The following is a 243205-nucleotide window of genomic DNA, read 5'->3' as shown; positions in this document are numbered from 1 at the left end:
CAAACAACCACCCGACTGCCGAATATAACGTTATTAACGAACCAATCAGGATCCGACAGCGCATTAACTAGCACAATGTAAACACCATTTTTCATTTCCTTTTTCGATTTTTCGCGTAAAAACGCTGTAAAGGAAATATTGGCACAAGGGCAAAAAACGTAGCAATACCTAATTCACTACGTGGCTACAAATATTGCATGGGATACCTTTATTTAAATCTTAGAAGATATAGTTTCATATTATTATTATTTTCATTCAGTATGTAACTATGTACCTACTCGTAAGTAGAGTCAATGTTTGAAAAAATTGGTTGGTACTAACAAAAAATTTAGGCAGTTTAAGTAAGTATTTTAAGAAACTATTTTTCCCCCTTTCCTCGGAGACCTAGAATTAAGTTCAATGCCTTACCTAAGAAATAAAACCTAACATGTATAAAATGTACTTAACTAAATTCATAATCTACTTACTAAAGTATATTTTTTCGCACTGCGTTTCTTTTTAAATTGCATTTAGTGTTGAAGCGGTGGCGTAGAGAACCAATTTGTTAAAATATAATTTTAATACTTAATTATCACATTTTTTCATTTTAAAATGATGTATACCTGAGTAAGTATTAGGTACTTTTTACGGTACGATCAATATTTAAAACGCTAAACCCTCATTATAAAATTTTGCATACGGTGAAAACGGCCCGGGGTCAGTCACCTGCACCCTCGTGAATTGCCCCAGCTTTGTTTTAGTTTTAATAATTGACTACCTTGACAACTACTGCTGACCCTTAGGGGCCGGTGTAACAAATTGGTTTTGATTCTGACTCTGACGTGAAGTCGTGATTTTAGGGTTAGGAATTGAAATATACTGATGGGCTGGTAGCACACGCTATGGGTAATCATAACATATTTTTAAATTATTAAAACTATTCCCAAATTGTAAATAAAAAAAATATTTAGGTAAGTAATTTACTTACCCACTTCTTTAGTGTACCTAATCAAGTAATCATCAATATTATTGAATGCGTCTTCAACTCAACTGTGTTTAACTTCTTGAAAGTCTCAATTATTTTATTTATTTTTGTTACAGTTGAGGTAAGTATATAATAAGTTAAAGTTTGGAATGTAAAAGAAAAGTTGTACCTACTAAATAATTCATCTGCACACTCACATACGTATAGTATTCTAGGGGTTGCTAGCCCCAGTACAGCAGCGGCAGCGCTTTTAATAAGTTGACGCATCCACGAAAAACATGTGTGAGAATGACTGTACTTCAGAACGAGCAATCCCACAGCGGCAAGAGTTTTTAAGCATTATTTGAAAAAAAAAAAACAGAGAAAAAACTTTTGTCCAGTAGAGGATGATTGGGGGTGCTAATGATTGTGGCCCTTTGGATATTAAAAACAATTTAAATTTGGAACAAAGAACCCATTTGATTTAAGCCATATAAGTCCTTCTAGACTATAATATTTTTATTTATAAACTGCACCTCATTTCCTCGCATTACTTGTTAACACGGACAGCGGCTAAAACTATATCAATAGATTTATCGGTGAAAATGCCCTTTCAAATAGCTTGGCTGAAAGCGTTCAGTCAGTGCCGCGAGCTCGCTTTGACAGCTGCGACGCCATATTGGAAAAACTATTTTCCCGCGGTTTCTAATGGTGTTTTTCCAATACCATTATCGAAGTGTGTGTTTGGTTCAGTGTTATTGTTGTTTCGTTGATTATAGTTTCTTTCAGTTTTAGGCTTTAATTAGTAAATGTGATTGGTTTTTGTGTTGTCACAGTCAAACTCTACATGCATGCACATGGGACTTAATATTATTAGTACCTTGCACATATGCGACTTTCACACGAATATCAGCAATTTGTAAAACTGAAAATAAACATTGTATGATGTGTCTAAGTAGTTAATAAGCAGAAAATTTATCCATAATGCCAGTGTACTTATGGCAAATGTAGTAAACATTGAAGTTTTGTTCGTCCATCAACAGACCCGCATAATGAGAAATCGAAATCACTCACCTAGCCATTATAACTACAAATGACAACGTTTAAAAACACATAAAACTTTTACAGACTGATAAAGCAAACGAGCTACAAACTTTTCACTTACATGTCAATTTCTGAACGATATTCCCGCCATTTTAACTTAACACGACAAGGAGGTTGTGATGCCGAAAATGCGCAAAAAGTTCCGCGACCATGGCGTTAAAGAACCTGCAGTTGTTTCGGCCGGCGAACCCTGGTAGCATGCTCTACCACCGCCCCGCGACGCCCATGAGAGCTCCGCCCACGGCGCTGTCGAGGACCATCTCCAGGTCTGCTGAGACCCTGGTGGGGTCGGCTAAGGCTGGTGAGTACCTGACGGATATACACTCACGAGCACTCACAAAGTTCCAGTAAGATATGGAATGTCAATGGCAGGTGGAACTTTTTCATTGCAAATGAGTGTACCTACTGCATTTTTGGTATTTTAAATCCAAGTCCCTACTACGACTACTCAGGTTCCATATTATTAACATTCTGAAAATATGTTATCCCATCAATCCAATAATGACGCTACTTCATATCCCTGAAATTTCATATTCCTAAATAACCGAATCAAAGACCATGAGTGGAGATAGTGCAAATATTTGCATACTTACCTATGTCAGTGAAAGTAACTTACATACATAGTTACATACCATCTTGTTATTCTATGATAGTTACATAGGTCGAAGGCGTTTGAAGCGCAACCCCTTGCAGTGCATGAAATATTCATACATGCTACTTACACGTGGTCAAAGTCAATCGTTATATCATAATCATCATTTCTGTGTCATATTTGAGCAGCATTATGAGCTTCAAAGTGAAAGTTGACTCGCCAGTTTTCATTAATTATTTACACAGACAGTAGGTATTATACTTAGTATAGTTCCATACTGATGAACTCACCTTTTCTTCATCATCAACGCCAAATAATATCCAACCACTGATGCATGCACCTATTTATGTTATGTTTATGACTTAACTAGCTGTGCCCGCGAGCTTCGCTTCGCCTTAAAAAGATTTTCCCGTGGGATTTCCGGGATAAAAAGTAGCCTATGTTCTTTTTCAGGGTCTAGACCATATGTATACCAAATTTCATTCAAATCCGTTAAGTAGTTTTTGCGTGAAACAGTAACAGACAGACAGACAGACAGACAGACACAGTTACTTTCGCATTTATAATATTAGTTAGGATTAGGATTATGACGCAAGGACGCCATAACAACTATCAGCCGCTAATCATTATCTGTTGTATATTCCCCAACATTGAGTATTAATGGTCACCCGAGTCCGCGTTGTTCTATGTGTCTTAAGGTCCACCATAAAAAACTTCTCCTTATCCAACTCTTGATAATCAAACCTAACCACGAACCCTGGAATGAAGTCCACCTATGAACACGTACTTTTGTTTGTGCAAGAAAGAATTCAATAACAACAACAACTATTTTCTCCCCACACAGCTAAAGACATAAAGCGCAAGGCGCGTAGTACGGAGCACCCTGGTCCTTTGGTGAAGGGGTCGAGCAGCATCGGGCTGCCGGCGCTGGTGGCCGCCGACCGCGCCGCGCACACCGCGCGGGACGACGAGAGCCTGCGCAGCCGCTCTAGGAATGGCAGGTGAGGGGATGAAGCGCCTTTTGTTTATCGCGTGTCGGTGAGAGACACTTGAGCAGAACTAGGGACTAGGGGGTTCCGGCGTTGTTACCGCGGCGAAAGGCTTAGTCCAGGCGTATACTATAGGAAACAGGTGATAGATCACCTCGGGATGAAGCGCCTTTTGTTAGTAGTGTGTCCGTGAGAAACACTAGAGTAGAACGGGGGGCTGTTACCGTAGGGAAAGGCTTGATCCGAGCGCATACTATAGGAAACAGATGGTAGGTCACTCAGAGAAGCTCTTTTCGTGTACCCCAATAGCGGAATTTGACACGTTTATAAGGCATTTGACAGCATCATGTCAGCGTATAGCATGTTTCTCAGTTACTACGGCCTCAGACCTATCCTTAGGCTATCAAATCTTAGCTATAAAGCGGTCGGCCCGCAGCACGGAGCACCCTGGTCCGCTGGTGAAGGGCTCCAGCAGCACCGCGCTGCTGGCGCTGGTGGCCGCCGACCGCGCCGCGCACACCGCGCGGGACGACGAGAGCCTGCGCAGCCGCGAGAGGAACGGCAGGTGAGGGGTGACGGTGACGGCACAAGACTCACAAGCGCTTTTTGGGGATGACGGCATAAGATTAACTTCACTCATAAGCGCTTCTTCTTAGCGTGTCGGTGAGAAATACTAGGGCTAAACCAGGGTTTTTTACCATGGTGAAAGGATGGGTCCGGGCGTGTAGTATAGGAAATAGGTGATAGGTCACTCGGGGAAGCTCCTTTCGTCTACCCCAAGACTCACAAGGGCTTTTTCTTAGCTTGTCGGTAATAAATACTAAGAGTTTGTTACGGTGGAAAAAGGTATGCTGTAGGAAACAGGTGAGGGAACTGACTTTTAAATCTTAATTTATTATTAAATCTAGATGACTGGCAGTTGCTTTCATACGGGTAGAGGGACTATATGGGTAGTTCGAACAGTGAAACCTAGAAAGTATGACGTATGACGCGGAGCTAGTGCAATTAAATTGGCAATATCAAGCAAACAACTGTGTGTGGAAGTTAAATTTCAGTAAAATCAATTACAGTTTCTAAGAATCACGAGCGTTTGATGAGTAAACCTAGTCTAGTCTAGCAAGTCTACCACAAGCCAACCTCAACTTGTTACGCCGAACCCCTAGACATAAACAACCCCTGCTGTTTTCCTAGTAGGCTGTGTTGCGTGTTGGAACACTTGAGCGGAGCTTATCAACTTATCAAGGGGTAAATGAAGGTAGACTGGGACTATTCTACTGATTCGAAATCTGATGGATTTTATTTAAGAAACACTGAATGTAAAGATTTCCTCTAAAACACTAAGATATTAAGTAGGTAAGTACTTACTTACCACAAAAAAGCCCTTCATCAAAACTTAAATACAGTCATGCTAAACCCTGCCTGTCTATAGGCTGATAATTGCCTTATCATCATCAGCCAATAATCATCCACTGCTGGACATAGGCCTCTCCCAAGGAGCGCCACAACACTCGGTCCTCGGCCTTCCTCATCCAACCACTACCCGTCACCCGCCTAAGGTCGTCAGTCCAGCGGGCAGGAGGGCGTCCCACGCTTATTGCCTTATAAATGTGTCAAATTGTGTTCTAAAACCTCGATAAACCTTTATGTAGAATTGCCCGAAGGTGTTTCACAAAATGAGTCATATTGCCATGGAATAGAGATTACGCGTTGAATTATTCATAACTCATGTTGCGGTATTAATCAGAAGTTTTGTTATTGCGACCCTTTTGCGACTTCTAGCCTTGAACTTGAGTACTGACCATTTACAGTCGATATTAAGCAGTGCTTAGGTACTTAGTTATGTCTATAGCTGGTACGGCCATCTATCAATAAGTAGGTACCTACATTTGCTTACACCTATATACCTAAATAGACAAGTAGCAACGATACGAATGAAGTTTAGGGCAAAATGGGGAGCTAACCTATATGATCTTTAGTTTTATAAGTGCAGCACGATGAAAAGAGCGCTGCGGCTATAGAAATTCAGTGGTGGCGGGAACTCCAGTTAGGTAGATATTTTTACTTCATATGGGAGAACTAAAAATGCCAGTCCAGTAACTACTCACCTAAATTATAGAGGCAAAATCGATAACTGTCCTCCTGTCCTCAGAGGAAAGAGGGTTAGTTATTTTAAGTATACATTAGTGACTTGGGTGATTCCTGAAACACTTGATTTAGGATTTAGAAGAAAACGTCGTTGCACGGTAGGGTATATTGTAGGTTAATAGGCAGTATAATTACTGTTTAATAGTTTTAATCCAATAAGTTTAAAATAAGGGAGGTTATAGTCCTTGACATTTGGCCGCCATGTTTAGTAACGGCCGAGTGACGTCCGCTGTCACTCTGCGCGGGAAAGCAATTTAAATAACGAACGAGCCGACCGGAAATTCGATTAAACAAATTAAGATATTAAAGGTTACATAAAAATTTAAAAAAAGAAACAGAAGACGAAACTATGTATTAACCTAACATAACCACCTGACAATAGGTATACCTTATCAGATAATTTGATCGATGACTGTCAAGTATGCTTATGCTACCCCACATAGCCCATAATTTTAATATTAGGTGGGTAAATACGAATGTACGTTTTATTCTAGGTTTTATTTTATTTGTTTCAACATAATTTTTCGATTCGATAATGGGTTCTCTATTTGTCAATTTATGTTTACCACTTATCAAGGTACTTAGGTATGTATTTTGTAAATAACGATGTAAAAATCAATAGATCGCTACGCTAGAATCCAACAATGTAATATATTTGCAACAGTAATAAGTTTTGGCACCAAATACCTACCTATTAATTATTATATAAGAGCCAATAATATTCTTGGTAATTTCTGAAACTGCGACGCCTTATTCTTCTTCATTAGGGCTAGACTAGGCTAGATACTCTAGAGTAGCTTCCATCTTTCGGTCTAGCAATTAGTAACACTAAATATATCATAATTTCATAAATGAATAATTTAAAATAGCCTTGCTGAAATGCTTAGTAGATACTCAATAAATTCAATGAAAATTAACATCATTTCTAGTCGTCATAATATGCTATAAACCATCATGAATTTCCCTTTATCTTTGCCCTTGATGATTGCATATATTATGACAAAAATGGCTTCTATTACGATCGCAAACAGAGTTATCATTTTGCATTCTACTTACTACAGAAAATCAATATTGATCTAATAATATCTGTACTGTATAAGCACTAGTGAAATTCAAATGCATAATTAAAACTTTTACATACCTACCATTTCCACACATAGAAGCAGTTTTTTTTTTAATTTTGTATATAAATAAATATGTGGGGACATCTCGTACACGGCCATCCGACCCCAAGATAGGCAGAACCTGTGTTATGGGTGTCGGACAGCTGATATATCTACACAAATTCATATATACATATAGATACATACTAAATATAAATATCAACACCCAAGACACGACTACAAATATCTGTCTTTCAATCGAACCCGGGACCTTCGGCATAGCAGTCAGGGTCACTAACCACTACACCATTCGACCGTCAATATCTAAGTAAGAGGAGTATGCAGACCTGACCGCCAACCTCCAGTAGTGGAGAGGCACTAGAAGAAGAAGAAGTAATTGTAGGTACTTATACTTATTTTGTTTTCGTGTGTCTGAAATAAAGGTAGATGTTTCCCTTCTTTCTAGCCGCGCGTTGATTGATGGACAGTTGGACAGAGATAGGCCAAGGTGGCTGAATGCAAGGCACGTGATATGCACTGCAGGACCGATAGACATAGTTAATATACATATATCTATAGAATATATGAGGTAGCATGCTTGAATTGTGTATGGATCTAAACTAATAAGAAACCTTTGATAAAACCCAACAAGAATATGTACTAAGAAAATAGGTATTCTAGGTCTACCTACCTGACTGACTTGACCGCCATTATACTTGTTCTACAAATACAAGTATCTTTTTTACTGGAGTACTACAAGCACGATGGATTTACCCCATTGTACAATGGCGGTCAACTTTACCAAACTTTATTTATTGGCCTGTCTACTTTGTGAATGGTTATAAAGATGTTGGTGGTTCAACACACTTTGGTAAACTTACGTTGAATATAACACGTGTCTATCATAGCCAGGTGTAGGTTCCCTAGGTCCTCATGCGAGTCAGCTGATCTAGTTCTAGGCCGCCTAGGACAGTGACCACGCAGTTGCAGAATTTCCCAAGCCTTGTGACGATGGCTGTATTGGTTGTTGACATTAAAGTGTAACTTAAAATTACATTCATTCATTCATTCATTAATAACCATGTAAAAAGGTTAGGTTACGTAGAAGTGTAGGAGTCTCCAGCCACATGAAGCCTTTGGTGGAAACGTCCTAGGTATACATACCTACTGTTTACCACAGTTCATTGTAGGTTTATAAATTGTTTACCACTGTTCAGAATTGAACTGAGGCATCCACAAATATCGCATAATAATTAAATACAATATTTTTTGCAGCACCAAAGCCAGTGGCTTTGGGTTTCAAAATAACACGCGAAGTGAAATACTTATCTACCGGCTAAATATACACTCACGAGCAATGAAATAGTTCCATCTGCCATTGTAGTTCCATTATTCACTGGAACTTCTTGGCTCGCGAGTTTATCAATACTTTATTTCATAATTAATGAAAGTTCCGTTTCTCCGCAGCGGCAGCAGCCGGGCGGGCAGCCTGGACCGCAGCACGCGCGGCTCCAGCTCGCAGCTCTCCGACGAGGACAACATCAACGTGGTCGTCAGGTGAGTGAGAGGGACAGCGGCAGCAACAACAAGTTTCAACGTCAGGTGAGTGATTACGACCGAATGGCGTAGTGGTTAGTGACCTGACTACTGAGCCGATGGTCCCGGGTTCGATTCCCGGCTGGGGCAGATATTTGTTTAAAGACAGATATTTGTACTCGGGTCTTGGGTGTTGATATTTATATTTAGTATCTATCTATCTATGTATTTGTGTAGATATATCAGCTGTCCGACACCCATAACACAGGTTCTGCCTAGCTTGGGGTCGGATGGCCGTGTGTGAGATGTCCCCACATATTTATTTATTTTATTTATTACATCGTACTCGGTGATGTCGGCCTTCTTAAGGCTCCTACACATAGTGTCGGCGGCATTCAATGCATAGCCGCTCGGCATGATCCCGGTTTTGCCGCCAGCATGTGTGTAGTAGGCTTTAGAGCCTTGGTCCACGTGGATGTACTGGCGACGTGGTCCAGAAAACGGTCGGTCGGACTCTAACGGGTCAAAATTCACTTCAAAAAGCGACTGCTCATTTTCACCATCTCGTAAGTATGATGAATTGGTGACAATTTACTTCATGAGGTAAAGCAATCAAAAATTATAAAGTATAATATTATCAAATATTACTTAAGTTATATAGTTTTCTTATACATTAGAATTCAACGAGCGCACAAAACCTTATTATTTCTCTAAGTTATTGCTAATTATTAGGTTACATTCAGCCTATTACTACTAGGTCAAAATAATCTGCGCAATAATACTAGGACTATGGAAGATTTATATTTTTAAGTATATTCAAATTATTAATAACATTAATATAAAGTATTGTGCCTACGCCGCGTCGTAGCATAGCGTAGCATCGTAGCGAATCCGTCGGACTTTCTTAGCTGCTTTTGTGCACCTCATGAGACATTTACAGAATACTTAAATGGTGTGCAATCATTCGAATATTGCAGACTAGACAGAGTATAGTGCCACAAACTTATCTGTTCCGGTGAGAGCGAACTAAATTGGTCCATACTTACCTCATTACTTACTAATGAATTTCATATTGACATAGATTATGTGGACCAATTTAGTTCGCTCTCACCGGAACAGATTGTGGCACTATAATTGTATGTTTAGAAACAGAATACCAAAAATAACATTTCATTACACAGCCCCTTTATTATTCCTTTTTGGACAATTATTTTTAATTTGTGATAACTGTCATGATTTTTTCGTTGTACAAGTAGCGTTGGTACAAATTATTAACCAAATAATTGAACTGATCGTACGTTATTAGTTGTTGAATTGTTTATCCATGTATGTAGAGGTTCCTACTCACAAACTCACTCGTTTTATAAGTATTTGGTGAATATTTTTCAGACATTAGTTTAAATGTATCTTTAAATAGGATCATCATCATTGATAATTGCTATGATTAGTTAATTTACTTAGCTGTTTTATAGATTAAATTCAAGCTATTACTGTTACAGAGTATTACATCTATATAAACTCGCGAGAAAAAGCTAGTTTTGAACCCCCGACGGAGGGGTGTTATAAGTTTCACGTGACTGGTTAGCTATGTATCTGTCTGTGAGAGCGTAGCTCCCAAACGGCTGACCTGATTTTCTTTTTGTTTTTCACGATGATTGGTAATGTTACTCCAAGTGTTCTTAGCCATATTTTATCAAAATCGACTTAACCGTTCAAAAGTTATGCGACTTTTAGATAGATAGATAGATAGAATATTCTTTATTTGCACACACACATGAAATAAACTTACATAACTTAAATTAACATTAACATACTTTTAGTGTTGAATGAGGGGGGGTTTTTACATTAGTTTGGTTTTAACACCTAAAAGTAGCACAAAGAGTATTGTAGTTTAGGTAGATCGTTCTTGCATACGTGGCGATTATTCATCCTTATCATGCGACATGCATGTCTCTATTGCGCCATGAATGACCATGATTTGTGGTCGCAAATACTTATTTAATAATTTTCACCCTTTTAACGGTTAGTATATAATGGGTATAGTCTACCCACCGTCATGCGAAGTCGATTGCAATGTCGGTGGTTTTGTCGATGAATATGACTCATACAGTATTGGTTATGTAGGTGAAATGATGAGTCACATTAAAATTTATTTAATGCAACGTTATGTATCATACTTGCAGTCTTACACATCTCAAGTCGTCTACGAAGATATCGTTGCTTTACTGCGAAAAGAAATTTAATCATAATCACAACAAAATGCATTTATGTGACAGCTAAAGCAAATTATTTATGTGACAGCTAAAGCGACTTCCTAATCCTAACCCACAGCAGTAAGGCCTGGGTCTCCTATTTACGCCGCAGGTCGCGTCCAGCGTCACGCCGTAGGCCGCGTCACGATGCTCGCTATAGAAATGTACTGATGCGGTCTCCCTCACACGCCGACGTTGGCGAGTAGACGCCGTAGGTAGGCCGTAGGACGTTGACAGAAACGTTTACGTCAAAGTCGGACGCCGCATAGAGCATAAAATAGGAGACCCAGGCCTAAACTTCAAATGTTGAGCGCACCTTCTGTATTTGGTAAAAAAAAAACAGGAGACGCCAGGGCGGAGAGCTAGTAAGACTTTCGTTCGTACTAATTAAAAAAACATCTTATTTTTAAGTATCTCCTGTCTGTACCCAGGGTGCGTCCCCTCAACAACAAGGAGCGGGGGCTCGGGGGCCGCGAGGCGCTGCAGTTCCCGGGCAAGGGGCAGGTGGTGTGCGACGCCGGGCCCGGACAGAAGCCTAAGGTGTTTTCATACAATGTCGTGTTTGAGCCCGCTGCTACGCAGGTATGGTTTTACGTCATCAAAGTATTTTCTAAATAAAAGATAACTGCATAGATAGTTTAGTCATCGGATCTTGTTGTGGCTTTAGACTCGCTCCACTATTATATTCAAACTATGCACACTTTAATAAATATAAATAAATAATAAATTCTGCGTTAAATCAACACTAAAAGTGGATCTGGAAATGGTCTTCAGTAGTACAAAGCTGTGGGTCGCAACATTGACCGATTTGTGAGTAGGTTTCTGTGGTAGTTGGTATATAAGTCCCTACTCCTGAATGGGTTTAAAATTCTGGCTATAATCGTAGATAATCAATATCATTAATATTATAGATATAAATCCGTTATAAATTATCCTACCGATGGATTTAGAGGCCACAGCACTTCATTATTGAATCTGTCCTCAAACCAATAATAATGTTGACCCTCAGTTCAATGCGGCACAGATTATGTTAATGTGAGCTCTAAAAAAACCTTTTTTGCTGTAGGAAAAAACTATCACTTCCATGTTTTTACTTTTCTAACCCCCTTATTCATAGAAAAGTTACAATACGTTTTAACTAATAAACTGTTTTGTCCCTCTCCGACAAAGAGCAATTTGTTCTTTGACAGAGAGGGACAAAACAGTTTATTAGTTAAAACGTTTTGTAACTTCTCTATGAATAAGGGGGTAAGTTTCCATGCCAAGGTTCATACTTTCGATCCTTTAGTTTCTCTTGTATTATGTGTCGGGCTGCACTAAAGTATATCTCATTCAGAGTATATGGGATTGTACACAGTAGAGCTACTTACTAATTACTTCCTTTAACCGCTTTATTCCTGCATAAATTAGACAAAGTTGAAATTGTAGTCTGTCTCGTGACGATTCGCGCTTTTGTGGTCGATTAAGGGTAAAGAACACTTTTCCTCTACAGGAGGACATAGTGGAGTACTCCGGCATCAAACGGCTACTGGAGATGGCAGTAGAGGGATTCTCGTGCACTGCCTTCTGCTACGGTCAGACTGGAAGCGGGAAGACACACACACTGACCGGGCCGCCGGGGTTGGTGAGTACACACACACACACACACGCGCTTACACACACACAGAATAGGGAATATGCGTAATTTTTTTTTATAATTTTATTGGATAGTTTTACATCACTTTATTATAGTAAAAAAAAATTCAACGCCAAAATAAGTAATTTAAGGTATTTTAAAGAAAGTTAAAAAATTACAACCATCACGACCACTTTGAAATTCCCGTCAGGATGGCGGGCTGTCGTGACGTCATAATCGTTTAATTTCACGGCTCAGAATAATGAGTCCCGTCAGTCGGCATAGATTTTTTACCTAATTAAGTAATCACAGAGTACTTTTGTATTTTCAACAAACCAATGTTGTCATGGTAACAAACGAAAAAGGAAGTGTATAAAGTGTGATCAGTGGCTGTTTTGTAATGGTAATAAAGTCTGACCAGTGGCTGTTTTGTAATGGGAGCTCGTAAATAGCTGCTAGTAGCTCTTTTGAAATGGGAGCGCGCAAACCAGAGGACCTTTGTACACAATATTACGCTATTATGGCAATATGAATATAAAGTAATATTTGTATTGTATGTAAGTACTTACTGTAACTTTGGTTCTCAGTAAGAGAGACTAGGGTTAGTTGGTCATTCTATTCTATTATCTGTGGGGGTGTAAGAACCTGCACCTGGCTCTCTTGAATGGAACCATTGTGCATATCTCAAAGGTCTAAACCCCCTTATCTAAACTATCGAATAAGAGTATAAAAATATATGCATATTTCCTAATATTTGGGCACACGGCTCTCGACTTTTCAATAGTCTTTGCTGTCCTTTTCCGCAGCTGGCCACAGTTTACTCTTTCATACTGCGTAATAAATTTAATGTGTCCAGTTCTTCTGAATACGAGAATTCTTCCATAACTTAATTTAGAAAAAAATAACAACTTTTGAAATATACTAACGACTGCCATTATAACCTAAAAGTAGAAAGAGCAACTTGTGTCATGTTCATGTCATAATACTTACAATACAAATTTAATTTTATTATGTTGCAATATGGAGCATATTTGAGTGGCTCGTTGACTAGCGAATGGCTGTTTACGCCTCATTACAATAGAACAGTGAATCAATAGAATAGTGGCAGCCCATACACTACCAACAAAAAATATAAAAAGTCCTAAACTTTGCAAACAAACAAGCATATCAAACAAGAAGTGGAGAGGTTCTAGGAGGCTAGGATCTACTCGTATTGGAAGAATTTTTATGTGATCCATCGTATCTGATCACAACGAGCATCACAAATACTCGGTGACATTAACATGTCTTTGTTTACACTTGACATTTATTTAACTATACGCAAACGCAAAGAAGTTATTATTCTGAGATTGATATATAAAGAATTATGACGTCACATCCGCCCTAAGAAAATGGGTGACGTTTCTCGGAAGTTAGAATTTACCGAAGTTTTTTTGTACTTTTCAACTTCATTTACTTGCTCAAAAATAAATTATAATCAAAAATAATGATGGAGTCGTAGTTATGAAACAACAAAGTTTATTATAAATAATATTTGACCTTTATTTGAACCACTTGCATATTCCCTATTGTCCTGGACTTCATCATTACGCAGCAATCGTTAACTGCTGGCTTTACCAAGGGGCCTCTCCTAAGGAGCGTCCAATAACAGCACATACATAATACTCTATCCTCGGCCTCATCCAACCACTGCCGGCTACCTACGCGAAATCATCGGTTCAGTGCGATGGAAGCTTAAAAGCTCTCTCGGCAACGTTAGGTCTCTGATGAACTACCCCATATTTGATACATCTGGTACGTACAATGATCCCAAGCTATGAAACAGGTAATCCAATTAATTGTGAGTTCGCTAATATTTTTCAATAAATCTCAATCCCCCGGTTTACCTACCCTTTCAAAAGTTATCAGTTTAAAACTTCACTGTTTTTATGCCTGCAGTTATCAGGCAAGTAACTTTAACAATATCCCTCTACATACCTACATTATAGTTATAGCTACCGTGTAGGTGTTCAATATGTCAGACAATTGCTTTCACCCGTCGCGGTCAAAGCAATCGATGGGGCCCCTCCGCAGGTTATACTTACACTTGTATTACTCGCTAGCAACTCTACTTTAGGGTGTAGACGAACTTTTATGTAATTTGTAACTATCATTAATTATTAAGTAACTTTGTTTATTTATAGTTTGTCAACAACGGTAGTGTTATATTTATAACTCATAGGTGCACTAATAAATTTTTTAATAGAATAGAATAAATCTTTATTAAGTTAATACATTTTAGATAGGTATACATAACTACATCACACAAAACTAAAAGTCAATAGGGAATGTGCATAAAAAAATATACTTTTATTGGATAGTTTTACATCACTTTATTATAGTAAAAAAAATTCAAAGCCAAAATAAGTAATTTAAGGTATTTTAAAGAAAGTTAAAAAAGTACAACCATCACGACCACTTTGAAATTCCCGTCAGGATGGCGGGCTGGTGTGACGTCATAAACTTTTAATTTCACGGCTCAGAATAATAAGTCCCGTCAGTCGGCATAGATTTTTTACCTAATCAAGTAATCACAGAGTACTTTTATATTTTCAACAAACCAATGTTGTCATGGTAACAAACGAAAAAGAAAGTGTATAAAGTGTGATCAGTGGCTGTTTTGTATTGGTAATAAAGTGTGACCAGTGGCTGTTTTGCAATGGGAGCTTTTGGCGTTGATTTTTTTTTTTACTAAGTATTATAAAGTGATGTAAAACTATCGAATAAGAGTATAAAAAAATATATGCATATTTCCTAATATTTGGGCACACGGCTCTCGACTTTTCAATAGTCTTTGCTGTCCTTTTCCGCAGCTGGCCACAGTTTACTCGTTCATACTGCGTAATAAATTTAATGTGTCCAGTTCTTCTGATTACGAGAATTCTTCCATAACTTAATTTAGAAAAAAATAACAACTTTTGAAATATACTAAAGACTGCCATTATAACCTAAAAGTAGAAAGAGCAACTTGTGTCATGTTCATGTCATAATACTAACAATACAAATTTAATTTTATTGTGTTGCAATATGGAACATATTTGAGTGGCTCGTTGACTAGCGAATGGCTGTTTACGCCTCATTACAATAGAACAACTAGTGGCAGCCCATACACTACCAACAAAAAATATAAAAAGTCCTAAACTTTGCAAACAAACAAGCATATCAAACAAGAAGTGGAGAGGTTATAGGAGGCTAGGATCTATTGGAAGAATTTTTATGTGATCCATCGTATCTGATCACAACGAGCATCACAAACACTCGGTGACATTAACATTTCTTTGTTTATACTTGACATTTATTTAACTTCCGCCGTAAACGCAAAGAAGTTATTATTCTGAGATTGATATATAAATAATTTTGACGTCACATCCGCCCTAAGAAAATGGGTGACGTTTCTCTGAAGTTAGAATTTACCGAAGTTTTTTTGTACTTTTCAACTTCATTTACTTGCTCAAAAATAAATTATACCTAATCAAAAATATTGATGGAGTCGTAGTTATGAAATAACAAAGTTTACTATAAATAATATTTGACCTTTATTTGAACCACTTGCATATTCCCTATGATATGGGTTGACTGTGTGTGTTACCTGATTAGCCCTAAGTATTTTTTCCACTGAAACCTTTTAAAGCATTATTGTTCAGCTGAAGGCATGCCAATGTTTGTATAATATATAAAATCAAGATACCAATTCAATAAATAATGTATTCAATTAACGAAACCTAATGAGCGTTGCGTGACTTCCAAACTAACAACTAAGTTGGTATTTTACCTGTCAATACAAAACATATTACTAAGATTACTAGATAGTAGAGGAGCTGTAAATAATGAAATTTTATTAATGACCGGAATCAAAAAATCACCAGTTAAGTTTTTTAAACATACAGTAAACATTTTGTATCCGTTTTCATGGACGCGCATGTGCGCACCCTGACCAACGACTGAAGCTAATATGACTGGCAAATTTATTCTCCACGTTACAAGCCCTATTCTTTCAAGCTCTAGTGACAAACGATGGAATGTTGACCACTGAAGCGACACCAGTGAATAAATATGTATTTAAATTATCATTTATAAAAGCTTTCACAAAGTTAGTGAGAAATGAACAAGATATTTTTCCAAGTGGATGAAGTACCTACACTAACTACCTGAGCAATAATTTATTCATTTCACTTTCCGCGCACAAACACCTCATGACATGCAATGACTATCTACATCTATAGGCAATAAAACTTGCTTCAAAGTAAGGCCAATACCAGTCAAGTCCATAAGCCATCAATACAAATGTTGTCCTAACAAACAGTACGGTCGCCTCACGCCATATCGATCGCGTTATCTGTGATCGCCATTAGTGGAACACATGCCTGGAGCCGCGTTATGCTGTGGACTTGTGACGGGAGGTAATCATGGCCGTTTGACGAGGCTTTTGAAACGGGTGGGTATTTTAGTTGGTGAATATTGCGATGTCAGGAGTTGGCAAAATTGCGATTGGTTAATCGAATGTATACTTAACTAATTAATACTTCTGAAGACAAAATCCAACATGTATTTTATCATCTTATCCTAATAACTGAGATACTTACCTATGATTCGGTGATGGTTTCTTAGTATGCCAAGAATGGACAACCTACATATTATGTAAAACAAGTTACTTAATTAATTAATAGTACCTAGGTACTTCTTACTGACACCAAAATGTGACAAATTATACAATGTAGGTACATATAATAGCGTTGATAATATTGATTACAAAATTATTTTTCGATTGTATACATAACGATGCAATCTTACTAATAAGGAATACAGTAACATAACGGGAACAAACTATGTAGCGTGCGAGCGAGTGTCCTGATAGAAAGGCAATTGGGAAATTGGATGCACGGCACGTCACACGTGACAAATGCTGATTCGTCATGCACTGAGTGGGTACATGTTGGAAATGTATTGTGAAAAATAATGCAGAAATTATAATCTACTGCGCTAAGCCATACCCCACGGTGGGCGCCAAAATCACAATATATTGGCGCCCATCATGGGACATAGCGTTGTTTGAAAGTTTGAAGGATATCTTTCTCAAATCAAACCATTTTAATCAATATTCAGAATATCAATCAAAATCATACTGGCAGGAGGTCAAACAACTCTTGGTCCTTGAATTTGTAAACTTTGTCTCAGTACAAGCTCACATATAAAGTAGAATCTAAAATTAATCAAGATATTCCGACAATAGGTCCAAATCGAGAAGAGGGGGATTTAATTTTTGATTTGATTCTTCCAGGTGGAAAAAGGCACGTCGCCGCACGCCCCCGAGCACGGGCTGGTGGTGCGCTCGTTCGTGCACCTGTTCCGCCTCATCCGGGACCGCCCCGACAGCCACTTCATACTCAAGGCTTCCTTCCTAGAAATATATAATGAAAAGGTCAGTGAAGCTGCGGCCGCTACACGGGTTCTCTTTAGCGACGTCGATAAACTCGTTCCGAAAATCACAGCGTTATATTTACGGTGAATTGAGATATAGTGACGTTTGTCTACGTCGATAACGAACCCGTGTAGCGGCAGCTGTTAGAGTGTTAGAGATGCCCGTTTCTTCTTTTTTGATGAAAAAAGCTCAACCCGTAGACTGCATGTATGTTTCTTGATGTTCAAATATTTACTTCCTCATCCAGCCATTGTTCTGGCATCCTATTTCGACTAAAACGAGTGCACTGAATAATACAATTCATGCTATTATGGAGCAATTTCACAATGATTTTTTGCGTCCACTAGCCCTACGCAGCCTTAATTCTCAATCAAATTAATGTAATGTCCCCAATCTATGTTTCAGGTAATAGACTTATTAAATCCAGGCAGCGCCAGAAAGCCGCTGCAAGTGCGATGGTCGAAGGAGTCCAGAAGCTTCTACGTGGAGAATCTGTTCACAGTCGACTGCGAGGAACTAGACGACTTGTTTGCGGTTTTAGAAGAAGGTAAGATTGAAAACAAATAGAAAATATAGGTAGGTAGGTATTTAAGCGTAAAATATAAGAGGACCAAGTGACAGTGGGCCAGCTACCAGTCAGTACCGTTGGCTGGTTTTTAATGAGTTCCCTAGTGGAAAGCACAAACAGGCAAGGGTAACATTAGGCCACGCTAGGTTAGATTAAGAAGGCTAACGACAGTGTTCTGATATCCTGGGAAGAGGCATAACTGTCGAGCTGCAGCAGTACAAGATTCTGTACTAATGACGATAATGAAGTGGACCAAATGGACCCCAAAATCATAGCTCAACAGGCGAAATACCAAAATAATCCCAACTTTCCCTCCCCAGGCATGCGCAATCGCGCAGTAGGCGCGCACGCGATGAACGCCAACTCGTCTCGCTCGCACACATTACTCTGTGTACGGGTGCGAAGAGACCTGCGAGCTGATGGGTCCGTCACCTGCTCCACTCACGGGAAGATCAACTTCGTGGACTTAGCCGGCAGTGAGATGACCAAGAAGACCCAGAGCAGTGGGAAAACGTTGGAGGAAGCGAATAATATTAATAGGAGTTTGATGGTTTTAGGTAAGGTCCCAAGTTGGGCGCCAACTTTTTTTATGGGTTGGGTGTTTTTTATCTGTTATCTAATCTGATATAGACAAAATCGGAGAGCAGCGGCAGCAGCGGTCTTAAATATGTCCAACGTGAAGTATTCAAATAAAAAATTGACCCAAGTTGGGCGCCACACATGTAAAGTGGACTTTCACAACCCTAGTTGGGCGCCAAATACCTACCGTTTATTATATATTTTTTGTTTTTCTAGGTTATTGCATAGCCCAACTCAGTGATGGTAAGAAAAGGGGCCACATACCGTATCGGGATAGCAAGCTCACCAAGCTACTGGCCGACAGTCTCGCTGGGAACGGAGTCACACTTATGGTAAGTAAGAACCTACCTATGACCTGCCGCAGAATAGTTTCAAGTAGGTAGGCATTCCTACAGTCCGGACTTTGTGAAAAGGGATATAGATACATTATTATATCCGCCTATCTGACCCCTTAGCATGAATTTTCATCGTGAACGTGAAGTAGAATTCATAGAGTAATTTTGTAAGAAAAAAAAATATGAACAACGCCCCTGGCGGTCGGTAGCAGAACTAAAATTTTCCTACAAAATTCATCGAGTAATTTTACTTCACGTTTACGATGAAAATTCATGCTAAGGGGTCTGAAAGTCAAATCGTCAAGAGAACTATTATAAAAGGAGTAAATTTTAATACAAGTACTGCCATCTTGTGTCGAGTAGAAGAACTAATTTAACAGTGCGTTTGCCGTCCTAACCGTAACCTTATGATCATTATTTGCAGATAGCGTGTATAGCGCCAACCAAGACGAACTTGAGCGAAACTATAAACACACTTCGATACGCTTCCCGAGCCAAGAAGATTAAAACTAAACCCATCGTTAAAATGGTAAGATTTTATTTAAAACATCCCTTACCCTAAAAATACCTTTAGGTCCATACAAAAAAGGTTCAATAATACCTATGCATTATTTTCTAGGATGCCCGAGATGCACTAATACTAAGTCTGAAGAGAGAAGTGGAAGCTTTGCAGGCGGAGAACCAGCATTTAAGAACCGCCCTGCATGTCCAGACCGACTACAGTATTGACTCTTATAGTGAGTACATAATACCTATTTACTTATCTGTTAGCTATATGGGAAGATATCGTGAATTTTATAGCTTAGATAGAAGACAACAAAGTCAATAGATTTTGTAGAGGTCATTCGTTTACTTAACAAACTAGGTAGTTATTCAACTCATAGGCGCCCTGCGTTGGTAAGGTAATATATGTAGGTAAGTAAGGTTAAATATTCCCAAATTTTCATTTGTACCTACAAAGAAGTCAAATTGTTCATTTACCCATACCTAATCAGTAGGTACTTATTACTTCTACGACCTATACGAATGTGTGTATTTCGCTGCCTTATTTTTATTTTACTTTTGTCAAATCCAATACAAACAAAACCAATATTAACCATTGTCTTGTCCCAACCTTCCTCAGACAACCGCCGCCCCCTGCCCCAAATCGAGCCGAGCAAACTACTCCAACTACCACCAGCAGAACTAGTGGACCTAGTCCAGATCCACATGGAAGAGAACACGGCCCTGAGAAGAGAGAACACAGAGCTGTTCTCCATACGAGACCAGATGCTGCGAGACCACGAGCTGGTGAGCCGCGAGAACGAACGCCTGCTGAAGAAGCTTGAGGATGTTAACTCGTGAGTTTTTGTTGAGGGATGGAAGGAGCCTGGTGTGATGGATGGCTAGTAGTAATCCCGCTTCAGCAGGGCAGTAAGCATCTGACGCTAATCTGATTGGCCAATCCCTTAACCACGGTGACAAATCCTACTTTGTTTGTCTCTGACACAATAAGTTATGTAAAATATGAATATAAAAGTAAATTGAATCTGAATTTTATTCTTCTCGACCCATTACGTCCACACTGCTGGGGCACGGGTCTCCTTCCAATGAAGGAAGGGTTAATTAAACTGAATTTTATTAAAAGTTGTTAATTCGGCTACCTATAACACTGAAAGTGGGTATGGATGGACTACCTATTTTTAATTAGATATAATGATAGTTAATTTAATAATACCTAAAGAGTAAAATGAATGATCGTTTTTGTAGAACAATACTCGGCGTCGGCTGATAACCAGACGGAGGTCAGTGGGTACCAACATTGGGGGAACTAGCCTCCCCTATGTATGCACGCGCATGCAAGTTATAAACCAAATGTACATAACAACATAAAAATATCAAACTTTTAAAAGCCTGACCAAATATAAAATGAATGATGATAAATTGGTGTAATCATGCACGAAATTTTAGCACATGAATTGTAATTTCCAAGCTATGTATCACCTTCACATGTAAATAAAATATAAATTGGCATTTTAAAATAATAAAATTTAACTGAATAAACCCTAAAATAACTACTATCTCTGAACATCTTTGTCTTGTGAATACACCATGGTGAATTTCTAGTTTATTGCTGCGTGCGAAAAAAGAAAGTCAACTCAATGCTTGGGCATTAATGTGCTACAAATTCACTATGACAGTATTTAATATTTCTTCATCTGTACCTTATTGTTTGTTTTGTTAGTAAACATAAATTAAATGTTAATTTAACAAATTACTAAAATTATATTAATTATTTCAGTGTTTGTGTCAGGTCGCCGATCATTCCAGCGCGACCAACCTATTCAGAAACTGCTCAAAGTGAAAAAGACCAGCCCAACATTTGGACCAACCCTGAAGTCACTTCGGCCAATACCAGCAGCAGAAGTGGAGGCAGCTAGAGCCTTTGAAACATAGTGTGATCTAGATATTTTTAGGGTACCAATTCTCAACCATGCAACTTTTATTGTATGTGTGATCAAGAATTTTACTGCCCTCAGTTTTAATTACAAGTCTGTTAATGTAGATTTCACTACCAGTAAAGTAGTCTAGGTAGTACTATATTTTTGTCTGCAGTGGTATTGTAGGGATCATTGTCAGTTTTCCAAATTGATCATTATGCAATTATTGTATGTCTGAACTTCATGGAAGTATTGTTATGATTGGATGAGTGAATGTGAGTGTGTATTATAAAATTCTGATCTAGCATCAAGTGGATTGCTGCTGAGTTCTAATAATTTCGTGACAATAATTTAAACATGATAAACCTACATTATAGATTTTCATTTCAAAAACTACATAGATACTTAATACATCAATTATAGTGATACACTTAATATGGTTTGCTTTTATCTCAGTATATCAATACCTAATAAGGACATTGTACATAATTTCCATGTATATTTTTATTATAAGTAAAAGAGTGCAATAACTATAATTTTTGAATAAAAAATGTAATCCATTTTAAGTATTTTTATTTACAGTATTACTTATAGCAGATACAAGGAATACTATAATAGGAAAATGTCTGTAACACATTTTATAATGGTTGGAATTCACATACAACATCATCATAAATGAAATAGAGTCCATAAATTATCCTAAGTAAATCATAAAAAGGTAAACCACAAAAAGTCACCTTCCTGAAGTCTGCACACATCACACACACACCAGATGCTAGTGTTTCCTGAAGCCATACTTTTTCCTCTCATAGAATAGATCAGTCTTTGAACTGCCGAGGTTCACAATCTTTGGGCATCCGTCTCTCTGAAATAAAGGAAAAAGTGTTAGATTATGTTAAACAACACACAGGCATAGGAAGAATTTTCTCAGCAGTATAAAAAATAATAATGAATCATAGATCTGTAACTATAACAGCAGTGGGAAACTAAATGAGCTTTAAAAAAAACTATAACAAGCAATTGAAGAGAACTACTGTAGGTTGAGCTTATCTGTTTCTGTTATTTTAAGGTAAATAAATACGTACGTCTTTTTCCTGTATTGTGCATTCTTTACAGTAGTACGCGTCTGAGACGCCGGGACCTCCACAAATAACGCATCTTCCTTGATATGACCCATAGTTGCATTCGTCACAAATACGAACCAGTGTGCAGGGACGCACGTATGAATCGCATATGACACATTTGCCGTCGCATTTCTCGCATAACCTTCCGATAGCTGTAACACAATGAACAAAATAAACTTTGGATTGAAAAACCGGGAAAGTGCAAACGATAAAAGACGATTGTGATGATTATTACTTACCAACTCCCGGCTGTTTTCGGCAAAATATCAAGTCTGGGTGGTGCTTTGCCATTATTTAATCTTTTGTAGCTGTAAGTTCACAGAAATACAATTATTTGATTGCAAACAAACACCAAACCAATATAACCTCAAAATGCCTAAAAAAAAACGTCAAAGAAGTGTCAAAGCAAAGTGTGGCCGCACCAACCTTTAGCCGCGTAGCGGGGCTGGTCCGGCACACGGTTCTCTTGGAAAACTTCGAAGATTGCCTTTTTGCAAAGGGATTTATCTATTTACGAAAATTATGCGATGTTGCGCTTTTGACATATTTTTATTGACAAATCATAGATACTTAAAATATTGTAAATATGATTATAAAAAAGGTAAGTAATAATGTAGATGCTCCAAAGAATTATTAGGAGCCCCAACATCCTCCCACCTTGCGATGTGGAATATCGCAACATAGTCTTGCTGCCGCGGGGGCTCCGAAGACTCAGTAGGAGCCCCAACATCCTCCCACCTTGCGATGTGGAATATCGCAACATAGTCTTGCTGCCGCGGGGGTTCCGAAGAATCAGTAGGAGCCCCAACATCCTCCCACCTTGCGATGTGGAATATCGCAACTACTTAACGCTGGTCTAACGGGTCGACTGGAAGCCATCCTTGTTGGCCACCACTTCCAAGTTGCAGTCAGGTAGTTGGATCTTCCTCTCCCACCATCCTCTCCACCACGGAGGTGCAGGCGGGTTGACTATCCATTTCGTTCTTCTTCTTTTCCGAACTTTTCCTAAACAACAACAAGCATCGTAGTTCTCTAATCCATTATGTTTCTCAGGTTTTTTTGAAGTAGCTTTGAGTCTTATCATTACCGTTTCTTTGTTGCTTAGTATCTCAGGCTTTTCATCTTTCCAGGGCAAGGACACTTCAAATCTTCCATCATTATTCATCGAAACAGAATTGTCAAAATTGTCTTTAGCCACTTGTTCTCTCTCCTTCTTTGCAGTGTTTTCATCTTTGATGATTATTGTTGAGACATCTTTTGGTATTTGCTCTTGAATTTCCGCAATATTTCTATCACTGTCACCAGAATCATCAGAGACTTCCATTTTCTTTAATGAAGAAACCTCATCATGATCCTCAACTTCCACCTGCCTTTTTTCTACGTTGACATCAAATTTGGGAAGCTCCAATTTTGGTAGCCTCAACCATCCCATGTCACGAGAACTGACTACCGGTGCACTGTTATATTTGCACTCCTCTGCTTTATTAATTACGTCTTCGTATCTGGTCTTTATCTTGATCCACTCCGACTCATACTCATTAATGGCTTCTAATTCCTGAAAGTATAATTCTTCGTCCAGGTTCTCCATGTTTAGCCAGTGCTCTTTAATTTTTTCATCCACCTCGAACATAATTTCAGCATGAACGGCAAAAAATTTGTATTTTACCTTTAACGCCATGTTCGGCTTTGGTAGGTTGGTGGTCAATAACGGTAGCAACTCATTCTTCGCCTTCGTAAATAGCCTTCGCATTACTGACCTCTCCTTTTCTAAGTTTTCCATTTTATCCCACGGTCGCCACTAATGTGGCCGCACCAACCTTTAGCCGCGTAGCGGGGCTGGTCCGGCACACGGTTCTCTTGGAAAACTCCGAAGATTGCCTTTTTGCAAAGGGATTTTATCTATTTACGAAAATTATGCGATGTTGCGCTTTTGACATATTTTTATTGACCACCAACCTACCAAAGCCGAACATGGCGTTAAAGGTAAAATACAAATTTTTTGCCGTTCATGCTGAAATTATGTTCGAGGTGGATGAAAAAATTAAAGAGCACTGGCTAAACATGGAGAACCTGGACGAAGAATTATACTTTCAGGAATTAGAAGCCATTAATGAGTATGAGTCGGAGTGGATCAAGATAAAGACCAGATACGAAGACGTAATTAATAAAGCAGAGGAGTGCAAATATAACAGTGCACCGGTAGTCAGTTCTCGTGACATGGGATGGTTGAGGCTACCAAAATTGGAGCTTCCCAAATTTGATGTCAACGTAGAAAAAAGGCAGGTGGAAGTTGAGGATCATGATGAGGTTTCTTCATTAAAGAAAATGGAAGTCTCTGATGATTCTGGTGACAGTGATAGAAATATTGCGGAAATTCAAGAGCAAATACCAAAAGATGTCTCAACAATAATCATCAAAGATGAAAACACTGCAAAGAAGGAGAGAGAACAAGTGGCTAAAGACAATTTTGACAATTCTGTTTCGATGAATAATGATGGAAGATTTGAAGTGTCCTTGCCCTGGAAAGATGAAAAGCCTGAGATACTAAGCAACAAAGAAACGGTAATGATAAGACTCAAAGCTACTTCAAAAAAACCTGAGAAACATAATGGATTAGAGAACTACGATGCTTGTTGTTGTTTAGGAAAAGTTCGGAAAAGAAGAAGAACGAAATGGATAGTCAACCCGCCTGCACCTCCGTGGTGGAGAGGATGGTGGGAGAGGAAGATCCAACTACCTGACTGCAACTTGGAAGTGGTGGCCAACAAGGATGGCTTCCAGTCGACCCGTTAGACCAGCGTTAAGTAGTTGCGATATTCCACATCGCAAGGTGGGAGGATGTTGGGGCTCCTACTGATTCTTCGGAACCCCCGCGGCAGCAAGACTATGTTGCGATATTCCACATCGCAAGGTGGGAGGATGTTGGGGCTCCTACTGAGTCTTCGGAGCCCCCGCGGCAGCAAGACTATGTTGCGATATTCCACATCGCAAGGTGGGAGGATGTTGGGGCTCCTAATAATTCTTTGGAGCATCTACATTATTACTTACCTTTTTTATAATCATATTTACAATATTTTAAGTATCTATGATTTGTCAATAAAAATATGTCAAAAGCGCAACATCGCATAATTTTCGTAAATAGATAAATCCCTTTGCAAAAAGGCAATCTTCGAAGTTTTCCAAGAGAACCGTGTGCCGGACCAGCCCAGTCCTGTCACGGTCGCCACTAATGTGGCCGCACCAACCTTTAGCCGCGTAGCGGGGCTGGTCCGGCACACGGTTCTCTTGGAAAACTTCGAAGATTGCCTTTTTGCAAAGGGATTTATCTATTTACGAAAATTATGCGATGTTGCGCTTTTGACATATTTTTATTGACAAATCATAGATACTTAAAATATTGTAAATATGATTATAAAAAAGGTAAGTAATAATGTAGATGCTCCAAAGAATTATTAGGAGCCCCAACATCAAGGATGCGGATTGCGGATGCGTTCGCAAATATTTTTATGCGCGACTTACAATGTCGAAGTGACAAATCTCATGGTTAGTAAAAAAGTGAAGTTAAAGTTGAACCAAATCGTAAGTTCATTTAGATCGTTCATTTTGATGCCAGTCCCATGAAAATTCTAAATAAAGCGTGCGTGGAGTGGCTCTGTATGTGGATGTGGCGGCGGCGGCGGCGGCGGGGCGGCGCGGCGCGGTGCCCCGGCCCAAAGCGAAACAAACCAAGAAGTAACGGAGTAAAGTAATCCTAGACAGCAGTCTAGTATCAATCTGCAATCCGGTGTACCATAAAGCTGCAAAATTATGTGACTCTATTACGCCTCCACAGAATAACTATCGAGTTGACAGCTGTCTGTTTGGCAGTGACATGGAGAGGAATGAAATCAAAATGTCAATCTGATTTCATGAAAAAATCGCACGTGTACGTGTTGTTTGAGTTTTAATAATTTACAAAATGACTGAAGATAAACATAGTACTGAAGAAGAAAGTCAAAGCTCTGAAGATGATGAAAAACCGGAAGAGGCTGTAGAAGCCGAGCCAGAGAAGCAGGACGAGGAAGAAGAAACTGTAACATTTAAGGACTTGGTAAGTCTCTTTGTTATTTTTATATATCTTGGATTCAAATGATATTAATTTAGTTCTTTACTGATTCTTTATATAATGAGTACCACTATTTCGAATCCATCTAATCCAATAACTTCTATATAAGGTATATAAAACTATCAACAAACCAAACTTTTAGGTTATAACTTTAAAAACTTAAAATCTAATTCCAGGGTATTGTAGACGTGCTATGCGAAGCGTGTCAAGAATTAAAATGGAAGAACCCATCGAAAATACAAAAAGAGTCAATACCAGTAGCACTGCAAGGCAAAGATATCATTGGTTTAGCAGAGACAGGGTCTGGTAAGACCGGGGCCTTTGCTCTTCCCATCCTGCAGGCTCTTCTGGAGAGTCCTCAGAGGTACTTCGCACTTATACTGACACCCACCAGAGAGTTGGCATTCCAGATATCTGAACAATTTGAAGCTTTGGGTAAGTTCTGTTTCCTTAAATTTAATTTTACAGTTTATAGACCTACTACTGAATCAAAGAAAAAAAGTATGTTCTGTTTTGTTAAAACAATACGTTTTTGTCATATCAATTATGATCAATTGAAGCCTAAGGAATAAACACTTTTTTTTATTTAAAACATAATTATACAATAGAAACCCAGATTCATGAAAACATATATCACATAACTTAAGCTACTAGCACCATAATTAATGTAACGTCCATTACCTCCAGGTGCAAGTATCGGAGTGAAGTGTGCGGTGATCGTGGGCGGCATGGACATGGTGGCGCAGTCCCTGGTGCTGGCCAAGAAGCCGCACATCATCATCGCCACACCCGGCCGTCTCGTCGACCATCTTGAGAATACTAAAGGATTTAACTTGAAAGCTTTGAAGTACTTGGTAAGTAGTCTTGGTTATGATATAACTTTATCCACTTAAAACTGTGCCCTATTTGATAAAGAAAAAAAAATTGAAGCCTCACAATTTTCTCCTAATATGTATTTTTTTCCATATCCAGCAGGCTCTCAGCTCATGTTCTATTCTAAGTAAATTTTCATGCAGTCAATAGTCAATTCCTCTGTGGCCTAAGTTTATCAATAATAGCTAAACAAATCCACCACAGGTAATGGACGAGGCAGACCGCATCCTCAACATGGACTTCGAGGTAGAAGTAGACAAGATCCTCCGAGTCATCCCGCGTGAGCGCCGCACCTATCTCTTCTCTGCCACCATGACTAAGAAGGTGCAGAAACTGCAGCGAGCCTCCCTGAGGGACCCCGTGAAGGTTGAGGTGTCGACCAAGTACCAGACGGTGGAGAAACTGCAACAGTGCTATTTGTTCATTCCTGTTAAGTATAAGGTTAGTAACTTCTTGTTAAAGAAGTAGAGTTTCTTGGGTTAATATTTAACTAATGTAAATTAAGATTTGCTATCCAGGCTTTTAACTGTGTCTAAGCAAATTTTGATGCCTGAAAGCAATACAAACAAATCAGTACATTGATGCTCTTATGGACCATTGAATTAAAATGTTTGTACATGATGACACCTAAATATTTAAAACCTTACCACTTGATGCCATTGACACAAATACCACCATCAATCTATTAAACTTCTCATCACACATTTTTATTTTCTACCTTCTAATTCCCTATCCACAGGACGTATACCTAGTCCATATCCTGAACGAGATGTCAGGAAGCTCCTTCATCGTGTTCGTGTCGACCTGCGCCGGCGCGCTCCGCTGCGCGCTGCTGCTGAGGCACCTGGGCCTGGCCGCGGTGCCGCTGCACGGGCAGATGTCGCAGAATAAGAGACTGGCGGCGTTGAATAAGTTTAAGAGTAAAGGGCGGTCGGTGTTGATTTGCACGGATGTCGCTTCTAGGTGAGTGTTTAGATTAAGAAAGTTAAAAGGTTAAAATTAAGAAAGTAAAGTATTATAAATAATATACTAAAACTAGTATACTAAAATACTACTGGTCATAATTTTCGCCTCAGCCATCCTCAACCAAACATCCTAAACTAACTATCCAATGGTTATTCTTTTGATAGCGTGCACACACTTTTCTTATTTCTCTGACGAATTACCTCCTTTCTGATACGATAAAAATAGAAAAGGCACATAATATAAGTCTTCAAAATAACTACATAAATTTTCGTAGTTCTGTCAATACTTCATGACTCCCACCTAAGCCCCGCCATTCATTGTTCCTTACTAACACCACCATATCTCCGCAGAGGCCTGGACATCCCGCACGTGGACGTGGTGATCAACCTGGACATCCCGCTGCACAGCAAGGACTACATCCACCGCGTGGGCCGCACGGCGCGCGCCGGCCGCGCGGGGAAGGCCATCACTTTTGTGTCTCAGGTATTTACTATTTATTTGCCGTTTTCCATAAAATCATTCCTGTCAGGGACTTAATGCCTACCGTGCTTCTTGAGGATCTACCTCTCGCACTTCCAACGGGAACTAAAATGTGCCTCCGCCGCATTACTCACTGTTGCATGGTTCACTCGAGTCTAGCCTCTTGAGGTCTTCATTTAGTTTTATGTCGTATTGATTTTATCTTTATTTATACATGGCATTAAAAAAAGAGTATAGTGAAACGAAAGGGTAGGTGACTGAAGAAGTTTTTTATAACAACTTTTGTTCTACTACTGAATCGAATTTTTTAATATTCGCGAAAAAAAACACAACATTCTATAGTAAATATGCCCTTCGGTCCCATAGCTAGGCGTAAGTATAATTTTATTAACCACGTGATTCTATTCCAGTACGACGTGGAGCTGTACCAGCGCATCGAGCAGTTAATCGGGAAACAACTGCCCCTCTACAAGACGGACGAGAGCGAGGTCATGGTGCTTCAAGAGAGAGTATCTGAAGCGCAGAGACTCACCAAGATTGTAAGATTTTATATAATTATGATCCGTGGGAATTCAGCGATAAAAAGTAGCCTATGTGTTAATCCAAGACGACCGAATGGCGTAGTGGTTAGTGACCCTGACTACTGAGCCGATGGTCCCGGGTTCGATTCCCGGCTGGGGCAGATATTTGTTTAAAACACAGATATTTGTTCTCGGGTCTTGGATGTGCCCGTTAAATGGCAATAGGCCCGCCCCCTATTACATTGGGACTAACATAACACTCTGGCGAAAAGTGGGTGCAGCAATGCACCTCTGCCTACCCCGCAAGGGAGTACATTAGTACAAGGCGTGAGTGCGTGTGTGCGTGTGTGTGTGTGTGTGTGTTAATCCAGGGTGTCAGCTAACTCCATATAAAATTTTATTACAATCGGTGAAGAAGTAACAAACATACACTCACAAACTTTCGCCTTTATAATATTAGTAGGATTCAAGACCTAATCTTATCTGACACATCATTTTAAGATTTTTGGAACAAATAATCATTGTGTAATGATTGCACTTTCTTGTGGGATATGAGTTGTGCATTGGTGCACCCCTTTGAATCTTAGTTATCGCAGTCAAATTTTGGACACGGGCCACAAGACCAGGGTTTTGTCATCATCATAATAATAATGGCAAGTTGAACAGATACCTAACATCCCATCTCTATCCCTCCCACAGGAAATGAAAGAGCTAGAAGACAAGAAGAACTTCAAAGGCAAGAAGCGCGGCGCGGGGGGCGCGGACTCGGAGGACGACACGGAGGAGGCCGCGGGGGTGAGGCGCCGCATCAAGGGGAAGGGGGGGCGCGGCGGCAAGCAACACAACCACGGCGGGAAGAGGAAGAAGCGATAGAGTGAAGGTTGAGTTAATAAATAGATGTTAAGATGATGATGTGGTTTTTTTGCTCTCCTGATTCTGATGATTTCAATAAGGTTTAGTCTAGAGATCATGCGATCTGCTAAAACATCGTTAAAAAAATAATCGAAGATCAGAAACACGTAGCGTGCCAAGGAACATTATCTTCTTCGCGAGAATGACTGAGCCATGTACATTGTACTTACCTAATACGTTACCTCTAGTTTGTTGTCCAAAGGTGTATTTGCGGCTACTAAAGGAATTTAACTCTTAAGTCGCCGAAAAGTGAGGTTTATGGCTCAATGATTCATTGAGTGTTGAACTTATAAATGATTATGCCTCGTGATATACCTCGGGTTTCCAGAGACTAATGCTAATCTGACTGACGAATACTTTCACCACGGTGACAAAACCTAGTATTTTGTGCGGTTTGTGCCTTGCCTCCCGCTACATACGTTGCGTGAAATGTAATTAATTGTTTTTTCTTACTGATTGAATACCTAACTTAGAATATCTAAAGTACTATTCAACAAGTAGATCACAGGTGTGAAACAAACAAGCCGTGTAAATGTTTACTTACACTTTATTCTACAAATTAAACAGTCATTTCTTTCAATAAAAAAAATAAATACGAAAAAAGAAATGCCAAAACGCGTCGCCGCCGAGAAAACACGGCGCGAGCGCGGACGCTTAACACTACAGAGTTAAGAAGAAATCACAACGTTCTTTTAAATTTTTTAATCGTTATTTATTATTTCTATACAAATAGAACTGTACAGATAATTTTTTAAATTATTATTTACCACTTTTTCATCAGCTCTCACGATAGACTTTTTACAAAAGTGAAAACTATCAACATATCGCACGGCCGCTGGCGCCGCCGCCGCCGCCGCTTCACACAATAATATACTCTTTCACCTCACGACAACTCTTCGAAAATGCTGGATCACATACAAATAATTTATCACAAATAAATAAGTACAAATTAACCTAACAATTATTCCCGATATATTACAAGTGTGGCAGTGAATTACATACATGCTCTTACATAATTTATCACTTTTGGTTAAATTTAAATGCACTAATTAAAATTAAATGTACATAACATCACAATACTTTTGAAAGGAAATTTCTCGTTAGCAACTAATCGCTAAGGTGAAAAAGTGTATTATTATCCTAACGTTAAATCACACTGGAATCTGCGACATGCGTGTGAGCATCACCAGTGCCGGCCGGCGGGCGCGGGGGTGCCTCGGGGGACACTTACGCTTAGTTCAGACTACGACTAGCATTGCTCTGGGTGTAACATTATAGGAATGGAAGGGGACTGGTGGAATGGGGCAAACTGGACGTCCCAATGGGACTAAAAAAGTGGTCCTCTTGAGTGCCCACTTATGCCCATTCGCGGCGCGCGGGCGGCAGTCAAAAGAACGTGCCGCCCCCGCCCCGCGCCCCGCCCGCCCGACAACAGACAATATCACATTCGCATTTTTTTAAAATACTCCTGCCAACATTGGAACAAAAATAGGTCACTAAAACTATTTCATCACATGATCTCTTACAAACATGCAAGTCTGCCTGTACACTTCACATTCAACTGCCTGACGAAGAGACGTGGTAATTTACAACAGTATGGCGCTAAGAGATTCCGATCCGTATGAGAAATTTACTGCATTTATGACATCGATAACGCTATTATTAACAAAGGCAAGGCATTTCCGTAGTTGTCTGGCGGGTCTTGCCGGCACCGCGGTGACCGCAGGCGCCCGCCATCGACACAATCTTTAATCGTTCTTCTGGAATCCAACTCCGATTCACTTGCATCATACCATCCGCAATGTAACAATTCTATGGAAACTGAGGCATTATGTTCCTATATTGGTGTTTTATAAAAATAAATCACTATATGTAGGGTTTATTGCATGTCGACGGCCGCCGGGCGTGTGGCGTGAGACGAGACTTTATAAAATAGCTTAAATTAGGTACGAGTTTTTGTGGGGCGTATGTCTATGAATTTCGAGATAACACTAGTTGGAAGGCGCCTCGCCACACGCCCGGGGCCTGTGACTCCGCCGCCGTCCGCGCCACCACACATACACTATTTGTGAAGGAAAGGCAAGTCAATCCCGTCTCTCTATAATAAACATTACGTAATACTTTAACAAGGGGCGCGGGCGGCGGCGGGTTCAGACTGCACGCGAAATCGTGCCTAAAACTACGAGCCATCGTTGGGAACGTCCTTCACTGCGAACTGAGCATTGATTCCACGTGATAGAGTCGTCATTCGTGTGAGCGGTGCACGGCGGGGCCGGCGGCGGCGGGCGACTCCTCTTCAGTTCAAGTCTCGGTCTTCTAAGTACTTGTATTCGAACGTGAAGCCCTCCTTCTTCCGCTGGCCCCACTTCTCGTAGTCGAAGTAGATATACGTGCCCTGGAACACCAAACACAATCTGTCAACTTCTACATAATGGTTATAGGTTTAGAAAGTTTGCCAGTGGGAACATGCTAGTAAATTCCAAGCTGGCTGAAACCAAAAACGGAAGACATAATTATGATATGAGTAAAGGAATCGACAGCATATTATTGTACGCAGCATTAATAGCTGACAACAAGATTGATGATGATAAAATATTTAAAAGTCGCATTCTAATACGTTGAAATATATCGCGAGCAAGAGACAGTCGCCAGCAAAGCAGAAGACAATTAGTAAGCACATATAGGAAATTAAATGTTAGACACGTCACAGAAAAAATATAGAACCACAAAACCAAATGCTACAACATCAGAAACACATAATTTACAAAGCATAGTGCAAGGCGTGTAAGGAAATCCAGTTTCTCCATTATAAATAGATAATGCGAAGGATGCGTGAAGTAGAATTCGATGAAGTACATCCACTTGTTAGCTAGGACACAAAAGCACATTCAACATAATAGTGATATCGTTACTGTGATGCCGTAATATGTGACATAATTTGTTCTGTAAGGCATTAGACAACACACATAAACGGCCGGCATTATTCGGCAAAGCCATATATTATTCAACACACAGCTTTGCCGAATATTAGTAGCAAGTAAGCAGCCCTAAATGTTTCTTCAACAGATGTTTAACACTGTCTACTGCCTAAATCTATCTAAACCCATCCTAAACACCCGTGAATCATTGTTTTGAGGTGACACAGTCCCCAGCTCCTTACCTGCTCATACTCCTCGTTGATGACCTTGGGCTCCTCGTGGCGCTGGAACCACATCATGTACTTGGTGTGGAAGCGCCAGCTCTGCTTCTTGAGCGCCTTGGCCGCCAGGTACTGCGCCTTGGTGCCCTCCATGTAGTAGAACACGAAGAATAACGTCTCCGTCGAGAGCCGCTGGAAGAACTCCACGCTGTCCGAGTGCGGTAGTAGCACCTGGGGTGAGAATGGAAGGTTTAGTTTGGAACTAGAGAATGTTAGGGTTTAGTTGGTGGTTCATGATTTTATTTAACATCTGATGAAGAAGCGATCTACTTATCGAGTCGGTGTTATAAACAAGAGCTAAATTATGCACCCCAAGAACCTATATGAGACGAGCTTGAGTTATTGAGTGGAGATTAAGGATATGCAAATATAGTAGGACGCTCTCCAGGCCTCTGGACCAACAATATTACAGAGTGGTGGTTGGATGTGGAAGCCCGAGGACAGTTTTTTCAACAGTGTAGGTAGTAAGACTGTGCGTGTATAGTCAAAGTACATTTTATTGTTTAAAAAGATATACTTGCTACAGCTACTACCTTCTTACACAAATATTTGTTCTATTCTATTGGTGAAAAGTAGGTACCTGGTTGTAGTAGAGCGGCGCCTGGCAGATGTTCCGGGGCAGGTAGGGCCGCGTGCGCTCCGAGTCGGACGGGTGCGGCATGTGGTAGAACGCGGACTCCATCTGGTGGAATTGTAGCTGGTGTTCCTGCAATATACGGTGTTTTTATTAGGACTCACGCCTACGTTTCTCTGAATGATCGCATCGGGAATTCTTCAGATAACTGAGGTAGCCGACATAGGTTTTAAAATCTGCACTGACTGAAGTAAAGCCGGTAATATTCGGCCGGTAAGCCGGTCGAAGAATCGATAATATTATTGGGACAGGCGATCATTTCAGCCGGTTACCTGGATCGATGACCTTAATGGATGGGTAATGATTGCCAGGACTACAGTAGAGTATTATGAAGCTTCTTGGCGGAGGAAAATGTCCATCAGTGGCCGATTATGATAGCTAGCATATTATAGTTATAAATAGTGCAGTTTTGCTTACCGAGTTGAGTGGTAGGGGCCCGAGCGGCGCGACCCCCAGTAACGGTGGAATGTGTGCTTCCGCTAGAGGACCGGCCCGTCGCCCGCTCTGAAACACCAACAATAAACGTCAAGTAAATACAACATCACACTAATAATTATAATGTAGACGAATTTTGGTATATAGACAGAGTTTAGGAAAAGTAGTGTGGTCACAGTGTGGTAGTAGTAGTTGTTTTTTTTTTTCACGAATTTTCAAAAGACCTTACTCACATGTATCCAGCTGGCCAGCTAAGCCCCGGTAAGCAAAAATTATACCCTAGTGGGTGCCGAGCCACGGGCAAAGGCCTAGGCACCGACGGTGGTACGACCAATACAATTTTTTTCCGGAATGGCATCACGAGATCGACAAAGGACACGTGTGGAACAAGCGCGAAGCCTTTGCTCAGCAGTGGGGCACAGTAATCTACTACATACATAAAATATGTGTATAATACTATACAAACCGGCGGCGGATGATCTAGCCCCGCCCTCTGCAGCGCCTCCTGCGCGATGCTCTTGAGCGAGGCGGCGGCCGGCGCCGGCGGCGACGCGCACGCGGGGAACACGTCGCTCGATATCGACACACTGCTGTAGAGTAGGAGGGGATATTATTAGTTAAGAATGCAAATAAATACAGTTTAAAAGGTGTCTAAAATGTACAGTGTATTGTATACAGTGTATAAGTTAAGCTAAGTACCCCGCAAGAGTGTATACTATACACTCTTGCGGGGTACTTAGCATTCAGTTTTCTCAAGAGGTATGTAGGTAGGTAGGTAGCGAGATAGGGGGTAAAGCGAAACAGTATTTCGGATATATCCAGTTCCCAAATGGAGACCACGAACACGCAAACAAATCGGCCGCCCTCTAGCTTGACTATCGGACGATCTAGGACAGGTAGCCAATAGTGGTCAGCCAAAGGGCTTGCTCGTTTACGAGTCTATATTATGGACACACGACTACGGCATTTTTGTGAACCATTATATACCAAGTTGGAATTTCATCAGTGCTGTTTGGAGCGATTTCAGAGTTAACCCCAATACAGAAGTTGCCCAGTATATGGGGTACATGACCTGTCGACGGGGATCACACTCATAACCTCCGTCATGTATATTTGTCGGTGTACTCACGTGTTATTGTGCGTGGCGTGATGGTCATCATCATCACCCGTCGATGGTAAACACACTGATAAATTCTACTCTGTATAGTTGTGGATGTACTCACGTGTTATTGTGCGTGGCGTGGTGGTCCGTGTTGTTGAGTAGCCGCGTCTGCGGGCCGTTGAGCGCGGGCTCGCTCGGCGCCTCCGCCGCCGGCAACGCGGACACGCTTAGGCTCTTTAGTGGCTGCGAATGGAAAACAACATATGATAAAATTTATAAGAATAAAAGTAGTCAATGCAACGTCAAAAATTGGGTTTTAGGGTCTAGTTTTTTTATGATACCAGGAAGTATGAAATCATAAAAAAGACCACAAAAAACTTGGCTCGACGTTATACGTCTCTGAAGCTTCCGCAAGGGTTAAAATTGTCAACGAACGGAGTTTCTCGGCGCCCCTGAAATACTATAAATTATTCTTCTGGTGATGAAAGGTAACCTTTTGAGATTAGTGTCAGTATCTGACTGCCCGGAATGGAGTCCCAGAAGGACGGATATAACGAACCGGTGATAGGTCACCCGAGGAGGCTCCTTCCATCATCATCATCATCACGACCCTTCACGTCCCCACTGCTGGGGCACGGGTCTCCTTCCAATGAAGGAAGGGTTAAGGCCTAGTCCACCACGCTGGCCAAGTGCGGGTTGGTGGACCCCAACACAAGCAAGCTTGTGCTGAGAGAGTTGCCGGGTAAGTGGCAACCTGACTGTCACATGTTTTCAAGCTGCCCGAAGGCCTCTGACTAGAAGCATCCAGAAAAAAACCACTTGAAATCGGTCGCCTATCCAATGGCTGACCGTGCCAGTTGTTGCTAAACCTCAGTGATCAGTTTCTTATTATTTTCCCGTTTCTAAGATGGAAGGGGAGGTAATAACAATGAGGTAGATGGTATACAGGGTGTACTCACAGGAGTGGGTAGCGGCGCGAGCGCGGGCGCGGGCGGCGCGGGCGCGGGCGCCGGCAGCGACACCGGCAGCGGGCCGTTCTCCACCACCTCTGCAACAATTATACATGCTACTGTTAGTATTAGGAGGAAGTTGGGTTTTTTTCAGTATTATACAGAATGTTGCAAAAATATAGGGAGCCGAAGGGGATCATTCTTAACAAGATTTAATCTAAGTACAACTTTCTTAAAATGAATTCATGGAAAAAATAATCTCACCACTTTACGGCTTACTATTTACACTTTTTGCAACACTCTGTAGATTTATAGATCGTTGACTGATAAAAATAATAATGATAAATTGATAACATAAAATTATATGTCATCAAACAAACCACAACGATAACTAGACATATTCAACTAATTTATAAGTGAACGTAAACTGGTACCAATTACCAATTATCATTCAAGCGTAAAATATATTATTAGGCAACAAAAAAGGAAAATACTCGTAAACTATCAATGCATCATTAATTATTAGGAATTAGCATATAACCAATTAACCAGTAACAGTGGTTTTTAATTGTGTTTTAATAATAATATTGTAGCTAAACAAAACAATGAACTATTCACACATCACGTCAACTATCCACGATTTCATACAAACAAATGAATGTAATAATGTGTGACAAGCGATTTGTGATAAAAATTAACATACCAATAGAAATGATGCATTACTATTGTAGTACCCACGTGTAGCGTGAGTCATAGACACGACATAGAGGCGCGTGTGTTTGTAAATAAAATGCTGTTTTACCTAACAGCTGATTTGTTTGTGCTATTTTTAGATGTAGTGTAAGTTTTATGACCGTAGTTTGTATATGATGATGTAAACAGTTACGGCTTGTCGTTTAGCGAGATTTATATTTACATTAGTAATAAAAAAGTCATTATTAATCATCTCATAAAATCATGAAATATTATAAGACAGCATACTTCGTATATGTACTGAATCTGATGTTATTTTCTGTCGTATACAGGAGCGTGCATAAAAACAAATAGCGTGACGAGTCGGATTATTTGGCAAGGAATATTGTTGGTGGCAAATTGTTGACATCCCACCTCAAACTACCTCAAAATATCACAAAACTTTCGTAACACTTACATTACACTACACAAGAAATAGCGAAAGCACACGTCACAACATACATGAAGCGAGCAAAAAAACACAATAACGAACGCATCCCCTTGAACTTAACATTAGAAGCAAAACCAGCAACAAAACGCTATCAAAACGCACAAACCACTTACTTTTCAGCGCAAACACACTTCATCAACACAAAATGCATGCATAAACCTCTGTTAACGTTTACCATCGTCCATGGTTAACCGTTATTGAAGTTAACACGCATGGTTAACGGGTATTCGGTATCGTTCAGTGGAGTATTGTGTGTCGACTGAGCTAGCTAGCTGGTCACCACTTGGCTTCAAGCCAGGCTGCTGGTGAGTACAAAGCCTGGCGGAGTGCCAGGGTTACTGTGCACAATACCGATTCATTCATACTGATGTGTCAGATATTTGTAAACAAGCAACGGCTGGCAACACGGGTGTAGCCAATTATTGGGGTAGGATGTGTAATACACGATTAGGATTATAAAATAAGTGTAATGCGTTTTCAGAATAGAAATTGTGTCAATCTCGTGCTTTTTGTAAAAATAAATTCGTACGTTTTTTGTTACTATTCTGGCGCATGTAAATGGGTTACTGTCACATCAGTGAATGGTTTGTTCAGTTACTTTCTCATTCTTTACATTTTGCTAAGTGTTTTTTTAAAATATTTGTGTTTATGAATACTTTTATAAATATGCGATGTGAAATGAACTACTAACAGATACCACTGTCCATTCTACTCTGCTGTGCGTTTACCAATTACCCCTTACCTGCTTTGACCATTCAACCAGTCAAAGATTCCATTAGCTTAGAACCTTACGGTGCCTATCCAGCGTCACATCACATGCTGTGATGATGTGAAAGAAATCAGTTTGCACCAGTTCTAAGAGAACCAATGAATATGATTGGTGCATATCAAACACATCCATAGGAACGCAGCATAGATCATCTCTGGTGGACAGGCACCCGAAAGCCGAGCGTCCACTGCGAGCTAAACAATTTTAGTTCGCATAGTTTTGAATGTTTTTCATATATAGTGCATAGTTTGCGGTGGACGCACATGTATGAAAAACTGTCTCAACTATGCGAACTAACTTAGTTTAGCTCGCAGTGGATGCTCGGCTTTATTCAATAGCATAAAGTAAACTCACGTATAGCCTCATCCCTTTCATATTGCGCAGAGTCATTTTGTGGTAGGACACACACACAACATAAAGTATAAACTCCATATAGGGTTATCCGTTTAACATTGTGCAAACTCATTTTGGACTTTAAAATCAAGGACATAAAGTGTAAACTCACGTATGGGGTCGGTCCGCTCGGGCGGCGCGGAGTGGTTGCGCGCGGCGGGTGGCGCGGGGCTGTGCGGCGGCGCCGAGCTCACCAGGATACAGTTGCTTATACTGTTAGGGATAGAGATCAAATTAGATTGACAGCTGGGGATAAACTGTGCGTAAGAGGGTTCGATGGTTCTGTTGTGTTCTCCAGAAAATCTATGACGAATTGGATCATAAATTTTCTTGCAAATAAGTGGAAATATGAAGATGTGAGTGGCCTTCAGATACACAGTTATGTCTGTATAATAGGGCACAAATCAATCAAGGACCCACCAATTTATGATTCAATCATCCTTCTATTCAACATGCCCATTGATGTAAATCCAAATCGTACCTACTTTAAAGGAAAGAAAGCCTATCTCTTTCTAGTATACGACAGTAAATTCCTTAGACACAGTAAAGAAAATAAACAAAATGTAATAGTTTACCTATTCGTGGACGCTGTGGAGTTATTGAGCAAGGAACTAACATTACTCGTGCTATTACTGACCGCCGCCGCCACCGGCCTCAGTGGTAGGGGTTTTACCGGCTGAGGACAAACAAACACATAGTTTAAATCACCATAATATAAAGTTTACCATTATAATAAAGCCAGTGAGAATAAAAAAATGATTATATTTACAGATTTTCAGGCAATGTCTGCTTTGATTTAGGGTCTCGATAATTTAGTAAAAGGTTGTTCCATGTATTTGTGATCAGCGGATAGAAAACATGGAGGATCAACTAAATTCATATTGGTTCGGTGGTATTTAGAGAACAGAAAAGTATAGCGAACCAATTTAATTATGTACTTTTTATTGTTTATGCGTTACAAATATCGGATAGAATAGGTTGAATTTTATTGCCATTTTTTGTATGTTTGATAAAATGAAGGAAGTTTTTTTTATCTTTCAGTTCATAGAAGAGCTATTAATAATGTGGTATAGTTTTTTATAATACTGCTGAACACATTTAAACGGCAATTATAAATAATTAATGACAATGGATCATTATAGGGAAAACGCTACCTACATCTTAGAGGACAAGTTTCTATTAAAATGTCAACACATTTTATAAAATGAAGGAAGTTTTTTTTATCTTTCAGTTCATAGAAGAGCTATTAATAATGTGGTATAGTTTTTTATAATACTGCTGAACACATTTAAACGGCAATTATAAATAATTAATGACAATGGATCATTATAGGGAAAACGCTACCTACATCTTAGAGGACAAGTTTCTATTAAAATGTCAACACATTTTATAATTACTACACCTACATAATATAAATATTAATCATGACCCTAACAAATGTATTTCCCATCACGCATCACGTAGGTGAGAAGTGCCCAAAATGTCCCTTGAAAATCTTTTTGTGATCAGAGAAAATATATTTTTTCTATTTTCCTCTTATTAGTACGCACAGTTTTCCCTCGGTTGTACCCCTTGGGTATTAATGTACGATTTATATATAAATTAAATAGTGGTTCTTGCATAGGTATTGAACCTACACCGGCGGCATAAGGGCCAGTATTTCTGTCTACTAGACTATATTAATGTAATGGTATACTCACTTTGCCTACTATTAGGTCTTCTTTCTTTTTCTTTTCAATGTCTATGGAGTCGGTGGAGTGATTGTGGACCTCTAGCGTGATGGGTGACGTCACAGGACTCGTCCCTGGAAATTTACAAAAATATACATTGTTTTAATATATAATTATTGGATTAAGCAACTAGGCAGGTTGCCGATGCCGGTAGTGTGTTAGTAGGTAGGTAGGTTCTAGCAACATTAAGAGGGTTCTAAAGTTCATAATTTGCCTCTAAATACTAAATAGCCTCAATAATTTATTGATTTTCGTGTGGGTAAAGTTTTGCGAAGTTCAAGAGCAAACCTCGAAGGGGGAAGCCATCCTGAGAAGTTAGTAGGAAGTTAATGTTCGACCAGGAGTGAAATCTAATCATATCGACCTATACCTAGACCGTACCTATACCTATACATAGGGCATAGGAGTTCTGATAATATTTGGTAGGTAAGTAGGTATATAGGTTTTTTACTAATGCAGTGCAGGCAAACTTACCACCAGTGATGTGTGTAGGCTCAATACAGGTACAACCATAACCCGAGAAGTCAAAACAAAAAATATCTGTCCGGATTGCGGTTCGAACCTGGGACCCTCACTGCAGCACCCAATAGGGAATATGCAAGTGGTTCAAATAAAGGTCAAATATTATTTATAATAAACTTTGTTGTTTCATAACTACGACTCCATCATTATTTTTGATTATAATTTGTTTTTGAGCAAGTAAATGAAGTTGAAAAGTACAAAAAAACTTCGGTAAATTCTAACTTCCGAGAAACGTCACCCATTTTCTTAGGGCGGATGTGACGTCATAATTCTTTATATATCAATCTCAGAATAATAACTTCTTTGCGTTTGCGTATAGTTAAATAAATGTCAAGTGTAAACAAAGAAATGTTAATGTCACCGAGTATTTGTGATGCTCGTTGTGATCAGATACGATGGATCACATAAAAATTCTTCCAATACGAGTAGATCCTAGCCTCCTATAACCTCTCCACTTCTTGTTTGATATGCTTGTTTGTTTGCAAAGTTTAGGACTTTTTATATTTTTTGTTGGTAGTGTATGGGCTGCCACTAGTTGTTCTATTGTAATGAGGCGTAAACAGCCATTCGCTAGTCAACGAGCCACTCAAATATGCTCTATATTGCATTGTAAGTATTATGACATGAACATGACACAAGTTGCTCTTTCTACTTTTGGGTTATAATGGCAGTCGTTAGTATATTTCAAAAGTTGTTATTTTTTTCTAAATTAAGTTATGGAAGAATTCTCGTAATCAGAAGAACTGGACACATTAAATTTATTACGCAGTATGAACGAGTAAACTGTGGCCAGCTGCGGAAAAAGACAGCAAAGACTATTGAAAAGTCGAGAGCCGTGTGCGCAAATATTAGGGAATATGCATATATTTTTATACTCTTATTCGATAGTTTAGATAAGGGGGTTTAGACCTTTGAGATATGCACAATGGTTCCATTCAAGAGAGCCAGGTGCAGGTTCTTACACCCCCACAGATAATAGAATAGAATGACCCACTAACCCTAGTCTCTCTTACTGAGAACCAAAGTTACAGTAAGTACTTACATACAATACAAATATTACTTTATATTCATATTGCCATAATAGCGTAATATTGTGTACAAAGGTCCTCTGGTTTGCGCGCTCCCATTTCAAAAGAGCTACTAGCAGCTATTTACGAGCTCCAATACAAAACAGCCACTGGTCACACTTTATTACCATTACAAAACAGCCACTGATCACACTTTATACACTTCCTTTTTCGTTTGTTACCATGACAACATTGGTTTGTTGAAAATACAAAAGTACTCTGTGATTACTTGATTAGGTAAAAAATCTATGCCGACTGACGGGACTCATTATTCTGAGCCTTGAAATTAAACGATTATGACGTCACGACAGCCCGCCATCCTGACGGGAATTTCAAAGTGGTCGTGATGGTTGTAATTTTTTAACTTTCTTTAAAATACCTTAAATTACTTATTTTGGCGTTGAATTTTTTTTTACTATAATAAAGTGATGTAAAACTATCCAATAAAAGTATTAAAAAAAATTACGCATATTCCCTATTGTCTCACCTGACAGTATAGCAGTAGACCTCACCTGACAGTATGCTGGTGGGCGACCCCGGCGAGTCGTTGCTGTTATTGCTGTCAGTAGTCGCGGAGCCGGGCAGGCCGGTGCCGCTCAGCTCGATCTCGTCCAGCCCGCGGATGTCGTCGTAGATGTACTCGTTCTCCTCGAACCCTGGCTCTTGAGACGAATCTATGTAGTACTCCACATCGTCCTTAATCCTTCTTATCTGCAACATGAACGGGGCGAACTAATTTTACGGATATTTTTAAGGCTCTCTGCGGTTGGGCGCGATTGCAAACGTGGGGATGTGCTGGGAGTGGGTAGGGGTGGTGGGTGATGGGGAAATTATAAGTTTAAAACCTATGCTGAGTATGATTGGAATGATTAATTTAAGCTTGGGGCTGATAGGGCTATTTTATAGCGGGCTTGGTGTAAGATATATGTAGGTTATTAGGTAAGGTAAACATAAATTGAACTTTCAGGGCTTTAGTTTATTGGTTCCAAGAAGTTGAATATTGAAGTCTTATAGGGTAAGTAACAACTTTATGAGTAAGGTCATGGGTATCACCGATTCCTTGGTGTGGTTTTAGATTATGAAAACAAGTGGCACTTATGATTAAGTGTGCTTATCATCCGCCATCATACAACACCTGATCACATTGTAGTAAACATACCTCACTGTTTTGCCCATTCATTGCATACAGGTCTCTCCTAGTCTGAAATAGCACTTTAGTTTCTGGGCAACAATAGGGATAGACCTAAACCTACTTCTAAAACAAAAAAATAAAAATGATCCTATCATATACAGGGATGTTGCAAAATAGACAATGTTATGTGTTCAGCTGAGTGATTTATGGCATGAGAATGCTTCTACTACGAAGTTTATATTCTCTCTAATTTACTTACAGTCAGTATGGAATTTATTTTTTATTGAGTAATTCATTCATAAATAAGCAAAAAACCATTCAGTACATTTTAAAACCTGACTGTCTTGCTTTCTTTACAGCAACCTCAATTTTGCAACATCCCCAAGGGGCAGAAATGAGGGGAGGGGGAGTGGTGCATACAACATCTAAGCCGGGCCGGGACCCGTCTAACCTGCTCCACTTCTACGGACATGTTGTCGAGCATCCGCAGCAGCGTCTCCAGCTTCTTGATGTGGAAGCGGTGCTTCTCCAGCTTGGCCTTCAGCTCCTCCATGCGGTCCGCCTTCTCCTTGTCCAGACGCTTCTTCTTACCAACTAACAGTGACTCAATTTCTGACTCAAACTGATCCACCTGGAAGATGTCAAGTAAAATGTTTTTATCTATCTTTTTTTCTGATGGACGTCAGGTTTTAAAACTACTGTCCATTTGAAAAAGGCCTTTTTTTGGAGAAGAACGGAGGGAAGAAACTCATAATGCGTTCGTTTTGTTATTGCTTGGGTTTTGGGTTTTATGTGAAACTTTGGTGTGGAGGTAATTAGTGCACAGGTTTCTGTCTTGTGAAGCAATGTGTTGCTAGGCTATGGGTTGTAGTGGCTTACAAAATATTAGATTTGGGTAAGATGACCATTATCATCTATGCTGTTATGATATAGTGTAAGATTTAGATATAAATATTTCACAAACATTATTTCTTAAAGAATTCTAGACCTACAATGAGATAACACAGATAAAAGATCGTAATAATTATGACATCCCACACCATCCTGCCCATAGTAATTAATTATGTCTTCACATTAAAATAACACGACTCTCACTGAGTAATACTGAACGCCATATCACATGAGCAACAAATGAGGTGCAATAACAATGGTGTGGTTTACTGATTAGATGAACTAGATTAGTGCTGTATTGAATAATAAAAGTTGCAGCTTGTTTTGGCTATTCTGGCATGGCAACAAGTCTTGGAGGAGGTACCTACTGGTACTAGCTCATGTCTGTTACTAGAGAAGGGTTAAATCTTTCATGTGGAAGAAATTCCTCACTGAACTGTATAAGATATCAGACAATGGGGGGCACGAAAGGAGCATCCTCAAAGTGATTTATCAACTGTACCTTATGTAGACGACACCACCCTCGGAATAGGACCTAATCTGACTGGCGAATCCTTTGACCACAATTCTTATCCTTTTGTTTATCACAAAACATGCAAGGAAGGTTAGTCAATAATTGCTCCAAGGACACAATGCAACTTTGGACAGGGAGCCTGGCCAAAATCATATTATAATCTCTTTATTTTTCAAGTATTTATTGAGATAAACTAGCTCCATTATTAGCTGGGAAGATCTGGATGTTCTTGTTAGATAAAATAGCCATGATTGTATATTCTTTATTAACCAAGCCTGTGCACATTCATGGCAAGCAGATTGTTTAGTTTTAAATAACATATTTGGTGGTGAATTGAATACAAACCTATGCAAAGTTAAGCACCTTTTTTATAGTTATCATAATGAGCATTACTGGGCAGCTTGGACGTGCAACAAGTACAATTTACTTACATTAGCAGTATCTTTATGGTGTTTACCTGTAGATTAAGTGCATCAATGGATGACACAAGCCATGCTGAGATCTCGTCGCGTTCCTTCTGTGCCGGGTCTAGTTTTTGTGCCGCCCCAAGCCCTTCCTTTGAATATGCCTTTGTTTTTGTCTCTCTTTCAACCACTTTGAACCTTTCCATTTGCTGAAACAATCATATTATTATAATAATAGGAAGAAAAATTAAAGTTCTAAACTAAGTCCAGGCATATAAAGTAAGCCCAGGTCAGGTAGTGGACGATTACAAGCTAATGATTATAATGTAAACTCAAAGGTACATAGGTACCTATAAACAAATTAGTTTTTTAATAAATACCACACAAATAAATACTCTTATTACACAAGCATTTATCATAAGCATTTATCTAAGAAGTTCATAAAACTTTCAGAAGGATTGGAACACATAATGACTTATTTATAAGCAAGTTTTACAAATGACTATGATGTTCTTGAATGATAAATATGAATAATTTTGGTGTCAAATAGAATCATCATGAAAAATACATGGTGTGAGGTACAAAAAACAGTTTTTAAGTCTACAATTTTACACACCAACCCTTTTTAGTAGTAGTTTCATTCATAACTTGTTGATTGTAACAAAAAAACAATTATTCTTTTGTTAAAGTATTTTTTACAAATACCCCCATTTTATTTACATTGCACATAAATGTAAATATGCTACTTTGACTTTGAAAACTACATATTCTTCAAGTTTAATTCATAAAATCACCTTTACAAGTAATCATTTACAACTTTATAACAACAAACAAGATAATCTCCATGAGCCAATGTTGATGACCTTTTTATACATCAACACTATTGGACTCAATTCAATATGAAATACAGTGTTGGATAGCTCACTAGGGGCAACAAATCAAACTGAATACACTATCATGTGGCAAGAATCCAAGACTCACTCACCGTTTCTATTAGTTTCCTATATTCTAAAAGTGTACTCTTATCCTTAATCTCCCCGGAGGCGATCCATGACTTAATTTGATCTCGTAGCCTCTGGAGTTTCTTGATCTCTTTCTTGAGGTCCGCCTCATACTTCTCCTTCTGATTACTGTTCGTCGCATTGTGCACTTTCTGCCAGATGTCCTCAAAAGTCTCCACCCCTTCCGTTACTTTTTTTAAGCACCTGTCTATTTCACCTGCAATTATAACCAACACACATGAGTATCCAAGCTGAAAAACCAGTTTCCAAAACTACCTATTATTATGACAACAACACATGACTTGCCTCAGACACTTTTCAGGCAAATGATAAAATCTTTGCTGTACTTTCAGCTTTCGAAATTCTATTGCTATCGTAATCAGAGCACTCAAGAAAAAATACAATAGGACTTGAGAATGAATGCCATGAAACGTCAAGCCGTTATGGGTCGCTACCTCACAGGTTACAATAAAATATTAATGATTTATACTGAAGATTCTAACAATCTGCTGCGATTCATTATCGCCAGGATGGCATAGAAGTCGCCAAATTGACAATAATGCTCTAGAACACGTATTGGTTGGGGTCGAATCTATAACCTGATAACATTGCAAATTACCTTGTAATTTCCTTGTCGCAGCCATAGCTATTTACACATGTGGACGAACGTTTCGTACATATCCTAAACATACAAACTATTTACAATAAAATGCACAAAAATTATTGATAAACAGACAAACTACACATCTGAAGCTTTGTTCGATTCCAAGATGGCTACCGTACACCGCTCGAAACTGCACAAAAGTGACTGAAAGCATCCAGGTTGAACACCAGGGAATATTCAGCCTTGTGCCTGGAATGGTAATCAGCACGAAGTTTTCATAAATATTATAAATAAGTTGTCACTAATATAACAACAAACTTCAAATTTTCCATAAAAATGATTTTAGGTACGTCGCGTAGACCATCAAGTAGTGCGCAGACGCAAAAAAATAGAGTCAACCATAGACAAAAATAGTAACAATTTATTTAAATTTTAGGACTATAAATTAAAATTATTTCTAATTACATCATTTATTAGCAGTATTTTAATTAATTAACGTGATCTGGTTCTTAACTCCTAAATTTTCAATGAAAAACACTAAAATAAAACTTTTGTTTATACTGAGCATAGACATATAAAAAAAAAGTATATTAGTCTATGGATCTGATAAATATTTTTATTATGGCAACACCACAAAACAGCAAATAGTTTTCCTACTCGTCGCTAGATGGCGCTTTAACAAAGTTGTGGTGCCATCATCAACAGATGGCGCTTTTATTAAAATATAATAAAATATAGTGATGTACCAAAGTATCGACCACAGAGTACTTTGTATCGACTTTAATCGGACACACAAAAAAGAGGAGAAAAAATAATTAAAACTGACGTAGGTATATGAAATTTGCGAAGAGTTTTTATAAATTATAAATTTGTCGTAAAGGGTATCGAAATAGTTTAAGGTCATGTAAGTATATAAAGATAACTACCGATTGAAAATCTCTTTTAAATAGATTGATGTGAAAGTAAAGGTGTTCAATTTTCGTTTTCTACTATTTTTTGCCATGGTGTAAGTACCTACCTTGTGCCTATCTACAAGGGGTGCATGATAGGAGCCTTACTGCCAGTTTCTATAACTCTATCTATCCATAACTGGTAAGTAGGTAGTTACTTTCATACGATTTTGACATTAATCAAAAGTAACCATCTGTCAAAATCGTTATAAAAGTAACTACCTAATAACTATAAGTACCTACGTCTGGCGCACTGCTAATCCTTTCACCACGATAATAAACCCTAAACCTGTTTTGATTATCACCGACACGCCATGAATAAGTACCTATCTAATCTATTTTATTTTATTTGTTAAAAAAATAACATGTGGGGACATCTCACACACGGCCATCCGACCCCAAGCTTGGCAGAGCCTGCAATATGGGTATGGGTACGGACAGCTAATTTATCGACACACATACGTTAACTAACTACTTACATACATTCATTTCTTTAATTTTATTTTTTTCTTAATTTATTAATTAAACCAGAAACTTACTAATTAACACCCAAGAATCGACTACAAATATCTGTCCCGACCGGAAATCGAACCCGAGACCTTCAGCATATCAGTAAGGATCACTAATCACTACCTACACCATTTTGGTCGTCAGCTATGCATAAACATTTATGTTAAGTAGGTACCATGTTAATGTTTCTTTATTCACATAACTATACCCCTAAAACGACCCCTGCATTTTAAGATTCGAGTTTATGTTTATAGCATCGTAAACCTTTTTACTTTATGAAGTTTTTTAATGCTATTGTGTCTTTTATTTATTGAGAAAAGGACTTGGTCGCATAACCTTTCACCAAAGGGGTTGTCTCGCTGAAATTACTATTAGTGATAAAATACCGCCTTATGTACCGATATGAGAAACTAATGTATGTGATTGTGTCCTATTTTTGTATATTACAAATAAAGTATAATTTCATGATTAAATAAAATAAGATATTCTAATGAAACGATGACGCACAAAACGATGCTTATTTTAGATTGGACATGAAAAAGAAACAATGCGCTTATGCACCTTCCTACTGTAATGCAGACCCTAGACTAGGTGTAAAGTACCAACTAGATTGCTGATTAATCCTCTATCTCCACGAGGAGCCTTCACAGTTTTTCTCCAGACGTTCCTGTCCCGGGCTCTTTCGTTGGCTTTGTCCCGGGAGATTTCGACGGCATTGAGCTCGCTGAGGATGGATCTCCTCCAAGTTATACCTATATATTACCTAGATGCCATGAATCATGATAGAAGGAAAAGAGGCCAGGTACGAGGAAAGTGATTTCTGCCTGCCTCGGGAATGAGTAAGATGGATCCACTCACCCTGGTACATCCGGGCGGGGAACAGTTGTCGTTGCCGGTACTTCATGACCATCACCGTCGCCATCGCACGGCCTGAAGGTCACAGGTTCACCAGAGAAGAACTAACTTTGACTATCTGATAAACAAAGACTTGTGTCAAACTGGATATTTTGTGAAACTACCCTCAAGTTTATTTGCGTTCGGAAATTATGCTGTGTTAAAATAAGTAAGTATTAAAATGGATAAAGCAGTGCTTTACTTTTAAAAATATTTTTTTATACTTATTAACACGGGCTTATTTCAAAAATACCTTTTTGGTTACCATTGCCTATAATGTTTTATAGTAGGTCAACTTCAATGTAAGTAAGTACCTAGCAATGGCACTAGCATTTTCAATCGATACCAGCATCATATTTTTATTTGATTATTTTATTTTATCAAATGCTTTCAACGGTTATATCATATTATATCACTCACTACACATACACAGTTTACTTTCCACCAGTAGGAGATAAAATGAAACATATTCACGTACGTAATAGATAGGTGGGTGTGTAGCAGAAATTAAGAATATATGTATGTGATGTGACACAGCAATCCAGTAATATTTCGTTAGCTGTTAAAAACAGCAAGCCGAAACAGCAGTGGGCCAGCCATTACATTTATAGTCGACGAAATTATGATTAGGGAAACTATACTTAAGTAGGTATATAGTTCACAGCTTCTTAAGAAGCTGTGCCTCATCCGGCCATTACCTTTGTAAGTAGGTACCTACCTACGTCGTTCCAACGGGCCGGAGGGAGTCCCACGGAGTACGACAGTGTTTTCCAGTCGAGAACTACATATAAACTTAAGTAGGTACATAAAGTGATAAGATGACAACGTCTAGTATTACTGAACTCTTGTAAAATGCCTAGCTACGTAGTTTAGATACTTATATTATCATAGTTATGATTCTACTCTACCCGGCTTCCTGAATACCTACCTATCCCTAATATTGTAACAACAAACACTATTATTGTGGTAACTAATGGTGTTTAGCCACGCAATATAATTCGTGCGGTGTATAGTGTAGCCTCGCTTTGTTATGACGTTTATTATAGAAAATTATGGGCTTTTCGGGAATTTATGGACATTCTCATTTTTCCTAAGCATTTTTCTAACTAAGGTACTTACCTGGGTGGATTTCAACAAGTCCTAAAAAATCTTCATTTCCGTGGACTTTTTTATCTTTAGGTTTTTTATATTGAAAAAGCGCTTTTATGAAAGTTTTTGTTAATGTTAGTGTTCTTACTTAATGGCTATCAGATAAGTTAAAAACTTAACGAGATACAGATGATCAAAAATTTCATGCCACGGCGATGACACATGCGTTCACGGAAATGAAATAAGCGTCCACGGCAATGAAACTAACGTCCACGGCAATGAAAGAACTGTGCTATGGATATGAAAGAATCAATCCACTGCAAAAAAAAAAAACTGTGAGGGAAACGCAAACTTAGACAGATTATGTATGGTAGAAATATTTGGATAGATATTGAAACGAAAGAAAGAACGACAGTATGTATAAAATAAAAAAGAATGTAGTATGGAATTCTTTAAGTAGTATTATGAGGTTCGTATTGCAACTTATAAAAACGAAATGTTTAATTTCACACTAATATCGTTCACAACATATAATTAACCTTACCTAGTATAACATCTATATTTTCATAAAGTATAATATTATACATGTTGCCAGTGATGACCTACGGTGCCGAGACGTGGTCTTTAGGCCTCTTAAATAGGCTCGGAGTCACCCAGCGAGCTATGGAAAGGGCTATGCTCGGAGTATCTCTACGTGATCGAATCAGAAATGAAGAGATCCGTAGAAGAACCAAAGTAACCGACATGGCCTATCGAGTCAAATGGCAGAAATGGCAGTGGGCCGGACACATTGCTCGAAGGACTGATGGTCAGTGGAGCAGAAGAGTCCTCAAGTGGAGACCACGTACCGGCTGCGGGGAAGCACTGGATGCGGGCCGCCTCCGATCGGACAAGGTGGAAATCATTGGGGGAGGCCTATGTTCAGCTGTGGACGTCCTATGGCTGAGATGATGATGATAATGATGATGATAATATTATACAGTATACGAACTGTTAATTTTAAAATATATTATGATGTGACATGATCTGTGCTGAATTACAAATCACCGAACAAACCACCAAAAGCACGAAAACCTAAAGATAGGTGCAGTTAGGTGCACATGTTCGTCAACAGCGAAGTGGGGCGCAGCATGTGCACTTAACCGCTCCTCCTCGCTTTCCTTGTTATCGCACCTATCTTAAGGTTTTGGTGTTAGGGGTTTTGATGGTGTTGTGGATGTTGATGGATTTTACACAGATTACGTGATATGATAGAATATTTTATGAGCTCTATGCTAAATGAAAGTATATTTTAATTGATATAATAATATGAAATGTATTTTATCATCATCAGCCTATAATCATCCACTGCTGGACATATGTCTCTCCCAAGGAGCGCCACAACACTCGGTCCTCAGCCTTCCTAATCCAGCTACTACCGGCTACCTGCCTAAGTTTGCACATTTTGACAGCTATGTCGGTAACCTTAGTCCTGTGACGATAATAATACTTATTTTGTGATTGTTATTAATGATAAATTATACATTTAGTTTTTATACATCGCGATACGCGCCCGTTTTATCGAACTGCAAAAAAAGGTAATTTGACAAGTCCTGTAGGTAATTTCAGTGATCGGTATTATTAACTGTATTACAAAAGATGGTAAATATATTTTTATTTGCCTAATCGTACATACCATGGCGATGAAAACATATGTCACGGAAATGAATAACCTGGCCACGGAAATGAATAACCTGGCCACGGAAATGAATAACCAGGCCACGGCAATGAATACATATTATTTTACAAGACATGGCGATGAAATTTTTTTCATTGCCGTCACTTTTTTTTCATTGCCATAGCAAATTTTGGCCACGGAAACCACGGAAATGAAAGCATGGCGATGAAAATCAAGCCATTAAATATAAATAACAAAAAATGTATTTACTATTCGAAGAAACAAACACTTTATAAGATGAATATTTTCAAAATGCTTTCTTTTGAATGCTTACTCAAGAAGACAAACTTAATTTTATAGAAGTTATATCTATCCACGGCGATGAAAGAAAAAATGTCCAGTGACCAAAAACAAATATAATTTTCACTATAGCGCGAAAACGTTGACACCTGTGTACCTCTTTCCACGTCGAGTAGTTAGGCAACACTTGTAAAAAACGATTAGCGCACCGAGGGGGGGACCCAAGTTCATAGATAAAACAATATCCTTGATCATGTTTAGGTCACGGCGATGAAATGTAGTTCTGGGACACATGAATTTTCACTTACCGTTCGTTATATTCTTTATTTATTTGAATAAATGTATTTCGTAACAATACTTTAACTATTAATGTATCAAATGAAACTAAGTTTAAATCTAAACACTCAATATTTTTTCATCAGTGAAGAATAATACAAAACGAGATGACCTGGGGACAAACACGGCAATGAAAGATTTGGAGGTTTAATATTTTTTTGTAAAGTATCCATTAATCCTATTGATAAAATATTTAGTGCTTCATATAGATTACTATTCCACATAACCGGAAAAAAATATTAGAAAATTAGAACTTTGTTTTTTAGTACCGATTTCATTGATGCCACGCAAATTTTGGCCGCGGGAAATTCACCCACCTAAGTAGGACCGCGTTTTTACCTATGCAGTCCTCGATTCTCAACTGCGTGCCAAATAGTTTTTTTTTCAATTACGCTATAGGTAAGTATGACTATACTTATGATATAGGGACATCATGGCGTTGACTATTTTGCAATCTCAAATGCAAGTCTGCTCCCAAAATCAGTATTTTTAGACCATGGCTGATTTTTTCAGTGTGATGTGAAGATGGTGCCAGTCTAAACACGGCTGTTAGCACTTTACAGACAACGTGATGTGGACATTAGTCGCCCACTCCTACGATGTAATTTCAAAAATATGTAAGTTCAGGTAGTTAGTTCATTCATACTTACATACGTACATAATGTTGCTCTTAAATTAACTACAAGTTAAAAACATAACGTCAAGCTTAGTTCTAAATTTGTAGGATTTAGGTATGTAGGAAGTAGAAATTGGAATTGTGGTTGTATCGCCTAAAATAACATTAGACATCAGGAATTTACGGTTTACCAATGTAAGTATGTCACAGAATTTCAGTAGTCTATTGATGCGGGTAAACAGGTATAAAACATAGATAATTTACAGTTTCACACTATTAGGTAAGTACTTATCTAGTAACATTGTATGCCTCCACGTCACTCCTCACAATATAGCAATGTAGTCTTAAGTTATTTAACTGCTGCGTAATAGGTATAGATAGGTGGTATAAAAAGTTAGTAAAAATTCATAATGAAAATCAATCGACGAATATTAGAGTAGTATAGTATCTAGACTCTGGTCCGACACTCCCAGACCAGAGATATTTACTTGTCTAAGTCCCAGACCCATTCCAGCCAATATCTATACGTAGTGTATTGTTCTAGCCCAGTTCTATCCACTGCCTGGGCTTACAAAGTCCCTGAAAACTGTTAAATCGTTCAGAAATCAGTCCGACGCCGCCACCACGACAAGTACCTCCGTAATGAAGGTAACCTGACCCGCTCATCCATCACCCGAGGCAGCCGCTACGTCACGACACTCGCAACACCATGTCAATAGGAGGGCTACTTTAGCATAAACAAAAATGTAAGAACAAGACAAAGTACAAATAGACTCAAAGTTTGTAGGTATTTTTTCTACTTAAACACGTATATTTATATAAGTATAACAGTAAAATATACAATTTAATATATACATTTGCCAAACCGTGGGATGTGTTGGCACAAATTCCGTTGTTTACATTATTGCTTAATACTTATTTACATTAGGTAATGCAAGTACACAAATTAAACAAATATAGATAGGTACAGATCAATCACCCAACTTTTTTTACTTTTACTTTTACTTTACTTAGTAAGTATATGTTTACATGCTATATGTAAGTATATTATAAACCAATAATTAGTAGGTACTAATAGAAACAGAGTGGGTTAGCTTAGCAGCGCTACGCTCCGAAACCTCGTGTTTCGTAAGCTAGAGTGACCACCTAGGTACCTTACTTACTAGTGATTTCATGAGTATATTATTATGACAACAACGCAACGGCTAATTAGGCTGGACTACTGCTCGGCTAGAAGAAAATTAGATTATATTATCGCTATTATAAAACTTTTAATAAGTACCTTAATTAATATTTATTTATATTTGCAGTTTACAGTACTCTCAGGTCGAACCTAAACAATTAATTCCATTTCTACAATGTTATCGTAACGAAAGTATTATGTATGTATACATATTATTATTAAGTGTATTATTAGGTACTGTATCACTTCACGATGTGGCGTCCTATTTGTTGCAAAGTATTTCATGACTTACAGCCAGAAATACCAAATATTATTTATGTTACAAAAATCGTTTTATGTACAAAATGCACTAGGTATGTACAAATATACATCACCCCGCCTTCTAAACCGCCCGCCCTCGGGACCGCTACGGCTTTCAGTTTCAGCCTCTCTGACGTCACAGCCCGCTGTAACTTCAGTATCGGCGGTTCAGTGGAAACAGCGCGCAACAGCCATCGGTCGTGTCACTTGTGTCGTTCTGAAATTACCTTATCGTTCATCGGCCGACATAGACATCGCAATGAGATGTGTTTTAGAAAGTTCTTTTTTCTAAATAGCGCGCGTTTAATTTTAAAACTTTAAAATAGAATTTATGTTTAGAATGATGTTGGTGAAATTGTTTATTGATATGAATGTGTGAATGCGATTTAAAATAAATATACTTACTTAAGTATTTAGTTTATTTTGTGTCTATAAAGTGAACATTGACAATGTTTTCGTTTAAAAACTTTAGTCTTACAGTGTGCTTATTTTTACTGGGTAAGTAAAGTTTTCATAACTGTCCCTGTATGCCGTGTACCTAGTTTCATGCCGTATATTTAAATTAATTTATAAACAGTGCCCACTGACTAAACCTATTTTGAGTTTTTGACTAATTCTCAAAAGTGATGAGGGAAAGATGCATATTATGAAAAATAAATAACCAACGGGTTTGAGTAACAATAATTAATAAAAATAATTATTAATGATTAGCATAATATTATGACAGGAAGATATAATAATATTTAATAGATGAGTACTTATATTCCTGACAAGTAAATCCCTTATATTCCATTCATTGCTATTGTAAGAAGGTTTTTGTGTACATAACCTGATAATTAACAATTTGACATGAGACAAATAATTGCATTACGGAATCTAGGTACCTACCTACTCTAGTATACTAGGTATAGCTATTTGGTTAATATATATTGTGCATATATATACTTAGTTTATCTGTACTTTAGGTAGCACAATTTAGGTAAGTATTTTGGTGTAATAAATTAGGTATCCTATCGTAAAAAAAATCTTCTGTCTTAAAATTTTATAAGTAAGAAGTTTACAAATATAAAATGAAAGCTATGGAGCTTTCAGTTTATTTCATAAAATAATAATTCAGCACGTTTACTTCAACATAACTTACAAACTGATCATACTCCTTTTAAAAATCGATAAATTAAAATACGCTTAACTATACGATCAAAATAACAAACGCTATTTCAAAAATATAAATTTAGTTAAGATCTAGTCCTAAGATCCGTGCCACCCCTTTTCGGCGTGTACTAGTACTTTAGCAACACCTAGTACTCAACACCATTTTTTCATCATCTATACTGTCAGAAGCAATGAAAAAGTTCCACTCACAAAATGCCGACACCGAATGGCCCCATTTTTTTCAAATATTTAACGTAACAATTTAACAAAACGTACCTATTCAAGGTTTCAGTTCGTAAGTACTTAATATTTTGATGAGCTCTGAGCTGTTAAATACAGGGTGTTGCAAAATTGGTATACTAAGCCGAAACCTACATGTGCAGCATGTTATATCTAAGCCCGAAACTAAAATCAGAATTTGGAAATTCGCGAAAAAAATTTTTTTTTTCCATAGTAAAATTCACGTGACCAACGAAGTTTGTATGGAAAATGTTTTTTTTTTTCGCGAATTTTCAAATTCTGATTTCAGTTTCGGGCTTAGATATAACATGCTGCACATGTAGGTTTCGGCTTAGTATATCCTTTTTGCAACACCCTGTATATGTACTATAATTCTGTAGAGTGTAGGAGTAATGTGGTGCTATGTCTCTGGAACTTTTTCATTGCTCACGAGTGTATTTTCAGTCGTCTAATGATGACTGATGTGGCCCCGTGAAATGCTCCTAATAAATTACGAGAGATTAACACAAAGCGCCGACACACGACAGATAACAATTAACTACGCGATAACTTCAAAAAGAAGAATAGTTTTTGCGGAAATTATTTCAAGTCTTCTAAAAAACGTAATGTCAGCTTCATTAATAGTAGCTAACTTTTGTACCGTGTCATATCATAACTCAACCAAGGTTGGTTATGTAGGCCTTAGAAATCCCCGACATTCAATAGTAAAAGTCGCATAACTTTTAAACGGCTCAGCCGATTTTGATAAATATGGTTAAGAGCACTCGGGAGCACTCTAATATTACATATGACCCTAAAAACGAAAGAAAAACGGTTGTGTCGTTTGGGAGCTACGCTACCACAGACACGTTATACTTACGTTACGACCCGTTAACACCCTTCTTTTCCGTCGGGGGTTTAAAATAACACACCGTCAATGTGAGACAATGAATAGGAGTTTCGGAGTTTCACAGGTACCTACAAAACGTACTATAGCCCATTAGCTACTAATGAAGATGACTGTACAGTTATCTAATGAGCACAACACGTGCTACAAGTAAAAAATATTTACCAAAAAACTAAGATATTGTTAAAAATAGACAGGTAGGTTGGCTGATAAAGTCGGGTTGATAGTTGGTAGGTAGGTACTATTGTCTATGGTACTAGGTATTAAGTATATACCTAAGTACACAAAATATAATAAAACACGCAAGATGACAATAAACACCTATGATATAGGCACTCTTTTGTCCCAAACAATAGCCGAAAAAACCTCCTAGATAAGGACTGATAACAAGCACATCATCTTATCTGCCCATTGAACTTGACCCTTTCAATTGTGTCTCCAGCCTTGCCGACTGTTATACTTCCAGTGTAAGTACACTAAGTATATACTAGCTAGGTACAGTGCGAGACACTAACGATGACGTAGGTACCTACAGAAGTTAGCAAAACTTATATACGAAAGTTTAGAAAAAATATTTTTATTTGGGCAGTGCCTCGAGTGTAATACAATTTTACGCAAAAATAGCGTTTTCATCTGTTATTATATCTACTGATTTGTCAATGGCGAAATTGGCATTTCACTTCCACTAAGCTTCAAGCGCTATAGCACTTTACGGGGCTACGTCCATAAAATGAAGTATTATAGTGGTTGTATTTTTACATCTTCGATTCTTCGGTCATACTTCATGAATTAATGATTCTATATATTAATGATCTACCTTTAAATATTGAACATACAAGCATACTGTACGCTGATGATACTACAGTAGCAATTGAGTGCACTAACAAGGAAACTTTTCACATCGAAATAAACAAGGTCCTAAAACAAGTCATTAGATGGTTAGAATATAATAATTTAAATGTAAATATAAATAAAACACAATTAATTCAATTTAGTACTTATAATGCAAGAATCGAACCATTAAAAATTAAATACAAAAACAAAACTCTAGAAGAAGTAAAATCTACAAATTTTTTAGGTGTAATCTTTGATAAGAACTGTAGTTGGAAGGAGCACATACAAATGGTATGTACTAAAATAGACAAATTTTTATATGCATTGAAAAATATTAGGCAAACAGTTTCAAAGAAGGCCGCTTTTAGTGCTTATCATGGCTATATAGGCTCAGTACTTCGATACGGAATCATTATATGGGGAAACTCAGTAGACGTAGACCGCACTTTTAAAGCACAAAAGAAGTGTATTAGTTCGTTGTGCTTGGCTAACTATAGGGATTCCTGTAAACCATTATTTAAGAAGCTAAATATTTTGCCACTTCCATGTATTTACATCCAAGAGATTTGTTTATTTGTTAAACAGCACCCGGAAATATTTAAAACCAAAAAGGAAATGAACAGTCGTACTGGTGAACGATATAAACATAAATTATACTTTCCTACCTCTAAATTAGAATTGTATAAAAACAATGTATACTGTATGTGCATACGAGTGTACAATAAGTTACCTGATGAATTTAAAACTTTAAAAATTTAAATATTCAAAAGTAAATTAGAAAAATAACTTAATAGGGACTAACATAACACTCTGGCGAAAAGTGGGTGCAGTAATGCACCTCTGCCTACCCCGCAAGGGAGTACATTAGTACAAGGCGTGAGTGCGTGTTTTTTTTTTTTTTTTTTTTAAATTAGAAAAATATTTAATTTCCAATTGTTTTTACTCAATTAATGAATTTTTTAATGAATAATTAATGATTTGATATTTTTGTATATATTATTCTCGTGATAATTACCTACTGTAATAGTTTTTTTAAAAGAATAAGATAATTATTGTAAATATTTGTACGCCCATAGGGCTGAATTTGATGGATCCAACTATGTATATAACACCTTTTCATGTACCCAAATTCTGGAACAAATAAATGATTTTACTTTTACTTTACTTTATGATTCGCAGACTACTCTCTCTCTCTCTGACTGTACTCGTAACTCGTAAGTACTGACAGGAGCCACGGGAGGTAGATTGTTCCGACATGATGTATCATCTATTACGACACTTGCAATATAAGAGGTCAATTAATTGCACATGAGTCTAATATCTATCTGGATACGTAACTAGGTAGATTGAGAATAAAGATAGAAAAGTATAATTAAATAGTTGTTGGTTGTCTGGTAGAGATAGCTATAAGCAATAAGGCCGCCTCTTTGTAAGTACTGTTTTATTTTTTAGATTGTTTTTGTTTTTTGTTTCTTGGTACAAGTAAAGTGTATTGTATTGTAATAGCATTTAGTTGTATGCCCGTGAGGCGTTACGCAGTAATTGATTAAGTACCTAGGTAGTATAGGTACTGCTTAACTACAACGATACCTTATAGCAAATGTACTTACCAAATAACTCGTCTATTATTAAGCTAACCTAAAATATATCATGTAAGTATATTCGTTACTCGTATAGGTACAAATACGTACAATCGTACATCATAAGCTGAACCAATTGTGAAAAACCGATATTACAACATTTACAACCACTTGATTTATAAGCAACGATATTTTAATACGAACTAGGTAAGTAGATGGAGTGCCAGTGCAAAAGAAACATCTCGACAAATAACATCACACTTCTGCCACTGAGCTTTTAATTTGAATTATTTCGGTTTTACAAGATTTGTGACTTTATTCAATGGTACAATGGTTATAAATAGGTAAATCATACAGAGCAAAATAAGTTTCCCTCTTTCTCTTCTCCCATAAATCGTATTAACTCCGAGACACCTACCCATGATACCCATCATACCTAAATTTAATAATTATCTCTGAAACATAACACGCTTTCAGCTTTTACGCCACAAACAACTTTAATTTTCCTAATTGCTTTTTTCTTGACACATGTCGCTGTCACGGTGCCCTTTTGTGTTGTTGACAGAGCGTGTACATTACACAGTACCCGGCCATTACGCGAAACGACTAAATCGTGACTTTGCCTGCGACATGTTGACTTTCTCACTTAGCGGCTAGATTGGCCGTGATCTATGCATTAGAGACCTATGTATTAACATAAATATAATTTAGAGTAAAGTACTTTTTGTGTGTTTACTCGTAGTTTTGCTACTTCCGTGTTTTTAAAAGCTTGAGATGTGGCAAATAGCTAACATCACTTTATTATACTTAGATGATGTAGTCCTTTCCTATAGTACCCTGGTGGTGTCCTGATGGTGGTATACATACCTATAGAATTTTGTCGTTAATACTGAGTAGTTGAGTACATAGGAGGTTACAAAACCGGTACAGGTACCTACTTATAGCAAGCCAAAAGGGGCTGACTTAGGAGCTAATTCTGAATTCTGAACATCGGCTTACTTTACTATACTTACCACTTTTGCGACACGCCGTATATTTAACGTTATTGATTTTTGAAAGCAGTAGGTTGATCCTAAAGTCCAATATCTACCTATTGATCGTTCGAAAATACATTTATCGATCATAAAATCGCTCTAGTTTTTTTAAGCGCAACGTCAAAGCCGCGGTCGAATTTAAATACATTATCACAACAAAACTTCTTTTGAAATGCGCAGTTAAACTTTGGGTACTTTTAACCTGTTATTTTCATTTATATCAATAAGTTATGTACCTACCAATCCTATGAGGTATCTGCATGTTTCTCGAAAGCATGCAAACAAAAAGAACGTAATTTTACTTCTGCAATCATTATAATCCGATATGAAATCAGCAAATGAGAAATCCCATGATCATGATTACTTATAGTATGAATCTGGGGGTCACTCTATGACGAAAAACTAAATTTCATGCTGCGCGAGCCGCGATTCTATGACGACTGCAGCACAGCTCTTTTTCTTTCGTTTTTCGTCAGTATAGAGTGACCCTCCTCGTTATCACTGAAATTCCACTGAATACACAAGATTACGGTTTAAACTATTGCCTAGGTTACATAATAATAAAAATTCTTCAGCCACTATCTGGTCCTTATCAGGGACCATTCTCTGAGCAAATATGATTGTTTACTTTGTTTAGACTAAGATTTGCGCGGATCGACAAGTTTGGGGAAAGTTCTCGAAAATGTAAACCCTAAGTAGGTATTTAGGTAATACCTATCCAGGTGTACCTAATAGCATACCTGAAGCCAAGCCAGGGTTAGATTAGCTCCTTTGAACATAATATGAACTGTAATGTTACAAAGCTGGAAATTACCTAATATAAATTAATTTTATGGTTGCGCTTTGATCTAAGATTTATTGAATCTGCAATGCGTAGTATTTATTAGAAACGCCATTCTGAATGCACAAATCAATCAAGATGAAACCATTTTTTTGGATTATTGTAGTAATACGGTCAGCTGCATAAGTAGCTACTTATACATGTTTATACCTTGTCAAACTACCTACTTAACAAACCGTAAATGTTTGAATAGGCAGTTTGTGAGTTTGACAGGGTACAAAAGTGTACTTATGCAGCTGACCAAATTACTCCTAAACGGAAAAGTAAGCAATATTAAAGTAAAAAAAAAAGCGCAGCAGAATCAACAAAAAATTACACAATATAAACACTAAGTTATTGTGTTTAAAATTAAAATTACTTAAATGTAAGCGAGTATAGGACCGTCACCTTTCGTCTCCTTGTAGGATTGACGAACTAGAGAGGTGGTCGATAATCCTTAGCTGGAGGAGGTAGAAGTGGTAGAACGAGGGTAGAATGATGACTCCATGGCCTGCAGTGGACATTTACCTGACTATAATACTTAATAGGTTTATAATAAACCTTAACCTAAAACCTTAATCTTGTAATGAAAACCACTAAAACAAAATGTTTACAGTCTGGTCTTCCTAAATGAGATTTGAACTGCAACAAAGATAAATAAATACTCGTTAAAACCTACATCTTTGATGTCTGATTGACTTGATTCTACAAACAGAGAGATTGTTTGGAAAACTTTTAGTAAATTATTGGCTTTAATCTTGGAGATGTTTTTGCATTCAGAGTATAAAGAATTGTAATGTACTTAATTTACTTGGGCCCCGTTCCCATTAGGTGGTAGATAGATACATTATACATATAGGTACCTATAGTAAGTACTACCGTGGTGAGGTTCTCCAGCTATAGACCGCTACGAAAGCACAAAACCATAAAGGACATACTTATTATAAAGAATATGCTTAGGAGCCGTCTCCACTGGCGATATGTTCGTCCCACGTATCCTAACTAATATTATAAATGCGAAAGTAACTGTGTCTGTCTGTCTGTCTGTCTGTCTGTCTGTTACTCTTTCACGCCAAAACTACTGTACGGATTTAAATGAAATTTGGTATACATACGGTCTAGACCCTGGGAAAGAACATAAGCTACTTTTTATCCCGTAATTCCCACGGGAAAACTTTTAAAGGCGAAGCGAAGCGCGCGGGAACTGCTAGTTTCTTTATAAATACTCTCACTAGCTGTTCCCGCGAGCTTCCGCGATAAAAAGTAGCCTATGTGTTAATCCAGCCAGGGTGTCCGCTAACTCCATACCAAACTTTGTTAAAATCGGTTCATAAGATAAGATATTAATTAGATAGTTTTAGTTTTGTTGCAAGTTTTCTATAAGTAATAATTGTTAAAGTACACCCCATTTTGCCTTTGCCTATGCTTACTTCTCTTTATCATATATAGGTGAAAACTTGTTAAACGTAGGTATTTTATATTTAGTCTTAATTAATGTATTGTTGTCATATAGTTAAGTTTTCCAATTAAAATTAAATTAAATTACGTTTTGACGTGAAGAAGTAACAAAAATACACACATACTCACAAACTTTTTATAATATTAGTAGGATAGAAGATGTCTCCACACGGTGATATTATCGGCGGGCGGTACTAATATAGTTAACTACGAGTACTTAGGTAAATAAAACTTTCATTAGCGGTTTTATGCCAGAGCCGTTCACTACGGTGATGTCAGTAGGTCCGTATGTGCTCATTCTGCACCCCTCTAAAGTTAATAGTATTAACACACCAATAAATTACACAAACTCATCAAATGGCGGGCAATATTATCAACAGGTTGGCTGGCAATGAGCCAGAGCCGTGGACTTGCTGGAAAAGCAGATAGGTAGGACTCAGAATATTCATAACGTTTGCAAATGTATTTATAGCCGGTGCTAATAGCCTGGAAGATATTTTTGTGAAACTCAAGTGCACAGTCATGGGCATATTTTAAACATCCATAAAATAAATTATTAGTTTTAAAATATTTGGCCTGCTTTGGTTGTCGAAGATGGATTGAGTTGTAAATGTAAAACAGAAGTTTTTGAACATCGTATTTTATTCATAAAGTTTAGGCGATTCTCACACAGCCCGGTATCAAACTGCATGTTGCGTGCGGTGCGTTATTCGTTTACTATATTCGTTTGTATAGAAAACACACGCAGTCTAACACAGAAAACGCATCTATGAGCGCTCATACGAGTATAATAACTAGGGAATGCAATCTCGTACGAGATTTCCACCTAGCGAGATCTCGCAATTAGCGATCTCGCGAGATCGAGATCTCGGCGAGACGAGATTGCATTCCCTAGTTATTATACTCGTATGAGCGCTCATAGATGCGTTTTCTGTGTTAGACTGCGTGTGTTTTCTATACAAACGAATATAGTATACATACTAGCAACGTTCGGACACGCATTCACCAACATTACACAGTACTATTGACAATAATAATCTTAGCCAAAAATTCAACCGATACATTTTCAAGCAACTCCTGTGGGTTGGCTGTTAGACATTGCTCTTTGTACAGTTTCACACTTAGTATTTTTAATTCTTAACCACTTGACTCACCACTCCCTCTTACCCTCAGCACGGCGGAAGAACTGTGTCTCCGCGGCCGAGGGTTCCTCCGTGCTGCTCCACCAGAGCAACCTGACTCGACTGACGGCGCACGCCATCCACCACGCGGGCTACCACCTGCACCTCGTGCAGCACATGTGAGTTGTAGCTGTCTCTGTCTGTCTACAGTCCTGCAGGATATGTGGGCATCTATCTCTGTCACAAACCTCTGTGACTAACAACCGCATCTGCAACATTTAGGTGTAATGTTTTTCCAGCTGAAATCCCAGCATTACTGCCGCGTGTAATCTGGCTAGTGACTTTATTTAGCATGTAGCCGAAGGTGGGACCCTAAATCAGCCGAGATGGAGAGCTATGTATCATTGCTGGCAACTCCCTGTAAACTGTAGCAGTCATAAGGTCTAGTGGACGTTATTTATAAAATTTAATCTTCTTTGCAGATCCATAATGGACGCACCAAACCTAGAGCACATTGTAGTTGAAGATCTAACCAAGATGCCGAATCTCCAATCTTTGTAAGTTTATGAATTTCAATAAGTACCTATAATCTATTATAAGTTCAGATCATCAGCGAATGCCCGATCCCTATTCCAAGGAGAGCTACCACAATCACTTAACCACTTCCTTTGCTTTCTGTAAGGGCTTAGATATTCACAATTAAGTTTTTGCTGTTTCATCGTCTTCAGGTTCCTGACACACAATAAGTCACCCTAGTTTAGGAACCAGGGCTACCCTGTACGTTTTATGTGACAGTAAAGATACATCTTCATAGTTACATATTATGTACAATTGTACATACATACTAATATGCTCACGACTGTAATCCCCGAAGGGCTAGTCAGAGATGACTCGCAAGTGAGCCACCCTCTTTTCACCGTATAGTCGTTTATGAATAAGTACAATGCATTTAGAGTAGGTACATATCTAGATTTGCAGGTTTCCTCACGATGTTTTCATTCACCGTTTATGTTCCTTATTTTACGGAGTGTGTGTTACAGGTTCATAACGCAGGCGCCGCGCCTGCGCCGCGTGCCCCCCTTGCCCCCCCTGCCCGAGCTGCGCACATTGTACGTATGTATGTCTCTTTATTACCTACATTTACTCGTATTAGTTCAATTTTACAGGGCAGAATAAATTCTTCAGTCACCCTTGTGTTATGAATTTTATAACGTTATTCTGGGTATTACTGAGCGTCTCAACGCGTAGCACATATCTGGTGTAAAAGCACCCTTATGCTGTCTTCCGAGCCAGTCCGTATCTATCAGTCAGCGGGTCGGTTTTTCACAACTAGTCAAACTCCTTCCGAATATTTAAAAATAAAATTGAGTAATCCCTTTATATAGGAGACAAAGGAATTATTACTACTGTTTGTTTCAGTATAATCACGACTTCAGGACTAGTCGAGGTTCCCAACCTGAGCCACGTCCATGACAAGACCACGTCCTACCTGCAAGCTGTGTAAGTAACATAATATTATGTCGCTAGGCGTTATTCCATTAGCCGGCACTACGCCACGCGGGCAGGTGACAGGTAGCCGGTAGTGGCTGGAAGAGGATGACATCGAGAACAGAGAGATGGCCCTCTTTGGGAGATGCCTATGTCCAACAGAGGACGATTCATAAAGAACGTTAGTTTGAAGTACTTCTATGGGATTATATAGGTACCTACGGGCTGATGATGCTAACAAACTTTCGGTGATGTTCGTTGGCGGTCTGTATTCCCAGCATTCGTTTTTTTTTATAGTCGAAAACAAATGGGCACTGATCTTTATGCTATTCACAATGACCACTATAATCCCTGTTGGCAGAGACCTGGAGGGCAACCACATCGCGCGCCTGCCGCCGCACGCGCTGCGCATCCGCGCTGACCAAGTGTAAGTCACTAGGTACATACGGCTTCCTTTTTCTTATTTTATTTAATTTATTTATATTTTTAAGCTATGAAGAGTGGTGGCACAGACGCTTTGGTAAAAGAAAAGTTTTTAACAACTATAATAGTAAGTATTTATAAATACGCTACGTAGATTACTGAAAGTTTTTTTTGTTTTGTTTTTTTGCTGAAATTAGGGAAAGCCAAGTCATAAATATACAGTTATAGGTACATATGTGCATAAATTCACACGATATCGTGTCGCCGAACCGTAAGTATATTTACTGTAATAGAAATACAAACAAGTAAATCGGTTTCTATTTCTAACATCTTAACTAGGTATTGTAACTACGTTAATTTATTTCCGTGATGGTACGGCACCAACAAAAACTCGGCAACATCCTCTAATAATATCCAGACGAAATGAGAGACCAATATCATTGCTATTTCATTAGGTTCAAACCTCCTGAGTGTTTGCTGAAAATATTTGCAATCCGTCCAATACATATCTACTCAGGTTGATATTTGTAGCTACATCTAAACGAAGAGTCACGCAATGTTTACTACGAACCAGGTATTATTTGTACTAACTGAAAACCTCAAACGGCGCAAATACAACGGTCTGTCTGACAGCTACATATTTGTGCCGTTTGGGGTTGAGACCCTGGGGCCGTGGGGACCCGAAGCGCGACGATTAGTAAAAGAACTTTCGTCGCGCCTGGTCGAGGTATCAAGGGACCAGAGGGCTGGCAGCTATCTCAGCCAGCGCATCAGCCTGGCTATACAGAGAGGGAACGCTGCCAGCCTCCTCGGAACCATCCCGGGCGACGGCAGCGAACTAAAAGAAATATTCTACCTTTGATAAACTCCTGTTTATTAAGGGTAGAATATTTCCAGGCCAGGATGTTTTTATAAGTATTTTATATTATTATCTTTTTTATTTGTAAATATATAGATAGTTTAGTATAAGTTAAGTAGTTAAATTTATTTTATGTGTGTGTACAAATAAATTTATCATACCCTTTAAAAAAAAAAAAAAAAAAAAAGATAATATTATTATGTACTCTACTATACTTGGTAAGAAAAATACTTCGGAATTATACCTGGGATTTGATAAAAGTGCCTATAGGTACAGTCTTGTAGATAACAGTCATAATAATTATCTCGATTTTCAGTCACAACTGCCAATAACTTTCTTTTAAAATTTTAGAGGGTTTGTATTGTATGTTTACTAAAAATATACAACCAATTCTCTACATTGTAATACTTAAATAACCTGTATTCATGTCATGTGCCAAGCTCGGACATATTTTCAGTTGCGATAATCAAACTTTAAACGAATGTCGACGCGTGTGTCGACCCTAAATCTATTGCTGCCTTGTGCACTATACGGACCAAACGTTAGACTAAAGTTAGACTTCCTTCCTAAAGTTCACTTTCGAAAGTTCCTTCATGCTACTCAGCCATAATCTGGTACAAAACTAGCACCTAGATAATAATAATTATATTTATAAATATACAGGATAGCAGGCAGGCAGGTTGCTGATCAAATACCCAAGAGACCATTATCACTGAATTAGTGGATGGAGATAAACCCTTTATTGCCGTTATAGCTGCAATTAGAATGTTATCTTAATCTTTATTTGAAAGACTGGACATACCGCGGACCATGCAACCAGCAACAAAGGTTGAACTAATAAACGCTCAACAATAATTCTGTTTAACTAGTTAGAATACATACCAATCTAAGAATCTACTGTTGGTAGGTTATAAAAACCGTTCGGCATTCTCACAAGTATACCGAACAGAAACAAATATAATGTCCAAGATATTTCAAGAACAGAGTCAAGCCTTCTGGCAACCCAAATTGGAAAGAATATAAAATAACGACTAAATATATGTTTCACAAAATTTACAATACGTAATCACTGATTAACTACTTCATAGTTTATGAATACACAGGAAATCTCACTATTTATAACACTTTTAATTACTATTAGTGATACACGAGGCTACAGAGGCTACTATTAGTGATACAAGACTTGTTCGATATGTATGCATAAAAAATAATACTTACTGTGTTTCCTAAAATGGCAAAGAATCAAAGCGAACGATTAGTACCCCGCCATAAGTGATTAAGTACATCACTAATTACACTTTATTTTTTATTGATACAACCAAGCACATTGAATTGAATCACCTTGTTTATCTTTACTGCCATTTTTAGATATGGTAAACTTTCGTAAAGCTATAACCAAATTGTAAACCTACCTTTACTTAAAATTAGCAATGAAAACCATAACCCTTTTTTTACTCCACCGTCATATAATAATTTGCTGAAATTATTTCAGATCACTCAACTACAATTTGATAGAGGAGGTGCCAGCATTTGCCTTCAAGAATGCACAAATATCGAAGCTGTAAGTTGAAATAAAATTTATAAAGATTTTATGTATGACTGAATTCTTAAGTTTTTACCGTGGGAATACCGCAATAAAAAGTAGTCTATGTATTAATCCAGTGTCTTAGCAAAAAAAAAACAAATTTACTTAGTTAAAATCGGTTCAGCCGTTTTGACGTGAAGAAGTAACAAACATACATACATACTCACAAACTTTCGCATATAAATATTAGTAGGAAGGATTAGAACGTCAATTCTAAGTATTCCTTATTTTTTCAGGAGTTTCAGGGGCAATGCGAGACTGAAAAGGATTGATGAACAAGCCTTTGCGGGAAATTTACTCCTTAGACAACTGTAAGTTATGAACAAACACCTTCCACTTAGGTTTTAATGGTCACTGTAACACATATAGTCTATATGTACCTATAAATGATCTTTATTAATTAGGTATGTTTTATAGACTGAATATTTTTACAGGGACCTCAGCAGCACCACAATAACGTCACTGCCAACGAAAGGACTGGAAAAATTAGAAATATTACGAATAGAGAAAACGCCCACACTGAAGTATATCCCGTCCATATACGAGTTTCAGGTAAGAAAATATCAAAACACCTAACTGACTACCAGAAGGCCTAGCACGGAGCGCATAACACGTTACTAAAGTTTTGCGTCTCACTTAGTCAAGTTGCGTTGCTTTGAGAATCGTGCAACGGTCAACTTTTGTCATGTCTTAACGTGCGTGTCTTGCGCCCCGTGCTAGCCTTTCTGGGTCTTCCACATTCAGACACTACCAACCTGTCTAACTCTAAGGTTGTCGGGCAGCGGCTTGCAGGGCGTCCCAAGTTACATTCGCCTGTTGGTAACAACGAATCCAACGTCGGTACTCTGAATCTGGGAACCTTCTAGATAAGTGTCAAGGTCGTGGACACGAGCACTAATTAAGATAGTGTCGATTGTCTTTAAACAAGACAGAATGGGTCATTGTGTTGAAACGAGTCACTTGATGTGTCTTTTGTTTAGCTGAAAATGGAATTTAAGATTTTCTAGTCATACACTCCTAACTGAAAATTTACAACAGTTAATCGGTATGGTTTTTATCAATGTCTGATGAATATCTAGAAATCTGAATATCTGGAAATCATGTCGAGATTAGTAACGTGTCTAGGTACCACAGTTAATGCTTTACCACTAGCCAAACCGCAAACTGATGCAAAGTCAGTTTTCGTTTCTAAATCAAATTCCACCCTCCAAACTACCGGTCTACAAGATTTTAGCCTATGTAGGGCTTCTGCAACCAGGTACGAGTTAAAAGTCATGTGTGTCGATATAATTGACCTTTATACAGGGTGTTGCAAAAAGGGTAGGGTACTAAGCCGAAACCTACATGTGCGTACACCCTGTATTAATATCTACTCTGTGTGTCACCAGAACTTGGAGAAAGCGTACCTGACGCACCACTTCCACTGCTGCGCGTTCGCGTTCCCCGAGCGGCACGACCCCGCCAGACACGCGCTGTTCGAGACACAACTGTCTATCATGGCCGAGGTATAATCTCATTCACTTATTATATCATGAAGGTCTTAAATACCAGAAGAGGACCCGATTTCCTCGCAGCGATCTACGAAAACCCTTTCTTCTTTGTAAGGAGACCCGTGCCCCAGCAGTGTGGACGTGATGGGTTGTGATGATCTACCAATGTGCACGAATGGCATCTGGCAACTTGGTATACTTAGTTATAATTGTGCACTTTATATCTATCCCAAAGAAAGTTCGATTCTTTCAAATTTAGTAACGAAAACTTGCCCTCTTATAGAGATGCGACAATAGAGATGGGCAGTCCCCATCACCCCCCGCATCGAGGAGGCGAAGACAGCTGGAGCACACCAATGGACTCAAGATCACCAGCCGGGGAGGGGCCGAGGGGAAGACTAATGGGGCTTGGAGGTATGGGCTTCAGTGACCAAAACAAATGGTATAGCAGCTTTCCTCAATGGCACCACGAAGTAAAAAAGTCTTGCTATATTCTATTAACAAACGAGTATGTCTCTTGCACATTTCCGATATAGATAGAGTGAGATGGGTCATTGTTAGGACCAATAGCAACACAGTTATAAATTACGTGTCGTGGGCCAATAACAACGCAGACAAACAATTTCAGAACACTAATTTGTAAAAAAAATACTATATAACGAATATTTTATCTAACTGGAGTCTACATTTTAAAATGTTCTTCCACCTTCCAGCTCAATCTCAAAAGAAGAGTCAACAGAAGACGGCGACGACCCTCCCCCACTATCCGAGCAATCCGAGGAGTACGTGTCTGACAGCGGCAGCTTCGAGGACTACGAGCAGGGCGGCTTCCACGAGCCGGTGAACGACACGCGGCGCGGCGGCGCCGTGTTCGCCGAGTGCGGGAACCTTAGCTTGAGGTGAGAGCATGGCATTTTCAAAGTCAAATGCTTTTATTCATCGTATAAATAGAACTTATTTTTGTCTGGCGACATTGTTATATCCATGCGATTTGTATAAAGGGGTGCACTGAAGATGCCCCGTCGTCGAGAAGCGTATCATCTGTTACTTAGGGTGAGGCCACACGAGAGTAATTTTGTGAGTTGAGAAAATTACGCTAGTCTGGCCTCACCCTTATGTAGTCCCTGGGCAGACAGAAACTGACGCTTATTTGGCTCATCACGGCTAAACCCTAGTCTAGAAATCTTATTTTTTCATGATACAATAAGAAGTATGAATCGTAGGCCGTAGTATTTTCTTATTGGCCTTTGGACATATACAGCTACCACCGTAAGAATTTCCTATGTTCTATCTACATGTTTCTAACCTTTCTTTTGCAGCCGTCGCCAAGTGGAATGCACTCCCCAGCCGGACGCTCTAAACCCCTGTGAGGACGTGATGGGGTGGGCGTGGCTGCGCGCCAGCGTGTGGTTCGTGGTCGCCGCCGCCGTCGTCGGCAACCTCGCCGTGCTATTGGTCCTTCTCTCCAACCACAACGAGCTCACTGTGCCGAGGTTCCTCATGTGCCATCTGGCATTGGCTGACCTCTTCACCGGATTATATCTGTTTATGTTGGCAGTCGTCGACCTGAGGTCTTATGGGGAGTTCTTTAATTACGCTTATGATTGGCAGTACGGGGTTGGATGCAAGATTGCAGGGTTTTTGTCTGTGTTTTCGGGGCAGCTGTCAGTGTTCACACTTACTATAGTGACGTTGGAGCGATGGTTCGCGATAACCTATGCTATTTATTTGGAGCGCCGTATTTCTCTGGCGTCCGCAGCTAAAATTATGACTGGCGGATGGGTGTTCTCTTTCATAATGGCAGGGCTACCGTTAGTTGGAGTATCTGACTACTCTTCGACCTCCATCTGCCTGCCAGTCGAGAGCGAAGTGGTCGGCGATGCAATCTACCAGGGGTCCTTGTTTATGACTAACGCCTTGGCTTTTGTCACGATAGTCATATGTTACGTGCAGATCTACAGATCTCTAGGCGGGGGAGGGGAGAGCTACGGGGGCAGGGGGGCGGCGGCTGCGGCTGAACGGAAGATTGCCAACAAAATGGCTTTGCTAATCGGGACTGACTTGCTGTGCTGGGCGCCTGTAGCGTTCTTCGGAGTGACAGCCCTAGCAGGGGTACCATTAGTCGACGTCAGTCACGGGAAGGTCCTCATAGTGTTCTTTTATCCTCTAAACGCGTGCGCTAATCCGTTCCTCTACGCTATTTTAACGAAGCAGTACAGAAGGGACTTGCTGACTCTGATAGCGCGGAGTGGGAGGTGCAACTGGGTGATAGAGAAGTACAAGCTGGCCACGACGCCGCCCCCCACGGCCCACACTCACGCCTCCACGCCTGGCACGATGGTGCCGCTCGTTGAGTCCTCTTATAGAAGGAGTCAGTCTCAGACTACTAAAGAATCTAATCTCGAAGAAGGCGCGTCGGCCTTGGTCTAGTTTTAAGTCTGTTTGTGTGGTGGGGAAACCCATGTGGATATTATTTATGTTAGGTATGTAATTATGTAAGGATGTTTTCATATTTATAGTTTAAGAATGTTGAGAATGAATGTGAAGAGTTATTTATAAAACAACAATAGTCAATAAATTAATTGATTTATTTTATTACTGTGTTTGATTTCTAAAACAGCCTTGCAGTCATGAGTCTGTAGGTTTTAAAAATACCTGTGAAGTTTCAGTCATATCGCTAAACATATTGCTATCAACATATTCAATAACTAATTTGTCTCCTTCCACTAAAACATCTAGTTTCATCAAATCACTGATTTCAGCATCCATCCGTACGGGACCTACACAGTAGCCATCCAATTTACGAAACAATCTCAGCTTAGGCCCATCCATTTTATTGTTTTCATTCTTAATATTGCAAGATTCGCAAATACTGTCCATGGCTCGACCAAGACTCCATTTTGAAGATATAAATACAGGAATACAGTCTTTCAAATCTGGTTCTAGAGTTATTGATTCAATGTACTGAATCTTTTCTACATCTTGGATGATGCTGATTGGTTTAGCATCTTTGTTTATAGGCTTAGTTATAGAAAAGTATACCCTATCTCCAGGTGGCACAGTCTTGGGACCGACAGCTTTTTGCTTGATCCTCATGAGGTGGATTTTCGAGGCTGTTTTCACTTTTGCTGATGATTGCAGAGCTTTTCTTATGTTTTCAGTAATCTTTAAAAAAGAAAAAAGATTTTATTAGTTATTTATTTTGAACGGTCAACTTCAGTAGCTATAAGTAACATTAATCAGGAAATGTTAAACCAACCTTCTCTTGCAAATGTTTGTTGGCCTCCTGGAACTGTCTTCTCGGAGCTTCCAATTGTTCAATCTTGGCAGCCATTGTTTCATCATCTATCTCTGGACAGGATCTGTAAGGATATAATGGATTCATTGATTGGAGATCTATGACTGATATACTTAAGTAAGTACTTACATAAGTTACATTAAGATCTTCTAATTACATTATACAAAGAGGACTGGGAAAGCATAATAAAATTTAATTTACTTAATAGATTAGTTTAGAAAGTTGTTAAAGACTACAATAAGCAGTCACTTACTCATGAAACCTATGTTCGATGCAGAAGTGTAGTTTACACTTTGGGCACAGCATTTCATGAAGGTTTCCCTTCCTACACGTTTTGTCATGGCACTTGAATATCTGGTCATCTGTTTTGAACTTGATCTCCTTCGGCTTCGGGGCTTGGTCGCAGGTTTCCGACGTACAGTGATCGTTGAAATGGACTCGACAGAAAACCTTCCCGCATTTGCACTGCAGCGGCAGGAAGTCGGTTTGGTTGCAGCCTTCTTCTTGACAATGCTCTCCGAGAGTTGGAAACTCCATTTTAATTTAGAGTTTTCAGCTAAATTATTTTTGATTTTGCAAGATAAAGTTTTGTTTACAAAATATTGTGAGGTTAATTTTAATTTGACAGCTGTCAAAAAGTTTGTAAAGTCATTACGCCACAGAGTATGTTCAACACAACACAGGCAACTTGATTCACAGTAGTGAAGTACCCACTTTGTGGAAGTACCCTAGCGAGTAAAACAGTACAGTAGTTTCAAAACTGAAGAATGTAATGCTGCCTGTCCACCAGAGCGGATTGGTGTCCGAGGTTTACCAATGAAATTGCATAAAAACTCCGCTTATGCAATTTCATTGGAAGATTGTCGCCTCGCACACCTGTCCGCTAACCCGCTCCGCTATGGCGGTAATGTCGAATGATGGTATCATCGTAAGGCGCTCCGCCCGCTGCTCTGCAGAGTCGGGGCGGCTGTTGCGACTGCGGCGGCGTCGCAGTCGCAACAGCAGGGATTTTCATTTACAATGTCAAGTTCTCGCCTCGACTGCACCTTGCCCACGCCGCAAGTCCGCTCGAGCGGAGCGCCTAAGCACCCAGAGAAGCCTGCCTATGCCTATAGGTAAGCGGGAATAGTTGGGATGCAAATAAAACTCATAAATGCTGTAAAAGACGACAGGGTAGTTTTATCAAAACAGTTTCTTAACAATAAATAAATAGGGCGCTATTTTCTTTACATCATTAAGTTGTTCATATAAGTTTCAATCTTTCGATAGCAGCTTCAAGTTTTTCTATTTCGCCCTGTGATTGAGTAAGTTTTTCCGAGTTATTCTTCTGAACATCAGCCGGGACCTTGGTCGTGTAGTCGTCCGCCGCCATTGCTTGGTTTAGCTTGGTTATGGTCTGTGTAAGGAGGTCTTTCTTCTTTTCCAGTTTCGTTATTTCCTTTTGGGGATCGATGAGGCCCTGTAAAATACACAGTTTAGTTTTAGACTGGTTGATATAACAGATACAATTTAATAAAATGTATAAATACCATACTAAATTAACTAAAAAGCACGGAAACCTCACCTTCAAAACCAAATGAATCTCAATTTTGTCGGACACAGTGAGAATGGAGCAGCCGGCAGGGGGCGCCCCGGTCGCCAGCTCGCTATTGGCCAGCGACTGCAGACTGCTAAACAACCCTCTCAGCTTCTCTTCATCCAAGTCTTTAGCTATGACGAGGTGGGTCGTCGTCTTTTGTTTATTGACGATGTTGTACTCGGAGCGAGTTGAGCGAATGAGGTGCACCATTTTGAGTACAGTCGCGAAGTCAGCCTCTAGAGCTTCGTCTTTCCATGGTGTGTCGGATTCCTGTATGAGTAGAAACGAATTATTATCTGTTTGTTTAGTATTATTTCGTAAGAGTTTATAGGTAGAAAATGCTTGTAGCATTAAGTCCACCCTTTGTACACTTATTTTTATATTGGTGCAATAAAGGATTAAATAAATATAGCTAGCAGCTATGTGGGTTTGTCTGACAAACTTCGCCTTACACAAAAAAATTAATAAACTAATTAATTCAACAGGTACCTACTTAACTATTTGTCAACATTTGACATCTGTTATCAAATAATACCTTTCATATGACTTCATAGTCACAAATGGTCTAAGTACTCACAGTAGGATAGCTAGCCACGCATATCGACGGGCACTCCCTATTCTTCCTCGGCAGCCGCTGGTACAGCTCTTCAGTGACGAAAGGCATGAAGGGACTCAACAGCTTGAGGCCTAACTCCAGTACCGTGTACAGAGTGCGTCTAGCCGTCTCTTTCTCTCCATCTGTGCCGGACTGGAACACCGGCTTGAGGTATTCCTGTAAGAAAAAAGTATATTTGAAATATATTGGTTGACGCCATCTATTGTCGAAAGTTGCAACTACAAACTTAATGTTAAAACCTCCTTGGTGGAAGCGCCACCTATTGTAGAAAGTTGGAACTACAAACTTAATGGTATAACCTCCTTAGTGGAAGCGCCATCTATTGTAGAAAGTTGGAACTACAAACTTAATGTTATAACCTCTTTGGTGGAAGCGCCATCTATTGTAGAAAGTTGGAACTACAAACTTAATATTATAACCTCCTTGGTGGAAGCGCCATCTATGGTAGAAAGTTGGAACTACAAACTTAATGTTATAACCTCTTTGGTGGAAGCGCCATCTTTTGTAGAAAGTTGGAACTACAAACTTAACCTCCTTGGTGGAAGCGCCATCTATTGTAGAAAGTTGGAACTACAAACTTAATGTTATAACCTCCTTGGTGGAAGCGCCATCTATTGTAGAAAGTTGGAACTACAAACTTAATATTATAACCTCCTTGGTGGAAGCGCCATCTATTGTAGAAAGTTGGAAATACAAACTTAATGTTATAACCTCCTTGGTGGAAGCGCCATCTATTGTAGAAAGTTGGAACTACAAACTTAATGTTATAACCTCCTTGGTGGAAGCGCCATCTATTGTAGAAATTTGGAACTACAAACTTATTATTATAACCTCCTTGGTGGAAGCGCCATCTAGCGTCGAGTAGAAGAACTGTTTGCTATCAACGCCATCTATTCAAACTGACCGGAAATTATTCACCAAAATATCCACAACGCCATCTAGCGTCAACAGCTAGAACTTCTAACTCACCAAGTAGACATCGCAGACGTCGTAGAGCCACAGGCTATGGCAGGCAGAGGTCGCTGTTGGGAAGTCGTACTGTTGGAACGCGGTGTTGACTGTGGCCACGGCTTGAGCGGCTCTGGAGAGCAGCCAGCGGTCGGCGAGCGAGACAGACGATGGTAGGGGTCCGGTCCACGCCTGGGGAGGGGAATTCAGAATAATAAAAACAGGAAGCTTAGGAAAAGAAACAATGACAAAATATCGGATGGACTCATGCTATCTCGCTTTGTTCGGAGGTCTGACAAGGTGACGTCGTCGAAGGACACGTCGTGGAGGCCAACATCATCATTATCTCGGAGGTCTGTCAATTCTCTGTACTACTCCCACCTCCCTATGTAACGGCGGCCATTACATATTGTTTCTTTTTATTTTGGTTAAAATATGGACACAGAGCGTTTTTTTACTAAGTATCATCAGTTATATGGGAACATAGTCAGTACAGGTGATAGCATTTTCTACAAATCCATTAAGTTTATTGATGCCCTCCTGCCCGTTTGACCGACGACCTTAGGCGGGTAGCCGGTAGTGGCTGGATGAGGAAGGCCGAGTGTTGTGGCGCTCTTTCTATTGGCTAATAATGATTATATAGGTTTACAATGATTTTCTCACCTCATAAGTGGTGTCCTGTGGGAAGTCCATGAGCGCGAACTTGGCGGCGTTCCACAGCTTGTTGCAGAAGAAGCGGTAGCCCTGCACGCGCAGGATGTCCAGGTTCAGGTCCCGGCCCTGCGTCATGGCGCATAGGGCGAATCTGTGGACGGGAAAAATGAGTTTTTTTTAAACTGTGATATTAGAGTGGAGCCCTTTTATGTAACACTGCGACTTTATAACTGATTTATCTTGATTTGCAGTTCACATAATAAATGTATCAGTATAAGTACATAAAATATTCATACAGCTTTTTTTGACTATATCTTGTTTGTTTATTGTATTTTATGTACTTTGGATAAGATAGCTTATCCAAGACATAAGGTGACTTGCACCAAACATTGAAACGAAATTAAATCTATTGCTCTCTTGTTTTGACAGTATACTGACTAAGCAGGACAGCAATATATTTAATTTTGTTTCAATGTTTGGTACAAGTCACAAGACATTGAGTCACCAGTAACGACATACCTCAAAGCATCAGTCCCGCACTCCGGAATCCCATTCGGAAAGTCCTCCTTCTGCCCCGCCAGAGCCCGGCTCAGCTCCTTCGGGTCCAGGTTCGAATCCTGCAACGTGGCGCTGAGCTGCTCCAGCGAGATGCCTCGGATCACGTCGAGCGGGTCCACCACGTTGCCCAGAGACTTGGACATCTTGCGCCCGTGCGCGTCGCGGACCATAGGGTGGAGGTAGACTTCTCTGCGGGGGTAAATGGTGGTTTGAGGATATTGAGGAGAAGTATTTAGGAGCAGTTAATATTTTTTTTTTTTTTTTTATTTATTTTTTATTGAGCAATAAGCTTAGCCTAATACAATAAATAGATGTACACAACTTAAAATTAAATTACAAACTGACTTAGGACTAAGCACAGTACAAGTTTTAAGAGCGCTGGGGCCTGAACTAGGTGGTGGCCTGTATCTCAGGCACCAGCTCCCTCCCTGTTTAAAACAAATTTTATTGCTCCATTTTTAAACAAATATTAAGAAAATATATTATTAAACTAAACTAAGCATGCAACATGCAAAAGTGCTTGTAGTGCAGAAAATTGGAAATTGGTGGAATTTACTTAATTGTAACTAACAAGTTCTCTGATTGTTCATAATTGTAGGTGCTTAACACAACTTTAAGTTTAATCTTACATTCATTTATCGTTAGAGGGTAAATTGCATCAGCTACATTTATTTTGTTGTATAGAAATGTCCCCAAAAAAGGATAAAACTTTTGTGAAAACGAAGTTTTTGGGCAAAAGAAATCAGGAAAATGACATTTAAAACCTCTCCTTCCTCTGTTTAAACTAGGGTCATAAGCAGTTTCCCTATGCTTTAAAAGTATGGTATGAAAAATAAAAAGCTGCCTAACACTTAGCACCTCACAAAACTTAAAGAGTTGTGCGGTTGGGAAGCGATATGGACGGAAAGTGCTAACCTTTAATACTGCTCTTTGTGCTCTTTCAAGGGGGAGTAGGGTAGTTTTGCACGTACCGCCCCATACAGTAATGCAATACATTATAATGGACTGACATAAAGCGTAGTAGACTGTTTTTAGGATGTTGGGTTTAAGGACATGTCTTAAGGTTTTAAAAACATATATTAATTTACGCACTCTTCCGACCAACATATTTACATGATCTTTAAAACATAAATTCTTATCGAGCAGAATGCCGAGATATTTCATAGTAGTTGTACTTTTTAGAGGGAGACATCGACAGTTAGGGCCATTGGGGTTATTGCAGAAAGTGTGAGCTATAATTTTAAAAGAAGGTGAAGGTCGAGTACGATTTGTGATGGAATAGGCAATAAATTTAGTTTTATCAGTATTTAATGTTAATGTGTTAACATTTAACCACCTATTTATGATATCGAACCCATATTGTGCTAGATTAAATGTATCACGCCAAGACCTAGAGGAAAAGCACACAGCTGTATCATCAGCATAGGAGACAATTTTACACCCCGGTAACTTAAGTCTGCTAAGGTCATCAATGTATACCAAAAATAGTGTTGGTCCCAGAATGCTGCCCTGAGGAACACCAAAGGTTAGGGGTAGATCATCACTCTGGAAATTGCCTATCTTAACTCTCTGATATCTGTCTGAGAGGTAATCCTTAAAGAGTTTCAGTTGAATACCTCTCACCCCAATGTTCTCAAGCTTACATAGTAATAGTGGCACAGAGACTGTGTCGAACGCTTTCGCCAGATCTAAAAATATAGAGAGTACTTTTTCTCCCTTGTCCATATTTTTCACAACATGATCCACAAGTTCATGAACTGCGTCGGATGTGGATCTTCCACTTCTAAATCCGTACTGCTGGTCAGAAAGTAAGTTATTGGCATTCAGGTATGTGACAAGTCTATTATTAATCAGTCTCTCTAGGATTTTTGAGAGAACGGGAAGAACAGAGATTGGGCGATAGTTTCCGACACAGCCTCTGTCACCACTTTTGTAGATTGGAGTCACAAGTGCCTTCTTAAATATCTTTGGAAAGACTCCCGAGACGAGGCAAAGTTTGCAAAGATAAGTTAAGGGAGGGACAATAATATTTTTATATGTCTTGATAAAATCTGTGGATAAACTGTCACAGCCTACTGCGCAGTTTTTGCGTAGTGTCATTATTAGAGTTTTAATTTCGCTTTCATCTGGTTCAAGCAAAACAAATGAATTAGGGTAAGACATTTTTGCACCAAACTTGCTAAAATCCATAGGTTCGCTTCGAATTGGAATTTTCTCTGCTAGAGTTTTACCTATATCAGCAAAATATTTGTTTGCCCCATTTACTGATTCTCGTGGAGTTGCGTAAGAGGTCAATAAATCATTGGAAATTTCCTTTTTGACATTTATATTTGCAATATTTTTTAAAGTGGTCCAAATTTTTTTCGAATCTTTACCCGCTTTTGTAACTTCCTCCTGATCATAATGGACAGAGTTTTGTGGTGGTCCTTTTATTACCCGACTGCCGAAGGAGGAGGGTAATGTTTTTTATTTATTTATTCTATTTATATATCTAAAGCTAGCATGGAAATGAGTGCTGCGAGGCTTTTTGATGATAATTTGCTGGGAAATGACTTAGTCCATATCATTTTACTATAAGATAATGTTTATATCTCGAGTATATATTATTTCTGATGGGAAGTACAGTAGTAGTGGGGGCAGAGTGACCTAACCCCTCTCAGTACCGTTGTCACTCCCAAGCGGGGTCCGGTCACTCTGCCCAACCCTGTATAATCATGTACTCACTTGAATGGCAGTTTCCCCATGAGCCGTTGTCCGAAGAACACCATCCTGGCGACCCAGAAGAACAGGATGTCGTGACCAGTCTCCAGCAGCGTGCCCGGGTAGAACGCCTGACAATAGACACGAGTAAATTATATATTATCAGAATATACAGCTCCATGTCAAACACGTATTAATATAAATAAGACGCTTTAAACGTCGAGATGTTGTGTTTCACTGTAGAACGCCATCGGGTAGACATCGGGGTGGTGTTAGAATATAATACGGCTATATTTTTTTCGAATTTTCAAAAGTACTAGAGCAAAAGTTGTTCATAGTTTCAGAATGTATGAATGAATTGTATTGTATATGGGCTGATAAAGCCATAACTGTCAAAATATCATCATAATAAACCCACAATCGTCCACGGCTGGACAGACAGTCATAATATTATTTGTGGTTTGTTTGCTAAAGTTCTCACCTGTAAGTCCTCGGTATTATCCGGCCAGCCGAATATAGCGAACGGGAACAGTCCGGACGAGAACCACGTGTCCAGCACATCGCCATCTTGCTCCAGCACGATATCTGCCGGCGACAAGTTGAACTTCTTGGCGGCCTTACTACGCGCCTCCTCTTCGTTGTGCGCCGCGATCCAGCACTCTTCTAGCTCCTGGGAATGAGGGTGGGGTTTGATTGATAGTGGACGGTGCTGGTTTTCGTGGATAGAGATAACATTTTATTAGGAATGTGTGGTGTCAACGATAGGACAGGTTATTGTTAGGGTGGAATGTTTTTTGTTAAACGAGGTAAGTGGGTTTAAAAATTATTGCATTTGTTATAATTATTATAAGTTGAATAATTAGCAATGGATTATTTAGTGCAAATATAATTTTAAAATGGACTTATTTCAAATTGAAAACTAACAAGTCAGAAAATAATAATTCATTAGTCAGAATGAAAATCTGTCTAACTTATGTATAAGAAAGATTTTCTCGCATATCAAGCCGATGAACATGCAAAAATTAAATCAACCACAAACAATAACAAAACAGTTAAAAAGAAAATAAGATTGATTTTCATTAAAGCTCCAACTAAACTTCAGCTCCTATTGCGTTATATCCACTGTATTATAAAATTTAATTGTTATTTGTTAAGTCAATAAAGTAGTATTCTATTCTATTCTAAACAAGTCTGATCGATTGAATCCATGATTTCATGTTTTCTTAGCGATTGCTCAGAATAGAAATTACCATTTTCAGCTCAGAAAAACTAGCTGCAGATCTCGACATACTAAAACGTAAAAAAACTCTTCATTCAGCAGAAAATCTTGTTGTAACAACAATCATGCTAAAACCAAACACACAACTCCAACTCAAAAATAGAACACGTATTGTGCAGCAAGCATGGCTGATGCGAGCAACATACGGCGACGCTCCTATTGGCAGTGACAGTGGGGGGCAGTCGGTTCCGGATCCGGTTTGACTTCTTCCGTCCGGTGCGAGAGCGGCGGCGGGCTGGTGCCGTCTTTGTCACTACTTCTGTTTCCTTGCGGCGTGAAAGAGAAAGATATACGCTTATGATGATCGAAAATGGTACACTAGGATCACTGTATCTTGACCAAAATTTCTGTCATCTATGGCATGGAAACAAGATTGCATTTAGTAACGAATGATAATGATGATTCGGAGAGTATTCTTGCCGAAAAAGGCTCGATCATCGGTGTAGCGCACACATAAGGAGTCGCGCAGCTTTGGCACATGAACTCACTCCTTCAAAATGATATTTTGCGAATTACGAGAATCCTAGTGCACCTTATATTAATTGTCGACTCAATCACTTCACAGAAACAAACTCCATCAACTCTCACCTCATCCTTAGGCACGTTGACCCTGTAGGCCGGAATGCGGTGCCCCCACCACAACTGGCGCGAGATGCACCAGTCCCTGATGCCTTCCATCCAGTGGTTCCATATCTTCACGTGGACGTCCGGGATTATCTTGAGCTCTCCGCTTTGGACGGCCTTTATGGCTTCCGCGGCCATCTTGTCGCATTTTATGTACCTGGAAAGAGATTTTGTGTATGAGTTTAAAACAGAAGGTTCTTCTTAGCCTTGTTCTTATTTAGCAGCGTCGGCTCTGAGTGTCATTTTATCCTATGTCATACTCTCACACACTCCACACTCTACTTCTTCATATTATCTATTAATTATTTTACGTAATCTGTATGTCTCTTTTTAGTTAGCCGTGACAAACTCCAGAATATTCCAACCTTATGAACTACTTTCTAAACCTATTTCCACTCAAAATAACCTCGGAAACATTTAAAAAATATTATTAATACAAAATGCCACACGGAGTATCCAATTTTGCCTACCTTTTAGGAGTTACTTAAAATTTCTTTACCATAATTCAATAAACAACAAACCAACCACCTCATCATCATCAGCACTCACCACTGCGGCTTCAGCATCGGCTCCACGACGTCCTTGGAGCGGCTGCAGAACGGGATCGCCATGGGGTTGTCTTTAGTCTCACGGTACAGCTTCTTCGCTTCCAAAGCTTTGATGATCTCGCGGCGGCAGTCGAAGCGTTTCATGCCCTGTGGAGGTGGGGTTAGGGTTGACATTTCATTATATTTAGTAGTGCTTTGGTAAGAAGTGGGACCACAATAGGTTTGTTTTAAAGTTAACGTAAGGTAAACTTCGGCACAATAAAATGCCTGAATAAATATGAGGAAGAGAATGTTTCATAATCATTAGCCCGTAATAACTCCCGTGAATAAAGAAACAATAACGAAAATGGCGGCCGTAACATAAGTGGGAGTAAGAATGATTAGAGCGAGACTTATTTATTCACGGATGTTATAAATTGTGAACTTGTCACCCAACAACGCTACCTCTCTACTATCACAGTCCCCGCTGGCTGCAGGGCGTCCCACGCTAACCTCAATCGTTAATAACTCACAACAAACTGTCCGCAGTCACCAACAATCTTCCCCTCATCGTCGAAGATGGTGATGAAGGGCAGCTGGTGGCGCTTGCCGATCTCGTAGTCGTTGGGGTCGTGCGCCGGAGTTATCTTCACCGCACCTGGAGAATAAAACGATTATATTCAAGTTACATTCACAATAGTTCAGGCCTTTTGCACTGCTCATGGAAGGTATTTTGGGCCCAATTTTAAACGTGCCAGTTTTCCAGAAGCTATGCACAAGAACACACTTTTTAACAAGCCTACAAACTTTTAAATAAAAGTAAGCTAAAAAGGGGTTCATTAATTTTCATTGTAGTATAACCCAAGTTTTTTAGAAGGAATCCCCAGACACGCCTTTTTGGCTTACTACATCACTTTTGCAACACCCTCCACATTAAAACAGTCTATCACTACGAGAAATAGCTACTTTTAAAGATAAAAACTAACTAATTACCTGTCCCAAAAGCCTGATCCACATACGAGTCAGCTATAACCGGTATCTTCCTCGCACAGAAGGGATGTGCCAACAGCCGGCCCACTAGATGCTTGTATCGTGTGTCCTCGGGGTGTACCGCCACGGCCGTGTCTCCCAACATTGTTTCTATGCGCGTCGTCGCCACCACTATCTCCTCGTCTGTGCCTATCACCTTGTAAGCGAAGTGGATGAGAACGCCGAATTCTACCTGTGGAGGAAGACAGATGGGTTATTTTAAATACCCTCATTCAACTTAAAGACACACTATGATTCTTCACCTTTTACTAAAAGTAAAAAAATGCAGTATATGTTGTATAGTTGAAGATTTGAGTTAAACTGTTGGTCTCATTGAGTCAAAGTTGGACTACAGTCGACCTAAAAGCCGGTAGATGTCGCCACAGTTATATACTTTTAATATGTGGCGCTTTGTAAAGATAAATTTGGATAAATTATTAATAAAACATGTGACAATAAACACTACTTTAGGACCAATTGACGAATGTTCAACAGTAGATGTCACCACTGTCGTCCAACTAACCAAAACTACTCCTTCACGCAACCAAATAAAGCTCACCTTATTCTCATAGCCCGGGATACTAAACAGCGTGCGTCCAGTAACATCAACTTTATCCACTTCAATGTCAGAAATAGCAGACTTCAGCGTACAGGACCAGTTGACCAGTCTATTCGCTCGGTAGATGTCGCCACTGTCGTGTAGTCTGACGAACGCTTCGTTGACCGCGCGGCACATTGACGGGTCCATGGTGAAGCGAGCTCGCGACCAGTCGAAGGAAGAGCCTAGGGAGCGGAGCTGCTCGTAGATTCTTTCGCCTTTTCTGGAAATTAAGAGAGCTTTTGATGAAGATGAAGTTTGTTGGTAGTCCGTAGTCTATCTTACATAAACTCTTGGCTCTGGTGTCAGGTAGGTACAGAATATACCAGGAGACTAAATAAAGCACTAGCTGTACAACAATGTACCTCTAACCTGCCAGGGAGTATATTAGTGGAAGACATAAGTGTTTAGTGCTTCAATTAACCCAACATATTGATTGACTTTCATTATAGGACAAACCCCGAAGGGGTAGACGGAGGTGACTAAGTACGGGACCATGCAACTCCGCCATTGCTAACCCTGTAATCCTAAAGACACTAATACAATATGTGATGGCTGCATTTCCACTAATACTCACTCGTTCTTCCACTCCCACACCCGCTTAATGAACTCCTCTCGTCCGAGGTCATGCCTGGTCTTCTTCTCCTCGCGCCAGAGCTTCTTCTCCACCACCACCTGCGTGGCGATGCCGGCGTGGTCGCAGCCCGGGTTCCAGAGCGTGGTGCGCCCATTCATTCTGAGGGGACAAATTAGTATGGTTAAATAGGTAAATAGATAGATAGAATACACTTTATTCGTACACCAAAAGAGAATAATAAAATTAACAATTTGTAACTTAATTAGGGTACAAAACGCGTTCTTATCACTAAAAGCGATCTTCACCAGACAACCATTGGATGGAGATCATTAAGAGATTGAGATATTATTTTATTCTAATTAGAAAATACGATTAACCAACCAAATAATAAAATTAAATTTTCTCCATTTATATTTATTTACCTGTGCCACCTAGTAATAGCGTCTTCAACAGCATTAGTCAGTGCATGTCCTAAATGCAGAGTTCCTGTCACATTGGGTGGTGGGATAACCATCACAAACTTGCCCTTTGGATTCTCTTCTAGGACTGATTTTCTCTGAAAAGATTAATTATATCTGTTACAATTTTAAAATTATTTTCATGTGTGTTAAACATGTAGATATGATTTCAGTGTTTGGACATATTGTTTGCAACTAACTATGAAGGCCTAAAGTTACACAATACATTCATAGCATATGCTTTAGTTAGTCAATGGCCATGATGTGAATCAGAAATTTTAATTTATTTTAACTTAACAATTTAGTTATTCAGGGCCCAAAGAACCAAATTTAGTGTGCAGGGTTGAATCCAGGCCTGGCCAGATATTTGTATTCAGACAGATATTAGATATTAACTTACAGTATGTATAAAACCTTACCCCATACTCTGGTTTGAAGAAGCCCTGTTTCTCCCACCATGCGTACCAGGCAGCCTCCACATACTTGGGGCTGTATGCATCGGGCATGTCTCCTGTGATGTCTTTCTTTTCTCCCGGGGCAGTACTGGCTGTATACACTGCACTTTCTTTTACTTCTTTTGTCTTTTTCTGTTAGAGAAAAAAGTTTGAATACTTATTATTCTCAAAATAATAACTTCCTTGGATTTTTGCTATATTATGTTATGCATGGAAAACATGAATAAATACATATTAACATTGTGAGCATCTGAAGTAGAACATGTTGGCATTTAAAAGGTTACTTGTTGATTATTTTATGCATAATTGTTTTAAATAGAAATGAGTCATTCTTAAGGTGTCTTAGAAAATTTAATGCAATATTTGATAGGAAAACATACATAAGTACATAAAAAGTATGCTAGTACAGAAACATTTGATTATATGTATTAAAAAGAAGTAAGATTGGGAATGGCATACTGTTCACTTTCTGCTCTCAATACATCAGATCAGATTATTGCTAGCTCAATGAGAACGTGCAACAATGACGCAATTGTAGCTACTATTGTGTATGCGGACACTTTACTTTCACGTACATGCGAGTACTTTGCGAAGTTACAGGTAATTATAACCTCACCTTTCACCGCATATTTTACGTCGAAACATATCTTAAAATACCACCAAAAATAAAGATACGTTAAGCTGATATTGATAAACTTTATAGTAACCTCAGGCTTATCTTTCGGCACAGCTGGAGCGGTGGCCTTTTTGTCCAACTTGGCTTTGAGTTTTGCCAACTTTGCAGCTTTGATTGCTTCTTTTTCAAGCTGCTTTGCGGTCTTTTCTTGAGGCTGATCCCCCGTGGGACCGTTTGCAGCATCAGTATCAGCCATAGTTAATTCGGTGATAACACAGTTTTCACTTAATTTATGATTTATGGCTAGTTTTATCACAATAAAGAATCAAATACACGAAAAACACACGGCACACGGCCACACGGACAAGGATAAAATGACAGAATGACACTGACAGATAACATATGACAGATGTGATCAAAGTGACAGCAAATCACAGATTAATTTGACAGTTGTAAGCACGGAGCGACCAAGGAGCGACGGACGTTTTCCATTTTTCCATCTATGGTCTATGGATTCCAAAACCATAGACACTCACAGATTATAACTCCCGCCTTCATTTGTCAATGCGCCATTTTGTTTTTTCAATTTTTCGTCGCGTCTCGGCTCGGTGCGGTGTGCTTGTGCGTGAATTTTTCCTTGTGATAAATACAGAAATAGACTGATTTCGTGTTGTTTTAGTTTTGTTTAACAAATTGCAGAGCATCATGTCTGACCGAGAGGTATTTAATCCCTTTTGTTTTGCACAATGACAATAATAAATTGCTGTTCGAATTGTTGGGTCCGCGTGTTGAATTATTTGCCCGTGTGCTTTATTTACGAGCCGTGCGGTAGTATTTGGTTTGAATTTATGCTTGGGGTTTCCAGAGAAGCCGATCTAGGACTCGCAACGGGTCGAGGGAGGGCCGGGAGGGCCGCGAGGTGGCTCCGAAGCCCCCGACCATGTCCCGCGGGCACTCCAGGAGCCGGTCGCGGACGCCGCCCCCGCCTAAATCTAGTAGGAGGTATAAAACCCCGTGAGTATTCAAGCTTTACTAACTAACGACCTATCAGCTATTAAGAATCGAAATCATATAGAAGGTCATAACTTGATATTAGCTTGCATGGGAGAGTAACTCCTAACCTCGTAGCCAAGGTCACTTTTTGTGTTTTCCGCGTTGCCTCGATATTAAACATAGATGTGTGATTGTGAAATCGGCACCAAGTTGTAGTCATAAAAAATATTCATGTAATAATGCATTTGTTTTGCCACCACATTGACCAAACAAGTGATGTTATCATGGCAACTATACAAACATTGGGTAGGTTTTGTCAATAGTAATGGTAGGGGCTTATAGCTACTTAAAATGCATGTACTTATGTATGTAATAGCAAATTTTCTTCATAGGTATTGTATATTACAGTTAGGGGATACCAAAACTCCATTATAAATTGTAATGAGGCAAGTTGGAGTTCAATACAGAATATAACAAAATGTAGATCTACCATCCAATATGCATTTGTTTTTATAATCAACTATTTCAAGGTTTTCATATACATATAATTATTCTGCTGCGATAGGTTTTATAGGGTAAAGCTGTTACTTTAAATTACCAACACTGCACAAGAGTAGGCTATGGTTCAGAGAAGTACAAAAAGTGACACCAACATTTCTGATTTTTTACCATCAGTTTTATTCTGCGGTTTAAATCCATCATCCTATTCCACCTTCCTTCCAACTGTGTCCTGTCTACTAACCATCCCCCACTCCTTGCAAGTCACCCCCTAACCAACCTATCCCACCCAACATCCCAGCTTTGCATGTTAATCCTAAGGCAGTAAATCGCTGCTGATTGTAGCTCCACCACCAGGTCGCGCTCGCGCTCGGGGTCCCCGCGGCCGCGGTACCGCTCGGCGCGCTACTCGCGCAGCCGCTCCCGCTCCTACTCGCCGCGGGGGTCGTACCGCCGCTCTCACTCGCACAGCCCCATGTCGTCCCGCCGCCGCCACCAGGGCGCCCAGGTGAGGACTGTGGTAAACAACTTTGGCTTTTTATTACTTAGTTAATGAGGTTGGTAGTTAGTCAGTGTAGCCCCCTTATTCATAGAAATGAATATTCTATGAATAAGGGGGTAGATTTGTAAGCTCTTAGTAGGTCTGTCTTGCTAGACTAGATGAATGTCAACAGCTTTAGAGGACAAGCAGTAGAGAATATTTATAAATAAGAATATTAGTAAGTAGTAGTGGCAGTTGTGTTGATACAGTTGCTATATGCAATATGCTGTATGTGTAAATCTAATAATAGCGTGCTATATCATTTAGTTCTAAATTAGTTTGCTAATGATCACAATAATTAAGTGATCGTTGTCAATAAATTAGTGTATTTCATTAAATACCCAAGCAACTTATTCAGAAAATAAGAAGTTGCATAACTTAATAGCATTTGTACCTATACTTTGACTGAAAGTAGACACCATAAATCCATGTCCACTTCTGCCATGATTCTTATCAACACTTTTAAGTGGGTTAGCTTATCTTAACAATTTTTCAATTTTAGTTATGCTATGCTATGCAATTTCCTTACTGTAGTGTTTATTTATGTTAACACCAAGATTTAACAGCAAAAATTTCAAAAAAGTTATGCTTACTGATTTGCATGAACATAGAAACACCTATGGAAGTAGGCTAAGTACCTACTAGGGCATGCGATACCGGTAACATTTTCAATACCGGTATTGAGTTCCGGTATTAGAACTCAATACCGGGATCCTGGTATTAATACCGGTATTAGACTTCCTTGGTATTTATGGCATATATTTTGTTTAAAGGTCGTATAGGGCAAAATACAACAAGAAAAAGCAATCAAATTCTGTATTATGTAATATTTTTACGAGAATTGAGTATTAGAATTAAAATTTTAGAACGCATGGACAACAAGTAGGTTTCTAAAGGCCAAAAACCGCATGTAACGGTTGAAAACAAGTGCACTTTTATAGTATATAGGAGCACAAGGCTAACTATATCTTAATCGCTTGATTTATAGCCTAAAAAATGTCCGATTCCGGTATTGCTTCAATACCGGTATTAACTAATACCGGTATTGAAAAAGCGTGGATTTTGTCCGGGATCCCGGTATTACGGTATTGCATGCCCTAGTACCTACTGTAAACTGAAACGATAGCTATAAGGACTTTGGAGCCATGAGGGAATCATATTTCTACTCTTTAGTGGCTTCCCATAAATAATATTTAACTATCTACCTACTTACTGAGCCAAGCTCTTATAAGTATCTGGTAACAGTCCTAATAGTTTTAACCTAAATATTCTTACGTTTAAATAAAATAGATACACCTTTAAACCTCTAGCTTCTGAACTGAGGTGATGAGCCAACATACTTCCACAAGATTTAGGTCTCTATCAAGTAGCTGAACAAGAATAATGTGTTGGATTATTATTTACTATGTTTGTTGTAAGAGGTCCATTACAAATGGTGAATTATTTTGGTACACAGGAAAACCCGACCCCCTCCCGTTGCCTCGGAGTGTTTGGCCTGAGTCTCTACACCACCGAGCAGCAGATCAATCACATATTCTCCAAATACGGCCCCGTCGAGAAAACCCAAGTCGTCATTGATGCTAAGGTAAGCCATGATAAGCTAATGCGCTAGCAAAATTATACTTATATGTAAACCTCAGTGTGTGCCTGTGTGTCTCCAATCCTGACAGAAAGTTGGAGTCTACACCAAAGTGTGATGGACATAAAATATATTTTTAGTTTTATAGTTAGGTTTATAGTTTTTCATAGCATGTTTCTCAATATTTTACGTCACATGTGGCCTATATGTAATAGCCATAGAATTAAATTCGATCCAAATAATGATATGAAATGGCATAATGTAGCCGTGGACAGGAAAGAGTCATTATAAATAATATATGAAACATTGTTATGATAACATTGCAGGTATACTTATTGTAGGATAAAACATTAAGTGGAAGTACTGGTCTTATCTTAATTAATCTTTCCACATACCGAAGCCAATCAAAAGTAATAATTACAATCACGAAGTTAACTAAGCTTACCTTATTATTTACCTCATACTTATGTACTCAGTAGGTATTACTAAAAAAGAGGATGTTATAAAAGTGGCTCTGTAAGACTAAGGGGTGTCTCAGTATGAGTGAACTAACCAACTTGCTGTGGACTTGCATGGTGGGATAATGGTCCAAGCTTAGGAAGGTAGATTAGACCTTGGAGTCTTGGGGATATGCACAAAGGTTCCATTCGAGAGAGCCAGGTGCAGTCAGTAGCTTACATCACATACATCACGACCCATTATGTCCCCACTGTTGGGGCACGGGTCTCCTTCCAATGAAGGAAGGGTTTAGGCCTAGTCCACCACGCTGGCCAAGTGCGGGTTGGTGGACCCCAACACAAGCAAGCTTGTGCTGGGAGAGTTGTCGGGTAAGTGGGCAACCAGACTGTCAGATGTTTTCAAGCCGCCCGAAGGCCTCTGACTAGGCTTAACGACTGCTGCCGAAGCAGCAACCGGGACCCACGGCTTAACGTGCCGTCCGAAGCACGGAAGCGTCCAGAAAAGCACCACTTGAAATTGGTCACCCATCCAATGGCTGACCGTGTCAGTTGTTGCTTAACCTCAGCGATCAGTTACGATCACTGAGGCCCGCTCGACTACGGACGCTTCAGTCAGTAGCTTACATCGCCACAAAGAATAAGAATACCCATAACAATAAAACCTTGAGAGCTGTGGTAGTTCAGTCGGTAAGCGCCCGCTTCTCAAGTCGCTTATTGTATTGTTTATGTACAGCTAGCAAGCGAGTCACCCCTGACTACCCCTTCGGGGATTACAGTAGTGAGCGTATAGCGTATGCATGTATCAAAACCTTGCTCTCCACAGACGGGTCGCTCGCGCGGCTTCTGCTTCGTGTACTTCGAGTCGCAGGACGACGCCAAGATCGCCAAGAACGAGTGCACCGGCATGGAGATCGACGGCCGCCGCATCCGCGTGGACTTCTCCATCACGCAGCGCGCGCACACGCCCACGCCCGGGATCTACATGGGGAAGCCTACGTGAGTTTACACCTTGTAGTTGTGTAGATAAGAGTTGTTCTGGCATGGAGATCGACGGCCGCCGCATCCGCGTGGACTTCTCCATCACGCAGCGCGCGCACACGCCCACGCCCGGCATCTACATGGGGAAGCCTACGTGAGTTTACACCTTGTAGTGGTAGAGTTCAGAGAGATTGTTCCGTAGCTTGTTCTATAGTTTGAACATAAATCCCAAATGTATCACACTATACTATATCTGGGAAAACCAATGTGAGTTTCTCCCGTTGCTTGTAGAACCATTAATCAGTCTATAGCTAGTGCTGGTTACCACTATCCGATACCTGTCTAAGGTCTTCAGCCTAAAGCACTGGGGGCGTCCCATGCTATGTTTAGTTGTTCTCCACTCGAGGATTCTTGATGTTATACCATTGGCAACTGTAACTAAGTCTGGATGCATATCCAACATAGAAAACCTACCTAATTTTATTAGAATAGGTCCTATGTGTTGGTATATTAAATCAGAGCAGTTTTAGAGCGAACCCACTCGAAGATAAGTGGGCTCACTAAAGGCCTGTTTGTACATTCATCTCTCACTCTTTTCTTACCCTTTTAGTTTATTCCAGTGATTAGTTGACTTGTACATGAAACATATTGTGATGTGTGGATGTGTTGGTTCACAGAGTGCGAGGTGACAACGGCTACGACAGGCGCGGCGGCGGCGGCCGAGACAGAGAGTAAGTTACTGAACTGTTAATAACCATTTCTTGAAGATGTGGGCTATCGGAGTCTGAAATCTAATTCATTTACTAACCATCTTCAAAATGATTACGTATTCGGATAAGTTTCCTCTAATCTTAGATGTAACTTCGAATGCAAGCTATATTCCCAAAAGATTGCGCACTGTCGACGCTCTTAGCATATGATTATAATATCTAATTTTATTTCTAAGCCTCGAGATTATAGTAATAACCTTTCTGTCAACTTTTTGCCAGCCTTGCCATTGATGTTTGCCCTTACCAGAGAAACATAGGCATTTAGATATTATCTAACCTCACTTCCTCAACTTCCAGCGACTACTACTACCGCGGCGGCGGCGGCGGCGGGTACCGCGAGCGCGAGCGCGACTACTACCACCGCAGCTACCGCCACCGCAGCCCCTCGCCCCACTACCGCCGCTCCTCGCGCCGCTACGAGCGAGAGCGCTCCTACTCGCCGCGTAAGTACCAAGAGAGCTGGCCGAGGGACCGCCACGCTAGGGACTAGGGTGTCAGCTACACAGCCTCCGGCTTAGCTGACCCGATATACTTCATTACAAGTAAACATAATAGTTGATGACAACCAACAGTAAATATCGACCAATAGAGATAGGCCAAGAGAGCAACAGCGTCAGTATTCGTTGATATCATACCTCAGCTGTAAATTGAATACCTGTAAATCATTCATAGATTTAACAATAATAAATAGATTCTTGAAAGACTGAACAGGATGTCTGTGTTTATGTTATCGGGTCAGATAAGTTGGTGGCACTAGATAGGTAGGCTTTTTTGTAATATATCCTGTTTCAATCCGATTATCTAGCAACATAACTTAAATTTAGACCTGTCTTTAGAATTTTTGGGCTAAAATGTGATCTTGTGGTGCGGCAACATTAGTTGTGTTGCTACAGAATCGGTTACCGTGTCTAAATTCAAACTGGCCAGGAGGATTTCGTTAAGATACAGAGGTCACTTAAAGCTAGCTATGTAGATCAATTTCCATCTGTGACTACTTCCTGCTACAGTGTTGTTACAACTGTCTTTTGCATGCTCAGTTGCTAGTTGTCTCCTATTATGGTAGTCATATGATTATATCCATGTCCATTTAAAATACAGGCGTGATATTATCGCTTGTTCATCTAAATGTCTCTTGTCAAGTCTAGTCATTAGACAAACACTTACATGTCTACTGGATTTCTTTATTGTATTTTTGATATAAAGCTAGTTAAAAGAGAGGTCAAGCTCGTTCCACTAGCATTTCGATAATTTACGACTAAAAGGCAATATAATTTGCCTGTTTATTTTATGTTCTTTTATTATTTTGATGTCTACTAGTTGTGAATTATTAGTTTTTATTATGTGTTACATTGTTATATTGCCTTGAGCACCCTTACTTATGTATAAAAGCTTTGTCATCATCACCATGGTGAAACAACGAAAGAGTTCGTTACTATTCATTCAAGTAGTTTGCATATTTCGTTGTCTCACCAAACTATCCCTAAGTTTGGAATAAAAATCAGATGCATTCTATAGATTTTCTATTTACACCTTTGCCAACGAACGGTATTTCAAAAAGTTATTTTAATGATGAATGCATATTTATTCCAAATGCCTTTATCTCCCCTCATCCACTACGCTCTGTGTACTCGATGGTGACTCCCCTGTTTGACTTTGCAGGTCGTTATTAGTAAGTTGGTGTTGCTGAGTCGTCAATTAACAGCAGATTACATACCTTACTACCATTTGACGCTCTACTGGCCTCCATGTGCATTTAAACTTGTACCTGTATAGTTTTGGCCGTAATAGTTTAACTATTGTTAATTTGATATTGTAAATAAGGCTCTTCGCGCCGCCATGACGGCGCGTGATCTGCCCGGGCCGCACTGACGTGACACCAAAAGGGTCTAGTTATAAGTTAGCCTGTAAGTCCCTAAGGACACGCTATGCCTCTAGAATGTAATGTTAGTAAATAAAGATTTAATATAAGTCTAATATTGATTTTGTTTGTTTGAAAAGGTATTGAAACAAGAAGTAAAGGATGAAGTTCCTTGAAACTAACTGTGTTGAAGTTTTGAAAATGTTTACTTGAAAATTCCGATTCGAAAAGGCGTTTGCCGAAACCCGCCGAGTTGGAAACGGCGTTAAAGAAACTCGGGGCCGGAGCGAAGTTTTCCGAAAACGTTTATGTCCAAAGAAAGAAAGAAGCGCAAAGAATATGATCTGCGGATTAGGCGGCGGCGGCAGCGACACAGACCACTCGAAGATCATATTCTTTCTATCTTCTCACTCGTTTACTAAACGTTTCTCTCTGCAGTATCTCTCCACACTTGCACACTGCTCACTCGTGATCTTCTCGTGCATTTGACGCAACAGTATATAATAGTATATTATATAGTAATTATGTAATGTATGTTGTTCAGCTGTAGTGACCGACATCATTTTGTGCACATTTTCTTTATTTTAGTGTAGACTTGTGTTGTGAGGGATTTGTTAATAAACAAATAGTTTTGTAATTCCATCGTTGTTCTGTATTTATTCACGTATCCTTCCTTCTTTCAACCATTTTATCCTATGTACCGTATGTAATATTTGTCATTAAATTAGAAATTAACGTTTAAAATATTTTAAAGTAATTATTCATATCAGTTATGGGTTTAATTAACAAATTATGGGAGTTCATATTAAAATCACCAGTATTTATTCACTATATTGGGTTTTATTAAAATTAGTAACGACTATGTTATGTATAAATAGATAATTATTATGTTTATAGATATCATAACCAATGTCAATGGCACTCTAATTTCTCCAGTCCTTTGATATTTAACTTCATAAAATAAAGCCATATTAAACAATGATGTGTAACATCCTAAAATTATACATTGAAAATATAAATAAATCTTTTAGAAGATACAATTTCATTTGGACGAGCTTCGAATACAAAAAAAACAGATATGTAGAGTTAAAACAATGTATAATACTGAATTAACACGATAACTACAGTATAAAATATGTTTTCAAAACAGGAATGTAAACTGCATAAACAAAACATTTGCTTTTAAAAATGGAATGTTGGTAATTTAATATAAAGCTATGAAAAAACTGTCTCAAAATAAAACTTACGAAAACAAAAAGTATTATCTACTGGCAAGGTTTTGAATTTTTAGCTCCATAAAAGCTTGTTTACTACTAAATTGGCAAGATAAGCTTAGTCTATAATGGCAAGAGTGTGTGAGCTTCACATCAAAGTAGAATATTGGCAAATAATTTTGTATGGAAGAGAATTTACTACGCTTACGGTTAAAATTAAAGTCGCTGGTGTCCTTCCATTTTACAAGTTCCAATGCCCATTTGTCTTGTCTAGTAACTAGTACACCTCATACATAAACATAACAAAATGTTTGCATTTTTCAATACATGCAGTATATTATTTTACCTCATCGGACTAATTATCCAATGTACTAATTTTACTTATTTAAATATAAATGATTGCACTTAAATATCCCGATTTAATGTCAATTAATAATAACATTGCAAAAAAATAAAGATTAAATGACTTGTCAAAAATACATCTAAAGTAAATATTAATTATTACCATTGTAACAAAAACATAATTCCATTTAGGCTACTGTCTAATGCATTTGGCTGTTTTGATTCTCTAAGGTTACTTGCTTATAATCTAGGGGACTGCAACCATTCTGAGCCAGTAGAGCTATCCGGAAAAAACGCAGCACATTCTATTCGATAGTCTATTCGAAAGTGCTGTCAACCTGTCAACAACAAAATGGCGGTGTATTGCGGTGTACAGATTTGCGAAAGTTTGACAGCTATCATTCCATAGGTCATTGTCAGAATAATATTATGTACTCTGTGGTCATTCTTTTCGAAACTCATTCGAAAGGTAAAAAGTGTTTGAAAATGCTGTCAAGTTGACAATAGTCGCACTCGCATTCGATTCTATTCGTTAGCTCGAATTTTCATGATACGGGTACAGTTCTTTCAAAATTGCAGTTAGTAAGACCTAAGGCAATTGTCCCACCCAGTTGGTCTAGCTCTACTCGCTTATCTAGTCGGTGGGACAACTGTCTAAGGCCAAGACAATTCCCACTTACCATGGATATGTAGTGGGCCCTAGAACCTCTTTCGTTCTACTCATATAAAAATGTTTTGGTAATAAAGTATTTAGCGACTGATGTGAGCTTTTCAGGACATATCCTTAAGCTGGGTCTACGCTAGACGAACAGAGCACGAGCGGAGCCATTCCGGTTTCGTCGTTCACGGTTTCAAGTGTGGACGTACAAGTACAACGAACCTACAACGATCACTGTCTTCGATCGCAGTCGCAGCACTGCGAGCGCGAAGCAAAACCCTTTGTGTTCGTCAAAAAACCGATAACAGGCGGAACGCAGCCGAGCACGAACGAAATGTTCGCAGCGCGCTCGTTCGAGACTTGTAGGTCGGTCCACACTATACGAATTGTGTTCGGCTCGTGCTCCGCTCGTGCTCGGTTCGTCTAGCGTAGACCCAGCTTTACACTTCAAACACAAACTGAGACTCATTCATGTAACATGAATCAGCAATTTAAACTAATATTTTTCCTACTACTTCTGTTACTTACATTCTCGATGAATTTTCCAACTCAAAAATAGTCAAAATATCTACAGATTAACTATCAGGTGTCGGATATCTCTTGTCTGTTGGCTAACTGCTCACAGAACTATCTAGTACACACCAGTTACAGCCAAGCTCCTCAAAACTAGTTTGAAGACTCGACTACTGTCCATTGATACCACCATGGGTACAAATTGAAAACCACCATAGGCGGGTTATTCACTCCTATTTCCATAGGATATCGAGCATTGAAAATGCGCTCTTATTCTACACAAATAGATCCAGATTGCAACAGCACCCAACGATCTGTCGAGAGACTTCTATGCCTAAAGGACATCCAACCAAAACCTACACTTATTTCTGTTGTATTAACACCACTAGCGGTCTGTCTCTGAACCTCTATGATTAAAAACATCCAACGATAACCCACACTTATTCCTCCTAGATACAGTTTCTAAGAGCACCACAGCGGTCTCTCGACTTCTATGGCTAAACGACATCCAAAACCCACTCCTATAACTCCTACAACCAGATCCAGTTTACAACAGCACCACGGCCAGGTCCCTCATCAACCGTCTCTTGGCGCGGTTGGGCGCGGCGGCGAGCGCGTCGGAAGGAGCTGGTGGGCCCGGCTGCCGCACGCTGTTCTCTTGGTAGTATACTTCGGCGCCGCCGCACATGGAGCCCAGGACTACGCTGTCGTCCGTTCTGGAAGAGAGGGAGGGTTTTGATGTAGGTATGCAGTATGGTATGTAGTTAGAGATCTTATATATTTACAAGATCTCATAGTAAGTATACCACAAGTGTCCACCAACCCGCACTTGGCCAGCGTGGTGGACTAGGCCTAAACCCTTCCTTCATTGGAAGGAGACCCGTGCCCCAGCAGTGGGGACGTAATGGGTCGTGATGATGATACCACTAAAAACTTTGGTCAGTAAAAGCGTCAGATAGCTGTAGCGTCGGACGCCGCAGCGACGGCCATGCAGGAGTGCGCGCAGATTTATTTTATTTATTTTTTTTATTTTTTACGGGTCACTAACAGCTATTCATTACACAGTAAAGTATATAATTATAGAATCAATAAGCCATTTAAAAGAGACCACTGATGGAATACAGAACAAGAAGAAAAAAAAAAGTGATAAGCGCTTACTTAGTAAAACACACTATTTACGAGAAACATAGTACATACTACTATAATATAGTCACCTACTATATAGTAAAGTAATCTACTGTCAAAGTCAAAAGTCAAAGTCAAAATTTTTTATTCATCGTACAAATATAAAACTTTCTGATGAACGTCAATTTTTACAAATTACTCTCCGTTCGGATAAGGGGGGGCTCTTTCTGTCTAAGGAGAAGAACGGAGGCAAGAAACTCCTGAGCAATCTTTTCAAAAAAAGACTTAAAACTAGTTGGTATACAATACATATAAGCTTAATTATTATTATTATAATAATATGAGCAGAGCTAACTACTTATCACAGCCATGCATTAACGTCCTCTAAGTAATCATCAATTCTATAATAAGCTTTTTTACTGAGTTTCTCTTTAATGTAACACTTAAACTTATTCTCTGGCATTTGAGCAACTTCTGCTGGAAGCTTATTATAAAATCTAATACAGTACCCTAAAAACGATTTATTAACTTTCGCCAGACGCATCGCTGGAAAAGCCAGCTTATGCTTGTTCCTAGTATTAATGTCATGATTACTGCCAATTGTATCAAAAGTTGAAATATTCTTTCGTACATACATTAAATTGGAAAAAATGAACTGACATGGAACTGTAAGGATGTTAATTTCTTTAAATAGTTCTCTCAATGAATCCCTGGAACCTAGTTTGCAGTGGCGGCTGGTGCCTCAGATACCCGGTAGTGCACTTTATGGGTTTAGTAAATTTTGGAAGAAAAATAGATTAGGTACCTATTACAACTGAATATTTTACCTTATTTATATTTTAAATCCATTCTGCGTGCCTTTTTTGACGCGAAATTGCTTCTCCGCCGAAACGAAAACAACACACGGAAAGCAAAATAAAGCATTTAGTCTCTCACATCCACATAACCATTTCTTTTTATTGTACATTTCACTTTTGGAAATTCAGGTATAAGTTAATTTTTTTGTTTTGCACTCCTGTTTTAAGATGAGAAAAGGCCGAGGCGGCCCAGCAGATTTTATGTCCAGTCTATTATGAAATGTCCTATTGCTTTTTATGAAGTCCATATTGTATTTTGCACTCATTTTCACTCACACACACACATACACACTCACGAAATATTTACTACTTTCTTAGTTAATAAGTAATTAGAGTAACAAATTAATTACGTATTCGCGCGCGAAAGGTGAAACTGCGACAATGACATGACAAGTGCATCGTTCGTAGGTCACGCCACCGGTCAAGGCCACCGCCCGCGCATCCCGAGATTCCCGAGGCGTCATTCGTATGATTTCGGCAATTTCCGGTCGCGTGCGGCGCACGAATTTATCCTATACTCATCACAATATAAGAAGTCCGTTTGGACAGCTGTCATTGTGACGCCATTAGGGATGTGACAAAACGAATCGTTAACCTGAAAATCCGATTCTCGAATCGAAAATCGATTCTAAATGGTCTGATGAATTTAAACAAAAGTAACAATTGATACTTTTAATCATTTATTTATCATTTTCTATATACATTATTAGTAGGTATAACATGTTTTGAATTAAAAACGTTTCCTGTTTATAAAATTATAATTTACTCGCAGTAGGCCATCAATAAATTACTTTAGTTGGACCTACCTACCTCTTTTAATTACCTGCCAGTAGGGACGGTAGGTAAAACAGTAGGGAACGCGTCACACCCTTGGGAAGTAGCATTACCTAACGTTTTGAGATGACTGACTGAACTTTTCTTATCAGATGCATAAATTACAATACAACATAATGGTCAAGGTTAGGCTGGCCTGCATGCATTGTTATCGATAACCCGTTTATTTCAGGTAAGAGCTAAAACAATGAGAAGGGTTAACTACCTGTCACTGCTATTGAGGTCAAATTTGGGCTAGTTATTCTATTTTTGGCTAGTTATACCTTTTTATGAAATGAGTATTGCAGCAGAATTAAAACAAACAGATTAATAAATAAATATTTATTCACTTTCGTCAGAAGCATAATCCGTTGAACTATCGTCGCCTGTGTATATAATTATTTCGTTATCAATCATATTGTCAATATTGATGTCCCTATCAAAATCAGCCTTTATTAAATTTTTCGTTCTTTGCACTACCTTTGCCCAGTCTTCTTTTGTGATTTTTGCACAAGCTTCCTTCAATAAACCCATCATTTTCTTGGTGGAGAACGGTCGCTCTGTATTTTTTCGTGCTGCGTAGCCTGTCAAAAGATTAAATTCATATGGTTATTCAGTAAAGATGCCTTGTTATGCATAGTATGCCAGGTAACGTAAAAAAATAGTAGGTAAGTACATTTTCTGAATTGTTGTCACCCCACTATAATAAACAACCCTGAGCAAAATGAATCTACTATACCATGGCCTCTCTAAAATACTGAATGAATTTTCTCCAACTGGCTTTCACTGCTCAATAAATAAGTAATAATAATAAGTCTACATAAAAGAATTAATTAGAAAACTAACCTTTAACTTGAGCCCAAATTAACTCGATTGCGTTGTATTGACAATGGTACGGCGGTGTCCGGATGACGGTATGTCCATGCTCTTGTGCAAGTTCGTCAATTTCATATCTCGGTGTTGTTGGTTTATTTTCTCTCACCAATTGTAATAACTCGGCCTTTAAACTGTTCAGGTCGGCTTCGATGCCATGTCTTTCCAACCATGCCACTATATCTGCCTTTTTGTTTGCCTGAGTGGGTGGCTTATCAATGTGTATCGAATGGTACGGTGCGTTATCCATAATTATGATAGATTTATGGGGGAGGTTAGGAAGTAAACTTGTTGCAAACCACTCTTTAAATTTAACAGCGTCCATTTCCTCATGGTATTCCTTTGTGCTCTTTGACTCAAATGCAAGCAAAGCATTGTCCACAAAACCTCCCCCAGCTGATCCAGCATGGCAAATTATCAGTCGTCCACCTTTTCCCATCGGCACATTAGAACATGATGCCTTTGTGTCATCAGTCCATGATTGTGGCACTGTATGGTTGGAATTCAACCATGTCTCATCGATGAAAACTACGTTATCCCAATCAGTTATCTTATTCATTTTTTTCAAAAATGAAACTCTTAGCAGTACTAAATCATACCTCTCCATAATTATCTTTCGTTGGTCACTCTTTTTATATTCGAATCCAATTTGTTTCATAACTGTGACTAGAGATGTAGCACTGCCAGTAAACAAGCCAGCTTCTTTCAGTGATACCAAGAGTTTGCTCACAGTAGGGTATTCCTTTCTTGAATAATATCCATAAATATGGTTCCGAATTGCATCTGCATCAAATGAGTCGATACCTGTCACTGGCTTGCTTTTCTTCCGCTTTTTAGGAGTACGTAAAACATTGTCTTCACTGCCGGAAGGCCCATACTTTTCCTTTAAGACTTTCCGTATAGTTTTCGTACCGATCCCAAGCGCATCTATGATGCGATCATGTACTTGAGCTACCGGTACTAAAGGTCCACCATTCAGCGATTCCCGTTCAAAATAATCGTGCAACTTCACAATCAACTCACGCGATTGGCTTTGAATAGTACGGCCTCTTTTCGACATTTTGAAAAGAAGTTCACACACCACAATCGGCACAAACTGCAGAAAAGTCCGAATCACAGTGCTCAATCAAAGTCCAGAAAACAGTAGCCAAGGTCAACGTGATAGTAAGAGAAACAGTCCAAAATCAAAACAAAGTCACAAAAAAAATACCGAACCGCACTGTTAACTTCCAAAATGGTGAATGAAATGGATCCAACAGGAACGCGGACTAAATAGAAAGGCTAATTAATTAATAGTGTTGCCATAAAAAAAAAGTTACCTGTGAGTGCAAAAAAAATATTCCATTATACTTTTTGTAGTAAAGATCGACTAAATTCAATGCATTATGAATGATTGTTTAGGGAGAAAGATGTAGTAAACGATTCTTTAAATTTGTTTGCGACGTCAATCGGATATTATTTTATGCTCTTCCATTCGATTCGATTCGATTTTTTACGGACTTAGATAAAATCGGTAAAAATTTACGATTAATCAGGTACAGCACTAGTGTTTAAAAAAAAAAAGGCTGAGAACCTAACTTTTTTTGATACGTTTCGAGGCAATTCAAAATACATTTTAATTAGGAATTTACTTGAACAAAAAAATAAAAGGAGACATATTCTTACATATAATATAACGCTCGAAAAAGAAATGTGATTTTGTAATCCAAAAAGAGAAGTATTGATTTTAAAATGTTTCGTTCATCTCAAACGTAAAGTTTTTTGGTTACATTCTATTAAAATGATGATCTGTCCAAACGGACTTCTTATATTGTGATGAGTGTAGAACTGCATACAGTTTGTACTGAGCATCTTCCGTCTCACGCGCCAGGCGATTTCCATCCTGTTTCATACTATGTGTAGGAGCTCGCTCCGTGCGACAATCCGAGCGCACGAGGCCGTTTTTGTTCAAGCAAAAATAAGATCTAATTCTTTCGCAGTAGAAATCAAAATAGGCCAGCTCGATTTAATTTAACTCGTAACGTTCGAATGATTTATGTAATTTCTGTTTAGGGTAGGTATTACGGTTGTTATATTGGTATTTTTGTGAAGTTTTCTTTAGACGTACCTAGTACCTACCTAGTCTAGTATGGTATAGGAAGAAGGAAGGTACATATTTAGAAGGTTTTTAAATGGTAGTGCGTTGCACGGGCGCACTTAAGGTGCAGCCGCCACTGCTAGTTTGTATATAGAGCGGATGGCTCTTTTCTGTAATACAAATATAGTCTCAATATCAGCGGCTCTACCCCAAAGCAAAATGCCATACGACAATAAGCTGTGGAAATAACTAAAGTAAACTAATCTGGCGGTTTCAACGTCGGTCAGTTGTCTAATTTTCCGTACAGCAAAAGCTGCCGAGCTCAACCTTCCAGCCAATTTGGCAATGTGAGGTCCCCATTGTAACTTTGAATCTATAGTCATACCAAGAAAGACAGTATCATTAACTAGGTCCAATTTATTCCCATCTAGAATAATGTTAGTATCGCATTGTCTAACATTCGGCAGTGTTAATTTAATACATTTCGTTTTCTTAGAATTCAATAAAAGATTATTTACGGTAAACCAATCGTGTATGTCAGATAGAATAGAATTAATTTCATAAAAAATATTTTCACTTCTTTTAACTTTAAAAAGCAAAGAAGTATCGTCAGCAAATAAAACTATATTAGTCAATTTTTCAACCATAAAAGGCAAGTCATTAATATAAATGAGGAATAAAAATGGTCCTAGAATAGATCCTTGAGGGACGCCTATCTTTACATGAGCCCCCTGTGATTTAGTATTATTAATATCGACCCTTTGTTGCCTCTTGTCTAAATATGAAGCTATCAAATCTAAAGCCTTTCCTCCTATTCCATAGTATCTCAGTTTCGAAATTAAAGTCTGATGGTCCACACAATCAAACGCCTTCGACAGATCACAGAAGACTCCAATAGCATCGTGATGGTCTTCCCAGGCGTCAAATATGTGCTTAATTAACGCAGTACCGGCATCGGTTGTTGATTTGCCTTTTGTAAAACCATACTGCTGGCTATGAAACAGTCGAGCTTCATTGAAATGCAAAAGCATCTGACTGAGTATGATCCTCTCAAATATTTTACTCAAAACTGGAAGAACCGAGACAGGCCTGAAATTTGCAGGGTCCTCCATATCCCCACTCTTGAACAGAGGTATAATTTTACTCAATTTCATAAGATCTGGGAACACACCTTCAGCGATACATTTATTAAAAATGTTAGCCAAAATTGGGGCGATTTTATTAATAATAGAAAGAACAAATTTAACTGACATTCCCCACAAGTCTTCAGTTTTCTTCATATTTAAGGACTTAAATGTTTTTATAATAGTTAATGTATTTATACAGGGTGTTAACTAGAATGCGTTTGAGCGGGAAATGGGGGTTAGTATTAGTCTAACCAAGCACGTTTCTAAGAAAAAAAACATCAGAATCTCGAATATTTATGTTTAAAGTCTAAAGTAAAGTGGAAAGTTTTACCTTAATCAAAAACATGGTCACCCTACACAAACACATAACCAATGAGACATTCGATTGCAAAAGAACACACACTGTAAATTTGTTATCAACTTCACTTTTCATAATTTATTTGATGTAACTATGATTGTAATTAATTACACAGTAGGTAATAACAATTATTAAATAAAATTGAAATTATTCATGGTGATTAATGACATACTAATCAACAATTAAACAGCTGATTGTCATAAAGTTTGATAGATCGTACAGAATATAATTTATGACTTTCTAGGAGCTCAGAACAATAATTAAACCTTTTTACTCAGAATAAGGTAAGAGTTTAGTATTCACCCTTGATACTCACCACATTTTATTTTTCTTTTATTACCTAAAGATGCGTACAGACCGGCCCAACGAACGCCCACCGATGGACATTTATCATACATAATACAGGGGCAGATTGAGCAACGAAGGTCAACAAAACCCGTTCGTTGGCGTTCGTTTGGCCGGTCTGTATGCAGCTAAAGTTAAAAGACCACAATGCATAACAGGATGATAACAGGGTCTACTTCAATGACGAATTGGTTTACTTACACTCGCTCATCTCGATTTGTGTTGTGTACTTGCGATTGAGACGTCTTTGATGACGAATAGTACGGGAATCCTTATAATAAGTATGGCCTCACTTTAAATACCAGTAGAATAATAACAATCTCGCGTATCATAACCATCGAGTATTTATGATAGTCATTACCTTCTCTGTGGATCTAGTCTGTCAGTCAGTCATTGTTGTTTACTTGTTTACAATCATTTTTTACAATTAAGTATTACCTAAAAGGGAAAAGGTACCTACAATACTATCTTTTGATTACCAAGCCTTGTTCCTCATTTCGTTTTATGTTGTGCTGTGCTGTGAATACGTGTGACCTATGTTATGAAGCATAAAATGAAAATGTTCTGTATTCATAAAAGATAATTTTGTATCAATAAAGTGATACTTATGGAGTAAAATGAAATGTCTGCAATGGATTGGGTACTTTTAGTACCCAAAATCTCGGTAGGTACCTTGACGATGTAGCTCCACGAGTGTGGTGCTGATGCACGCATACTTTTTTATTGACCTTGGCTTTGAATTGTTTGGCCTTGATCTTGGCTTTCAAGTTTATGGTCATTCTGTCAAACGTACCTAAACCTGAATAGGGTGACTATGAAATTTTAAAATGTACTAAATAAAACTGTTTTATGTTGGTCAGCTTTAAGCAAATAAAATACGTTTTTTAATGTCTTATCGTGTTCAGTATCATCAGCTGTATCTACCATTTCCCGCTCCAACGCAATTAAGTTAACACCCTGTATATCTGAATTTAAATTCCTTATCGGTTGAAGGTGCGTTCTCCTTCATCAGGGTTTCAGCTAATGTAGCTGAAGAATCTAGGTTGCAAGTAGTCTCCAAAGGAATGTTCGTAAAAAACTCTTCAAAAACTCTCGCCACCTCGTCATTTGATGTTATTATGTCATTGCCTACCTTTAAAGATAAATTAGTCTCGCGTGTTCGATTCTTCCCCGTTTCGTTATTAATAATATTCCAAATGGCCTTAGATTTGTTAGCCGAGTCTTTAATCTTGTTATTAATAAAAATTGTCTTCGCACAGTGACAGACACATTTGTACATTTTGCTATATTTCTTCACATAAGATTGAAAGTCAGGGCGGAGTATGAATGTTTTCATCTCATACAGATCATATAATGTCGCCCTGCTTTTGCGAATACCATCAGTAGCCCAGTCACAAAATTTAATTTTATTGTCTATCAAAAATTCCTTCGTTTCAAAATTACTCTCAAACTCATCAGCTATTATCTTAAATAAGTTAGTATACATCTCATTAGAATTGCAATCTACTTTAACCCTCGGAAGTTTTTCGTCTAGTTTCTTCAAGTAATTGTCAATTTTCTTTGTAGTAATCGGTCTGCATCTAACCTTAGTTTTATTTGTCTTGTCAGTGTTTACTAAGGTAATGGTCTGCCCACTGTGGTCTGACCTCAGACAATTTATCACACTACTGTCTTTAAACTCACAGTTACAGAATATGTTATCTAGACAAGTGGCCGACGTGGATGTAATCCTAGTTGGTTCCAGAAAGACATTAAAAAGATTAAATGATTTAAAAAGTAACAGTAATTTCGACATATTAGGAGAGTCACCTAATAGGTCAACATTAAAGTCACCACACACTATTACTTCCTTTTTACTATTGGAAGCTAACCTTAGAACATCCTCCATGACAGTCTCAAAGGTAATGAAATCACCAGTAGGTGGCCTGTAGGTACATACTATTATATACTTGTTTAGCTCTGCACATGAAATTTCTATATGGTGTTTAACAGAAAGAGCTACTATGTCCTTTCGTTCTTTACATTTACAATTTTCTTTAAGAAATATAAGTGACCCGCCATGCTCGTTGCACTTTCTGTTAAAACAGCTTATAAGTTTGTAATTTTTCAATTGGAACATCATTTTATTCTCGTCTAACCAATGTTCTGTGATACATAAACAATCAATGTTAAATTTTTCCGAAAATAGTTCTATTTCTAACAATTTAGAAGAAAGACTCTGAATATTCTGATGTACCACTTTAAATTCATTCTTAAATGTCTTGCCCTTTAATAGTTTTGAGCCGAGAGAGCAGTGAACTGAATCAATCTTTATATCAACGCTATGATGCTCTCCCGTTGTCTGAGAATCTAATTTAAATCTACTGTACTATTACTATTATCAGTATTGTACTGGTTTACAAAATACAAAAAACAAAACTTAATTATGGTTTATCGCTTGCACCAAAAAATTGTCTGCTAATCGCCTGCCTCACCTTTGGAATGCTTGTGAAGAATAGATCCAGATCTACTTCGCGCTCCAGCTTATTGAATTTCCTACAGGATCGTAGGAGAAATGAGTTTGCTCTATAGTTAGTAGTAACCGCATTGGTATGGAATGTATGCGTATGTCTTACTGGACGATTACAATAATAAAATGAAAGCTTACTAAGCAGATTAGGACAGTCAATCTCACCTCTCGCGATCTTAATTAGATAAACCATATCCGATATAGCACGACGCTCGGTCAGGGGGAGTAGATGGTGCTTTCTGCAGGACTCTTCATAATCGCTCACATTACAAAAGTTACGAAAGATGAGATGCCGCATAAACTTTCTTTGGACTTTTTCAAGTCTTTCAATATGGACATTGTACATGGGGTTCCATACTTGTGACGCATATTCTAGATTACTACGAACATAAGTGCAATATAGTATTTTTAGGACCTTTGCACTTTTGAAGTCTTTTGATGCTCTAAGTATAAACCCAAGAACTTTGTTTGCCTTACTCACGATGGTTTCAACATGCTTATCGTAATGCAGCTTATCGTCCTGTATTATACCCAGATCTTTAATAGTTACAGTTCTTGTTATTTGATGCTCTTTCAATTTATAACTAAAGTTGTTTTTTTGTAGTTTACGGGAGAAAGTAACACAGTAACATTTAGCTGCATTGAGGTCAAGTCTGTTTATAGCACAATAAGAAGATAGCCGGTTGAGATCATCCTGCAAGAGAGCGCAGTCTACCTCAGACGTAATTTTTTTGAATATTTTCATGTCATCAGCAAAACTAACGACTTGAGAGTTAGGGAAGCACTCATCAATGTCTGAGATGAAAATAACAAAGAGTAAGGGACCTAGCAGTGACCCCTGCGGAACACCACTAGGGACCTTTGTCCAGCTGGAGATGTAGTTACTAGTAACAACCGCCTGCGACCTATTGCTGATATAAGACCTGAACCACCGTAGAAGGTCTCCTCGTATGCCGGCACTTTCAAGTTTCATAATCAGAATAGAGTGATCAATTCGATCAAACGCCTTACTGTAATCGGTGTAAATGACATCAGTTTCAAATCCTTCTTCCATGTTGTTAGTGACACAGTCGTTGAACAATATGAGGTTTGACACCGTACTTCGCTTCTTCAAAAAACCATGTTGGGAGGAGTTGAAAGAGTTCTTTACTGAGTTGTAAACTTGATCGTAAATAATTTTTTCAAACACCTTAGCGATAATACACAACTTAGATATCGGACGATAATGGGTAACTTCTGATTTGGAGCCTTTTTTGTGTACCGGAGTAATGAAGGCTTTTTTCCAGGTTAATGGAATTACGCCTTCAGATACGGATCTTTTGAATAATTGTGAGAGAGGTTGAGCCATCGTGTCAGTGCAGTTGCGTAGCATTAACGGTGGTATAAAGTCAGGACCAGCAGATTTAGAAACGTCGAGCTTCCGCAGATGTACTTTCACCAATTCTTCATTAATCTCTATACAAGAAAGATTGGCATCGAGTGGAAGATTGAAGCTTGGTTTATCATTAACTGATTGGTCCGTGACAGGGTCCAAGAAAGTAGAGTTAAAGAACTCAGCAAATAAGTCACAAATCTGCTTACCCGATGAGGCGGTAATCGTGCCTAAAGTCATGAGGCTTGGTAGAGTATTGGACTTGCACTTGTTCTTAAAGAATGACCAAAACATCTTAGGATTAGACTTGATAGAGTCTTCTACTTTGGTAATGTACTTGTCATAGCATATAGACTCAATCGATTTCGCTCTAGATTTAAGTACTGAAGCTGAAAGCTGGTCAGCCTTGTTACCGTATATTTTAAACTTTCTCAAGTGTTTATAGCGTTCCTTAATAATTTTTCTTAAAGTTGGTGAATACCACGGCGGGAAAGAGTCCGAACTGATACATTTATTAGGTACATATGTACCTAATAAATGTATCACGAGTGTTTCTAAGCTTGTAAAGGATTTCATAAAATGCGTTTACTGACTCATCAATACCCGCTAATTCATTATTAATTGAAACAAAGTCGGCTTTATGATAGAAAAATTTAGTACGAGGAGCTGCTTTTAATTCTTCATATACTGCAAATTCAATAGAGATTAATATAGCATTATGGTGAGGGTCTAACGGCACTAAAGGGCTGGTCATATTAGTGACCGATACGGTATCGTTACAAAATACTAAGGCCTTGTTCCACAATGTCTGGTTAGTAGCTACCTGTGAGATAAAATACATGCTGTCACTGTCAAAAAAATAATAACAGAAAGTGACAGCATGTATTTTATCTTACAGGTAGCCACTAACCAGACATTGTGGAACAGGGGCTAAGTCTAGAATTCTATTAAAATTGTTCATTGTATTATTATATTGAAAAAGATTACAAACATTCATCTCGTCAATCAAGGTCGATTCATCATTAATAAATTTTTAATAAATTTTAATAATATGTGGGGACATCTCACACACGGCCATCCGACTCCAAGCTAGGCAGAACCTGTGTTATGGGTGTCGGACAGCTGATATATCTACACAAATATATAGATAGATAGATACTAAATATAAATATCAACACCCAAGACCCGAGTACAAATATCTGTGTTTAAACAAATATCTGCCCCAGCCGGGAATCGAACCCGGGACCTTCGGCTCAGTAGTCAGGGTCACTAACCACTACGCCATTCGGTCATTAGAACTTACGTTATACGGCAAAAAATAGGGTAAATTTTGACTTGGTATCCATTGTATATTACTCATATTAAAATCACCTACAATTAAAAATTTATCAAAAGGATTAGACATTATAATATTATTAAGTTTTATACAAAAGTTTGATAGTTGGTCAGAAAAAGAATTGCCATTTTTTTGTTTACATAAATAGATAACGCAAACATGAAGTGGCACCTGCATTGACTTCAATTTAATGGTGATCCATATGTCCTCAGATCTCGAGTTGATTTGGCCTTCTATTCTATTCTCTGTGGGGGTGTAAGTTCCTGCACCTGGCTCTCTCGAGTGGAACCTTTGTGCATATCCCCAAGGTCTAAACTGCCTTCCTAAGCTTGGACCATTTCTCACTACGCTGGTGCACTGCGGGTTGGCGGGTTCACAATATCTAGATGTGCTAAATCTAGATATGCAGGTTTCCTCACGATGTTTTCCTTCACCGTAAGAGCGATGGTATACAATATACATTGTACTTATGTTAAAAGAACTCATTGGTACATGTCAGCGCATGTCTCTTGCGAGAGAAGCGGGCGCTTACCCAACTGAGCTACCACCGTTAATTTGGCCTTGGTTTGAATAGTGTTTATGTATAAACACTGGGCAGCCAGAGACTGAGACGCTACCTTCACTGGCTAATCCTTTCACTAACACCAAACGGGCAAAACGCTCTATAGACTCGCGTTTCTCACCACCAGACTAAGAAAAAAGTTAAAATTCCGTACCTCGTAGCAATCTGCTTGAGCAGCGGGTCGGCGGCTCTCTCCGCGTGTTGCAGCCCCATGGCGGCCAGGTCCAGCGAGGCCCAGCGCCCGCCGCGGTGCACGGCGCCCCACGCCGGCTCCAGCGTCAGGTAGCTGTAGTCCGTGGCGTCGGACGCCGCGGCCACCGCCATGCAGGAGTGCTCTATTGGGCCGAGCGCGTTGAGGGAGGTCTCCCACTGGAATGTGAGAAATGATAAATAATAATGTATCTTTTTCTATTTGATACACTGGTAAGTTTAGAACTCTGTGTTACAGCCATAGTAAATAGGATATAGAAGGGCAGACAACTGACGAAGCTAACAGTCGTCCAACTCGTGCAACATTGATCGGTTCGTGAGTTTGACAAGGGACAAAATGTATAATTCTGCTGCTGACCGTATGCCTACTGAGGATAATGAAGCTAATATCAAATTCTATTGAAATAAACAGATAAACTTACCAAATTGTTAATAAGTTCTGGGTTATCCACTTTATCCATTTCTACCAAGACTAGGAGTGCCATGTTCTGTAGACCACAGACGAACAGTGCAGTTTTCACTAAAATAAAAAAAAAACATTGATTTTATTCAGCTCAACTCATTGAGTATGAATTGTCTGGAGACGAAATAGGCAGACGTTCCCCTCTGGCGGGGTGGTAGGCCAGAAAGGCCCACCGATTTATAAAAACTAGTTGCAGTCTCAATTTTCACTAGACTCAATCTAGTTGGCAAAGCGTTCGTTTCATAGAAAATGATTTGTTTACATACTAAAATGACAGCTTCAATTCATAGAATATCCGGATTCCGGATTTGATCACAGATTTGGTCATGGTTTATTGTTATTAGCTGTTTCCTAGCAACCAATTTCAAAAAAATGCAATAGTGATGTACCGGTGGTATGTAGATATGTATTAATCGACAAAAAAGGTCATAGTTGGGAAGCGTCCGTAGTCGAATTGGCTTCAGTAATCGTAACTGATCACTGAGGTTAAGCAACAACTGACACGGTCAGCCATTGGTAGGTACAGCATGAGTTACCGATTTCAAATGGTTCTTTTCTGGACGCTTCCGTGCTTCGGACGGGACGTTAAGCCGTGGGTCCCGGTTGCTGCTTCGGCAGCAGTCGTTAAGCCTAGTCAGAGGCCGCCCGAAGGGGCGGCTTGAAAGCATCTGAACGTCGGTTTGCCCACTTACTCGACAACTTCATTGCATTGTACTCATTCAAAAACGGCGATACGGCTCGCGACCTATCACGTGAGTATAAATTTACAGCGAAAAGCGGGTGACTTCGTTTATTAATCATTCCTAATTAAATTTAACTATACCTAATTAATTTGAAATTAGTATTTCTAACCCATGTTCTCGAATTCATCGATAACACTTATCGATAATTGTTACATCCATTGGCAAGAAAAATGAAGACACTGTGTTCATTATTAAATGTCACTTCACGTAACCCTTATTGCTGGGAATTAAAACTTATAATGATATGTCCTATGAGACAGAATCAAGGTAAACGGTAAAATTTCCCCCCGCAAAAATTGGCAGACTTTTTTGTATCAAGAAAGATCGCTATGACGCTTCCCGAGGGTACACCCGAGTCCGCGTTGTTCTATGGCTCAACTTGATCTAGTCACGAATGTCACGACGTATTTAGGGTTAGGGTTCCCTCAAACCAACAAAGTAACTAACACTTTTGAGAGATAATGAGCAGCACAAAAAATTAACTTATAGATTTTTTAAAAGAAATATGTAGTAAAAATCGTTCTATAAGATAAGATTGCACTTACCAGAGTGTTTGCTGTACTCTGGCAAAAGATCCAAGTCTACATCAGAATCCTCGTCATCCTCACACCCTGGCCCGTGGGGTTTTGATCTGAAAGTATAAAACGATTAATAATCTCTAAGATTTCAGAAACACGAAGGTACCCCGAGTGACGTATAGCATGCTTCGGCTGACGCTAATCTGACTGACCAATCTTTTCACCAAGGTAACAAACCCTAATCTAGCTTGTCACAAAAGATGAAAATATGGTGTAAGAAAAAAAAAACACGCACTCACGCTTTGTACTAATGTACTCACTTGCGGGGTAGGCAGAGGTGCATTGCTGCACCCACTTTTCGCCAGTGTTATGTTAGTCCCAATGTCGGAAGAATAATGGTGTAAGAAATACGTTATAAAATATAGCCATCTCGCTTACCTATCCGCAAAGGAAGTCTGCTTCTCAGTAGAAGGCGTGAATTCCCTCAGTTCAAGCGGCGTCATGACTCGGCTGCTGTACCCACTGGACTTGTCAGAAAACGCCAAATGAGTCAGCTTCTCCATCAACGGAGTCAACTGAACGCCACTCAACTTCTTCTTAAAACTAACTCCTTCACTATCCGAACCTATTTGCGAATCCGAACTCTCTGACAGCGATTTTAAGGGCAAAGACAACGATTTTCGCCTGCTTTGGTCCACTGGCAGTGTTTTGTTTATTGTAGATTCTTTGTCTTTGGCTTTTTTCTTCGGCGTTCTGTGCGGTGAGTTCGTGATTTCAGAGTCGAAACCTTCGAATTTATTTTCGGCCAGTTTCATATTGAACGTGAAGAGGTTATCCTCTTTGGATAGATCCTGTTTCATTGAAGCGTAGTGCTGCTCTAGGTACTGCTTGAACAAAGACTCAGATATTTCTTTACCATCTTCCCGGAACACTGGGAAGGAAGGGTCGTTTATTGTCATGGTGCTAACAGACTTCTGCATTCTCTCTGGAGAGGTCGGAGTATTATCGTCTTCTGTTTTAGGACTTTTTAATTTAAATTTCGAAGTGGCTCTGTTCGAAATCGTCCGCATACTCTCTTGTATGTCTATGACGCTGGCTGGTTTCTTCATGGGCGCGGGTTTGTTGATATAATGGTCGCCTATACAGTTAAACTGCAAGCTCATTTTATTGTCCTTCTTTTCCCTTTCTAGGGCATCGTAATTGGCACAATTTTCTATGTTCTTTAGCACGTCGGGTTCCGTTTCTTTTGGCACTTGAGTGTCGGGGTTTTGGCAGATAGAGAGTACGTTTCCGTGCAAGCGTTTGTACTCCACCATGGGGGTGGAACATACGCTGGTCTGTCCTGTGAATACTTTTTCGTTTTCTTTTGTTTCCTCGTCGACGGACTGTTGTGTTTTGAAGCTGAGCGACAGTTTGTTGGGGCGCGGGCGCGGGCGGTTGTTGAAGGGCACGACATCGGGAATGCTCGTGGGTTTCCGCTGAGTCTCGGGCGCGCCCTCGCCCTGATTGGTCGGCGGCGAGATCATCGTGTGGTCCTCTTCTGGCACAGCGGTGAAGAGGAGCGACTTGTCTCGCTTCATCCCCGTTTGTGGGAATGGCTTCTCTTTCTCGGCTTCATTCTGGAATAGAAATGATGTTTTAGTAAGCAAAAAAAAAAAAAAAAAACACGCACTCACGCCTTGTACTAATGTACTCCCTTGCGGGGTAGGCAGAGGTGCATTGCTGCACCCACTTTTCGCCAGAGTGTTATGTTAGTCCCAATGTAATAGGGGGCGGGCCTATTGCCATTTTACGGGCACATCCAAGACCCGAGAACAAATATCTGTGTTTAAACAAATATCTGCCCCAGCCGGGAATCGAACCCGGGACCATCGGCTCAGTAGTCAGGTCACTAACCACTACGCCATTCGGTCGTCTAGTTTAGTAAGCATTCGGGTAGAAATATGGTTTTCAGCTCTCTAACAACGCATTCAGGGTTAGGGAGATGTCGGCAGTCGGCACTAAGTTTTTTACTTTTATATCTCTGCGTATTTTTTTACAGCATTAGTGTAACATAAATAATATAATTACCTTCCTAAACCCAGCAACCATCTCCTCGCCATTCTCATAGAACTGTTGCAGCGTCTCCGCTTGCCGTTTCAGCGACTCGTACGTTTTAGTTCCGACGTACACCGCCAGGAGCTGCGCGCCTAGCGGCAGTGGCGCCACCGTGCTCACCGGCTCGGCGGGGCACTTGATCCTGTACGGGTCCACTACGGCTAGGTAGGAGGTCAGGCCGGGCGGGATTTGTGTTGCTACTATTCTGGAAAGGTAAGGTATTTTTTAAAGAGAATAAAGTATATATTTCACAAAGGCGCCGTCATTAAGGAGGAAAGAAATGGCGAAAGAAACTCTCAGAAAAAGAAGCTCAATGGAAGTTTAGGGATGATACCGTAGTTACTTTTTTAAACCTACACTAATGTAACTAATGTGTGTATACTCAACACATGGCAAGTTCAAGTTATAGCTATACAGGTACTTACTTGTTATTATAAAGTATGATCCCGCCCAACACGCCTCTATTCCTGCGACAGTACTCCAGCACCTGCATGGCTTCCATAAACACTCCTCCTTCAGTCTGGAAACACCAAATGGTCACAGTCAACACTCCGCTATATAGGTAATAGCGGCTACTCTATTAGAAAGGGGTGTGTCCACAGCCTTCCTATTCACGTAGGTACATTTAGTCCATAGATTTTTTCTTTTTACAGTTAATCGATCAAGTGCGAAGGGAGGAACGGTCACGGTCAGCTTCATAAGAAGCTACCTACTTACACTTACAATGTTTAAATGAACATAGGCGGTTTGTTACTTTGACAAGGTACACAAGTGTACAGCTGCTTTGACACTGACACAATTTATAAATACGCGGCACTCAAAATCTCACAAATGAATGAAAATACCGAAAGGAACGTTCAATAATTCACTGACCCTTGGCAGCGTGAGCGCCGGCACGCGCTGGAAGCAGTGCGCGCCGTACTGCAGCTGCGGCAGGTACGTCTCCAGCATCTGGAACACACAGGATACGGGGTTGAGGTGAGAAGATACATTTGAATTGAATTTCATTAGTAAGTCGGGTCGCTATTTTCTAAAAGAAACAGGCGCATTAGGCTGTCTATTGTCTACTTACCCTATCATAGGATAAATAAAATTTACCAGAGTCCCTAATGCCTTGCGATTATAAATACCGCTTTATCGCTTGTCAGCATTGAACGCTCATGTCAGATAAAAGCTACGGCTTCGGAAAGCTGGTATCATGAAGGTTTAGGGTACCTGGTAAAGCTTGTCCCGGTGCGCCCCGTCCCGAGGCTGCTGCGCGAGGCACGCCAGGTCGCCGTGGTACACGCGGATCATGGACGTCAGCAGGTCCGCGCGGTTGGTTAGCACCCAGTCGGGGATGTTGCGGTCGCTGCCTATGGCCTGGCGGGAGAATGGACTGGTGAGTGGAGTATATGGATAAAATTTAAGTAATCAAATAAGACCACCGAGAATTTTGTCAAATGAGATGGTAACTCTTGAACTAGCTGAACAGATTTTTATAGCCTAGAACACTCTCGATCTAATTAACCATCAATGAACCAAAAAATGTGATCTTTAACAGAGGAATCTATCTCATTTATGCTAAAAACTTTCAGCTAGAATGTTGAATACTCACCAGTATGTACCTCCCGTACTCCCGGATGATGAACTTGCCGCTCTGCAGCGTGATGGCCAGCGGCTGCGAGAACAGCGACTTGACGCAGTGCGCCGCGCCCACCACCTGCAGATATATACACATATAGAATTTGTCAGATAATGAAAGATCAAGTTTCATTGGGAAAACTTATGCCATACATCACCATTAACCAATAATATGTAAAGTTAAATTTACATTACAAATCTATTTTCACGTGTAAGTCTAATCAACATCTTCAACAAACTATCACTGCGAGTTTGAAGAACAGTTTGCGTTGGGAAACTAATTAGATTATAATAGTAATTGTTCAGGAATATTTCACAGAAACAGAAAGCAGATGTAAACTTTAGTAGGTGCGTTGTCGTACATAATTCCCGCAAGGAATGTTAGTATACATATAATAAAGGGGAAGCTATGTCAGGGATAACTTATTATCATGTAGTAAAAAACTTTGAAAGTTCAGCTTGCTCTAAACCGCGAGTTTGTGGCCACCACAACAAGACCTTTAGGCTGGGTAGGTGGTAGCAGTAACCACATGATATTATCAGTTATCACTTCCGGTCTTACCCTTCCTTTTTATGGATAGTAGGTAGGTAATATTGATTTATTATAAATAAGGGCGTCTTGCACAACAAAGTTAATCAAAATTAAATAGTTTTTCTCTTGCTCTGACGGTATAATGTCAGAGCAAGAGGTCATAGATTAAATTTTGATTAACTTTGTTGTGCAAGTCACCCTAAGAAACCCTTGAAATAATTGGCTGACAATTGATTTTGATTAATTTTAGGGGAGGACATTAATTCCCATTTTGAGTAAGTACAACATACAACAAGCATTAAACTATCTAGTATCTACCCAAATAAACTGATTTATCATACATACCTAAAGGTAATTAAAAAAATAATTGTGGTTCAATAAACCAGTAAAAAATATATTAATGTATTCACTAATTATGTTACTATTAACTGATTATTTTTATACACACTCATCAAGTCTTTTAATTATTTCTTTATGATATTGTAAAACTGGTGAGCAACATTTTTGTTCTGGCCTAAAACTTAGTAATTAGTAGTAGTAGTAGTAGTTAAAAAACTCACAATCACAGTGTATGACAAGAATAAACCATCTGATACAGATAGTAAAATTGCATTTTAGGCGTTGTTTGGTGATGTATCTTTCACCTGTGCTTAACATAAGTCTGGTCCACACTGGGCACCTGGGCTGTCAGCAACTGTGACTAATCTAACTGGCATATCCTCTAACCAGCATTCAAATCCTAGCCTATAACTCTAGCATTTTTCACCAAAACTTCATAAATATGATGGGATTTCACACACTGGCATCTGTTCAGGCATGGCTATAATATGGGTGTTGGACAGCTGATATAACTAGATAAATACAAAGAATAACACTCACCTGTCCAGCGAGAGCATGCCGTTGCGTGTCGGACACCCAGCCCGGGTGGAAGTACAGCACGGCGTCGGCCGGGTCGTCCTCCTCCGCCGTGCACGCCAGAGTGTCGTACACAAACACTATCATCATCTCCCTGCAATATGAAGATGACATTTGATACAAAAACAATATCTACCAGTTCATAATAGGGTACAAAGGAAAAGGAATTTTATACTAAGTATTGGTAAGTAAATGAGTAACAAGTAAAGGATGTTATAATGAACCACTGAAAAAGAAAATTGTGCAGAAAATATTTTTTAAAATATGTTATTACATTTGTCCACACTTAAACTGATGCTAAGTTATGATGAAACAACATCCCTGTGCACTACACAGTGTGCAGTAGCTAAGAGTGCTCTATAAGATGATTAATAACAAAGTAAATGGGCTGTTTTTACTTTCTTAAGAGATACATGTATTCTTTTTTATAGGGACATACATGTAGGTGCATATTTTATTTCCATATAGGCATTTCAAGGTAACAGGTTACAGAGACACAACCCCTACATAAAAGTAAATAATTAATCAGATTTATGTAGGTCTGTGAGTCAGTTTTTACGACATCATAAAATATAATATCAAAACAAGACTGGCATATAAACATTTTTATTATTTATTGCAATGAGGGAAGTGGCTGCCTACAGTAGAGATCAGGAGATCTACTCTGATTTGCATACTTATAAAAGCGTCAAGATGTTACTTTCGAAAACCAGTCAAGAAATTAAGTGAAGGTAAGTACTAGCAGTATCATAATGATAAGTAAAGGAATCTCAATGGAATTTTACAGGTTTCCAACAACTAAAGTAAATACGTAATTTACGGCCAAGATTCGTCTAAATTTAGTTAAAAGTCGTACGGGTGGATCAATAGTATTATTTTAGGGTTTCTATAGCGAAATTATAAGGTTTAATCTCATTAATCTATTGCATTTTACTTACTTTGCCATTTTGATTATTTGTTTATTTTGCTGCTAAACGGAACTATATATTTAATTATCACATGGCTAACGTTAATATGTAGGTCGATATGCACACATACAACGCGTTGTAAATAAGTTTCATTACTTTTATTTAGTGTTTTGCAATAAAATTCAATAAATTTCACAATCTTCGTCTTTGAAGTATTTTTGACAACTGAATAAAAATGTTGCCAGTTGTAGATAGTATTTATCCTACAGGTACGTTCAGAAAGTATGTAAGGTATTAGTTAACGTTATTTTATTTTTCTAATAATGTAATATTAGTTGCACGTTGCACTATTTATAATCCTCATTAGGTATATATATTTTTTGTTTAAATATCGTACTAGTTGCAAGTTTAAATATCGCTGTTTCTCCTATTATCTTTAATATTTACGCTGTCGACTGCATTTTAAAGAAGTTTATTTATCAGTTGCGTTTGCGCGCTTGCCGTGGGTGAACGTTTACCTGCCTCATTCGTGTGCGCAAAACAGGTTCGCGATAAGCAACGGCGACGCTAACTATACCTACCGTACCGCTCGACATGTTATCGCGCCATGAATAGTGACGGCGAATTACCGGACAATGAAGAGTACCTAAACAACTCGTTGGAGGTAGAACCTGCGTCGCAGAGCGAGATCGGGCCCTATACGGACGACTTGGGTGTTAATGCAACGGGTAAGAAAAGGAATCGAGATATGGATTTAAATGAAATCTGGACTGTTGTGGAGAGGGGAAAGAAGAGACTAGCCGTCAGCGGCGATGAAGAAGGGCGAGTGAGAATACCTACTGAACGAATTGAGATTTGTATGACATCTAAAGAGAAATTACCTAAGCAAATTGGGATGGCGCGGTTATTTAAAACTGAAGGAATTACCGATGTTATTAAGATCAAATATGTTAACTTTTACAAAGCTCTAATTCAATTTAGTAAGGAGACGAGCGCTGAGAAACTGATTCAAAGTGAGAATTTATTATCAAAGGGATACAAATTTTCGAAAACTCTTGAGGTCGGAATTTCATATGGAATTGTGAGGGATATTGAACTGGAACTTACCAACGATGAGATTTTAGAAATGTTGTCTAGTACCATCAGCATTATCAATGTGAAACGCCTAAACAGGAGAAGCGAAGACGCAGGATGGGAACCCAGCGAAGTAGTACGAGTAGGGTTCAAGGGTCCGTCGCTACCGTCACATGTACACATTCACGATCTCCGCGTTGAAGTTGAAAAGTACTTCCACCCCGTGACTCAATGCTCGCGCTGCTGGAAGTTCGGCCACCCTCATAGAACGTGCCCTAGAGTCAAAATCGTGTGCCCTAAATGCGGTTTGAATCACGCTAACTGCGAAACCAGTAAGTTTAGATGCATCAATTGCAAAGGAAAACATATGGCTTTAGCTAAAATATGTCCTATGTACCTAAAGGAAAAGAGGATTCGCGAGCTTATGTCGGAATTTAACTGTACATATAAAAGAGCATTGGCGCTGTACGTCCCACCGTCACCAGCTCCTGAAGTACAAGAACCAGCGCGCTCGCAGGACAGCTCGTCGCGGGCTGGAGATCCCAGCCCTCACGTATACGCACCTACTCCCGCGGCTTTCTCATACGCTGATGTAGTGAAAACTTCTGCACAAATCCACAATAAAGATATAATATGTACACAATCAGAAAAAACACAAAATAAAAAGAAGAAAAATCGTAAAAAAAATAAGACAATAAATGACAACAACTTGGACTGGCTTGAATCTTCTGAAATCGAAGACAATATCAACTACAGCTCCTCGGAAGCCGCAGCGGAGGCAGAAAATCAAGAACGAAGACAGAAAAAAGGTAAATTCATGACATTAATACGAGACTTAATTATGAAACTTAAGGACATTATATTTTCAAAAAACTTGGCTTGTGGGGAAAAAGTTAGTAAGTGTGTTAAGGTTCTTTTTGACTGGGTCCTAACTACTGCGGTGAAGTATGTATCCGATTTTCCGTTTTTTAAATCTTTTCTCATAAATGACTAATTCTAAAATTATTAACCTAAATATCGTTCAGTGGAACGCGCAGAGCTTACGCCCCAAATTACTAGAGTTTGAAAGCTTACTCAACCAAGAAAAAATTCATATAGCTATAATAAGTGAAACTTGGTTGGAGCCAGAAAGCGCTTTAACACTTAAACACTATACGATCTACAGGCAGGATAGAGATGACTCATATGGTGGTATAGCGATTGTAGTCCATACTTCGGTTAAATCTCAATTAATGACAATGAGTACACTTAATCCTGGGATACAGGTACTAAGAGTTCATCTATTAAACTGCGATCATTTAGAAAATATTGTAGCGGTCTATAGCCCCTCTACTGTTCGCACAGTACAACACGATTGGGACCATATATTTTCAAATTCTACAAATAAAACATTAGTGGCCGGCGATTTCAACGGCCATCACTCTAACTGGTCTTATAGGACGGACTCTAGGGGTTCCTTATTGTTTGATTCTATTCTAGACAACAACTTCATAACAATGAATGATGGCGCACCGACACGTATAAAACTGGTTAATGGGAGACTTCAAAAATCTTCACCTGATATATCTTGTGTCTCTACAGATATTGCTTTACAGTTTGACTGGAGGGTTTTGAGCGAGTCACTTGGAAGCGATCATTTGGTCATAAAAATTAAAACGAACATACGTCAAAATATTACTCCGACAATAAGGCGAAACTTTAAAAATGCTGACTGGGAAGGATATCGCAATAGCCTTAAAAACTCGTTTTCAAATGTCTCAATACCCGACAGTCAACAGGAGGCATATGACTTATTTATAAACAAAATTAATACCGCAGCAGATTCTTTCATACCTAAAATTAAAATTTGCAATAACCCCCAAAGAAATTTTTCACCAAAACCATACTGGAACCAAGAGTTATCTCACGCGGTAGCTGAACGGAGACTGGCACTCGCTAAACTCAGAGCTAATCCCACGCCAGATAACTTAAACATACTTCAACTTAAAATTTCCACAGCGCAAAAGTTGATAAGAAAAGCGAAAAGTAAATCCTGGCATGATTTCTGTAATAGCATTGACAATGTGACTTCGTCTACAGAAATGTGGCAAAAAATGAGATGGCTGAAAGGCTACAAACTCCCCAGGTGCCAAGTAGACAAAGAAAAAGCTAACTATTTACTGAGATCCTTGGCTCCTGATTTCGCCTCACCAAACACACCGGCCTTTACATCCGTTAACCTAAACCTGTCATCGGAGGTATCCATGTGCGAATTAGAAAAAGCCATTAAAAACAAGGATACAGCCCCAGGGCGCGACGGGATATCTTTCTCTATGATTAAAAACTTACCAATGGAAGGGAAATCCATGTTACTTTCGATATACAATCGTTTTCTCAGGGATGGCTACGTACCAATACAATGGCGTAAAGTAAACGTTGTGCCTATACCTAAAGCCAGCGCAGTGCCTAACGCCAACCCAGGTCTACGCCCTATAGCTCTAATGTCATGCCCCTGTAAAATTTTCCACTCCATCTTAAACCACAGGCTAGAATGGTATCTCGAAAAAGAACAAATTTTTTCTAACCAAGTTGTAGGATTTCGAAAATCACGGTCTTGTCTTGACAGTCTTACCCGGCTAGTTTCCACTATTCAACTAGGGCTCGCTGATAAAAAGGTTACGTTAGGTTGCTTCATTGACATTCAAAACGCTTACAATAATGTGGATATTACTGTTTTACTTAACACGCTCGATGGTTTTGGGGTTGGAGGCCCGATATGCAACTACTTGTTCGAATTCTTAAGAGAAAGACATTTGAGTGTTCGTACAGATTTTCACAACACTGAACAAGACTATCGGACGTCGGGCCGAGGCCTGGCTCAAGGTGACCCAATGTCACCACTACTATTTAACGTGGCCACAGCACATATTTGTCGCGATATAATTAATGTCTATGTGTCGCAATACGCAGACGATTTCGTCCTATATGCATCTAACATCAACCTTACTAGCTTGGTAACTGATATTCAAACAGCTTTAACCCTTCTGGTATCCTTAGTTGAAAAATTGGGGCTGCAAATATCCACATCAAAAACCAAGGTATGCTTATTTAGTAGAGGGTCTAAGAGACAGCGAGTCAATATAAAAATCAATGACAGTGCCATACAACTTGTCGACAGTGTCAAATACCTCGGTTTATGGCTAGACCGTTCACTTAGGTGGGGCCGACACATTAATGAAATCTCCGAAAAAACGCTTAAATTCATTAACGTATTTAAAATTCTATCCGGCTCTGGTTGGGGAATACACCCTACCCATTTACGAAGACTTTACATTGCCGTTATACGCAGTCGGTTAGATTATTGCAGCTTCCTATATGACAATAGTGTAAAAAGTCACCTTTATAAGCTGGATAAAATACAAAATCAAGCGATGCGCGTTATAGGTGGTTTCTTAAAGTCATCCCCAATACACGTCATGGAGAGCGAACTCTGCATACAACCTCTTCATATACGACGCAGGTATCTAGCAAGCAAATTCTGGCTTCGATCCAAGTCCTTAAAGGAGAACCTTAGCATGCCATTGGTGAGTGAACTTTCAAACTCTTGTAAAAACTCTCCATACTGGCGCAACAAAAAGTGGCCAGCTCTAGCAAGAGTGCATGAATTGTTATTTGACCTTCCTATTCACTGTTCAGACAAATTAGAAATGTTTAGTATGAACACTTGGGTAAGAAATATTGACATAGATACTAACATTATTTACAAAGTGGATAATATAGAAAAACCTAAGAAAAAATACGATGTAAATAGACTAAACTTAATTTTGACTGATTATATTGTAGATAGATATAGAAACTTTCACACTATTTTCACGGATGGTTCACGAGATAATACTGGTGTTGGAGCAGCGTTTCTTGACACTCATCTACAAAAGTCATGCAGTTATAAAATATCCTCTAAAATCTCTATAATGTTTGCGGAACTTTTTGCTATTGCAGAAGCGTTAGAATATGCCCAATGTTTAAATTCTAGTAATATTGTAATCTTCTCTGACTCAAGAAGCGCCCTCCAACATATAGCTCGATGCACCTCGAACGTTCGATGTGCACCGATAGCTTATACCATTCTGAAATCTATCTGTGACATGAAATATAGAAATAAGAATGTAATATTGCAGTGGATCCCATCCCACGTCGGCCTTGCAGGGAACGAACAGGTGGACCAGCTCGCGAAAACAGCTATAGTGGGCGGTTCCGAAAAAGTGCTCTTACCGTTTTATACAGACTTAATTACTGATGTGAAGTTGCAATGCCAAAACGCTTGGAATGAGCATTTTGATGAAAGATCAGTAAGTGCGGGTGTATGGTACAAGACCATCCAATCGAGTCCACCACGAATTCCCTGGTTTGACCGATGTGAGATGAGTAGAAATAATATAGTCCTAGCCATGAGAATTCGCTCCGGACACATACCGACTAACAAATTTGGCTTCCTAATGAAAAAAGTCCCGTCCCCGAACTGCTCGGAGTGTGGTGTCCTGGAGGACGCCACGCATCTGTTGCTGGAGTGTGTCCGGAACGAATCTTTTAGACGACAGATATATCACAATGATATGTTTAATAACTTGGGTGGTTGTAACGTAGCTCTAGGTAGTCCCCTATCAGATGAAGCCAAATTATTGTATACGCTAGTTAAAATAGGTTTAAAAAATAGATCATAAGTTAGAATAAGATAAAACCCCTACGAGGGTGACATAGTCACTTTAGTGTACTAAACCCTCAATAAAATAAATAGATTAAAAAAAAAAAAAAAAAAAAAAAGTTTATTTATGTATGGCAACACTATTTCTATTTTTAGTATTTTAATAATAGATGGCGTTATTCTACGTAAAAAAACTGAGACATTCTAAACTGAAAATTCCAATAGATGGCAGTAACATTAAGTTTACTTGGCTAACCATTATCATAGTGGGACTAACCAAGCTCTAGTGTTTGTCACCAATCTTGATCATCATCATCATCATCAGCCTAAAATCATCCGCTGCTGGATAATACAGAGGCCTCTCCCAAGAGCGCCATAAAACTCGGTCCTCGGCCTTCCTCATCCAGCCACTACCTAGTAGGTCTAGTGGGCAGGAGGGCGTCCCACGCTGCGTTTGCCTGTTCGTGGCCTCCACTTGAGAAATCCTCCGTTTACCCCAACGGTTACCGGTTCCTCGGCAGATATGACCAGCCCCTGCCTTATCAGCTGGAATATTTTGACAGCTGACTATGAAGGTGACAATCGAATCTTGATGACAATACGAAAATGTTGAACTTTCTTACTAATTACAAGGGCCGTCATTCATATTTTTACAGGTACATCACAAAGAACTGCAAAACTTAAACTTGGCGAGTCCCAGCTCTCTGTCCCTGTCCGTAAGAATCATTGAGCTCGTGCCCTATGTAAATCTGGGGGCACGGCAGTGCCCCCGCCAAGTCGAGCAAAAATAGCGGCACGGTCGTAGGCACCATCCTTTTCTCGAAGCAGTTTTGGCCATTTTCCATCCCCTAAAAGTTTGTAGTAGGAACCACAAACTAGATGTCTGGATCTGGTATAGGTACTTACTATACTGCAAATTGCATTACATTTCAACCAGTAGGTACTTCATGAATCACCGAATACTGACCGAGCGCAACCAAGGGGGTACTTGCTATTTAAATCATGATTCATCTCTTTACCGCCGCGCCGGATGTCCGGTGGCTGGCGGTCAGCGCTAAGAACTAAACTTACGCATTACGAATACTATAGCAGAAGCTAGAGAAATATACCAACTATATGCTTATGAAGGAATGTAGGTACTTACTTATTAGGTAAAAAGTCAAAACTTCGGTTGGTACTTGGAAAATGACTATCTATGGTGACCTTGTGGGGACGTGCCTGCAAGCTGAGGATTGCACTCTAAAATCTTTCGATTCTTTGTTAAGATTGTTCTTACAATAAAAAGTTAGATAAAAATATATATATACTTAAATGTATTATGCTCAAGACTGTAATCGAAGGGATAGTCAGAGGAGACTCGTAACCCGCTTTTCGCTGTACTTTATTTTGTCACGTGTTGCGAGCCGTATCGCCTCTTTTTTGAGTAACTACAATGCGCTCAGGGCAGACATCTATAATCTAGAATATTAATAGTAATAGAAGAATATTAAGAGAAAGGTGTCCTATTTTACTAAAGAGGATTGCAAATTTAATATGGAAAGACGAAAGTACTTATTTCTTCTGTGTGGATAAAACAGCCACAAACATGTAAAATAGTTATGACAAAGGATTAAGGCTTGTCACCGTGGTGACGCTGCTTAGTGGTAGTCACGTGGTAGTTCACGAATCTTTCGCAACTCGTTTAACGTACCACATTATTATTACTTGTTTAACACAACATAATTAACTTCACTTTCATAATAAATGTTTATAATTTTAAAACCAGTCCTATTAATTTTTCTAGCCTTCAGCGGTTAGCTAGGGCGAGACTAGATTGCTAGAGGGGAACTTACTCTGAGCTGAGACTATCAAGTAGCTATGTTACTGGCATCTTTCATATCATACACGTTCATTATCATGTACGTAGTGATTACATAAATACCTAAGCTTATTTAATATATAGGGGGTCCCATAAGTTAACAACCTAGGTACATACCTATACATAGTTCACTTAAAAGGAAAATCCAACCTCGTAATTATAATAATAATGTCCTCCTAGCCGAATTTCGACTACGGCGGCCAATCTCAATTGAGATCAGCCATCTACGCAGGAGTATATAGATTATAGTGCCCGAGTGTGTGCGCAGTACACAGGAGCACTCTCTGTTCCATCACTCTCATAACCCAATGGGACGGACTAACCGATACGACTGGAGAGAGCTAGGCGCAGGACCGACTGCTTTACATGCCCATCCGACAGCATGGATCGTTTCACTGTTTCGGACAACAGGGGATCAGCCTTCTATGTCCTAACCAAACTTAGAACCACAATTTTAGAAACACAAATTGACAGTCCCACCCGGAATCGAACCCGGGACCTCAGGGTCATGCGAAGGTAGAAACCACTAGACCACAGAGGCAGAACCTCGTATTTATTATTATACCTACTACCTATGGCTAAAAAATTAACATACTAAAGTATTTTCATTTTGTATTAATTTTAATGATATCCCGCCGTTAGATTGTGTTTTTCGATTGCGATTAATACTGAACAGTCCGTTGACTAATTAGTATAGGGGCCGTCCATTAATCACGTGAGGTCGTTTTTCTCATTTTTTGACCCCCCCCTCCCCCCTGGTGATATTTGGTGAGGTTTGGGACCTCAAAACCCGTTGTCATATTATTCATCATCACCATTAGCCTATAGCACTCCACTGCTGGACGTATATTATTATCTCCAGTAAATAGGATGCCCAGTAAATAGGATCTCTGTCTTCTTGTTATGATAACAAATGGATGATAATGAGAGGTACCCACCTACCTAAATTGGGTTGGAGAAGAAGACCCTCCCTTAATTTTTCCGGGAGCACACGATTTTCACGGTACACATTGCCACCGTCGGATTACGTAAACGTTTATGCTTAATTACAACCAGTCGTCGCATGCAACGTAAGGTCGTAGAAAGTGAATTCAGTCGTTGACTCGTGTGAACCGTCAAAAAAAGCCGCCATCTTGCTTAGTCTGTGGCGCGCAGTTGGCGCGAAGCGACGTTCCCGCCGAAACATTTGAATCGAGAACGCTACGAAACTGTCACTATTTCCTCTTGCCGTGCGTGCAACGATTTCTGCGTTTTAAAAAGTTTTCAAGTGAAAAAAGTATTGACCATGGATGTTGTGATTTTGTGAATGATGTGATAACTTATTGTATCGCGGTGTTTCTTTGAAGTTTTGTTACAAGTATACTTATATACAAATATTTCAATTGATTGTAGTGGACAATAAATGTTTTGAAAGTTCAACATGGGGAGCTCTGAAAGGAGAAAATCGCTGATCAATATGGTAAGTTACACGTTATTTATTAAACGTAATCACATCATTTACGTGCATAATATTTGACTACACCATCATATGATTACAGGTATTACCTGTGAATACGTAACATACGTTTAAAACTTGATTTTCCGAACCGAAAGTGAGCGAGGTATTTCGGCGGGTGACTTCCGGAATGCTAATTTAGATTGGATAATAAACTGGTTATTAATTAATACGTTTATTACTACTTACAAATAAGAGTTTTCTCCTCCTCGGTGAAGATTTCTCTATCTTAATATTGCTGGAGGTAGGAACATGATTATAGTTGTAAATGAACACCGGCTGCGTATGTCTATAGGTATACTCGCATTTTCTTGCGCCTTGCCACATTAAGGCAAGAAACAAATGCGATTTTACTGTTGCTCGTATACTGAGAAATGTGAAATCGATTAAAGCACCTAGTTATATTGCAAAAGATCCTTAATGAATTATTGGTTTATAGGTACACCTAGGTAGATATATCTACTTGCTTACTTTTTGTATACGACACAAATAGATTTTGTCGAGTTAAAAGCTCATCGTTAATGTATTGTATTACTAAATCAAAGTAACTTTACAAACTATCCGTATAAATTGCTATAAATCACCAACCAACCTGTTCAGTTTAGAGAATACTTTTTTAATTAGTTACAAAATTAATAAAATATTTAAAGATGCCCAGTATTATTCTAAATAACATAATAGGTAAGTAACTATGTAGTCCACCAAACTCATTAAACCACACTAAGTATGTCTAGTCAATTAGATAACCCGTTTGCAAAATCGAATAACTTTTAAAATTAAGTAACTTTGTCCATACATTTGCAAATAAGAATGGTAAGATTTTTTTTTAAATTTTGTGTTGTATAGTACCTAAGTATAGCGAGAGCCTAAATTAAGAATGTCAAGGATTACATTGTCTAAATATCTGCTTCATGGCATTCCTATAGTATCCTTGAGATGATATAACAATGTATTATAATATGACTTCAGTTAGTTATTATGACCAGGAATGTTTAGTTATGTTTTCACATAGTTATGTGTATGAAGGGGACGTGATGGGTCGTGATGATGAGGTGTAGGAAGCTATCGAATTAAACCTGTATTACTGCGAATATACACTTATTTTATATATGAAAAGTATTTTATATATATTTTGTATCTATCTAAACGAAGTTTTGGAGTGCTGCTGCGATAGCCACGGCTCTATCTCGTTATAATATATATTAAACGTACCGATTGCACGACAGCTCTCGTTCGTTCGTTTTTCGTCAGTATAGAGTAACCCTCCGGCGTCCTTGGCGCCTCACAATCTGCCTTCACTCCGTCCTGCATGTAATCGAGCCTTAACAGTTTATAGCGACAGTCTATGTCAATAAATTCACAGTTATTTATTGGAGATCAGCCACGTCCTGTAGTATATTTCGATATTTGTTAATGGAGATAAAATAGTGAAGCTAATATTGGTTTTAGAGCATTTTATTAATTTATGTTCTGCTAAATATTTCGAACTATACCTACGTAAAGTTCATTAGCAATTAGAATATACTTGTCAGTTGATCAGATTCATTAAAAAATCATCAAAACTATCTAAGTACTGACAAGGTGGAGTCTAATCGCTAATCAACTGGGTAAGGTATCTAACCCACCTGCTTATCGAAGCATATTGAGTAACTTTTTAAATATTTTCATACATAATAATGTTTAAATAGATAACCTTAGCATTGACGAAGAAAGTTTATGAAAAGACAATAAAAAAGCCTTTCCCAAATTATGTTGTAAAAGAATAAGTGACATAGGCATTGCAAAATTGCGGATAGAATCTATAATTATTGCGCGATCCATGTACAGTCGGAATTCTCTTTTTCTCAGTAATTGCTGAGCCGAAGGTGCAAGTTTTTGAACAATTATTATGAAATTGTTACGTGTTTACGCGTGCGCAACGCTATACATATGTCGGCTTACCTTTTTTTGTTAAATATGTTTTTGTTCACACTTTGAGTGTTACTGGTTCTTGTATAATATTATGTGAATTAAGAGATGGCAAAATTAATGTACCTATGTTTTTATATACTTAAGTTATTAAAATTTAAAAAAAACATATAAAAATATAAACAATATAATTATTAACTAAACATTTTAATAAGACTTTCCACTAAATTACCATAATGACAAGTAGCAAATGATTTAAAAATAATAATATAATTTATAACTGATATGAATAGAACTTTCTTTGCTGCTCCGCGTTGAACTCTTTTGTATGGAGCACGCGACTCAATGGACGTAGTAGTCCTATTATGTAGTTTAGCTCTTATGCAACTAATATAGGAATGTCAAGTGTTTGCTTAGAAAGTTGTTAAAGTACCAAAAATTTATTATTATACTTTTTATGATTTATATTATGAAGTAATATGTATAAATCAAATTTATTTATTTAAAATTACGACTATGTAAAATGTAACAGGTGCTAGAAATACCTATTACTAGATAAAATTAAATATTAACTAAGTAACTAAATTATGTATAATACGTATTAGATAGTTTTTTCTCTAAATTTTGTAACAATCACAATATAAAAAAAACATATTCTTAAAGAATTTAATTGATTATATCTGTAAATTTAATTAAAAAATTTGCTTATCGCAACTTAATGCATTTACAGAATTTTCCATGTATTTAACGGCAATTTGTAAATCCACTTATAAAAGTGTATAATAACACTTATAATTAATTATTTCATTTATCAAAGAATACCACTGTATGTAGGTATAATTTAATTGGTTTGACTATAAACTGGTCAATAAATTTTATTTTTCATACAATTCCACAACTACTTAGGTATCATTTAGACGTTTGACAAAAAACTAGTTTTAAGACCACACAATACATGCTTAAGAATGCAGTGGATAGCCTAAAATACATTCTTATATCGCTAATTAAATCTTTGTTCTTTAAATCAATTCTGATCGCATCAAACTTAAAAAAACAAAAGAATGCTTGTTGTACAATGAAGCTTTATCTTACCTAGCAGGTGCGGCATTCCCAGACTCTTTCGTAGCTAGGTACCTACATTTATGTTTTAAACGACTGCCACTGGGCGCGGCAAAGGTCAACAACTAGATACAGCCTCTCGCACCTCAATGTACAGGTATAATCCTTTCCGCGATGCCTGGGTATATATATATATATACCTTCTCTCTCTCTCTCTCAGCCTTCCGTAGTCCACTGTTGGACATAGGCCTCTCCTAACGATCGCCACCCCAAACGGTCACCCGCCATCTGCATCCAGCGGCTTCCCGCTACCTTCCGCAGATCATCAGACCAACGGGTTGGGGGGGGCGACCGACACGCCGTTTGCCGACACGGGGTCTCCACTCCAGAACCTTTCTACTCCAGCGGTCGTCGGCTCTGCGGGCTACGTGGCCAGCCCATTGCCATTTCAGCGTGCTAATCCTTTTGGCTATGTCGGTAACTTTAGTTCTCCTGCGGATTTCTTCATTACGAATCCTATCTCGCAGGGACACGCCTAACATAGCCCTTTCCATAGCACGCTGAGCAACTCTGAGCTTGTGGATAAGCCCTTTGGTGAAGCACCACGTCTCGGCTCCGTAAGTCATCACTGGCAACACGCACTGATTGAAAACTTTTGTTTTCAGACACTGAGGTATGTTTTCAGTGAAGATGTGTCGTAATTTCCCGAACGCTGCCCATCCGAGTTGGATTCTACGAGCTACCTCTTTATCGAAGTTGGATTTACCTAATCGGATCACTTGTCCTAGGTAGGGATACTGATCAACAACTTCGATGGTGACACCTCCTACAGTTACGGGCGATGATGAAACATGTTCGTTCGACATGACCTTTGTCTTGTTCATGTTCATTTTCAGCCCAACTTGTTTAGAGGCATCATTGAGGTCTGTGAGCATTTCGCCCAACTCCTCCAGCGTTTCCGCCATAATAACTATGTCATCAGCAAATCGTAGATGAGAGATATATTCGCCATTGACGTTAATGCCCAGTCTTTTCCACTCTACAAGCTTAAAAACATCTTCCAGTGCACAGGTGAACAGTTTCGGAGAAATAACATCTCCCTGTCTCACGCCCCTTTGCAACTGGATCGGTTTTGTGCTATGTTCGTGTAATCGAACTGACATTGTGGCAGCATTGTACATACATCTCAACACCTCGATATAGCGATAGTCTATATGGCACCGCTGAAGGGATTGAAGCATCGCCCAGAGCTCAATAGAATCAAAGGCTTTCTCATAGTCCACAAACGCTAGACATAAAGGTAGATTATACTCCTCGGTCTTCTGTATAACCTGCCGAAGCGTGTGTATGTGATCTATGGTACTATAGCCTTTTCGGAACCCGGCTTGTTCGGGTGGCTGGAAGTCGTCGAGTCTTTGCTCGAGACGATTCGTAATAACTCTCGAAAACAGCTTGTACACATGGCTCAGAAGTGCAATGGGTCTATAATTCTTCAATAGGGCTTTGTTGCCTTTCTTGAAGAACAAAGTCACTACACTTCTGCTCCATGCCTCCGGGCTTGTGCCTTCGAGTATGACGGAATTAAACAGCCTCCGAAGTGCTATTAAAATCGGTCTACCGCCGGCTTTCAGAAGTTCTGTCGTTATTCCATCATCTCCCGGAGCTTTGTTGTTTTTTAGCTGTTTGAGAGCTATACTAATCTCGTCTAGACTGACGTCCGGAATATCTTCGGTATAGTGTCGGGTGAGTGGCGCTCGGCTGTCGTGAGCACCGCTGGTAATAGGGTTTTGTGTTGTGGTGTATAACTGTCCGTAGAATCTCTCAATTTCTCCCAGAATTTCGGGCACTGATGAAACGGTGTTGCCAGTGTCGGTCTTCAGTTGGGTCAACAGAGTCTGCCGAACAGATCGATCTCTAGCAAAGACTTTGGAGCCCTTGTTTTGCTCTATTGCGTCTTGAATGCGCTTGCAATTGTAGCGTCTCATATCGCAACGTCTTGCTTTGGCGATCTGTCTGTTTAGACGTCTGTATTCGACCATATCAACTGAAGACTGCAACCTCATTTCTCTCCGTTCTCTTATGAGACTCAGAGTCCCATCTGAGAGTTTTTGAGGTCCTCGGTTGGTTCGGGACGAAAAATATTTCGATCCTACCTCTCGGACAGTTTCCACAAACCTATTGTTTAAATCGTTAACTGTAACGCAATTCTCTAAACATATCAGGCGGTCGCAAAGCTCAGACTGAAAGCTTTCGGGATCCTGGATTTGGGCAGGAGTAGGACGGAGCGTGGACTTCATTAGACGGGAGCGTTCTATTTTGCAGTTTATATTCAAAGTGCCTCTTACGAGTCGGTGATCGCTGCCGGTCTTAACCCTACTGATCACTGAGACATCATTGAATATGTGCTTCTTATCCGTCAATATGAAGTCGATCTCATTTTTAGTCTTCCCATCGGGGCTAATCCACGTCCACTTCCTTTGTGGCTTCTTCTTGTAGAAGGAGTTCATCATATAGAGGCCCTCCTTCTCCAAGAAGTCAGCCAGCATTTGCCCACGATGGTTCCTGACTCCTAATCCATGTGACCCCACTTTCGTCTCGCCGCCTTCTTGTTTTCCGAGTTTCGCGTTAAAGTCTCCCATCACCACCGTGAAATGAGTAGTGAACTTACGCAGGGCAGACGATACGTCTTCATACGCAAGTTCGACCTCATCATCGGTGTGCTTAGATGTGGGTGCGTAAACCTGTATGACCTTCATTGAGTATCGTTTAGATATTCTCAGGATGAGGTACGCAACCCGTGTCGACACACTTCCGATTTCAACGATGTTGTTGACGAGGGACTTGTTGACGATGAACCCGACACCCCCTTGGGACAGTTGGTCGCCCTCCCGGTGGTACAGCAAGTTTCCGGACTGGAGAATTTCCGTATCCTCTCCCTCTCGTCGGACTTCGGATAACCCTATAATGTCCCATTTTAACTTGCTGATTTCCTCTTCCAGCTCCTCTATCTTCACGTCTTCCCTCAGTGTCCGTGCGTTATATGTTGCCAGGTGCAAGGGTCGGTTGGGCTGGTAGCCGACTCTCTGCCGGAGATTCTTCGCACCCCCTGCCCCGCCGTTACCGTGACCGCTACCGGAGTCCGGGATAGCGGGGCTGCCGGGGACTGGGGGCCGGGGCTTTGTTTTTTCCATCATTAGGAGGTGTATTTGCCATAATCACCGCGCTTGGCAGGCGTGTTGGTGATTCTCCTTTTTTACGGCGGGAGATCGCCGCCTCTGCTAGGAGAGGAGGTCGGGTCGATTTACCGCCGCCCGACATTCGGCGTTGTCACTCGTTAGCACCACCCAGGGGGCACGTGTAGTGTAGGGTATATATACCTTACCGGTGTAGATATAAGGATGTCAAGTGTTTTAATAACAATGTTTCTGATTTGGAGAGCTATTTTAATCTGATAATTGAGGTGAAAACGCAACCCGTGTCGACACACTTCCGATTTCAACGATGTTGTTGACGAGGGACTTGTTGACGATGAACCCGACACCCCCTTGGGACAGTTGGTCGCCCTCCCGGTGGTACAGCAAGTTTCCGGACTGGAGAATTTCCGTATCCTCTCCCTCTCGTCGGACTTCGGATAACCCTATAATGTCCCATTTTAACTTGCTGATTTCCTCTTCCAGCTCCTCTATCTTCACGTCTTCCCTCAGTGTCCGTGCGTTATATGTTGCCAGGTGCAAGGGTCGGTTGGGCTGGTAGCCGACTCTCTGCCGGAGATTCTTCGCACCCCCTGCCCCGCCGTTACCGTGACCGCTACCGGAGTCCGGGATAGCGGGGCTGCCGGGGACTGGGGGCCGGGGCTTTGTTTTTTCCATCATTAGGAGGTGTATTTGCCATAATCACCGCGCTTGGCAGGCGTGTTGGTGATTCTCCTTTTTTACGGCGGGAGATCGCCGCCTCTGCTAGGAGAGGAGGTCGGGTCGATTTACCGCCGCCCGACATTCGGCGTTGTCACTCGTTAGCACCACCCAGGGGGCACGTGTAGTGTAGGGTATATATACCTTACCGGTGTAGATATAAGGATGTCAAGTGTTTTAATAACAATGTTTCTGATTTGGAGAGCTATTTTAATCTGATAATTGAGGTGAAAAAAAATATCATGCATAAACTTTAATAATAGCTATCCAATTTTATAGAGCCATAAAATAAAGGAAAGATGGACAGGATAGCCTTGAAAAAAAATTATGGAATGCAAAAATTGCAATAATTCGTTGATCGTATTCATAAAGTTGGAATTTATGATAATTTTGCACTTTATAATTGAATCACAATTACTCGTTGGGTGGCCATAGCGAAAAAAATTGTACTCCTTTTGAAAACAAAAGCTATCTTCATAGTTTTAAATGCTACCTAAGTATATACTGTACGGAACGACTAAAAGAAGTTTTGTTTTATTTGTAAATAGTTCATAGAAATAACTAGATCAAGTAGTTAACTCGATTATGCTCGCGAAGGTTCTGAGCGCTAAGATAAATACTTACTTATGTGTGTGTATAGATATAGATATAGTTTAAGTATGTACCTACCTACTAGTTGTTCGAGCACCTACCTACTTTAGTAATAATAATAATAAATAGTGACAGGAAGTGAGGAGGCCAGCGCCATCTAGTAGGAAATAGCATAACGAAGTAGATCAATAGTGCACTAAATAGACCATGTAGTTCACCTACTCGACAACAGATGGCAGCCCCATCTAGAACATTCTACTTCTTATGAGTCTTTTCTAGAGCTTCCTGGAATTCTCTATCTTCGGTAGAGATTAGTATAAAGGCAGACGCCAACACCTCACAGCAAGTCAGTTTAATAGAAAGAGTGAAACAGTAAACAACATACAGTCCACTAATAACAGCCTAACAGAGAAGATCTCCAGAGACACTCGAAGTCAACAGTGAACAGCAATACCGGTGTTTTCTTTGGAAGACTCTACAGACTAACAGCTACCTCAACAGTGGCATTTCCTCATCTTCATAAAGAACCAACAGGTGCACCGCCACTTCCTTCGCACCGTACAGTAATAGTTCATGAAACGGTCGAAGTGATCCGCACATTTGGTCCATCGGAGCCGGATTGAAGACTTTGGAATGCCTGTAACGAGGTCCACGACAGGGAGGCTACAGCGCGGCGGCCTAGAACAGAGGCCTACTGAAGAATCGTCGGCCGCCGGCGCCACCACCTCCACCGCCACCGCTACTCGTACAGACTCCGACACGCACACGCCGTCAACCGCCGTGAAAGCATCAACATCGACGGGTGTGTCCACCGGAGTATCGACGCCGCCCTCGTCTGCCGCCAGGGTGGATAGCGTCTCGCCCCCCATAACAGGGGGGGCACCGCTCCCTGTGTTCGGGGGAGTACCGCCACCGCCCTCCACTGCCGCGAGGGTGGTTACAGCTGCTGCCGGAACGCCCTGCCCACCGTCATGCATCCGGGCTACTCCGCCAGCGTCTACAGCAAGATCGAAGGCCAAGTCATTAAAGGCACGCCGCATCGCCGAAGCGAAAGAAGAATTAGCGTGTCGTCAAGTTGAAATCGCCGAAGCAAAAGAAGAAATAGCACGTAGTAAAGAAGAAATAGCACGTCGTAAAGCTGAACTCGCCGCCGCCCGTCTCGCAGTTATTGAAGCTGAATCCGACACCGATGACGACGACGGCAGCATCAGTACCGAGATGGAGAGTACGCTCAAGGTCGACTCGTGGCTCAAGACACAGCAGAATGTACTGGCCATCAAGAACGAGCCTCACTCCGCGTCAGCAGCACCACCACCGCCAACAGAAGCTGCTGAGGAGTCCAGACAGCATTATGAGGACTACGTTCTACCGCCGCCAGTCGCCACCGCCGTCGACCCTGCCTCCACTGCCGCCGTCCCTGTCGCTCAGCCGCGGACAAGCGACTCTGTGAGCCTCACTGCCCTCGCCGAAGCTATTGCTCTAGCTGCAAGAGCCGGGGCGCCGCCGCCACCACCACCGCCACCGGCTCCGCGTCACATTAGTGAGCTACCGTACTTTAGTGGCGCGCCGCACGAGTGGCTACAGTTCAAGACCGCCTACTACGAGTCCGCCGCATCACTCGCGCCCTGCGACAACATGGGGCGCCTACGTCGATGCCTGAAAGGAAGAGCGAAGGAAGCTGTCAGCCGCCTGCTCATCACCAGCACGACGCCCGAGAACGTGATGAAGTCACTCGAATTGTGCTTCGGGCGCCCGGACAGCATCGCGCTCGCCGAGTTGGAACGTCTGCGCGCACTACGCCGGCCTACGGATATCGCTACAGAGTTCTGCTTCTTTGCAAACGAAGTAAGCAACATCGTAACGACACTTCAAGAGCTGCACCGCGACCGCTACCTCAACAATCCCGAGATCACGCAGCTCACAGTCGAGAAGCTCACCGCCGCCCACAAGCTTCGCTGGTTCGACTTCTCCGCCGCACAGTCGCCCGAGGAACCCGACCTGCTGAAGCTCAGCCGCTTCCTCACTCGGGAAGCCTCGATATGCGGGCCGCACGCACATGAGAAGACGTCGAGCATCGCCTACGAACCGAAGCAGCAGCAACAGCAGCAGCAGCCACGCCGCGCACAAAGGGCACACGCAACTGCGGAACAGAAAGTTTCGTGCCCAGTATGCTCCAACGCCGGCCACAACATAGCAGAATGCCGCAAGTTTGTAGAGAGCAACATCGACTCACGTTGGCAGCTAGCTAAGGAAAGCAGACTCTGCTTTCGTTGTCTACGCTACCGCAGCAAGACGCACCGATGCAGAATTAAGAAATGCGAAGTTGACGGCTGCGAGAGGTCACATCACCGACTGCTTCACTTCGTGCGCAAAGACGAGCCCGAATTAAAGAAAACGGAAGCAGTCGCCTCTTCGTGGACACCGAAGACGCAAGCGTATCTCAAGATAGTAAAGGTGCAAGTCTCCGGACCAGCGGGAGCGGTCGACACATGCGCGCTCCTAGACGACGGATCTACTGTTACGCTCATCGACAGTGACATTGCACAGAGGATCGGAGCCAGGGGGCCTATTGACCCTCTCTTCATAGAAGTGATCGCTGACACAAGCGTCGAAGAGTCCGCATCACGTCGCGTCACACTCACTCTCGAGGGGGCAAGCGGGACGCACATAGTCAACGCACGCACAGTAAGAAAGCTGCACCTCGCCGCACAGCGTGTCACAGAGCAAGACCTTGCCGGCTGCCCTCATCTAGAAGACATCCAGCACGAGCTGAAGCACGCAGACATGAAGCCAGGCCTGCTCATCGGGCAAGACAATTGGCACCTGCTCATGGCGTCGGAAGTGCGAGCGGGACAGCGACACCAACCAGTGGCTTCACGCACACCACTGGGCTGGGTTTTACACGGTGCACACACGCGCGCACTGGGACAGCGCGTGCACTACGTGAACAAGATCATCAACCTCGAAGACAGCATGGACGAGCAGCTGAAGAGACACTTCGCGCTCGACTCATTAACGATCACACTGAAGACACCAAAGTCTGACCCAGAACAGCGAGCACTCGACCTGCTCACCAAGAACACCATAGCACGAGACGACGGCCGATATGAAACGTCTCTACTGTGGAAGAAGGATGACTTCAGCATGCCAAACAACTACGAGAACACGCTGAAGAGACTTCACAGCATCGAGAAGAAGATTGATCGCGACGCTGACCTCAAAGAAAAGTACGAGAAACAGATGGAGAGCCTTATTACAAAGGGCTACGCTGAAGTCGCGCCACCGACCACATCAAACAAAGTGTGGTATCTACCGCATTTCGCAGTCGTCAATCCGAACAAGGGCAAGATTCGCATTGTCCTGGACGCAGCAGCCACATATAAAGGCGTCTCACTAAATGACCACCTACTCACCGGGCCAGACCTACTACAGTCGTTGCCGGGAGTACTAATGCGCTTCAGACAGCATGCAGTCGCCGTGACAGCTGATATCGCCGAGATGTTCATGCAGGTGAAGATACGCGCTGAGGATCGAGATGCCCTTCGCTACCTGTGGAGGGGCAACAAGCGTGATGGGCCGCCAACAGAATACAGAATGACGTCACTCATATTCGGCGCTACAAGTTCACCATCAACAGCAATATACGTGAAGAATATTAACGCACTCAAGTACGAAGCCACTCACCCCGAGGCAGTAGACGCAATTATCAACAAACACTACGTCGACGACTACCTCGACAGCCACAAGACCGAAGAGCAAGCGATCAAGGTGGCGCAGGACGTCCGCGACATACACCGGCGAGGCCACTTCGTGCTGCGGCAATGGGCATCAAACTCCGAGGCAGTACTAAAGATAAAGATAAAGATAAAGATATTTATTTGCTTGAATATAGGTAATTACAATGATGTTCGTTACAATAGAGGTCAGCTATATTCTACCCTTAAGGGTGTACAAATTTTCATATTTGCATGCAGATAATAATTAATTAAATTACACAATTCTATTATAAAAATTAAAATAAAAATCAATGTCAGTTAAAATTCAAAGAAAATAAATAAATAAAGGTACCTAGATAATGTATACAATGTCATGTTAAAATATCAACAATTCTATATAAACTTATTCAATAATCAAATCATCAAAAAATTCATTAATATTGTAATACGGTTTTGTTACTAATATGTTTTTTAATTTATTTTTAAATTCTTTGATGTCATCGGTTTCCCTTAGTATTTTAGGAAGATGGTTAAATATTTTTGTTGCCATTCCGAATATACTTTTGTCAAGTAGTGCCGTTTTTCTTGGTCTAGCACATATTTTATTTCTATTCTGAAGTCGTTCACTTCTGAAAGAACTAAAGAGACACATGTTTGATTTAACAAATGTTGAAACCTCAAATATATATAAGGAAGTCAGCGTTAAAATTGAGAGGTTTTTGAAATATGGTTTACAGCTATCTGTTTGTTTCAGTCTACACATAGCACGTACACATCTTTTTTGGGCTCTAAACGCTCTATCTCTGTCTGTAGAGTTTCCCCAAAAAATTATACCGTAGCGAAGGGTAGAAACGACATAGGCATGATATGCTGTTAAAACCGTTTTCTGACTGACTACTTTGGAAAGCATATGTAGTGCGTATGAAAATTTGTACAATTTAGTACAGACTATTTCAATCTGTTCCTTCCAATTCAGGTTAGAGTCAATTTGTACTCCTAGGAATTTAGCACTATCAGTAGAAGTTATCGCCTTACCATCCCAAGCTATGTTTACTTGATTAAAATTGCTATTTTTATAATTGTTCGTAAATGTCATAATTTTCGTCTTATCAATATTCAAAATTAAATTATTTAATGTCAGCCAGTCTATTAAATTATTCAAATTTGTATTTATGTCATTGATTATCAAGTTATTGTCTGTGTCTGTAAAAACAGCGGTACTATCGTCAGCAAATAGGTACATTGGACAACTTACAGCTGTGGGAAAATCGTTAATATATATCAAAAAAAGCAGTGGTCCTAATACGCTTCCCTGTGGGACACCATATTTTACAGTTCTATGTTGAGATTGATATTGTGTAACTACTTTATTTTGAGGATTTGTTTTTGATATTACTGTAATTTGTTTTCTGTTTTGTAGGTATGATTCTAGTAGGTCGAGTACGTTACCTCTTACACCGTATGAGTAAAGCTTTTTAACTAAAAGCACTCGGCGAAACAGGCAACGAGCCCATGAACATTAAGATCGATGATGGATCAAGCGAACGAGTCCTAGGTCTCATCTGGCGGCCAAAGTCCGATGCGCTCGGTTTCAACCTAGACTTGGCGCGTCTGCCGCCTGCAGTCATAGAAAAGAAGATACCCACGAAGAGAGAAGCACTCAAGATCGTCATGTCGCTGTATGATCCGCTCGGATTTGCCGCGCCTGTCACCGTGCGAGCAAAACAGCTACTTCAAGAGGCGTGGCGGCGCGGCACTACCTGGGACCAGCCAATAGATGAAGACCTCTCAGAACAATGGCAACAATGGATGATGCACCTGGAAGGGCTACGCCGTGTCTCAATACCGAGGTGCTACGCCCGCTACAGCGACGCTACGAGTCTACAGCTACATATATTTGTCGACGCGAGCGAGTCCGCATACGCCGCCGCTCTTTATTGGCGGGCGGTAACAGCAGAGGGTAAGACATACCTATCGCTCGTCATAGCAAAGGCGCGAGTGGCACCGCTCAAGCTCACTTCGATCCCGCGCCTCAAGCTACAAGCCGCCGTTATGGGCTGCCGTATGGCCGCAGCCGTCATTGAAGAACACAAAGTTAAGCCCGAATCGAAGACCTTCTGGACCGACAGTAAGGCGGTGCTGACATGGCTGAAGAACGGCTCAAGATCGTACCGCCCGTTCGTCGCGCACCGCATAGCTGACATCGAGGAAAACAGCTCTACAAATGAATGGCGCTGGATACCTACGAAACTCAACGTGGCCGACGACGCTACAAGGGATGTGCCACGCGACTTCGACGCTGACCACCGATGGTACAAGGGCCCATCCTTCTTACTCGAGGACCCTACTGCCTGGCCGGCGGAAAAACCACTTCTAACGAAGAAAACAGGCGAAGAGAAAACGACCTCAGTTACCGAAAAGTCTGCACAACTAAAAGAAGCGCTGCCAGACTACAACCGTTTCTCTAAGTGGGAAAAACTGCTACGAGCTACAGCAAGAGTTTTACACTTCATACAGCTGTGCCGGCCACGTGATCAGCGAGTCAACTACAAAAGAACTGCGAAAAATAGCGAAAAAGACCCTGACTGGCGCAAGAAAACAGCTACGAAACCGAACAAACGTGCGACAGTGAAAACTACAGAAGACAGAAAATACCTCCCGCTCACCGGGCAGCTACTACGTGAGGTGGAAATACTACTCGTACGCCTAAGTCAACAGCAAGCCTTCGACTCAGAAATAGAAGACTTACAGAAAAACAGAACCCTGAACGCGAGAAGCAGGCTGCGCCACCTTGCGGTCGTCGCTGAAAATGGAATACTACTATTGAAATCGCGAATCGGCCGTACACTCAATATAGAACAAGGAGTCATCAGCCCTGCAATACTCGACGGCAATCATCAAATCACCAAACTGTGGATCGACTACACACACCGCCAGCTGATGCACGCAGGAGCCGAAACTACAGTTAATGAGTGCAGACAGCACTACTGGATACTCCGCCTTCGCACAGTGGTGAAGATGATGATTCATCGATGTCGACCATGCCGCATCAGGAAAGATTCACCCCCGCAGCCACCTACAGGAGACCACCCATCGAGCCGCCTTGCACACCACTGCAGGCCCTATACCTACACCGGCCTGGACTACTTCGGGCCTCTGACAGTCACCGTGGGCCGCACTCGACAGAAGCGATATGTGGCGCTCTTCACGTGTCTCACGACGCGCGCCGTACACTTAGAGCTGGTGGACTCTCTCACCACTAGCTCGGCAGTGATGGCGCTGCGTAGGCACATGGCACTCTACGGAACACCTACTGAGCTATGGTCCGACAACGGCACGAACCTGCGCGGGGCTGATAGAGAGCTGCGGCAATCAATCGACGCCGCTACAGCTGATGAAGCGGCCCAACAGAAGATCAACTGGCGCTACATACCTCCTGGGGCTCCTTTCATGGGTGGGGCCTGGGAGAGACTGGTGCGGTCAGTGAAGACCGCCCTTTACGCCGTCCTGAACGAGCAGCACCCAGCCGAAGAGGTGCTGCGCACACTGCTATCCGAGGCAGAATACGCAGTAAACAGCCGCCCGCTCACGCATGTGTTACTCGAGCCCGACGACCCCGAGGCCTTGACACCGAACCATTTCCTGCTCGGCGGATCAGGACGCGTACACGCGCCTGGCAGCTTCGACGACAAGGACCTCATCAGCCGCAGTCACTGGCGCGCCTCTCAGCGCCTGGCCGACCTCTTCTGGGCAAGATGGCTACGAGAGTACCTGCCTGAACTTCAGCACCGGCGGGAGCCTCACGGACGCGGCGAAGCAGTCAAGGTTGGCGACATTGTCATGGTGGCAGACGGCAACCTACCGCGCAACACGTGGCCAAAGGGCGTTGTCACGGCTGTCTACCCCGGACAAGACGGCATCGTAAGAACAGTCGACGTCCAAACCAAAGGAGGAACCCTTAGAAGACCGACCAAGAAGCTGGTGATCCTGCCTACAGCTCCAGACGTTCCGACCAAAGAATTCAACGCCCTGCAGGCGATGACCGGCGGGAGAGATGTACGGAACGACTAAAAGAAGTTTTGTTTTATTTGTAAATAGTTCATAGAAATAACTAGATCAAGTAGTTAACTCGATTATGCTCGCGAAGGTTCTGAGCGCTAAGATAAATACTTACTTATGTGTGTGTATAGATATAGATATAGTTTAAGTATGTACCTACCTACTAGTTGTTCGAGCACCTACCTACTTTAGTAATAATAATAATAAATAGTGACAGGAAGTGAGGAGGCCAGCGCCATCTAGTAGGAAATAGCATAACGAAGTAGATCAATAGTGCACTAAATAGACCATGTAGTTCACCTACTCGACAACAGATGGCAGCCCCATCTAGAACATTCTACTTCTTATGAGTCTTTTCTAGAGCTTCCTGGAATTCTCTATCTTCGGTAGAGATTAGTATAAAGGCAGACGCCAACACCTCACAGCAAGTCAGTTTAATAGAAAGAGTGAAACAGTAAACATCTCCAGTGAATTGTGAACAATAATACCAGTGTTTTATTTCGAAGACTCAACAGGCTAATATATAGCTACCTCTACGTCAGTGGCATTTCCTCATCTTCCTGAAGAACCAAACAGGTGCAACCGCCACTTCCTTCGCACCGTATAGTAATACTTCATGAAACGGTCGAAGTGATCCGCACATATACCAAATAACCAAATAAACTCTTGACTGATATTAAACACTTGTACACATATATATATTTATATTTATATATATATTTTGTATAGGTAGTATTTTAGTATTACTAGGTATAGGGTCATATATATTTATTTACTTAGTTTTAGGGTTAGGTATTATTTTTATTTAGGCACTTCACAATCATACTGATCTTTTTTTTTTCCGTTTTTGCACACCCGTACTTTTTATCTCTGTACCTCCTGCGGGTTGACTGGCAGAAAATGCTCTTAGCATTAAGTCCACCCTTTGTACTTTTATTTGTAATATTTGTGCAATAAAGAGTTAAATAAATAAATAAATAAAATACATGGATATGGACAAAGGAACATGTAAATTCGACACCAACAATTTAATCCATTTAGCAGCCGTTTAACGTCGGATATAGCTCTCAATTACATACCAGCAAATTATACTTACAAAAAATACAAATAATGTTGAACACAACGCATGTTTCCCATTTTGCAAAACATATTTACAGTAGGTATTGTGCAAGCGGCTGAGGGGGTCACTCTATGACGATAAACAAAGTTTCGGGGCGCAGCTGTGCGAGCCAGGACTCTATCTCGTTGTCGAACATGTCGATAGCATAGCAGATCCCGTTCGTTTGTTTTTCGTCAGTGTAGAGTAACCCCCCTAGTATGAGGCATTCGTCCGCAATCAATGCTGTATCGGAAACTCGGTAGAAAGCGGCGTTCGGTGTTTGCGGATTGCTTTAGCACTATTATTTATGTCAATATTAAATGCTTAGGTACTTACTTATGTAGAATTTACATATTGAAATAAGCGGTTTCGCATAAAATGCTAACTTTATTGTTAGCCTAATATCATGTGTTACTGTCATTGGTAGATTAACTCTTTGTTGCACATAACAAATTACAAACATACAAAAACTTATGGCACAATTTTATTGGTGGCTGTATTACTAAAAGTAATCTCTTGGTACTTCCTAACTCTAACAAGTCAAGCGCTTTGTCCAATACCTAGGGATAAAAAAATACTTTGTATATTATGTCTTTATTATTAACAAAGTAAAAGATTGTATCACACACTCTGTCCAGGTCGAAGGTCCAAATATAGCCTTAAGATTTTTACGTAAATCACTATAATTGGATAATGCATTGTTTTTTTTATATTTCCCAAATGTTTTCAAAACAAAGATCGTAACCGGAAAAGCAAGAACAATTGCAGGGATTGTATCAAACACTTCAAAGTCAAATGATAAGCATCTTATATCTAAGATAGTAGACATAAGTAGGTATTCTATTCTATTCTATAAGTTACTAGTTATAATATAATTAATAGTTACTTACAATCTATTACGTTCGTAAAAAAATAATCTTTACATAATGTCTTTACTTTTGTATAGTAGTCTAACCAGATTTATTTAGATAAGTATTTTTTTCACTATGTAGATAAAAAAAAAATCATCAATTTAATCCTGAGTCAATTATGTAGCCCTACCCTACCCTAATTTCCAATTCCACATGTACTTACGTTTACCCCAGTAGCATCGGATAAATAGAGTTATTGCAAAAATCCAGGCTCGTTAAGCTCATTAGATATATATTTAAGCTTTACCGTTTTGAGTAACGTTATCCCACAATAAATTGTTGTATGTTGTAATAGAAGTGTTGAGATGTATGGTCTGGTTCTCAGCGGACCACTTGCATTTCTCAATGTGACGCATTTTTCAGAAAGGTAGTGGCAGTTTGAATACCTCAGAAAGTTCAGGAATGCACCTTTGGGCTGCGACCGCAGTAGGCAAACGGCTAGCCATCGACCGAGTGAGGCGTATTTGTTTAGTATGGCGAGTGTTCACAGTTTGCTAGCTTTGTGCTCAGTTTACGCAACTTGCAGTGTTACGCGCGTCTAGTATTTAACGGGTAAACTTATCATCTTATAAGAGGGAAATCAATACCTATTAATTAGGTAAAAACCAACATTAATACTTTTATTTCTCTGGGATAATTGTAGTGTTTAAAACTTCTGCTCCTGCCAACATCTTATTACAATAATTACATAAATGCCAAGACCTATTACCGTAATAAGAAACAACAAACAGAAGCTACGAAACCGCATCTAAAAGAAGAAAGATAAGGGAAGTATGTCATTGTCATACAATAACAAACAACATGCCGTAATTCTTTAGGCCTTCTGATCTATCCGGGTCAGCTTATGCTAATTTGGACGTTACGCATTGTTTGTTTAAAGCATAATTTTGAATGTAATTTGGTTAAACTCGACTACATAATATGGATTACACACTATTAGTTCTACTAGTATTATGGATGATGGATGTGAGTGCAGCAATGCATCTGTACCTACCTAATGCGAGATAATATGTTAGTGCAACCGTGAGTGTTTATGTTATTATATTATTACTTATGTGTACTTAGCAAAGATAAATTACATATCCAGGTCACCCACTCCATTCAGGAAGAAATCAAAATTAAAAACTCTACGTGGTCGACTGTTAAACGTGTTGACATAAGCTTAGCCACACTTATAAACTAAATCCGAATTACCTAGAGCTGAAACCACAAAGCCTAGGCTACCTAGCGCTAACTAGGTCTCAACCGCACATCTTGCTAGTTTTGAAATAATACCTAGTCTGCAGTTAGGTTATATCACACTTGCATCACGATATAGCTTTATCAGATGTTTGAAGTATAGCTTCAATGAAATGAAATAATGCGTTACAGAAAAGTTATGATTATGAGGTTTAGCTAAATTAAGCTAAACCTCATTTATTTAATGTAAGTTATTTTAATTATTTACCTATGGTGTCTTTTGGTAAGATAACCTGTTGTAATAGGTATATCTGTTTCATGAAATATTTTATTTTTAGTATATGAATAGGATTAAATAAACAGGATCATTTGTATATTATTATTCCATGAAATAGTCGTAGTAGTCGTATTGACTACCTATTTACAACTAGTAGCCTAACTGTCTACAAATAAAATGATTATTTATGAGATAAAAAACACCAAATTGCTCTATCGAAGCGTTAAATCGACGATTACTAACACATTTTTTATTGAAAAAGTGCCCAATCTTGCGTGGTTATATTATTACTTTACGGCAGTAAAGTGCGTTATAAATTTTCTCCGTTTAGTACTTGCAGAAAGTGACAGAAATTTACCTTGTTTATAAGATTACCTATCTGAGAAAGTACCTAGCTGTTTATAGTGTTGTCTAACTCAATTAATTGTTTTTTTTTTATTGTTACTGAACATTTGAACCAACAGCAGTAAAATAACCATATAATATGGTCAATGGGTCATATTAGAAAACGGAAAGTGAAAAAAACCTTATCAACTCTGTTATTTTTCTATTCTCTGAAATAAGGTTTGTTTTTTTATTTAAACAAACAATAAATTAAAATACTAAACTCTAAAACTAATTAACAACCTAAACTAAAAGAAAACCTATAAATATAATACTATTATAAAACTGCCTATCTTAATAATCCCGGACAGAAATAAGGACTACTTAAACAGAATTTTCATTTTCATAAGACGGAAACTACCGTGCTGGGTCCATTGCCCATTTTACATAGAAGAAGCTACTCTTACTTTCATGATGATTGGTTACCTTCTCCATGCTTGTAAAACATAAAGTTAGGTAGTTAATTATGTAGGTTTTATAGCGTCGAGTGTGAAATTTTACTTTCTTTGTAAGGTTTCCAGATGAAAAGTGGTTTGCACGGTACCATATGGTTAACATGTTTTTTTAATGTTATACTAAATAAAACTAAATAAGACCTTAGGCGGGTAGCCAGTAGTGGTTGGATGAGAAAGGCCGAGGACCGAGTGTTGTGGCGCTCCTTGGGAGAGGCCTATGTCCAGCAGTGGATTATTGGCGTATGATGATACAAAATAAATAAATAAAAAGTTTTTTGTAAACTATCCAACTGTCCTATTTTGGGCCTCAAATAATAACTAGTGATTTTTAAATGCAACTTCACAAATTTTCTCAACGTACTGACAAGACAAGACTAAAACACTTTAAATACTAAGAACTAATAGCAACAATGTTGCCTCATTTGTCAGTTTCACCACAGTGTACACACAGATCAGTGGAAATTCCATTAGAAATTTTATGATCCGAAGAATTAGTATTACAGAACTAGTTATCAATAAACTAACCTAAGGATCAACACCGAATTCGTTAAAAGCTGTTCCATACTCGTACTTCGTTAAAAACTGAAATGCTGTTTTTCTTTTCAATCATTTTACAGTAAAGTTTTGTGTAATCTTCACGTTATCTCTGTGGTTTCTACACTGTAATGTGTCACAGTGATTCAGCTCAGCTCTGAACCAGCTCTTATTCAACCGCCATCGTGGGAACACTTTCAATTTCAAATTCTTGTCTATGGTCGAGGGGCATAGACAAACACAGTCTAGATTTTAAGCCGCCTGGTTTCTTATCTGATGCTGATGTTAGGTTGACCGCATGCAGCATGTAACAAGTAAGGAAGTTAAACTTTAAACAATTTATTTGCATATTATTCTTAGGAATCTGATCTGACAGATTCATCGCTTAAAACTCATTTTATTCTAAAAATTCACTAGGTACAGAGACTAGAGTTTCATAAGGTTATTTTTAAACTCATTATACCTAATTCATTGATCTACCTTCTGTGGGACTACTGTCAAAGTTAGTACTTAGATAAAAATATTTACATTTTCAAACAAAAATAAATTAAAAGTATCTACCTACCTTCGTTTACTACCTGCATAATTAATAATTATGCAGATCTTACAAATAGGTTTAGAAACGGAGATATTAAGCCCTTATGTCACATAGGTACAACAGAACACCATGAATTTATTTATTTACACAATATGCTAAACTGTTAGGTACTTAATTAACAATGCTAATTTATGATTGGAAATGTATAATCCCTTTCTGAATATACATGTAGCTAAAAATGCATCAAGTAGATAAAAAGATAAATAAAAAGTTAACTAACGCAATTACTGAAACTGTTAACGCCATTCCTCTGAAATTCATATAATATTAAAATATATAACTAAAAAAAATATTAAGCTATCCATAGTATGGATAGTTTTATATTTCGCAGTATGGATTCCATACTGCTTGTAAGTACTATATAAGTACGAAATTGAAATACAACATTCGTCTTTTCGGCTCATCGATGATTGAACGATGGCTTCTTCATATTAAATTGATTCAGCAATGTGCTTACGATGAATTTTGCTTTAAGCTAGCTGATAGAGTAAGAGTATGTACTATATGGATAGGTAGAAAAAGGCGGCATTATCGCTTATAGTAATCTCTACCAGACAACCTTTACAGCGTTACTTACAATAGGTTTACTTATTCGAAAATGCGTTAAAAAGTGAAACATACCAAACACAGTTCACGTCAGTCATGTAAGTACCACACACTTTCTTCACGGTACGGCGTCGTCGCGTCGATTACATCATTACGATTTTTTACGACCGAATGGTGTAGTGGTTCATGACTCAGAGTTCAGACTGCTATAACAAAGGGTTTGATCCCTGGCTGCGGCAGATTATTTATTAGTATTTATTACGTTATTCCACAAATATGAGATATAAGTGTACAAAAGGTGGACTTGATGCTAAAAACATTTTCTACCAGCCAATCTACAGGAGGTACTAGTAAAAAGGTAGAAAGGTGCAAAAGTCTGCGGCAGATATTGGTTTTGTACTCGGATCTTGGGTGTTTAATTTTAGGTTGTTTTTATAAATAATTAAATATAGATATATTTTCCTATGTTATTGATATATGTATTGGCTATCCGTTACCCATATTAGACGAACTACCTACTTCAAGTGGCCAAGCATTAGATGATCATTATTACGTTATATAATAAAATTTATGGTCACCGAATGCCTCAATAAAGTAGATATCGAACGTTTTGCGAAAACCAGATCATTAGAACCAGTTTATGTTACCTACAGCTCCAAGTTAGGTCACCGAGCACGCCTAGATTCTAACAATGCGAGTCGGTTGGGACGAAATGTCAAAGTCGTGTGTTTCTCTCTCACCCCTGACATTTGTGCGCGTCGGGACTCGAACTGCAAGCCTCGTGAGCACTCTCCCGAGGACATGAAATTGATCTAGGTCGTATTATATGTAAGTACCTATAAAGTTTGGTAATGTTTTATGACTCATCGCAATGTATTAAAGAATGTTTACGTATTTACAAGGATCTTTTCGTTGGCAAGAAAATACAAAGCTACTATATGTATATATTTCTATAACTTATGACTCATGTCATGAAACAAATAAGTGCCTATCTAATGTGTCAATTCGACTTATTGAATTTCAATATAATATATCCTGATGATGATGACCTTACTACGAAATTCTTGCTCAAGGTTACGAGTATACAAGCTTTTAAACACAATATTAGTATAACATGCAAATATGAACCTTAAATTCATAACTATAAATACATTCATCACAACGTAGACACATTACCTGTTGCTTGACATTTTTAAACTGGTCTTGTGAAATGGAGACGATGGAGAATACCAAAATAACAGGATGTAGGATTTTTATTCTCAAAAACGTTTGCAGAATAAAATTAGCATTGAGAATCAGAAGAAAATTGCAAAGCTCAGCTGTTAGTTAAGCCAATGTTAACCGCTTGTGAGCGCATAACATGTTTATATTGAAAACGAAAGTTAAGGTGAACGTGAGAGGTTTTGTAACGTGTATAATATAATACTTACTGGTTTTTACATTGGCATTTTCCTTACAGAATACAATTGACAGTTTTGCTTCTATTTTATTTAGAGATCATATGATTTTCTCCACATTTCGCCACCCTTTTCTCCTTATCCTGGATATCCTATATATAATACACTCTACATTAACGCTTTTTACACGAGTTTAAAAAGTCGCACTGCAAATATACATAAAAGCTAAGCTAAGCTTCCAGAGCGTTTTTTTACAAAATGCATCAACTATAGAAGGTGTGTCATGATACTTAGTTCCATTTTTAAATACAACATCAAGGACTAGCACCTACAATCATAGAAAAACGTGGACTCGGCTATGCCTTCAATCTCTGGTTAGTTCTAAAAACGCCAAAAACTGTCTGTACAGACAATCAGAGGTTGAATTTCGTAAATATAGCCGAAGAATTAACTTCGTCACACTGATGACATTTTTATCTTTCTCTCAACAGAACGAAGCGTCAATCGACGGGATGATTATGCAAAAACCGTAGTGTTTCATATATACAGTATATATATATTTAGTGAAAGTAATACCACATTGCTGTGTCGAACTTTAATAAGTTTCTTTATAATGTTCACTTTAATATATATTGTTCTTACGTAATATCCTCGAGTTACAGGGAAAAAGTTGTTAAGACAAGTTAGGTCCATTACTTTTGAAAATATAGAGTAAGTTCTAGTTTCTGAAATAAGTACGAGAAATGAGAATATATAATCTCATTGCAGGATTTATCTTTGTAACTAATCACATAATGAATTTAATAAACCTACCAACTACCATGTATTTCGATTAACGTACTTTCATAATGTATGTCGGTGCCAAAACTGTAAAAAATAAACAAAACAAAACGCAAACAAACACTCACACCTTGTACTAATGTACTCCCTTGCGGGGTAGGCAGAGGTGCATTGCTGCACTGTAAAAAATAAAAATAATTATTTGAAATGAAACAGTGGAGCCCCCTGCATCTGTGCAACATTTGTTTTTTGTGTGCAATAAAGTGTGTATAAATAAATAAAGAAACCGATCCAGCGGTCCGCGGCGAGACGGTTGATGAAACAGAGTGATCTTTGATTGGATTTCATTAACTGACAAAAAGTGATTCGTCACGCCTATTCATCCTGTTATTTTCAATCATAGAGATTGCAATAATACAAAAATGAATGAAAATTCGGGTTTAGTTTATAAATTGTTAAATAAGTCCGTAACAAGTTTTGCTTTAATTATTCTGCCTGGTTTGGGGTCGGATGTGGCCGTGTGTGAGATGTCCTTACATATAGTGAAATTGTTATTAGGTACTTACAAGAGACGCACGAATCGCACGAGGATATTCCATCCCAAAAAGTACAAAGCGTCAGTTTGAAGAAAATATATCCTATTGTTAGCTATACTTGGGCATTTAATAGGTTGTTCAGTGTCTTTTAAACAGTAATCTCTGGTATAACAACATCGTAACTGCCTTATTTTATTTTAATTTAATCACGAGATATTTTTTTTTCTGTTGAAGCACTAATAAAATTCCACCGAGTTTACTAAAAGAAATAAAAACACCAGTGTTTAACGCTTAACCAGGCTTACCCTCACCACCAAATTTTGCTAGTTTTATGCATTATGCAATTCCAATTTTAGAGGAGGCTATTGTAATTTTTAAGCACTAGATTACAAATACCTTTCTATAATGCCTATCACGTGAGTACAAATGTGCTGCGAAAAGTGGGTGGCTCGCCTGTGAGCCACCTATGACTACCCCTTCGGGGATTACAGTCGTGAGTGCATATATATAGATATATATAGAAGACAAATACTTTTTGATTACTTCCCAAATGCATAACAGTTGTTTATTAATTAAGACTTTTCCACTGTCACACCATTGAAGTAAAGCTAATTTAGCGGACACGTTCACGGGAACAATGCGGAACCAACGCGCCTCAAAGAGCGGCATACCGGCCGAGATAGAAACACGAGACGTATGTTGTAAGATATAGGTAGCCACTTTTACAGCACTACAAAGCAAACCGAATTACAGATTTTATTACATGTAGCATCCTTACTGAAAAAAAAGTTTTTTGGAACTTCAGTAAGAGAGTTAGTAGTTGAGTGTCGGAGAAGTGGTCTACCCGACTGTCAGATCACCCAACCCACATCAGACCAGCGTGGTGGATTAGGCCTTAAACCCTTCCTTAATTGGAAGTAGACCTTTACCCCAGCGGTGGGGACGTGATGGGTTGTGAATGTTGTGATGATGATTATATTTATCAATTAACTTTGTTACAAAACTAAACTACTGACAGCGATTTTTTTAAGCGACCTACAAAAGATCGAATTAATTGTGCTTTTCAGTTAGAACGAAGTGTTTACAAAATAAGTGACAGTCGTGACAAAAGTGTCTGAAAACAAAAAGCAAACGGTATCTATTCTTACAAAACCGTGAACTTTGCATCGTGAAATACTCAAGTTCCACTTCAACAAAACAATCAGTATGTTTTTTTGACTGTGCTTCCACTGAATATACCAATACTATATTTCTATGCTGTACTTTTACCAGTTCTACCAGTACAAAAACTTTACAACATGAGATGTTTTACGAAATACCTAAATGTGAAAGGACAATTAAGTACCGAGTCGGATTCTTTAAAAGGAACAAAGAACACTTACTTACTTATACTTAAAAGTTTAAAAAAGAGGCTTCCATGAGACTGCTGCCACTACACGGGTTTGTTATCGACGTAGATAAACGCGATTCGCCATAAATACGGAGCTGTGATTTATCGCGCGCATTAAACGAGTTTATCGACGTCAATAACGAACCCGTGTAGCGGCCGCTGGAAAGGTAAGAATAGAGAAACATGCAGAGAATATTGCTTATTTACTATGTAACGTTAACCCAACGATTACCATGAATAATGATGCCCATTATCTCTAACCTTTCATAACTCTACTGGCATTCAGTAAGTAAAACATTTTTTTTTGGCTTTACTGTATGCATGTAAGCATTGAATAGAAAAGTGTGTGAATGGATAAACGAGATAGTCCTAAAATAGCAGAACCTATTCGTATTATGTAATGGTCTTACTTCTAAGGTTTGATGGTGTAAATTACTTAGTAACTTCCTATGCTAACTCGTGCTAATAAGAGAAACTTTTGGAATCACCTACCAATAAGAAACGAGGCATGCTTACTGTCTTTTTCCCGCTATCATATCATGTGGTTATATACGTAGATAAAAAATAAGTGTATATTAAGGCTATTAATTTGTATTTTCATTCATCATCATCATCATCAGCCAATAATCATCCACTACTGCACATAGGCCTCTCCCAAGGAGCGCCACAACACTCGGTCCTCGGCCTTCCTCATCCAACCACTACCCGCCACCCGCCTAAGGTTGTCAGTCCAGCGGGCAGGAGGGCGTCCCACGCTGCGTTTGCCTGTTCGTGGTCTCCACTCGAGAACTCGTCTACCCCAACGGTTATCGGTTCTTCGGCAGATATGACCAGCCCACTGCCACTTCAGCTTGCATATTTTGACAGCTATGTCGGTAACCTTAGTCCTCTGACGGATAACCTCATTTCTGATACGATCCATCAGAGAAACCCCAAGCATAGCTCTCTCCATAGCACGCTGAGCGACTTTAAATCGGTGGACGAGTCCTACCGTCAGTGTCCACGTCTCTGCACCATACGTCATCACTGGCAGGACGCACTGGTTGAAGACTTTTGTCTTCAGGCTCTGAGGAATGGCCGAGGAGAATATGTGACGAAGTTTCCCGAATGCAGCCCAACCCAGTTGGATGCGCCTTGCAGCCTCCTTGTCGAAGTTGCTTCTGCCTAGCCGAATAGTCTGCCCGAGGTAGACATATTCTTGCACAACTTCGATTGTTGCCTCACCAACGGCGACCGGCTCCGGTTTGATGTGAGTATTGTATATGACTTTCGTCTTGTCCAAGTTCATACCGAGGCCTACACGTCGGGAAGCAGCATTTAGGCCACTTAACATCCAGCTGAGTTCCTGCAGAGATTCTGCCATAATAACGATGTCATCCGCGAAGCGGAGGTGTGACATGTGCTCGCCATTTATACATACGCCACTTCCAATGCATTGGTGAACGTTTAAGTAAGTAGTAAGTTTCGGAGATATCACATCCCCCTGTCTCATTGTTACAAAAATAATATAATCGTATAATTCATTATAATTTTATCTGCAAACTGTTTTTTACTCTACTGAAGTACTCAGTATTTGTTAAAAAAGGTACCGACTTTAGGTTATTTGACTTTCCTCATTTACTGCCAACTAAGACCACCATCCTCCTACAATTGAAACAAATGAAAAAACGGGGTCGCAACCCAGTCGTACTAACTTTGGTTACCAACATTATGTCACGAATTCATTGCATTCACAGTTACTTATTTATTAGTTTTATTACATAGCGGTAGTTCCGACACCGTTGGTATTGTGCCATCCTGCCATTGACTTATAAATTTTAAATGAATGATGGAGTATTTTCATCGCACACTTCGGTCTGCTCGCACACTTCGGTCTGCTCAGAACTTGCGACTGCTAGTTCCGCCGCACAAAACTGACTTCTACGGTGACTCCTTTACGACGAAATCAGTGGTTCTCTGGCATGCTCTTCCTGAAGAAATTAGACGTGCACCATCTGTGGCCTCTTTCAAAGAAAGGGTCAAAATGCACTACCTACAGTCACTGACTAACTAGTTGAATATAATATTATGTAATGTGTATTATTTATGTAAGTATATTATAGGTATATATATATAATATATATAGTTATTAGATATTTATTTGTTGTTTTATTTATTTATTTAGTTTAGTACTGTTTAAGTAGTATATATTTTATGTATATATATACTTGCACCACAACTACCTCACAATCATATAGACTTACTCTCTTCCATCCAAAGGTTGTCTGGTAGAGATTACTATAAGCAATAAGGCCGCCTTTTTGTACTGTTTTATTTTTAAGTTTTGTTTTTTGTAAATTTTTTTTCTTGGTGCAAATAAATTGTTTTGTATTGTATTGTATTAACAATGGCTGCTGCTAGTAAAATTATGGTAAAGGAATAAAGGTACTTTGCGTTCTAAATGAATGTATGTATAGTGCGATGCACTATAAGTGTGTAAAAACTATATCTACATAAGTTATTTAGATTGTATTGTGTTGTGTATTAGAACAGTCTCATGATATTTGTCAAATAAAGCTTCTTTATCTACATAAGTAAGTTAGTTGGCAACGATTCGCTGAAGTTAGTTATAACATACATATACATATGTATTATATGCTCACGACTGTAATCCCGGAAGGGGTAGTCAGAGGTGACTCGCAGGCGAGCCATCCGCTTTTCGCTATACATTTGACTGACGTGATAGGTTGTAAGCTATATCGTCGTTTTTCGATGAGTACAATAGACTGAGTTAGTTAGTAATAACTATAACTTGTGTTACAAGTTGCGACATCTTCGTAGACGAGCTCGATAATTAATTTATTCAATTTCTTGTCGATTCATTTCGCCTCTCTTCGGGATGGGCTATAGGGTTACCAACAAATTATTATTTTTAATTCTTGAAAACATACGTTTTTCTTCCTTTTCTTATGCCTACTCAATAATTTACCTATGCTCATAATTGTTACAGTACAGTGTTGGTATATTGCAAATGCGGTTGATTTAAAATAAATATAATAATATAATATGTGGGGACATCTCACACACGGCCATCCGACCCCAAGCTAGGCAGAGCCTGTGTTATGGGTATCGGACAGCTGATATATCTACACAAATACAAAGATAGATACATATTAAATATAAATATCAACACCCAAGACCCGAGTACAAATATCTGTCTTTAAACAAATATCTGCCCCAGCCGGGAATCGAACCCGGGACCTTCGGCATAGCAGTCAGGGTCACTAACCACTACACCAGTCGGCCGTCAAATATAAGTACTTTAAAAGTTATCAAGCAGGTTGTGGACAAGTAACATTTTTTATTAATAAGTTAAAATGCAGTAAGTAGGTATCTTATACACATATCGATTAGATGCAGCATGTTAAAGATAGAAAACGAAACATAATAATGATTCGGCAACCCTTAATAAATAAATTGGCTTCACTGCTAAGAATGCCAAATGATGATTGATTCTTTATTCAACCTGGCTATTTGTCTTTACGAAATACTGCATAGTGATGTTAGGGTTACCTCACTATTTCTGAGGTCGTGGCTTTGTTATAGTTTACAGTAGTTTTTTTAAATAATTGGACGAAACCATAGAGCTGCTATACATTAATAAAGTACAAAGAATAAACATTGAACTTTTACATTTATCAGTTTCATCAAATTGTTTTCAAAGATACCGCATATTCTTACGTGTACATAAAGATTGATTGTTATAGATTGAGCGAGGTGATTGCAGCCATCACTCGTTAACTAGATGTCTATTCATCAAACTCCTTCTTATTGCTTGACTAACAGTTTCATACCTGAGAACATCAAGTTAACCAGAACTTTAGCATGGAATGCAGCGCTGGTACTTCAGTAGAACTTCAGTTTATGCTTTCGCTTTCGTAGTTTTACTGTAGTATGAAACTGGGCCTTAGTATTACGGATGTAGGTATTCAATGTATGTATGGATATGTTATTGCAACAGAAATGAAATTATCTGAAATTATTATTTACCTACTTACGTATGTATCTAATTTAAATAAAGATAGACTAAAAATGACCCAATGGGCCTTGTGCCAGTACGTGCGAGTCCATCGGGAATGTCTGTGGTCTGTATGAATCAATAGCTTCCTTATATGTGTGCAGGAATATCAATGAATGGCCGGGCATGTGTGAAGAAGTAGGTTTATTAGAGTCATTGATGATAACGGTAAAATTATGAATGTAATCGAACCCATTCCTTATTTAATTTTGAACTACAGTTGTACCATGTAGAATGGTGTCAAGAGTGTCGCAAAATTGGTTTAGTATTCCTGTAATATATACAGGGCGTAACACACTCACTCGTACCCTTAACAACGGTTGTTAAGGGTACGAGTGAAACTAGAGTTACAGGATATACGAATATCTTTTTAACCATTAGTTACATCTATGGTACAAATATCGACCAACAAACTAAACTAGATTAGTAAAACAATTGAGGAAGCCATTAAAATTGATCACAAATAGCCTAAAAACTTGTAAGCAATTACGCACAACGCCACTCCTTCGACAGATGATGTCGAATGGTAGAAAGCGGCTCGTACGCATGCGACTTGCGGGTAAAGCTGCGTTTACACAATAAGCTACTTACAACATACAACGGAAGCTGTTCGTAATGTGTGAACAAGTTATACGTAGGCTATCGTAAAAGGATAGAATAGAATATTATGGACATAGTGGTCATCACAAAATAGTAATATGTACATACAAACCAAAACTTATGCGGCGGCCCTATCGCTAAAAGCGATCTCTTACAGGCAACCTTCATTAATATGATAGACAGAAGCACAGATCCAATATAGTTTTAATTATGATTGAATTATTAAAATTCAATTATTACCTAATTACGGATAGTATCCAAACAGTCGCTAGGTAAATAAACACAAGTACCATGCCCAGCGCAAGACATGCGCCATCCCCATGCCTGGAGGGATAATCCCATAATCTCCACGCTTGACAGGCATAGTGGAGATAGCTCGACTGCGTTATCGTGTAAACCCCGCTTAAGTCGAGTGACATAACTAGCGGAGAGCAGATGAGCGAAGCGGACTTTCCTTTTATGCGCCCGTGTAGGCAGGATGTGGAAATTTGAATTTTAAATACCTTAGTAAAATAAAGGAGAAGTGTTGGATGCCATTGACATTGTTCCTTTTAAAAAAGAAAGTAATTATTCCTTTGTTCATTAAAGATAAATTTCACCTATCGGCATGATAAGTATCAGACCAAACCGATTTTCATAAATGTATGAAGAAACGGAGTCGGTGCGATACAAATAACACTCAATGCGTCCGTTGCATACGATGCCAAAAGGTGGACTCTTACCTTTTAAGAATATAATAGTAAATAGAGTGTGTGTTAATTGTACCTATATTATAAAGAATAATAATTTTATTTTTTTTATTTTTATTTTATCTTTATTAAAATCCAACAGCGATTACACTTAGTAGCTTATAGTAGTAGAATTGATTACAAAAAGTATGGCCAATGATAGGATTCACTTATAATTATTTAAGTTTTAGCCGAGGTCGGATATAAAACTAATCTTAACTAAAAGCTTAATATAAATAATAATATGTCTAACAATATGTTTTTTTTTGTTTCAGGTAAATACTCCTTACAACACAAAGAATCTAAATCGATGGCAATATGAGAAAATACAGAGTAAGGTATCAATTGACAGAAATTATTAATGTGTGGTCCAGCGTGCCATATGCGCTCTATGCTAAGACCATCGTGTCCTGGTGATTTGCCACGGGTCATTGATTCTATAAGTAACATCTTCTTCTTTTTATAGTGCCTCTCCATCATTGAAGGTTGGCAGTCAGCTCTTTGCAGCGCTCTCTATTCCTGGCTGTTTTAAATAATTCTTCCACGGTTTTTACACCGGTCCACTCTTTGATGTTGCACAGCCACGTCAATTTTCTCCTTCCAGGCCTTCTCTTTCCTTCCACTTTGCCCATTATTATGGTATGTAGCAGTAACTATGTAACATCTAGTTACCTATAAACTGCAGTGATTAAAAGAAAAGTGCGATACACGTGGAAATGAAATAATTAACTTAAACAATACAAAAACACCAAACAATTACTGAAACGCAACACTATTCAAACATCAACAATTACATCAATTATTATTTACAACATCTTTATTATCGTGGCAATTTATCAATAAATAATTATCGAGAATTAACGCACTAATCCCTTTTCCTGATCATTTTACAATCTATTAAAATAACTGTAGGTACTACTTTCTAATTTCAAAGAAAAAAAACTCTACCTAGAGATGTTGATTCGATTTCCTGATTGAATAGACTGGCAGCCCTAATTGCAGGAAGGAAATAAATAAAAAGCACATGGCTTATCTTTCTTTAACTTATTTTTTTTAAAAGGTGAATTGTAATAATTATCACCAAAGTAACAATGATATGCAATGAAACATATTGAAATATATATACACTCACGAGCAATGAAAAAGTTCATAAACTATACAAGTAAGTACATTAAATATACAACGTCCATGGCAGGTGGACCTTTTTCATTTGTGAGTGTATTAGCACAATCAAAGGAGATTTACCCACTTAAATACCAAACTTTTCGTAGGTATAAATAAAGTCAGCATTGACTAACTCTTAACTAAATCACGTCACACATAACATCTTACCTTGAATGCAGTAGTTTTTATAAACAAAGATTGCCAATTCGCACATAATATTAGTAGTGCTGTAACCCAAAGCTATTTTGTCAACACTGAACAATTAGATGTTACTTAACTGTATGTGAGGCACATAAAATACACATTAGAATAAGTATATTAGAACAGATGAGGCGTTGCGACCCTGACCGGCGCCCGGGGGCGGTATAGTGATGCAAGTGTATATTTGATTGCTGATTAGGCCTGAGAGGAATGAATAATGTTATTTGAAAAATATAGGGATTCTGACTGGCTATCAAAACTTCCGATAAATTTCGGGAGTCTGACAAAGCTTCCGTAGTCCGCTAGTAGAATGTCCCGCGCAGAAACCCAGTGGGAGAATCCCCCCCTCCCGATCGGGGTCATAACATATATGTATATTTCTATATTTTAACTATTTGGGCGTGAAATCCAATTGGCTAGGCGGAATGTGCCAGTACGCAGCGCGGGCGCAGCCGACACGTCCACATAATCAGCGTACATTGTCCGCCGACCGGTTGTGGGTTACATCGAAAGTGAGAGCGAACCGGAATCAAACCCGCTACCCGCCTCGTAACAACAGGTGACGACGATGCCCAGTAAGAGTGTAATGATTGTTGGCAGTACTCCAGCTTTGTACAAAAGATGTACTCCGCATCATATACCTACTCTTCTTCTTAGTCTTAGCAGAAAAAAATACAACTAGACTAGCGTTTATCACCGTCACATTATTACACGTACAGACTACATTATGAATATCACACACGGTATAGTTTATACATATTTTATGTCAATAAGGAAGCCTCCGTTCGTGCATTTCATCATAATCTGAATAAAACTGAAACACATAATTAATAAAAATTGACTATGAAATTAACGGACTTTTCAATCCCTGACACAGTATAAAAATAAGTCGTAACCTTTAAACTCATTTTGATGAAGATAAAACTCGAAATTTGATAAATACTCGTGGCACGTGGTAAGTCAATGTTTCCTATAGGTATTATTACACACTTTTAACTTTCAGAACATTAATGGATAGATGGAATACTGTTTGAAGGTGGTCGGGAGAAATGTAGGTAGGTACAGCCCATATGGAGTTACATAATTTTTATTTCATACGTTGAGTCAGTCGTTACGAAGGTAATACTGACAATTTTGTAGTAACTGATAGGTAATAAATTTTTCATACATATTTAGTCATTAAAAAAGGATTTATAATATTATTTTGTTTGTTTAATTTAAGAAAAATTTCCTGCTAAAGGATTTACTTAAATATTTATTATTATTATTTATATAAATATTGTTTTTGTTGCGATAAGGTCTAAGGTATTGTATATGTCAGTAATTAAAAAACCAATAGGTATTTTATTAGTAGGTAGGCACTTGTCCGAATGCCTTGCATGTCGAAGTGTTTGAAATCCTGCCTGATCAGCTGAAGGTTATCAACAACGTGTCTCGAATGTGTGACGAGACTGCGAGACAGTTTCGATGGAGTTCACTTGACCTACTGTCTCGAGTGTGTAAAATAGTAGTGGAATATATGTATGTATAATATCGCCATTGAAAGAAGCTTATAATTGATTATAAAATTATGTTGCATTTAAAGTACTTAAGTTCTCTCTAATTATTGAGTTCTCAAAGACATAATACACCCGATAAACACCCGGGCTAGTCGCTCCAGTTTACTCGGGAGCTAGGCTGGCTGAGCTGATATATATATATATATATATATATATACAAAGGTCCCACGTACAGGCACTTCGCCCTCTCTCAGAATATAATAGAATATCACTGAAAATATTTTTATAAGATTCTGCCCTGCAAATTATGCAGATATAAATTTTCAGTTTACAAACTCTTTTCTCTGCGCTGCCTTCAAAAGAGTTCAACGCGCGCACAAAATAAAAGTTTTTCACTTCGGGACAGGCCCACGCTTGGCACACCATTCTATTGCATGTTTCATAATGCTAATAATATTATTATAGTCAGATCTATGATTAGATGACAAAAATTGTGTAAGTAAATGTCGTATTTTTTACTAACTAGGTACTTAATTTTTATTTATGTAAAAAATTCGATCTTTTGAGTATTTACGTATAGGTCACTTGTAAATTCTTCCAGCATTGCGATTCTGTAAAATCAGACTTCACTTCATTCTACCTTCACCTTTCCCTTCACGTTCGAACAGTTATCACATTATATGTCATCTCATACATTATTTGTCAAAATCTCGAAATTCGATGTGTCTACGGAAATTACAGAATGCCAATTTTAAAACTCACTCCGGATTCAGAATCGAGTTTTGACAATTAACTTTATAGAATCGCAATGCACTTAATTACTAAGAAAAAATATTCAATGAATTACATATTTACAAGTGGCATTATTTGTATCTCGGTCCGCAGATTATTCAACAAAGGACAGGTGCCGGCCGCAGCTATGCGACCTTGCGTTCAGAAGGAGCTTTGATTCAGCTTTTAGTACTCGTTCCACTGTGGCTTATGAATAATAAATTTGTCTAGTTACGTAGTGACGTTTACTGTATTGTAAAGGTGTACTGTACACTTTTCACCAACCCGCACTTGGCCAGCGTGGTGGACTAGGCCTAAAATCCCTTCCTTCATTGGAAGAAGACCCGTGCCCTAGCAGTGGGGACGTGATGGGTCATGATGGTGACTGTACACTGAACTGTGAGCATGGGAAACTACAAGTTATAGTACAGTAAGGGGCAGATAAACCTGATCCCCCTCAGAAGCATTGTTACTATGAGATGGGGGTCAGGTTTCTCTGCACCTGACCGTACCTCTTATATGAAGATTTCTTATATAAATGGTACGGGTTTTTGAATCGCTTGTATGCTGAAACGACCATAAAAATACGCCAGTGTGTAACCACATTCAACTTTTCATGTCAGACTCATATTAAGTATTATTAATTATCTACCAAATGCTAATACTTATATATATGATAATTAAGTATGAGTTTGTTGCACCCACCGCCACCGGATACAACACGGATACATACTCCGGAGAAGGACGTGAAGTATAGGAGTTAATTAAGAACATTTCTAGAAGTATTTCAACCAATCAAAGCACGAAATAAATTCTAACAAACAACAATTTTTTAAACGTAATGCTTGTTAGCTCCGATAATTAATCAGCCATTTTCAATTGCTGGAAGTGCAAGATCGTATTTGGATGTTCTGTTTTATGCAAAGGTAGATTTTATTGCTTTAGTAAGAGAGTGTTAAATGGTGCGTGGTGGTTGAGGTTCAGAATTATTTGCGGTTGGAGTAAATTGCAGAACGAAAACTAAAGCAATTTTATTTAAGTGACGATTACAGTCTGTCGATAGGTCAATAAATTTGGTCGAATAAGTTCTTAAAGTTACTTAAGTCTACAAAAAAGTTAAGTATCAAACTAAAGTATCGCAAGTTTAATGTTAAAGTTAGTACTACAAAATAATCCTAACATTTAAAAGAAGCAAAGTAATCAAGCTAAAACATTTAATTTGCACATATTCCCCTTAAACAAAGATTAAAGATAACTCTGGTTTTAACCCGGCTTTAGAAAACTGATTTGTATAAATTCTATGGACTTTAACATGTTTATAAAACTATCTTTACATAGCCTAAGTTTAACGATAATGTTTGTTCAAACCATCAATAGTAAACAGAGTTGGAAAGTATTGTAATCTCCTCGGAATTCCAAGAAGTATCGCGTGACGCCGAGCCTCGGAATAATGTCTCGTCGCCAGTAACTGGAGCAGATCTTGCGGGGTTGCGAGCATTAGTGATTACATGTTACTCGTAGCATTCATTATACTGAAGTTCACTAAAGATGATCGAAATTGCCTTTAATTTATATATAGAAACGAAAAAACGAAAGATGACCAAAATTATGACATAAATTAATGTTTATATTTACGCCTCGCTGCATTTAAATGCTGTGTCTTTGTGCCTATCTGTTATGTCTATGTGTTAGAATATAAGTTACGAAACTTCTGTTCTTCTGTACAAATGAAGAATATCTATCTAATTAACTACATTAAACAGTACAATTAAAAAATAAACGGCAGACCGTCAAAAGGGCACCAGCTCAGCATGAGCTGGTTATCGACAAGCCACGGACGGAATGCCGCGGCAGTTGGCTGAGTCTAATAATTTATTCTAATTTTTTCCGCTCACCGCGTCTGAATCACATTAGCCGTTTTCATCGGATTGTGTCGGCGAGTGATAAACTGTGGCACTGGGCTACTGAGTACATGTTTACTACCGATAAATGGTCAAAAAAATCAAAATCAAAAATGTATTTATTGGTACAAATCATCAACAATCTAAAATGTGTTTATTGTTATGGTAGCAGATACATGCGTTTTTTTACAAACAAAGGCTTATAAACTGGTCTTGTTCTCACTTGACTTGAACTTAAGTCCTCCTCGACGACAATTCAGCTTAATCTAATGTTGAAATGTGTGTAACTGTCATTAAACTACTACTATAGATGTAGGTACATATAGTCTGAAATTTATTCAAGTAACTAGTTAGTTAAGTTTCTTTCGCCATTTCTTTCCTTCTCAATGACGGGGCCTACGTGAAATGGTGGCAGATGACTATCGACAAATAATTGTAAAATTTTACGTCGATTAAAACATTTGAATTTGAATTTGAATTTAACGTTAGAAATAATATATTTTCATTGTTGTGGGTTTCATTTGACTGTTTACCTACGTCCATAAGTTGCGGTTTAATTCCATGTTTTCAATCGATTAATTGAACTCTCCAGAGAGACGACTCAAACTGTATAGTACTTACCAAAGTTATTTATTTATAAAAATACTAGCTGTTCCCGCGCGCTTCGCTTCGCCTTAAAAAGTTTTCCCGTGGGAGTTCCGGGATAAAAAGTAGCCTATGTTCTTTCCCAGGGTCTAGACCGTATGTATACCAAATTTCATTCAAATCCGTTCAGTAGTTTTGGCGTGAAAGAGTAACAGACAGACAGACAGACAGACAGACAGACAGACACAGTTACTTTCGCATTTATAATATTAGTTAGGATAGTATGTATAATGATAGAGTTATATTGGAAACTACAAAATCGCAGTATTACAACTTAATACAACATACGTAGTACCTAATTTTATTAACGAATACATATTTATTACTGATTTACATCACCTACTTACCTAAAGCCACTTAGATAGTGGTCATGCAGATACTAATCTCATATATTTAACACATATAGTATATATATGTACATAAGTATACATATAAGCCTCAAATAAATGTTCTTGAAGCAGTCAAAATGTTTAAATATTCAAGTAAAACATTTTGAATGCCTTCAAATTGCAGCTCAATTCAAGGAGTGGCTCACACGACTAAAATTAGACCATATTTGACACTACCGATTCTGTTTTATATGCAACTAGCTGTTGCCCGCGAGCTTCGCTTCGCCTTAAAAAGTTTTCCCGTGGGAATTCCGGGATAAAAAGTAGCCTATGTTCTTTCTCAGGGTCTAGACCGTATGTATACCAAATTTCATTCAAATCCGTTCAGTGGTTTTGGCGTGAAAGAGTAACAGACAGACAGACAGACAGACAGACAGACAGACAGACAGACACAGTTACTTTCGCATTTATAATATTAGTTAGGATTGACTAACTGAAACCCTAATAAGTTTTTTTAATAATCTGCCTTAATATGCTACAAATGGGAAAAACTATTCAATTAGTTGCAAATAGCGAGAATGTTGGCGCAGAAATGAACGGCACTCACGGAACCATATGGTTGAAGAGTTCCGAGAAATATGTGCGGTGTAATTTGAGAAATGTTTCTTTATTCCGAATAGAATTGAGTTAATTATTGAAAACCACTCATTTTTGGTTTAATTTAGTAGTTTGGACCTATGAAATATTTATAGGTCTAACCTAACCTAAAGACTTAAGACAAAAGTCACCATGAACCATCACATAGGTCAGCATGTAAAAACAAAGTAATAATTTTTTTATTGATGACCCAATCAAAAGCCTACCTAACTGCAATTTTAAATTATGTCGCATATTTGTCACTAATTATCATAATTAATTAATGTAATAATTTTGTTACGAAATGCAACCAGTTCTTGTAATGAAGAATTCGGTGAGTAATTTGTCAGACTTGTGAGTTGTGACTCATGTATGGAGAGTACCATAATTTAAATCTTCTAAAAAATTTGTATAATTTCATACATCTGATAAAACAAACAAATGTGAACCCGGCTTTAAATTATTGCGTCAAAATAGCGATCACGACACGCGCTGGGGCCACTCTATGTACCGACGATCGAACGCAGAGAGAGTGACCCCGCTTAGGCTACAACGGAGATCTGTAAAGGAAATTATACTCCCGGGCAATGAAAAAGGTCCACTTACAAAACACAGACATCGAACGACCTCAATTTTTTCAAAGATTTAATATAAAATAGTAACATAATATTACTTACCGTTTTTCGTTGGTAATTTCCTGATGCTCTCTTAAATGTACTTCAATCTTGCAGAAGACGTCATTAAGCTAGCTTTTTGCGTTTAGAAGTAATTTGGTGATTTTCTCAGTGGAACCTTTTCATTCCCCGTGAGTGTATGAAAATGTGGAACCATATTGAGAATGCCAATGTGAGTTTTAATTGTTAACGAAAAGTATAACCAGAATCCAGAAATATAATGTAACTTTAATATTGGTAAATATCATGAAACAAATGACAAGGAGGACAGTGCATTATATAGGAGAGCTTACACTTGAGTTGTTATGAAACACTCTCCTATTTATTAAAATTCTGTTCCAAAACGACTTCCCAGTATCTGTTTTTTGTTTGATAAAACGCATTTATAACATCCCACTTTTTATCGGTAGTTAATAAAAGAAAGCGAAAGAAGCAATCTACAGCCATTTACGATTAATAATATTCTAACGTACACTTACAGCCATAAATGGTAAAGACTAAATCGAGAATCTTACAAGAAGCTTAGATGGTGTTCCTGTACAGAGCTCATGTAAGTACACTCGAAGCCATAAGTGGTTATTGAGCCGGTTAGTGTGGAAAGACGTGTGGTAAATTGCGGAACTAACGACGTACAGTCGCCGACAGTGATTGCTACTTCCATGTGTTCCATCTGGCGTTAAATGGGCTTCGGAATGGCCTATGAAACTGTTTACCAATAAATGATTTCAATAGTACCTATAGGTATAAATACAATATAATACGTCATTTTAGGTATATCTAAACTATTTATATTGTGTACAAAACGGTTTTACGTACATACAACATTTTAAGTACGTTTGTTTTTGTGTAAAAATTGTTTCCTTATGTCTTAAGAGTCTAAACTCTAAACTACTAGATACTTAGAAGTATTATTACTATCGATTTTGCTACATTAATTCTTAGAAATCTATTTTGTAAGTTAATGGCACCACTAGTCCCTAATAAGGAGGGTTTGATGTTCCACGTGTTGTCTTGTCAGTTTGTTTATGTGTATCAGTTTATAAGAGAAAATTGGAGACATCTAAAAATAGTTTTTATTAAAGTTGGTGATGGAATTTTTCTTTATGCACGCGTTCAACTCATCTATCTATTTATACTTTGGATCATCGACAAATATGGAAATAGTAATTTATGATTGGCAATTTAATAAACATGGAACAAGTTATTGAGAGTTAAGTCATTGCCAAAAATTCAAATGAGATGAGGTAGGCCTCACGTTAATACTATGTGTGATTATACGCAACTCAAACAGGTGTTGATATTATTATGATCTAATAATTGTCTACCTAATTATATTAAATGTAACTCTATATTTTTACATCGTTAAGTACTTTGTGATACCGTACGAATTAACGTTCGTTACGTATCGAATAAAAGAGTATTGGCGATAAAAAATAATTTTATAAAAAGATTTTTCGCTACAACGAGTATAACGGAAAGATCGGTAGGCTTTGCAGCAACTCAACGACAACTGACGACTTCCTCTTTTTGTACACTATTATCACCCTATTACGGTACTTAGCTACTTATCACAGGTAAAAAAAACCTGAATCCGAAGTCTTTCTTCTATTTTTCTCCAATTTATTAGCCAACAGGCTAGCATAGGGCAGTCGTGCGTACACTGAGAAAGTGAAACTATGGCTTTCAACTGAAGAATGCGTGTGCCTTACCGGGATTCAAACCTGGGGGTCACTCTATACAGTCTCTCAAGTCACGTGACCAACAAAGTTTCTATGGAAAAGGAATTTTTATTTTCGTGAATTTCCAAAACTCGTAGAACAAAAGTTGTTCAGAATGACCCCTTGAGTCACCCCCTTTCGGCTTAGTATACTTACCCTTTTTGCAACATCATGTGTAACAAAAACCTAAGTTTCGGAGCGACGTTGCACGAGCCCCGACTCTATGTCGTTGTTTGAAACCGACAGCTCTCGTTTGTCCGTTTTTGTTAGTAAAGAGTAACCCTTCTGGACAGTAGTTGCGTAACATTCAGGGCCGGTTTGCAAGAAGAGCCTTTTTTAAACGTGTGTCTACGGAAATATAGGCTCTTGTGGGTTAGATGCTGAATCTAAATGGAGCTTAATGGATGTAAATAGGTATAGATTTATCCTGCGATTGATTTGAATATATTAACTAGTCTGTTTTTTACTCGGACAGTACAGCACAGTTTTATATCATAGCAGAATGTGGAAATACATTTTATGATACTACGCCACTACATACATAAAGAGTTGTAATCAACGTAGGAGGGATCAAAGACAGATCTTTCATAATTATAGTGCCACAAACTTATCTGTTCCGGTGAGAGCGAACTAAATTGGTCCATGTAATCTATGTCAATATGAAATTCATTAGTACAGTAAGTAATGAGGTATGGACCAATTTAGTTCGCTCTCACCGGAACAGATAAGTTTGTGGCACTATACATATTTTTATTATGCAAAAGATTTTATGAAACAAGTTATCTGTCAAAAGCCCTTTCTTTTTTGAGGAAAGAATTCGGTTACAAAAATAAACAAACTTCAAATGGATATCCGTAACTATGGAAAATCATGAGTATGTTATTTTAGTTCTAACTGAAAAAATCGTAATATGCAACAAAACTTTGTGGGTGTTATTATGGAATGAATAGGTAATATAAGCATTTTTTCATTTTTTGGCAATCGTGAGAACCGTGTTGTGTAATGAATTTGCTAATACATACCTACCTACCTTTGTTCAAAGAGAAAACTTTCACAAAATACATAAGTATGGTACTAGGCACTAATATGCGAGTATTTCTTTAGAATTACTTTTATTTAAGCCGTACACAGGTTCATTTAATCACATGCAATAATATATATTAAATTAGGTAGGTGATAGGTAAACTAAAATGCAATTTTCTCGCTTTAAAAGTTATGTCCATTCTAACTAATTAAACTAATAAATGTCCATTCTAACTAATATTATAAATGCGAAGGTAACTGTGTCTGTCTATTACTCTTTCACGCCAAAACAAATGAATGGATTTGAATGAAATTTAGTATAGATATGGTCTAGACCCTGAGAAAGAACATAGGGTACTTTTTATCCTTGAATTCTCACGGGATTTTTTTTAAGGCGAAACGAAGCTCGCGGGTTCCCGCGAATATAATAATAAACTAGCTGTTCAGCTAGTAGCTAGTTTATTATATTTCATGTGCAGTTATTTTATTGGCTTCGCTTCAACAGATACGTCTTCGAGTTTCCTTAAAGGTCGAGGTTCAAACGAAGGTAACTTTTACTTGTTAGAGGTTCCCATTATAGAGAGGCTACGAAACTTACAACTACACTTACTATTTTCCTACCAGGTTTATCTGGAAACCTAAGTTGATCTTCGACAGATCACCGACGTTATAATCCAACCTCAAAACTATAAGGACCACCAATTGTATTCTTTATGGCTGTGTTTTAGTGTTGCTGACAATTAACAATAATAATTCAATCAGCATGCTAACAATTTAAACCCATCTAGACACATTCCATTACCACGATTTCAACAAACAAATTAACATACCACAGCTCAAGTACTCAAAGTACAAATACCCCCGCACCCAGTGTATCGATTTCTCCACATCTACAGGGCTTCTACATCCGATCTCATGCATCGTTAGGTCATCCACCATCTGAATGTCCGTTGCTTCACGCACTCCAGTTTCAACACCCTGTATGCTGGAGGCTGTTGCTACACATCTCACGCAGTTAAATAAGCATTAAGTAGCACTCTAGTTACGGTTGCCTACTGAGTTACTGCGCCGTGCGTGCGTTAGTTATGCTTGCACGCAAGTTGGTGCGGCCTTTTGATTGTGTATGAGTAGATTATGCATTTGATTAAGATTGCTATGTTATATTGTAGGAATTATGATATTTATATACGTTGAATTCTTTGTTTTTTTACATAATGGCATAGGCGATTTATGATGATTTCTACCAGTAGTGGGCAAAAATAACTACAACTTGTGTATGGTATTAATATCAATATAAACTTTAATGTTTAACTATGTTCCTTTCGGTTGAAAGGAACTTAAAATCTTAGACAACATATCCCTGTCTGAAATAAATAAGTAAACTATTAATTAACTAAAAATACCTTCTTAAAGAAATGAAAACCATAAAATTGTATCTATTATTTATTCATTCAACCTTAACTTAATACGGATAGGGATTTTGCAGCACGGATAAACTTAATCATCATAAATATCAGAAGTCACAAGGGACCCTAGGGCTGGCTCGTACCTCGCTCAAAGGATAAGCATCGCCATACAGCGAGGTAACGCGGCCAGCGTCTTGGGTACCCTACCCGACAGTGGCAGCGATCTGGCCAGCATCTTCTTTTTAGTTTAATTTTAATTTTATATTAGTTAGTTTTAGAGTTAGGGATTAATATTTTATCATGTATAATAATAATAATTATATATATATATATATAATAATTATAATAAATATCTTAAGATCTGGTTGCTCCACTTCCCAATACATAATGACATGCAATGTTTATCTCTAAGCCTTTGCCACATCGCATGTCACATATGTATGTAAATGCACCATAATAGCCATAACAATTACTCTTTATGTAACAATTTTTCCGGTGCTTGGGAAATGTGTAACGTTGTCCTAAGAATGCAGTAAGTGTGACGTTCACCGCGGCGAACAAAACGATGGAAAATCGTTTGCGTTTAAGATGGTGTTTTGATAGTGTAGCGGTTGTCTTGAGTGTGAAACTAACGTCAATGTAATTTAGCCTTCCTACCTTCATAGGGAAGGAAGTTTTTTTTTGGTAATAAAGGAATATTCGTTTTCTTAGTCTACATAAGTAAGTTGAAGATTTAAGGTTCTTTTCCTCCAAAACCCATCTTATGTCTAGGAATCCTGATTAGTGTGTCAGTGAGGTGTAGAAAGGAACATTAAGCTATGAAGGCATTAAATAAGGCAAGTCAGCTATAAATGATGATGGGCACCAATATATGGAAGCTGGGACCAGCACCAATAGAAATGAGTGATACGTCGTTGAAAAGGTATTTTTTTGCAGAATATGAATAACGGAAGCGCTAGTCTTGATTAACTGTCCAATAAGAATAATCGTACCTTGAAAGTTTTTATATTTTATTTCTGTAATTTTAATGTTTTTGTTAGTTTTTCACATTCATTTTTAATTTTTATAACGAAATGATCATATATTCATATAATATTATATTTGTTTATTATCTCAGTAAATAAAACCAGTTGAAAGTAATTTCTCCAATTTCAATAATACGTGTTTACGTGTATTACGCCCTAAGTGTCATCAGGAGAGAGAGTGCAATGCCATAGAAAAATACTTCCTTCCGACGAATATATTTCAAAATGGACAACATATACGGATTTGTCGTCATAATACTTTTTTGCTCACTTGAAAAGAGCTATCCAACGATGTATGTCTCATCTTTATTGGACATAGGTCCCAAAACGCCCATTGTCATTTAAGGTCGAAATTAGTTTTAAGTCCCTTTCTGAAACTCAGCGTAAGACTTACTAAAATATTGTATCGCAAATTTTAACAAAGACTATGCATACCTTCCCATAATTTCCCTACATCCTTAATAAGGAGGTCGCATGACAGACCGTTAGTTAAGGCTCCATATGCGACCCATTATGAGTATGGTCAGCTTATAAATATTAATTAGCAGTGTCTGTATTGTTCCTACCTCCATTCATAGTATCTGGAACGCTAACGGGTATCTCCCAGGTGACTTATAAACTTAAGTTTCGTAATGGTTTTGTTACAAATAATAGCAGATAAGTAACAATATAGGTCTTATAGCACAATATAGGTAGATATTACACAGTTTAACGAAACTCTACTAAATTTGTATTTTATGATAAACTATAAACAATTATGCTTAGTTACCTCTTTAAATCATAATTACAATTATTGCCGACTTCTGGAAAACATGTTTCATTTTTGAACATGCTATTAGGTACGTTATATTATCTAACTTATGTAAATAAGTAATTATGTTTTATAATCAATCATCTTTACGCACTATATACAATCCCAGCATAATTTAAAATAGTGTAGGTATTAAAATAATATGTTTGTGATTAGGTAAACTTATTCGATTTGCATAAATAAGTGTTCATACAAAAGAATTCAACGCGCGCGCAAAACTTCTTTTCCGAACTTATTTTTCGCACAGCGATGTTTTCTTAATCTATAAAGAATTATGTGGGAATATTAACTTTACATATTTTTATAATTATACAGAAAAATAGTAGAGAAGCAGTTATGCAAATTTAGTTGCAGTCACTCTTTCAAGTTAGTTCACAAGATATTTAATTGATGGGAACTTTTTTGTTGCTTTAGTATGTTTACTCTTTCTCTCGCCTTGATATAATATACATTATATCGTATACTTATGGTATACCTAAAATATTTTTCTAAAATATTTGGCTAAAACATTCTCAAACCAGAAGGTATCAGTATGACTTTTATCCCACAGATAAGAGAACCTTTTCCCATTGTGAAACAGAAGGCCAGAGATCGGATTCAGATATTTCATGTTTAACAGATTCTTATACCAAATACACTGAGAAAAAAAAACACTACGTACTAAATACATAGCATGTACCATGTACATGTATTTTTATATCATTGTGCCCTACTTTTGTGTACAAATAAAGTTAAATCTAAGTACACTTATAACATAAACAAATAAATATTACTCCCTGTTTTATATTTTAATGAATGTATTATTTTGTTCACAGGATCACGCGGCGATATGGCTGACGATAGCACTAGCAGTCATCACATTCACAACACCCGGTAAGTTTTTATTTCATAATGTTACAATTAAATCGAGTTTAGAGCATATTTTTATGGATTTTGCTATAAAAAATAACAATTTATTAAGATGTAGTCGCTACTTAAGTAATTATTAATGTCCTCAGTTCAGTTCCGTAAATATTAAACAAATACTACGAGAACAAGTCACTATATTTATTTATCTTACGCTTAGGCCTTGAAAGTATCATACTGCCTACATGAATATCCCATTCACTACAACATATACTAAATATAGCATGATGTTTAAAAAGTACGCTAACTAAACGAGAGACCAATTCTAAAAGTGACTACATGACTATAACTATAGTATAAAAGGAATAATTAGTTTCGTCAAGTGAAAAAATATACAAATAGTCAATTTCCTTCCGCATTTCGAGAGTAACAATAAATATTGCAAAATACCTAGTCACAAGGACATGACAAGCCACTGGCAGCCGACTTTAAAGCCATTGCAGTTTGAGAATGGCCCCGCTATAAACAAAACAACAACAAAAAACAAAAGTCGACGCACGTTTCTCCGAAACTGACAACAACCATCGCTTTCCCACCGCCCGCGGAGTCATGAAACTCATAAAAGTAAATGCACTTTGTCGAAGCGATGCCCCTCAATTTGTATGCGTCGCAGCACCCTGTATGTTGCATCTCGAACAATGCGCCATTATTGTGGCGTGAGTCAGGAGGCGGCTGACACGGAGTGCGTTGAGAGTATACTTCTCGTGAAACACACTGTTTGGCTACAGCTGTAGATGTAAAATATATGTACCTCAACCAAAAGGGAATTTATGTTATATACAACATTACTATATATATATATATATATAGTATGAGTATGTCCACTTAAGAAGCTAATTTTTTTTTATTTACGTGAAGTACGGTAAGTGATTAATAACATGACACTTACCAAAATAAACTTATTATCATCTTTTATACATATTTACACATTTAAACCCAATAACCATAGTCCTTTATTGAAATAGGAAGTAAAAACCAATGATTTCATCTATTTTATAAATTTCACAACTGAACCATGTAGTTATTATGGCCTAATATTCATTACTCAACGATCCCATGTAAACAAATTGAATATCACAAGCCTAACAAAGTCGTCAACATAATTCCTACTATTACCTGGTCTGGTAGCACGTATGAATGTACTGTGATTTTGTAAGCGCGCCGCGGCCGCCCACCGACGCAACGAACCGAGTGCGTTGGCCTGACACATGCACTGTCATACATACATCACGTACTGTGTATCTACACGGAGTCATTCATTTGTCTTCACTTATGATCACGTTACTAGAAATGTACACTGTATATTGATGTCTTAGGTTTTAAAAATTAAAGATTAAATAATACTATGTACGTACTATGGCATGCAGCATGCAAATTATAGATTACTTATTGTTTTTTGAGATAAATTTATATACATTATGTATATATTTTTTCTTTTATACATATTATTTACATAGGTATATTATATTAATGATAAGATAATATTTCTCGATGCATTATGATGCGATTATATAGCTATAATTTATGTCAGAATTTCGATAGAATACAGTTACAACTTATTTTATTTCAAAATAACAGCTGACCTACAGCAATAACAGTAAAAAATAAGGAAGTTCCATAGCACATTCGACCGAGTAATCACCAAAACCAACTATCAAATCAAGTGTACCACTCTCAATATGCTACGGATATAACTTTTATGTCTTTCCGCAAAAACTACCGGCTAATCTATTTCTTCACGGCGGTTACTTAAGAATATGAAGAGCAAACTCAATGTCTCTCTTTTGCACTGCGACGGTATTGTTGCGTATAATTGAATTTCATACCGATGAAAATAAATAAAATAGGTGTGGTAGTTGTGGTACTGTAGCGGAATTGCTAAAAATAGAGGTCTAAGTAAGTACATACATACTATTACTTATTTTAGTGCTGAAAGATGTCAGATCTTTATATGGATCTGATTGTGTCTTCTTCTTCCTAGCATTTTTCTTATTTAGAGTCGGTTTTGTGCGTCATGTCACGCCATTTTACCCTATCCCTTATCATATCCTCATTTAATCCACACAATCTCATATTTTATTTCACGCAATCAAGCCACGTCTTTGATGGTCTTCCTCTCTTACGCCTTCCTTCAATACTCATTTCCAACACTGTCTTGTAACATAATCATATTCTCTTCTCATAACATGTCCAGTGTATAGCTACGTCAATCAATTTCTAAAAACGTAGGTACTTTAAGAAAATAAACGTCATATAAGTAAATACTTAGTTATTTTAAGCCCCTGTTTCACAATGTCTGGTTAGTCGCTACCTGTCGGATAAAATACATGCTGTCACTGTCTAAAAAATAATAACAGAGAGTGACAGCATGTATTTTATCCGTCAGGTAGCCACTAACCAGACATAGTGAAACAGACCCTAAGTATGGTAATGCCCACCACCGATCATGTATAAAAATTTGTAACAACACACATCTGTATTACATACATACATGAAAGGTATATAAGTGTATTTGAGAAAATGTATTGTCTGGCACAGTATTTCTTTAACTTTAATTCAAAGAAATAAACACTGCTATTTCTTGCTCTTATCTAATATTTGACCAGACACTCAGGTTTTAATGTTGGTTTTTATTTACTTAGACCAGACTGTTATGTAAGGTAAGTACATTATTTAGGCTTCAATAGCCATGTACTGTGTCTGATTATGCTATTACAGTAATTCTGTTGTATTATGCATTTGTTTGTGGATTATTAAATCTGGCAAGGAAATTAAGTGTAGTGTTGGACAGCAAATAATAATAGCATGTTAGATACTTAGTAATTACCTATTATCATTCCATTAAATTACGCATAAGATTCAACTATATGTGAAACATGAGTCCCTACTACGATTATCTTATGTCAAAGTACCTATAAATTGGCGTCGGCAAACGGCGTGTCGGTCGCCCGCCAACCCGTTGGACTGATGATCTGCGGAAGGTAGCGGGAAGCCGCTGGATGCAGATGGTGGGTGACCGTTTGGGGTGGCGATCGTTAGGAGAGGCCTATGTCGAACAGTGGACTATGGAAGGCTGAGAGAGAGAAAGTATAAATTTTATAATAAAACCAATAAATAATTATGTAAGTGCCAATACAGCGGCACGATGCATCTATACAAATTTTCCGTTGATGAATGAATATTAAATTCAAGAACCTAACGGTCGCACTACAGTTCGTTATTATACCTATGAAGTACTTATACTTGCTCAAATTAATAAAGGTACTGAGACTTAAAAATATCAAGGTTAAGGAGATGCCCTGCTTATCAAAATATGCGATGATAAAACACCAAAATAAAGCCATTCACATTTTTTATTAATATATGTATTGATATTCATAAGTTTACTAAGTTCAAGGACACTATAATTTACAAACTTCATTAATTAAAAAAGCACTTTAAAATAATCTAGATCTTTCCTTACGTAATAGTGTTATAGACCAACAAACATTTTGCGTTTGAAATTGTGATAATAAAGCGTAAAATTAAAGTAGTATTTCTGAACGGACTGGCTTACTTTTCTATCTGCTGTAGCTGTAAAGGCTCCTTCACACTATGGATACCTACAGTTGCTTCTTTACTTTACCGAAGTATTTTTTCGTAAAGTTGCATCAAGTAAGAAGTGTTATCTCACGATACAGGTGTTATACCTACAATTTTTTTTATGACGTCTTAAAATGAGTGTCTCTACACTCTCGTATTCGCGTAACCCCGGTCAACTCCGCGAGTAGTGTAGCGGAGGCTTAAGTGCTGTAACATCTGAAATGTGATAATTTCGCTAATAAGCGGAAGTGGGACGTGATCTGATTATGTTGAATGTTGCAACAGTGTAGCGGCAGAAGTAAGATTCGATAGTTACTTGGAATAGATTACTTGTAGAGCCAATATAAGAGATGTGTTTTCAGAATATTTCTTCCCCATTGGTTTGTTGACGAGTTTAAAGTGCCAATTTCTCCATAGTCGGTTAGAGCATAACCAGGGAGTAGTGGTTAACTTTTAACACATCAAAGTCAAAGTCAAAGTCAAATATTTTTATTCATCATAACAATATAAATTTTTCTGATGAACGTAAATTTTCCAAACTACTCTCCTCTTATGAATTTTATATGGAGATGACGTATCATTTATAAACCAATTCCTGTCGGTTAGAAAACCGACTATGGAGAAATTGGCACTAAGTGCTCATCATAAAAGACAAAGAGAAAACTTGTTAACTAGCTATACGATACTTAATAATGAAAATGAATAACTTTGTTTTGTTGTGCTTGTACGTTAGTTTATTCATTTCGATGGTTGTCCGTGCCATACCCAGTTGAATTGGTTTTTGTTAGTGTGATGACGAATACGATATGGCAATAATATAAAGACTGGCCACTAAGAATAAAAAAGAAAAATCGCACTGCAACCAATAAGTTTTGCATTCTCATCCATGGAGGTTACTTACCAACCTCAGAATAATGACTTCCTCAAATCTCATTATATTCTTTTTTCTGCAGCGTCATCGAGCGAGCCGCGCGTGGTCTGTTACTACACGAACTGGTCTGTGTACCGCCCCGGCACCGCGCGCTTCAACCCTCAGAACATTAATCCGTACCTGTGCACGCATCTCATCTACGCATTCGGAGGATTCACCAAGGACAACGCCTTCAAGCCCTTTGACAAGTACCAGGATATTGAGAAAGGTGAGAGCAACTTTTGTATAAAACAAATAGGTGCTTATCTTAGTACGTTCCCAAATCATATCTGCCGAAGGACAGATATCCGTTGGGCAAGAAGAGTTCTCGAGGGGAACACTCCAGAGCCCTGAACAGACTTGCAGTTTTCCTGCTTGCAAAAGGCCTGCGTCTAAAAGTCTACGATAATTAACTGATGATGATGATGTTGATGAAGCAATAAATTATACCTCTTCATCATCATCACGACTCATCACGGTTCCACTGCTGGGGCACGGGTCTCCCTCCAATGAAGAAAATGTTTTAGGCCTAGTCCACCACGCGGGCTTAGTACGGGTTGGTGGACTTGGAAAATATACCTGATTGTTTTTTCCGCAGGTGGCTACGCGAAGTTCACCGGCCTGAAGACATACAACAAGAACCTGAAGACTCTGCTGGCCATCGGCGGCTGGAACGAGGGCTCGTCGCGGTTCTCGCCCATGGTCGCCTCGCGGGAGCGCAGGAAGGAGTTCGTTAGGAATGCCATTAAGGTGAGAAAACTCCTTTTGGGAAAACTTTTTGGTTTTTGGGTAGGACGTAAAAGAAGATTTTATTGCAGCTGACCAATCGCGGAGCATGTCGGGATTTAATTATTAATAAAAAAAACAAAATCTCAATCGTATTTGGGTGACAGTGAAAATCTGTACGTATAGTTAATACAAAATCTCTACAAAATCGATTAAATTTCATCAAAACTTACACTTTATTAATTTATATGTATATACATATTTATTTGGTGCACAAATGGAACTAATATCTATTTCTCATCGTAGATACGGTATTCGTAGGTAATCAAACTAATAAATAATAAACCGCCCAAGGGCCGGAACTAAATCACTAAATGAAGGCAAATTGGTAGCAGTAATCCATGACATTTGAAGCATACATTGAAACCAATTTTTAATAGTCCCGATCTCGTATAACTGTCCCAAAACTAAGCCAAGGCTAAACAAACAAAGGCATTAAATTATGCCTATCTTTATACCATGCAGGGTAAAACTGCCAGTTATTGGCCAACTAAGCGGATTGGCCACTTCAAAGCTGAATTATTTCATACAGATTAATCCAAAATTGACAGATGGTGTATGAATGTAATCTAGAAAAGCTACTTTTGCCTCGCAGTAAATCAATAATTGATTTAGAAATTTATAACCAATAAAAAAATATATGTTATTGCAAACCTGTGTAAAATTGCAGTTATTGGCCAAAAAAATCACTTATTGGCCATCCATAGGCTGGTTATTGGCCACAGGAAATAATTTTATAAAAAAGCTTTAAACCTCAAAAAAATTGAAATGAATGTTGTCTCCTTTAATAAAAACTTTATTAAAATCAGTTGTAGAATAATATTAACCACGGCCAAACTTCAAAAACAAAAAAAAACGATCAGCTTTCTAAAAATAAAATACTAGGAATATAACATTTACAATTACATGTTTTTTTTATACATAATTATATAATTACTTAATAAACACCGTTCCTGTGTACTTTACATACAACCAATCAAGCAAAGCAAGATCTACCGACGCTGTACGTGCGTATTTTATTCATCGTCATAGAATCATCATCAGCTAATACTCATCCACTGCTGGACATAGGCCTCTTCCAAACATAACACTCGGTCATCGTCCTCGGCCTTCCTCATCCAGCCACTACCAGCTACCCGCCTAAGATCGTCGGTCCAGCGGGCAGGAGGGCGTCCCACGTTGCTTTTGCCTGTTCGTGGTCTCTATACGAGAGCTCATCTAACCCAACGGTTATCGGTTCTTCGGCAGAATCGGGAGATATGACTGCCATTTTATCTAAGCACATTTTGACAGCTATATGTCGGTAACCTTAGTTCTTTGACAGATAACCCTATTTCTGATACGATCTATCAGAGCAACCCCAAGCATATAGCTCTCTCCATAGCATGTGCACTTTGAATCGGTGCACCAGTCTGCACCATACGTCATCACTGTGCAGGATGCAGTGGTTAACTAGACTTTTATCTTCAGGCTTTGAGGGATGCCTAGTACGCCTACAGGTTGGGAAGCAGCATTTAGGCCACTTAGCATCCAGCTGAGTTCCGGCAGACATTCTGCCATATTGACGATCGTCTGCGCAGCGGAGGTGTAACATCCGTTCCAGTCCAACGTCTTAAAGACATCTTCTAATGCATCGGTCTTCAGTTTCTGGGATATCACATCTCCCTGTCTCACTCCTCGTTGCCTTTGGATAGGTCTTTTCTTGTGGTCCTGTACTTGGACAGTCATAGTAGCAGCATTATATAGACACCTCAACACCCCGATATAGCGACAGTCGATTTAGCATCTCTCCAAGGAGTTCAAAACTGCCCGTCTCGATGGAGACGAAGGCTTTCTCATAGTCCTCAAAGGCTAGACACAGAGGCTGATTATACTCTTCGGTCTTCTGTATAATCTACCTTACTATGTAGATCTATTGTACTAAAGTCTTTTCGAAACCCAGCTTGCTCTGGGGGCTGAAACTCGTCGAGCTTTTGGGCAAGACGGTTCGTCGATCGATATCCTTCATTAAAATATTGTTGAATTTATGAAAACTATTTTCTATTGTCTTATGTCTTGTCTTGTTTTTTATGAATTTGAAGGCTTTATTTTAGTCATCTGAAGAATTCTGTCTTCATTTAGGTGGCATCCCGTTGCTGATGGTTTGCGCACTGTAACAAAATACATCGGTCGGATATTGGCCACTTCACCACTAAATACTGGCCACCTATGCCAGTAACTGAATTTAATTGATAAAAGTGCGTGATATTTTGCCACACGATACTACAACTTATAAATATTGTGAAAACAGTCGATTTTCATCTAAATAGAGTACTTGCATTTTTATTTAGTTATTGGCATAGGCGGCCAGTAACAGAAAATTTGCAATATATTGATTCAATTATTGGCCACCTCCAAAAACTCACCTTCCCAAAGGTAATTGCATGAAACTATAATATATTAATAAAACTTACCATTAACACCATACAAATATGCTAAAGAAATCACTTAAATTGCGTTCAATCACCAATAATGACAATTTTGAAGAAATGTGTTTCGTTAAGAAATACGTTACTCTGAATTAGAATAAATTAATTAATATATTTGACGTGAGTATTGTACTCACGTCAAATTATTATCTTCCTGCTTTGCAGGACAACAATACCGAAATTATAAATTTATCGTATCTTACTTATTTATTGAAATTATTTGATTTGCAGTCAAGCTTGTACTCTTTGTCACCGACAAGCTAAGAATAAGAAGGGGTATACATACAAAAGGTACATAAAGGCGTACATTACTTAATTATCAGGCACACTCTACCTACAGATTAACTCACGATTAAGTGCCTTTTTATTATACCTCTACATGCACTTAGAGTAATACCCAACGGATTGACTGCAGTACATGGTTTAATACAGGGAGAAAGTGTTGCTTGCTCTATCTAGAGTCATACAACTGAATTATGGACATAATCCGCTGATACAGTTGTTATTAGCAGTGGTTTCTCCGCAGGGAAATGTAATCAGTGAGCCGACTCGCGTCGTAATCATATCATCTGAAGCAGTTCCTTGATTTGTTTCTTTCATAAAAACTTAGTGCCATGCAACTTCGACAATTTATAGCTTTTTGATCTACTTCAGTATATAGATACAGCACAAAAATATAACTCAACAACGGTATATTTTATCTTTTTCCTAATTTTGACAATAATAACACGGTACAATGTAGTAATATCATATATGTAATATAGAGTTTTGGTCACCGTAGGTGAAGCATTTGCCAATCAATAACCTTAACTTCATCAACAAACACCCCAACCCCTCAACCCCTAACCACACAAACAAATAACCCCCCTCTCCCCCATAGTTCCTCAGACAGAACCGCTTCGACGGGCTCGACCTGGACTGGGAGTACCCGGCGTTCCGCGACGGAGGCAAGCCCAAGGACAGAGAGAACTACGCCAAGCTGGTGAAGGAGCTTCGTGAAGAGTTCGAGAAAGAGTCGGAGAAGACCGGAAAGCCGCGGCTACTGCTCACCATGGCCGTCCCCGCCGGGATCGAGTACATACAGAAGGGCTTCGATGTGAAGACTTTGAACCAGTGAGTAGATTTTAGTTTTAGTTACTTGCTGCGTGGAAACGCAGAAGTTATGTGCAGAAATTGTTTTTGTTTGGGTTGGTCAATGGACTGTAAATGTAGGAATTGCTCAAGGAATTCCACAATGACCTATGTTTTTCAGAAAACTTCACTAAGTATTTTAAAAAAAATTATGTATTCAATCACTTATGTCGGCATGTGTGTAATATGTAGGTAGTAATAGTATAGTTGTCTGCCTAAAGATAGAATCATTTAGTATGTAAAGATGTAGTAACCGCCTACGTATAGAGAAACACTTTGGAAATCCATCGACATTACCAATTCGATCAGAGTATTCCATCTATCTGAGTCTATGCACGTTTTGAATGCCGACGCTGAGGACACAAAATTCTAAACTTTCATGCGCCTTATTTAGACTGTTACCGTCCCAAGTTTGACGACAGAATGTCGCAAAGTATTTATATCGGATAAAATATTAAAAAACTAAATTAATGCTAAATTCTCTACCGATATTAAGTATTTATACAATACAGAGTATCCTAACTAATATTATAAATGCGAAAGTAACTGTGTCTGTCTGTCTGTCTGTCTGTCTGTCTGTCTGTCTGTCTGTTACTCTTTCACGCCAAAACTACTGAACGGATTTGAATGAAATTTGGTATACATACGGTCTAGACCCTGGGAAAGAACATAGGCTACTTTTTGTCCCGGAATTCCCACGGGAAAACTTTTTAAGGCGAAGCGAAGCGCGCGGGAACAGCTATAATATTATAAATGCGAAAGTAACTGTGTCGGTCTGTCTGTCTGTCTGTCTGTCTGTTACTCTTTCACGCCAAAACTACTGAACGGATTTGAATGAAATTTGGTATACATACGGTCTAGACCCTGGGAAAGAACATAGGCTACTTTTTATTGCGGAATTCCCACGGGAAAACTTTTTAAGGCGAAGCGAAGCGCGCGGGAACTGCTAGTTATATTATATTATTACAATACAGAGTTTATAAAACTTACGATGCTTAATGCGTATATTATCTTGCCTTAACTATTCATCATCATTACCGACCTATAAGGCTATTATAATAGACACTAAAACAAATTAGACGAAATATTTACTAAATTCGCATTTAGCCATGTAAGTTTTGATATTTTGGTATGCTGTATCTATATCTTGATAGACTGTTGGGCTATAGAACAAAAATAAGAAGGCTACACCAATATAATGTATTATATGCCATTATCTGCCCTACACTGCATATCATCAATCGACACATCAGACTCGCCGTAACGTGTCGCAAGAGACATCATGTCGTCACAAATAGGAATCAGATGTGACGAAACTGTCGCATTAAGTTCACACTGCTTGCACAATGTGACATTGAGATGGGTTTAACCAATTCAAATATTTGTAACAGGTGTACGGCGTAGAGAATACGATGATGGATCGTTGAACTGTTAAGATGTATTGTTTTATAACGTGATCACGTAGTGAGATGGAGCGTTTGACCTTCTGAACGTTGTACAGAATTTTTATACGTCTTTGTTTTAGGCATTTATCAGACATTGTTACTCAATAATTGCTGTATTATATCAAACAATGTTCCTCCTAATAAATTAAAAATGCTAGATACATTTGTTGGTAACTAAGTTGACTTTCAAGTTAATAAACTTATAAGTACATCTACAGGTTGTGAATGGATGTAGTTTGTAGGTATTAAAAATAATGACAATAGTTGTATACTATTTGGTATACTGTTGTTGCTTCATTCCTAGTGGTATTTTATTAGTACCTTGTACACATAATATAATGTGTCAACTTACACATTATAAATCTACACACACACATTTGTAACAACATTAGCATGTATTACAACAATCTCTAGTTAATTATATTAGAACTTACACCACGCGGTGAACACATCGTTCCTTCAATGTCAGTAATAAAACGGTAAAGTTCGAACCTGACCCGTGATAAGAATAATTTAACAGCCAACGATGAAAACGTATGATTTTCTGTAATCTGTTCCCAATATTCTTGTGAATAGATCTTATACCATTATTACCTAATTTGATACCTACTTTAAATAAACTTAATTTAAAATGATAGACTTATTTTCATATCTTTTATTTAGCATTGTGTATACTTATATTATACATTAATAAACAAATTAATTCATTTATTACATAAAGTATGTACGACACACAAACGAGCAGTGTCAAATTACAAGTTGGATTTTTTATCATACTAATTTACATTACTGGGTCTTTGTGGTTTTGCGGTCTTTTTAAACTTCAAACCATAAATAATAATACATATTAGCCACTGGTTATATTAAAAAGATTTAGAACTCAATTCTTCCAAGCTTTATCAAAATTAGTTCCTACAAACAATAGTTAAGTTTTTTATTTTAAAATTAATGTCGATAGAATTGATCGTAGTTACTACTAGGTCACTATTAAGAGATCAAAGGTACTTAAATGCCTCTATGTATTAAGAAGTACATAGTACCTATAACGTGGACAATTGAACAATAAGTCCGATACCGCCGGTCTCACTTCTCACAATCATGATTGTTACAGAATTTGTATCTTTGCTGCTGCACCTGTAGTTAGGGCCGATTCTTCTAAATTTATTGTACAATTGTCTAAATAAGTATTTTACACATCATATCTAAGAACTATAGCGGCACTCTAAAGACCAGTATAATTTTCTATCTGCAACGCCACCAGGACCTAACAAACATAAATAATATTATGTCTCTAAGTATGTTTTTGTACGTCTGATTTATGTGGTGTTCAATTAAGTAATATTCTATTCTATTATGTACATAGGTACTTGAAAAAGACTTGAAGATTAGAAAAATATATCTTCTTTTAGGCTCTAGGTCATGTAAACAGCGTCAGTTCTTCATAAAAACATGTGGTGTATTATTTGAATGAAATAAAACGAAAATATTTTTTTTAAATAAATCACATAAACTAAAACTTACTTACACGAATAAGATAACCATATTATTACTAGCATGGCCCCAAGTAGCGTTACCAAAATATTTCGTAACACTATAACATGGGAATCTAGTTTGAATGTGGCACTAAATACTGTGCAACAATAGCCGAGTGAGAGACAGACACACAGACAATGGTGCAGCCACTGCATCTGGGTAGAGGTGGCTATAGTTTGAAGGTAAATTATGAGATTTTAACAGGGTAGATGTATATGACCTTGATAAATTGTTATTTTACTAAGATTGGTCTAAAAATGGCTTTTCTGCCTTTAAGAACATGCACTGTTTATATTTGAACATAAAAATAATATTTGAATATCTACAGTATATACTTAGAATATTATAATATGTACAATAGTTCATATTGAAGTACAAACTAAAGCACACAAATTGATCACGTATTATTATAAATAAAATAAAAATAAATAAAATAAATAGTCATTTATTTCAGGTAATGCATAGGTACCCATATTGTCTTAAAAATAATTAAAATTAAAATTTAAAATCTACATCTACAGTCTTAGGTCTTACAATAATAACTAGTATAATGTAAAGGGTTACACTAGTTATTTGCAAAAGACAGTCATTTGCGATTCGCGTCCTGATGAACAGATATCCAATGCTTGTAAAAAGGATTGGTGATATCTTGCGATACAGCATTCAAGATTGCATTTCCGGAGCCGCTCAGCCCCGACCAGAAAGAAGCGATACGTGACCTGAGGACGGCGAAAAAGTCGGGCACCCCCGCCTCCGCGAACATGCTCGACGCGCTACAGAAGCGTGGCAGCCGCATGAGCGTGCGGTATGCATCATTATACTGCACCCTCATGGTGCTCATCGCCCTTCTGGTGTACTTGATCCACAGATGGCAGGTGTACATATTTTGTACATATTATAAAATCCATAACATTTTACAATTGGTCACCCTACTCCATGACCAACAATGCAAACTTGCATTTATTCATCTCCATATGTAGATTCAACTTAGTAACGCTCTGTTTCCGAAACAAACTAAACTATGCCAAACACCACTTGCTTGCCTCTATTGTGTAATAAAAGAGGCTGTGTTCTTTATGGTCTTAATTAAAAGCAGTTAACTCCAGTATTACATACATGCTACAGCAATGAAGTAATGTCATGCTGTTTTAGTTTGATGTTTAGTATGTTTAGGCCTTTGTAATACGTGCGTAGGCTTTTGATGATAGGGTGATTTGCATATTTTGACAAGTCAATTCAATTTTGGTTGAATGGCTCTTTGCCGTGTGTGACTAACACGGCTAACTGGGCCAGAGTCACGTGACCAATGCTCACAGTATTGGAAAGCAGTCGTTACGGTTATTTTAGACTATTTACACAGTTAAAACCTGAAACAACCAGACAAACACAATATATACAAACAATAATGGTTAGATTTGTTAGTATATATGTACAAACACATTTACAGTTTAATATTGTTAGTCTTAAGGAATTTGTACAGTATATTAACAAGGGGAGTATGTACAAGGGTAAGAAGATAGTTAGTATTTACAGGTTTGGGAATGGTGGGGGGGAGGATGTCATATAGGGAGGTTTGAAGGTTGGGACATTCGAAAAAGAGATGATCAACAGATCCTTCACTGGCACCGCAGTCGCAGACAGAGCTATCACGGACCCGAATCCTAGCCAAGTGCACCGGGGTGCACACGTGGCCCAGACGCAGTCTACAAAGAGTGGAAGTTGCTGGTTTATCTAACTGTTTTGCTTTAAAAAACCATGGCTTTTTTGGGATATGAGGTTGGATATGGGAGTAAAATTTACCTTTAAAATTCCTAGAAGTGTCCCAGGACACTTTCCAGGATCTATCCAGCCTCGGTCCTGCGAGCGAGGCAAGGTCATGGGCAAAATTTTGGTAATGAGTGTCCAGGCCCAAGCTAACGGCATCCTTAGCAAAGGAATCTGCACACTCATTACCAATAATACCACTGTGCCCAGGTATCCAAGCGATAGCTACTTCTATACCCTGAGTCATGCAACGGAATAGGGTTTCTCTAATTTTTAAAATGATAGGGAATTTGGATTTGGATTTAAAGGGAAAGGAAATAATTGCTTGTAATGAACTGGCCGAATCAGAAAGGATAATAGTTTTGTTAAGTTTGTGTGACTCAGCGTACAGAAGCGCCTCGAGAATAGCTGTTGCCTCGCCCGTGAAGACCGAGGACTCAGGGGGACGCTTAAAACTGAGTGCAACTTTGTACTTGGGCAGCCATACGGCCAAACCCACGTTGCTGTTTTCGGAGAGTTTGGATGCGTCAGTGAATATGGGGAGCCAGCCTGGCCACTCTGAATTGAGTTTCGCACTTAGAGCTTTTTCAGCGGCAGGAGAGTCTTTACTGATACCTAAATCCATTACTACATTGGGCTGAAAAACTAAGGCGTCGTAAGGAACATCAAACAGAGGGTAAATACTAAATTTGGATGTAGGGTGGGGGAGGTTAGAAGAAAAGATATAAGTTTTTAGTAGATAGGAAAGTCCATGGGTTTCTTGAGCATTACACAGGCGCTTAAGGATATCAAGTTTGGGCAACAAAGGATGGGAGTTAGATTGCCAGATTCGAAAGAAAAACCGATCACATAAGTATTGTCTCCGAAGTGAGAGAGGAGGGTCAACACACTCAACCTGAAGGGCATTGGTAGGGGAGGATTTCATCGCACCTGAAACTATGCGAAGGCACTTGTACTGCACTTTGTCAATTTTCTCCAGAGCTGCTTTATTGCAAGGGTCTATAATGAAGGCAGCATAATCGAAATGGCTCCGGACAATCGCATTATATAGCAGTTTTTGTGAGTAAGGGTGGGAACCCCACCAAACACCCGACAGTGATCTGAGGACGTTGACACCCCTCTCACACTTCCGAGCCACATAGCTCATGTGATGGGTACCTGATAACTTGGAATCCAATATCACGCCTAAGAATTTTACTTCACTTGATACAGCAATTGAATCTTCTCCAATAACGATGTCCACGTCAGGGACGTTGCGCTTCTTGGTAAATACGACTGCTGTACATTTTTGAGTGGAGAGGGATAAGCCATGTCGAGTCAGCCAGTCCGAGAGGTATCTTAGGGCCAGGTTCAGCTGGACATTTGTCTCTCCTAATGAAGAAGAAGCGTGGTAGAGTGCAAGGTCATCAGCATATTGTAAAATGTCGCAAAAGCAGTCAACGGACCGTTCAAGATCGTATGTATAGAGGCTGTACAGGAGAGGGCTCAAGACTGATCCCTGGGGGAGGCCTTTCCAAACAAATTTTGGGTGGTCTAGGGAAGATGATGGGGATTTTATAAATATGGATCTCTCCATTAGTAGGCTGCAAACAAGACGGGTAAGCTTCACTGGAATACTCAGCTGGCGCATTTTCTGCCTGAGCACAGGAAGAAGTACGTTGTCGTAAGCAGATGCCACATCAAGAAAGACACCCACCAGGTATTCTTTCCTCTTAAAGGCAATTTGGATGTCTGTAGTGAGTATCGCAAGGCTGTCCAAAGTACTCATGCCTTTCCGAAACCCAAACTGGGTTTTGGCTAAGATACCTTTGTTTTCGACTAGCCATTCGAGCCTGCACTTTATTATGTGTTCGAGAATTTTAGCCAAGGAAGAGGATAGGGCGATCGGTCGACGGGAGTTTGGATCACGAGGGTCCTTTCCGGATTTCAAAATAGGTACGACTATTTGTTTACTCCATGAGCTCGGAGTAACTCCGTACTCAAGGAAGTAATTTATCAGCTCCAAGTAGACCTGCTTGACCTTGAGGCTTGATTTTGAAAGAAACGAATATGGAATGCCATCAATGCCTGGAGTTGAATCGGATAGACCTGATAGAGCAGATTGAAGTTCGTCCATAGAGAACGGTGAATCCAATCTGTCTGAAGATTGTATAATAGACGGGGGAGGAGGAAGAGAATCATAGTGTGGGACATATGGAGGGGCCAGCTCGTCGCTGAACCCTTCGAGCCATACAGAAGGATCATTGGATGTGATGTTTTCGACGTTCAGAGATCCGCGGAAACGTCGAATGTATCTCCACACTAAGGAAGGGGGAGATCTGGGGGAGAGACGTTCACAAAACCTGAACCAGCCCTGTTTCTTCTTTTTTTTAAGAAGCCTTTTAGTGCGAGCCGCAATGTGTTTATAATTAATAAAATTGTCCATGCTCATGTTTGAGAGATAAACACCCTCAGCATTATTGCGCTCGTCTATGGCCGTGGTACAGTCGGAATCCCACCAAGGCGGTGAGACTCTTTGGCATTTGCGAGTTTTCTTGTTTTTTGCTGAGGATGTCAATGCTCTCTCAAACATGTCATAGTTGGCGAGAAAATTGTCACTAGTACAGGGCTGGATCAGGCTAAGTTTATCTTCTACTGATGATATGAAGTTGGACCAGTCTTTCTCGCCAACCATGTACCTTGGAAAGGCACATCTGTCAGTAAGAATGCTGGACCTGTTGGGAATAGTGATTGAAATGGGAAAATGATCACTTCCAAAGGTATTTGGAAGGACCCTCCAGAATATTGATGATGAAAGAAGAGGAGAGCAGAAGGATAGATCCACTGCACTTTTAGGGTTTTGATGAGGATGGACTCGACGGGTTGGAGACCCGTCATTTAAAATGCAAACATCTAAGGTATCAAGCACGTCTAAGAGGGCGACAGAGAATGAGTCAGTACGATAAGAGCCCCAAGAGGAATGGTGGGCGTTAAAGTCCCCCATGATCAGGAGGGGATGAGGGAGGGAAGAAATTAAATTGTAGAAAGAAGGAAGAAGAGAAGGGTGAGGATCAGGGAAGTAGACGGACACGAATGTAACGCCTATAGCCCTAAGAGCCACGACGTTAAACTCCTGCCCGTGGGGGGGGATAGGGATAGAAGAAAAGGTAAGGGAACGCTTTACTAGCAAAGCGCACCCAGCATACCCGTCATCCCTGTCATCCCGCAGACATGAGTAACCAGAAACCCGAAAACGGGAACCCGGCACAAGCCATGTCTCCGAGATGGCAAGGACAGCGGGCTTGATGTCATCAATTAATGTGAGCAGTTCGCTTTTCTTGCTGTTAATGCTCTGAGTATTCCACTGAAGAACCCGGATCGGGTTCGCAGCCATTGGGGATGGGTTCAGAGCCATTGTGGCATAGAGATGAGATAACTTGTAATTTTTGGGCAACGTTGGGCGGTAGGGTGTCACTGAATTTAGCCAGCAGACTAACAACCAGAGACAAGAGGTGGTCTAGCAAATTGTCGTTAGGAGTGATTACACTCAGGGCACTTCCATTAGGAAGTGAAGAAGATGGAGAAGAGATGATAGCCTGATGGGCAAGTTTGTCGTATCCAGGACGAAGGGGAGACCTAGGCCTGCGTTGTGTGACTACAGTTTTTTTGTAGGAACGGTTGGGAGACTGGCCATTTGGTTTAGATGAAGCGACTTCAGCAAAAGACTTTTTGCTTGAGGGTAAGCGAGCATCTGCCTCAGCAAATGAGATGCTGTCCTGCGACATAAGCACTTTAATTGATTTTTGCCTTGACTGTTCAGGGCAATTCTTGTCAGTTGAGGGATGATTACCAGAACAGTAAAGGCATGTTGGTTGGGGAGTATTGCACGATTCACCCAAGTGTGGTTGAGCACACTTGAAGCACCTTGGTTTTGAACGGCATTGAGCCTGGGTGTGTCCAAATCTACAGCAGGCGTAGCATTGAATTGTGGGGTAAGTATACCTCACAACTTCTACTACAGCCCGGAAGGAGTAAATTTTCTCAGGTAGATATTGTCCCCTGAATGTAATCACTACGTTTTGTGTTGGGACGTGTGTGGTTATACCTTCGTTGACCACCTTTCGGCTGAATCTGCGGGCTTTCAGGACAACCCCGCAGCCATGTGGGAGATCCAGGGAGTTGACAAAGTCATCTAGTGATAGATCCACCGGGACTCTTTTGGCAACACCCATTCGGGTTATGTTGTATGTGGGGATTACAGCTATAAATTTGTTTGGTGCAAGTGCGGGATGATGGACAAATTCATTGGCTGCCTTTGCGGTCTTAAACTCAACTGAGACTCTATTTCTACCAGTCATTTTTACACCATCTCGTGTTATGTCAGCTACTTTGTTTTGATATAAAAATTGACCAAAGTTGATAGCCCTAAGGGGGGCACCAGAAGCAGAATTTCCTGATGGGATCTCCTGACTAACATTAACAAGAAATGGACCTGCGTCTGTTTCGTCGTACACCTTGGTGGCGTCGAGGCTTGGGTGGGTATAGATAGTCTGGATGCTAGCGGATGCCAGATCTGGACTAACGATAACGCGCTTACCTTGCGTTTGCGGGAGTTGATCATCCCTGGGACGCTTTCGCGTCTCCTGGGACGGTTCCGTGAACATCGGGGGGGATAGCGGGGGTTGATCGGGTGTAAGCATTTCGCCATCAGGGGGATCCGGCGGGAGCCGGATCGGAGGATCCGAATGATGCTCCATTATTTAGAATGGAACCGACACTTTTAAAGAGAAGGGATTTATGGACGAACACAACACTAAACACTTACCAGCACCACAATTACAACAAAAAACAAGAGTTAACTGGTTAAATTGACCCAGAAAGGGGTCCAAAAAACGCGAAAATTGAGGAACACGTGAGCACCAACCAACGCGAACCCCGGAAAATATTTTGACAAGTCATCTTGCCATGGAGAAGCTTTTTGCAAAAAAAAAAAAAAAAAAAAACTGCTTATGTCAACTTAACTTACCTGTTTAAAATTTTCATCCGAACTGTACTTATAATGATGTGAAGTCAAACGCTCAATTTTGCTAAAGAAATTCTATTTTACCACTTTGTTTTGCAATAAAAGGAAACGTATAATTACTTCGTAATATGATCTGTCAACAGACAATGAAGAATAGGTTATAGGGTCATACGTTTTTGTTACAATATTGTTTCTAAACTACACACTACAGTTACACATGTAAATTTTATATTTTGCTCACAAAATTCCGATATTCATTATCCGTACAAATTGTAATCGAAATATTGTATTTCTTATAATGGTATAATTGTATTCATTTCACTATTTTTAGCCCAGAAAGGCAAGGTGATTCCCATCTTTGACCCCTTAGCCATTTTTATCATTCAACAATTTAATGCTTCAGGTTTTAAAAATACTTTAATGTAGTTTTAACACGAACATTTCGTCCAACGATGGTGTGTTAAGGAAATCTAGTTTTTTGCTCGAAGTATTCTTTAAATGTCGTCTCCTTGACCTTTAGAGATCGCATTCTCGAGCCGTAGCGACGTCGTCTTGTTGGGTGATGGTACTGGACTGGTTTATTACTGATTGGTTTTGTAAATGGATTAAAGACGGTAATTTTGAGTGAGTCAGACGAGGGAACAGTACATAATGAAGGTCCCAGTCACTTAATTAATACCTAAAAATAATTTTCTTTTATACGAAATGGAAAGAAAGATAATTAGGTAATAGGTGTTTGAATTACACAATTTGTAAATGAAATGAAATACATACAAAAAAAGGTCTTTGATTACTTCTCACAAAGTCCTCTTAGTAAAGAATATTTTCATCCATACAAAAGACATCAACGTGCGCGCGAACTTCCAATTGGTTTTTCTTACGGTTACGACATTTTATGACTGTGATGAGTTGAAGACTCAAAACATACCCATGTATAGACAAAAATAGTAAGCTTATGTATTATAATAAGTGTAAAGGAAATATGTTCTTTTTACTTTTAAATTCTTTTACATTGCGTAGCGCAGCAACAGGAGCATAGCTATACCCACTTTTCGCTATTGTCATATCATAGGTTCTTCCTACAAACGTCTCTATCTCCCTTACTCCTCACTTTCCATAACCTCTCTGACTATCTTCCTATAACCCTTTCTATCTCCTTACTCTCTATCTCCCTCCGTTGTCAGATACCTGGACTAGATGTCTCCCTTACTCCTCAGATATTACTAACCTATACATATATCTCCCTCTCTCACCAGATACCTGGACTGGATGAACCTGCTGACGTACGACTACCACTCCGCGTTCGAGCCCGCGGTGAACCATCACGCGCCGCTCTACCCGCTTGAAGAGCCTAATGAGTACAGTGTGGACAACGAACTTAATATCGTAAGTATATGAAATTTCTATGTTTAAGTGAGCTTGCAGGATGCTTAGATATGTAGTACTTAGTGGTTGGAAGAAAGTTTAAGACGGAGTGTTGTGATGTGTTTCCTTGATTAAAACCTGAGATATTGCAGTGGACGACTGATTGTCGGGAATCTGGATAAGTTTCCTATCATTTCAAAGGATATAATTATACAATGAAGGCACCTACTTATCTAAGAAAATAAAAATGTGGACACCTCAACATGTCTTTGTCTTATTTGTAGCAGTCACTAGCAACTTAGGCACTGCTAAGTTTTTGACCAAAGGCGCTTTAATTCATATATCTACACTTACGTTAAGTGGCAATTAAACACATACCTAGGTACCTTTTTTTAGTAGCAATAACGGAGATAGGTATATAAAAAACTAACCTATTTCCCATTCTTTCAACCCAATTTTCACCAAGCAAATAGCTTACCTTACAACTTGACGTGTTTTCATTTCCTTCCAGGACTACACCATAAAGTTCTACCTGGAGAACGGGGCGGACCGGGACAAGCTGGTCCTGGGCATACCGACCTACGGGCGCTCGTACTCGCTGTTCAACCCGGACGCGACGGAGATCGGAGCCCCGGCTGACGGGCCCGGCGAGCAGGGAGATGCGACTAGGGAGAAGGGGTACTTGGCGTATTATGAGGTCAGTTTATTTGTTTTGGAACTTTTTTTGAGTAAATAGAAAGATTGAATACTGTCACGTCTGTATTATAAGACAGATACGGCAATATTTTTTAAATACAGTCAATACATTATCGTTTGTAAAAAGGCAGAAGCAATAAGTCACAATGTACGTATTGGGAGAAATTAACATCCGCTAATCACAATATTTAGCCCTGAAAATCTGTCAATTCACATACATCATAAATTCATAAATTTGTTGACACATTTAAACATAGATTATTGAAGTCATAATTAGTAACCACTTCACCCAACCCCCAGATCTGCGAGTCCCTAAAGCCCAAGTCCCGCAAGCGCGAGGTGGACTCCGATGACGAGTCCGAGGACGAGGACAGCGACGACGAGGAGCTGCCGTGGACCGTCGTGCAGCCCAACCCGAAGGCCATGGGGCCTTATGCGTACAGGTACATACAAGAAGTCGCTATCCGGCTAGCCGCAGAAACGGCGCGGCGCGGCGTTACTGAGAGGGTCATTCTAACCACTGTTGTTCTACGGCTTCTGCAAATTTAAGAAAAAGTAGTAGAATAGTACAAAAATCCAGAATGACTGTCCTATAGTGTCACCCCGTTTCTCTTACGGTCTTTTTCAGGTTGTTAGTGTAATTAGGAGTTAACGATATTTATTAGTTTACAAATAGTTATAAGTAAAAGAAAACTTTAATACCTATTGTAGAGCGTTTTTATCTTCTGTGGCAAATATAAAAAAATACTGAATACTTTTTATTTCTTACAGAGGCAACCAGTGGGTGGGGTACGACGACATCGACATCGTGAGCAAGAAGGCCGAGTATGTCGCCGAAAATGGACTTGGAGGTAAGTTGGAAAGGCAAAAAATTCAAACGGCATTTTATTGGATGGTATCCAGAGGAGCCATTTTTTTATTCAGACAACCATAGTCTAGATTTTGTGTTTGTCACCGACACGCTAAGATAAAAGAAACGAACTAAATTAAGAAACGTTTAGTAAAGCTATGCTTAGGGGTTCTTTTCTGCAAGCCGCCCTAAATGAATTTAGATGACGTTTCAGGTTATGAAAAAAAAACACATATTAAATTACCTTGATAAAATTGTTGTTATACAATGTATGTAATCTAACACAATATTCTCGTTCCAGGTATAATGTTCTGGTCGATCGACAACGACGACTTCAGGGGCACGTGCCACGGCAAGCCCTATCCGCTCATCGAGGCCGCCAAGGAGGCCTACATCTCCAGACTGGGGTAAGAGACCACACGCATTTCACTGCCTTTTTATCTACAGAGGGTTTCATAAATGGTATACTAAACCGAAACGGGTTGAGTCAGGGGATCATTCTAAACAACTTTTGTTCTAATACTTTTCATTCAAAAACCATGATCCTGAATAGTTTCCATTCAGAAACCATGATTTTTTATTGTGGAAAACGAATAATTTTTTTCACTAATTTCCAAAACTCGTATAACAAAAGTTGTTCAGAATGACACCCGGAGATAGCCTTTTTCACTTAGTAACATTCTGTATATAAAATTGAGGATAAAGGTTCCTAGAAAGAAGCATTACCTACGTGTTCTTACGACACCTTTACTTACGGTACGTTACTTAATACTGCCTAATCCTTTCACCATGGTAAATACTGCAGCTGCACTAGGGACACACAGAGAAGAACAAAGGACCTCGTAATTCGGTAAACTTGGCATTTAGCGTCCTCAACTCAATAGGTTGAAGTTAACAACAATGTAAGAGCTTAATTAATTATACTCTATTATCTCCAGATCGACCGATAACGCAGTAGCGGTGACGGAGCGAGCGCGTGTGACCAGCAGCAGCTCGCGGCGCCGCAACCGCCCGCGCCCCTCCAGCACCGCCCGCCCCACTGCCGCCGCCAAGTTAGTCAACTGGTCTTCTTCATCTTAGCATGTCTTCTAGCCAAATAATTAGCCAGTCAGTATAGCGACCTATCATACCAACAAGGTCGCGAGCTGTATGACCATTCTGTATTGCATGCTGAATCACAGATGAGAAAGTTTACAGTTAAATTAGGGCTTCAAGAGCATCTTATCCGCCCTTCTCATAGATCGTACCAGAAAAACCACTGTAACATTTTCATTAAACAGGTTTTTTACAAGTTTTTTATAGCTTATACAAACAACGCCGTAACAATATGTATCTCCCCCCGCAGACTGTCTTCGAGCACGAAGCGCAAGAGCGCGGCGTCCAGCACCACGCCCGCCTGGAGCATCAGCACGCCCGAGCCGCCCACCACGCCCGACCCCGGATCTGGTACTTACATTTATATACAAAAGTCTATCATCATAATGGACATCAGCTAATAGTAGTTTTTCACTTTAGCACAGAGGGCTCCTTCAAGGCGTGAAACAACAGTCTTGGTCTTCTTCATCCAACTTTCAAGCAGAGACAAACCTATGCTAAGTTTTCCTCTCCTGCTTCTTTAGCCTGCTTGTTACGGCCACTGTTGTCACTTATAATTTTAACCGTAATCAGGAAAATAGTGTCAGAGCTCGTGGTGTTTTCCTCCAATGTTTGTAAAGGTACCGTAGCAATTAAAAATTGTAAATTTTTATTGCAGACTTCAAGTGCACGGACGAGGGTTTCTTCCCGCACCCGCGCGACTGCAAGAAGTACTTCTGGTGCCTCGACTCCGGCCCCTCCAACCTCGGCATCGTGGCGCACCAGTTCACCTGCCCCTCCGGTACGAACATCTACTGAACCACTTATTCAATCTAAAAAGATAACATGTGATGACAATCTTACGTACACACGCCCACCCAACGCCAAACTAGGGAGACCCTGTACTGTGGTTGTCAGACAGGATTAACATACTTTTACCGGCTACTATTGTCCTCGATTGTTTATAAATGTTGTGTTTTCTGCTGGATAGATTGGATGCTCTATCTGTTGTTAGACCTAGTACCTAATACATGAAAACCTAACTAGTATGTTTGAACAACTGTACGACAAACCTACGACAGGATAGTCCTAAAACAAGAGAACGGTAGAGCCGTTTTATGAATCTGTACTCGTATTTCTATAAATAAAAACAGACAACTTCAAAATAAATTTAAAAAATACCTTTCTCCACCCCAGGCCTATTCTTCAACAAAGCCGCCGACTCTTGCGACTTCGCCCGCAACGTTCTCTGCAAGAAGCCTTCGACAACCACGACTACCAAAGCCCCTCCCAAGACCACCACCGCCAAGCCGCAGACTACCACTAGAGCGCCGACGACCACTGAAGCTGCCACGACTACCAGAAGAGTGATTAAACTGAGCACCAAGAACTCCGCGCTGTTTAGGACTACGTCGACCACGACTACCACTACTACAGCTGCGCCTGAGGTTATATTTAATTAATTAATTAGTATTCTAGATTTCTCGATCATCCTAATTCTCGTAACTTTTGCCACAACTTTTAGGTATATTCAGTTTTTACTAAAATTATAATGATTGCACCAAAGGATATACCTCTACTATTTGCTAAAAGCATCTAAGTACTCGCAAACTTAATACTTTATTACTATTTTCAGGAAATCTACGACGACAGTGAAGACGAAGCGGCGGATATCGACGCGGAGGACCCCAAGGTCATCAAGGAACTCATTGACCTCATCAAGAAAGTTGGTACGTTATTTGTTTTATTACATTATAATATCCCTATCAGAATTACGTATTATATTTATAGATACTATTTTAAATAAGTACCTCCCGTGAAGGTGTAATTTGACAACTAGAATAAAACGGATAACCTACGGAAGGCCGTAAAAAAAAATTCTCTGCTTCAGTTGGACTTTATGATATTATTGTGAATCCATGAGTGCTGAGGTGTGTTGATAAAATTGTTTTATGAGCTTTCCACCAATCTCTTCTTGTTCCTCCTCTCTTGTTCAATAAAGTATCTTATAAATGTTTCTTTATCTTTATCTGTTTCTTTAAAGTGTCGATTATCTACGTCGATAACGGACCCGTGTATCGGGGACATGAGTTAATCATGTGCTTTTCTCCACCTCCAGGAGGCGTAGAGCAGCTGGAGAAGCACCTGCACTTAGCCGAGTCGTCAGCAGCAGCGGCGGCGGACGGACCCACCACCACCGCCTCGCCCTACCACAAGAAACTCTACCAGAAGGTGCTAGAACGGACCAGGAGTAACAAGTATGTAGATTGAATATTATTGCCTCCTAATTTTGTTACTGAAGTCTCTAGATAATTGATAGTCTGTGGAGATTTACAAGAAGGTATGCAATACTTGATAATTGTCGTTAGGAAAGCAGGCTTTACTGCAGATTACGGATATAATTACAAAGGACCATCATAGCAATTCCATTTTCAATAATGTACCTACGGGTAGATGTCAAAAGTTCCATCTTTATCCTCCGCACCTCGAAATTAATCATAATCATAATCATAATTTTATTTCATTTTCATTTACAGAGGTACAGTATTATAAAAATTTTAATATTAATTAGGCTATATTGAATGTGGTCTGTATATAGATTCTATTCGCCTCTGTTCCCTACACTAGGTAATCCTGTATTGTAGGGTCACAGCGGTTTACAATGGTGTGACAAGTAACAGTTAACTTTAATTATTATAAACTGAATTAACTTAAATGATGTTAACATTGATAACTCTAATCATAACATAGCTCTTTTAGGTAAGAGGTAAGTATGTTAAATTTGAATATAAACTTATCATGCGTTTTTTGTGCAAATACACTCATTCATTCATTAATATAATTTAAATAAAAATATGCAATTCAATTTTAGTAATAGACACAAAATTATAAATAATATTAAAAGAGAATAATTTAAATACATGCATTGTTGAGTGGAGAGTAATTATATTATGAGTGTTTGCGTGCGTGTGTGTGTGTGTTTGTGTGTTTGTGTGTGTGTGTGTGTGTGTGTGTGTGTGTGTGTGTATGTGTGTGTGTGTGTGTGTGTGTGTGTGTGTGTGTGTGTGTGTGTGTGTGTGAGTGTTGTGTGTGTGAGTGTGTGTGTGTGTGTGTATACCTATGCGTGTATGGCTCATGTTAGTAACTTGTTTTAAGGAATTCCTCTGTCTCTAGGTAGTTCTTTTCTGAAAGGAAATTGTGGATTTGTTTGGCACAATGGGTACGTGTTAGATTTAATAGATTTAATGTTTTACTCAGTTGGTTGTAAATGAAAGGTCCTAGGAAGGAGTGTTTTTTTTGGGCAAAAACAGTGTGAGTCGATGGCATTATAAAGATACGATCTGTTCTTCTTTGAGTATTCATTTTAACTTTTATTTCATCAAGGTTAATGGTACAGTGTTGTTTTATTATTAAATGTTAGGAGCATATGCGTCTGAGCTGCGGCACCCCATGCTGTGATGCAGTAGCCAAGTATGGACTGGGCGAGAGCGTAGTAGACCATCATTAATACATCACGATCTGCCACATGCCTGAGCTTTTTAAAGATGCGGATCAATTTGCGAGTTCTACCACAGAGGATTCGGATATGCTCAGACCAGTTAAGTTTTTCATCGATGATGACACCAAGATATTTTATTGAAGATTTCCGCTCTAATATAGGGCAACTACAGCTCAGTGTGTTACTGCACCCGTGCAACACCAGGTCTAGGTTACTTGATGGGAGCGAACGTGCAGTGATTGCAAAGGTGACGTATTTTGTCTTAGTTGTGTTTGCAGTCAGTAAGTTATCTTGGAGCCAAGCAGAAACGTTTCGCAAACCTTCGTTAGAGTGTTGCTGAACATCTGCCCAAGATGGCCCATGAAACAAGAGAACTGTGTCGTCAGCAAAGGTAATTACTTGGCCATTTGTGATGGTCATCTTACACAGTTCATTAATGTACACGAGGAACAGTGTGGGGCCCAGTATACTTCCCTGTGGCACTCCAAAATTAACAACAGCATAGTCACCCTCGTCATTACCAATCTTCACTTTCTGTTTTCTGTTTGAGAGGTAACTCTGAAACCAAAGCAAGGGCAGACCACGGATTCCAATACTTTCCAGTTTTGCCAACAGTATGGGGATGGACACGGTATCAAACGCTTTGGCAAAGTCCAAGAAAACGCCTAAACACCTCTCCCCCCTGTCGAGTTTACTGGTAACAAAACTGGTGAGTTGAGTAACTGCATCCTCAGTTGACCGTTTCGTCCTGAACCCAAATTGGTTGTTGGATAAGATATTTCTGGACTCCAGGAAGTTTTTCAGCCTTTTATTTACCAGTTTCTCCAATATTTTAGAAAGTGCCGGTAAAAGAGATATAGGCCTGTAGTTTGATACGTCATCTCCATCCCCGCCCTTGTGAATAGGACGGATTGTAGATACCTTTAAAGCATCAGGCACTACTCCAGTATCAATGCTGAGGGTACATATTTTAGTTATAGGCATCAGCAATGAGTCATGAGCAAGTTTAATCAGCCTATTTGATATCCTGTCCACTCCAGGAAATTCTAAAAAGTTTAATGAGATACGACTATATCTGCTGACTATTTTCATCCTTAATAACTATGCCATAAGTACTTACTGTCCAGAAACAAAATTACTATACCTATGACTCCAACTTCTAGAAACATCGGTGGCGGCGTGGGCGAGGGCCTGGTGTCGTACAGCCGGCGCGGGCCGCAGAACGCCGGGCTCGAGAGCGACAGCGACAGCGATAGCGAACAGAGGACGCCCAAGAGAGATGGAAGACCACAGTATGTACCTTGTATTCTATTGTTTGTTGGCTTGTTAGAACCGGCACATAGGTCACTCTATATGGACCTCTATAAGTGTGCGTACTATGCTTATGTCCAAAACTGCCATGCTAAGTTTCGGCTATGTGCAATTTCACACCAGATGTGGAGAGGGTTGCACATTCAATGCCAGTGATATTAGGTCGAAAGAAAACGATCAATTTTTTTAATAGTCAAAGAAAATTCGCTGGCGATTTACATCAACCACATCTGGGGTTACAGCCGTGAGAAGATCTATAGATACTTATACATAATATTTTCGACAGCTAAAACATTATCCTTTCCACTCCAGATACACAACAATAAACCGTTCCCGCGGCTCCACCACCGAAGAGCCCTCAGACAGTGTCGAAGCACCCGCCGTGCCCGAGGTCAGCAACCGAGCGCGCGCCGTCGACGACTCCCGGTCTACTAGCAACAAAATAGACGACTCCCGGACTACTAGCAACAAGGACGACTCCAGGTCTACCAGTGATTCCCGGTCTACTACGAGCAGGCCGCTGCAGTATGTGAACATCCGCCGCGCCCGGCCCACTGACACTGCTGATGATACCGCTTCTAGGTGAGATGTATTCAAATGTCTATAGGTATTCACATTTTTATGGCGTTTGATAAACACAATAGACTCTCTTAAGGTGAACTTAGTTTGCCGTTCCTTATTGTCCGGTGTATATTTTGAGATAACCTATGTGAATGTACAATCTCTTACATATACCCACATACAATAAGAAGCTAAAATGCAAATTCTTGTTCTAAATTGATATTTTCTATGTCTCCAGAAACGCGCTATTCGAACGCTCCGAGCCATACGTGACGGTGTCAGAGTCGAACTCACTGGACATCGCCAGCGCGCGGAGAGAGAACATTCCCGAATACGTAACCATCAGACGAAGCCGACCCACCACCGAGGAGGCCACCACTGCACAGTAAGTAATTAGTTACATCACACAGAACTAAACTTCATGTTTCCTCTTTTTTTCTTAGCGCATTTCAATAACTATCCACTTTCTTGTTCCAGATACACAATTACGGAAGAATCTTCATACGAAACTTTGCTCGAAAAGGAGATCTCATCACCTCTGCAGCCGCAGTACACTTCTATAGAGCGCAAGCGCCCCTCCACCCCCCCTCCCACCGAGCCCGACACCCCCGAGCCCACCACCGTCCTCGCCGTGCAGATATCCTCCCTACTCAATGCTCCCAACCCTGAAGACGATGAGGAGCTCGTTCAAACGGAGGCCGCTCCAGAAGAGACCGAGGCTCCTACCACGGTGACGACGCCCGCCCCCTCCACCCTCCCGCCCCGTCGCGCGCCCCCGCGCCGCCGCGGGACCACCACCCCCGCACCCATCACCTCCACCGTCAGCACGACCACCCAGGTGAGTGACAGGAACTATACTTTCGTAAGACGCCGCCGCCCTCTCGCTAGGCCGAACGAAATCAACGCGGACTCGGACGAAACGAACTCGAGAAAGATCAGGTCCACTACCCCTGAGAGTCGCGAAGCTGAAGTCAATGCCGAGACTGAGCGCACGTCGGTTGTGTTCAATCGAAGGTTTAGGCCCAGGAACCAGCAGTCGGCTACTCCGGTCGTAGATTCGGTCCCGGCCGCGGCTTCTCCCGTGTCTCGTGGGAGGTACAGGCCTCAGGTTGATCTTGAAGAGTTGTCTACTCTGACTGCGGTTGAGACTGAGCAGGAGGTTGTGCCGCAGTTTGTGCCGCGCTCTAATGCTGCTACTGTTAGGAGTTCAAGTCGTTTCCGCTCTAGGACATCGACGGCAGCTGACAGTGTGGCTGACAGCGATTCGTCTGCAGCCACTGTCGAGGTCCAAAGACAAACGTTTCCTTCACGAGGTCGAAGCCGGTTCTTTCTGAGTACTTCCACCACCGAAGCCACTCAAGAGATTTCCAGCACTACAGAGCCAAGTCAAAGAAGACCGACTTTCACCAGATTCTCACCAAGGCCATTTTCAAGAAGCGGCGTTCCTTCTACTACTGAGGAAGCAATTATTGAAGAGATAGTAGATGAGCCAATAATTGCTTCACCAAGAACACCATCTCGTCTGCCTTTTGGCCGAGGTAGGCCTGCTATATCGACGACTACAACTACACGACCAAATCTTCAGGCAAGGAGGTTACCGTTCTCTTCATTTACTCGCCAATCTACTACTCAAGTGCCATTTGTAGAAGAAAATGACGAGGAGTCAATTGAGGATACTAAAGATGACATAAAACTATCTGAAAGTGCCATTGCTGAAAAAGAACATGAGAACGAAAATGTTGATGAATCAGATCAGGAGAATGAAACTAATATTGTAAATAATGAAACTGATCCATTAGATAACAACGAACCAATAAATGAACCCGAAGAGGTGTCGGAGGCACCTAAAAGACGTGTTGTAATCAAAAAAATTAGACCAACAAACGCTCCTGAGGAGGAATCAGTTATATCTACATCTGATTCACCAGTTTCCTCAGATGAAACTGGAAGAAAAAAGTTCAGAGTAATCAGACGGAGACCTACATCTACTACAACTGTAGTTGAAGACATCATTACGACTTCATCGACTTCAGAAACTCCACCAACTGGTCCTCAAAGAGTACGTAAAATTATTCGTAAGAAAATTAAACCTGTTGAAGATGATATACCAGAAATCATAGCCAAATCTGTAGGATCAGTTAACGCCGGGCTAGTACAAGATACCACTGAACCTGTGGCGAATTATGGAGAAAAAACTAGACCTAACATTTTAACTCCTTCTTCAACCTCTGTACCAGTGGAGGAGGAACAAGTTGGTTCTGAGCCAACTGAATCAAATCAAACTGAAGCACCGGAAATTAAAGAACAACAAACTGAAAATAACGAAGACACAAAATCCGTTGTAGAGCAAGAAAATGAGCAGACTATTGAAACTGAAATAGATTCAAAACCTGAAGTAGTTATTGAAAGCAATCAATCATCAAGTGAACCAACATCTGTATCTGAAAGTGAAATTCAACCAGAGACAGAGGCTTCTACTACAGCATCGACAACTCAAGCAACCACGCCAGCTCCTAGAGCGAGACTACCGTATAGACCAGGTAAACGATTATTCACGTCTACCACAGAAACTCCAGCACCAAGCAGCAGGACCTACAGCCGCAAATATAACGCTGTCTACACGAGTCCAGCTACTGTAGACCGGCCATCGACTTCGACTACCCGCAGACCCCTATTCCAAGGCAGGCCATTTTCTAGAAGACCTTTTACTACCGCTAGAACTACACCCAAGATTGAAGATGAGGATGAATATTCAGATGAAGAGATCTTGGATGAAGAACCTGAAGATGAATTTGTTGTTGTACCACCCAACCAACTATTCTCTAGAAGACCTACTGGAAATGATAATAACGATGAAGATAATGAAGAAAATGACCAAGATTTAGAATCAGACAATGAAGGAGAATCAAAAGATGAGCAAGAACAATTTACTGTAACATCGAGAAAGCCAAACTTCAAACCTCGTGTCATTAATTCTAATACTTTCAGAACGTCAACTTCTACAACTGAGTTACCTAAACGACAATTTGTATCACAAAACAAAACAGCAATTTATAATCGATTTGGAGGTAACAGACCGGTTAATGAAACTAAAAAACGAGTCGTAAATGTACCAGTCGGATATAATACTCCCTCGAAAGCATCTAGTGATAGTGAAAATGAATCAAAGACCAGTGAGGTTGAAGAAGAATCTGATGAAAATGAAACCGTCACAACTACTGACGGTAAGAATACTGAAAGTACAACTGAAGATGATGATTATCTCACTATGACCGATAGCACTAGCACAACTGAGTCGGGAACTGGAACCACTAACGATGATTCTACAAATACCGATACTTTTGCCACAGTCACAGACCAAATGGAAATTGATGACAGTACAGATGACTTTTTGGAATTCACCGAAGAAACTACATCATACCCTGGTAATTCAGACACAACTTTCTACACAAATGATGTATTTGATGTAAAAACTACGTATGTAAACCGTGTTACTGTTGCGACAACCACAGTCCCTGAAGCTACCACTGAGCCAATACCCGAAACAACCACAACCACCACCACCACAACTACTACTACCACTAAAGCTCCACCAAGACTTAAAACTCAATTTGACAAACTGTTTTCAGTTAGTAGAGTAGTAGAAGTATCATCTAAACTTGACAAGCACCGTATCAACAAGAATAACGAAAGCCGATTAATTGAAGAAGGAACTATCATGCAAGAAAAGAAACCCACCGTTGATAAAATCGGTGAAGTGAGCAGGTTCAGTCTTATCAAAATATTTGAAGATGAAATACCAATTTATCTAACCAAATATGGCCACATATACCCGGTAGATAACCCTCCTGATAATCCGATTCGCATTGACGAAGCTAGAAATGCCCGTGCTTTAGTCAACTTTTCAGATGCTCCAAGAGAGAATTTACTAGCTTCTGAAAGTATTAACGAAGCTTACAGAAGTTTAAATAAAATACCTCAAGTGCAGAAGGAACAAAATAAAGATACTGACCAAGTAGAGAATGTTCAAGGCGATAACTTCCTCAGCTACATTAATGACGAGAAGAAGGCTGATGTGCCGTATTCTCTACCGTACTACCAGTCCGACCCATCTCAATGGCAATTTATTCCCGCTGCATACGAAAATGAAAAGATGAAACAAAACAAAGCGGCCAAGAGTTTCGAAATTGTGACTCCTCGCAACATCATCGACGATCCATCCACATTACCGCTAGAAGGACTGTTCAAAACTGAGAATCCAGTAACGTCAAGAAAAATTAACAATGTTGGTACTGGCAATCAGCCTTTCCTCGTTTATTCTTCTTCTGGAGTAAAAGAAGATCCTATAATGAAGCTAACTGTGCCGAAGCAGGATGCTGCGAAAAATATCAAAACTTACGTTAAAGGGCAAGAATTGGTGGGAGCTGCAGCAGACGATGTAGATGACGGGTACCCAGTAGATATGTCAGTAATACCTCTCACTACCGAAAGCTCTGACAGTACTGCTACAACTATGGACACAACGGAAACAGTCCCTGTGACCACTAGCCCTATCTTGGAAATGTTAACCTCAAAATCCACGACCACAACCACGGAACAGACGACCGCAGGAACCACGAACGAACCTACAACGGAAACGGTAATTGAAGAAACGACTACACAAAAACCATCTTTATTCGATGGTAAAAGATCCAAATTTGCTTTCCCGCGAAGGCCGATAGGCGTGAAAACGAATACAACAAGACCAGTCCCCGCAATCTCTTCTCGCATTGCCAAAAAGAACGTCACATTATCCTCTAACAGTCTCAACCGCGTTAACAAAACTAGTGGTTTTAACCCAGCCAAGTCCCGGTTTACTGGTGCTAGAGCGCAGAACGTTCCAGTCGATTTGAGGAGTGGTAGTAGGAAGACGACGACCAGGCCTGCGCCGCGGACCTACACGACCGAGGCGCCGCGGTCCACCACCGAAAAGAGGGTGCTTATTAAGTCCCTCAGACCAAACTTCAGGCCATCCTTCGTCCCTCGAAGGCCGACCCCCACAAAGGTCAGTGGGGACACTTAAACTTATTTCATAGTAGTTTAATAAATTTAAGGAGTCTTTGCTTAGAGACTTCTTGCTATAGTAAACCTTAGTTTTGGCCATAATAAAACAAATCTATCGACTGATCGACATTGGGTAACCGTCTCGTCCGAGTTTGTATTATTTTTATAGGAGAGAAGCGGTGTATTCCAATCACAATTTTCAACAGTTTCGATTTCAAACACTCATAATCCTGATATACATATTAATGTACATCTATAGAGTGTAGAATTAAGTAATTGACAGTTCACTGTAGTCACGATGTAAAGATGCATAGCTTTAACTTTGTTTATAACTTTATCTTAGGGTCATACAGAAAGTTTTTTTATACCAAAAATTGTATATAATTGTTTAGAGTTCGCTTTGGTATAGTAAACTTTCAATACAAATTGTCATAATTAAAAATAGGATAGGTTATTTAATTTTTTTACTTTTGTAATGTAAAGATATTCACTTAATTAATACTTTATCGTTACCATCCAATAAAAAATGTGTAAGACTTATGTAATTTTTGACATTTTGAATTCAGTGTGGATGACAAAATGTATTGTAATATTTACAAATAAATAAAACATTTGTAATAAACATCTTAGAACATATATTTTTTACGTTATTTACATCTAAATTAAGCTTTTTGCTTTTGCATTATCTAAAAATTCATTAACTAAAAATAACGTATATAAAAATCTACCTCTTTATAAAGTGAATCAAGAATGAAGGCTGAGTTATGAAGACATCGTAAGGTAAGTCATATATTATTATTTTTGATTATACAAATTTAAAATTGAAACGAATACCGTGTGTTATCCACAAATATCGCGTTTGGTTCACAAATTAGAATGATTTAATTTAGTTTTTACACAATCTGCACTTTGGTTGGTTATGCTGTGTTGCTGTCCTAAGGTACGCCAGTGGTACAGAGGGTCTTTACAAGCGTGCGCCACGCCGTTCTGTCCTCAGTAATTAAGTCATAAAAAACCATCCAAGCCGATTTGCCTAAAACACTGTGGGTATACAAAATATCCAATTGAATATCCATAACCCAAAAAAATGTGCGAAGTAATTGACACACAGAGACAATGGCATGTTCATACGACTTCATACATAAATACTAATTGTGGATGTCAAAACAATCGTTGGTATTGAAAATATCCAGTAGTTTTTTTTGTCTATTTACTAGTTTCTACGTAATAACATGAGTATGGCTATTGTTTCAATGGCTCTTCGACTTTTACTTTTACACAATGAGCAATAGAATTGCAGTTTTTCTTACACTTGCTCTTGTATGTCAACCAAATAATCTAATAAGTAGTAGCTAGGTATTTAGCCAAAAACATACAATCACCTTGTGTTTCAAACAATGTTTTGTCACAAAACTATGATTACAAAGCTAAAACTAAATATTAAAATTAACATAAATAATGCTAGTAGGTACAGTAATTTATAACATAAGTGCCATTGAATTCAATTTAAAAACAAGGTACTTACCTACATACTTAACTACAGTGAATTAACCACAAATCACTTCAATTAATCAAAGCCCCGTGATCTGTCTCCAACTCAATTGAACAATACGATTCGTGATCTTGTGAAATCTATGTCAATGCTTATATTGCTAAATGAAATACAGTGTGTACGTACGTTCATAACTTTTTGTCCCGTAGTTTCGATATGATTTTTCTACAACTGTCACTCCAAGATATACCTTATTTATTGCACATTAAAGTCTTTAGCCTCAGTAGATTCAAATGTAGCGTAAGGGACAAAAAGTAGAAGTGAATGGGTCGTAAATGAAATCTACCTGCGAGTGAACTGAGTGTTACTTTAATCACGTCATTAAGCTCGCATGTAATCTAGCTACATTTATATTGGTACTAGCTGTTCCCGCGAGCTTCACTTTGCTTTAAAAAGTTTTCCCGTGGGAATTCCGGGCTAAAATGTAGCCTATGTTCTTTCTCAGGGTCTAGCTAGACCATATGTATACCAAATGTCATCCAATTCCGTTAAGTTCTTTTGTCGTGAAAGAGTAACAGAACAGACAGACAGACAAACACAGTTACTTTCGCATTTATAATATTAGTTAGGATTAGGATGCTTAATGCAACGAGATACAGTCGTGGTTAGTACACTAGTGCTCCGAAATTTATAAGGTAGAGTGGCTCCTTAGTTCACATTGTGACAATTGTTAGGTTTGCTCGAGTTTCATACCTTTGTTTTTGTCGTTTGGTATGTTTTCAGTAATTTTCTTGAGTCACATTTTATTCGCGCGCAGCTTGCACAAGAAGATTTATTTTACTTATGATTTAAAATTACTTGTAAACTGACCATGACCACTTACCGAAACAAATATATCAATTTCAAATAGGTAATAGGAAATCACATAGAACATAGATCTTACGTACAGGGTGTAACACAACGTTCAATATAGCAAATAAGTCAGTGAAGATATAGGTGTTACAAAATGTTACTTCGCTTGTCTAAGGTTACTACGTAACAAAGCCCTTTTACATTCAAAGAAGATGTATAACATTCGGTGTATTATAATAATTATTATGATTAGTAGGTAAGATCCGCTACGAACGGGTCACTCTAGCATACGTAAAACAAAATTTTCCGAACGCTGCAGAACTGATCAAGACTCTATGTCGTTGTATTGAACGAATCGATTGCATTGACAAATTTCATTCGTGTTTTTTATTTATAAATCTTGTTGTGAAGCTAAAGTAACCTCCACGAGCGCCTCGACTCCCTTGAGGGCAAAGTTCGTAACATCTTGGCATTTGCTGCCAGGTACCTACCTGCCTACCTACCTACCTAGGTACCTACCGAGTGCGCATCGCTGACTTTCACTACCAGTTTATTGAATAAATTCGTGTTTCTTGTGTTCAATCTGTCTATGGTAGCGTTAAAAGATAAATAGTTAGAAATATAAAGTAGCAATGGCATGTAAGAATTGGGCAACTTTTGACCCATTCACACAGGGTAAGATGTATTATTACATCTATCTATATAATTTACGAAAATATATAAACCTATAAATCGCATGCTTTCAAATTGAATTCAAAGTGCCATATCTAATTGATAATGCAGTAACTGTAAATCCCCAATACATCAACGTCAATCAATAAGCACATGTATGTAATAGGGAATATGCGTAATTTTTTTTTATACTTTTATTGGATAGTTTTACATCACTTTATTATAGTAAAAAAAAATTCAACGCCAAAATAAGTAATTTAAGGTATTTTAAAGAAAGTTAAAAAATTACAACCATCACGACCACTTTGAAATTCCCGTCAGGATGGCGGGCTGTCGTGACGTCATAATCGTTTAATTTCACGGCTCAGAATAATGAGTCCCGTCAGTCGGCATAGATTTTTTACCTAATCAAGTAATCACAGAGTACTTTTGTATTTTCAACAAACCAATGTTGTCATGGTAACAAACGAAAAAGGAAGTGTATAAAGTGTGATCAGTGGCTGTTTTGTAATGGTAATAAAGTGTGACCAGTGGCTGTTTTGTAATGGGAGCTCGTAAATAGCTGCTAGTAGCTCTTTTGAAATGGGAGCGCGCAAACCAGAGGACCTTTGTACACAATATTACGCTATTGTGGCAATATGAATATAAAGTAATATTTGTATTGTATGTAAGTACTTACTGTAACTTTGGTTCTCAGTAAGAGAGACTAGGGTTAGTGGGTCATTCTATTCTATTATCTGTGGGGGTGTAAGAACCTGCACCTGACTCTCTTGAATGGAACCATTGTGCATATCTCAAAGGTCTAAACCCCCTTATCTAAACTATGGAATAATAGTATAAAAAATATATACATATTCCCTAATATTTGGGCACACGGCTCTCGACTTTTCAATAGTCTTTGCTGTCCTTTTCCGCAGCTGGCCACAGTTTACTCGTTCATACTGCGTAATAAATTTAATGTGTCCAGTTCTTCTGATTACGAGAATTCTTCCATAACTTAATTTAGAAAAAAATAACAACTTTTGAAATATACTAACGACTGCCATTATAACCTAAAAGTAGAAAGAGCAACTTGTGTCATGTTCATGTCATAATACTTACAATACAAATTTAATTTTATTGTGTTGCAATATGGAGCATATTTTGACTGGCGAATGGCTGTTTACGCCTCATTACAATAGAACAACTAGTGGCAGCCCATACACTACCAACAAAAAATATAAAAAGTCCTAAACTTTGCAAACAAACAAGCATATCAAACAAGAAGTGGAGAGGTTATAGGAGGCTAGGATCTATTGGAAGAATTTTTATGTGATCCATCGTATCTGATCACAACGAGCATCACAAATACTCGGTGACATTAACATTTCTTTGTTTACACTTGACATTTATTTAACTATACGCAAACGCAAAGAAGTTATTATTCTGAGATTGATATATAAAGAATTATGACGTCACATCCGCCCTAAGAAAATGGGTGACGTTTCTCGGAAGTTAGAATTTACCGAAGTTTTTTTGTACTTTTCAACTTCATTTACTTGCTCAAAAATAAATTATAATCAAAAATAATGATGTAGTCGTAGTTATGAAACAACAAAGTTTATTATAAATAATATTTGACCTTTATTTGAACCACTTGCATATTCCCTATTACCTCCTCGCATATGTATATACCAAAACCCTGACATGCCCTTCACTTTCAAATTTATCCTAGCTCTAGATGCCCTAGATCCTATCTGTATCACAGGGACCTTGGCGTACAAAATAAGCACTAAGTACTTGTCCCAATTCACCTTGTTTGGCATAAAACAACTCAGGGGGAATAAGTTGCTGATTCATAATACAAACTTTACCTAATCAGGTCCATACCTACATACCTTTACCAAACAACACATAGGTATTTCATTTAACGGTTAATAATAAAGGTAAAAACCTTATAGTATGGTAAAAACATACTATACATTTGTCTCGTGACAGAAGAAATAGGAAAAACCTACGCTATACCAGCATTTTAGAAATTGTACGGCTACGGTCCATTCATTCATTCCCTAAATAAATTGTAGCGATACCGGCACGCGTACCTATTTTCAATTACAGAAATACTACCACCAACATTACAACTACGGAATAGCTTCAAAATAGTTATCTAAAGTTATTTTCTGCTACAAATAAGTGTTGTAAAAGAAACAGGGGGTCACTCTTTATGACGAAAAACTCAGTTTCGGCTGCTGCGCAAGCCACGACTTTATCTTGTTGCATTAAACATTGCAATTGCAAGACAGCTCTCGTTTGTTCGTTTTTCATCAGTATAGAGTGAACCTCCAGCATATTTGTGGACCAGCTGGCTGCGACGAGCATTCCTCTGTCGAGCTATTTCTGCGCGTGCGCAGTTGCCAACACGATGCGCGACAACGCCTTATTCTGGAATTCCTTACAATTCTATTTAGCTTTGTTTCACCAAAAAGTTTTCTCGCGGAAATCCCGGGGTGAACTTTAGGGTGCCGGATAACTAGGTACATTGCATTTGAAGAGATTTTAAAATTACTTTGTAAATAAAAGTCTAAATATTTTTATAAAGGCTTTATTACACAAAATTTGTCTATGGCAAAACACAAAATAATAGAATTGAATAATACATAGACAAATAAATATACGCGAAGACTGTGGTAAAACAAACGCCGAACAAATACTAGTTATCCGTACTGAAATAAGTATGTAGTTTTGTATATGTGAAGACCTATCAACAAAAAATAATGAAATAATAGAGGAATTCAAAATAATAGTAAAATCATTCTTAACCGCGGATCCGGTTAGAATATCATTTATTTAACGTAGGTTTAAAACGATACAATTATTCGTTGATTTTCAAATCACAATTTTCACAAAGGGTCAGTCACTGTGGAGAAGAAATGGCAAAAGAGCATTTATATGACGACCGAATGGCGCAGTGGTTAGTGACCCTGACTACTGAGCCGAAGGTCCCGGGTTCGATTCCCGGCTGGGGCAGATATTTGTTTAAACACAGATATTTGTTCTCGGGTCTTGGGTGTTGATATTTATATTTAGTATCTATCTATCTATGTATTTGTGTAGATATATCAGCTGTCCGACACCCATAACACAGGTTCTACCTAGCTTGGGGTCGGATGGCCGTGTGTGAGATGTCCCCACATATTATTATTATTATTATTATTATATGTATGAGATTATCAAAATGAGTTCTCAATCAGGACCCTGAATACCCCTCCCGTTCGTGATAGGTTGCGGATCAGATACCGCGGTAATGCGCACGAACACTGCAGTAATGGTGATCTTCTGCAGTTGCACTGCGCATTTTTATCTAGTCAAGTGTTTACACTCGACAGGAGGATTATCTACACTCACGAGCAATGAAAAAGTTCCACTGACATATTATGTTACGTCAATGGCAGTCGAAGGATTTTGCAATGTTTAATTTTAACTTCAAAGAAATACTGAGTAAACTGATATCTACATCTATCTTCATACAATACATAGGACCTTTTTATAAAACGCCTATAATTATTTAAATAAAAACTTACTTACAACTTTTTTTCTGCTGCCAGGTATGCCTCAAAAGGTCATGACCTATCTTATCTCATTTTTCTTTATTAATATCAGCATTTATCCTTAATACCAAACGTTCTTTGTGATAAAGTAGTAAGTATCTAAATAATAATTGCCTGATCACCAACTGAATGCCAAATTGAAGAACATAATGACCAAACCTGTACTCATTGCGAAAACTTATTAGGCCTTTCTTGAACATTAAGGGATCCGATTTGTCATGTATTAGCCAAAACAAGTTCTGCCGTAACTTAATGCGTCATTTTTACTAATATGGCTTTATATCTGTTGCATAACTTTGTTGAATCTTTAGGATTTTTTTATTAATATATATGCAAATGAAAGTCGCCAATCTTTGTGGTTTCTTAAAATTAGCATCATTAGTAATATCATAACATCAGTATATTGCAAGAAGGTAGTCGGTGTTTGTCAATTAATGTTGATGACAAGAAATGAAGATTACATTTTAATTGAAATGATGTCCCAGCATTCGGAAAGCTAGGAGTTACGTAGTGTCTGAGATGCAACGAGGATGAAGCTTACTCTTATTATTAATCCAATTGTAATGTCCGAATGCACTTATTAGAAAATATTATTCTTTAATTACGCACCATAAATTAACATAGGATCCAAAAGTACACATTGCCTGTACTGTGCAATACTGTACCCACTTATTATCTGATACCTGATAAGTTTTGTATCTAATTTAATAGGAGCCGGAACTACCCTAGCCAGCCCTGCCAAATATGTGTTTATCCAGTTTATACAAAATCCTGCCCAGACTAAGAATCGAACTAGAGGTATTTGTGACATTAGTCCGTTTTCCCACCCAGTAAGCCGTCTATAATAAAAGGTTTATTTTTATGAATTTTAAAGAATTGAATACTATATTTTTATTGGTACCCATATAATAAAATGTTACAGTTTGAGCTAGGGTTTTGTTTGTTACAATAAGTTATTTTCACTTTAAAATACTGACTCCTTACTCGTATGACTGGACTATTTCAAAACCGGGCTCCACAGACAATGATACTGAATCATACTGTTTATTAACCAAAACGAAATGCAGCATTAAATCAAACGCGCGCCGCGGTACCTCCGTGTCCTATACATTTATTTACGACCAAAGCGGGATTCGTATGATTGCAATATTGCATTACGTGTATTACTTAGAGACTCAGAGCCATCATACTCGTAATACAGGATGGAATAAAATAATTCTATTAATGTAAAATTGTGTTCAGAACACTAAGTTATTATTTCTCTTCAGATATTTTTTCATTACTGCTGCTGGATTTAAAAAAAAATTAATGCGGCTCAGAAGTTCTTAAATAAGTGTGAAATTACGTTAAGTATTTATATACCTTTACGCATTATCGATTCATAATTATGCCACTCAATCACGCATAATGTGTAAACTACGTTCCCTAGATGTGGAATAGTCATTACACCCTGTAAAACACACATGCATACACACTGCACACGTATGTATGTATAATTCATCCCTTTAATCTCATAAAGCAATTATGAAGGTAGGTTCTCGTGAGTTTAATTGCCTGCACGGGGCTTGTGTCATGTAATTACAGTATTACCTGCCTTGTGGGTCGCCGTTGCACCTGTGACATACATACAGACATGGGTGTCCGCTTTTTCATACTTGATTTACTGCATATATGTATATACATTTCTAAGTGTGTTGGTTAAAAAAACTGTAGCTGGACTAGGGTTTATCACCGTGATGAAAAGATTAGCTAGTCAGATTATTTGGCAATCACCGCCTGTAAATTTTGTAACGAAATTGAAACAGAGAATAAAATTCCTTTACTATACGAGTTTAAGACATGTTGAACCAAAGAGTATCTAACTAACATGGCAATACAGCTTTCCACTTGGCTTAGATTTGTACATAACTTAGTCATGTATGCTTTGATGGTAATCTGCATACAATCGACTCGTTTGCTTATGAATAGGATCCATTCTGTATTGTAACTGATCTCTTCAGATGACTCATTGTGTTGTGGTATTCGGTATTTGGAAATACGAGTAGGTTGTGTTTGAATAACCAAAAGTCCCAAAGTAGCAAAAATTGTTACAATTTAGTGAGACCTCTTAGATGACTTTAATTGCGCGTTGCACGACGGGACTTCCAATTAGGTCATCCATAAATCTATAGCTACTTTGTTTTGATAGTTCAGTTAAATTCGTTCATAGTTGATTACCTCTATAGCACAGAAAATCATAGCCATAGAACTTAGATCAACCTTAGTGCCATTCAGAATTACTTATATACTTTACAAACACGATGAAGAAAGTCTTTGCTAGTGTTATAATAATAAGGCTACATGAAAACTAGCAAAAAGTCACTGTGCAAAGAATGTGAATTTAATTAATATCTATTGGAATTTATAGAATACATTAGTAACAATTACTTTAATTTCTTGAAAAAAACGACTACAAATCCGCAGAGATAGGGATTGCAGGGTTAATAAAGTAAACACAGGAATAAAGTTAATTTATTATACAATTCTGTCTAATAAATTAGTTTTTTGTAATAATGGTTCAGTGGTTGTATGTTGTATTCCGCAGCCACGAGTGACCTGTAACAAAGATAGAATTCGTATTAATGAAAAAATGAAAAAATGTTTATTTAACCAAAAAATTTACACAGGTTATCTTAATAAATATTATGAATATAAAACAGTTATAAATTATTTGGACCAGTTTAAAAAGCTATGGTAGCTGGGGTTCTTAAATTAAATTAAAAACCAGAACTTCCTTTCAGTGCGCGCGTTGAATTCTTTTGTACGGCGTAGCAACATTGCTACGAATATTTATCAAGAATTAACTTATTATCTCTAACTATTTTAAACTATGCAAACTAACTATTAAAGTAATTTTATAAATAATAGTAAAGTAATAATTCATGTTACCATTGTATATTGTGCTAATTAAGTATGCGTAAGTAATTTACTTAATTCGTGCAACGTTGAGTACAGACGCAGTCGACTACCTCATAAACCGTTGTTGGCATGAGCGTTTTACATTTTACTACTGATTTTACCATGCCTAAATAAATGACTGTACGTCTGTACTGCATATACATACATATAGAAAAAAATATTTAGGAAATGTAACTAGGCCTACGGATTGCGAGTATATATTTACGTAATTAAGAATAAAAACCTAGACCCACCGAGACCACATTCACGCACTATTAGCAGGAAAAAGTTTAGAAATAGTGTCTCTATTTCCTTTGACTTATTTGGTCATGCGGAGATTAACAAGTTCACATTAGACAAGCACGTGCCACAGGTGTGACCGATCTCCTGTAGGTACATATATTAATATTTTTTGCTTGTTTCTGAACGTGAAATATGGGTATAATTTGTCTGTTTACAAACGTAACAGAGAAAGTTTTGTATTAATTATGTTAAGAGAAAATTTTAGCCTAACAATTTAATATGCATAGTCACTGAAATGATTCTTATCAACATAAGTAATATTTTTCTATTGAATAGTAGAATTTCCTTTACCCTACATACGAACTATAAGTATTAACAATTAAATTGATTGAAAGGTACCTACTTATAGAAAATACTATATTAAGAAAATCAAGTAATAAGTTTTTCTTTACGCAGAACACGTAGCAATTGGCATGATTAGAAACGGGCGTCGGCGGACTGGACGCCTCGGCCTCAGCATCCGATCAGAGAAAACCACTTTCTCTACTCTCTACAAACTGCGAGCATATCGCTAAATAACACCCGCCATTATCTAACACCATTGCGCGCGTTTTTATCGATTTTTGACAGTTACGTCAGTTAATCTAACTATGGTTTGATCGCGTTTCGAACACTAATTTAAATTTGAATATTAGGTTAGAGTTTCTGTGTTTGGAGATTGGTTTTTGTAGTTATTTTGTACTTTGTTTCATATGTGTTTTGTTAATACTGCACACATTTATATTTTTAGAGACAAAATACTTATACGTTCGATTTTCAAAGTATTAAAGTTATGGCGATGAACAACAGCCCGTTTCATTGTTTTATGGAATGACTTCGGTACAAGTAAGTATTAGTTAATATCCATCACAAGTATCTAAATGACAAATTAAACAGGAATGCGGTTATAGAACCTTGCATAGCTCTATGTTATTCATTACATGTATATTACTCAACGTTTAATGCATTAGGAATATTTTATCATGAAACCATTTAGTATTAAAGCTATTTATATATAGTTTTATACATAGGTTTCGTTCTTTTTAATTAATTTGTTAAGATTTGTAGATTACATTACATATCTCATTGTATACTCTCTTTTATTAAATCAATAATTTACTATTATGGCAATACCTGTCGATTACTAGCTAGGTAGTTAGGAACAATATAAGATACCATCTTGATATTTAGCCACGAGGTTGAGCAACTACAGACAGGTACATAGAGTACATACCTACTGTTGCAGCAGGAGGCAAAAGATCAAGATAATAATGCTGTTATTATTGACGATCAACATTCCACTTCAACTTTCTTGTTTTGTTGGCTCAAACATGTCACACTCACAAACAGTAACAAAAACTTATGACCAATTTCATGTAAGTCTTTTTACTTGTTAAGTTAATTTGACTTTATGAATTTACTACTTAGGTACATATTAAAAAAAATATACAAACCTTACTTACTAAAATTACATAAATAAACGTTTATCTTTTAATCATGGCATGGTATTAAATAACTGTGCTTTTGCGATCCTATCTCGACATGTGATTGTCATTCAAGACTCATTCGAGATATAAATAATTGATAGTTTCATATGGCTACTGTTTTGGTAGTTCATCGGCTAGCTGTATCGGATGGATTGCGGCGTGCATTAAGTAGGTACTTAATGAATGTGAGATAAATAGATAGATTTATTTATTTATTTATTTATTTATTTATAGATAACCAACAGCGTTATGAAGTAGATTATACAATAAGTAGTGTGTTTAAGGTAAGGCCAGTAATAGGTATCCTTAAGTGTATATAAAAATACAATGTTAAACAGGGTGCACATAATATAACTGCATTAATATGTAGGTACTTAAAGAAGGAAAAAGTCAGAACTTACTAACTTAAATAAACTAGGTAACCAATAAGATAAGTATATATATATATATATGTATATATATATTACGTTGTATGTTTCTAAATAATATGTAATAAGAATGTACCTATACAATTACAATTATGTATGTAAATTATATTACTAGATTTGTAGAGAAAAGAAGACCTATAATTCACTTTATTATTTATAAAATTATGAACTTAAGAAAAAGAAAAAATGTGGGAAGATTGTCCTACTCAATATTGCTATTGCGCCCTTATCAATGCGTCTGATCTTTATCTATCAGCACCTTTATAATAAGGTTTTTAAAAGAAGACTTAGAAGGACAGAATATATCTATATCAGTAAAAAGCTTGTTGTAGGTGCGGGCTAGCCGTGTGAGTATCTCATTACTGGCGTAGTTGGTGCGGTGCGCAGGCGCGTGCAGCAGAGGCGTGTGGCGCGTGCGGCGCCGCGGGGTGCGGTACGCCACGCCGCCCACCAGGCCGCTGCAGTCTACTCGCCCGTGTACTATGTCAAATAATAGGCACATATCCAACAAAGTTCGCCGTTCTTCTAGAGATGGGACATTATTTATTCGACAACCGTGAATATACGAGTTAGCTGATAGATAGTATAATATTATTTGATGGCACACACACAAGAACAGAAGTTACAAAGCTTATATACAAACACATAGGTACAAAATTTGCGGTCTCATCGCCAAAACCGATTTTTCAAGACAACCTTCTTGATAAATAATAGGAAAGCACAGATGTTTTCAACATATTATTATAGGTCCATTGCCACATAATAAGATCAATAAGTTCCTGCGTATATGCTTTCATAGAAAATGTATGTAACAAAATTTTATAAATAAGAAATACAATTCAATTTGTTACGCATAAGAACATTATTACCGTTATTTTTATTTGACAGAGTTTTCATGGACCCTTAGATACGGAAAATGCGACATAGGCCTATGATGTTATTCACTTGACAAAATCTACCCAAGCATGAACTTAATATATATTCTTAAAATAGAAAACGATATTAAAAACATTGGAATGTTTGACGAATGTAGCGTAAACACGCTAACGTTTACACTATACAATCATTAAATAGAAAGTGTCACTGTTAGTTAATCAACTAGTCATTATCCAAAATACACAGTTCACTATGTCCGCGACGTTCTGGACAAGTTGCGAAACGACTGGTCAGTTATGCTAATTAATACTCTATTCAAGATCAAACAGAGCACGTAACTTCGTAGTTTGTACGTAACATGTGTCAACTGGTTCCTTAGCCACGCCTTGCGGTATCTATATTTGTGGAAAACCTCATGGCATTAGGTTGGAATTTTCAATTTTACTCGCGAGCTCGCGAGCATTAAAAATGTTTCAGGGAGTTGAACTTTTTCATTACTCGGGAGCACATTATTTAATTGATTTTGAAAGCGTAAGCATGCGAAACTGGTATAACTATTATTTATTTTATTGAAAATTAACAGCGTGTTATGAGATTAAAGCTTTAAATAGTCTTGTGCCAAAACAGATTGCCATAAATCTATGTAAAATGAGTAAAATATTTACAATACGCATGTATGTTTAACAATATTCTGAATAAAAATTACAAAAATAAAATCATGCAAGTAAGGAACAAGCATTGCCTTAGTTGAAAACACATTAGGTAGGTAGGTAAGTACCTACTGACTAGACTACACAATACATCTTACATCTTAGACCAGGACTTAAACTGGAAACTGCACCTAGATAACCTATGCAATAGAGTGAATAGATTTGCCTACGCACTAAATAAAATAAAAACAGTTACTAACAAGAAAACCGCTGTCATATCCTATCGTGCCTACGTGGAATCTATACTAAGATACGGGATCGTAATGTGGGGTAATAGTACGGACATCAAAAGAGTATTTGTTGCGCAAAAAAAATGTATCAGGGCTATATGTGGAGTCCCTGCCGATGAGTCATGCAAACCTCTGTTTGGGAGGCTTGGCTTGCTACCACTACCATCACTTTACATATTTGAAATGAGTGTCTTTGTAATGCAACATAAATTCTTGTTCTTGAATGCTTACGATGTGAGAAATAGAGCCCAAAGAAATCCGCACAGACTGGTGTATAACGATGTACCTAAATCGGCTAAATATAGCAAAAGTTGTATTATTATGTGTGTCAAAATATTCAATAAGTTGCCGAATGAACTCAAATCCCTAAATATTAATATGTTCAAGAACAAATTGTATAAATGGCTAACAGAAAACAATTTCTATAGCCTACAAGAATTTTTAGAGTAGTTGATAATGTAAATATTAGTTTGTAAGTACCTACTCTAGAAATAATAATTTGCATGCTAATATAATTTGGCTAAACATGAGCACTTTTCGATAATATTGACATCTATGTAATACCATGTTTTACGCAAATAAAGTATTCTATTCTATTCTATACAATAAATTACAACCATTTGAGTAATGCTATAATTGTTGGATTCTTGACCGCATACCAAGTTGAGCCTGCTATTCCAAATATTGATGAAATCGCAAGACAACTAAAATACCTGATCACGCGCGTCCTTGGGTTTCGAAATAAGTTCACACTCTACATTATTCATTTAACTAAGCCTTATTTCTATCTAAATAAAGATCGCAATTCCTTGTTTACGATGCTAGAGGCCGGTTATGTCCAAACGGTTGGCACTGATTTGAATCTATCAGTAGTTCAACCTTGATTCGGTTTGTTTAAGGAATTAGAATCAATATGTAAATTACTTCAAAGTGCCGAGGTCTGTACCCGATCTCTTTGTACTTACAACCTGTTCGTGGTATGAATGGAAACATAATTAAAACATTAATGAGTTACTAAGAACTAATTGATAGATTGCAGCTATTTGTAGGAATGATTTGAGTTCACACGGCAATTTCAGTCTTAATGAGGTACCTACATAGAAAGCTGTTTTTTTATAGATAATTGAATCTCTACACAGCAATCAAGAGATACATTGACAATCTCTCTACATTGATTATTTACTTGAATAAGTAGTAAATCCCCACATGATAATAAAACAGAACAATAAAACTATAGGGACCACGTGCATTGCTTACAAATAGCATTCGCAAATTCTAAAGCCTTCTTGATTAAAGGTCACATTCAATTCTGAATACAGATGAGGTAATGTTGAGGTCTAAGGAGATCTTATGTACCTTGATACAACCTATGAGGATAATGTAAATGTTGGCAAACCAGTTGCAAACCCTATTTTTGTCACACAAGTTATTATTCGGTGTTTTTTTAATTCCCCACACAAACTTTATATAAATGATATAAAGTATAAATTGAGGCCATTTTTCCAACATTTAATGTTGGTGTTTGTAGAAATCCAACGAGACCTTTTAACGTGAAGCTAGAATTTATATGGAAACCTACGTAAAATTTAAAATTTTACATTTACTATGAATTTCTATAAGTTATTTTCTTTAAAACGATGAAACATACCACAGCTATCTTTAACTACACGCAGATGACAGAATGAAATTATTTCTTAACTATTTTTTATTTTTAATGTGATGATTAATGGTTTATATTTGGGAACAAATAAAGGCTTTTTATTTTATTTATTATTTATTAGATGACAGAAGGAAACACAAACATGTTTGTTAGCGCAAATCGAAAGTTACACACAGCACACAGGTGTATATAATTACTTAACATATTCGAGACATCTCGAAGCGAGTTGGTTCATCCTCGTCACTCGATCACCTTGGCTGCGAGATTCCAAAGGAAGCTTAATCACCGCTGTTTAAAGCTCGGCCTACGCAAACAGCCTACGCGGTGTACGTAAAGCTTTATTGAGCTTATGTAAGTGAGCTTAGGAAGAAGTTTATGCTCAAACTTTAAGTGTAAAAAAATAAAAAAACTTTTTCTTCTTAAATTGTGTGCAACGCACTGAGAGATTAATATATTCTAGATTCTAGAATCATACTTATTTAAATATCACAAGGTCTAGATCGATTTATGAGTAAAAAATTAATTTATGGAAATTCAGTTAGCGTAAAGATTATATTAAATTTAATTGAAGACATCTTCGTAGACATTAATTATTCAATAACAATATTTAGAAATAACGTATCAACTTATTTACATGAATAAAGTAGTATGTATATTTATAGCTTGCGTGACTAAAAAGTAAAATCTCGATGAAAAACGATACCTACTGCGTTACTACAAAAACGTACTAATAATTTCATGCTTCGTTAGCAATATCGTGCTAACAAATCTTTGCATAGATAGACAGGTGTGAAATTTCACTTGTTTTGTACAGTGTAGGAACCCCAAAATCATATGAATAGCCAAACAAATCTAACACTTTAGTCCTATGTGTTAAGATAAGGAAGTTTATACCTTGAAGAGTATCAACTGTTTTGCCTGAAGCTCAAAGAAGCACTTTTCTATTTATGGTCATGCACGATCAACCTGCTTCACAAGTTTATAAAAAGAAGCCGTTTCCTGTCTTGTAAGAATATCTTTTTTAAATCTGACGAGACAGGCCTTCATTAAATGTAATTTTCTTTCAAGTCCTTTTCAGAAACCGCCTACAACCTCAACTACTGTATTTCAGGGACAACAAATGTTTAACGTGCGAAATACTACGTATTGTCTTTTTTTTACTAATTGGTGATTGCATGTGAACATTATCGAATAATAAACCAATCAATAAATACATTTTGTTTCTTTTTAAACCTACTCTTACATTATATTGTTTCCTAAATTTGAAAAAAAAGCTCGCGCTTGAAAGAATATAATTATTAGATATCCTTTTCAGCGCAAGCTTTGCTCTCTACATAAATCTGGCGGGTGTTAAAAAGTTATAAGAATGATTACTTACCCAATATATTCTTCCACAGGCCCAGAAGGACCGGCGGAACAACTTCCTGAGGCGCACGAAGGCGACGGCGCCCCCCGACAGCACCGACCCCGCCACGGAGGTCCCCGACACCACCGCCCCCACACAGCGCTACACTCGCCGAGGCAACTCCAAATTCAAAACCAATCCCGGCCGGAAAGACGCGAAAAAAGAAACTAAGGAGGAAAAAGAACCAGCGGAAAAAGACGGCGGGAAAATTGAAATCCGAACGCGTCCGCCATCTTTGAACAGCGCGACTCGCAGTGCGCCGGCGCGGGGCTTCGCGCGGCGGCGGCTTGGAGGGGCGAACGGTGAGTGCGCAGAGACTAGAGACTTGACTTGTGGTTTCAGTACTGTCAACCACTTGTAGGTGTTCGAAATTTCGAGTGCTTTGGTTTAGTAGACCTGTTTTGCAGCATAGGTTTTATACACACAAGATTTAAAGACATGATTATAATTTTCGATCAGTTTAGAGCACAAGTAGGTCTCCCAACGTATGGGGTAATTTTAGTAATTTAACATATAATGAGGTTGACTTGTGGTGGATGTTACGTGTCTCTGTGGATTTTCTCAGAACTTTTCTGCGGTTAGGTTTTGCGGTGTAGAATGTATAATTTGCAGAACTGAAAGTTTGTTTTTGCTCTCATATCGAAATAGATTGTATTGTGGTCGATTGAGTATATTGGTACTCTAGTATCTAAAGTCTTTGATTTAGATGGATTGGTATCAATTGTAAGCGAGTAGGTTAATAATGAATGAATGAATTCATAAGATTAGACAAATCTCTAGATAGAGTCGGATTTTAATGAACTCGGGTACTCTTCTATAAATACCTTATAGATCTTGAACTTTACCAGCTTTCTCACTGGTTTTTCCAGTAACTACTTAAGTACTTATATCCTCTAGAGATGATAATATTACGTACACCTAATCTCTTATTAGGTAAGTACCTCTAGTGTCTGTAATCATACAGCATCCATAATTCTTCATATTATTATTATATGTTATAGGTAAAGTAGTTACTTTCCAGCTCCCTCGGAGGATACGAAAGTGTGTTTTTACTCAATCGAAAACTATTTGCTAGCAAGAAGGTTTGCGTCGTGAGGTCGGTAGCCATGCAGACTTTCTGATGCACTCACGACCTCTTTTAGGTTAGGTACGTGTTGTGAGCGTAAGTGAGTTTCAAACACATATTGTTATTTTAGAGAAGAACAATTTCTTAAAATTATAAATTCGAAAGTTTCAAAGATTTGTTTTCATCAATGGCGCCAAGTAGGAGAAGAATATACAAGTTATTAATAATTGATTGCAATTAATTAAAATGGAGATTACACTTACCGATGTTTTTAGTTACCTTACCTATGTTAGTTAGTTATGGAATATTACTTAATATATTAGGTTGATGACCATTTGATGATGTATCGGTATGTTAGATATCATTACAAATATACACTGATGAGCAATGAAAAAGTTTCACTGAAAAAAGCACCTAATTATTCCTATTATATGGAAAAAAATAGCTTGATGACGCCCTGTCTGCAATCAAGCAAAAACGTAAATATTGTATTGTTATAAAAAATTACAAGCCATTTGATTTCGGCATTTTGGAAGTGGAACTTTTTCATTGCTCTTGAGTGTGAAATATTCAGTAGAGTAAACGACACTAGAATATTTCACTGACTGATACTTTTTCGATAGGCCCGGTAAGAGTTACGTTCGAATAGCAAATTTAACGCTTGAGGCGTCTTCCACGGTATCATGTTTCAATTTTCAATAACCAATAATTAAGTGCCTTTCGAACCAATTTCACGCATCCGGGCAATTTTGACGCTACAGTTACGTGCTGTAGCCGCGAGCGTAATCTAGATCGTTTATGTAACGAACCTTGCTACTTGACCATAGCCAAGGTCCCAGCTGCTTATGAGGCACTATGAGCTTATGGTTTCCTGGTAGGTACTTTGTAATATTGAAATTACTAATCTCCAAAATAAATAAAAATAATAAAATCTTATGTGTCGCTTTCTCTATAACAAATAATACTTTTGACACAGTAAACAAAACACCGTAGAATTTTCTATCTTGCTTTTAAAATTAACGCCAATCAATGGATATCAGTTAGTGTGTCTTCCGGCCAAAGCAATTCGAGCCGTGTCAAATTGTAAATAAACCTACTAACACTAACATTATTGATATTGATAATAGGCCAGGAAAATAAATATTCTAGAAGGAAAGTTTTGAACACAATTTGTGTTTTTGTACTTAACTTTATTTGGATTAGTTAAAAGATGAACATATCAAAAGTCCTCACGGTAGCCACCTCATATCGTGTCTTCCGCCACCCAATGACACCTTCAGAATGTCAAGATTTACGTAAATTTCTCGAATAGCCGTCGAAATAACAGTCGAGTAGGGAAACGCCGAGGAGATAGGAAAATGCCTCGATGACGCAACCGCGACCGCCGCCGCCACCGCCGCCGTGGCCAATCAGGCGACAGAGAAATGAAACCAAAACTTTCACTGTTACAAGAAAACTGCAGGAAATCCGACAGATCGTGCTGTTTTCGTAACAAACACACCTAAGAAAACATTGGAATCTAGAAGAAAGATCAATATGTCGGGTAGGGATATCTCACACACGACCATCCGACCCCAGAAGCTATGATATCACATATATACAGTCATATTATAAAAACACTCTCAACTTAACAACTCAAGCATTAAATTTAACACCCAAGACCCGAGTACAAATACAAATAGACTAAACTAGCTTGCTTTGTTTTCAGCTAGCTTGGTTTTCAGGGTAGTTAAGTACAATTTTATAGGTGCCTTTTTTAGTTAGGGCGCCTGAACAATAAGAAAGATAATAGAAGGAAACACCGGATAACATGAATTCTGATAATTACTTTACTAATCAGAATCCTATACTTTAGATAATTCATTAAAATTACACGTTTTACCTAACAACAGCGCAAGATCTATCTAACAGATAAATTAACTTTCCGCGTCCAAACAAATTTTAAAAAACTTCCGTAATACACTCTCAATTCAATCCCAGAACCATGTTATTACATTATAGTCATACATATTAATGATAATGACTTCAATAAAATATAATAGATATACATAAAAGTACTAACGTACGTACATATACTTACATATATACTTGCAAAAAACCAGACTCACCATCTCATTTCGCTGTTCATAAATCATTTACTGGGTCATCAATTCATCATCAATCAAAAATGAGTTGAGTACTTATTACGTTCGCACTTTTACTTTCGATACCTATTTATATCGAAATAAGCTTATGTACCTATTTAGTTTATATTTTATGAAATTAATTGTCATTAGGAGTTGATCTGGTTTTTTATTTTTCCGAATTGTACGGTCGCATATATCAGTGTAGTGTAATCTAATAAGTACATAAACAGATGCCATACCTTGGTAACTACTTTTAAAAAAATTACTAAGCTCTAGTGTTTGTCACCAACACGCTAAGAAGAAGACTTAGGCATAGACTTGTAAAGAGAAACTGTACACTGACTCTAAACGACAATGACCGTGAGAAGTGCTTGGTTCAAAATTACCTTGTTTTTGTCATTCTTATTGTAATGATTACGTGAATGTTTCGTAATGCCGACAACTTTATATCCTTGCGCACTGTTTTGTGTGGATTAAACATAATATGATGTATGAATCTTCTTAGATAATAACACTGTCGTTGTATAACTATATAACCATACATACCTACTTACTCAAAATTTTCTAGTCAAATTAAATTCCTATTCTATTCCTGTTCTAAATATGTATGATGTATATCTATGGCTATCTATACCTACACAGGGAAATATGTAAAAAGTTCAATTAAAAGCACTGTAGCCGACTATAGCAGGCGGGGATAATGTTTTTTAAAGCTAACAAGGTATTTATATTTATGTGGAACACTGTACAAATATTGCAAGTAGGTATCAGGTAGAGCTACTCGCAGGCTCACCTTGCACCAGCCATTTCTCAACCGCAGAAAAACCACAAAGAAAATACACTTATGAATGATGTCTCAACTAGTGCCGTGGGACCACGCAATAGTAGGGCTTATACTAATTAGCAAATGGGGCATTTTCCCACGAAACACCAAGCTTGACTGAGACTTGGGCAATACCGCTCTATATTGTCTATGGTGTTAGGAAAATGAGGTTCAATGTCGACATTATTCTTTATTCTTTGCAGTTTCTTTCTGGGAAACAGTTTTTATAATACAAACGCGAGTGAGTAAAGTCCTTAAGTACATACAAGTGTAGGTATTGAGGTGGAATTCTTAATACATAGGTATAGTTAACGAGCAATTAGATCAATAAACACCGAAAGTACGAACATGCAAGTATACTCCAGTTGCTAACGAACTGTACCGATTAACCCATACTGATATTATCCGATTTTAGAGATAAAGATAAGTGTCGAGCACCATACACCAAAAATTCATTTTAGCCCAAGGTTTTAATATTCCACTCTATCGCCTTGGACGGTAATTGAACCCACAGCCTCCCAGCTCAGCACCACACTAGATAATAAAAGCTATTTACTCAGGACTCTCAGGAGGGACTACTTAACTTTACTAAATCTCCACAAACAAGGTAGACAACATTACAAGTTTCGCCCTATATTTTGACGAGCACGCACCAGCGGCGTAAATACCATACATTACTCTCGCTAACACCACATCTAGCATTGTTTGTAACATTCGCACATTGTGTCCGTATTGAATACGTGCTTCCGCCCATTTCACGGTCTATGAACTGTGAAACAATGATATAATTAGACTAACTTCGCTTCTAGCTTCTTTATCAGTTTGACCTTATGTAATAATACCTTTAAATGCATATTTAATTTTGTGCAGATTATAAAGAATGATGAATCTCTATAACTTCAACCTACACTCCTAGTAATTTATTCAATTAAGTAATAGGTAGGTAGTTAACTGTGTGATTAATAATTATCCTATCGTATTATTAATAAGACGTTATAGAAAGCTAAATAGATGGTTCCAGTTAATTAAATGATAACTACCTATGAGACGATATCGACACATAAATTTCTAAATATAGTGTATTACCTCTGTAGCTATCTAATCTATGTATTACATAGTAAGTAACTACCTAACTCCACAAACTTTCCTATCCACTCCAAATAAATCCACAAAACCATAACCTAACTACTTCTTCCAGCAACGTCAACCACCCCAGCACCTTCAAGCACCTCATCATCAACATCAGCGACCACGCGCCGCCCATTCCGAGTAGCCAGTCGCCGCCGGCCGGTGGCTACCACCGCCGCCACCTCCACTACAGCCGAGACCAAGGCCACTACTGCAGAGACTAAAGCTACTACTGCCGAGACCAAGGCCACTAGTGCGGTGACTACGGGCACTACGGTCGAGGAGAGGGCAGAGACTAAGGGACCGACTACGCCGGCGACGACCACGTTGGCTAGTGAAGAGGTGCTGCAGGATATTGAGGAGAGAGGTCAGTGTCTTCTACTGAATTCTTCTTCTACTTTTCTAGTGAATTTAAGTCAAGTTCTAGTTTGATCGTAGGGATTTAATACGTTTGTTTTATCTTCTATCTGTTTTTTTTTTAATGCAGATTCCATCGAAGACCCATCGTTGGCGCCGCGCAACATCCAGCAAACCATCAAAAAGACAGTAAAGATCCAGCGACGACCGCTCACCTCCTTGCGAGAACCTGTAGACCTTAACCCTTCAGCCACCAACGAGGATAGAAAAGGACAGACTAAAGACCCCCCGACGAAGGAAGACGATAGAAAGAGACAAAGCAAAAAGTACAGTTCCAGCTTCAAACAGAACCAGTTGGATGAAGTTATCAGGCTGAAGACGAAAAGTCAGGAGGAGTTTGATGCAGCTACGCAGGGCACCACTGAAAATGGTAAGGATTGTACCTATCTTTCATATTTACCCAACTGAAGATACCTCGACCTAAGACCAAGCATTCATAAATAATTTATATTCCAGATAACAGCGCCGAAACAGCTGTAGCCATCGCTGCGCACCAGCTGCTATCAGCTCCTTTACCAGCCGACTCGTTCGCGGAGCAAGCCAAAACCAGCTATAAAAAGACCAGCCAGAAAAGCTTTTATCCCACTACCAAGTCATTCTCTTACACCTCAACCGTAGATTTCGATACCGACCACGACTCGTCGAGTAGACTGAGCGAAGGGTTCACAACACCCAGTCCAATTTACAGAGGACCTTCTTTCTCTAGTATCGCCAATAGAGAATACTCATCTTCTCCCGGCTACTCGACAACTGTGATACCCATTTCTGGATACTCTTCAGGACTATCGAAGACATCTGGGTATTCAAGCACGCCCAGCTATTCTAGCACTTCTCGACTGCCTTACCCTACAGCCCAACGACCTTCAGGGTTCACGACGGCTGGCTTCCTAAGCGGTGGGTTCTCGATATCTCCCGCGTTAGGGCCGTCGACTGCGAGGTTCCTAGATACCAGTAACAAGTACGAGCCGGCTCCCATTGATGACTTTGGAGGATACACTAGCGGGGACAACCCTGAGCCGGCATACTTCACCAGGGAATATCTGTTGGAGTCGCCAGTCACTAAAACTTATGATGGTAAGTGGTCTTCCTATCTTAAACTGCTTGAAAAATACTTGCATACAATATTACAAGATGGCCGATAACAACCCAACTTCTGTCCCTCAGATCAATACCAGTACCTGTCTCCGGCGCGCACAGAGCCCTCCACAACCAGGAAGCTGCCCAAGAAGACCGTGTTCAGGAGGATATCAACGACGCTGGGCCCGACTGCCGCAGCCCTGGTTACTACGGCCAAGCCGAGGCGCGCGCCGCAGAGGAAGCCTTTTGAGAAGGTAATTATATTCTTCCTGATTACTTTCAGGATTGCTAGTTCCACTCTTATGCAAATAACTCATCCAAATGGAACTTATCTATCGTCTTGTTTAAATAACCTCCATTTCTTGTACCATTCCTACAAGAGAAGCTTTTGTGGGATTGCTTCAGCATCACAGGTAATTCATGGAATGATTGTCGTCAGATATCGAAGGCAGTAGTGGAGGCGCCGGGCCGCACGTACCGGCCCATAGACAACTACGACTACTACGACGACAGCGACGAGAAGCTCGCTACCAACAAGCAGGCCAGCAAGGTTATTGTTCATGGGAAAGGTAATTTATTTGAATTATTTGGCGTGTGCGGTGGTCGAAACCTGGATAGATCTTCTTAGCTTGTCAGGGTCACCAGAATTGGGCTGGCGTTTGCCACCGAGGTGAAAGGATTAGCCACTCAGATTAGTTGTTAGTCATTGTCTGCCAAGGGGACACCGGAAGTTTAGATTTAGGTACGATTTCTTCTTGTTATCGTCTTGGTAACACTAGGGCAGGACTAGCGTATGCTAGTTGTCATAACACTTAGGTAATACGTGATTTGGAGAGGCTTCTTTCGTGCACGCCACCAGGTTAGATGACAGCAGATAATACGTCATATTTACCGGATCGTTTACCATCCACAGGATCAATAGAATGCCTGGACATCGGCAACTTCCCGCACCCGACGTCGTGCAAGAAGTTCATCTCGTGCGCGCGCATGGAGGGCGGCGCCACCGTCGGCTGGGAGTACGTGTGTCCGAAGGGGCTGAGCTTCGACCCTGTCGGGGGGATATGCAACTGGTCTGCGGGGCTCGGCTGCAATGAGAACTAAATTTGGAAGCCATAGGGAGCTTTACCACCAGAAATATGATATGCTACGTTGATGTTCATATTCATTGGTCACCATTCATATTCATTGGTCCACATAGCATAGCCCTGGTGGAAACGGATTTATTTCACATCATTACATAATAGCACGGTGGAAAGGCTAACGCTCCCTTGTACCGCATAAACTTGGATAACGTTTAACAGAAGTTTACACACGTTAAACGATGTTTATTTGTGGTAGTAAATATAAAAAAATCGAGAGGGAGAGCCAGCCTGATCTATCTAGATTCTAGGGCAACTGGGAGATTTTAAAGCAATACCTGTGTGTGACCACGAGTCGTTGAACAAAAATAAAATGTTGCTATCGCTTTGAGAACGCTGACTTGCCCTGAATAGGAAAAATAATTTGTTTGGTGTTGTATAAATTAATCACCGACTAAAAGAGGCTTGTATGTCTGTCCCTCTGTTTGACCTAAAGTTAAATGGCTTACCTTCTTTTTCTATTGATATCACACAAATTTAAGTCAGCACTTTTTACATCCATATTTATATTATTATTTTTGAAAATGTTCACATAGTTTAGGACCTAACTTATTTTTATGTTATGTTCTGCTAAGACTTCAGATTTCATAATCATTATAAATATCATATAGAATCGTACTATTTCATCTCATGGCGTTTTTATATCGACTGAAATGTTTAATATTTAATATCTTTTCTACTCTTTTAAGATGCTATTCTAAGTCAAATAAAACAATATTGAATTTGATCGTAATGTGAAAAAAAATCATAATTAAATATTATGTATAATATAAATAGATACCGTGTGACCTATGATAAATGATAACATAGGAAAATATTTTCTATTTCACTACTAACATAACACGTGTGATAGTGCTTAAAATAAGCACTATCACACGTGTTATGTTCAACTAGAGACATTAGATCTTTTGTAGCTATATCTTAGATGTGCTGAACTGTACTTTCACCTACTTATAGCTTTGTAACGTATTCGTATTTTATAAAACATACCAACTTGTTACCAGAATAGCGAACGAGAATCATTATGTGCCTTAATTATTTGCGGTACAGTCAGTCTAAAGAGAAAATGCTGATAAAATAATGCAAGCTTTGGCTTAAAATAGACTGTACTAAATTATTTAGCTCTAAGCTTATTTTGTAAGAGATTATGCTAAGATTATTATAAAAATAAAAATCTAAAAATTTATTTTGTTTTTTTGGTCCATATATTTTATGACATTAACTTTAAATCAATATTTTGAATAGAATTTAGTCCAATGAAATCTAAGTATATCCAGAACTTTAGTTATCCACAATTATTTCAATCTAGTTTTAGTCTTCATAACATCATGTTTCACACTCCTACCAACTCCTCTGCCTTAACTGTTAGGAACAGTGTAATACCAACATAGTTGCAATAATAAATGAATATGAATATGAACTTCTAAAATACAAACTCAATTTCCACTTTACAAAGTCCGTTTACTAATATTAATGTATCCGATGCCAACACACGTCATTTTGATCTTCTGCGCGGTCGCCACCGCGTCGTCATCATCATCATCATCAGACTCCTCGTCTTCTTCTCTTCTTTCTACTTCTAGCTTGAACATCACACCGAAGAACTCTTTCAGGTGTTGGAGAAAGCTTATCGTGTAGTCGGATAGAGGTCCCACCTGGGAAAAAGGATTAATATATATTTTTTTATTATATATACAAGATTAAAGTTGTAAAAAAGCTTGTAAAGCACGGTCGCTGAGCACAGCTAAAAACAGGCATTGGCCTTTTTATATTTGATTCTGTGGCACGCGCACAGTAATAGTGCCGTCACGATCGCACGTTGTGCTTAGCGACCGTGCTTTAGACTGGCGACCACTGCTGAAACTTGCTTCTCAGGCCCAAGAAGCAATATTTCAGTGGACGACCCGTCGTCGAACAGAGCTTTCGTCGAAAAGTGCTATAGGAGAAGGGGAATTCAGAAAACGGTTCAGTGGCCGGAAACGGCGCTAACACTCTTTTAGCGAGACCTGTGTCCAGCGGCGGACGATGCATACTGGGGCTGACAATTGACATTATGATATTAGTAATTTTTATGCGTTTAATCCAACGCTCGCGATGATAGACAGATTATTTTACAACTCACAACACACTCGCTGACGTCCTTCTGCCCGAGCGCCATCCACAGCGCCATGAGCCACTGGAAGCTGCTGTCGCACGCGCCGGCGCGGTAGATCTCATCCAGGAGACGCCGCGCGCACTGCACGCCGAGGTCTTCGGGGAGGGAGGTCTCGCCTTGCCCGGGCTCGGCGGATTTCTGGGGGTTTAGGGATAGGTTAGATTGTTATTGATATGGTCTGATTTGTATGTGGAGAACAGGGTTTAAAGGACCCATTATTGGACTTCATAGTTAGTTTTAGTATTGGTGCTAAGCACACCAATTAATACCAAGTACCTACGTCGTTTTTAAGTGAAGCATAAATGCAGTGTAGATTTACAGTATATACAGAAGAAAATATGAATTTTCAATGAATGTAACCACAATAAATAAAACAAATAAAAAAAATCATTTTGTGCCCTCAGTGAGATATAAATCACACTTACTGCCTCAGCACAGTAGAATGTCTTCTCGTTGGTCTCTGCAACCAGGCTGATGCCGAACCCAGGACTCTTGCCAGCATTGGCCCCGCGACACTGGTCTGTGTTGATATACACATCTGGCAGGAACTTTAACATTACCTGAGGACATAAAACATTTTCTTTTAATGAAAATTAATATGAAAAATGTTAAAATAGTTTTTTTTGTAAATATGTACGATCTCAAGCTCACACTTTGCTCAAGCACATCCACATAAACACCACTGCTACACACATCACACACAACACGTCCCCGGATTTATAACAGATGTAGCTGGTACAGTAGGTAGCTGTATACTTTTAGGCGCAGGCCACCGTACATACATACCTACATACATATGTACTCACGACTGTAATCCCCGAAGGGGTATCAGAGGTGGCTCACAAGCGAGCGACCCACTTTTCGCAGCACATTTGTACACACGTGATAGGTTGCGAACCATATCGCCGTTTTGGGATAAGTACAATGCACTTAGGATATACATCTAGAATCTAGATGTGCAGGTTTCTTCACAATGTTTTCCATCACGTAAGAGCACATGGTATTATTGTACTTAAACTGTATAATTGAAAACACTATTGAAAGAATTCATTGGTACAGGACTGGATTTGAACCCACAGCCTCTCGATTGAGAGGACGAGGCCTTATCCATTACGCCACCACCACTCTACAACGCATGCTTTTTTTGTAAATTCTTATTCAAATTACTTTAAAAGAATCTAATTGGGGGAGGCCTATGTTTAGCAGTGGACATCCTATGGCTGAGATGATGATGATGATGATGAATCTAATTGAACAATTCTTACCCCTTTAGCAGATTCAACCACTCTGTTGGCCATAGTGGGTGAGACCCTGAGTGCATAGACCACTCCTCGTATCCTCTTCACGAGCCCCCACTTGGTCCACTGCAAGGGTCTCAGGTAGCGCTTCACAGGACACCGGAACACCACTTCACCACCACCTAGGGGAGGGGCTCCTGGATAATGGAAAAAAATTTAAAGATAAAAATATTAATAGGTACTGATGATTTATTTGGCTTACAGAGTTTAAAAACTAGTATTCCAGATGCAGTACTAAAAGTATATTGGTTCCTCAATATGTCTCTTTGTTTTTTTTTTATATATTACAGATTCAAGAACAGTTTTATGTGACTAATGTACCTCTTCTAACAACTTTGAGTTCCAGCCCATCATCAACTAGAATAAACTTGAGTAGAATGGGTAGTGCAGCTGCCTTGATCTTGTCCACGGAGACATCCAGGTCACTGTGTGTCACTCCTCTCAGCACCGCATTGAGAGGCTCCTTGCAGAACGGACCTAGCGCCAGGAGCACTTCTAGATAGTAACCTGGAGGAGCAGAAATTACTGATATTAACATTTATGCTCAACTAATACTTTGAATTTGTCTGTACACAAATAAACTACACAATAAGAAGAAAGATTCATATTTTTCTGTGCATCATACGCATGACTGTTACTATTATAGTTAGTCAACATCAGATACTAACCTATACCCCTCTGGGGGCAGCAGTCGTGCGAGACCTGGCCTCCAATCAAAATACCAGGTTGGAAGTACAAGGAGGTGCCGGTCTCACTCAGCTCTACCCGCGTGCCGTTGGTCACTTTGTCCAGCAGCCGGATCAGGTTCACTTCGTACTCCTTCAGCCCGGGATCATCGTGCCCACTGCGAATCTCTTCGATCCGAACGGGACGTGCACTCAAAGTGGCTAATAAAAGCCGCTGACGCAAGAAATTGCTGCCTTTGTATACTAGGACGTCGTTCTGAAGTATTGCGGGCATTTTAGTATTTTTATGGTGCTCTAGTTATACAAATAACAAGTAAATTTCCAATTATTTACAATCATAACAAAAAACACGTGAGACTAGAAAACAGCATGAGTGCGATTTGACATCTGTCATTTTGTCTCAACATCATAGTCTGTGATGCCATCACAGAGCAAATGGTCTATGGTGAATGTTCTCTGGTGATATCAGGTGATATTCTAGTTTTTGACAGTATCTGTCACATGCACAGATTAACTCTTGTCAAAACAAACAAACGTGGGTTATCCAGAATTTAGTTTATTTTATTAAAATTCACATAAAATCCATTTTATACTGCTGAAATTTGAAAATCTTACATTACAATGAAAGTATCTATCGGTGACGTTGTACTCCCGGGTGATTACTGCGATGAAATCGTCAGTGTCGGCGAAAAAAGCAGGGTGCTTCTCGGCCCCGGCCTCCGAAAAGAGTTTGATAAAGTGTATATGACGAAGGCAGGCATCCTGCGTAAGAAAAACCCGAACACATACTGGGTAGATAGTCACCAGAAGCGGTACGTGCCAGCTCGGGGCGAGAACGTGATCGGGATAGTGACGCAGAAGGCAGGAGATGTGTTCAGGGTGGATGTCGGCGGAAGCTGCTCCGCGTCCCTCTCCTACCTCTCGTTCGAGGGCGCCACCAAGAAAAACAGACCGGAAGTGCAAGTTGGAGACGTCGTGTACGCCAAAATGCTGGTTGCCAGCAAAGACATGGAGCCAGAACTAGTCTGTGTAGACTCACACGGCAAGAAAGGCCGACTAGGTGTCTTAAATGAAGGATTTGTATTCAAATGCTCGCTAAATTTAGTCAGAAAGATCTTGAGCGCTTCATGCCCACTAATAGAGTCAATCAAGAATGAATGGCCATTTGAACTAGCTGCCGGCATGAATGGTCGCATCTGGGTCAAAGCTAAATCTATGAGAGAGACTATAGCTGTTGGAAATGCCATATTAGGCTCTGAATACCTGAGTGAGCAAGAAATTAAGAGTATGTGTAATAATATTGCTACCATATTAGCTGGACATGTTTCGTAATATAGGGTAATTGTAAATAGATTATTTTTCAACTCATTGCTTGCTTTCAATTTCAGCTCCCACATAATATACATTTTTAGCAACTCACAAAGTAATTAAATTAATGTACCTACCTCAATATATAATCAAAAATGGTAGTTAACTATAGTTTCTGTGAGAAGTTATCTGGAATAGAACCAATACCTACATGTAGTTCACAACTTTTCAGGGATAACATAATTATTGTAAAGCATACTTTTAGGTATCTGGTAGGTATATTAATAATACATATTTCGAGTACCAGTATCTCTGTTTTCATACTCAAACTAAACGTAGACATAATTGAATCAGGTATGTAATAAAAGGAAAAACACAAATTACAAACAACATTTATTCTTAGGAACTCTAATAACACCATTTACTTCCGCGGTATATCCACAGACATATCCGCGATGACATACGCGACTGCAGTCCAAAACGCAGCACACAGGTCCAACTCCTCAGCATTCTCCACATTCATAGTGTCTCCCTCAGAATGGTGGAACCAGAAGTACTTCTCATTGGCATTCAGCAGCCCCGCGCCAGGCACCCCCTGCGACACTAGCGCCACTATGTCAGACCCGGGAGAGTCTTCCTCGACCAACGCCGTCGCGTTTATAGACGAGAATAGCTTCAGAACTTCCGCGACGATACAACGAGCGTGCTGCGAGCCTCCGACAGTCAATCCTAAAGGCTTGAAAGTCCCCTCATCAGATTCCATTACGAAATTTATGTTGTCATTTTCCAGTTTATGCTTCTTGGCATACGCAAAGGCGCCGACTAAACCCAGCTCTTCTCCTGTCCAGAATATGGATCGGATGGTCCTTTTCGGTCGCAAGTTCAGTTCTTTCAGGATGATAGGGACCGCCCAGCTCACGATCATGCCGCCGCCGTCGTCCATGGCGCCCGTACCCACGTCCCAGCTATCGATGTGGCCCGACACTATCACCAGCTTCTCGGGGTGTTGCGTTCCCTTCACATCTATCAGAGTATTTCGAGACGTCTTTGTGTCCATCGTACTGGACATGACGAGTTTGATGACGATTTTCTCTTTGTTCTTATAAAGTCTGCTTAAGAAGTCTGCGTCTTCGAGTGTAATGCAGGCTGTCGGTATTTTGGTCACGTTATCGCTGTATCTTTGCATGCCAGTGTGAGGGGAATATATCGAGAACGGTGCAATAGTCCTTATCAAGGCCGCGACTGCTCCTTTAGCTGCCGCTTTCGAGGCACCCTGAGACCGGTACCTCACTGTGTCCCCATAAGAGACATAAGGCTGGTCGTAGACTACAATTTTTGCCTTAACCTTATCGTTATCCATTGCATCTAGTTCGTCGAAGCTGGTGACCACGATGGCCTCAGCGGTGATTCCGTCAGGAGCGGTGGCGACGCTGGTGCCGAGGCCCAGGAGAGAAAGTGACTTGCGGCGCGGCTCCAGTAATTCCGCTGACTCATGGCCGCGGACCCAGTGGGGGACCTGGAGATATAAGAAAATTATGAGCCCGCGTATACGTAGGTACAGCAAGGTTTCAGTGATTGAATTGAATTGCTTTCCAGCTTCTAGTAGGTACCTAAATCAATTCAATCACTTTTCGGTCAGGGGCCAGTGAATACATAACGGCCTGGCAGAGGCCGAAGCGTCGCATCATCGCATCTCTAATGCGAAACATAAACAGGGTGCAATTTTATCAGTTATATTCCTGGTGCTAGGTCAACATACCTACGGTGATATCGCAAAAAAACCCTGCAGGTATTGTAGCAGCTTCGTACTACCCCTCGCAGTAACAATACTACGATGTTCCCCACTGTATTTACTATCCACCTCCTCACCTCAACTTCCTCCGTGTAGACATCCTTGACGTCCTCGGCGCGCGTGATGTTGATCACGTGGTCGATGGCTCGCTCCAGCACATCGCTGCCTGAGGGGCGCGGGCCGAACGTGTCTATGAATCTCTCTAGTCTGAAACATATAGAAGTAGAGATTGAGACTAGTCTGGAATTAAGCATCCATTGAAGAGCATCATTCATAATAATCATCAGCCTATAATCATCCACTGCTGGACATAAGCCGTCCCCAAGGAGAGCACAACACTCGGTCCTCGGCCTTACTCATCCAACCACTACCGACTACCTAAGGTCGTCGCCACAGAGTAGGTAATATAGTAGTCGTCGCCTTCGGTCTAGCGGGCAGGAAGGCGTCCCACGCTGCGTTTGCCTGTTCGTGGTCTCCATTGAAGAAAAAATAAATTTATTTACTACTAAATTTATATAGGCTGGAGAATCATTACTAGATTTTCAATAAACTACCGAATTTGTTTACCTGTGTGTAATAAACAAGGCTTTGGATAAGTACTTAACTACCTAACTATCAAGATTATATTATGAAAGATAGTTTATTAGGTAATTACCTACCTACCACCATAACCAATAACCATAGGTAGTTAATAAACTTACTCTTTATAAGTTCTGCTCTTAAATTCCCCGTTAGTCACATGTTGTATGATGTTGTCCACTACGGGTTGGTACGCAGCTATTTCCTCCTGCACCTCTTTACCGATAACACATTGTTTACTACTGTCATATCGGTTAATAATCGCTACCGAGTCGGTCAAACGCAATATACGCAAGATTAAAAACACTGCTAAAACGGTTAACTTCATTTTGAAACGTTCAAATAGGAAACCAACTAAATAGGAACTAATATTAGTTACTTGTGTTCAGTAGGTATATCTTATCTGTTGTTATTAGTTCTACTTACAAGAAATTGAACTCACAGAGTTCATTCGTGGTTAACTAGTGTTTCCCGTGACAAACCATTGTTATCTCAAACGTGACCTTTGTATTATTAAAACATTTAGTAATAAATATTGCAATGTAATGTTCTAATATAGTTAAGCGAAACTGCGACTTGTTAATTATAAATTTTATTCACATACTAGACCGAGTGTTAGGCATACCTAGATAACTGTAAATAACTACATAAGTCCATATACTTAAACTGAAAGTTAATTCATACTTACTCACTATAGGCCCTGCCCTTAAACGGTCCAGAAACTGCAAAATCTATAATATCATTCACCACACTGTCGTACGATGCTATCTCAGTCTTAAGCTCTTCGCTGAGCTCACATTTGTGCAACTCCGAATATGATTTCACCACATTCTGTTTAGGTTTAGCTGAAACTAACAACACAGTTGTATACCACACGAATATAGCAACCTCTAGATGTCGCGACATCGTATGGTGCTTAGAATGCAACTGGGCGCTTTAGTTTACAAAGTAGTTAGTTGATGTGCCTATGTATAGAATAGTCGTCCGGCGAGCGACTGCCAAGGTCCAACTGGGCGACTCTGCGTCTATTATCTCATTTAAACTGATCACTCCTGTGTCAACAATGGCCCATTCATTATCATTAGGTAGTTTAAATAACTAACAAACATGAATTTATGTACAATATGAATCAAGGTAGGTAAATAGATATTTAAGAAACAAAAGAATGGGGAATGTGCTATTGTGCCATAGCAAATTATTATGTCTCCGGTTCATTGACATGACATAAATATAATGTAGAGATTTCACACTGGAACTTAACAGAAATGCTGGTATTTTTTCTATTCTATTCTATTTTATTCTGGTATTTTTGTTTTATTGAGATCTTTGAGCTAAATTATGATACCATACATCGTATCGATACTCTCAAATTTAAAAACCTTTTAGTTGTATTTAGGCTTAGTAGTGGGAGAGGAAAACCCTACTTTCTCCCGAAATAAAATTAACAAGAACCACAAGGGTAGTAATAATAATAATAATGGTTGGAATTGACTGATTACAAACGAAACACATAAACAGTGATGGGAGAATTTATTTTGGCAAATGCAACTATCCTAATCGCTCTTACATCTCAATACCTGTGTACACTCACACCTTTGGAGAAAGATTTTTAATTCTCTTTACAAAACCGATATCAACATCGGTATAACAGCCGTGAATAAAGATATCATATGAAAATGGCGGACGAAACGTAAGTAGGAAGGATCGTTCGGTAAGAACGAGATAGCATGAGTCTATCTGCCATTTGCATCATTGATCTCAATTTACGGGCGTTATCAAAGTTATCAGGAACCTTGGATTCAATTGTTTTAAATTTAGTTTTACTTGACAGCTTTGATCCGATAGGTCAAAATCGTAATATTTGCTAGTCGAATTAAAAATCTATCTTTATTGCCGTCACAAGACGATCAGCACACATTGCTTGCCACAAACCCTGGTAGCATTCTATACCTTCCTTCAATATTTTATTGCTAAAATGTACACATAAGAGAGAAAAAATGCAGAATGCTTCCACGATTTGCCTTCAAATAAAATTCGATTGAATAAATAAGTATCTGTTTTAATTTACAATTGATTAAGCTACGCCACCGCTCCCTATATGTACATATAACTGTGGCCTTAAATTACTCCTCGACCAAGCCATCGTGGGCCTCGCCTGGATCATTCCAGCTGCGCCCATGATATGCTTGGTCGATATATCTTACAATCATTTATTTAAAGTAATTAATTAATTTAATAGGAGTGAAACTGTGACCAGAATAATTTCTTACAATAACTGAGGTCATCCGCGTAAGGTGGTGGGGGCAAATGCATTTTGTCTAAATATTATTCTTCAATCGTGTATATCAGCACTTTGGTTCCGACTGTTGAATAGTTATAATGAAAATAAGTTTACGTTTCCTTCTGTCCTCTACATTATAAATCCTTCTAAAGTTTAATCATGGTTCCGGTAGAGGCGCCACTTTGTATGCGAGAATACGTAAAATTAGTTTCATAGTTCATGCAAACTATCACAGTGTTGGGTAGGTTTTTTGAATAATTTAACAAAGCATTTTGCCGATAACTGTTAAGAATATTTTTTTGTTATTTATGAAAAAGTGTTTAGAAGTCTAATACAAATTGAAATGATCGTAAATTTTAAATTTTATGGTAACTTTAAATAATTTTGTTCACTAACAACGTACAATATAAGTTTCCTAATAAAGTGATCTGGTACCTCACTAATATTCCCTGCACGTTGGAACCAGAACACAAATTGAATATCTAGTATTATTAACAATTTTGCATTTATAATTTTAAAACGATCAATATTAGATCTACAATTTCAAATTTCAATATTAGAAATTATTTAGAAGGAATGCGTTTTTATAATTTATATGTACAGTATTCGAAATAAGGATAACTATGCTACAATATACACAACTTTATACTATCTATTTTATCAAAGTTATTCAAATCTAAGTTTGTATTTAATAAGAAATTTGAGATAGCTCTACTGTTAAAATATTCTTACATATAATGTACTATATAGATCATTGCATAAGACATAGTATACATAATTAATAACACTATTTACACTTAAGTAATTATTCAATAGTTATTTTTACATATTTAACACTGGCCGCCGACATCTTTTGAAATACGAAAATATATTTTAAATATTTATAGGAGATCAAGAGTTTGTAGAATAATATACTAGTATTAAATCTGCTGGACATAGGCCTCTGCTAGTGGCCGCCTTGCATCCATGGTGGTTTCCACGGTGTAACACAGATCGTATTTATGTATACCAGAAGGGCTAGCATCATGATGTGACAAAAGGTTTGCATCGCGCTCACTCATATCCCGCCGCCTCGAGTGCGAGCGCGACGGACAACTTTTGTCACGTCTAGGCGTGCGCTTCTAGGGCCCCGTGCTAGGCCTTCAGGTTGAGGGCGACCTTCTGTGTGATAAACATCCGCATTTATTACTTTATATTTACATATATCTATACTTTATTTATAACTAAGTAAGTTGTGACCCGTGTTCATGTTAATAAAATGTAATGTAAAAACTTAATACATTCAAAATACATGAAATTATAGAAATTCGATAAAACTTTTCAATTAATCGCATAAAAGTATATAGTATAGTAACTATTAAAATAAGACTTATTAGTCACATAATTTTCATTAACATGGGTAAACAACGTATACATTATAATTATGCAAAAAAGGCGAAGTACAGGATGTAAATGAATTCTCAAATTTACTGATTAAACTAAACATATTTCACCATGAAACATATTGCTTTTATACTGTGATTATTTGCGAGGATTTCCTTGATTGATCATAAATCATGATTCATGTGCCTCACTCATACAGCTGACTTCAAAATTCATCCGTACCCTTCATTGGACACATGCTCAAAATCCAAACCAAAAAATATTTTCGTAAAACTTAACAATACTTCAATGTCGGCCATATTGGCGTATAGAATACTATAATTAGGTCAACTTGCACTGGCACTGTTTGAGAGTAGAATTCCATAGACAAATCCAGGTTTAAGAGTACATAGACCAATAACTACCGCACCAAAAAAGATGTATTTTTTTTTAAATTTAATTGCATATGGCATTTTTTACGATATTTCGTGTATGTTGATGATGTCGGGTTAATTAAAACCTCTGCCCTGGGAGCCAAATTTCAACTACACGACTATAAAGGCGTCTGTGACTAGTCATAAGAAATAAACTTGATCACTTTGCCATGAATTGCGGCACACGCGTCGAAAGTCTTGTGCGGTCGAGAATTTGAGCCCAGAACTAATTCTCAGCCGTACACGCGACTCACTTCACAAATTCATTGCAAATTGACCGTATTATGACACGTCAGTAACAGTCGATTCAAAAGCCTGTACTTTGTAAAATATAGCACGAGACACATGACGTTTGATTGACAGATGCTTATGTTTGGTGAATAAAGTTCATTTTCCCTTGAAAACTGTATGGATGAACTGACAGGCTGTGGGTGCCGAGCGACGGACGCAGGCGCCCAGGTAGACCTAGACGGAGATGGCGGGATGACCTGGACAGATTTTTGCCGGATTGGCGTCAGGTGGTCGACAGCAGAGACGTGTGGAGTAAACATGGGGAGGCTTTTGCCCAACAGTGGGACACTGAATTGGCTGTATAAAAAAAAAAGTAGGTACTTTCGTCAGGTGCAAAAATAACAGCTTTTTAAACCTTTTTTTGCCATAGAATTCCACTTCTCCCTCGTTCACCACTTGTGCGATGAAAGGCTGTCGCTCGTGCAGCTGGGCCGGAGCTCGTCGCGCCGGGAGCCCCTGCTCCGGGTCTCCGGGCGCCGCTGGACCTCCGCATACTGCCGGTAGATGGCGGAGTACTCGGCCAGCGACTGCCGCGAGAGTAGGCCGTCCGGCGGTGCCGTCTTCGCCCAGGTTGTAAACGGGCGTATAAAACGCATGCGGCCGGTTCACAGCTTTTAGGAACCGGGGTAGCCCTGACCGCAGCGCCGCAGCAGCCGCCGGTAGGACACGCTGCGGCTTTACGCATTGTGTCATAGGCTCCCACATTCATTAATAACCACTTTCTCAATTGAGTGAATCGAAGAGCGCTGAATTCCAATATGTGTCATTGAGTTATTGGCTCCCATTCGCTTATTCCTAGTTTCTCATTTAAGTAAATAAGAATGAACAACAACAATT

General features: G+C 38.9%; 18 protein-coding genes across 34 annotated transcripts; 8 read left to right on the top strand and 10 right to left on the bottom strand.

The window, feature by feature from the left end:
• The first annotated feature begins 1578 nt into the window (after window positions 1-1578).
• Window positions 1579-22158, top strand: LOC105391000 (kinesin-like protein KIF12). Of its 2 annotated transcripts, XM_048622506.1 has the most exons (14): window positions 1579-2348; window positions 3484-3640; window positions 8344-8433; window positions 11096-11246; window positions 12157-12288; window positions 17597-17737; window positions 18143-18284; window positions 18626-18862; window positions 19101-19216; window positions 19644-19748; window positions 19839-19956; window positions 20343-20559; window positions 20969-21003; window positions 21501-21629. In XM_048622506.1, the coding sequence occupies exons 1-13, from the start codon at window positions 2198-2200 to the stop codon at window positions 20988-20990; spliced, it is 1779 nt and encodes a 592-aa protein (XP_048478463.1). In that variant the 5' UTR covers window positions 1579-2197; the 3' UTR covers window positions 20991-21003; window positions 21501-21629. The 2 variants fall into 2 exon arrangements, with proteins under 2 accessions (XP_048478463.1, XP_048478462.1); XM_048622505.1 differs by lacking the exon at window positions 20969-21003 and having other exon boundaries at window positions 1581-2348; window positions 21501-22158.
• A 37-nt stretch (window positions 22159-22195) lies between these two features.
• Window positions 22196-23145, bottom strand: LOC105390991 (PHD finger-like domain-containing protein 5A). The gene is made up of 3 exons (XM_011562397.3): window positions 23003-23145; window positions 22725-22915; window positions 22196-22504 (listed from the first exon to the last, which is right to left on the bottom strand). Exons 1-3 carry the CDS (start codon window positions 23052-23054, stop codon window positions 22415-22417), a joined length of 333 nt encoding a protein of 110 aa, XP_011560699.1. The 5' UTR covers window positions 23055-23145; the 3' UTR covers window positions 22196-22414.
• A 148-nt stretch (window positions 23146-23293) lies between these two features.
• Window positions 23294-24708, bottom strand: LOC125488860. Of its 2 annotated transcripts, none has more exons than XR_007266545.1 (2): window positions 23527-24708; window positions 23294-23491 (listed from the first exon to the last, which is right to left on the bottom strand). XR_007266545.1 is itself a non-coding variant. In XM_048622502.1 (2 exons), the coding sequence occupies exon 1, from the start codon at window positions 24541-24543 to the stop codon at window positions 23620-23622; it is 924 nt and encodes a 307-aa protein (XP_048478459.1). In that variant the 5' UTR covers window positions 24544-24708; the 3' UTR covers window positions 23294-23509; window positions 23591-23619. The 2 variants fall into 2 exon arrangements, 1 of the variants encoding a protein (XP_048478459.1); XM_048622502.1 differs by having other exon boundaries at window positions 23294-23509; window positions 23591-24708.
• A 2-nt stretch (window positions 24709-24710) lies between these two features.
• On the top strand, window positions 24711-25882 carry LOC125488861. Of its 2 annotated transcripts, none has more exons than XR_007266546.1 (2): window positions 24711-25649; window positions 25685-25882. XR_007266546.1 is itself a non-coding variant. In XM_048622504.1 (2 exons), the coding sequence occupies exon 1, from the start codon at window positions 24735-24737 to the stop codon at window positions 25554-25556; it is 822 nt and encodes a 273-aa protein (XP_048478461.1). In that variant the 5' UTR covers window positions 24711-24734; the 3' UTR covers window positions 25557-25585; window positions 25667-25882. The 2 variants fall into 2 exon arrangements, 1 of the variants encoding a protein (XP_048478461.1); XM_048622504.1 differs by having other exon boundaries at window positions 24711-25585; window positions 25667-25882.
• Window positions 25883-26640: 758 nt separating this feature from the next.
• LOC105390990 (probable ATP-dependent RNA helicase DDX47) lies at window positions 26641-30617 on the top strand. Its single transcript, XM_048622439.1, has 8 exons — window positions 26641-26853; window positions 27045-27303; window positions 27556-27722; window positions 27946-28182; window positions 28481-28704; window positions 29058-29190; window positions 29598-29726; window positions 30408-30617. The coding sequence occupies exons 1-8, from the start codon at window positions 26722-26724 to the stop codon at window positions 30579-30581; spliced, it is 1455 nt and encodes a 484-aa protein (XP_048478396.1). The 5' UTR covers window positions 26641-26721; the 3' UTR covers window positions 30582-30617.
• A 532-nt stretch (window positions 30618-31149) lies between these two features.
• On the bottom strand, window positions 31150-47534 carry LOC105390992 (CCR4-NOT transcription complex subunit 3). Of its 3 annotated transcripts, none has more exons than XM_038115082.2 (15): window positions 47166-47534; window positions 46531-46763; window positions 45599-45754; window positions 44188-44367; window positions 43117-43336; window positions 40986-41089; window positions 39861-39961; window positions 39398-39498; window positions 36950-37038; window positions 36112-36233; window positions 35355-35475; window positions 34871-34957; window positions 34400-34525; window positions 33781-33990; window positions 31150-33015 (listed from the first exon to the last, which is right to left on the bottom strand). In XM_038115082.2, the coding sequence occupies exons 1-15, from the start codon at window positions 47188-47190 to the stop codon at window positions 32917-32919; spliced, it is 1974 nt and encodes a 657-aa protein (XP_037971010.2). In that variant the 5' UTR covers window positions 47191-47534; the 3' UTR covers window positions 31150-32916. The 3 variants fall into 3 exon arrangements, with proteins under 3 accessions (XP_037971010.2, XP_037971009.2, XP_011560700.2); XM_038115081.2 differs by having other exon boundaries at window positions 35355-35478; window positions 47166-47533; XM_011562398.3 differs by having other exon boundaries at window positions 35355-35478; window positions 43117-43315; window positions 47166-47533.
• Window positions 47535-63148: 15614 nt separating this feature from the next.
• LOC105390736 (lutropin-choriogonadotropic hormone receptor) lies at window positions 63149-72550 on the top strand. The gene is made up of 13 exons (XM_048622533.1): window positions 63149-63161; window positions 64103-64289; window positions 64593-64667; window positions 65151-65219; window positions 65530-65610; window positions 65960-66025; window positions 68373-68441; window positions 68702-68776; window positions 68900-69017; window positions 69854-69970; window positions 70239-70303; window positions 70669-70854; window positions 71275-72550. Exons 1-13 carry the CDS (start codon window positions 63149-63151, stop codon window positions 72383-72385), a joined length of 2232 nt encoding a protein of 743 aa, XP_048478490.1. The 3' UTR covers window positions 72386-72550.
• LOC105384408 (AN1-type zinc finger protein 1) lies at window positions 72526-73886 on the bottom strand. Its single transcript, XM_011554636.3, has 3 exons — window positions 73507-73886; window positions 73215-73317; window positions 72526-73120 (listed from the first exon to the last, which is right to left on the bottom strand). Exons 1-3 carry the CDS (start codon window positions 73788-73790, stop codon window positions 72584-72586), a joined length of 924 nt encoding a protein of 307 aa, XP_011552938.3. The 5' UTR covers window positions 73791-73886; the 3' UTR covers window positions 72526-72583.
• A 521-nt stretch (window positions 73887-74407) lies between these two features.
• LOC105390726 (valine--tRNA ligase) lies at window positions 74408-86855 on the bottom strand. Of its 2 annotated transcripts, XM_048622698.1 has the most exons (18): window positions 86563-86855; window positions 85820-85987; window positions 85365-85498; window positions 84943-85101; window positions 84327-84588; window positions 83732-83960; window positions 83272-83396; window positions 82761-82906; window positions 82176-82368; window positions 81734-81853; window positions 80790-80978; window positions 80333-80439; window positions 77570-77797; window positions 77060-77201; window positions 76418-76588; window positions 75410-75604; window positions 74818-75102; window positions 74408-74712 (listed from the first exon to the last, which is right to left on the bottom strand). In XM_048622698.1, the coding sequence occupies exons 1-18, from the start codon at window positions 86725-86727 to the stop codon at window positions 74497-74499; spliced, it is 3234 nt and encodes a 1077-aa protein (XP_048478655.1). In that variant the 5' UTR covers window positions 86728-86855; the 3' UTR covers window positions 74408-74496. The 2 variants fall into 2 exon arrangements, with proteins under 2 accessions (XP_048478655.1, XP_048478656.1); XM_048622699.1 differs by lacking the exon at window positions 81734-81853 and having other exon boundaries at window positions 86563-86854.
• Window positions 86856-87030: 175 nt separating this feature from the next.
• LOC105390727 (transformer-2 protein homolog alpha) lies at window positions 87031-94786 on the top strand. 7 transcript variants are annotated; one of them, XM_048622702.1, is made up of 9 exons: window positions 87031-87191; window positions 87337-87485; window positions 88308-88482; window positions 89960-90088; window positions 91364-91450; window positions 91587-91672; window positions 92196-92249; window positions 92586-92731; window positions 94287-94786. In XM_048622702.1, the coding sequence occupies exons 1-9, from the start codon at window positions 87177-87179 to the stop codon at window positions 94310-94312; spliced, it is 867 nt and encodes a 288-aa protein (XP_048478659.1). In that variant the 5' UTR covers window positions 87031-87176; the 3' UTR covers window positions 94313-94786. The 7 variants fall into 7 exon arrangements, with proteins under 7 accessions (XP_048478659.1, XP_048478665.1, XP_048478664.1 ...); XM_048622708.1 differs by lacking the exon at window positions 91587-91672 and having other exon boundaries at window positions 87337-87473; window positions 88320-88482; window positions 91364-91536; XM_048622707.1 differs by lacking the exon at window positions 91587-91672 and having other exon boundaries at window positions 88320-88470; window positions 91364-91536.
• A 2082-nt stretch (window positions 94787-96868) lies between these two features.
• On the bottom strand, window positions 96869-118466 carry LOC119694112. Of its 2 annotated transcripts, XM_048622700.1 has the most exons (12): window positions 118267-118466; window positions 117293-117422; window positions 115856-115960; window positions 115474-115620; window positions 115132-115209; window positions 114684-114778; window positions 114232-114463; window positions 112600-113780; window positions 112189-112274; window positions 110860-110957; window positions 110382-110596; window positions 96869-97589 (listed from the first exon to the last, which is right to left on the bottom strand). In XM_048622700.1, exons 1-12 carry the CDS (start codon window positions 118272-118274, stop codon window positions 97421-97423), a joined length of 2544 nt encoding a protein of 847 aa, XP_048478657.1. In that variant the 5' UTR covers window positions 118275-118466; the 3' UTR covers window positions 96869-97420. The 2 variants fall into 2 exon arrangements, 1 of the variants encoding a protein (XP_048478657.1); XR_007266561.1 differs by lacking the exons at window positions 115132-115209; window positions 115474-115620; window positions 115856-115960; window positions 117293-117422; window positions 118267-118466 and having other exon boundaries at window positions 96869-97199; window positions 97363-97589; window positions 114684-114770.
• Window positions 99996-102372, bottom strand: LOC105381025. Its single transcript, XM_011550666.3, has 2 exons — window positions 100515-102372; window positions 99996-100252 (listed from the first exon to the last, which is right to left on the bottom strand). Exons 1-2 carry the CDS (start codon window positions 101599-101601, stop codon window positions 100011-100013), a joined length of 1329 nt encoding a protein of 442 aa, XP_011548968.2. The 5' UTR covers window positions 101602-102372; the 3' UTR covers window positions 99996-100010.
• Window positions 118467-126965: 8499 nt separating the features above from the next.
• Window positions 126966-205890, top strand: LOC105390728 (mucin-5AC). The gene is made up of 20 exons (XM_048622532.1): window positions 126966-127308; window positions 172678-172735; window positions 177304-177489; window positions 177859-178010; window positions 181395-181627; window positions 192646-192775; window positions 193266-193451; window positions 193751-193893; window positions 194222-194301; window positions 194602-194707; window positions 195239-195352; window positions 195646-195746; window positions 196054-196176; window positions 196572-196822; window positions 197011-197104; window positions 197494-197632; window positions 200037-200165; window positions 200497-200766; window positions 200984-201130; window positions 201223-205890. The coding sequence occupies exons 1-20, from the start codon at window positions 127270-127272 to the stop codon at window positions 205805-205807; spliced, it is 7266 nt and encodes a 2421-aa protein (XP_048478489.1). The 5' UTR covers window positions 126966-127269; the 3' UTR covers window positions 205808-205890.
• LOC125488896 (ribonuclease H1-like) lies at window positions 185864-187223 on the bottom strand. Of its 3 annotated transcripts, XM_048622696.1 has the most exons (3): window positions 186577-187213; window positions 186424-186480; window positions 185864-185990 (listed from the first exon to the last, which is right to left on the bottom strand). In XM_048622696.1, exons 1-3 carry the CDS (start codon window positions 187010-187012, stop codon window positions 185962-185964), a joined length of 522 nt encoding a protein of 173 aa, XP_048478653.1. In that variant the 5' UTR covers window positions 187013-187213; the 3' UTR covers window positions 185864-185961. The 3 variants fall into 3 exon arrangements, with proteins under 3 accessions (XP_048478653.1, XP_048478652.1, XP_048478651.1); XM_048622695.1 differs by having other exon boundaries at window positions 186424-187208; XM_048622694.1 differs by lacking the exon at window positions 185864-185990 and having other exon boundaries at window positions 186029-186480; window positions 186577-187223.
• An 8025-nt stretch (window positions 205891-213915) lies between the features above and the next one.
• On the top strand, window positions 213916-230144 carry LOC105396871 (mucin-5AC-like). The gene is made up of 8 exons (XM_048622531.1): window positions 213916-213921; window positions 222399-222708; window positions 227620-227916; window positions 228037-228336; window positions 228423-229040; window positions 229131-229297; window positions 229483-229612; window positions 229957-230144. The coding sequence occupies exons 1-8, from the start codon at window positions 213916-213918 to the stop codon at window positions 230142-230144; spliced, it is 2016 nt and encodes a 671-aa protein (XP_048478488.1).
• A 900-nt stretch (window positions 230145-231044) lies between these two features.
• Window positions 231045-234714, bottom strand: LOC105390534 (probable RNA 3'-terminal phosphate cyclase-like protein). Its single transcript, XM_048622783.1, has 7 exons — window positions 234304-234714; window positions 233957-234142; window positions 233603-233772; window positions 232763-232897; window positions 232305-232475; window positions 231603-231837; window positions 231045-231544 (listed from the first exon to the last, which is right to left on the bottom strand). The coding sequence occupies exons 1-6, from the start codon at window positions 234593-234595 to the stop codon at window positions 231631-231633; spliced, it is 1161 nt and encodes a 386-aa protein (XP_048478740.1). The 5' UTR covers window positions 234596-234714; the 3' UTR covers window positions 231045-231544; window positions 231603-231630.
• Window positions 234715-234831: 117 nt separating this feature from the next.
• On the top strand, window positions 234832-235689 carry LOC105390730 (exosome complex component RRP40). The gene has a single exon (XM_011561848.3). The coding sequence runs from the start codon at window positions 234943-234945 to the stop codon at window positions 235651-235653; it is 711 nt and encodes a 236-aa protein (XP_011560150.3). The 5' UTR covers window positions 234832-234942; the 3' UTR covers window positions 235654-235689.
• Window positions 235690-236045: 356 nt separating this feature from the next.
• On the bottom strand, window positions 236046-240816 carry LOC105390731 (carboxypeptidase Q). 2 transcript variants are annotated; one of them, XM_011568877.3, is made up of 3 exons: window positions 238689-240816; window positions 237499-237628; window positions 236046-237145 (listed from the first exon to the last, which is right to left on the bottom strand). In XM_011568877.3, exons 1-3 carry the CDS (start codon window positions 238904-238906, stop codon window positions 236051-236053), a joined length of 1443 nt encoding a protein of 480 aa, XP_011567179.3. In that variant the 5' UTR covers window positions 238907-240816; the 3' UTR covers window positions 236046-236050. The 2 variants fall into 2 exon arrangements, with proteins under 2 accessions (XP_011567179.3, XP_011560390.3); XM_011562088.3 differs by lacking the exon at window positions 238689-240816 and adding an exon at window positions 238123-238604.
• Between the last annotated feature and the right edge of the window lie 2389 nt (window positions 240817-243205).

Source organism: Plutella xylostella, chromosome 8, assembly GCF_932276165.1.
Source record: "Plutella xylostella chromosome 8, ilPluXylo3.1, whole genome shotgun sequence".
NCBI classification, from domain to species: Eukaryota; Metazoa; Arthropoda; class Insecta; order Lepidoptera; family Plutellidae; genus Plutella; species Plutella xylostella.
Note: the sequence above shows the minus strand (reverse complement) of the source record. Positions and strands in the feature narration are given on the sequence as shown.

What these genes read in the sequence shown, in the direction of transcription:
- LOC105384408 (XM_011554636.3), bottom strand. Translation starts at nt 73,790, where the DNA reads ATGGAGTTTCCAACTCTCGGAGAGCATTGTCAAGAAGAAGGCTGCAAC. An exon ending in ATCGAACATAGGTTTCATGA is followed by an intron (nt 73,318 to 73,506) that starts GTAAGTGACTGC and finishes ATATCCTTACAG; the next exon opens with ATCCTGTCCAGAGATAGATG. An exon ending in ACAAACATTTGCAAGAGAAG is followed by an intron (nt 73,121 to 73,214) that starts GTTGGTTTAACA and finishes TCTTTTTTAAAG; the next exon opens with ATTACTGAAAACATAAGAAA.
- LOC105396871 (XM_048622531.1), top strand. An exon ending in AGTCACTAAAACTTATGATG is followed by an intron (nt 229,041 to 229,130) that starts GTAAGTGGTCTT and finishes TCTGTCCCTCAG; the next exon opens with ATCAATACCAGTACCTGTCT. An exon ending in AGAGGAAGCCTTTTGAGAAG is followed by an intron (nt 229,298 to 229,482) that starts GTAATTATATTC and finishes GATTGTCGTCAG; the next exon opens with ATATCGAAGGCAGTAGTGGA.
- LOC105390727 (XM_048622702.1), top strand. An exon ending in AGTAGGAGGTATAAAACCCC is followed by an intron (nt 87,486 to 88,307) that starts GTGAGTATTCAA and finishes TGCTGATTGTAG; the next exon opens with CTCCACCACCAGGTCGCGCT. An exon ending in AGAGCGCTCCTACTCGCCGC is followed by an intron (nt 92,732 to 94,286) that starts GTAAGTACCAAG and finishes TTGTTTGAAAAG; the next exon opens with GTATTGAAACAAGAAGTAAA.
- LOC119694112 (XM_048622700.1), bottom strand. An exon ending in TGGTTGCTGGGTTTAGGAAG is followed by an intron (nt 113,781 to 114,231) that starts GTAATTATATTA and finishes TTTCTATTCCAG; the next exon opens with AATGAAGCCGAGAAAGAGAA. An exon ending in CAGACTTCCTTTGCGGATAG is followed by an intron (nt 112,275 to 112,599) that starts GTAAGCGAGATG and finishes TTATACTTTCAG; the next exon opens with ATCAAAACCCCACGGGCCAG.
- LOC105390730 (XM_011561848.3), top strand. Translation starts at nt 234,943, where the DNA reads ATGAAAGTATCTATCGGTGACGTTGTACTCCCGGGTGATTACTGCGAT.
- LOC105390992 (XM_038115081.2), bottom strand. Translation starts at nt 47,190, where the DNA reads ATGGCTGCGACAAGGAAATTACAAG. An exon ending in ATAGGAAACTAATAGAAACG is followed by an intron (nt 45,755 to 46,530) that starts GTGAGTGAGTCT and finishes TGATTGTTTCAG; the next exon opens with CAAATGGAAAGGTTCAAAGT. An exon ending in AAGACCTAATAGTAGGCAAA is followed by an intron (nt 39,962 to 40,985) that starts GTGAGTATACCA and finishes GTTTGTCCTCAG; the next exon opens with CCGGTAAAACCCCTACCACT.
- LOC105390534 (XM_048622783.1), bottom strand. Translation starts at nt 234,595, where the DNA reads ATGCCCGCAATACTTCAGAACGACGTCCTAGTATACAAAGGCAGCAAT. An exon ending in CTGCCCCCAGAGGGGTATAG is followed by an intron (nt 234,143 to 234,303) that starts GTTAGTATCTGA and finishes CTGCTCCTCCAG; the next exon opens with GTTACTATCTAGAAGTGCTC. An exon ending in AGGACGTCAGCGAGTGTGTT is followed by an intron (nt 231,838 to 232,304) that starts GTGAGTTGTAAA and finishes CCTTTTTCCCAG; the next exon opens with GTGGGACCTCTATCCGACTA.
- LOC105390731 (XM_011568877.3), bottom strand. Translation starts at nt 238,906, where the DNA reads ATGTCGCGACATCTAGAGGTTGCTATATTCGTGTGGTATACAACTGTG. An exon ending in AAGGGCAGGGCCTATAGTGA is followed by an intron (nt 237,629 to 238,688) that starts GTAAGTATGAAT and finishes TATATGTTTCAG; the next exon opens with ACTAGAGAGATTCATAGACA. An exon ending in TCTACACGGAGGAAGTTGAG is followed by an intron (nt 237,146 to 237,498) that starts GTGAGGAGGTGG and finishes TTATATCTCCAG; the next exon opens with GTCCCCCACTGGGTCCGCGG.
- LOC105391000 (XM_048622505.1), top strand. Translation starts at nt 2,198, where the DNA reads ATGGCGTTAAAGAACCTGCAGTTGTTTCGGCCGGCGAACCCTGGTAGC. An exon ending in AACATCAACGTGGTCGTCAG is followed by an intron (nt 8,434 to 11,095) that starts GTGAGTGAGAGG and finishes GTCTGTACCCAG; the next exon opens with GGTGCGTCCCCTCAACAACA. An exon ending in AAGCTTGAGGATGTTAACTC is followed by an intron (nt 20,560 to 21,500) that starts GTGAGTTTTTGT and finishes TAATTATTTCAG; the next exon opens with TGTTTGTGTCAGGTCGCCGA.
- LOC105390991 (XM_011562397.3), bottom strand. Translation starts at nt 23,054, where the DNA reads ATGGCAAAGCACCACCCAGACTTGATATTTTGCCGAAAACAGCCGGGA. An exon ending in CCGAAAACAGCCGGGAGTTG is followed by an intron (nt 22,916 to 23,002) that starts GTAAGTAATAAT and finishes ATTGTGTTACAG; the next exon opens with CTATCGGAAGGTTATGCGAG. An exon ending in GCACAATACAGGAAAAAGAC is followed by an intron (nt 22,505 to 22,724) that starts GTACGTATTTAT and finishes CCTTTATTTCAG; the next exon opens with AGAGACGGATGCCCAAAGAT.
- LOC125488896 (XM_048622694.1), bottom strand. Translation starts at nt 187,012, where the DNA reads ATGGATTTAGGTATCAGTAAAGACTCTCCTGCCGCTGAAAAAGCTCTA. An exon ending in TGGGCACAGTGGTATTATTG is followed by an intron (nt 186,481 to 186,576) that starts GTAATGAGTGTG and finishes CCTCGCTCGCAG; the next exon opens with GACCGAGGCTGGATAGATCC.
- LOC105381025 (XM_011550666.3), bottom strand. Translation starts at nt 101,601, where the DNA reads ATGTCGAAAAGAGGCCGTACTATTCAAAGCCAATCGCGTGAGTTGATT. An exon ending in AATTTGGGCTCAAGTTAAAG is followed by an intron (nt 100,253 to 100,514) that starts GTTAGTTTTCTA and finishes ATCTTTTGACAG; the next exon opens with GCTACGCAGCACGAAAAAAT.
- LOC105390990 (XM_048622439.1), top strand. Translation starts at nt 26,722, where the DNA reads ATGACTGAAGATAAACATAGTACTGAAGAAGAAAGTCAAAGCTCTGAA. An exon ending in CTGTAACATTTAAGGACTTG is followed by an intron (nt 26,854 to 27,044) that starts GTAAGTCTCTTT and finishes ATCTAATTCCAG; the next exon opens with GGTATTGTAGACGTGCTATG. An exon ending in TGAACAATTTGAAGCTTTGG is followed by an intron (nt 27,304 to 27,555) that starts GTAAGTTCTGTT and finishes CATTACCTCCAG; the next exon opens with GTGCAAGTATCGGAGTGAAG.
- LOC105390736 (XM_048622533.1), top strand. An exon ending in CTGCCCGAGCTGCGCACATT is followed by an intron (nt 65,220 to 65,529) that starts GTACGTATGTAT and finishes TGTTTGTTTCAG; the next exon opens with TATAATCACGACTTCAGGAC. An exon ending in AACTGTCTATCATGGCCGAG is followed by an intron (nt 69,971 to 70,238) that starts GTATAATCTCAT and finishes GCCCTCTTATAG; the next exon opens with AGATGCGACAATAGAGATGG.
- LOC125488861 (XM_048622504.1), top strand. Translation starts at nt 24,735, where the DNA reads ATGGCGTTAAAGGTAAAATACAAATTTTTTGCCGTTCATGCTGAAATT.
- LOC105390728 (XM_048622532.1), top strand. Translation starts at nt 127,270, where the DNA reads ATGGGGAGCTCTGAAAGGAGAAAATCGCTGATCAATATG. An exon ending in GTACCAGGATATTGAGAAAG is followed by an intron (nt 177,490 to 177,858) that starts GTGAGAGCAACT and finishes TTTTTTCCGCAG; the next exon opens with GTGGCTACGCGAAGTTCACC. An exon ending in TGACCTCATCAAGAAAGTTG is followed by an intron (nt 197,105 to 197,493) that starts GTACGTTATTTG and finishes CTCCACCTCCAG; the next exon opens with GAGGCGTAGAGCAGCTGGAG.
- LOC105390726 (XM_048622698.1), bottom strand. Translation starts at nt 86,727, where the DNA reads ATGGCTGATACTGATGCTGCAAACGGTCCCACGGGGGATCAGCCTCAA. An exon ending in CTGCCAATAGGAGCGTCGCC is followed by an intron (nt 80,979 to 81,733) that starts GTATGTTGCTCG and finishes CCTCATTCCCAG; the next exon opens with GAGCTAGAAGAGTGCTGGAT. An exon ending in TGCGGGACTGATGCTTTGAG is followed by an intron (nt 77,202 to 77,569) that starts GTATGTCGTTAC and finishes TCCCGTCCACAG; the next exon opens with ATTCGCCCTATGCGCCATGA.
- LOC125488860 (XM_048622502.1), bottom strand. Translation starts at nt 24,543, where the DNA reads ATGGAAAACTTAGAAAAGGAGAGGTCAGTAATGCGAAGGCTATTTACG.